Source organism: Microtus oregoni, unplaced genomic scaffold (assembly GCF_018167655.1).
Source record: "Microtus oregoni isolate MIOR12 unplaced genomic scaffold, Mior012 000153F_ref0000387, whole genome shotgun sequence".
In the NCBI taxonomy this organism is placed as follows: Eukaryota; Metazoa; Chordata; class Mammalia; order Rodentia; family Cricetidae; genus Microtus; species Microtus oregoni.
Genome location: NW_024544808.1, coordinates 854,392 through 1,104,235, shown reverse-complemented (window position 1 = coordinate 1,104,235; position 249,844 = coordinate 854,392). Strand labels below are relative to the sequence as shown.

The 249,844-nt window shown below is 41.0% G+C and overlaps 4 protein-coding genes, 1 long non-coding RNA gene, 1 other non-coding gene and 1 pseudogene across 12 annotated transcripts; 4 read left to right on the top strand and 3 right to left on the bottom strand.

The window, feature by feature from the left end:
* Nucleotides 1–72,220: 72,220 nt before the first annotated feature.
* On the bottom strand, nt 72,221–72,903 carry LOC121445042 (annotated as a pseudogene).
* Nucleotides 72,904–92,285: 19,382 nt separating this feature from the next.
* Nucleotides 92,286–103,142, top strand: LOC121445043 (trophinin-like). Of its 7 annotated transcripts, none has more exons than XM_041647016.1 (13): nt 92,286–92,392; nt 93,642–93,713; nt 93,999–95,153; nt 95,757–95,861; nt 95,970–96,033; nt 96,230–96,309; nt 96,763–96,854; nt 97,501–97,580; nt 97,676–97,718; nt 98,115–98,177; nt 98,636–98,750; nt 99,503–102,927; nt 103,133–103,142. In XM_041647016.1, the coding sequence occupies exons 2-12, from the start codon at nt 93,669–93,671 to the stop codon at nt 102,914–102,916; spliced, it is 5,256 nt and encodes a 1,751-aa protein (XP_041502950.1). In that variant the 5' UTR covers nt 92,286–92,392; nt 93,642–93,668; the 3' UTR covers nt 102,917–102,927; nt 103,133–103,142. The 7 variants fall into 7 exon arrangements, with proteins under 7 accessions (XP_041502950.1, XP_041502955.1, XP_041502949.1 ...); XM_041647021.1 differs by having other exon boundaries at nt 99,509–102,927; nt 103,103–103,140; XM_041647015.1 differs by having other exon boundaries at nt 103,103–103,140.
* LOC121445048 lies at nt 98,352–98,477 on the top strand. Its single transcript, XR_005973868.1, has one exon. It is a non-coding gene; the product is annotated as a small nucleolar RNA SNORA11 (small nucleolar RNA).
* A 2,417-nt stretch (nt 103,143–105,559) lies between the features above and the next one.
* LOC121445029 (6-phosphofructo-2-kinase/fructose-2,6-bisphosphatase 1-like) lies at nt 105,560–174,738 on the bottom strand. Its single transcript, XM_041647004.1, has 14 exons — nt 174,334–174,738; nt 141,148–141,273; nt 136,076–136,169; nt 134,743–134,809; nt 133,727–133,801; nt 133,230–133,286; nt 128,303–128,424; nt 122,011–122,218; nt 116,852–116,998; nt 114,598–114,702; nt 110,060–110,189; nt 107,196–107,258; nt 106,007–106,071; nt 105,560–105,677 (listed from the first exon to the last, which is right to left on the bottom strand). Exons 1-14 carry the CDS (start codon nt 174,422–174,424, stop codon nt 105,618–105,620), a joined length of 1,410 nt encoding a protein of 469 aa, XP_041502938.1. The 5' UTR covers nt 174,425–174,738; the 3' UTR covers nt 105,560–105,617.
* Nucleotides 174,739–177,709: 2,971 nt separating this feature from the next.
* On the top strand, nt 177,710–179,463 carry LOC121445030. Its single transcript, XR_005973866.1, has 3 exons — nt 177,710–177,743; nt 178,344–178,463; nt 179,285–179,463. It is a non-coding gene; the product is annotated as an uncharacterized LOC121445030 (long non-coding RNA).
* A 1,821-nt stretch (nt 179,464–181,284) lies between these two features.
* LOC121445032 (DNA-(apurinic or apyrimidinic site) endonuclease 2-like) lies at nt 181,285–195,619 on the top strand. Its single transcript, XM_041647006.1, has 6 exons — nt 181,285–181,438; nt 182,038–182,121; nt 182,972–183,152; nt 183,724–183,870; nt 184,724–184,793; nt 194,458–195,619. Exons 1-6 carry the CDS (start codon nt 181,285–181,287, stop codon nt 195,364–195,366), a joined length of 1,545 nt encoding a protein of 514 aa, XP_041502940.1. The 3' UTR covers nt 195,367–195,619.
* An 863-nt stretch (nt 195,620–196,482) lies between these two features.
* On the bottom strand, nt 196,483–211,523 carry LOC121445036 (5-aminolevulinate synthase, erythroid-specific, mitochondrial-like). The gene is made up of 8 exons (XM_041647009.1): nt 211,328–211,523; nt 210,004–210,126; nt 209,020–209,130; nt 205,713–205,935; nt 204,808–204,992; nt 201,501–201,769; nt 199,931–200,093; nt 196,483–196,771 (listed from the first exon to the last, which is right to left on the bottom strand). Exons 1-8 carry the CDS (start codon nt 211,506–211,508, stop codon nt 196,608–196,610), a joined length of 1,419 nt encoding a protein of 472 aa, XP_041502943.1. The 5' UTR covers nt 211,509–211,523; the 3' UTR covers nt 196,483–196,607.
* Between the last annotated feature and the right edge of the window lie 38,321 nt (nt 211,524–249,844).

Below are 249,844 nucleotides of genomic sequence, written 5' to 3'. Positions count from 1 at the left end.
ACAGGGAGCCAGGACTGTGGGAAACATGCCTCTTGGTGCCTGTGAATTAATTCAGAGGCAGGGATGGAGGGGCAAAGAATTTCCTCTTCCCATTTCCCTGTCCTCTGGAAAAGAAGGGAGCTCCCAGGCTGACTGAAGGAAGACAGGAGCAAATCCTGCTTTCCCTGGGAGGCCTCAAGCCTTAGGCAGAGAGCTGTAGGCTCAGGGATTGCTCAGACCTGACCCCTAGGCAGCCTAGGCCTCCCTGGCTGGAGAGGACACTGGTCCTGAGGGGCCTCCAGGCCCATCTCCTTCCCTTCCCCTCCACTGACCCAGCCCCCAGGCTCTGCAGAGGGAAAGATGGAGTGTGGGGGCAGGAGGCAGGCAGCCAATCACATCAGGACAGCCCAAGGCATCTGTACCTGGTGCTAACCAATCCCCTCTGCACAGACAGCTCTGCTGGCCTCTGCTTCCTCCTCCCTCCCTGCTCTGCCCAGCAACAGCAGAAAGGAGTGTTTAGGAGGAGAAGGAGGCCCTGCAAGCTCCCAACCCTTGGCAGCAATGAGCTGGGCCCCCGGCTCACTGTGTTGAGGGAGGTTAAAACAATACTTTCCGTTCCTGGAGCCCAGACAAACGTCCCCGGGGACTCTCAAGCCTGTGCAAGTCCGGCTGTCTCAGGGACAGGAACTCACATAGTACAGAGATGCTGACCCTCGTAGGCCTGGGCCCCAAGCTTGTCTTCTCCTCTCTGCTGCTCTGGACTAGGCCTGGGATGAAGGGCTCAAGAGCAGAGGCTCAGTTCTGGTGTGCAGACCAAGGTTGAGCCAACTGACAACCAGGGAGAGGGAGCTGGTCTGGGAAGGAGAGAGCAGGGTGTTATGCAGGAGGGCGAGGGGCCTGATCTGGCCTAGCTTTCACCCTTCTTCTTGGCTCCTTTCTTTTTGTCCAGATCTATGGTGGCTATTTCATTCACTACTTTGCTCCCAGAGGCCTCCCGCCAGTGGAGAAGAATGTGGTATTTGTTATAGATGTCAGCGGCTCCATTTTTGGAACTAAGTTGCAGCAGGTAACAAGATTTCCCCTGCGGCCTCTGAAATCCATAACTGTCTCCCCTTTTGATAGCTTCCAATGACTGTTTGTTCTCCTTTTTCTGAATCGGGGTTTCTTGTACTAGCCCAGGCTGCCCTCAATCTCATTAAGTAGCTGAGGATGACCTTGAAATTTCATCCTCTGGCCTCCGCATTCTAAGTGCTGGAATTATAGGTGTGCACAACCATGCCCAGTTTATGTGCTGCTGTGATCGAATATTGGGCTGTTCTATTCACTGCTGTGCCCTTTGAGGCCTCTGGCTCCTGGAAAAGAACGTGATATTTCTTAGAGATGTGAGTGGTTCCATGTTCAGAACTAAGTTATAGCAAGTGATTTGCGTCCTGTTCGTGTTTCTTAGTTCATGCATTAGACGGCACAGAAAAATACCTGGCTAGGACAGTGGGACTCTGATCCAGGTGTCTTCCTTTCTCCCAATCCTGGGTTTTATGTGTCCTCTCTCAAGCCCTGAAGCTTTACATGATAGGAAGACTATAGTTCGTCAGCCACAGAATCCTAGTACAGCGATCTCTAGGCCGGACACTATGCAGAGCCTCATCCATTTAGTCCAGTCTCGGTTTTGTCCTCAGTTCACAGATCACCCAAGCTTGAGTGTTCTGCCATCACAGGCTTCTCTTCCAGTGCAACCTTAGTTATGAAGACTGTGATTCTTCCTGAGGACATGGGTTTTGGTACCTTTATTTTTTTTTTAATCTCCAGATTTAATGGTTTGCTCTGCTACCATTATTGTGCTAATAGCTGTAGAGTTCCGGGGCCACAAGCTTGAATATATTTGCTATTATATCTGCTGCCCTTGAGTTAGCCCATTAGACCACAGATCAAAGACAACTGCACTCCATTGCCTCCTTTTTGTAGTGTTCCTGGTGTGATGTTACAAATCACGATGCTTGTATCCCTAGATAGAAATTACAAGTGTCCCGAGACACTGATCCTTGGTACTGTAAAACTTTTGGGTCCAGAGTCCTTGAGATATAAAGAAAATGTTCTTTTTAGCAGAGTAAACTAAGCTGTGGGAAGCAATGTTCAGAATCCAGGAAGGCAATGCCCAACTCAGGCCCTCTCTAGCCTCCGTTTCCTACTTGAACGGTTCAGGGGTCTGAAGCACTGGTGAAGGTCTTATCTCAGAGTCACTAGCTCCCTAAACAGCTGAGGCCTAACCACGGAATTACTTCCTGTCCCCACAAGCTGGCATAGCACACCAAGTGGGCTCTCGTGACAAGCTTAAAGAGCTGTAATTCTTGGGCCTTATTTAAGAAACAATCCTGGGGATGGAAAGATGGGAGAGTTCAAAGTCCATGCTGGCCTTGTGGAGGGCAGGAATTCTGTTCCCAGCATCCGTGTAAGGTGGCTCCTAAGTATCCATTCTCCCAGCTCCAGGAGATCCAGCACTCTTTTCTGGCGCTGTGCCCACATCCACATCCACACACAAGTACACATAAATTTGCATGGAAATGTTTCAAAGGCATCAGTCATTAGGGAAGGGCAAAATCAAAGGTATATACGAACCAACAGACGCTGGAGTGAGTTTTAGCTTCTGACCCCTATAACTACTACCAAATGTGTGTAACTCCTAGCCAAAGCAGGACAGGGCCTCACATTAACAGTCTGTTTTCCACATTCTCGTTGGTCTGATACATTAGGTCTGCTTTGGCTGTAAAATTATGAAGGCATGCTGAAAGGAATGAGACCCCCCCGCCATATAGAGATAAATATGGCAATATCAGCATTCTTCAAAAAGTGAAAGAGCTTGGGATTTTCAGAGCAAGAATTTATTTTTATCTGTTATATTCTGCTTTATTTTATGAAGGAAACAAAAACATGTCTGACAATCTTCCACATGAAAGTATTATCATCAGTTTGTAACCTTTGTCTATTCTGTCAGAGCTGGGCATTTTTTAAATTCAGGGTGCTATGCCATTTATTGTCTGTAAGTCATTACTCTTAGTATTTCAGACATATAAGTTTACCAACATATTTAAATATTACTAACATTATCATAGCTAACTTATAAATGTATAATTAACACATAATTTCATCTCTTTCCCCCTTTCCTTTCCTCCCAAGTCCCCTCCTTCCAAATCCCTCTATGTTCCCGGCCTCACCCTCAAGTTGATAGCTCCTTTTCTCTGATTATTATCTTTATATGGATGTTTGTAACAATTCATAAAAACATACATGTATAAGTACTCACAAATATTTAAACTCAGCCTGCTGAGTCTGTTCTTGTTTTTTACATATATGTGTTGCAGGCTGACCACTTCATCTTGGATAATCAATTAGGGCTCCATCCCTAGGAGAGGTTAATGCCCCTCTCTCAGTAGCCATCAGCTGCCTGTAGTTCTTTGTGTAGGAGTGGGACCCAGTGAGATTTTCCCCTTTAGTGTCTTTCCCCTTTAGCATGTCTCTTGATATGGCTATTGTTCCAGTCTTGTTTGTGCAGCCATTCCTAGGAGAAACTGTTTCACAGTAGACTTTCTGGTGTTCTACCTTTTTCAATCTTTTTCACCCCTCTTCTAAAATATTCCAGGTCATCCTTGTAGGAGCTAGGGTTCAGATGTATCTACTGGGACTGGGGTCCTCGCATTCCAATGATCTGTGCCTTATGTCCAGTTATAATTTTCTATGATGATTTCCATTTTATGTAAAGAAAGGCTTCTTTGAAGAGGGGTGATAGTTATACTTATCAGTGGGTATAAGAATAATATTTATTTAGAATGTAGTAAGAAGCATACTGGTTAGCAACGTAGCGGTAGTAGATTCTCTTCTACGATTCTCTACCTTACTAGCCCTGGGAAGTTAGTTAGGCTCCAGTACCAGGCATGTTTTCCCTTCTCTTCAGTGGGCTTTAAGGCCAATTAGACATCTGTTGGGGAGCAGCAACATGGAAGTGCCGCTATTGCTCCTTTATAGATAGGTCTTCTCTGGTGGTCACTGGAGCAACAGCTGTGTAGGCGTAACATGAATAATAAAAACCCAGAGATAGATATAGGGCTTAAAGTTGAAGATCACAGAAGCAGAGCAGTAAGCCACTAGAGAGACCTTTTACCTGTCCCAAGTCTTCAAACTGAATCCTCAGACTCCACACTTCAGTGAGTTCCTGTCTCTTCCCTTTTATATTCCTCTCTCCACCCAGCCGCATCGCTCCTGTCTCCACTTTCCTAGTGCTGGGATTAAAGGTGTGTGACTCCAAACACTGGGATGAAAACTGTGAGTCACCACCTGTATCTGTTTCTGGATCAATCTTGTGTAGCCCAGGGAACTCACAGAGATCTGTCTGCCTGTCTCCTGAGTCCTGGGATTAAAGGGTGTATCACCACTGTTTGGCCTCTAGTGGCTTAGCTCTGCACTCTGATCTTCAGGCAAGCTTTATTTATTAAAACACAAATAAAATACCACTATAGGTAGGACTATTAATTGATTCCCTCTCTTGGCAGCTTGCATGGTACTTTCTGGTGCCATGAAAGGCAGACCTCAGGAAGAGGCTTTTACATTAAAAGCAGGAAGGAGGCTTTCACAATAGATCAATCTCGAATAATCGAGTCCTGTGTCCTAAGTGCAGCATTTTTAGCAATAGGGACTTAAGAGTCTACCTCTTAGAGACAGTCAAAGGCAAGAGCCATAGTCTACATTGTTTGTGAGTCAATTGCATCTTGACAAACTATTCTAAATGAAGTTTCTCATCCTTGGTATTGGAGTTTTTGTTAGTGTATGGTTCCTGGGGGAACATTGTCAGCTCTAGTATATATATATATGCACATGCACACACTTCTATGCGTTGTGTATAATTTTAGGTAAACATAAAATAAGATTCCCAATTTGGACCTCCTCCATTCCCAGTGACTTTAATCAAAATAGCAGCATATATAATTAACATGTAGAAATCAGTAGCTTTTCTACATGTCAATAACAGACATGATGAAAAAGAAGTTAGGGGAAAATACCATTCATAACAAAAAATAAAATAAAATAGGAACAAACTTAAACTAAAGAAATGACAGACTTTTACAATGAGAATTCTCAATGAATAAAGAAATAGAAGAAAACACTAGAAGATTAAAAAACTGTAGTATTAATACCGTGAAATGGCCATATTACCAAAAATGATCTACAGATTCAATGCAAGTTCTCTCACAATCACAGTAGAATTTTATTCTTTTTTTACCATCTACTGCATTTGGGTTTGTTTGTTCTTGTTTTTCCAAATTTTTGAGTTTTGAGATGAGGTCAGTTATTTGTACTTTTCTGATTTCTTCTTTGTCTCAGTCATTATTCAATAATGTATTGTTTAATCTTCACGAGTTTGTGTAATTACTAGAGATTCATTTGCTGTTGCCTTTAAGCTTTATTGTATTGTGGTCAAACAGGATATATGGAGTTATTCCAATTGTCTGAGTTTGTTAAGATTTTCTTTATGCTTAACTGTGGATCTCTGCATCTGCCTCCATCAGTTACTGAATGAAGGTTCTATGATGACATTTAAGGTGGTCATCAATCTGATTATAGGGGAAGGCCAGTTCAGGCACCCTCTGCACTATTGCTTAGGGTCTTAGCTGGGGTCATCCTTTTTGGTCCTGCATCAAAGTGATGAGCCAGACTTTGTTGACTCCCCATGGGAGTGCTGAGAAATGGATGGGTGGTGGAGTGGGGGGAAGTGGGGTGGGGAGAGGGAGGAGGGGAGGGAGAACTGGAATTGGTATGTTAAGTGAGAAAAGATTTTTTTAAAAAAATAAAAGATTTCCTTTGTGTCTCAGTATGTGGTCTATTTTAGAGAAGCTTATTTGGTGTTCCTGTGAAATACTCTATAGATAACTGTTAGTTCCACTTGATGTCATTTGATTATGATATTTTTGTTTATTTTCTATTCAGAAAATAAACATCTATTAGAGAAAGAGGAGTATTGAAATCACCCACTCTTGTTGAGTTGGAGTTAATCTGTGTCTCTGAGTTCAGTAGTGCAATTTTTATGAAATTGGGTGCACCAAAGTTTGGTGCATGTATATTTAGGATTGTAATGCTTTGTGAGTTAATTGTTTGTTTATTAAAATGAGGCATCCCTTAAAAAATCTTTTGATTAGTTTTATTATAAGTCTCTTTTGTCTGACACCAGAATAAAGACACCTTTGTTTATTTCCTGTGCCCATTTGCTTGGGATAGTTTGTTGTTTTAACCATTTTTTTCTCTTTTTTTGCAGGTTGTATTTGTGTATTTAAGAATATATATATATATGCACATGTATATACATATATAATACAACAGCAATAAAAAAGAGGCCATGAATTTGAGAGAGAGCAAGGGGAGGCACATTAAAGGGCTTGGCAGGGGGGGAGAAGAAATGATATAATTACATTATAATGTCAAAAATTATTTTTAAAAATGTATATTATTTATCCTTGTATTTTCAGCATCAATTTAAGGTTGTGAGTTTGAAGGTAAGATGAGTTTCTTGTAGAAGATAGAAATAAGGATTTTGTTTATTTTTGTTTTTCTTGAGCTATATATTTTTCTCCACTCTCTTCCCTTCCTTCCTCCTCCCCTTCTACCCTCTTCCATGATCCCCATGCTCCCAACTTACTCAGGAGATCTCGTCTTTTTCTATTTCTTATGTAGATTAGATCCACATATGTCTCTCTTAGGGGCGTTTTTGTTATCAAGGTTCTCTGTGATTGTGAATTGTAGTATGGTTTTCCCTTTGCTTTATGTATAAAAGCCACTTATGAGTGAGTACATAAGATATTTGTCTTTCTGGGTCTGGGTTACCTCACTCAATATGATGTTTTCTAGATCCATCCATTTGTTCACAAATTTCAAGATGTCATTATATTTTTCTGCTGTGTAAATGGACCACATCTTCTTTATCCATTCTTCAGTCGAAGGGGCATTTAGGTTGTTTCCAGGTTCTGACTATAACAAATAATGCTGCTATGAACATAGTCGAACACATGTCTTTCTGGTATAATTGCTCATCTGTTGGGTATATACCCAAAAGTGGTATTGCTGGGTCTTAAGGTAGGTTGTTTCCTAATTTTCTGAGAAATCACCATACTGATTTTCAAAGCAACTGTACCATTTTGCATTCCCACCAGCAATGGAGGAGTGTTTCCTTTACTCCATATCCTCTCCAGCATAAATTTGTCATTGGTGTTTTTTATCTTGGCCATTTTTACAGGTGTAACATGGAATCTCAGAGTTGTTTTGATTTGCATTTCTCTGATGGCTAAGGATGTTGATCATTTTCTTAAGTGTCTTTCAGACATTTGAGATTTGTCTGTTGAGAGGTCTCTGTTTAGGTCTTTACACCATTTTTTTATTGGATTATTTGTCCTTTTGATGGCCAATTTCTTGAGTTCTTTGTTTATTTTGGAGATTAGACCTCTGTCCGATGTGGGGTTGGTGAAGATCTTTTCCCATTCTGTAGGCTGTCATTTTGTCTTGTTGACTGTGTCCTTTGCTTTACAGAAGTTTCTCAGTTTCAGGAGGTCCCATTTCTTAATTGTTTCTCAGTGTCTGTGCTGCTGGGGTTATAATTAGGAAGTGGTCTACTGTACCAATGCATTCAAGTGTACTTCCCAGTTTCTCTTCTATGAGGTTCAGTGTGGTTAGTTTTATGTTGAGGTCTTTGATCCATTTGGACTTGAGTTTTGTGCATGGTGATACATATGGATCTATTTTCATTCTTCTGAATGTTGATATCCAGTTATGCCAGCACCATTGGTTGAATATGATTTCTTTTTCCATTTTATATTTTTTTGCTTCTTTGTAAAAAATTAGGTATTTTTAGGTGTGTGTGTTGCTATCCAGGTCTTGAATTTGGTTCCATTGGTCCTCCCGTCTGTTCTTATGCCAATACCAGGCTGTTTCCCATACTGTAGCTCTGTAGTAGAGTTTGAAGTCAGGAGGTGTGATGCCTCTAGAAGTGCCTTTATTGTACAGGATTGTTTTGGCTATCCTGTTTTTTGTTTGTTTGTTTTTGTTTTTTCTTTTCCATATGAAGTTGAGCATTGTTCTTTTGAGGTCTGTGAAGAATTTTGCTGGGCTTTTGTTGGACATTGCATTGAATCTGTAGATTGCAGGATTTTGTTTCTTAACTCATTCAACTAACCTTTGTCCTTCAATTCAGGAATTGAGACCATGAATATTTATAGTTATTATTGAGAAGTGTATTGACAGTAGTAATTTGGTTGTTGTTTTTCTGCTTGTTTTCTTATTCGTATTTTGTGCTTCAGTGGTTACAGCTTCATTTGCTTCTATAATCTTAGCTATCCTTATTCCTCTTTTGGTCCAGTGTATTGATTCCAGCATTCTCTAAAGGGTTGGATTGATGAAGACAAATTCTTTCATAGCTTCTTTATATCATGGAAAGTTTTTCTTTTTATCTTCAACTATGGCAGATGCTGTGCTGAGTACAGTAGCCTAGGTTGACACCCATACCCTTTCAGAACTTGTATATTGCTTCAGGCTCTCCAGAAGTTTAAATTTCTCATTGAAAAATCAGCTATTATTCCTATAGGTTTTTCCTATATATGTGCTTTTTAGTTTTTCTCTCAAAGCTTTCAATATTCTTTCCTTGTTCTGTATACCTATTTTGTGTTTTAACTATTGTGTGGATTATTTGTATTAGTGATTAACTCTGAGTTACCAAAATGTATTGGTGTTAGATTAAGGAAAGAAATAAAAGCTCTTCTTGGAATTCTTACAAGCAAGACCAGATTTGAATTCTTTACTTCATGCTCTCTGTGAAGTCCCATCTTCAGTCTCTCCATGAATCTGAACCTGTGCCTGCCTGAAGAAGGATGTCTTGGGAATCATATCTGCGTCTTCTGTTTATGTGTGTTTGTCCCTAACAAGAGGTTTCAGTCTCTATTTATTGAAGAGCACAGAAAGTATCACATGGGGGAAGGAATGGGATAATTTACAGAATTCTTTAACAGTTTTACAAGGGATTAAGTCACTGGCTCTAACTAATCCCAGCTGATAAAGGCATCAAACATTATTGTTGATCAACCGATATCCACAAATTGTTGCTTCAGCCTTTAGGGCAGATTTTAGGAAGTTGTTTTCAACTTCTGTATTTGCTGCTTTCAGAAAGTGACATACATGCATTACTCTGGGTCAGGGGCATGAAAAAAAAGTAAGTAAATAATTTAAGATTGTAGCTAGGCATTGCCTTAGGTTGTAAAAGTTGATTACATGGGAAATCCAAGGCAAATAAGGTTGGTTGTTAAAGGCAGGTTAAACAAACAGGGAGAGTACACAGTAGGCTAGCAGTCTTAAGTGACCTCAAGGTGTATCATTAACTTCGGCTGTGAGGTCCAGCAAAAGTTCTAGTCTGTTAGAATATAAGAGATATTTTTATCATAATGCATCACCACAAACTGTAATATGGGGAGCTTCTTTTTCTGTTCCTGACTATTTAGTGTTCTGGATGCTTCTTGTATCTGAATGGGTGTATCTTTCCTTAGTTTGTGAAAGCTTTCTTCTATAATACCATTAAACTGGGGTTCTTCTTTTTATTCTTTTTTTAAAAAATATTTATTTATTTATTATGTATACAATATTCTGTCTGTGTGTATGTCTGCAGGCCAGAAGAGGGCACCAGACCTCATTACAGATGGTTGTGAGCCACCATGTGGTTGCTGGGAATTGAACTCAGAACCTTTGGAAGAGCAGGCAATGCTCTTAACCACTGAGCCATCTCTCCAGCCCTCTTCTTTTTATTCTACATGTACAGTTTGAAGGTTTGGTCTTTTCATGGTATCCGATAGTTTCTGCATGTTTATGTGTTTAATTTCTTTTTTCATATCCTTTTATCGAATGGTCCAAATTCCTCTACTTTATTTTCAAGTCTTGATAGTCTAGTTTTTACTTGATCCATATTCCTGGGATGGCTTTCCCCAGAGTTTTCTAATTTGATTACTATTTTTTTGGGGGGGGGGGTTCACCTTCATTTCAGTTTGAATTCTCTTCAATTTTTAAAATCTTCATTAAAGTCAGTTTTTAAAATCTGATTTTGTCATTTGATCTATATACACACATACATAATGCATATATATATATATATATATATATATATATATATATATATATACACACACATACATACATACACACACATATTTCCCTGGCCCTCACTCAAGCATTATTTCTGACCTGATTGGTCATGACTTCCTAAAATTGCATGCATTCTTTATTAAGTTTATGATTAAAGTCTATGTCCTGAAGTTCATCTAGGTAATTCTAATTGAGAATGTGTCTGTAGAAGTAGTGGGTTGGCAGGAGGAGCATATTGCCTTGTCTTTTCATTTTTGTGCTTTTGCAGTGGGACCTGGCCATGTAGTCTTCTTTCCTTGGTTGTGTGTCTCATGTGAGAGTCCAGCCTGCCTCAGGCTGGGCCACTGTAGGAGTGGCATGATCAGAGATAGACTTGAAAGTGTAAGGATGGTGAGGGCAAGCTTGGCTCTAGGTTATTTTCAGTATCTGGAGCAGGCATCTGTCTCTGCATTCACAGATTTTCTTGCAGAAGAAAGTTTCTCTTATGAAGAATGAAAGTACAATTTGTATAGGTATAAACATAAGTATATAGAAGACAGCTTGGAAATTTAGCTAAACTATAATTGTACATACCTCCTAGGACTTAAGACCTCTTTAGTCATGGGATCCCCTCTTGTGAATTTAACCTCAAAACCACTCAGAGTGCTTGATTGCTCCCTTAACTGTCATGTCGCTATTGCACCAATGGGCACATCTTGCCTGGTAGGCCTGTATTATAGTTCACAGAATTCTCATTTGGATAAGACCACTGGATGCGTTTACTCTCCTAGCAGACTATATAGCCTGTACTGTTTTGGGAGCCACTGGGGCTCTTGACTTAGAACTCACAAGGAGGTATCCTGAAGCTGGTACTGAAATTTATTTCTTTTAGGCAGGGAAGAAATGGATTCTGTTATCTGATCCAATCAGCCAGTCTGTGTATTTTGATAGGGTAATTGAGACCATTGATATTCAGACTTATTATAGAAAGGTGTGTCATATTGTTTCTGTTATATCATTGATTGTTTAATGTTTGTTATTTTCTTAGTCCTCATTTGCTTAACAACTTTCTTAGAATATTTCTGGCCTACCTACATTGAGTGGGTATTTGAATATGTACTACCTCAGCTTGGCTAGTTTTGGATCAGCTAGGTAATGTTTCAAGTTTAGTCAAGAAAATGCTCAGTACAGATTTATGAGTGGGGTTACTGCACTGGTCCCTGTTCACCTAGTGGGTGTGTCCAATCTCTTACTTCACTAGCAGGCATGTTGTGTGAGATGTCCAGGGTCAGTAAAGCATGGGTTCTGACATGAGTAGGAGGAGTTCCAGTGGGGTGTTTTGCTTAGAGTCATGGAGGTTGAAGTGCCATGGACCATCAAGGGAATAATATTGATCTGGGGAGCAGACAAGTGATGTGGGAGTGTCATATATCAATCTTTTGATTTCATTGGTTAAGTAATAAACAAACTGCTTGGGCTCATAGCTTAGAACATAGGTGGGTGGAGTAAACAGAATAGACTGCTGGGAGGAAGAGGAAGTGAGCTCAGAGACGTCATGCTCCCCTCACCTGGATAGACTGACAGCTCTGCTCTCTGGAGAGAGACGCCATCCTCTCTTCTTCTGGGCAGACACACGCGATGAAGCTCCGACCCAGGATGGACATAGGCTAGAATCTTCCCGGTAAGACCGGTACTCACAGATTATTAGAGATGGGTTGATCCGGATATCAGAATTAGCCAGTAAGGGCTAGAGCTAAAGGGCCAAGCAGTGTTTAAAAGAATACAGTTTCCATGTGATTATTTCGGATAAAGCTAGCCGTGCAGGCAGCTGGGTGGCGGGACACAGCCCCGCCGCTCTTATTACTACAAATGGCGCCCAGACGTGTGGACAACTGAATCCACAGAAAGCCTGAAAAAGCTTGGGAAAGAGTAAAGCATGTTTTATTGATAGCAGCGATTTCTCGGGTCTGCTCTGCTTGCTAGAGGCAGGCAAGCGCTCTCATCTAAGAGAGGCTTCCTGACTCAGCTTTAGCTGCAAAACCCTGCAGCTCATTAAGAGGTCCTGCCACGAAACACTTAAATGGTGTTGACAAAAAGCTGAACGCATGCTTTTCGGTTTTCAGCCATAGCAGGAAAAAAAGCTGCCCTGTTTAAAAATGCCGGCTTTCTGGGCTGTCCTGCCAGGGCAAACTCTGACTCTTTTACACAGGCGGTTCGTGCGGTTTGCAAGCACAGGCTACTGAAGCTCGCTTGCCGGCAGGGACATTGAAACACTGTAGACTTGTGGCACTGAAAGTGAGTGGTCTCTGACCTAGGGAACCTGAGGCTCCCTCTTCTCTGATGACTTTGATTGTGCCAAGTTGACATCAAACTAGCCAGTACAGGCATCAAAACTTCATTCTGGAAAAAAGACAGCTTCAGCAAATGTTTCTGACAAAACTGGCAATTTACATGCCAAACAATGAAATCGCATTCTTATATCTCAATTAAAAAAGAATCAAAGACCTTAATATAAAAGCCCAACCAGAAAAACTGCTGGTCTAAAACAGGTAAATACCCCAAGATGTAGGCATGGGATCCCATAGAACACTCCAGCCGGGGAAGCAGGTAGGCTGACTGCAGGACTTCGCCTCTCCTTGTAGATCTTCACTTCTCCTTTTGCTCCTCCAAATATAACCCCCTAGTCTCATCCCCATCTTTATAGCAGACCACCTGCTGCAGCCTCCTTTACCCTCTACCCCATTTCCAGTAATCATGCAGATCTTCCCTTCCAAACATACTTTGACCTACTCATTGCTTTATCCTAGACTACAACTCCAGTAGGCATTCTCTAGGAACCCTCCAGTCAAGCCTGCCAGAGAAGCAAGTTGGCCAGCAAAGCAGGTAGGGAGCTTCAGCTCTCCACTTTCCCTCCTTTCCTCCATAGCTAATCCCCCAGTCTCACCCTCAGCTCTGTAGCAGACTACTTGCTGTTCCTTCTCCTCAGACTCTGCTCCCATTCCCAGGGGACGAAATAGATCCTGGTGGAGCACCCTGATTTCCCTCCTCCTGTGGACTCCCTCAACCAGCCCCTCAAAGCCTATCCCGATTTCTAAGTGTCAATTCTTCAAACCGAAGAACACATTTTATTAGGAACCTCCAGAAGCCACACCTATCAAGATCCCAGATGAATTTCTTACCAGGTGACACACAGCAATCACACCCTCTGAAAATCAGAGAAGAAAAAGACACCAAGGAAGAAAACACCACCCAACAAAGACAAAACCACATATCAGCCCTTAGAATCACAACCTTCCCAAACCCAGATGCCCAGATACCAGCATAAACACACAATTAATAACAGCCAGGACATTATGTCTATACTAGAGCTCAGGATCCCTTCTACTGGAGACTCTGAGTATTTCAACATAGCTGAAACATGAAACGAAGACTGTAAAATACCCTTTATGCATATTATAGCAGTCCTTAAAGAAGAAATGAATGAATTTCTAAAAGAACTCTATGAAAATACAAACAGTGGGAGAAATGAATAAAACTATTCAAAACCTGAAAGTGGAAATAGAATCAACAAAGAAAATTCAAACTGAAGGAAATATGAAAATGAAAAAATTAGGAACTTGAACAGGAACCACAGGGATAAGCTTCACCAACAGATTGCAAGAGATGCAAGAGGGAGTCTCAGGCACTGAAGACATGATAGACAAAATGGATACTTCAGTCAAAGAAAATATTATATATAAAAAATCTTGGAGAAAACATTCAGGAAATCTGGAACACAAAAAGACCAAATTTGAGAATAATGGGAATACAGGAAGGAGAAGAAACCCAGGTCAAAGGCCCAGAAATGATTTTTAACAAAATCATAGAAGAAAATTTTTCTAACCTAAAGATGGAGGTACCAAAATAGACTGGACCAAAAAAGAAAGTTCCCTCAGCACATAGTAATCAAAGCTTGAAATGTACAGAACAAAGAAAGAATATTAAAAACTTCAAAAGAAAAGACCAAATAAACATATAAAGGTAGATCTATTAGAATTACACCTGACTTCTCAATGGAAACTCTAAAAGCTAGAAATGGCCTGGACAGATGTGCTGCAGACTTTGAGAGACCACAGATGCCAACCAGCCCAGACTACTATACCAAGAAAACATTTCAATCACAATAGACGGAGAAAATAAGACATTGCATGAAAAAAGCAAATTTAAGCAATATCTGTCTACAAACCCAGCCCTACAGAAGGCAACAGAAGGAAAATTTCAACTTTAGGATCATTATATCCAAGAAAACACAAGGAATAAATAATCCATCCCCCCCCCCTCTCACACACACACTACCACCACCACCACCACAATAACTGAAATCAATAAACACTGTTCTTTGATACCAATAGTCTCAATTTCCCAATAAAAAGGCACAGACTAACAGAATGGTTGCATCCAAGAAACACACCTTAACCTCAAAGATAGGCATCACCTCAGGGCAAAAGATTGGAAAAAGATATTCAAAGCAAATGAACCTGGGGTACAAGCTGGTGTAGCCATTTTATTATCTGATGAAATAAAATTCAAACAAAAACTAATCAGAAGAGATAGAAAAGGACTGATTCTTATCAAAGGGAAAATCCACCAAGAGAACCCTGCAATTCTTAACACCTATGCCCAAACATAAGGGTGCCCAAGTTAATGAAAGAAGCACTACTACAGCTTAAGTCTCATATTGACCCTCACACACTGCTAGTGGGGGACTTCAATACCCTGCTATTGCCAATAGACAGGTCATGTACACAAAACTAAATAAACAGAGAAATGCTGGAGCAAAATGCTTTTATAAACTAAATGGACCTAACAGATATCTTACAGAACAAACATCCAAATACAAAAGAATGTAACTTCTATTCAGCACCTCATGGAACTATCTTCAAAATTGACCACATTCTCTGTCACAAAGCAAGTCTCAATAGATAAGAAAATTGCAAATAACTCCTTGCATCCTACCAGACCATCACAGATTAAAACTTCATATAAACAACAGAAACAACAGAAAGCTTACAAGCTCATGGAAACCAAACAACTCTACTGAATGAAAAAATGGGTCAAGGTCTTTCTTTTTTTAAAATTTATTTATTTATTAAAAATTTCTGTCTCTTCCCCGCCACCGTGTCCCATTTCCCTCCCCCTCCCCCAATTAAGTCCCCCCCCCCCTCAGCCCGAAAAGCAATCAGGGTTCCCTGTCCTGTGGGAAGTCCAAGGAACCCCCACCTCCGTCCAGGTCTAGTAAGTTGAGCATCCAAACTGCCTAGGCTCCCACAAAGCCAGTGCATGCAGTAGGATCAGAAACCCATTGCCATTGTTCTTGAGTTCTCAGTAGTCCTCATTGTCCGCTATGTTCAGAGAGTCCGGTTTTATCCCAGGCTTTTCCAGACCCAGGCCAACTGGTCTTGGTGAGTTCCCAGTAGAACATCCCCATTGTCTCAGTGTGTGGGTGTAGCCCTCACGGTCCTGAGTTCCTTGCTCGTGCTCTCTCTCCTTCTTCTCCTGATTTGGACCTTGAGATTTCAGTCCTGTGCTCCAATGTGGGTCTCTGTCTCTGTCTCGGTCAAGGTCTTTCTTTCGCACGACCCAGCCCCCCAGCACCCCTCCCAAACCCTGCCCTGCTGTATGCTAGGACCAGTGCTCAAGAACAGTTTTAAGCTCCTACACTAAGGCTACCCACCCAGAGCGGTAAGTGCCTGCCTACCGGGCAGGCCTCAGGGTCCCCTGTAAGGGAGCCCGGGCACCTTCAGCTCGTGTGCCAGGCTCTCCTGTGCTCTTCTGGATACCGCCCCCACCTTGCTCCGTTCATCCTTTTGTCCCCGGATCATTGGGCTACCAGGCGATCCTGTCTAGGTGCTGAGGAATTCCATCTGGACGGGTGAGTGTGTGCCATCCAGGGGCGGATTGTCCCGGAAGAGAGCACAAACCCCCCTCCCCCAGCTCCTTCTGCAGGGCTGTCTTTCTTACACACAACCCCCCCTCCCAAGTCTTCGTTTTCTGCAAGGTCCTTTGCTCAGGAACAGTTTTCTGCTCCTACACTAAGGCTACCCACCCAGAGCGGTGAGAGCCTACCTACGGGGCAGGCCTCAAGGAACCCCGGTAAGGGAGCACATGCACCTTCAGCCTGTGCGGCAGGGTGTCCTGTGTTCTACTCGTCCCCACCCTGCCCCCCAAGTTCCCTCTTTTGCCCTCGGGTCATTGGACTACCAGGCGTCCATGTTTTGGTGCTGAGGAGTTCATCTGGATGGGAACGGTTCCTGCTTCTACACTGAAGAGATACACCCAGAGAGTCAATCACAGCAAAGACTGGACCAAGACACCAGGCCTCTCCTGGCTCCATTTGAAGGAAGAGATGGGAAGGCGCCAATGCAAGAATTCCTCCAACAACCTGAAAGGCAACATGACATCACCAGAATCCAGGGATCCCGAAATAAGAAGAATTGTACACCCTACTCCAGAAGAATTAGAAGAAATCGACTCAAAAGTGAACTATATGAAAATAATAGAAGACCTTAAACAGGAGGTGAAAAACTGCCATAAACAATTAGAGATTACAAACAAAAAGGTAGAGGAAATGAATAAATCGCTCAAAGACACACAAGAAAACCAAGAGAAACAAGAAAAAGCAATCAAACAGGTTAGGGAAGCGGTTCAAGACTTGAAGAATGAAATGGAAGCAATGAAGAAAACACAAACCGAGGGAAGGATGAAGATGGAAAATCTGGGTAAACGAACAGGAACGACAGAGACAAGTACTAACAACAGATTACAAGGGATAGAAGAAAGAATGTCAGACACTGAAGATACCATAGAGAAAATAAACACACTGATCAAAGAAAACAGCAAAACCAACAAATTCTCATCACAAAACATTCAGGAAATCTGGGACACAATAAAAAGACCAAACCTAAGAATAATTGGGATAGAAGAAGGAGAAGTATAGCTCAACGGTCCAGAAAATATATTTAATAAAATTATAGAAGAAAACTTTCCCAGCCTAAAGAAAGATATTCCTTTGAAGGTTCAAGAAGCATACAGAACACCGAATAGACTGGACCAAAAAAAAAAAAAAAAACATCTCCTTGCCATATAATCATCAAAACACAAAACATACAGAATAAAGAAAGAATATTAAGAGCTGCAAAGGAAAAGGGTCAAGTTACTTATAAGGGTAAACCTATCAGACTTACACCTGACTTCTCTATGGAAACCATGAAAGCACAAAAGTCCTGGATAGATGTACTTCAGAAACTAAGAGACCATGGATGCAAGCCCAGACTACTATACCCAGCCAAGCTTTCATTCACTATAAATAGAGAAAACAGAATTTTCCAGGATAAAAACAAATTTAAACAATACGTAGCCACAAATCCAGGTTTACAGAAAGTAATAGAAGGAAAATCACAAACCAAGGTGTCCAACAATGACCACAATAACTCAAACATCTAGAGACCCTTCACCAGCACAACTCCAAGAAGGGAAACACACAAACTCTACTACTAAAAAAGTGACCGGAGTTAACAACCACTGGTCATTAATATCACTTAATGTCAATGGACTCAACTCACCTATAAAAAGGCACAGGCTAAAAGATTGGATACAAAAACAGGATCCAACATTCTGCTGTCTACAAGAAACACACCTCAACCACAAAGACAGGCACCTACTCAGAGTAAAGGGCTGGGAAAAGGCTTATCAAGCAAATGGACCTAAGAAACAAGCAGGTGTGGCCATACTAATTTCTAACAAACTGGACTTCAAACTTAAATCAATCAGAAAAGATAGAGAGGGACATTTTATACTCATAACAGGAACGATTCATCAGGATGAAGTCTCAATCCTGAATATGTATGCCCCTAATATAAAAGCACCCACGTACGTAAAAGAAATATTACTAAAACTCAAGGCTGCCATCAAACGGCACACACTAATAGTAGGAGACTTCAACACTCCTCTCTCACCAATGGACAGGTCAATCAGACAGAAACCTAACAGAGAAATAAGAGAATTAATGGAGGTAATGAATCAAATGGACTTAACAGACATCTATAGAACATTCCACCCAAATAGGAAAGAATATACCTTCTTCTCTGCAGCTCATGGAACCTTCTCGAAAATTGACCACATACTCAGTAACAAAGCAAACTTCCACAGTTACAAAAAAATATTCGTAACCTCCTGTGTCTTATCAGACCACCATGGATTAAAGTTAGAATTCAACAACAATGCTACCCCCAGAAAGCCTACAAACTCATGGAAACTGAACAGTCAACTTCTGAACCACACCGGGATAAAGGAAGAAATAAAGAAAGAAATCAAAGACTTCCTTGAATTCAGTGAAAATAAAGAAACAACCTACTCAAACTTATGGGACACTATGAAAGCAGTCCTGAGAGGAAAGTTCATAGCACTAAGTGCCCACTTAAAGAAAACAGAGAAAGCACACATTGGAGACTTAACAGCCCACCTGAAAGCTCTAGAAAAAAAAGAAGCAGACTCACCTAGGAGGAGTAGAAGACTGGAAATAATCAAACTGAGGGCTGAAATCAACAAAATAGAAACACAGAAAACAATCCAAAGAATCAATGAAACAAAAAGCTGGTTCCTGGAGAAAATCAACAAGATTGATAAACCCCTATCCAAACTAATCAAACGGCAGAGAGAGAATATGCAAATTAATAAGATCAGAAATGAAAAGAGGGACATAACCACAGACACAGAGGAAATTCAAAGAATCATTAGATCTTACTACAAAAGCCTGTATGCCACAAAACTGGAAAATGTAAAAGAAATGGACACATTTTTTGATAAATACCTATACCAAAGTTAAACCAGGACCAGGTGAACAATCTAAATAGACCTGTTAGTCGCGAAGAAATAGAAGCTGTCATCAAAAACCTCCCGACCAAAAAAAAGCCCAGGACCAGATTGTTTCAATGCGGAATTCTACCAGAACTTCCAAGAAGAGCTTATACCTATACTCCTTAATGTATTTCACAATATAGAAACAGAAGAGTCTTTGCCAAATTCCTTTTATGAATCTACAGTCACTCTGATACCAAAATCACACAAAGACACAACCAAGAAAGAGAATTACAGGCCAATCTCACTCATGAACATCGACGCAAAAATCCTCAACAAAATACTGGCAAACCGAATAGAAGAACACATTAGAAAAATTATCCATTATGATCAAGTAGGCTTCATCCCAGAGATGCAGGACTTGTTCAACATATGAAAATCTATCAATGTAATACATCATATAAATAAACTGAAAGAAAAATATATGATCATTTCATTAGATGCTGAAGAAGCTTTTGACAAAATTCAACATCCCTTTATGATAAAAGTCTTGGAGAGATTAGGGATACAAGGGTCATATCTAAATATAATAAAAGCTGTTTACAGGAAACCGACAGCTAACATCAAACTAAACGGAGAGAAACTCAAAGCCATCCCACTAAAATCAGGAACACGACAAGGCTGTCCACTCTCTCCATACCTCTTCAATATAGTGCTTGAAGTTTTACCAATAGCAATAAGACAACATAAGGGGATCAAGGGGATTCGAATTGGGAAGGAAGGGGTTAAACTTTCATTATTTACAGATGATATGATAGTGTACATAAGCGACCCCAAAACTCCACCAAAGAACTTTTACAACTGATAAACACCTTTGTAGTAATGTAGCAGGATACAAGACCAACTCCAAAAAATCAGTCGCCCTCTTATACACAAAGGATATGGAAGCTGAGAGGGAAATCAGAGAAGCATCACCTTTCATGATAGCCACAAATAGCATAAAATATCTTGGGGTAACTTTAACCAAGGAAGTGAAAGATCTATTTGACAAGAACTTTAAGGAATTGAAGAAAGAAATTGAAGAGGATACCAGAAAGTGGAAGGATCTCCCTTGCTCTTGGATTGGGAGGATCAACATACTAAAAATGGCAATTCTACCAAAGGCAATTTATAGATTCAATGCAATCCGCCATCAAGGTCCCATCAAAGTTCTTCACAGATCTTGAGAGGACAATAATCAACTTTATATGGAAAAACAAAAAACCCAGGATAGCCAAAACAGTCTTAATTAATAAAGGAACTTCTGGAGGCATTACCATCCCTGACTTCAAACTCTATTACAGAGCTACAGTATTGAAAACAGCTTGGTATTGGTATAAAAACAGAGAAGTTGACCAATGGAATCGAATAGAAGACCCAGACTTTAACCCACAAACCTATGATCACCTCATTTTCGATAAAGGAGCTAAAAGTATACAATGGAAGAAAGAAAGCATCTTCAACAAATGGTGCTGGCACAACTGGATGTCAACCTGTAGAAGAATGAAAATAGACCCATATCTATCACCATGCACAAAACTCAAGTCCAAATGGATCAAAGACCTCAATATCAGTCCAAACACACTGATCCTGCTAGAAGAGAAATTGGGAGGTACCCTACAACAGATGGGCACAGGCGATCGCTTCCTAGGTATAACCCCTGCAGCACAGTCATTAAGGGCAACATTGAATAAATGGGACCTACTGAAACTGAGAAGCTTCTGTAAAGCAAAGGACACTGTCACTCAGACAAAAAGGCAATCTACTGACTGGGAGAAGATCTTCACCAACCCCGCAACAGACAAAGGTCTGATCTCCAAAATATATAAAGAACTCAAGAAACTAGACTTTAAAATGCTAATTAACCCAATTAAAAAATGGGGCACTGATCTGAACAGAGAATTCTCAACAGAGGAAGTTCAAATGGCCAAAAGACTCTTAAGGTCATGCTCAACCTCTTTAGCGATCAGGGAAATGCAAATCAAAACAACTTTGAGATATCATCTTACACCTGTCAGATTGGCTAAATTCTAAAACACCAATGATAGCCTCTGCTGGAGAGGTTGTGGAGGAAGGGGTACCCTCATCCATTGCTGGTGGGAATGCAAACTTGTGCAACCACTTTGGAAAGCAGTGTTTCGGTTTCTCAGGAAATTCGGGATCAACCTACCCCTGGACCCAGCAATACCACTCTTGGGAATATACCCAAGAAATGCTCTATCAAATGACAAGGGCATTTGTTCAACTATGTTCATAGCAGCATTATTTGTAATAGCCACAACCTGGAAACAACCTAGATGTCCTTCAATGGAAGAATGGATGAAGAAAGTGTGGAATATTTACACATTAGAGTACTACTCAGCAGTAAAAAACAATGACTTCTCAAATTTTGCATGCAAATGGATGGAAACAGAAAATAGCATCCTGAGTGAGGTAACCCAGACCCAAAAAGATGAACAAGGGATATACTCACTCATAATTGGGTTCTAGCCATAAATAAAGGTCAGTGAGTCTATAATTTGTTATCCTAAAGAAGCTAGATAAGAAGGTGAACCCGAAGAAAAACATATAGCTATCCTCCTGGGTATGGGAAGTAGAAAAGATTGCCAGGCAAAAATCGGGATCTTAAGGGTGGGGTGGGAGGAGGGTAAGGGGAGATGGGGAGAGAAAAGTGAGAAGGGTAGGATGGGGAGAACTTGGGGCAACGGGATGATTGGGATAAAGGAAGGTGGGATAGGGGAGCAGGGAAGCACATATCTTAATTAAGGGAGCCATCTTAGGGTTGGCAAGAGACTTGGACCTAGAGGGGCTTCTAGGTGCCCAAGGCGAGGTCCCCAGTTAGTTCCTGGGGCAGCTGAGGATAGGGAACCTGAAATGATCCTATCCTATAGCCATACTGATGAATATTTTGCATATCACCATAGGACCTTCATCTGGCGATGGATGGAGATAGAGACAGAGACCCACACTGGAGCACTGGACTGAGCTCCCAAAGTCCCAATGAGGAACAGAAGGAGGGAGAACATGAGCAAAGAAGTCAGGACCACAAGGGGTGCACCCACCCACGGAGACAGTGGGGCTGATCTATTGGGAGCTCACCAAGGCCAGCTGGACTGTGACTGAAAAAGCATGGGATAAAACCGGACTCTCTGAATATGGCGGACAATGAGGGCTGATGGCAAGCCAAGGACAATGGCACTGGGTTTTGATCCTACTTCATGTCCTGGCTTTGTGGGAGCCTAGCCAGTTTGGATATTCTCCTTCCTAGACCAGGATGGAGGGTGGAGGACTTTGGACTTTCCACAGGGCAGGGAACCCTGACTGCTCTTCAGACTGGAGAGGGAGGGGGAGAGGAGTGGGGGTAGGGGGAGAGGAGTGGGGGGAGGGGGGAGGAGTGGGAGGCTGGGAGGAGGCGGAAATTTTTTTTCTCAATAAAAAACAAAAATAAATAAATAAAATTAAAAGAAAAAGAAAAAAATGGGTCAAGACAGAAATTAGGAAAGAGATTAAATATTTTCTATAATTAAATGCAAATGAATAGACAAACTTACTCAAACTTATGGGGCACAATGAAGGCTGTTCTAAGAGGTAAATTCATAACACTAAGTACCTACATAAAATATTGGAGAGATTTCATAATAGAAAATTAACAGCATGCAAGAAATAACAGTTCTACATTTAAAGAAGAATTAATGCCAATACTCCTTAAATTATTCCACAAAATTTAAACAGGAGGGACATTGTCTAATTCTTTTTAATCAGCCACAATTACCTTGACACCTAAACCATATAAAGATCCAACAAATAAGAAATTATAGACCAACTTTCCTTATGAATATAGATACAAAAGTTCTCAATAAAATAAATTCAAACTGAATTTATGAACACATCAAAAAGATCATTCTCCATGATCAAGTAGGCTTCATGCCAAAGATGCAGGAATGGCTCAACATATGTAATTCTGCACTGAAACAATCTGGGTTTTTTGTTGTTGTTGTTGTTGTTTTTTTTTTTGAGAGGGTTTTGATAACAGCTTCTATTCCTTGCAGATTATAAGTCTATTTAAATTGTTCACCTGGTCTTGATTAATTTTGGTATGTGGTACCTATACAGAAAATTGTCCATGTCTTTTACATTTTCCAATTTTCTGGAGTACAGGTTTTAGTAGTATAACCTAATGATTCTCTGGATTTCCTTGGTGTCTGTTATTACGCCCCCTTTTCACTTCTGATTTTGTTAATTTGAATGTTCTCTCTCTGCCTTTTGATTAGTTTGGATAAGGGCTTGTCAGTCTTGTTGATTTTCTCAAAGAACCAGCTCTTTGTTTCATTGATTCTTTGGATTGTTTTCTTTGTTTCTATTTTATTAATTTCAGCCCTCAATTTGATTATTCCCTGTCATCTACTCCTCCTGGGTGAGTCTGATTTTTTTTTTCTAGAACTTTCAGGTTTGGCATTAAGTTGGTAGTATAAGACTTCTCCACTTTATTTATATAGACGCTTAGTGCTATGAACTTTCCCCTTAGCACTGCTTCCATAATGTCCCATAGGTTTGGATATGCTGTACCTTCATTTTCATTAAATTCTAGGAAATCTTTAATTTATTTCTTTATTTCTTTCTTTATCCAGGGGTGGGTCAATAGTTCACGGTTCAATTTCCATAAGTTTGTAGGCTTTGTTGTTAAATTCTAACTTTAAACCATGGGGATACGATAAGATCCAGGGGGTTATTCCACTTTTTTTGGTATCTGTTGAGTTTTGCTTTGTTACCGAGTATGTGGTCAGTTTTAGAGAAGACTCCATGAGGTGCTGAGAAGAATGTATATTCTTTTGTGTTTGGGTAAAATGTTCTGTAGATGTCTCTTAAGTGCATTTGAGTCATGACATCTGTTAGCTCTCTTATTTTTCTGTTAAATTTTGGTCTGATTGACCTGTCCACTGGAGAGAGTATGGTGTTGAAGTCTCCTACTATTAGTGTGTGGAGTTTGACATGTGATTTAAGCTTTATTAATGTTTCTTTGACATATGTGGGTGCTTTTGTATTTGGGGCATAGATATTCAGGATTGAGAGTTCATCTTGATGGATTGTTCTTGTGATGAGTATAAAGTGTCCTCCTCCAAAGAAGGGAAACACACACACTACTATCAAAAAATAACAGGAATTAACAACCACTGGTCATTAATATCTCTTAATATCAACAGACTCAGTTCACCTATAAAAAAAATCACAGGCTAAGAGAATGGATATGAAAACAGGATTCAGCCTTCTTTTGTATACAAGAACCACACCTCAACCTCAAAGACAGACATTACCTCAGAGTAAAGGGTTGGAAAAAGGTTTTCCAATCAAATTTACCTAAGAAACAAGCGGATGTGGCTATCCTAATATCTAACAAAATAGACTTCAAACTAAAATTAATCAGAAGAGATGGAGAAAAGGACAATTTTTACCTTCCAAGGAAAGAAAAGAGTCTAGGATAGCCAAAGCAATGCTTAATAATAAAAGAATTGCTGGAGGTATCACTATCTCTAATTTCAAGTTGAACTATAGAGCTATTATAATTAAAACAGCAAGTATTGGCACAAAATAGTTAGGTTTATAAATCGGATCAAATTGAAGATATAAACAGAAATGCACTCACCAATGGACTCCTGATTTTTTTTTATAAAGGAGCAAAAAAATGGACAATGGAAAAAAGACATTATCTTCAACAACTTTAGCTGGTCAAAGTTGATGACTACATGTAAAAGAATCCAAATAGACCCATACATATCATCCTGAACACAACTCAATTTCTGTTGGATCAAAAACCTTAACATAAACCAGGTACATTGAACCTTAAAGATGAGAAAGGGGGAATAGCCTTGAACTTATTGGCACCAGAAAAGGCTTCTGAACAGAACATCATTGGCACTGGTACTAATAAACAATTAATAAATGGGACTTCATGACATTGAAAAGATTCTACATGGCAAAGGATACTGTCATTCAGACAAAGCAAATGCAGAGAAGGTGCCACTAAGGAGTGGGCAGGGGATTGAGAGAGGAGGACAAAACAAACAAAGCAAAAAGCATGTATGAAATTATCATAATAAAACTGATTATTTTGTATACTAATCCATAAAAAACAAAAATAATTTTATTTCTGATAATTTCCTATTTTGCAGTTGGCTGACTTATACTATCCAAAGTCTTAAATGCTACACACATCTGCTGTTATGTCAGAATAGCCAATAAATAATCTTCCAATAGCAGGAGCAGGAAAGACTAACCTTGAAACAACTACAAGTGACATTCAGGAGATAGCCTTCTTATCTTAATTAACCAAATCTTGGCAGTGGTGAAATCTGCATACCGTAGATTAATGTCCTACAGTCTGACTTTGTCCTTCAATGAAAGTGGAAAAAATCCAGAAGGAAGAGAGCAGCTACTGACATCCAGTAACTGTTCTGGATCTAAGGCCACATTGTTCTCTTACTAGACATAAATAATTCTGCTAAGTTTTGACTCTACTTTGATATTATAATAAAATGAGACCTAGCTTATAAATAACAGAAATGTGCTTTCCACTGTTCTGGTGGCTGTAAATCCTGACAGGAAGGTACTGGAAGATTTGATATCTAGCAATGGCATGCTTACTGGTTTGTAGGTGGTCATCTTTTTGCTGTATCCTTACATTGCATAAAGGCCAAGAAGAATTACAGGGTGTATTATATGTAAGGAAACACATTCCATTCACAAAGGCCCTATGATTATGAGCTAATTATCTCCCAAATACATAACCTAAGTTGCCATGTTGGGAATTAGGATTGTAACATACAAATTTTAGGGAACACAGATATTCAGTTCAGGACAAAAATACTGTTATAAGCTTATGTATGCTATAGAAAATCCTACAGCCAGTAACCTTTAAGTTACCCACCAACTTGGGCAAGGCTTCTTATACTATTTTTGCCGATGTAAAGTGTACATCTGCTCTCTTTTCCAGCTGCAGGATTCAGTTTCTGTTCTCCGTTCCAGCAGAGGATTCTGATTTGTGAGTCTACCCCTAAAAAAATAACCCTCAATTATTTTCAATTCTGAGCTAGTGTGGAATTTCTTTTAAGTGTCCATCTTCATCTGGCACCTATGTGGATTCGAATGCCACACCTACCAGGTGGACAGCCTAAAGGCCTAACACGTCCATGGCCCAGAAAGTCTCCCTTCTTGGCTTGCTTGTACCTAAGCAGTTGTTTGTAGAACCCCCACCACAGCAGAGCTTACTGCATGTGGCGACTTGGAAATTTCCCAAGCTCATGCATGGCCCCCCACTGCCATATTCCCTGGTGCGGTTCCCTGGCATGGTTCCTTGCCACGTGCTGACTTGTGCAGCTTTTGGTTTGTGCTCCCTTCCCATGAATTCTGGGTTTCTTGCTCTTTGTATTTCTTATTATTTAACCATTACCAAGGCAGGAAACTAAAGTGGCTCAGAACCATTCCGATCACCACTGGTTGCTGTAGTAATATGAGTGGCGGGGCTCCGTCCCCAGCACCCCGCTGCCCGCAAGGCTAGCTTTACCCGAAATAATTACATGGACACTGTATTCTTTAAACACTGCTTGGCCCATTTCTATCTAGCCTCTTCTCGGCTAACTCTCGCACCTGGACTAGCCCATTTCCAATCAGGTGTGTAGCACCCCAAGGTGCGCTTACCGGGAAGATTCTAGCCTATGTCCATCCTGGGTCGGAGCTTCATCACATGTGCCTCAGAGAGCAGAGCTATCCCCGTGTCCGCCCAGGAGCCGGGAGCATGGCGTCTCTGCTCCAGAGAGCAGAGCTGTCGAGTCTCTGAGCTCACTTCCTCTTCCTCCCAGCATTCTGTTCTGTTTACTCCTCCCACCTATGTTTTAACCTATGAGAGCCAAGCAGTTTCTTTATTGCTTAACCAATGAAATCAACAGATTGATATATGACACTCCCACATCAGGTTGCGTCACTACTAGTCACAATTCTGCAACCATGACACCTGCTGGACAATAAAGATTATTACACATAAACCAATTTACCGGCTCTCATAACTGGTAATTAATAAATCAATATGGCAAACTACATTAATATTGAAACCTTTAGTAACTTTTTTTGCTAATACTATTGATTGTATTCTGCAAGGCTTATATGGTTATGGTGATACTTCCATTTATTGGATATCAGGACTCAGTTTTTTCATCATATTATATCCTTAAAAAAGAATGTGACACTTTTAGGAATGATACAGTCTTTACAGACTAATAATGAACAGCTATTTGACAAGATTAATACCATAAAAAATTAAAAGTTACCTGAAAAAATTAATATATTAAAAAGGGTAACATTAATTTGACAGACAAAATTGAATCTATGTCTACAGGTACTGAGAAATTATCTGAAAGAATTCATAGTGTTGAATTTGACAACCAAAATTTGTTTAAAAGTTATGATAGGTTAGCAGATAGAGTATCTCTCCAGGATGGCAATCTGCATGCTATCCAAAAAATGTCCAAGGATGAGGTGTTATTTTTAAAGGAGAAAATTCAGACCTTAGAATCACGTGTGCAGAATGAGGACCAGGTACCTCAATGAAATCACTAGAAATATGTACAGGCCAGGAGATTCAGGCTTTACAAAAAACAATAGTAAAAAGATTTGAAATGATTGAGGAAATTATTGGAACTGATGAAATTCAGTAAGCTGTCATAACTTATGGCTTGCATTCCGCATTTGTTAGGGAGATGATACAGGCATTTTAGCATTAAGGTGACACCACATGACTGGCTTCCGTTAGCTTCAGCAGTCCTGGATGGCAGGTCTCAACTGATGCTTAATTGTTACTTCAGGGAAGAGGCTAAAATCTTAGAACAACAGGAAAAAGCAAAATGACTTGAGAATTCCCAAGATCAAATTTTTGGTGAGGGCACTTATGCTGACCCACAGATTCAAGCTCTTTACGATGAACAAATCTTGTCCCTACGCCAAAAAGCAGACTTAAATGCTTGGGATAGAATTCAGGAACTAGGAAAACTAATTAAATCATATACCAGGATTAAACAGGGCCAGAGAGAAACTTTAGTGAGTTTTTACAAAGATTAACTAAGGCTGTACAAATAGGAGTAACAGACCCAGGTGCTAGATGAGTACGTATTGAATCTCTGGCTTTTGAAAATGCCAACTTAGAATGCAAAAGATACTTGGGCCTTTAAAGGTTAGATTGGCACCTATGGATAAATAGATCCTGCATACAATGAATATTGAGACATTTGACTATAATTCTGAATCTTGGGTAGGAGAAGCAATTTCCAAAGGAATAAAGAGACATCAAAATGCCAAACATTTTAATTGTGGTAGAATAGAACATCTGAGATGGGACTGTAGACAAGGAATAATATCTCCTCTGGGAATGGCAAGAATAGGAGGACTCAGCCTTCAAGTATATGTAGAAGGTGTGGCAAGCCAACATTGGACCCATAAAAGCAGATCAACAAAAGACAGACAGGCAACTCAATGCCATCAGGAAACTCATTGAGGGGCCTCTCACAGGCCCTCAAATCACAAGTGGCCCAGTCAATCCCAGTCACAGTGGAGGACATGTCTCACCAGGAAAATTAAAAAATCCAGAGCCTTCTTTTGAAAGCCATACTGTTCTGGACGAGGACTAAACATGGATGATAAATCAAAAATTCCGATAGGAAATAGGAAATGTGTATTCAGTCAGACTTCTATAAATGATCAAAGACCAAAGCTAAGAGTGCATATAAATGGCATTGTAATTTTTGGCTTGATAGACACAGGTGTGGTTGTATCATTACTCCAGAATCTTGGCATCCAAATTGGCCTCTTCAAGAGGCAGATGTTCAATTACTAGGAACTGGAACCATATCTCAAGTTAAACAAAACATGAGATGGGTTGACTGCAGAGGGTCAGAAGGTCAGAGAGAGAAGCTAAGGCCATATGTGACTAATATTGCAGTAAATGTATGGGGTTGTGACCCACTACAGCAATGGAATACCCATAATAACATTCCTGCAGTCCCAGGAACTCATAATTCTGGGAAGGATATTATAAGGTGCTATACACAAAGGTCACCAGCTATTTAGGCTGTACAAGAACACAAAGCAACTAGCAAACTTTTAGAGGTACCAACATCCCTACCTTTAAAATGGTTAAATGAGAAACCAATTTAGGTTAAGCAATGGCCTCTAGCTGAAGAAAAGCTGCAGGCTTTAGAACAACTGGTAAAAGAGCAAATATATACTTGCCATATTGAAGAATCACCTAGCCCTTGAAATTCTCCTGCATTTGTTGTTAAAAAGAAATCTGTTAAATAGAGAATGGTGACATATCTCAGAGCTGTCAATAAGGTTATTTAACCTATGGGCCCTCTACAATTTGGAATTCCTCTGCCTTCTCTATTACACAAAGAATGGCCTCTTATACTTATTGATTTTATAGATTGTTTCTTAAATATACCTTTACAAGAAAAGGACAGAGAAAACATTGCCTTCACTTATAATAATTATATATATAATTGCTTACTTATAACAATTCTCAGCCTGCTATGAGATATCAATGAAGTATCCTCCCACAAGGAATGCTCAATAGCCCCACTCTGTGCCAATACATTGTAAGTCGGCCATTGAAAATATGTAAGCAATTTCCTAAGTCTATAATTTACCACTACATGGATGGCATTTTGCTATCTGATTCAAACATAGATACTTTAGAAAGAATGTTCAGAGAAGTAAAGAAAGCTTTGCCTAAATAGAGATTATAAATTGCTCCTGAAAAAAAATACAAAGAGGAGATTCTGTCAGTTACCTAGGTTATAAAATAGGTTTACAGAAAATTATAACACAAAAGGCACAAATTGGGAGAAACTGGTTGCAGACTCTTAATGACTTTCAAAGAGTGTTAGGAGACATTTCCAGTCTACAACCAGCTGTTGGGATAACACCAGATCTAATAATTCATTTAAACAAAACCTTAGATGGTGATAAAGCCTTGAATAGTCCCAGAGAATTAACAGCTGAATTAGAAAAGAAATTGACAATTGTTGAGGAGAAATTATAGGAGGCATATGTGGATAGGGTGAATCCAAATCTTAATTGTATTCTAGTCATGTTGCGTTCCAGAATTTTTTCTTGTCTTGTTTCATTTTTTATTTTCTTTTATATTATATTTTTTAAAAAAATATCCCAATCCAAATTCCCACTCCTTCCCCTCCTCCCTTTCCCTTTTCACACCCTTCTACCCCATCTTCCTCTAATCCTAAGAGAGAGTAAGGCACTTCACTTCGTGGAAGGTCTAAGGCCCTCCCCACTACATCTAGGCTGAGCAAGATATACCCCTTCCAGAATTTCTCCTACAGGAATTTTAATGCAGAGGGACGATATTATCTTAGAATGGTCCTTTTTCTCACATAGATCAAGGAAAAAATTAAAAACTTATGTAGAAAAGTCTCTGAATTAATTATAAAAGATAAATTGAGACTTCATCAACAAGCAGGTATAGACACAGCAGATATTATAGTGCCTTCACTATTGATGAAATAAAAAAGTTATGGGAAGACAATGAACCATGGCAAAGAGCTTGTGCTGATTTTTTTGAGAAATTAATAACAATTATCCCAAAGCAATAGACTTATCCTTATAATGAGAACTTCTTGGATTCTTCCCCAAACTGTTCGTGATGCTCCATTAACTGGAGCCTAGACATTTTATACCGATGCAAATAAATCAGGGAAGGCAGGTTACAAATCAGAAGAATTAAGTAAGGTGGAACAAAGCCCTTATAATTCTGTCTAGAAAGCAGAATTATAATTCTGTCCAGAAAGCAGAATTATATGTTATTCTCATGGTGCTAAGGGATTTTAAAGAATCTCTCAATATAGTTACTGATTCACAATATTCAGAAAGTTGTCTTTCATATTGAAACTGCTGAATTTATACCAGATGATACAGAACTGACTTCATTATTTACCCAAGGTGCAAGACATAATCAGGAATAGGCTTTGTCCTACATACATAACACACATCAGATCCCATACAGGTCTGCCAGGTTCTCTAGCACAGGTAATGCAGAAATTGATCAATTATTGATTGGAAGCATGTTTCAGGCCTCAATATTTCATAAAAGACATGATGTCAATCAATAGTAAAGGTTTAAAGAAAGAGTTTTCTATTACATGCAACAAGCTAAGGGGATTATAGAGAAATGTCATATTTGCTCTTTCTAAAACCAAACATCATTGCCTGCAGGGACTAACCCAAAGGATACTCAAAGGAATAAAATCTGGCAGATGGATGTGTTCCACTTTGCAGAATTTGGAAAATTAAAATATGTACACCACACCATTGACATTTATTCATGTTTTCAGTGGGCAACTGCTTTAAGCTCAGAAAAGACTGATTCAGTTATCACACATTTATTAGATGTTATCGCCATCATTGGTATACCTGCACAAATAAAGTCCAGCACATGTCTCTAAGAAAATGAAACAGATTTTTACTTATTATAATCTAAAGCATATTACAGGTATACCACACAATCCTACAGGACAGGCAGTCAAAGAAAGATCAAATCGAAGTATAAAAAATATGTTAAACAAACAGAAAGGGATGGAAAATACCCCCAGAAATAGATTACATAATGCTTTATTAACCTTGGATTTTCTTAACACTAACAATAAAGGGACAAGAGCAGCAGAGAGACAATGGATAATAGAAAAGTCTTCTGAATTAAATAGCCAGTGTATTTCTAGGATGTGTTGGCCTCACAATGGAAGTCAGGAGATGTGCTACGTTGGGTAAGGGGTTTTGCTCTTGTTTCCACAGGAGAAGAAAAACTATGGATACCATCAAAATTAATAAAGATTTGTCTTGAAAAAGAGAAAGCTCTTGAGAAAGAGAAATGACAGCTCATCCACAACAGTGACAACCATACAAGCAGTAAGGAAAGCATATGGGGTTGGGGTAGGGCTCTGCTCTTACCTTTACAGAAAAAATACACATTTTCAAAAATTCAAGTGACCCTTGATGTTTGAATGCTGATAAATGAAAAAATAACTATCCACTAAAGATCATCGAGAAAAAGGAATTTGACTTATGAGGTTCAGGTAAATGATACACATACATTTAAACACACACACGAATATATAGAGATGGCTTTGGAGTTGTACACTGACACTGTTGTTAAATAAAAATTCAGAGTTTCTGCCTCATGTCAGGAGCCATGATATGGGACAAAAAGAAAAAAGAATTTAGAAAAAATTTTACTTTTTTTCATACCTATTTTTCTCTCTATTGTTTCTTTTCTTGAATATATATGTCTGTATATGTATATATAAATAATGTTTAAGTTTTCCACAATGAACAATGAATGTTCCTGCAGTAATCTTTGAAGTTTCCAGAAAGAAGTTGAGGCCCCACAGCAATGACTCCACCTGGTTGATATGGCGTCATGATGCTGATAGCGCTATTATAAGACTTGTTTTGAGTACCAGTTGCTCAAGATGGTTCCAACTTGGCTAGCTGAAATGGTATACCTTTTTTTTTTTACAACATTCTGGCCAGGACTCCAGATAGGAACCTCAGAAAACCCCTACCAAATACTCGGAGACTATTTGCAATTATTCCAGACAGTAATCTTGGAACTTAACCATCATTTTACTTTCACAGGATCCCATAGAAAGAACATCGCCCCCCTGACAGTTGGAAGTAATTCTAGAAGATGATGTCCCCTCTCGCAACAAAGTTTGTCCTCAGGGTTAGGGACATCATTTAGTGGTTGATTATAATTGGTATGGGGTTGGGGCTTGGAGGGAAATTATGTAGGCTCAAGGATCGCCTTACAAAAGGTGGGGGGATTGAATGGGATAATAATAATAATAGTGAGTAATAGGGTGAATACTTGTGAGTTATTATTTATAGGCAATTTATGTTGGTGTAGATTCTTGTATATTGATACAAACTTAAATTATATTGAATATGTTCCTATTTTTGTCCACAATATTTGTATACCTAGGAAAAGTTACTCTTGTTATATTGTATGTATGGATGCATCTACCTCTGCTTAAGATATTTTGTATATTGATACAATTTTAGAATATATTTATCATATTCCAATGTACATTTCTACCTCTGATCGAGATACTTATACATTATTTACATTTTGAGGTCATGGTCCTCATTCGTTGCACAGTTGTTTATTGTATAATCTTTCAATATGAAGTCTTAGTCTTTAAGTTATATAGGTATTAAGATTTATAAATCAATAGTCATCTATGTTTGTCATACTTATATTTAGACTAATCATGTTCTTTAAATACATAGAGATTGTATTCTGCATAGATAAGTAATGTTCAACCACTTCAAAGAACTGTAGAATATGACGTTTAAATAACTTAGGGGTCTGTTTACATGACACACAATTGCTCCTGGCAGCACCTATATATTCCTGACAGAATGTTGAGCACCAAAGATACTCGCTTTGGAGCTTGTTTTCTTCTTGGCAAAATTGGCCTTTGGGCAAGGAACTGCCCATGCTTCAATCACTGACAAGGTACATGGTATCCAGAAATGGATAAACAGGACTGTCAAATCTTGCCAAGACAGGGTAAGACGATTTTGAAAAATTTCCTGCCTCTGAAAATCGTCTGTCAGTTATCTTAGGCCTTAGCCAAAGTTGGTTGCTTCGACGTTGCAAATGAGACTTTGGGTGATTGCCCAGGTAGCCAGTTGTCTCTGTCATTTGTTGCAAATTTTGGAAGTTGTTTGATTACACTTCCTTCTTACTCAAGTAATATTTCCCTTCTCGGATCTTCAATGAGTTTGGAGACTAGATAGTTGTAGTTACTTTCCTCTCATGATTTGGCCAAGTCATTTATTTATTTATTTATTTATTTATCCTAAGTTATTTATTATACAAGACTTAAACTATTTAGGATAGGATAATTATTGAATATATTTGTTCTTATTGCATATACTTTTGTATTAGGCTTAGAGTGCTCTTATTTTAAAAAAAGAGGGAGGTGACGTAGTAAAACCTACAACCAGTAGCCTTTAAGTTACCCACCCACTTGGTTGTGGCCTCATACTATTTATGCCAATGTAAAGCGTGCTTCCAGCCTCTTTTCCAGCTGCGGGATTCGGTTGCTGTTCTCCGTTCCAGCAGAGAATATTGATTTGTGGTGGCGCACACCGGTAGGATTTGCTGAAGGAGGCAGAGGGGGCTGGAGAGATGGCTCAGAGGTCAAGAGTACTGACTGCTCTTCAGGAGGTCCTTAGTTCAATTCCCAGCAACCACATGGTGGCTCACAACCATCTGTAATGAAATCTGGTGCCCTCTTCTGGCCTGCAGGCATACACGTAGACAGAATGCTGAGAATACTGTACACATAATAAATAAAAATAAATCTTAAAAAAAAAAGTTCCTGTTCCAGGAATGGTGAGACAGCTTGGCTAAGAGCACTGGCTGCTCTTACAGAGGACCTGGGCTCAGTTCCCGGTATCTATATGGCTTCTTACAATCATCTGTAACTCCAGTTTCAGAGAAATGTGATGCCCTCTTCTGGCCCTGTTTAACTGACAAACGATTACATCCTCTGTCCTGGGTCTTGTACCCTGTCCCAAGCCCTTAAGGCTGCTGTAGTACACATGGAGAGTGTGTTTTCATCCAAATTAGCTTGTTCCTGAGGGTCGGAAAAGAGCCCTTCACCTAGAATTTTATCTAGGGAAATGTCAATTCCCTTTGCTTTTTCCTGCTGTTCTAAAAGTCTAGCCTCTTGCCTGAATAAGCATTTCCATTTCAATTGCGGTCCACTCTCCAGTACCGCAGAGCTCAGCTGGAGCCAGTCTGAGGGGGTTGCTCTGCTTGTCGTGGCCCAAGATCTTAGCATCTCTTTAACAAAAGAGGCTTGCATCCCAAAAGTCATGACAGCCTGTTTTATTTCCTTGAGATCATTCATACTCGAGATTCAAAGACTGGGCTGAAAATTTGCTAGCTCAGAGAGTTTAAGTAGAACCTAGCTAATCCTCTCTTCTTACTGGCCTCTCCCCAAGAGAGCATGTTTCTATTCTACCAAACAAAAAAATCCTCGTCACTCCAAATCTTTCCCTTGTGATGTCTCTCTCTCTCTCTCTCTCTCTCTCTCTCTCTCTCTCTCTCTCCCTTCCAAATGCCCTCTGAGCTTCATGATTACTTTCTGAAACTAGTTGTTTACCTCCTAAGCCAAGGTTAATTTTATTTAATTAATGCAAATGCAAATTCAGGGTTCAAAGTGTGATCAAATATCATCCAACAGTTGGGGGCTGGGGAGGAGATGACCTAAGATAGTCATCAGTCCACAAGATGGGATGCCACAGTAGTACCAATCTGCCGCCAGGAACCTGGGAAGTTCCTGGAAAGTTGTTGGTCCCTATTTCATGATGAAAGCTCGAAATCAATGATTCTATTGTCATTGATGGAATCAGCAGTGGCAGCAAACAGATACATCAACTCAGAGGCAAGACAGAGTGCCAAACGAGCAAAAGATGGACATAAACTTCCATCAGAATAACCTTTTTATCTGGCCTCCTGCCAGAAGGTGCTGCCCTTAATCTGGGGTTCGGGGCTTCCCACATAATCAAAACCACTCTTTAGGTGCAGCTCCCAACTCAGGTGATGCTAATTTGTGGCAAGCTGACATTAAAACCAACCATAATACTAGGTCAATCCTTCTGCATGGTGTGGAAGATGGATCTAGATTTGTTTTCCCCCAACACATTCAGTCTGAATATTATTTACAAAAACAGTTGTGCAGAAGTAACTTGTTTGTATGTGCACTAAATTTCTATATGTGCTTGCATCTTTCTCTGAACTTGCTAGTCTATGTTTTGCTTTTTGTCACATGTGTCAGTAGCACAAGGCTTTGTTTTCTTAAGTAGTATATGACTCAATTTGAAGAGTTTTATAGTATTTTAAGATGTCTTGTATGATTTGTAGTTCTCATTCTCTCCCTTCTCTTTTCTGACCAAAAGTATCTTCTGAACGCATATCACTTTTCACCAATTGCAAGCAGAAAAGTCGAATGTTTAGCCACATTAAGTCAGGTATGATCTGTGTTTATATATATATATATATATATATATATATATATATATATATAACTTTTTTCATTTATTTTACATACCAACTGTGGTTTCCTATCCCTCCTCTCCTCCCATCCCCTCCCCTCCTCTCCTGTCCCATGATCTGTATTTTAATTTGAGTGGAGGTGGATTTACATCTTTTAAAACTTTATTCTCAACAACAGGTAATGGGGCCAATGGCTTATTCATTATCACAAAGCACCTGGAAATTCTGAGGATCTAGCTCAAAATGAAAACTGGAATATTCCTTCTTTAAAATCATAGATAATGTCAAGACTGCCAACGGTAATGCTGTAAAGCACTAGGAGGCATTTCTAAGTCTAGAGCCAGACCTGTGCAAATGTGTGGCTCATACACCCAGGAAACTGCCCTGGTTATCTGTGATAGGAAGAAATCATTCCTTTTCTTTGTCTTCTGACTAACGGATTTACATCTTTACAGTGTTTGGTTGTTCAATATAGAAAAAGAGAGTCATTGATGAGGTCATTGCATTAATATTCAGGATGATGTATGATAAACAACAGAATTTAATTTCTCATACTTTTGGAGTCTAGAAAGTCCAAGATCAAAATTCTGATGAATTTTGTACCGGATGGGAGCTTGGTTTCTGGCTCACTGTGACTTCTTGTGTTGGAAGGGTAAAGGAAAACTACTAGACTATGTAAAGACAGAATCTCAAACACCCACTACTATGCTCATTGATCAAAGACCTTTCCACAGGCCCCAGATCCTAAGAACATTACCTCAAGGGGAAATATTTCTTTTTTTCTGGTTGAAAAATATTTTTTATACACTATATTTTGATCATGGTTTCCCCTCTTCAATCTCCTTCCAGATCTTTTGGACATCCCCATTCACCAAACTTGACACCCCTTCTTTTTCTTTCTTTAGAAAACAGAGGCAAGTAAAACAAAAACCACAAATAATAACACACAAAGAGAAAGCACAAGAAACACACATACAGAGTCCACAAGAATACAAAATAGGAAAACGTAATATGCAAGCAAATGATCAGTAAGATAAAATTGCCCAAACAAAGAAATATGAAACAAAAAGTCTATAAAAATACCTTCGGGTTCATTTAGTGTTGGCCTTCTACTACTAGATATGGAGCCTGCCTTAAGTGTGATTTATGTGCCCAGTGAGGCTCCATTTGAGAAAACTAATTTTTCCTTTGCAAGAGATGTCAACTCGAGAAAACTTCCCATCTTAGGGTAGGAGCCTGTGTCCACTTCTTCCTGTCAGTTCTGAGACTTGTGAGGAACTATTTCAACAGATGAATTTTGGAAGGACACAGACACCAAGACAACAGTAGTGTTTCGACTATTCTATTGTGTACCTTGAACAGGAAATATAAGATTTGGGTTCTATCATGGGAAATCAAGATTTATAATACACAACGTGAATAGGGCATTAAAATGCTTAAATTACTCCAGGTAATGAAGATTTACCAATTTAAAAATTTGTAGGTAAAATTTATCCCAGCCTAATATTGGAACCATACATAACATTATCCATTTACTTGGAAGACAATATAGGTGTTTCATAGAAGTTATGCTGGCACAATAAGAAAGCCATTTGAGATTCAAAGCTATCTGTACGTTGGCCCCATAGATCATGGCATATTGGAAAGAGACAGCACAGAATGGGGTACAGATTTTGCCTTTGTTATTAATTTTTTGTTCTTAGAGCTGGTGTAAATTGCATTTCTGTCTACAAAGGAAAAGACATCCGAAAGGATCACTGGGAAAAACAAGCAACAATATCTGCAAAGCATTTGGCTGTAGCCAAAGAAAGACAGCAGAACACAATCCGAGCATCTACTTAGCATGTGCTTTCTGTGAACTAGGTCCTGGGCAAATGCTTTACACAGATGGTCTCATTAAAACCCTGTAATTGCTTTCCTGTATGAATATGTCTAGTTTCCCCAGAAATAAAATTCTGAATCCTTTCTTTGTGTAGTACATGTATTGAATATAATTTGCATGTTCTCTTTATCCGTTTCAGATAATAAATATTTCTCCACTCAAAAAAAGGAAAGTAGACCAGTTGAAAAGTGGGTGCATGTCCCACCTGCCAGATGGACTGTCACCACCCTCTGTGTTTTGTTCCCCCAAGACCCAGTCTGCCACCCAGCCCTCCCTCATCATCATCCTCCCTGTGGCCACCTCTTCCTCACAGCTCTGGCAAACTCCAAAGGCCCAGGTACACTTCATAGCAGTTGGAAGAAAAGGTGAGTGACCTGCCTCCCAGCTGAGCTGGGCTACACCCCAGACCCTGATCTCCAGGGCATTTCCTGAGGTCGTTCCTTTCATCCACAGCCCTGGAAGCTTTCCTAGAGACCAGGCTGTTCCTCGGCACCCCAGGTAAGACACAACACACTGCCCTCTAACACTCCTTAAAGTCCGTCCCAAAACCCCAGACTGTACCTTCTCCCCTGGGCTCCATATTCCTGCTTACAACATTAGAAGAAGATTAGCCACACTGGATGCCACATCGGATCTAGGGACCCAAGGTAAGACACCACCTACCATCTGCTAACATTCCTTAAAGCCTGTCCAACATCTCCCAACAGCACCCACTCTCCTAGGCTCCATACCCTAGCTTACAATCCCATCAGCTGTAGAGCCCCAGAGGCCAGGCTGTTCCTAGGGACCTCAGGTAAAACACTGCCCACTACCATTCATTAAAGCCCGCTCAATAACTCAACCCAACACTGCACCCTGTCTCCTGGGCTCCATATTCTCATCTACAACTTCAGATAAAGACTTTGGCTTTACCAGAGGCCAGGTTATATCTAGGGACTCAAGGAGGTTGATTATAAATGGTTAATGGTCACAGTCGGTATCTTTCTAAAGAAAAAAAAAGATGTGATATAGAAATGAATACTACATTGGCAAGAATTTTGGTCTATTGATACAAATTTAAAGTCAATATTGTTATATGTATATTTCTACTCCAGTTTAAGGTATTATATTTATACAGCTCATTTAAAATGCAATGTATAATTTAAAATTATGTATTAATAGATAGCCACATATAAACTTTTAGTTAAGTTAGTTAAGTTTTCTAGATATATAGAGATAATTACAGTTAGACAGATAATCTTCAGCACTTCAAAGACCTACAGAATATGGCATTTAAAGTGTTTTAAGAAATTACACTTTTCTCAACAATGAGACATGTCTGCTTTTGGCAGCACCAATTACTTCAGAGAGGTTGATGGGCATCAAAGACACTTGTTATGGAATTTGCGTTTATGTGACAAGGCTTGCCATTTGAGCAAGAAACTGCTCTAACCTAGACTGCTTGATGGTATGCGATATAAACTGGACATGCAGGACACACAGAAAAGTGACTGCTGAACTTTCCAAAAGACAGGATGGTCCTTTCGGGTTCCCCCTTCACAGAAGAAACTGTTAGACATTCCGCAGTACATCGAAGAAAACAACTGATGAAATTTGCCAGTATAAGTCAGAAAAGATCTTCAGATTTACTGATACCCTGAAAAGTCTGCAGATACTATGGGCCTAAAGGCTGAAGGTGAATGTCCCAAACTTACAAAACAACTTTGGGTTACTAGTCAGGCAGCAAGATGTGCTCGTCATTTCTAGAATGTTGGAAATTGCATAAAATGCATTTCCTGTTTACTTGGGTAATATTATATCCTTCTGTGGTCTTTGATGGAGTTGAAGACAGATAGTTATAGTTTTGCTTAGTTATGATAAAAGATAAATTAGATATAAAACTTTAGACTCAAAAAATAGGATAAATGATAGACTATTTTTCTTTTTATATTGATTTTATTGAGCTATTCATTTTTCTCTGCTCCCCTACCTGCCTCTCCCCACCCCTTCAACCCTCTCCCAAAGTCCCCATGCTCCCAGTTTACTTAGGAGATCTTGTATTTTTCTACTTCACATGTAGATTAGATCCATGTATGTCTCTCTTAGGGTCTTCATTGTTGTCTAGGTTCTCTAGGATTATGATTTATAGGCTGGATTTCTTTCTTTTATGTGTAAAACCACTTATGAGTGAGTACATGTGTTAATTGTCTTTCTGTGTCTGGGTTACCTCTACTCAAAATGATGTTTTCTAGCTCCATCCATTAGTCTGCACATTTCAAGATGTCATTTTTTTTCTGCTGTATGGTACCCCATTGTGCGAATGTACCACATTTTCCTTATACATACTTCAGATGAGGGACATTTAGGTTGTTTCCAGGTTCTGGCTATAACAAACAATGCTGCTATGAACATAGTTGAGCACATGTCCTTGGGGTATGGTTGAGCATCCTTTGGATATATACCCAAAAGTGGTATTACTGGGTCTTGAGGAAGGTTGTTTCCTAATTTTCTGAGAAATCACCACACCGGCATCCAAAAAGGCTGTGCCAGCTTGCATTCCCACCAACAATGCAGAAGTGTTCCCTTTCCCCACAACCTCTCCAGCAGAAGTCATCAGTGTTTTTGATCTTGGCCATTCTTACAGGTGTAAGATGGAATCTCAGAATTGTTTTGATTTGCATCTCTCTGATGACTAAGGATGTTGAACATTTCCTTAAGTGTCTTTCAGCCATTTTAGATTCCTCTGTTGAGAGTTCTCTGCATACAGCTGTACTCCATTTTTTTATTGGATTATTTGTTCTTTTGATGATCAGTTTCTTAAATACTTTGTATATTTTGGAGATCAGACCTCTCTCTGTTCAATGTGGGGTTGGTGAAAATCTTTTCCCATTCTGCAGGCTGCTGTTTTGTCTTATTGACCATGTCCTTTGCTTTACAGAAGCTTTTCAGTTTCAGGAGGTCCTATTTATTAATTGTTTCTCTCAGTGTCTGCGCTACAGGAGTTATATTTAGGAAGTGGTCTCCTGTGCAAAAGCCCTCAAGTGTACTTTCCATTTTCTCTTGTATGAGGTTCAGTGTGACTGGCTTTATGTTGGGGTCTTTGATCCATTTGGACTTGAGTTTTGTGCATGGTGATAGATATGGGGTCTATTTTCATTTTTCAACATGTTGATACCCAATTATGCCAGCAACACTTGTTATATATGTTTTCTTTTTTCCATTTGATATATTTTGCTTCTTTGTCAAAAATCAGGTATTTGAAGATGTGTGGTTTAATATTCGGGTCTTTAGTTCTGTTCCATTGGTCTGCTTCTCTGTTTTTATGCCAGTACCAGGCTGATTTCAGTACTGTAGCTCTGTAGTAGAGTTTGAAGTCAGGGATTGTGATGCCTCCAGAAATTCTTTATTGTACAGAATTGTTTTGGCTGTCCTGGATTTTTTGCTTTTCCATATGAAGTTGAGTAGTGTTCTTTCGAGGTCTGTGAAGAATTTTGTTGGGCTTTGATGGGAATTGCATTGAATCTGTAGATTGCTTTTGGTAAGATTGTCATTTTTACTATGTTAATTTTATCTACACAAGAGCATGGAAAATCTTCCCATTTTCTAGTGTCTTCTTCAATTTCTTTCTTCAAAGGTTTAAAGTTCTTGTCATACAAGTCTTCCAATTGTTTGGATAGAGTTACTCCAAGATATTTTATGCTATTTGTGGCTATTGTTAAGGGTTATGCTTCTGTATTTTCTTTCTCAGCCCATTTATCATCTGTGTACAGGAGGGCCACTGATTTTTTTTTAGTTAATCTTCTTATCCTGATACATTACTGAAAGTGTTTATGAGTTGTAGAAGTTCCTTGGTAGAATTTTTGGGGTTGCCTATGTAAACTATCATATCATCAGCAAATAGTGATAATTTCACTTCATTTTTTTCTGATTTGTACCTCCTTGATCTTCTTTTGTTGTTTTATTGCTCTAGCCTGGACCTCAAGAACTATATTGAATAGATATGGAGAGAGTGGACAACCTTGTCTTGTTCTTGATTTCAGTGGGATCACTGGGAGATTCTCTACATTTTGTTTGGTGTTGGCTGTTGGCTTGATGTATATTGCCTTAATTATGTTTAGGTATGATTCTTCTATCCCTGCTCTCTTCAAAACCTTTATCATGAAGGGAATGTTGTATTTTGTTGAAAGCTTTTTCAGTACCAATAAGATGATCACGTGGTTTTTATTTTCAGTTTGTTTATATGGTGGATTATGTTGACAGATTTTCATATGTTGTACCATCCCTGCATCTCTGGGATGGAGCTGACTTGATCATGGTGGATGATGGTTCTGATGTGTTCTTGGATTCGATTTGCCAGCATTTTATTCAGTATTTTTGGATCAATATTCATGAGTGAGACTTGTCTGTGATTCTCTTTCTTAGTAATGTCTTTCTGTGGTGTGGGTATAGGGTAGTTGTAGCCTCATAAAAAGAGTTAGTCAATATTCCTTCTATTTCTATTGTGTGGAACAATTTGAGGAGTATTGGTATTAGTTCTTCTTTGAAAATCTTATAGAATTCTGAGCTGAAATCATCTGGTCCTGGCTTTTTTATTTATTTTTTTCGTTGGGAGACTTTTGATGACTGTTTCTATTTCTTCAGCAGTTATAGGTCTGTTTAGTTTGCTTATCTTGTGTTGATTTAATTTTGTTAAGTGATATTTATCCAGAAAGTTGTCCATTTCCTTTAAGTTTTCCAATTTTGTGGAGTACAGGTTTTTGAAATATGACCTTATGATTCTCTGTATTTCCTCTGTGTCTGTTGTTATGTCCCCCCTTTCATTTCTGATTTTGTTAATTTGGATATTCTTTCTCTGCTGTTTGGTTAGTTTGGGTAAAGGTTTTTCTATTTTGTTGATTTTCTCCAAGAACCAACTCTTTGTCTCATTGATTCTTTGTATTGTTTTCTTTGTTTTTATTTTGTTTATTTCAGCTCTCAATTTGATTATTTCCTGCTGTATAGTTCTCTTGGGTGAGTTTGCTTCTTTTTGTTCTAATGTATACAAATGTTCTGTTAATTCACTATTGTGGAATTTTTCCAGCTTCTTTATGTAGGCATTTATTGCTATGAACTTTCCTCTTGCCACTACTTTCATTGTGTACCATACATTTGGGTATGTTGTGTGATTATTTTCATTGGCCCATTGATGATTATTCTGATAGGTCTCCCTTTATATGTTACTTGGCCTTTTCCTTTGCATTTCTTAATATTCTTCCTTTATTCTGTATGTTTAGTGTTTTGAGTATTATGTGACCAGTGAACTTTTTTTTTTGATCCAGCCTATTTGGTGTCCTGTACGCTTCATGTGTGCCCCGACCTGCAAAGGACCTGGCCCAGGCCTACTCCCTCAGAGATCCCAGACTTATGAATGGACCTGCAGAGATCTCTGGTTCCTACCTACTCCCTTTGATGTCCCAGACTGAGGCCCAGACCCACAGATGTCCTGGCTCACGCCTACTCCCTCAGAGGTCCCAGACTCATGCCTGGACCTGCAGAGATCTTTGGTTCCTGCCTACTCCCTCGGAGGTCCTAGACTCATGCCAAGACTCACAGGGGTCCTGGCTCAGGTCGACTCTCTCAAAAGTCCCAGATTCATGCCCAGACCAGCAGTGGTCTCTGACCTCTGACTCTGGCCACTTACTCAGAGGTTGCTCCCCTGTACCTGCTCCTATTGAGTTTGCTGTCTTGGGTCTGCTCTGGTCCAGGTTCAGGATGAACATTTTCACAGTGTTATCCTGACAATCCATGGTCATGGGAGGGCTTTCTGACTTTTGGTAGCTTCATTTTTGCTTCTTCTGAGTCCTAAACGTTTCATTATACAAGTCTTTGACTTACTTGCTTACACTTACTGGAAGATTTTTCGAAGGGTGAGAGCTATTGTGAATGACATTGTTTTCCTGATTTCTTTCACAGTATGCTTATCTTTTGTCTTTAGGAAGGCTGCAGATTAATGTGAGTTCATTTTGTATCCTACTATTTCTCTGAATGTGTTTATTGGTGTAGGAGATTTCTGGACTCTTTGGGGTCTTTCATGTATAGAATAATGTAGCATGACTAATAAAAACCCAGAGAGACATATTGGTGTTCAAACTGAAGATCAGAAAAGCAATGTAGCCAAGCCACTAGAGAGATCTTACCTCTACCAAGGCTCAGACAAACAACTGGAGATCCTGCAATGCTCTCCACCAACCTCAGACTCCAAACTCCACTGAGTTCCTGTCTCTTCCCCTTTATATTCCTTTCTCTGCCCAGCCATATCATGCTTGTCTCCACCTTCCTAGTGCTGGGATTGAATGCATGTGATCCCAAGTGCGGGAAGTGCCTTTGTATGAGCTCTGGTTCTCTTTTAGACAGATTCAATTTTGTGTATCCCAAGATAGCCTTGAACTGACAGAGATCCATCTGCCTCTGTCTTACAAGTCCTGAGATTAAAGGTGTATGCCACCACTCCATGGCCTGTGTGGCTGACTAGTATGACTGATTTGACCTCTGATGTAGTATGGAGAGCATGGGGCACCTTTGTTCCATCCCACCCAGCTAGCTTACATCCAAAATAATCATACAGAAATTGTGTTAATTAAATTACTGCCTGGCCCATTATCTCTATCCTCTTATTGGCTAACTCTCACATCTTGATTAACCCATTTCTATTAAATCTGTGTATCACCACATGACTGTGGCTTACCGGCAAGATTCTAACCTACATTTATCTCAGGCTGGAGATTCTTGGCATCTGCCACTCTGCCCTTCTTCCCAGAATTCCTTTCTGTCTTTCCCGTCTTCCTGAGATCTGCCCTATCAATTAGGCCAAGGCAGTTTCTTTAATCAACAAATGGAAAGCAGCACAAATACAGAAGGACCTCCTACATCATTTCTCCTTTTCTGTTTAAACAAAATGAAAGGCTTTAACATAGTAAAATTACATATAACAGGTATCAAGCAAGAATTACAATTACAATATTTATATCAGCTTTATATTTTATCATAACTAAGGAAAACTATAACTATCTATTCTTCAACTCCATCAAAGACTCCAGAAGGATATAATATTACCTAAACAAGAAATAAGCAACTTCCAAAACTCTAGAAATGACAGAGGCATCTTGCTTCCTGGACAGTCACCCAAAGTTCTTCTGTACCATTGGGGCATCCATCTTCAGCCTACAGGCCCATAGTAACCAGCAGACATTTCCATGAAGCAGGGCTTTTTTTTTTTGTTGTATAAGTATTTTTTTATTACGGTTTATTTATTTATTTATTTATTTTTTATTGAAAAAAAGGAAAAAAAAGTTTCCGCCTCCTCCCAGCCTTCCATTTCCCTCCCCCTCCTCCCACCCTTATCCCCCTCCCCCCACTCCTCTCCCCCACCCTCTCCAGTCCAAAGAGCAGTCAGGGTTCCCTGCCCTGTGGAAAGTCCAAGGTCCTCTCCCCTCCGTCCATATCTAGGAAGGTGAACATCCAAACTGGCTAGGCTTCCACAAAGCCAGCACATTAAGTGGGATCAAAACCCCGTGCCATCGTCCTTGGCTTCTCATCAGCCCTCATTGTTCGCCATGTTCAGAGAGTCCGGTTTTATCCCATGCTTTTTCAGTCACAGTCCAGCTGGCCTTGGTGAGCTCCCAATAGATCAGCCCCACTGTCTCAGTGGGTGGCTGCACCCCTCATGGTCCTGACTTCTTTACTCATGTTCTCCCTCCTTCTGCTCCTCATTGGGACCTTGGAAGCTCAGTCCAGTGCTACAGTGTGGGTCTCTGTCTCTATCTCCATCCATCACCAGATGAATGTTTCATGGTGATATGCAAATATTCATCAGTATTGTTATAGGATAGGGTCATTTCAGGTTCCCTATCCTCAGCTGTCCAGGGAACTAACTGGGGACATCGCCTTGGGCTACTGGGAGCCACTCTAGGTTCAAGTCTCTTGCCAACCCTAAGGTGGCTCCCTTAATTAAAAATTGGGCTTCCGTGCTCCCCTATCCAACCTTCCTTTATCCCAATCATCCTTTTTCCCCCAGTTCCCCCTATCCTCCCCTTCTCACTTTTCTCTCCCCCTCTCCCCTTACCTCCATCCCACCCCACCCCCAAGATCCCAATTTTCTCCCTGGCAATTTTGCCTACTTCCCATAGCCAAGAGGATAACTATATGTTTTTCCTTGGGTTCATCTTCTTACTTAGCTTCTTTAGGTTCACCAATTATAGACTCCGTGACCCCAATTTATGGCTAGAAACCAATTATGAGTGAGTACATACCATGTTCATCTTGTTGGGTCTGGGTTACCTCACTCAGTATAGTGTTTTCTATTTCCATCCATTTGCATGCAAAATTCGAGAAGTCATTGTTTTTTACTGCTGAGTAGTACTCTAATGTGTATATATTCCACACTTTCTTCATCCATTCTTCCATTGAAGGGCATCTAGGTTGTTTCCAGGTTCTGGCTATTACAAACAATGCTGCTATGAACATAGTTGAACAAATGCTCTTGTCATTGATAGGGCATCTCTTGGGTATATTCCCAAGAGTGGTATTGCTGGGTCCAGGGGTAGGTTGATCCCGAATTTCCTGAAAAACCGAAACACCGATTTCCAAAGTGGTTGCACAAGATTGCATTCCCACCAGCAATGGATGAGGGTACCCCTTCCTCCACAGCCTCTCCAGCAAAGGCTATCATTGGAGTTTTTGATTTTAGCCAATCTGACAGGTGTAAGATGATATCTCAAAGTTGTTTTGATTAGCATTTCCCTGATTGCTAAGGAGGTTGAGCATGACCTTAAGAGTCTTTTGGCCATTTGAACTTCTTCTGTTGAGAATTCTCTGTTCAGATCAGTGCCCCATTTTTTAATTGGGTTAATTAGCATTTTTAGGTCTAGTTTCTTGAGTTCTCTATATATTTTGGAGATCAGACCTTTGTCTGTTGCGGGGTTGGTGAAGATCTTCTCCCAGTCAGTAGGTTGCCTTTTTGTCTTAGTGACAGTGTCCTTTGCTTTACAGAAGCTTCTCAGTTTTAGTAGGTCCCATTTATTCAATGTTGCCCTTAATGTCTGTGCTTCTGGGGTTATACATAGGAAGCGATCTCCTGTGCCCATCTGTTATAGGGTACTTCCCACTTTCTCTTCTTTCAGGTTCAGTGTGTTCATACTGCTATTGAGGTCTTTAATCCATTTGGACTTGAGTTTTGTGCATGGTGATAGATATGGGTCTATTTTCATTCTTCTACAGGTTGACATCCAGTTGTGCCAGCACCATTTGTTGAAGATGCTTTCTTTCTTCCATTGTATAGTTTTAGCTCCTTTATCGAAAATGAGGTGATCATAGGTTTGTGGATTAAAGTCTGGGTCTTCTATTCGATTCCATTGGTCGACTTCTCTGTTTTTATACCGATACCAAGCTGTTTTCATCACTGTAGCTCTGTAATATTGTTTGAAGTCAGGGATGGTAATGCCTCCAGACGTTCCTTTATTGTATAGGATTGTTTTGGCTATCCTGGGTTTTTTGTTTTTCCATATAAAGTTGATTGTTGTCCTCTCAAGATCTGTGAAGAATTTTGATGGGACCTTGATGGGGATTGCATTGAATCTATAAATTGCCTTTGGTAGAATTGCCATTTTTACTATGTTGATTTTCCCAATCCAGGAGCAAGGGAGATCCTTCCATTTTCTGGTATTCTTCTCAATTTCTTTCTTCATTGCCTTAAAGTTCTTGTCAAATAGATCTTTCACTTCCTTGGTTAGAGATACTCCACGATATTTTATGCTGTTTGTGGCTATCGTGAAAGGTGAAGCTTCTCTGATTTCCCTCTCTGCTTCCATATCCTTTGTGTATAAGAGGGCGACTGATTTTTTGGAGTTGGTCTTGTATCCTGCTACATTACTACAAAGGTGTTTATCAGCTGTAAAAGTTCTTTGGTGGAGTTTTGTGGTCGCTTATGTACACTATCATATCATCTGCAAATAATGAAAGTTTAACTTCTTCCTTTCCAATTCGAATCCCCTTGATCCCCTTATGTTGTCTTATTGCTATTGCTAGAACTTCAAGCACTATATTGAAGAGGTATGGCGAGAGTGGACAGCCTTGTCGTGTTCCTGAGTTTAGTGGGATGGCTTTGAGTTTCTCTCCATTTAATTTGATGTTAGTTGTCAGCTTGCTGTATATAGCTTTTATTATATTTAGATATGACCCTTGTATCCCTAATCTCTCTAATACTTTTATCATAAAGGGATGTTGAATTTTGTCAAATGCTTTTTCAGCATCTAATGAAATGATCATATGGTTTTTTTCTTTCAGTTTATTTATATGATGTATTACATTGATAGATTTTCATATGTTGAACCAGTCCTGAAGCAGGAAATTTTAAGGACAGTTCAGTCACTTTTCTTTGTATCCTGCAGAATGTCTCGTAGACTCTTTCATGAAGCAGGCACCCCAAAGAACCATCTCACCTTTAGGTAATTTCAGCAGTCCTCTCTCTGTGGGTTCCTCGTGTCCAGTTTATGCAACAGTCCAGGCAAGAGCAGTTTCTTGCCCAAATGGCTAGCAAACTCCATAAGGAGCCTCTTCGATGCCCATCTTCCTCTGGAAGTAGATTGGTGCTGCCAGGAGCAGACATATCTCATTGTCATGAAAAGTCCTAAGTTATTAAACATTTTAAATGCCATATTCTGTAGTCTTTGAAAGATATGAAGAATGCCTATCTAACTGAAATATATCTCTATAAATATAAAAAAAATATAACTAACATGAGTATAAGCTTGACTATTGTCAATGATTATCCATTAATAACCTATATTTCCTAATTATACATTACATTTTTAAATGAGCTACACAATCACAATATCTTAATCAAGATCAAAAATACATATACATATAACAAAATTGACCTTAAACTTGTATGAATAAATCAAGATTTATACCAATGCTAATTATTTATATCTATATCGCTCTGATCTTCAAGCAAGCTTTATTTATTAAAATACAAATAATATAGCACTATATTTCTCTTTTGTCTAAAATAAAAAAGAAGCTTATAACTAATATAAGAAAAACTATATACAATAAGTATAATAACTATATACAATATATACAGGCAATAAATGCATGAACAATGTCTAGTCCATTTGCATTTGACAAATTCAGAGAAAATATTCCATATGTATCCTATCTTGGTGAGTCCAAAGTATTTTATCTAATTTGCTTTTTATCATAACTTGCTTTCTGTGTCTGGTAAACAAGGAAAACTATAACAATCTGATCTTAAACTCCCTCAGAGAACCAAGAAGGAAATAACATTAACTAAGTAAGGAGGAAGTGCAACCAAGAGAATTCCAAAAAAACATATCTTTGTTTGACCTTGAAAACATACCTGATGTGACTACACGTTCAATTATAATAGGTCATTAACTATTGACCACTGCATTTTCTTATTATCCTAAACAGTTTGTAACAAAAATTTTCAAGGGCTAGAAATTTGTATTCCATTGTTAAATGAATTGTATAGGTACAATACCTTGAACAAGAATAGAATTAGACGTACAGTATGTTCTAACAAAAGTAATCTCAAATTTGTTTCAGTATACAAAATTTGTATATAATATACAAACATACAATTCAATGTAAAACATTTAAAACTAGTAGTTGCTTTTTAAAAAGTAGACTCAATAATCTAACTTTTTATCTTATCACATCTATATCCACCTTTTCCTATTCAGAATCGATTCAATGATGTGCTTTTATTCTATCATATCTATATCCCCCCTTTGTTCTTTTCAAAACAAGAACCTTGAATCTAATTTCCTTTGTTCAACGTTCCTCCCCATAATCAATAACAACTTGTAACCAGTCCCTCGAAACGATGACAAATATTCATAACCCAATGAATGACAAAAACTACCCACCCCACCTCTTGGGAAATGTGGGCATCATATACTTAAATTTACTTCCTGCTGTCTGGGAGTGATGGTATCTTTATGGGATCCTAAAAAGGAAAATTTCGGTTAATTTTTAGGTCCTTTGAGAGGTAGCTGTATCATTTGTTGTCCACTCTCTACGTAATGGGAAGGTACAAGGCTTGTCTCAAATCCTGGCTAGAGGGGACTGTGAGGCTGGATCATCTCAGCTAGCTATTTCAAAACTGTTCTGAGCAATTTGTTGTCCAAAAACTCATCTTTAGGTCATATTTTTCAGCTTAGTGGCATTATCACTGTCCTGGAGGAATCATCATTGTGCAGACTTCAAAGTTGCCGTAAAACATGCTTATGGTTTTCTGCAGAAAACTGATGGAGACTCTAACTAGAAATCATGTACAGGAAGGTAGAAGAAACCTTTTTCTAGAATTAGTACTCTATATGACCATTAATATCATGACAAAAATTTAGAATGTATGTGTGTCTGTGTGTGTGAGAGAGTATGTGTGTGTGTGTCTTAATCTTATAAAAGTTATTCCTTAACTAAAGTTTTAGGCACACAGCAGACCAAGAGGCAAGTGGTCAGTCATCCAGCTGGGCACCCCACTCTCTAGTCCCTCCATACCAGGGTAAAAACCTGGGCCCCTCTCCCACCTGCCTCAGCTTCTCTAGTCAGCCAGCAGGCAAGCTTCATACAGGTAGGCTGCTTCAACAACCCCCATTGATCAGATCCTGTAAGCTACAAGGCCCACTATATCCCCGAACCCACCCATCCCCTGTCACCTCAGGGGTGACATTGATCATCATAGTGGTCTGAATGAGAATGACCCTCATAGGCTCATATGTTTAAATAATTGGTTCCCAGTTAATGGAACTGTTTGGGAAGGATTAGGAGGTGTGTCTCCATTGTAGTATGTGTGGCCTTGTTGGAGCAAGTACGTCAATGAGTATAGGCTTTGAGGATTCAAAAGTCCAGGCCATCCCCAGTCTTTCTCTCATACTTGAGTTTGAGGATGAGGATGTAAGCTCTTGACTACTGCAGCATTGCCATGTCTCGTGCTTCCCTCCATGATGGTCATGGATTGATTCTCTGAAATGTAAGCAAGGCCCCAATTCAGTGCTTTCTTCTATAAGTTCCTTTGGTTATGGTGTCTGTTCACAGTAATAGAACAGTAGCTAAGGCAATCATGATTAATTATTTTCTCATGTGTTTTTGAATTGGGTTTGCAAGTAATTTATTAAGAAGGGGTTGTGGGGTAAAGGAAACACTCGCATTACTGGTGGGAGTACAAGCTGGTACAGCCCCTTTGGATGTCAGTGCGGCGATTTCCCAGAAAATTAGGAAACCACCTTCCTCAAGACCCAGTAATACCACTTTTGGGTATATATCCAAAGGATGCTCAATCGTGCCACAATGATATGTACTCAACTATGTTAATAGTAGCTTTGTTTGTCATAGCCAAAACCTGGAAACAATCTAAATGCCCTTTGACTGAAGAATGGATAAGAAAAATGTGGTACATTTACACAACGGAGTACAACACATCCCCCTCCCAAAAAAAAACAACAACAAAAAAAACCCAACATCTTGAACTTTGCAGGCAAATGGATGGAGCTAGAAAACATCATTTTGAGTGAGGTAACCCAGACCCAGAAAGACAATTATCACACGCACTCACTCATAAGTGGTTTTTAAACATAAAGCAAACCAACCTATAAATCACAATCCCAGAGAACCTAGACAACAATAAAGACCCTAAGAGATCTAATCAACATGGGAAGTAGAAAAAGACAAGATCTCCTCTCAAATTGGGAGCATGGGGACCTTGGGGAAGGGTTGAAGGGGAGGGGAGAGGCAGGGAGAGAAAAATGTAGAGCTCAACAATATCAATAAAATAAAAAAGGAACATTTTCATTCATTTTTATCAGAGATACTGACCCATAATTTCTCTTTTGTGTTGGGTCTTTGTCTTGTTTTGGTATCAGGGTGAAACTGGCTTCATAAAAATAAAGTAGAAACGTTATATTTTTTCTATTTTGTGGAATAATTTACAGAGTATTAGTGCTAGTTCTCTGAAGGTCTGGTAGAATTCTGTGCTGGATCTATCTAGCCCTGTGACTTGTTTTTATTAGAAGCTTTTAAATTACTTCTTTTATTACATTGGGTGTTATAGGCCTATTCAAATTATTTATTTCATCTTGATTTAGCTTTGATTGGCCATATAAATCTAGAAGTTTATCAATTTCTTTTATATTTTCCAGTTTGGTTTGGCAGAGTATAGATTTTAAAGTGTGTCCTTGCGACTCTTTTAATTTCTACAGTGTCTGTTGCGATACCACTCCTTTTGTCTTTAATATTATAAATTTGGATCCTCTTCCTCTTTCTTTTGACTAATTTGGTTAAAGGTTTGACAAACTTGTTAATATTTTCAAAGAATGAACTCTATCCAATTGATTCCTTGTACTTTTTTTAAATTAATTTCAACCTTCATTTTGGTTATCTGTTCCTATCTACTTTGGGGAGCATTGTTTTCTCTTATTTTTCCAAGGCCTCGGGTGCATTATTTATTTGTTTATTTATCTAAGATCCTTGAATCAAAAGTTTATGGCAGTGTTTTCATTGTGATTTTGGTATGTTGAATTTTCATTCTTTCAATTCTTATAAAATTCTTGATTTGATTATTGACCCAGTTATTATTCAGTAGTGTGTTGTTTAGTTTGCATGAGTTTGTCTTCTCTCTGTAGATCTTGTTGCTGTTAAAATTCAGCTCTATTCAATTGTGATCAGTTAGAATGGAAGATGTGATTACAATTTTCCTATATTTGTTGCTTTATGTTCTAAATATTTGGTCTATTTTGGAGACAGGTCCATGGGCTAGTGAGAAGCACTTCAATACTTGGGTGAAATTTTCTATAGATAACTGTTAAGTTCACTTTATTTGTGATGCATTTTAATTCTAGGGTGTCTGCATATTTCCGGATTACCTATCTACTGTTGAGACAGGATTACTGAAATCATTATCAGTGTGCTGGGATCAATCTTAGATTGACTTCCTTATTTCATTAATCTCTTTGTCTTTTTTTGACTATGGTTATGTTCATGCTTTTGAATTCATTAAGATTAGGGATCATTACTATGGGATTTGCATTTTTGGAAGGTGATATATTTCTTTGGTTGTGTGTGTGTGTGTTTTAAATTTATGTATTGGAATTTGTGCTTTCAAGTTAGTTTGGTGCTTGACTTTTTATTTCCTTTCCGTTAAAGTCATCTTTGTTCTTTTGGCAGAGGTGTTTAGGATGAGACTAATAAATAGTGTGGTTGAAAATTGTACTTCTTTCTGGTAATTGGGGATACAGCTGCTATTCTGACCTGTTTCTCTGCTACAGCATGATGTCATCAGTAATTTGGTCAAGAAGCCCTGGAATAAGTTTCTCCTGGCATTGTAGACTGATTCTGGGTCTCAACACTGGATAGGGAACTGGAGAGTTCCATCTGAGCAACTAGCAGGGCACTAGGACGCTAGGTCATGTGTGATGGCTGGAAGGTCCATGGTGGAGATTAGGCTGTGATAAGGTGAGTCCTGGAGGGAGGATGAAGAGCCCAGAGGTAGGTGTCCTTGGATAGCAGTCAAGGGACTTGGCCACCCAAATGAAGGGTGGCAGAGATTGAGAGTACTGGAGCCTACCTAGGCCTACAACATGTGTGGTGACGATAGAACCCCTGATAGCAAGAGGGTCTGGTATAAGGAGAGTTCCAGAAGGAGGGAGACCAGCTAAGATGCTAGTGTATCTGGCAAATAGCAAAGGACTTGGGTAACCCAAATGGAGGGTGTCATGGAAGGGGAGTGCTGGGAATCAGGATTATGCTCTCAGTTACTGCCACCTCGGTCTCTGCCACATGTGGTGGCCCCCCTGAATAATTTAATTTAGCACAATAGTCGTAGTATTTCCCCTAGGTTGGTACATATCTCCCTTTAGTTGTGAGTACTTTTCTGCTTGCTGTGAAAGTATACTTGTCCAAAGCAACTTAAAGGATGAAGGGTTTCTTTTGACTTACAGGCCATCAGGGCTATGAAAGCAGCTCTAGGTGGCAGCAGGAGTGTGAAGGACTGGTCAACTGTGTATGCAGTGAGGAAATGTTGCAAGGAACTGCTTGTTCATTCCGGCCACCTAGAACGGAAATAACCACACAGAAAATGTATTAATTAAAACATTGCTTGGCCCATTAGCTCTAGCTTCTTATTGGCTAACTCACCAATTAACTTACATCTCAATTTAACCCATTTCTATTAATCTGTATATCACCATGAGGTCGTGGCCTACCAGCAAAGTTTCAGCACGTCTATCTCTGCTGGCAGCTCCATGACTCTCTCTGACTCAGCCCTTCTTTCTCCCAGGATTCAGTCCAGCCCTCCTTACCTAAATTCTATCCTATCAGGCCAAGACAGTTTCTTTATTCATTAACCAATAAAAGCAACATATAGACAGAAGGAATTCACATGCCAAGCAAACAAAGACGAGAATTCCATACAATATTGTATCCCCACCAAAAAGGGTACAACTAGGATTCCAGTTTCTGAAGGTCTGCAGCAATTTGGGGTAATGGCTATCCCAACAAATATGAAGCAATATTTCATTGTGGTTTTGATTTGTATTGCTCTGTGGTGATTTTGAGCATCTCTTCACATATTTGTGGGTCATTTCTATGTCTCTCTAAATAAATGTCCATTCAAATCCCTAGCCCATTAAGATTTACAGTATGACTTTTTTTTTGCTTCTGAATTATAGGAGGTGTACTTGAGTGTTAAATATACCATGTCAGTTCTGGTTCAGTTCTCACTGACTGATACTTCTCTTCATTATCTGTCAAATACTCTTTTATTTTTGGATTAGATGACATTTGGGTGCTGATACCATATATTACTGTGAGTATAATTTATCTTTATCCTGGAACAAAGTTAATGAGGAAATAAATGCTTAATTATTTGAACTTACCTCATCTGTTGCTCATTTTTGAGGATACTTCTCATCTGCTTTCTAATAACAGAGATCTTCAAACCTGTTGTTCCATTAATTGTGACCTTTGGGGGCTTCATTCAAGTGGTAAAATATGTCAAATTATTGCACTTTCATCTTTTCCAGAAGCAATACCATGAACAAATATTCTTAAGCCCTGAGATATAAATCCAACACCTTGGACCCTTCTTATTAAAATGTAAAAGCTAAGGGTAGAAACTATTCTATAAGGACAAAACAAAACAAAGAGCCCTGGAAGGAAGGAAGACTAGGGAATGTATGTGAGCTGGCTTGGCTTCTCAGAGCATTGGGGCTCGGTTTGACCCTAAGCTTCCTGACAGCTGTAGCAGGAAGGAGGGGGAGCAGAAGTCCAAAGTCTCCATTTTCTGGAGAAAAGGAAATATTTCTAAAGGGACACTTGTCTTGAAAGAAAATTCCAGAAGCATTGATGTTGCAGTTGGTTCAGCAAACATCTAGAAACAAGAGGTATGAGTGATTTCAGGAGACCCTACAGAGCTCATTCACATGGTGATTCTGGGTGGCAAGGGCAGAAGAGGAAGAAGAGTCAGGCCATTGTGTCCCAGAGGAGATCCCTGTGAGCCTACCCTGTCTCACAGCAGGAAGGACAGGAGAGGAGCCCAGCCCTGCCACTGTGTCTGTCTCTGTCCTCCCCACCCACTACACTGTCCCTCTAGAGGAGGACACTGAGATCCTGGTGGAGCTGGGGACAAGAGAGTCCTCCAGAGACAGGACTTGGGTTGGATGCGAAGTGAGGCATGGAGGTGATGAGTGAAGGACAGGCCCTCCACCTCCAGTGCTGGACCTGAGGGAGGGCTGGGTCTGGCGGGCGGGGTGTGATGAGTGGGAAGGACAGGAGCTGGCCTCAGGGCTTGTGACAGAGTGGCAATGGGGAGCTGGAAGGGCACGCTAGGCAATTGGAGCAGCTGCGGGAGCGAGGGATGGCCTCTCCAAACTCCCCATACATTGTCCCTCTCACTGTTCCCATCTATGGCCTTTCTCTCCACTGAGCCCTCCATGCCACCTCAACGCCCATGCAGGTGAGGGTGACTTGTCCCCATCTACCAGGATACAGAGGGCGGAGACCTGTGTCCTCATCACCTTCTCCCCAACACTGCAAGACCAGTCTGCCTTCTCCAGCTCAGGCATCATGGCTGACTTCACAGTCCACTATGATGTGGTCATGGAGGACATCATTGGAGACGTGCAGGTACCTGGACCCAGGACATGCAGAGTTCTTTGGTAAATAGTCACTCGGGTCAGGGTCATGGTCTGGGCTACAGGAAATGTCCCTCTGAGCTTTACAAGGTACCTGTGAGAGCCAGTCATCAGGGACAAGGTGAGTGACTTCATTCCTTGGGAATCCTGTAAGCAGGCCACAGGGACACAGAACTGGAGGACTTGAAGCAGGGCCTGAATGGATGCCCCTAGCTGTGTCCTTCATTAACCAGCTCAGAAGCAGGCAAGGCATTGCTGAGTATTCAGCCTTCCATGCTTTCTGTAGCTCCCAGACTGTCCTGTTGTCCTTGGCTTTCTTGCTGTGGTTGGCTTCTGAACACTTGTTCCCCATCATGAGGCCCTTTCCTGCACAGGAAGTGTGTCAACTCTGAGCCTGAACACCCCTGGAGAGAGGGGAGCTCCGGTGTTACAGTTGAGCAGGGCAGCAGCCCTGACCCAAGACCTCACCCTTTCCCCACCCCGGGCTTGCTGGTGTGGTTGGCCAATGACTGGGAAGTCAGTTCCCGTGGCCTTTCCTGCCTTTCCTCCTTCCAAGCACAACCCTACCCTGCTGAAAGGTTCCAGGCCACCAAGCGCCTTTCTCTACCACTACCTGAGCCAGTCCCGCAGAGCACAGGAGCAATGATTTGCTCAGGCTCACTGCTGCCCTGGGTGGGATTCCTCTACATCCTTGACTACTCATCATCTGCAACTCCACCCTGAGTACCTGGTAAACTCCTTCCTATCTATATCCACTCCAGATCTCAGCATCTCCATCCCCTCCTCATGTCACCATCTCCATCCCTCCTCATCTCAGCATCTCCATCCCCTCCTCATCTCAGCATCTCCACCCCTCCTCATCTGATAATCTCCATCTTCTCCTCATACGATAATCTCCATCCCCTCCTCATCTTAGCATCTACAACCCCTCCACATCTCAGCATCTTCATCCCCTCTTCATCTTAGCATCTCCATTTCCTCCTCATCTCACCATCTCCATCCCCTCCTCATCTCAGCATCTACATCCCCTCCTCTTCTCACTGTCTCCATCCCCTACTCTTCTCACCGTCTCCATCACCTCCTCATCTCATCTTCTCCCCAACACTGCAAGACCACTCTGCCTTCTCCAGCTCAGGCATCATGGCTGACTTCATGGTCCACTATGCAGGAGGCAACAAGCAGTGATCAGGGTTCAAATTCTCGCCATTTTACACACTATTCCTCTTGCCATCTGTATCTCTAACTTTATAAAAACCTAGACATCAAAACAAAACAGCTGTACTTCTTAACAGGATATCATCTAATGTTTCAGTATGCACACACCCTATAATTCTTAGTATTTACATCATTCATTTGTCGTTTCTTCATGATGAAAATTTCAAAATTGTCTTTCCTTTTTTATTTTTTATTTTTACTTAAAAATTTCCACCTCCTTCTATTTCCCTCCCCCTCCCCTATCCCCTCCCCCATCTCCTCCCCCCATTCCCTCCCCCCATCCCCTTCTCCCTCCCTCTCCAGTCCAAAGAGCAGTCAGGGTTCCCTGCCCTGTGGGAAGTCCAAGGTCCTCTCCCCTCCATCCAGGTCTAGGAAGGTGAGCATCCAAACAGACTAGGCTCCCACAAAGCCAGTATGTGCAGTAGGATCAAAACCCAGTGCCATTGTCCTCTGCTTCTCAGTCAGTCCTCCTTGTCTGATATGTTCAGAGAGTCTGGTTTGATCACATGCTCCATCAGTCCCAGTCCAGCTTGCTTTGGTGAGCTCCCATTAGATCAGCCCCACTGTCTCAGTGGGTGGGTACACCCCTTCAGGTCCTGACTTCCTTGCTCATGCTCTCCCTCCTTCTGCTCCTCATTGGGACCTTGGGAGGTCAGTCCAGTGCTCTGATGTGGGTCTCTGTCTCTAGCTTAGAAATGTCTAGTGTATTGTTATTTCTGTCACCCACCATGCTCCCTGCTCTAATCTATCTATGTGTTTAGACTCCCTGTGCTCCACACTCCCATTCCTTGTCTTTTTTTTTAGGGTTTCTCTGTAGCTTTACAGCCTAATGTGAATCTCACTCTGTAGACCAGGCTGGCCTTGAACCCATGGAGATCTGCCTTCCTCTGCTTCCCGAGGGCTGGGATTAACGGTGTGCACCACCACTTCCCAGCTTCCTTTCCTTATCTTTTGTGCCTATTGAGTCCTCCTTTCTCATTCACTCGAAGCACCACTGCATAGAGGTGAAGATGACAGGCTCCCATCTAGGAGGACTTGGGGAGGGTGGACGAAGCCTATATTTATATCAGCTACCATTTACTACTTCAAGCCTAGTGGTTTCACCAAATGAGGCATTTTGGAAAACTTAAGGTCCATCATTGGAGATGTGCAGTTGAGGAGACCTGAAGAAATAGTGAGGGAATGGGCTCTGGAATTGATATTCCTTCTCTGTTCCCTAGCTACATAAGTGTAGCCAAGTTCCATAGTCTGCTAAGGTCTCTAAATTCACAGGTGATTAGAATGTTTAACATGAAAAGCCAAAAAATATCAAGTCACATTTGTACTAAACAAGATGTAATTTAAGCTTCATGTTACTGAATGGGATGAAGAATGTTGCCAATGATGACAACATGTTCCACTTTGGGAGGAATTATAGAAATATAAGGGCCAAATTACTGCCACAAGGAAGTAGAAACATGCATTTATTTTAGACATTTACATTCTGTTATGTCAAAACAGAGACAAATAGCAGGAAAAAATAAAAGAATTGAATTAACCTTGATGGGTGAAGTATAAATATATAATTACATCTTTATAATAAAGACATTGAATTTTCTTTACATAAACCTAAAAACATGTTCTTGAACAATCCCTGAGCTTTCACAATCTGTCTGACCTCTGCTTTCTAATTTGGAAACCTCAGGATTAGTTGAACTTAGATTCTTGCTCTTGATGAGCTAACCATATTTGAGAGGGCAGATATGGAAGAAGTGAAGGGAATATTTGATGTGGATGACACTAAGACATCAATACTAATGGAATACAAGGGAGAAATTCTACATATGCTAAAGGTGAGACACCATAGACGGGGTAACAAAAAGTGCCTCGTTTTCATTTAATGGACATGATTCTTCAAGGATGGTTCTAGTCAGAGAGGACAGGATATGGAGAAACACCCACATACAGAGGACCATGAAACAACATGGCAATGGACAGAAACCTTACACCCCCTCAACACTGAACAGAGTATACTGCCACCAGGTGGCTGGAAGAGTTAGTTTACTCTCAGGCAGATATGATTATTCAACTTAGAAATATTTGGGCTTCACCCCTGACACTGCCTGGAACGCCAAGACCCAGAGGCTTGATGGCATGGAGACCTAGGGTAGAACCAAACATGATCGAAAAAATATCAACACAGTGATGTCTAACAATATTCTGCTCTACTCATGGAGTGGTGCGTAGCCCAATTGTCATCAGAGAGGCATCACACAACAACTGATGGAAACAGATGCAGAGACCCGCAGTCAAACATTAGGCTGAATTCAAGGAATCCTGCAGAAGAGGGAGAGGAAGGATTGTGTGAGCCAGAGGGGTCAAGGACATTACAAGAAAACCCACAGAACTAACTAACCTGGCTCATAGGAACTCTCAGAGTCTGAACCAACAACCAGTGGGCAAGCATAGGACCAATTGAAGCCCTTTACTTATATGTGACAGTTGTAGCTTGGTGTTTTTGTGGAACTCCTAACATGGGAGCATGGGCTGTCACTGACCCTTTTTCTGGTTTTTATTTTTTTTTGGGGGGGGGGGAGACCTATTCCTCATACTGAGTTGCCATGCCCAGTCTTAACACAAGGGGAGTTGCTGAGTCCTACTCCAACTTTACAGGCCATGTTTTGTTGATATCCATGGGAGGCCTGCCTGTTTCTGAACAGAAACAGAGGAAAAGGAGTGGGTGGGAGACAGAGGGGAAGAGGGGAGGAGGGAGGGAGGAAAACTGTGATTGAGATGTAAAATAAATATTTTTGTTAAAAAAAAGAAAATAGAAATGTTTGGGCTTTTCCATTTACAACCATTTGCAAACTTACCTATATCAACACCATTTCTAAACTTACCTGCATTAACAGTACAGAATCAGACCCACCACTTTAAAGGTAGAAGATGCACTTTGTTTCTCATGTTTATGTTTTCTTTCACTATCACATTCGGTGGTGGATACTTAATATTACTTACTTGATGACCCCTTCCCCTTTTGACCCTCTGCTGTTCATATTTAAAACTGGGAGCAGAAGTGTGGAGTTGGGGATCTAATATTTCAAGTTCTTTATCTACCAATACTCCATCATTGAGATATGTTCTTCTTCTGTGGCTTGTGGTCGCTTTTTATGCTAGTCTCTCATGTATCTTTGTTTTCCAATCATGGACCAGTTTCCTTTCCTAGGAAATATGCCATTGTCTATATGGTGCTCTCAACTACAGGAAATACGAATAGGTCTATTTGCCTAAATCCTACACAGACAATTCTTTACTCTTGTAAAATACGATGCAACAGGATTTTGGAACCTTGCCAGATACTTGGGGGGGGCAAAGTGGGGAGAGGCTGTATTTTATTCTCTTTTCTGATTTTCAGACCAATATGTGAGCTTGACATCTCAGCCTAGGTTTCACCAAGGTTATCGTTTCTCTCTTCAGAATCCATAGTGACACATAAACATTTTTTGTAGTTAAGACTTCCTGATCTCTCTCTCTCTCTCTCTCTCTCTCTCTCTCTCTCTCTCTCTCTCTCTCTCTCTGTCTCTGTTTCTCTCTCCATATATATGTGTGTGTGCACGCAGTTTTGATATGCTGAAAATTAGTAAGGATTAAATTATTTTAGTTTATGCTTCTACTTCCTATCGTTTTTCTAAATCTAAATGGTTCTTGGCTTCTTTGCTAAAATGTGGTTTAAATCTATATCTCCCTTCTTAAACTGAAGAAAGTTAGTTAATCCAATCTTCAAGGAAAAATGTCTGGCTGTATGGGGGAATGCCCACTGAGGATCAAGGCTTTTCAGACTCAGTAGTCAAGAATTTGCTTAGCTGTTTTCTTCCTTTCTCTGCAGCAACCTGGCTGAGATATAGAAAAGGCAGAATGCATTCCGAATAGGGATATATTCCATAGAGCTATGTATCAGAGTGGGACAGAAAGAAAGCAAAAGAGAGGTGTGGATGTGGAGAGTGCGAGGAGCTGCTGAGCACAGAATTACTACTAAATTCCAGGCCGTGCCTGTGAGGCCTCGGGAGAGGCTGGGACAATGGATGGGCACTGAGTCCTTCCAGGGAAGTGAGTGGTTCCAGACAAAAGATCTAGAGGGGAGCTAGCTGAGGGGCCAGTTTGTGACTGGGCTGTTTGGGGGACATTTCTAAGGTCTGTGGGGAATACTGCTAAAATTACTGTGCTGAAGACAGAACACAATAATATATGTTTATCTTCAGAACAATAAGCCATTTCAGATTCAAGCTGTTTATTATTTATACGGACAATAAATGGCAGCATAATAAAACATGCCGATTCCCTACAGCTCTTGTCTCATACATTAAGAAGAATGACATCACCACAAAGGAGGTCACATTGTGACAACACAAACCGTGGCATACCCCAGGACGGAGGAGGCAATTCCATACTTCAGCTACCCAGTGTTCTTCATTACAGTTCTGGAGAAGGTAATGCCAGATGCTCCACACCTTATCAGAACCAGGAGAGAAACAAGTATCTCCTGCACAGCCTCTCAGGAGAGTCAGGAAAGCGAGGGGAAATGGTTTTGTTCCATGCACCTCACAGGCCTCTCATCAGTTCATATTTAGGAAGGATGCTATTCAACCACGACTTGGATTAAATAAAGTTAGATAGATATGTGTTATATAGGTTTGAGGCCAGTTTGAGGCTTCATAAGGAGCCCCCACTTTAAACACCTACAATTTAAGACTTTGCTTATATGAAAGAATATCAGAGTGCCACGGCAGAGACTCCTGCCTACTGTCCTTCCATCTCTGAGGAAGGAAAAAGTAGGCTCTAGCACTGGAGTCACAGAGTGACTGAGGGCAGGGAAGAATATGGAGTACTTTCCCAAGGTAGGATTACAGGCCTCAGACTCAACACTGCACGCTAGCCTCAGCTCTCAGTCAGCCGTGGACTCCCTGGCTGAGTAGGTAGTGGTCCTCAAAGGCGGCAGGGGTGGTAGTGCTGCTGGCCCTTCCCCTTCCCTCTGCTGCCCTAACCCTCTGAGTCTGCACAGGGAGAGATGGAGGGGGATGAGGGACCAGCAACCAGCCACATCAGGAGAGCCCAAGGCATCCACATTTGACACAACCAATCCCCTCAACACAGACAGCAGCTCATCTGCCTTTGCTGCCTCCCCCACCCCTGAGCTGCCCAGGAACTGCAGGAAGTGGAAGAGGGAATCTCTGCAGGCTCCTAGCCCCTGCTAAAGAAGGGAGCTGTACTCAAGGCTTATATTTTTCTTTTCGGTAAGTCTTGCTGTGTAACCCAGCTGTTCTTCAACTCACAATCTTCGGCTTTAGTTTCCCGAGTAGAATTACAGGCATATGTCACTATGCATGGCTTCCAAGCTCATTGCTTGACAGACAGAACATAGTTGCGTAGTGCTCAGAGCCCAAGATCACTGTGGTTACATATTCATGGAGACACTCATGCGTTCTTGACTCTAATATCTTGTAGGAGGGACTAAAGAGTAGTGGGGGGAGTGAAGTATAAAGGAACATTTATTCATTCAAAGTCCATTACCCTCAACTTAGCTGGAGAGACAGGAGTCTAAAATTGGAGAGGACCACATTTTCCATGTATAGCCCCTGCCTTGCCTCAGAGAACGACGATCCTTCTCCCCACCACTGTGGTGACCTTACTCTCATTTCACCATTACAGATCCAACCTGGGTTTGTAATAGCGAACATGTGGTATCAAAGGACAAGAAAAGCCAGGAGGTGGTGGCGCACGCCTTTAACCCCAGCACTCAAGAGGCAGAGGCAGGCAGATCTCTGAGTTCAAGGCCAGCCTGGGGTACAGAGTGAGTTCCAGGACAGCCAGGGCTACACAGAGAAGCCCTGCCTCAAAAAACAAACAAAAAGGACAAGACAGCCATACAGGGCCTGATACAATGTTTTTTTTTAAGTTGGCACCACCAGACTAGAAGGAATAATAAAATCTCTTGTGACCTGGAGATGGCCCCTAGAAAAGTACTTAGCTTTGGGGAAACAAACTAGGAAAAAGTACCTTGGGATAAAGAAGAAAATGACACCACTTAAAGGTTCTGTGGACACGGCCTCTGTGCAGGAGGAACCCAAAGATATAGTGATTATTTTTGCATGAGAAAAAGCCTGTCTTGTTGTCAGGCCACAAAAGGGCTAAAAAAATGGAGACATTCTGTAGAGGAATCCCTTGCTAGCCTTTGGATGCACTGTGTACAAATAGGAGAAGAACTGAGAGGAAGCAGAACCTCTCCCTGAGGTCTGTGATAGCAGCACTGAGGCTTACTCACTGATTTCAGTGCAGACTGGACCTAGATACCCCCCTGCAAAAGAAAGCAAGATCGGGACACTCTAGTCAGGGATTGCTGGGGATTTTATAACCATATTGTCAAATCTACACATCTCTGGGGCTAGAGGCTCAGCAGTTGAGAAAACTTGTTCTTGTAGAGGACCTGGGTTCAGTTCCCAGCACTCCCATACTTCTCACAACTGTCAATAACTTCAGTTTAAGGACGCTTGCTCCTCTGACTTCCATGGGCACCAGGCACCCATGTGGTGGTGCACAGACATACATGTAAGACACTCATACACATAGAACAAATAAATCTAACAACAAAACCTCAGCTTTTCTGGAAACTGAGAAACAAGCTACTGTGGAGTTGAGCTAAACCCATGTGCACATTGGGAAAATGGCTTTAACTAGATTTGGAACTGACTCAGATCATACAATGGAATGATATAATTTTGGCGTAGTTCATCTGGGGCCAATGCATGTTCAAGTGCTGCTAAATGAATTGCAGGAAGAGATGTGTTAAGTATGTGTAACACTTCTCTTGCTTCTTGATGGTATTCCAAATGGGGAGAATTCACAATTATAATAGCACTAGATGGATAAGTGCACCACTGAGAGCCTGCCTTGCTCCTCCAGCCCAGTCACACGACATCAGTAAAACAGGTTAGGAAAGCCAAGAAATGGAAGATAACAGGGAGGCATATCTCAGTCCATGGGAAAGTGCAGCAGAGGTAGTAATTTCTAATTCCAATTGTGTTCTGTCTTCCTCACAGAATAATGGACTCAATAACAGAATTGAGAATCACAATGAAGGGAATGCTATTCTTTGTACAGAGAATAAGGAGTGTTGGCTCACAGATAAGCTTCTAGTCTGAACAAAGAACGGAAGTCCTTTTAAGAGCAAGGGGTTGGAAGGAAACACCCAGGAATTTACAAGGTTGACCCCAGCTAAGACTCCTAGAAATAGTGGATAGGTAGCCTGAACTGGCCATCTCCTGTGACCAGGCAAGACTTTCAGTGGAGGGACTGGAACACCAAGCCAGACACACAACCTCTGGCCTACAGTCTATACTGCCTATGGGATGTGCTGGGGTTAGTGTGATGCAGAGATTGTGGGAGTGGTCAACCAATGACTGGCACAGCTTGAGACCCATGCCACAAAAGTAAGTCCATTCCCTACACTGCCTGAATTACCAGGACCCGGAAACTGGATGGATAGAACCACACACGACTGGAGAAAAAAAATGTCAGTGTAATGATGCCAAACAATATTCTGCTATACTCATAGATTGGTGACTACCCAGTTGTCATCAGAGAGCCTTCATCCAGCAACTGATGGAAACAGATGCAGAGACCCACAGCCAAACATTAGGCTGAGCTTAGTAGAGAGAGGAAGGATTGTAGGAGCCAGAGGGGGTCAAGTATATCACAAGAAAACCTACAGAAACAACAAACCTGGGGTCCTAGGAGCTCACAGAGTCTGAACTGACAACCAGGAAGTCTGCACGGGACTGAGGTAGACCCTCTACTTATATGTGACAGTCGTGTAGCTTGGTCTACTTGTAAGACTCCTAACAGTGGAAGCAGGGACTGTCCCTAATGCTTTGGCTGGCTTTTGGGACCCTATTCCTCATATTGGGTCACCTTGCCTAATCTTAAAGCAGAGAGGGATACTTAATCTTACAGCATCTTGATATGCCATGTTTTGTTGATATCCATGGGAGGCCTGTCCTTTTCTGAATAGAAATAAAGGAGGAGTGGATGGAGGGAGATGGAGGAGGAAATGGGAGGAGAGGAAGCTGTGGTTGAGATGTAAAACAAATAGATTTAATAAAAATGAGTTATAAAACAGAGCAAGGGGTTGGTAATAAGGGAGAAGGTTATACATGACTTCTTCATGGAAGGAGTGACTAGACAGTCAATTTGGCATTTTTCATGTCTCAAGTTCATTTTGTCTGGTTATATTCAGCATCTGTTTGTAGCAGTAGCAGCAGCAGCAGACACAGCCCCAAATGTCTGTTTGGCTGGCTAGGTATTGTCAGAAATGAAACATGGTTAGCAAAAGGAATTGTCTCTCAGGGTTTGAGAGGAGGTTTTCTAGTGATAACAGAGACAAACAAACATAAGAAAATGATTATACAGACTGCACGAACTACCTTTCCACTTGTATCAGTCATTCTCAATGAGCCATTTAAGCTCCCAGTGTCAGTGACTAATGAGTATACGATTAAGTGGTGACAATACCATGTGGCCAGAAGCCTATGGTGCTCCTGAAGTACTGGACACAGAACTTGTCATACATGACCACATTATGTACCCCATTTAGCATTGCACAAGATATAGTAATTGATCTGCAATTCAGAACCAGGCCCCCAAACCAAGATGCAGTCATTCCAGAACACAAAGCCTGAAAGTTTGACAAATGTTAGACTAACAGAATAAAGCCAACTGAGAAGGGGTAGGGACACATATGCGAAGGTACAAGACCTGGCCATTTATGGAAAATGGGGTAGCGATTCACAGCCTACGCTTTGGTTTTGTGGTGCTGAAGATGGAACCCATGGGCTCATATATGCTAAGCAAATACTTTACGTTGAGCCACACCCCAGCCTCCCTGCCTCTTGAAGATACTATTCGCGTCTACACTGACTTCTGCAGATAACATTTAATGGTATGTTGCTGCCATCTCTGTGGACTGGGGTTTCTGTCCCACCAGGTCCCTCAGTCATTCATTCCCAAAGAAACACACAGAGGTCTACATTAATTATAAACTGATTGGCCTAGTAACTCGGGCTTCTTATTAACTCTTATAATTTATATTAGCCCATAATTCTTGCCTGTGTTAGCCACATGGCTTGGTACCTAGTCACGTGGCTTGGTACCTTTTTTGTCGAGACAGTCACATCTTGCTTCCTCTGCATCTGGGTGATGGCTGCAGACTGAATCTTTTCTCTTCCTGGAATTCTTCTGTTCTGCTTGCCTTGCCTCTACTTCCTGTTTGGTCACCCGGCCCATATTTTCTGCCTGGCTATGGGACAATCAGCGTTTATTAAAAATAATACAAGTAACAGGATAAAAGACCATTGTCCCGCAGCACTTCTTCCCCCCCCCTTTTAAAAAAAACACACAAGAACTCTGAATCTGATATCCATTGTTTAGCTTTTCTCCTGACCATTATCCATAACAACTTGTAACCAACATTCTAAACAAAGGCAAACATCCATAATCCATTTTTTGGGAATGTGGGCATAGTTTTCCAGGATACTTCCTGCTTATTGGGGTTGCTAGTAATCTTGTGGAGACCTAAAGAAAATTTTTAATTATGGTCAAGTCCTGAATGGAATATTCTGTGACGTTTGATCATCTCAGCCAGCAGTCTTGAAACTGTTCTGAATGCAGAACTCAGAGGAATCTCCAACAGAGGTCCTCTGAAATCTTGGATCATCTGGACCATCTGCTCCTATTGGAGATTCTTCAGGGGGTCTTCCTTGGTTAACCCTGATTTATCTTAACCCAGAATGAATCCACACAGCCTCTCATTTCCTGTGGAAACAAAATCAAAACTTCTTCTCCAAAGTAGCATACATTTTGACTTAAATTTTGAAGTTAAGGCATTTTCAAAATACATATGTTGGATTAATCAGCAGCATTTGTAATCAAATGTCTTTTAGCAGCTGTTGCTTCTTCCTCAGCATTCAAACAATTCAAAGACAACACAATAACATACAGTATCCAGACTCTCTGTGTATTTTCCATCTTTACGTGACTTTATTTTAAACTCAATTTCTTCTATTTTTATTTTTAATTTTTGACTTTTTGAGACAGGGTTTCTCGGTTTATCTTTGGCTGTTCTGGAACTCACTCTGTAGACCAGGCTGTCCTTGAACTCACAGAGATCTGCCTGCCTCCCAAGTGCTGGGATTAAAGGTGTGTGCCAGCACACCTTGAGCTCAGAGAAAGCTGCCTGCTTCTGCCTCCCAACTGTTGGGATTAAAGGTGTGTGCCACCACACCCAACTACTCTCTTTCTTTCTTTTTTATTTTAAGGACTTTATCCTTTTTCTTTTCTCTCCCAAGTCCACATATATTTTTAAACACACTGTAAACCATTTAGAGGTTTTCTTCATCTTTGAATCTATCTTTACTGTATATCTCTCTTTTTCTGACTACATGAGTCTTTAATTTGCTAAGTGATATGGCTAGGATTAAAGTCGTGGTTTTGACGGCTGAATTCAACTCATTCCTTAGCTTTCTGAGAGTCTAGCCTCATGGCAGAAATACTGACCAGAGCCATGTTTATTGCCACACTCTATGGAGTTTCAAGGTCCCTGCCACCACCAAGAAGCATGCTATCAGCTAGTTATAAACACCATTTAAGTGTTTGGTGGTAGGGCCTCTTAAAAGAGCTGCAAGGTTTTTGTTTCTAAAGCTGAGTCAGGAAGTCTCTCTTAAATGAGATACACTTACCTCTAGCAAACAGAGCAAACCTGAGAAATTGCTGCTACCAAGAAGCCATGCTTAACACTGTTATTTTGTGTCTGGAATTACTTCTCAAGCTCTCTCAGGTTTTCTGTGGATGCATTTGTCCACACATTGGGCACCACTTGTTGACAGAGGTTTCTGTCCTGCCTGATCCTGCAGCCATTTAGTCCCAAAGAAACACACAGAGGTCTACATTAATTATAGACTGGTTGGCCTAGTAGCTCAGGCTTCTTATTAACTAATTCTTTCAGCCTACATCTTAACCCATTATTCTTGTCTGTGTTAGCCAGGTGGTTTGGTACCTCTCATCAGCAAGGCATAGTCATCTGCATTCTCTGCATCTGGGTGACAACTGCAGACTGACTCTTTCCTCTTCCCAGAATTGTCCTATTCTCATTGTCCTGCCTCTACTTCCTGCATGGCTGCCCCACCTATACTTCCTGCCTGGCTACTGACCAATCAGAATTTTATTAAACAAGTACAAGAAACAAATCTTTACATGGTAAAACCACTGTCCTACAGCACATCTCCATGTGATTAACAAATGTATATGATAGTATCTGGTGAGTCTTAAATTATGTTACATATTGGAAATGTTCTAAACATAATATCAGACATTGGTACTGCCTTTATAGCAAAAACTGGTCAAAAGAAAGAAGGACCATAGATATAATTTTTATTGCTTTTATTGAGCTATATTTTTTCTCCTCTCTCCTCCCTTCCTCCCCCCTCCCCTTCTGCCCTCTCCCATGATCTCCACATTCCCAATTTACTCAGGAGACCTTGTATTTTTCTATTTCCCATGTATATTAGATAAAAAATTAGATAGACTGTGTGCATGGGCGTGTGTGTGTGTGTGTGTGTGTGTGTGTGTGTGCACATGAGTGTAGTGCACTCTGAGGCCAGAAGAGGATAATGGCTTCCCTGGGTCTGGAGTTAAAAACAGTTGCAAGATATCTGACGTGGATGCTGGGAACTGAACTCTGGTTCCTTATAAGGGCAAAAAAAATCTTAACCACTGACCCATTCCTCCAGATCTAAGGGAAACTCTTAAAGTAGAAAAATCAAATCTTGAGGATGACCATGACATATCATTGTAACATACATTCAATACAAGCAGTTTGGTTTGTGACCCAATAGGGTGTATGCATTTAAACTGAATGTTTTTTTTTTTTTGGTTTTTTGGTTTTTCGAGACAGGGTTTCTCTGTGGTTTTGGAGCCTGTCCTGGAACTAGCTCTTGTAGACCAGGCTGGTCTCGAACTCACAGAGATCCGCCTGCCTCTGCCTCCTGAGTGCTGGGATTAAAGGCGTGCGCCACCACCGCCCGGCCTGAATGTTTAATTATGAGGTTGGTGAGAGTAAAAAGGTCCTGACTACTTTTAGGTAATGAATTCCTTTTCTAGGTTTTTCCCTGCCATATCTGCCCATGTGTAAAACAGCCATTGGAATTTACAAACAGGCACAACTTATGAACTGGTAGATGATTTTTCTAATTTCAACACATATTAATATTACATATTAATAGGGGTTCTATGTGATATTTGACAATTCACATAACGCACACTTATCAAATCTGGTGTTTATCAACCATATGCCTACCTTCCTAATCTCTACTGAGGGCCAACATACAGTAGGATATTTGCCTTCTTGTTTCTGATTTGTTTAATAAAACTTAATGTTTTCCAGTTTCATTCTCTTACAGCTAATGTATCTATAGTATATCTATATGATCATGTTTTTCTTTATCCATTCATCCAGACATGATCACATTTCTCTCTAAACATTCATCCAAACACCTAGATTGATGCCATTGTCTTAGTTATTGTGAATAGTGCTGGAATAAACATACAGATATCACCTTATAGGATCATTTGGAGAATACTTATTAGTTCTTATAATAAAAACAAAGTAGATAATACATTGTATATTTACTCTAGTGTATTATTCATATATAAATAGAAAAAATAAGCTTAACATTTCTAAACAAAATGGCCATTAACTTTTATGCAATACCAACTCCATAAAAGAAACTAAGATATTTTTCTAAAGTTGATTGCATAGCTAAATTTTCCCCAAATAAAACTATATACATATATACAAATTGTATGCATGTAAATAAATTTTAATGTTTTATTTATTCTCTGATATTTCACATAATATATTTTTATCATAGTCCATTCTCTCCCCAGCTCCTCCCAGGTCCTGCACTATGCATTAGTCAAGATTCTCTAGAGGAACAGAATTACTGAGGCACACAGGGTTAACATCACAGAATTGGGAAGATTGCAAAAAGCAATGAAGTGATTACTATAGGGTCTAGTCATATGGCTCGTGTGAATGTAGAAAGAGAAAAGTATCCATAAATAACAATAAGAGAATGTTTCTTTAACTTGGGGTGATGGAGGGTCCATTTATGAGTTCATAAATGTTTGCACCATTAGCTAGAGGAGTATAGCTGGGTTTTTTTTTTGTCTGACCCTGAGTCATTTACTTTAGGCACATTTAAGCGCAGCACAATTTGGTGAAAAAAAATTCCTGGTGATAAACTTAATCCCCTGAGCACAATAAAGCATAAGACATGGCTACATCAAAACTCTTTGTAAAATACATGTGGCATCTTCCCTAAACCTGGGTTCTATAGATTGACAAGCTCATGATAAGGGTCTGGTTGAGGCTCTGGTGTGGTCTTTGATACACAGATAGCTCAAAGGTCACCAGGCTGTTAACTACATTGGTTCCCAGGCTCCTGGGTGGGAAACAGTTCGTGGATCCCTCTCTTTGAAGGGACAACCCTGTGTGTTTAGCATTCCTGGTTCCTCAGTGCTTATCTGTGAGCATAAGGGCCTCTGTGCCTCCCACAGCTGGGGGAGGGGTTGGACTTGTGTGCACGATGTACGTCCTGGCCTGAGCTGGAGGCTGATGACAGTGGAAGTGGAACTCACCAGAATACACCAGGGCGATGGTGTGGAGCCCAGGCTAGATCTGAGGAAGGGGGAAGGTATGCAGAGAGTAGGATTAGGAAGACCCTCCAGGCTAGACCTCAACAGAAGTTGTGTAGGACAGGACTGGGCCTGGATATTTAATGTTGCATATAAAGGATGAAGTCATGGGATCCCAGTGGTGGAAAGGAAAGAATATTGTTTTGCATTATTTGAGACAGGGCATCACTATTCTGTATCTCTGACTATCCTAGAATTCACTATGTAGACCAGGCTGACATCGAGCTCACAGAGATCCATGTACCTCTGCCTTCTAAGTGCTGGGATTAAAGTTGTGTGTCACCGCACCTGGTTGAAGATAGAAACATATTTCAAAGATATTTTCTGTTGTTATTTTGTTTGAATGTGTATTTTCCCTCTCTTTTATTGTTACTATGAAAATATTTTAAATTGTTATTTTATGTGTTGAGGTGTTTTGCCTACAGGTATGTGTGTCACGGGTGTCCAGTAACCACAGAGGAGAACATCAGGTTCTTTGGAGCTGGGGTTACATATAGTCATGAGATGTCATGTAGATGCTGGACCCTAACCTGGGTCTTCTGCAAGAGCAATAGTGGGTATTGCCTCTGAGCCTGCTCTCCAGATTTGCTCCCATTATTTAAATTTTGTCTTCTCTTTTCTTCATTACTTTTTCCTTTTTGAAAATTTGTTTCACTAGCTACCTAATGCCTGTCCCCAACTCCTGCTCCTGAGGAGCAAACTTGCAGTCTTAAAAAAAAATCCCCAGTTTTTTTTTTCGTTTCTTCCACTTGAAAAATAATCTTACTTTAAAAATTTTGGTCTATTATTCTACATTGATGTTAGTTACTCCTTTTCTTTAGCTAGTGTTTCTTTTATTTAGTTTTTTCCTTTGTTTTTACAAGTTTTGTTTTTATTTGTAGCGATGATTGTTTGCTGACCTCTTCAAATGTGATGCACACAATCCCAGTGCAGTAATTGATCACATGAGATACACATACCATGTGTTCATCCTTATTATCTCACAACAGCCAGGACCCACACTAGCTTCTCATTTTTGCAAAACATCAAAGACTGGTATCTGTGGCCTCCATCAATTCAACTTTACTTAATCTTGAAAGCCTTCTTTGCCTTTTCAATTATTTTCTCATCATAGGGAGGCTTTCTCTGGGTGCCAGGCTGTAGGAACTTCTTCACAATGGGCAGGCTGCTGATTCTGCTCTTCAGGGCCTTCAGCAGGAGAAAGGAGTCAGAAGGCTGGAGTCAAGCTGTTCGACATAGGGAAGAAGTTCCAGCAGGTGAATGTCCACCCTGGTCAGCCTGTTGCCAACAAAAGCTCTTCAAGACTTTTTCATAGGCAGGCAAGTACCGTGTTTTGGTCCTGTCTTGTGTCAAGGAAATCTTGGCTTCTTTTTCATCTGGTGGACATAGTGCCAGCTGCATGGTCATTTCAGTCAGATCTAAAATACCCTCTGTATACAAGTCAACCGGGGCTCTCTCCTTTGCGTCCGTCCCATAGAGGTTGTATTTGGTGGCAATGTAGTTAAGAATTGCTCTGCTCTGTACCAGTATCATCCCATCAGTCTCCACCATGGGCAGTTGCTAAAACATCAAACACCCATCTTTAATTAACTCTTCCAAATCTTCTGAAGTTTCCAGATACTTCTATTCAAACTCCACCCCTGCATTAGCCAGGAGTCACTTTATGCACTCCATTCTTCTGCTGGCTTGCTGTGCGCATGCACGTGGAGGGCATTGAAGTAGTAAAGCATGGGCCTCCCAGTCATGGCTGCAACTGTTGTTTCACTAACTGTGAGAGTACAGTCTTCCTCTCTACTCAGCGCCCCAACTCCTGCTCCTGAGGAGCATGTTACTAGGTACATCTCTGACTCTTTGTTCTCTCCACCTCCAGTCATCCGTAAGGACTACATGTTCTCATCATCATAATTTGCCTCACTTCAAGTCTAAAAGAAATAGAGCCATCTGACAATGGAATAAAGCCATTGAAAACACGAGTCAAAATAAATGTTTTAGCCATTGAGTTGTTTTTCTCCAGTGTTTTGTCACAAATGAGACAGGAAGATTTTAAGAGCCAGAGGACTGGAGTGAAATAGTGTCTTCATTGTGCTCAGGAACTCACAGCGGCTAAGGTAGTCTGCACAAGACCTGTACAAGATCAAGGCAATCAACATTCTAGCATGGGGAGGGAAGGGAGCCTCCTCTCACAACTGAAGGGCTATTGATAGTTAATGGCCTCTGGGGAAGGGGGAGTCTGTTCTCTTTGAGGGGCCCTACACCTGTGAGTAGGTGCATAAATTGGACTTAATTTTCTTAAGAAGAGTGTGAGAAATCAGGGGCAGATAGGGGAGGCGCTGTGGGGAGGAGAAAGAGGTAAATAAGATCAAAATATATTCTGTGAAATTCTCAAAGGATTAATAAAACATTATATTACACAGTCCTTTAACCCCAGCACTCAAGAGGCAAGGGCAGATGGATCTCTGTGTGGTCAAGACTAACCTGATCTATATTTAGAGAGCTTCAGGCCAGCTAGGGCAATATAGTGGGACTCTGTTTCAAACACAAATAACAACTATCTCATTAATACAGTTAGTTACCCACACGTTAGCATCTGTCAAAGAAAAAAATAACTCAATACTAACTTTCAAAAGGGATTAACCTCTATATAAAACAACAGAACACTGAATTTCAAAACATTGATTTAGTATCTTTAGCTGTATGCTGTTGTCAGATACTTTTGTTTATTTGCATAACATTTATTGTAAAGTCTTTAGAATAATAACAAAAATCATATTGCAAAGGAGGGCTTTGATCAAGATAGGAAGTAAGCAATTTATAATACTTCTTGCTGTGCCTGGGTGACATATGCAGCAATCTTGGCTCTGATTTAAGAGCTTGCCTCTGACTATTGGCCAAGTAGACCTGAGTCTACTTGGAGGGATCTAAGGGATCTAATCTACTTACCCTGTGTGTGTGTGTGTGTGTGTGTGTGCATAAGAACAATGGAAGAAAAAGAGGCCATGAATTTGAGTAAGGGGGTTGGTACATGATAGGGGTTGGAAGAAAGAAAGGGGGAAATGATGTAATTACATTATAATCTCAAAAAATATACTTAAATTTAGGAAAACAACACATAGTGCTCTTTTTTTAATGTATCTGAATGATTAAGAACACAGGCCTGTTGGCCTGTGTCATCCTTGGGGGGTCCCAGCTCAGCTCTGGCTACCCTGGGCTCTCTGCTGTACATATTCAAGACTAGTTTTTATTCCTTGTGAAGATGATATACTATTTTTGTTAAGCGTGTCTGTATTTATGTGTGAGGAGCTGCTGGCTTGCTGTGCTCATGCACGTGGAGAGCTGGTGCCCAGAGACTGACAGCCTGATGCTCCCTCCCTGCCCTTGCCTGGGGAAGCCCATTGGGGGTCCTGGCTTCTGAGGGGCACCTGTCCCGTCCCTCCCCTCCCCCTACACTTGTTCCAGCTCTTTAAAATAGTTTGTGTGAAGGGGAAAGTGCAGTTCAGTAATAAACGGTGTCGACTCTGTGGGGAAAAAAAAGAACACAGGCCTGTGGGGATAGAGAAATGAGTGGCTCAGCAGTACAAAACTATGTACCATTTTTGTACAGGACCTGAGTTTAGTTTCCAGCAGCCACGTCAGGCAGCTCACAACCACCTATAATTCTGAGTGCAAGGGATCTGACACCCTCTTCCGGCCTCCAAAGGCACTATATTCATATATGTGTGAATGCATGCAGTCACGCACATGTATACACACACATTCAAATAAAATCTTTAAAAATGTGGCTAGGACTTACTTAAAAGCTGGACCTTCTGTTTGCTGAATGTATAATTTTAGGCTAATCAAATTTAACATCTTTAAGTTGCAGCAAAAGTATCTTTTATAAGATTGAATTTCAAAGTGATAATCTATGTGAAAAGTGAACTTACTTTACCTGAAACAAATTTGTATCAATATTTAGTTCAGTATTATAATTTTTCATGGTACAAATTTGTCAGTGTGGTGATTTTTTTAACTCTTTCTTTCTTTCTTTCTTTCTTTATTTAAGATTTCTGTCTCTTCCCCTCCACCGCCTCCCATTTCCCTCCCCCAATCAACTCCCCCACCCTCGTCAGCCCAAAGAGCAATCAGGGTTCCCTGCCCTGTGGGAAGTCCAAGGACCACCCACCTCCATCCAGGTCTAGTAAGGTGAGCATCCAAACTGCCTAGGCTCCCACAAAGCCAGTACGTGCAGTAGGATCAAAAACCCATTGCCATTGTTCTTGAGTTCTCAGTAGTCCTCATTGTCCGCTATGTTCAGCGAGTCTGGTTTTATCCCAGGCTTTTTCAGACCCAGGCCAGCTGGCCTTGGTGAGTTACCAATAGAACATCCCCATTGTCTCAGTGTGTGGGTGTACCCCTCGCGGTCCTGAGTTCCTTGCTCGTGCTCTCTTTCCTTCTGCTCCTGATTTGGACCTTGAGATTTCAGTCCAGTGTTCCAATGTGGGTGGGTCTCTGTCTCCTTTCCTAGCCTGATGAAGGTTAATATTTAATCTAGCACTTGGGATGCAGAGACAGGTAGATTTCTATACATTCAAGACCCACCTGATCTACACGGTAAGTTTTAGGACTACACAGTGAAGATTTTGTCTCAAAACAAAACAAACAACTCAAAGCACAATCTTAAAGCGATTATGCTAGCAAAGGTTAGTTTGGAGGACCGTGCTAAAATGGTTAAGAGTGAATAAATTTATCATAATAGTTGGGTGAGCAATATTCCAGTTTCCCAGACGCTTGCCTGATTTTGAGTACTAAGAGCCATATATCCCAGGAGTCTGTCTAGATAGAATGGGATGTAGATGGCAATCATACCTCTAATGCACATTTCTAGCTGGAATTGTTGTTTACTAATATTATTTCCATGTCTATAATTTTTATTTGTGATTTCTTCTTTTCCTTTATTGAAAAAATTCATACAACATATTCTGACCCCAGTTTTCCCTCCTCTAACTATTTCCAGTTCCACCTCAACTCCCTATGCATCCAACTCCATGCCCTTTCTTTCTTGATGTCTATAATTTTTAATGGAGCAACTTTTGAATCAATTTTCAAAACACATAAAACTCTCAGTGTGTTTACTTCAAGAATGTAAATATTTATCTTGGAATGAGATAATGAAGTGTCTGAGGCAGAATATTTTTTTTACCAACCTCATTTAATTCTGAGTATCTTGTATAAGTCACACAAGAAAAGGATTTTGCCTATAGCTTAGTCTAGGTTGAATGTCTCTTAGAATACAAGATGAAGAATGATCTATAAAGATTTTCATAAGGTCATATCACATGCCACAGAACTCAGGCTGATAAACTGATCAGCTGAACTCTCAAGTTGGTTTCTCAACACTGGTGTGTCTCATAGTCTGTGATATAATTATCTGCCCCCTTTTGGTTTTGATATTATTTTTAGTATACAGGACCATGTGTATACTGAGTTGGTACCTTTAGCTCTTTTTCCTACCACTGTCTATGTAGTTAATAAATCATAAATCTAAAAGTAGTTAATGCAATATGTTGGTCAAATAAGTCAGGACTTTGCTTTGGCTCTTGTCTTATGTCTGCTTGAGAATATATCTTTAAGAAGCCTTCTGTTTTCTTTATCATTTTTATGACAGTACTAAAGGATTGGGGGCAGCTGGTTCTTTATCACATTACATTCTAGCACAAATGCTAGATCTGCAGATGGCTCTTTTATGTTCTGGCCCTGGACTGCTAGGAATGCATGTTTATGTTTTAGTAAAATGTAACACATTTGAAACCTTTTAGTGCCTTCAGAACAACTGATCTCCTTGTGAGAAAGTTGGGTAACAGAGAAACCCATTAATCTCACAAGGACTCTGTGAGACAATATTCAGTGACTGAAAAATATTTCATAGTAAAATTATAATAAAAACGTTTGTATAATTTACAAACTAGAAGTAGTTCTATGCCTAATTCCATGATAGAAATTTGTTTTTATGCATCCAATATAACAAGAACATTATAGCAGTATTATTTTAGAATAGCAGAAAGAAATGTTCACTAACAGAATGCACATAAAGTATGTAGTGTCTCCATATAATATGAATTTTAATTCTTATTTTGCTGATTTCAGTATTCAAATCCCTATGAGTATTTAAAATGAAGAACATGTATGTGAGGGAAGATTACCCTAGCTTGAAATTTCTGTAATTTTAAAAGTACTTCATATTTTGGAAGGAGTTCAGATTTACAGGAAATTTGCAAAGATAGTACAGATAATTCCTGTACACCCTTCCTTAAATTGTGACTAACATCACTACTTTGTATCAGCAGGACACATTTATGAAAACTAAGAAACCAACATGTGTACATATTCTATGGTGGTATGAAAGAAAATTATTCCCAAAGGATGTAACACTAATAGGAGGTGGGCCTTGTTGAAGTAGGTGTGGTCTTGTTGGAGGAAGTGTGTCGTTGTGGGAGTGGGCTTTGAGATCTCATATATGCTCAAGCCACATCCAGTGAGACAGACCAGTTCCTGCTGCTTGTGAGTCAAGATGTAAGAACTGTCAGCTCCTTCCCCAGGACTGTCTGCTTTGTCTCCCACCATAATAATGAACTGTAAGCAAGCCACCACAGTTAAATGTTTTCCTTTATAGGAGCTGCCATGGTCCTGGTGTCTCTTCACAGGAATGGAAACCCTAAGACATAGCCCTAATTAAATTCTAGCCTTTTCTTTTTACCTACTAGTGTATTTTTCATGTTTCAGAATCCAAACCAGGAAGCCATATTGTATTTGTTAGATGTGTCTACCAGTTTCCTTATGTCTGTAACTGTCTTTCCTTGTTGCTCATGATACTGACAATTAGGAAGAGTACTAGACTTATAACTAGAGTTATGAGGAATTTGTTGACTGTCCTTCAATTTGGGTTTATTTGGTTTCTTTCTTGGTTAATAAAACTATGGCTAAGAGGCACATCATATTGGAAGTGAATGGAATCTGCACGATATTAGTGGTGTTAGCCTTGTTCACTAGCTTGTGGTACTATTTGTTTAGTTTATGCAATGGAAAGTTATTATTTTCCTCTTCTGGTGCATTCTTTTTTAGAATGACCTCACTACACGCAACCCAAATTGAAAATGTGGAGGTGGCAGGCTACCCACCCAGAGCGGTGAGTGCCTGCCTACTGGGCAGGCCTCAGGGTCCCCTGTAAGGGAGCCTGGCACCTTCAGCTCCAGAGCCAGGCTTTCTGCGCGCTCCTGGATACCATCCCCCCCTTGCTCCACTCATCCTGTTGGCCCTGGATCATTGGGCTACCTGCGGCCCTGTTTAGTTGCTGAGGAATCCCATCAGGACGGGTGAGTGTGTGCTATCCAGGGGCGGACTGTCCTGGAAGAGAGCATAAACCCCCTCCCCAAGCTCCTTCTGCAGGGCTATCTTTCTTTCGCACGACCCAAACCCTGCCCTGCTGTATGCTAGGACCAGTGCTCAAGTACAGTTTCAAGCTCCTAAACTAAGGCGACCCACCCAGAGCGGTGAGTGCCTGCCTACCGGGCAGGACTCAGGGTCCCCTGTAAGGGAGCCGGGCACCTTCAGCTCCGGCGCCAGGCTTCCTGCGCGCTTCTGGATACCACTTCCCCCCCCCCTTGCTCCATTCATCCTGTTGGCCCTGGATCATTGGGCTACCTGCGGCCCTGTTTAGTTGCTGAGGAATCCCATTGGGACAGGAAAGGTTCCTGATTCTACACTGAAGAGATATACCCAGAGAGTCAATCACAGCAAAGACTGGACCAAGACACCAGGCCTCTCCTGGCTCCATTTGAAGGAAGAGATGGGAAGGCGCCAATACAAGAATTCCTCCAACAACCTGAAAGGCAACATGACACCACCAGAAACCAGGGATCCCGAAATAAGAAGAATTGTACACCCTACTCCTGAAGAAATAGAAGAAATCGACTCAAAAGTGAACTATATGAAAATAATAGAAGACCTTAAACAGGAGGTGAAAAACTGCCATAAACAATTAGAGATTACAAACAAAAAGGTAGAGGAAATGAATAAATCGCTCAAAGACACACAAGAAAACCAAGAGAAACAAGAAAAAGCAATCAAACAGGTTAGGGAAGCGGTTCAAGACATGAAGAATGAAATGGAAGCAATGAAGAAAGCACAAACTGAGGGAAGAATGGAGATGGAAAATCTGGGTAAACGAACAGGAACGACAGAGACAAGTACTAACAACAGATTACAAGAGGTAGAAGAAAGAATGTCAGACACTGAAGATACCATAGAGAAAATAAACACACTGATCAAAGAAAACAGCAAAACCAACAAATTCTCATCACAAAACATTCAGGAAATATGGGACACAATAAAAAGACCAAACCTAAGAATAATTGGAGTAGAAGAAGGAGAAGAAGTGCAGCTCAACCGTACAGAAAATATACTTAATAAAATTATAGAAGAAAACTTTCCCAACCTGAAGAAAGAGGTACCTATGAAGGTTCAAGAAGCATACAGAACACCAAATAGGCTGGATCAAAAAAAACATCCCCTCGCCATATAATAATCAAAACACAAAATATACAGAATAAAGAAAGAATATTAAGAGCCGCAAAGGAAAAAGGCCAAGTTACTTATAAAGGTAAACCTATCAGACTTACACCTGACTTCTCTATGGAAACCATGAAAGCCAGAAGGTCCTGGATAGATGTACTGCAAAAACTAAGAGATCATGGATGCAAGCCCAGACTACTATATCCAGCCAAGCTTTCGTTCACTATAAATAGAGAAAACAAAATTTTCCAGGATAAAAACAAATTTAAACAATACGTAGCCACAAATCCAGCCTTACAGAAAATTATAGAAGGAAAATCACTAACCAAGGAGTCAAACAATGCCCACAATAACTCAGTCATCTAGAGACCTTTCACCAGCGCAACTCAAAGAAGGGAAACACACAAACTCTACTACTAAAAAAGTGATCGGAGTTAACAACCACTGGTCATTAATATCACTTAATGTCAATGGGCTCAACTCACCTATAAAAAGGCACAGGCTAAGGGATTGGATACGAAAACAGGATCCAACATTCTGCTGTCTACAAGAAACACACCTCAACCAGAAAGACAGGCACCTACTCAGAGTAAAGGGCTGGGAAAAGGCTTATCAAGCAAATGGACCTAAGAAACAAGCAGGTGTGGCCATACTAATTTCTAACAAACTGGACTTCAAACTTAAATCAATCAGAAGAGATGGAGAGGGACATTTTATACTCATAACAGGAACAATTCATCAGGATGAAGTCTCAATCCTGAATATCTACGCCCCTAATATAAAAGCACCCATGTATGTAAAAGAAACATTACTAAAACTCAAGGCAGCCATCAAACCACACACACTAATAGTAGGAGACTTCAACACTCCTCTCTCACCAATGGACAGGTCAATCAAACAGAAACCTAACAGAGAAATTAGAGAATTAATGGAGGTAATGAATCAAATGGACTTAACAGACATCTATAGATTATTCCACCCGAAGAGGAAAGAATATACCTTCTTCTCTGCAGCTCATGGAACCTTCTCGAAAATTGACCACATACTCGGTAGCAAAGCTAACTTACACAGTTACAAAAAAATATTAGTAACCATTTGTGTCTTATCAGATGACCATGGATTAAAGTTAGAATTCAACAACAATGCTACCCCCAGAAAGCCTACAAACTCATGGAAACTGAACAGTCAACTACTGAACCATACCTGGATTAAGGAAGAAATAAAGAAAGAAATTAAAGTCTTCCTTGAATTCAATGAAAATAAAGAAACAACATACTCGAACTTATGGGACACTATGAAAGCAGTCCTGAGAGGAAAGTTCATAGCACTAAGTGCCCACTTAAAGAAAACAGAGAAAGCTCATATTGAAGACTTAACAGCCCACCTGAAAGCTCTAGAAAAAAAAAGAAGCAGACTCACCTGTTGCAATACCGAGCGGCGGGCTGTGTCCCGCCACCCGGCTAGCTTTACCCGAAATAATTACACGGAAACTGTATTCTTTTAAACACTGCCTCACCCATTAGTTTCAGTTTCTTATTGGCTAGCTTTTACATATTGATCTAACCCATTTCTATTAATCTGTGTAGCCCACGAGCTGGCTTACCAGGAATGATCTTAACCTGCGTCTGTCTGGAGTGGGAGAATCACGGCGACTCCCTGATTCAGCTTCTTTCTCCCAGCATTCCATTCTGTTTACTCCGCCTACCTAAGGGTTGGCCTATCAAATGGGTCTAGGCAGTTTCTTTATTAATAAGAAATCACTCCCACATCACTCACCTAGGAGGAGTAGAAGATTGGAAATAATCAAATTGAGGGCTGAAATCAACAAAATAGAAACACAGAAAACAATCCAAAGAATCAATGAAACAAAAAGCTGGTTCCTGGAGAAAATCAACAAGATTGATAAACCCCTATCCAAACTAATCAAACGGCAGAGAGAGAATACGCAAATTAATAAGATCAGAAATGAAAAGGGGGACATAACCACAGACACAGAGGAAATTCAGAGAATCATCAGATCTTATTACAAAAGCCCGTATAAAACGAAACTGGAAAATGTAAAAGAAATGGACACTTTTTTAGATAAATACCATATACCAAAGTTACACCAGGACCAGGTGAACAATCTAAACAGACCTGTTGGTCGCGAAGAATTAGAAGCTGTTATCAAAAACCTCCCTACCAAAAAAAGCCCAGGACCAGATGGTTTCAATGCGGAATTCTACCAGAACTTCCAAGAAGAACTAATACCTATACTCCTTAATGTATTCCACAATATAGAAACAGAAGGGTCATTACCTAATTCCTTTAATGAAGCTACAGTTACTCTGATACCAAAACCACACAAAGACTCAACCAGGAAAGAGAATTACAGGCCAATCTCACTCATGAACATTGACGCAAAAATCCTCAACAAAATACTGGCAGACCGAATCCAAGAACACATCCGAAATATTATCCATTATGATCAAGTAGGCTTCATTCCTGAGATGCAGGTCTGGTTCAACATACGAAAATCTATCAATGTAATCCAGCATATAAATAAACTGAAAGAAAATAACCATATGATCATCTCATTAGATGCTGAAAAAGCATTCGACAAAATTCAACATCCATTTATGTTAAAAGTCTTGGAGAGATTAGGGATACAAGGGTCATACCTAAATATAATAAAAGCTATATACAGCAAGCCGACAGCTAACATCAAATTAAACGGAGAGAAACTCAAAGCCATCCCGCTTAACTCAGGAACACGACAAGGATGTCCACTCTTGCCATACCTCTTCAATATAGTATTTGAAGTTCTAGCAATAGCAATAAGACAACATAATGGGATCAAGGGGATTCGAATTGGAAAGGAAGAAGTTAAACTTTCGTTATTTGCAGATGATATGATAGTGTACTTAAGCGACCCCCAAAACTCCACCAAAGAACTTTTACAGCTGATAAACAGCTTTAGTAATGTGGCAGGATACAAGATCAACTCCAAAAAATCAGTCGCCCTCTTATACACAAAGGATAGGGAAGCAGAGAGGGAAATCAGAGAAGCTTCACCATACACGATAGCCACAAACAGCATAAAATATCTTGGGGTAAATCTAACCAAGGAAGTGAAAGATCTATTTGACAAGAACTTTAAGGCATTGAAGAAAGAAATTGAAGAGGATACCAAAAAATGGATGGATCTACCTTGCTCTTGGATTGGGAGGATCAACATAGTAAAAATGGCAATTCTACCTAAGGCAATTTATAGATTCAATGCAATCCCCATCAAGATCCCATCAAAGTTCTTCACAGATCTGGAGAGGACAATAATCAACTTTATATGGAAAAACAAAAAACCCAGGATAGCCAAAACAATCCTATACAATAAAGGATCTTCTGGAGGCATTACCATCCCTGACTTCAAACTCTATTACAGAGCTACAGTAATGAAAACAGTGTGGTACTGGCATAAAAACAGAGAAGTCGACCAATGGAATCGTATAGAAGACCCGGATTTTAACCCACAAACCTATGAACACCTCATTTTTGATAAAGGAGCTAAAAGTATACAATGGAAGAAAGAGAGCATCTTCAATAAATGGTGCTGGCACAACTGGATGTCAACCTGTAGAAGAATGAAAATAGACCAACATCTTTCACCGTGCACATGGATTAAAGACCTCAATATCAGTCCGAACACACTGAACCTGATAGAAGAGAAAGTGGGAAATACCCTACAACAGATGGGCACAGGAGATCGCTTCCTATGTATAACCCCAGAAGCACAGACATTAAGGGCAACATTGAATAAATGGGACCTACTAAAACTGAGAAGCTTCTGCAAAGCAAAGGACACTGTCACTAAGACACAAAGGCAACCTACTGACTGGGAGAAGATCTTCACCAACCCCGCAACAGACAAAGGTCTGATCTCCAAAATATATAGAGAACTCGGGAAACTAGACTTTAAAATGCTAATTAACCCAATTAAAAAATGGGGCACTGATCTGAACAGAGAATTCTCTACAGAAGAAGTTCAAATGGCCAAAAGACACTTAAGGTCATGCTCAACTTCCTTAGCAATCAGGGAAATGCTAATCAAAACAACTTTGAGATATCATCTTACACCTGTCAGAATGGCTAAAGTCAAAAACACCAATGATAACCTTTGCTGGAGAGGCTGTGGAGGAAGGGGTACCCTCATCCATTGCTGGTGGGAATGCAATCTTGTGCAACCACGATGGAAGTCAGTGTTTCGGTTTCTCAGGAAATTCGGGATCAACCTACCCCTGGACCCAGCAACACCACTCTTGGGAATATACCCAAGAGATGCCCTATCATATGACAAAAGCATTTGTTCAACTATGTTCATAGCAGTATTATTTGTAATACCCAGAACCTGCAAACAACCTAGATGCCCTTCAATGGAAGAATGGATGAAGAAAGTATGGAATATCTAAACATTAGAGTACTACGCTGCGGTAAAAAGCAATGACTTCTCGAATTTTGCATGCAAATGGATGGAAATAGAAAACACTATCCTGAGTGAGGTATCCCAGACCCAAAAAGATGAACATGGGATGTACTCACTCATAATTGGTTTCTAGCCATAAATAAGGGTCACGGAGTCTACAATAGGTGAATCTACAGAAGCTAAGTAAGAAGGGGAACCCAAGGAAAAACATATAGTTATCCTCTTGGCTAAGGGAAGTAGACAAAATTGCCAGGGAGAAAATTGGGATCTTGGGGGTGGGGTGGGATGGGGGTAAGGGGAGATGGGGAGAGAAAAGCTAGAAGGGAAGGAGGTCGGGCCTTGGGAAAACAGGAGGATTGGCATAAAGGAAGGTTGGACAGGGGAGCACGGAACCACAATTCTTAGTTAAGGGAGCCACTCTAGGGTTGGCAAGAGAACTGACCCTAGAGGGGCTCCCAGGTGCCCAAGCTGAGGTCCCCAGTTAGTTCCTTGGGCAGCTGAGGATAGGGAACCTGAAATGACCCTATCCTAGAGCAATACTGACGAATACCTTGCATATCATCATAGAACCTTCATCTGGTGATGGATGGAGATAGAGACAGAGACCCACACAGGAGCACTGGATTGAGCTCCCAAGGTCCCAATGAGGAGCAGAAGAAGGGAGAACATGAGCAAAGAAGTCGGGACCACGAGGGATGCACCCACCCACTGAGACAGTGGAGCTGATCTATTGAGAGCTCACCAAGACCAGCTGGACTGTGACTGAAAAAGCATGGGATAAAACTGGACTCTCTGAACATGGCGAACAATGAGGGCTGATGAGACGCAAAGGACAATGGCACGGGGTTTTGATCCTGCTTAATGTGATGGCTTTGTGGGAGCCTAGCCAGTTTGGATGTTCACCTTCCTAGACATGGACGGAGGTGGGAGGTCCTAGGTCTTACCGCAGGGCAGAAAACCCTGACTGCTCTTTGGACTGGAGAGGGAGGGGGAAAGGAGTGGGGGGAGGGGGAGAAGGTTGGGAGGAGGGGGAGAGGGGTGGGAGGAGGGAGAGGGAAATGGGAGGCTGGGAGGAGGTGGAAACTTGTTTTTTTTTCTCCTTTTCTCAATAAAAAAAGAAAAAAAAAAGAAAATGTGGAGGTGGGGTTTGCACCATCTCTTGTAAGAGAATCACAAGTCAATGGAATAGAACAAATCTTCAACAAGATCTTAGAAAAAAACTTTCTAATTTTGGATAAACATATTCTTACAGATACAAGAGGCACATAAAGCACAAAATAGCCAAGACTAAAAAAAAAATTCCCATGGCATATCATAGGTAAAACAGTAAGTATACAAAACAAAGAAACTGTATTGAAGGCTGCAAGAGAAAAATCACAAGTTACATATAAAAGAAACCCATCAGACTAACTGTTGCCTTCTGAATGGAAACTTTGAAAGCTTCAAGAGCATGGAACAATAGATTACAAGTCCTAAAAGATCATGACAGCTGGCCTAGACTGATATACCTAACAAAATAATCTACTATAATTGGAGAAAAGAAAATTTTCTGTGAAATAAACAGCCTAAGAAATATATATCCAACAAACAAAACCTAAAAAAATACAGCAAGCAATATTTTGTGTTAAAGAGAGGAATGAGCATAACCAAGAGAAAGATATTCAATGCCATAACTACTAAAACACAAAGTACCACTGAAAATACAATACTACCAAAAATCAACATGATAACCAAAATTAACACAAACATATAAATAATAACTTTAAACATCAACAGCAAAAGCAATCTACAGATTCAATGCAGTCCCTGTCAAAATTACAACACAATTCTTCACAGACCTTGAAAGAACAATTCTCAGCTTCATATGGAGAAACAAACAAACAAACACACAAAAACAAAAAACAGGATAGCTAAACAATCCTGAATAATAAAATAATTTCCAGATTTATCACTACCCCTAATTGGAAGTTGTACTATAGAGCTCTAGTAATAAAAACAGCATGATATTGGTATAAAAAAACAGACATGCTGATCAATGGAATCGAATTGAAGACCCAGGCATAAATCCAAATATATATGGGCATCAGATTTTTGATAAACAATACAGAAATACACACTGGAAAAACACAACAGTCAAACTGGATGTCTGAATGTAGAAGAATGCAAATAAGTCCATATTTATCACCCTGCATATAACTCAAGTCCAACTGGGTCAGAGACCTCTACATAAGAACAGATACACTGAACCTGATAGAAGAGAAAGTGGGGAATAGCCTTGTACTCTTTGACATAGTAGAAGACTTTCTGAACAGAACACTGTTAGCACAGGCACTAAGATCAACAAATAATAAATTGGACCTCATGAAACTGAAAAGCTTCTGCATGGCAAAGGTAAATGTCATGTGTGTAGGGTAAAAAGAGACAGCCAAAAAAAAAAACCTACCCTGGCTCTGAAACCAGAAGCAGTGAAAGAAATCCACCCTGGTCTTGAAACCAGAACCAGTGAAAAAAACCTACTCTGAGTTGGTGAAAGAAACACACTTTAGCCCTGAAACCAGAACCAAAGAAACACTTTGGCTATGGAACCAGAGTCAGTGAAAGTAAGATACCCTGACCCTAAAAGTAGAGCCAAAAGGCTAAAAAGGCGCAGTGAAGGAAACACTTTGGCCCTAAAACCAGAGCCAAATCTGCCCCTGACCAACTGAGCATGAAATCACCCAATCCCTGAACATGAAATCTAGCCAGTCTGAGCTTGTCCAAGATCAAGGTGATTGAAATTCTACCAATTCTCACCCTGAAAACCTCCACTCTGGAAAAGCTCTGCCTCTTAAGCCCTATAAAAGCCCTGTGCCTGTTCTGTTTGCTGCTGCCTCTTTCCACTCTGGCAGAGGCAGGCCCCCCCTCTTGGATTCTTCCCTCCTAAATCCCTTGAATGAGGTTTGGGTGAAGACCTTCTTTCGCTGGAATGGAGTGGAGCAGAGAAGTAACAACTTTTCCCTGGAGCAGGCGTGGAGCAGAGCACAGCAGAGCAGGATGTATGTAAAAGTTTTCCAGAGGAAACCTCTGGGGGAACTGAGCAGAATTTTTTTAAATTTTTATTTTGTCTCTTATTGATCAGGAAATTGAGAGCCAAGATCTCTCAAAAATAAAAAATAAAAAAAACTGAGCAGAATTTTAACAACTTTACTGGGGAAACTCTCCGCTGCAGGGTCAGTCATTGTTACATTGAGGAAACCTTTTCCTGGAGCAGAACTGTAAATTGCTGAGCTTACAGCGACTTTGTGGTATTTTTTGGCTCATGATTACCAGGATCCCTTTCCATCCGAGCTGTAATGCTTACAATTTGAACAAAACAGCAGCCTATAGAATGGGAAAAGACTTTTAGCAACTCCACTTCCAATAGAGGACTAATATCCAAAAAACATAAAGAACTCAAGAAACTACATATAAAAAAATACAAACAATCCAATTTAAAAATGGGGAACAGAGAACCAAAGTAAAAAGTGCTGTATAGATCTAAGCAGAGAATTTTAATAGAGGAATCTCAAATGGGTGAGAAGCACTTAAAGAAATGTTCAACATCCTTAGCCATCAGGGAAATGCAAATCAAAAAGACTTTGAGATTTCATTTGTCAGACTGTCTAAGATAACCATAACACATAACTTATGCTGGCGAGGATGTGGAGTAAAGGAAACACTCCTCCATTGCTGGTGGGAGTAAAAACTTGTATAGCTACTATGGAAATTAATATAGTGGTTCCTCAGAAAGTTGAAAATTGATCTACCTCAAGACACAGCTATACCATTCCTGGGTATATACTCCAAAGAGACTCCATCTTACCACAAGGACACTTACTCAACCATGTTCATTCTGGCTTTATTCATAATATCCAGAAACTGGAAACAACTTAAGATATCCTTCAACTGAAGAATAAATCTAAAAAATGTGGTACATTTACATAATGAAGTATTACTTAGCTGTTAAAAATGACACCATGAAGCTGGGTGGTGGTGATGCATGCCTTTAATCCCAGCACTTGGGAGGCACAGGCAGGCAGATCTCTGTGAGTTCGAGACCAGCCTGGGCTACAAAGTGAGTACCAGGACAAGGCTCCAAAGTTATACAGAGAAATCCTGTCTTGAACCCACCTCCAAAAAATGACATCATAATTTTTTAAAAATATTTATTTATTTATTATGTATACAATATTCTGTTTGTGTGTCTGCCTGCAGGCCAGAAGAGGGCACCAGACCCCATTACAGATGGTTGTGAGCCACCATGTGGTTGCTGGGAATTGAACTCAGGACCTTTGGAAGAGCAGGCAATGCTCTTAACCTCTGAGCCATCTCTCTAGCCCCAGACATCATAAAATTTGCAGGCAAATTAAAAACAATCATCAGTAATGAGGTAACCCAGACCCAGAGAGACAAATTTGGTACGTACTCACTTATAAGTGGATATTAGCTGTAAATAAATGATAACAAAGCTACAATCCATAAATTCAGAAAGGTTAGGTAACAAGGAGGGGTCTAGGGGTGATTCAAGGATCTCTCTGGGAGGGAGAAATAGATTTTATGAGCAAACTGAGGGCAGATGGGGACAGGAACAACAGGTAGGGGGGTTGGCATGGAAGCAGAGAGTGCTGGGAGAGCCAGCTGCAATTGAGGAGGCATTTAGTGGGTGTGGAAATCCCGTGCAGTGGAAACTTCCTGAAATTTATGAAGATGATCCTAATAAGGACTCCTAGTAATGGGGGATACAGAGTTGCAACTGGCGATCTCCTGCTGCCAGGCGAGGCTTACAGTGGCAGAACTAGGTTGCAGTCAATTGAGTTGTTGGCCAAAGGGGTCCCCTGGAAATTCCCAAACAACCCAGGCTGTCGCTAAAACAAGGGATTGCTCTCTGCAAATAAACAGCGGGGCCTCATTGCTGAGGACAACACACACACAGCTCATTGAACTTGGAGATGATGAGCTGGTCCATAATATATGAAGCCCTCACCACTTGGTTCTAGTTACTCCTAGGTGTAGAAAGGTATTCTTCAGGCTACCAAAATAGAAACATCAACACCAACCCAGATACAAAATCTTCCGCCTATGATCTGTCCTGCCTGGAAAATATGCCAGGGCAATGGTAGCAAAGAACATGTGGTAGTAGCCACCCAATGTCTGATTTGATCTAAGATCTACTCCATGAGAAGGAACCCACATCCAACACTGCTTGGGTTCCAAGAACCAGAGACTAGATAATCCAGAGACTTATGGTAAAATCAAACACTACTGATCAAAAATAATTAATGAAATGATCCCTAATGATAATCTACTATACTCAGAGATAAGTGCCTTATCCAGTCATCAGCAGAGAGGCTTCCTCTGGCAGCCGATGGGAACAGATGCAGAGACCCACAGCCAGACATTATGCAGAGAGTTTAAGTTGAATGTTTTCACTGTATCCCTCCCACCAGAGCTCAGGGAATCCCATGGAAGAGAAGGCTAAAGATTATAAGAGCCACAGGGAATGGAAGACACCAGCAAAATAAGGTTCACTGAATCAACTAAGCAAGGTACATATGAGCTCATAGAGACTAGAGCAGCAAGCCTAATGCCTGCACGGGTCTGCACCAGGTCCTCTGGCTATAGCTATTAGTTTAGGAATTTTTATGGACTCACTCCCGAGTGTGCGAAGGAATCTGATTCTTGTAACTGCAACTGGAGTCTTTTCCTTTTGTTGGCTTGCTGTGTCCAGTTTTAATGTGATTATTTTGGTTTTATCTTGTTATATTTTATTTGCTATGTTTGGTTGCTATCTCTCTCTTTTTTTTTTTGATTTTTCGAGACAGGGTTTCTCCGTAGCTTTTGGTTCCTGTCCTGGAACTAGCTCTTGTAGACCAGGCTGGCCTCGAACTCACAGAGATCAGCCTGCCTTTGCCTCCCGAGTGCTGGGATTAAAGGCGTGCGCCACCACCGCCCGGCTGGTTGCTATCTCTTAAAAGCCCATTCTTTTGTAATGAGAGACAGAAATGGGGTGGATCCAGAGATAAGGGAAAGTCAGGAGGAACTGGGTGGAGGGAGGAGAAACTATAAACAGAATATATTGTATGGTAAAAAAAAATCTATTTTCAACAAAAGAGCAAAACAGGAAAACAATAAAGAAATGTACTACCTAGAGGACAGTATATTTATAGGGTTTCCTTTGCCCTCATTCTTATAGTCTCCAGTCAATCATTTGTCCAAATATATTAAGGTAAATTGTCCCCCTTTTCACTTTTTCCACCATTACTTAGGTGCTTTCAATTTTCTTTTTTCATCATAAATATGTGTAATTGCAGGATACTTTTGTAATAAAGTTATATTTATCTGTCACAGACTTCATGTGACCAAGGGATCACTGTATGTTGTGACTAATTTCACTGTATATATTAAAGTTCACATTTTGTGGTGTACAGTTCTATGTGTTTTGACAAATCCTCTCTTAGTTTTGTTAAGACTTGTTTTGTGGTCCTACTTAGGGTCTGTGCTGGAGAGTGCTGCATGTATATTTGAGAAGAATGTGTATTCTGCAGTTGTTGCTTGGAAAGTTCTGTAGGTGCCTGTTAAGTTCATTTTGCCTAAAGTGAAATTCAAGCCCATCTTTTCTTTACTAGTTTTCCATCCAGATAATCCCTACATCACTGGAACATGGGTATTGAAGTTCTTTACTATTCTTTTACTGTGCTCTATCCTCCCATTCATTATTAATATGGTTTCATATATCCAGGTTCAATATATATGTTGAATTCATATATATTTGTCATTTTATATGGTCTTTATGAATTTTCTCTTATTATATAGTTTTTTAATGCAGGACCTCAATATATAACCATGGCTAGGCTCTGAACTCAGAGATCTGCCTGTCTCTGCCTCTATAATCCAGTCTGTAATGTCATTCTTTTTATAATGTGTCCTTTTAGTTTGTGACTTAATGTCTTTTTTATCTGACATAATTATCTCTACTCACTTTGGCATAATTGAATGAAAAAGTGAATATCACAAAACGTTTCTTGCACTGGGGAGTAGTGCACTATATCACAAGAGACAGCCTAAATCCTTGCTCAGTGCATCAGTAAAAGAAGAACACGGAAAAAAAGGCATTCATGTATATTTGTATGTGTCTATCTAATACAAATGTACAAGTGTGCATATATGCATTATATATATGCATTTTATGTATCTATTTTTTTATTTATAGTCTCACTGTAGAAGGCTATATTTGAACTCAAGATCCTTCCACATCCCCCTCCCAAGTAGTTCTGGAATTACATCAGTGCTTTGTTAAATACCCATTCCAATATTTTTCAAATAATTTGCTTTTTAAAAGGCAACAGTGCAATTATTTTGAGATAAATTGAAACATTCAGGGATTTTTATTACATTTTTATTTGTAATAAGTAAAGTGTGTGTGTGCATGCACGTATGTGTTTGTGCGCAAGCAGGGCTGTGAGGACAACTTGTGGGAGTAAGGTTTCTCCCTCCACCATGTGGGTTCAGGGACTAGACTTCAAGTCCTCAGGCTGAGTGGCAAGTGCTTTTAACCGCGGAACCATCTGATCGGCACCAATTGATTTTTCTTACATTTACTTTAAATATATATATGTGTATATATATATATATATATGAAATATATGTTTAATTTATTATATTTAGATTATTTGGGAGCATCCTGCTAATGTTTAGAGACTCTAGATATCTTAATCTGGTTTTATTTGAAAGTCAGCAATGGATGTGATTTAATCCTCTGTTCTCACAGTGTAACACGCCATGTAATTAGTGTTGTCCGGACAGGCGTGGGAGCTCTGAAGTCATTCTCTTCAGGAGAAACAGAAAAATCAAAAAGAAACAGGGACACAGGATGGGGAACGGAGAAATGAAATGGAAAATAGGTGTGATGCTGAACAAGAGGTAGTAAACAGAAAAGAGGAGCTACACGGAGGAGATCGGGAAGTCGTTAAGCAGAGAGGGGGTGGTGCAGGCCGGTAGGGACAGAGACCCCCCTCTGGAGGCGGAAAGAGGCAGGACCACTTCCGGCCAGGCGGTGCGGGGGTAGCTCAGACCTGAGGAGAGGCTTGGAGAGAGCAGATGTCCTCTGGACTCACGAGGGCGAGGTGAGCTGAGGTGGCTAGCTTTGGTAAAGACCCTGTGGGGCCTTAAAGGCTGCAGCTTCGTGGTGACTGGCTTCACACAACCTTAAGGTTTGAAGAAAACCTGCCGGGGTTTGGGATCTAGCGGCTTCGGTGTGATGGGTTTAGAGGTGCCGGAACCCAGTTCTAAGGGTAGAAAGGCGGGGGCGGGATCTCTGGGCCAAGGGAAGATCTGGACTCAGTTTGGCGATGGGAAGAAGGGATGCGGACCTGTTTGGGGTTGTGTAAAGGAAACGTTGAGAAATCGTTCTGGCTGTAGTAAAAAGGAAGGAGGACCGAGTTCAGGAGGGAGGTAAGGGACGGAATTAACGGATTAAGCCGAAGAAAGGGGGCCGGACCCCCTCTGGGCTACGGAAAGGATGGATCGGATCGGGACTAAGAAAGGAGCGGCAGAATCCTTTTTAAACGGCCCAAGTACCAAACTTGGAAGGGAGAAAGGGCGGGCTAGGATCCGGTTAGCACTGGTTTGAAAGGGAGAATGACCTGGTAGGGTTAGGGAGCTGGGAATCCACGAAGGGTAACCCTGTTGGATTTGGGGGTGGGGTATCCATATTGCAGAAAGGGCGGGGCTGGGCCATTGCAGACGTGGACAGAGGTGGGGGGGCAGTGTCGGCGGAGGCAACTGCAGCGTGGGGGGAGGGGGCTTGCGGAGGGGTGGGAGGTGCGGAGGACTGCGGAATCACAGCGAGGGTGAGTGGCTGACAAGCGGCACGGCAGCAGAGGAATGGCGGGGGGGGGGAGCTTCTGGGGGGGAGTGGGGAGAGGGAGCGGCGCGAAATGGCCCTGCAGAGCCTGAGCCATTCTGGGGGGAAAGGGTGGGCTGAGAAATGGTGTAGTTAGGGGGAGGCGGCGGGTGGGACCGAGATGTTCTGTAGCTCACGGGGAGGGGGCATAAGTGGAAATGAGATGGTTAGAGATGGTCCTGTTCACCAAGGCGCATGCGTACTGAGGGCCCTGAGGACCAGGCTCATTTGGGAAACCTGTGATCCTGCTTGCGTGCGTTTTGTGTGTGTGTGTGTGTGTGTGTGTGTGTGTTCGTGTGTTCTGTGCGCATGCGCACTGTCAGGTTGCGGTGTGGTAGAGGGTGTATTCAGGTGTAGGTCGTAGAACTGATTTGCCATCTTGGAAGTGAAAGATACCGGAGCTCAGAAATGAGATGCCCTGGGCTTCTAGATAGGCAAACCCAGAAAGGTCTGGGGTCCAAAATTAGGTAAATTCTTTTCCCCTTCAGATTTAGCAAGACATCGGATGAATCTCCCTGCTCCCTTATTTTCCTCTAACTCAGCCCTATTTCTTTCAGGCTCAGCTATTACAGTCTCTCAGGAAGATGGATAGAAGAAATGACTACGGTTTTCAGGTGCCCACATTCCAGGTGAGATCTCTCTGCATTCTTACCAGGCCATCTACCCTCCCCCAAATTCACTTACCTCTCTGGAGTCCACTACCATGGTGTGGTTTTATAATTCCCTACCTAACCTGTCTCAATCTTACTTTGCATGGTGCTGGGAAGAGGGAAACCTGCCTGACTCTGTCTCCTGCTCCCTGTTTGTTTCCCCACACCCTTTCAATCAAACTGTTCAGGAACGGGGGCCACTGTAAAGAGGGGTGGTTGTAGGGAAGCCAGATGTTCCATAGGATCATAATCCTAAGTATGTAGGGCCCTCTGCCTCCCCCTGGGAGCCTAGGGCTTCCTTTCTCTCCAGATGTACAGACTGAGAGCACAGAGAAGGACAATGTCCTGCTGATGCATACCCTGTTGTCAGCATCCAAGGACCCACCGATTGCCAGCCGGCCTAAGAAAAGCAAGACCAAGAAGACTTCTATTAAAGCTATCACTAAGACCACACCCACTCCCCCTCAGGTTCCATCTGCCAATGACATTGCTAGCAACAAGCCTAAAGTAACTCTGCAGGCTTTAAACCTACCAATGTTCACCCAGATCAGCCAGGTTTCTGCTACAACTGAGGCAGCCAATATCCAGGCTTCAGTTACTGCTCAAACCAAGAAAGCCAAGACAAAGAGAGTTACTCCCAAGGTATCTCTAACTGGCACTGAGGATGTCACTACACAGCTCAAGTCGCCTTTACAGGCCCTAAACCTGCCAGTTACCTCACCAACTCTCCAGTCTCCAGTTGCCAATGAGTCAGCTAATTCCCTGGCCTTGATAGCTGTCAGCAAACCCAAGAAAGCTTCTAAGGCAAAGAAGGCTGCCAATAAGACCATACCTAGTGCCACTGAGATCTCACTGGCTTCGACTGCCACCCACACAGCCACTACCCAAGGCCAAATTGCCAAGGAGACAGCTAGTATCCAGTCCTCAGCAGCCACTATCCGAACCAAGAAAATTTCCAAAGCTAAGAGGACAACTGCTAAGCCCATGAATGCTGACACTGAGTATGGAGAGCCCTCAAATGCTATTGAGGGAGCTAGCAGACAGATTGAGGCTTCAACTGTAGTTCTAAGGCCCAAAAAGCCCAAGGGGAAGAAGGTTGCCAATAAAGGCCCAAATTCTGCTTCTGAGCTCTCCGAGGCTCCACCTGCCCTTCAAATGGTCCCAAACCATGCCCTATCAGTGACTGTACGGATCAGGAGAGGGTCTAGGGCTCGAAAGGCTGCCACTAAGACTCGGGCAACTGAAAGCCAGGCTCAAATCAATGAACAAGGAGCACAGGCCAAGATGGCTACCTCTCAAGCCAGCATAAGTGCCCTTGAGACTCAGGTTGCTGCTGCTGTTCAGGCCTTGGCAGATGACTACCTGGCTCAGTTGAGTTTGGAGCCCACAACCAGAACCCGGGGCAAGAGGAACCGGAAGGTAAGATCTGTGATATTATCCTTAACTTTGTGCTGCTTTCTTACTCCTATACTAGGCTGTTCATTTGTCTTATGTTTCTTGAGTCATTTAACTTCAGGAGTGACCATGTGTTCATATAGGCTATAGGATATGCTGAGAATATGATACACTTTTGTTTGCTCATGGATTGGTAGGGAAATGCATTTGTGAATTTAGTCAAGACCTATTTGTAACTCACATTATATTTACCCAGATTATATGTGGATTTCTTGAGAACTCTTACTATTTGGGACTTAAGTACCAGTTTTACAGATAAGAAAAGAAGTCCTGGAATGAAGTGATCTGTCTAAGGCCTGTAGCTAGCAGAGTATGGTGGTGGCCAAAGAAAAGGAAAAACCCCCAGGCCATGTCCTTGGTTGGCTTGTGCCCTGGAAGGTGAAATAAACTGTTGCCTAGAAGCCAGGGAAAGAAAAGTTTGGGACTCAGGATAGCCAGGGTTAGGGCCACACCCCTTTGTAGGGGAGAGTCCAGGCCCACCCACTAGACTCTAGGGGGACTTTTTGAAAGAAACAGCAATCTCTTTCATTTGGTAACTCCACACATTTTTTTTTACCATTGATAAAGTCTAAGCATCCCAATGGAGAAGAAAGAACTGGTGGCAGTTTCAGGCGGATCCCATGGGGCCGGAGGCCTCCACCACCCCGAGATGTGGCCATTTTGCAGGAAAGGGTAAGAATTCAATCTGCTCAGGTCCTGTTTTTCTTTCTTTTCATTCTTTGATATTCTCCCAAGTGTTTCGCCACTGTACTGATACCTCCCCAACTGTTACTCTTTTAGGCAAATAAGTTGGTGAAATATCTGTTGGTTAAGGACCAGACAAAGATCCCCATCAAGCGTTCAGGTAGTCTTCTTGAGCTCTTCTTCACCATTCTTTCCCCATGGCCTGTGAGGAACTATTTACTTATCACCTCCTTTCATACTGCATCAGCTGCCACACTCCTATTTCACTATAGCTACCCTGACTACACAGGGCTGGGGAAAGACCGCAGTCATCTGACCTGTACAGTTTAGCATCTTCTGTCTCCCCTTTCTTGTAGACATGCTGAAGGATGTCATCCAAGAATATGATGAGTATTTTCCAGAGATCATTGAACGAGCAAGCTATGCTCTGGAGAAGGTGAAGTGGCAGCCCTGGGGGTGGGTGCACTGGGGAAACCTTAAACAGAGGAAAGGTATATTATCATCCCCCTGGGGGGAAGAACAGAGACCTAATACATTGCCATCACTGTGCAAATGAGCACACAGTGGCCTAGGGAGGGGCAGCCACTGATCACATGTCACTGGTGGAAACACAGCCGGTACTAAAGCTATGCAGCTGAGCCCTGGCTTCTGTCTGCTGCTGGATATACCATCTCATGTATTGCGGTTGCTCACCTCTCTGTCTCCCCAAATGCCCACAGACACTATTGATGACTACTATGTTTTTTATATGGTGTGCTTTGTACTGAACTATATGCTTTACATGCATTTTCTCTCATACAAAACCCTTACTTTTCTCAGAATGCCCAACATGCTAATTGATACCTAAGATATATTTTGCAATCTCACAGGTTATTCTTTTACTTGGCAGATGTTTCGAGTCAACCTGAAGGAAATTGATAAGCAAAGTAGCTTGTATATTCTTATCAGCACTCAGGAGTCCTCTGCAGGCATTCTGGGAACGTAAGCTGGGACAGTGCCAGGGTGGGAAGGGGCTTCTGCTTCCTCTTAGAAGCTCAGGAAAGGTGGTCTAAATGCCCATGTCCCACCTCCCACACATGGCTGCATCCCTGTGAGCAGTAGTGGTGCCAGATTATGACGGCAGAAGGGTTTCAGAGCCTGGAGTGGCCATTGCTGCTGTCAGGTTTGCTTGCTAACAAGCTCCCAGGAAATCAGCCTGTTGTTACTTTTCTCTTCTACGGAGTGCCTGGCCTGGCTGTGGAAGTCCCTCAAAGGGGGGAGGGACTTCTGGTGTGGACCATGATGCTTGAGAGCAGGAGTGCCACTAGGGTTCCATCTAGAATTTCTCAGGGCCAGGGAAATTGGGAGAGAAAGAAAAGACTCCTGTTGGCTGAGCTTCCATGTGGTGGACAGGGCTTCTTCCATGTCCTGCTAACCTTGGGTAGGGATAGTATATGGTTTCCCATTTTACTGGAGACCTTGGCTCAAGAGTGAAAGCACCTTCCCTTGGGTCATTGATAGCTGGGACCATAGAGTAGGCTGAATTCTCAGTATCTGGGGAATCTAGGAGAGGCTGGCCTAATGAGCTGTGTTGTATAGGTGATGACTCAGGATCCTAAACTTTCTCTTTGTCCGGTATTTCTTTTAGGACCAAGGACACACCCAAGCTGGGTCTCCTCATGGTGATTCTGAGTGTCATTTTCATGAATGGCAACAAGGCCAGTGAGGGTAAGTAGCTGGCTGGGCATGCAGCTGAATAGGTGGCTGTTGTCTGAATTCCAGGTGCTCATTTTCTGTCCTTGTCTCCTTGCCTCCTCTTGCAGCTGTCATCTGGGAGGTGCTACGCAAGTTGGGGCTGCGTCCTGGGTATGATTGGGCTCTCTCAGCGCTTGCTGTCCGTGTTGTCTTTTGGCAAGAGAGGATGGTCCCAGGATTGCATCAACCTGGTGGTCTGGTGGAGCACAGGGTGGGGGTGGGGGATTTATTACCTGGATGAATGACAAATGGTTCTGAACTCTGCTTCTTTTCTCATTTATGTCTTCTGTCTGTTCTGAGATGAGGTGTAAGGTGGACCTTCGGGCATCCCTGACAAAGTGACATCTGGTCTCCACTGTTTTCTTCTAGTGGCCGTATACTTACTACTGTCTTCACTTCGTTGAGACTGCCTCATTGGCTATAAAATCTGCTCCATGTTGGGAAATACCTCTACCTTCATCTGGGTTGTTCTGCTCTGTATTCACTGATTATTTTTTCCTTTGCTAGGGTAAGACATTCACTCTTTGGAGAAGTGAGGAAACTCATCACAGATGAATTCGTGAAGCAGAAGTAAGTAGTGTTTAAGGCTTTGTGTAGCTCTGAAGTGCTCTGGGTGTGGTTATCTGGTTCAAAAAATATATCATACCTTTCTTACACTCTTTGTAGATAGATAGGCATTCTGTGACCTAGACCCAAGTCCTGTCTACAATTCTTGTGGCCAAGCCCCATTAGGACCCTTGCAGTCGGGTGTACTCATAGCAGGGGTCCCAAAATGGTCAATCTATTAACAGCACACCCAAATGGAATCTGGGGTTAGTCTTTATAGGAGACAAAACACATCTGTCTTCTGTAGTGTCATGTTCTGTATATGTATCACTATGGCTTTGCATGGAAGCCATGTTTGTATGGGAATGAGTCTGGGTCTGGATTCTAGGTGTTTGTTAAGAGGAAATTTCTTCATCTGAGGCCTAGTGGTTAAACAGTAGTTTTGCTTGTTTAGAAGCAAGTTTCATTTTCTTTTCTCTGAGGTATCTGGAATACAAGAGGGTCCCCAACAGCAGACCACCTGAATATGAATTCTTCTGGGGCCTGCGGTCTTACCACGAGACTAGCAAGATGAAAGTCCTGAAATTTGCATGCAAGGTAATGAACTTCCTGATCTTGGTACATTAAGGGAATAGGATGCTCCATGCTGAGGCAGGCTGTGTGCATTTAGACAAGTATGGGACAACATATGGTTTGTATATAAAAATCTAAAGCCTCAACAATGTTCCAGATATATATTGCAAGACATACATCTTTGTTTAGTTAAGTTTTACATTCTATCAGTTCAGACTGCCATTAAAAATGTTATTAATAGCTGGAGGTCTTAAGATAACAGAAATAGATATACTCACAGTTCTGGAGATAAAATCCCTAGATCAACATCTAGTACAGTTTCTGGTGCAGGGTCTTTCTGACTTACAGAGGCTTTTTCTGAATCTTCACATTGCATATGGCAAGCTTGAGTTCATTTTCATGTCAGTCCTATTTGATCAAGGCCTTACTCATTTAAGGTATACCCATAAAAGACCCTATTTGAAAATACAGTCATGATTAGGGGTTGGATATTCAACATAAGAATTCTGGGGAAATACACTCAGCCTATAACATGCTTGGTTTCTTATACTTTCCCATATTACAAATGGGGACATTTAGGTTCAGGGATATAAAGTAACTTGTTGAAGGACATAACTTGTATGCCTCAGTTATCCAGGCTGAAGTTTGATATCAAGACTTACTCATTAGAACTCTAGAAAGATGCCTTTTTTATTTACCACTATTAGTTATAGTGGGTTCTTCATACGTAAGTATAAGGGCTATTTTTCTTCTAATAATTATAATTTCCATTTTAGGTACAGAAGAAAGATCCTAAAGACTGGGCCGCTCAGTACCGGGAGGCAGTAGAGATGGATGTTCAGGCTGCAGCTGTGGCTGTGGCTGAGGCTGAGGCCAGGGCTGAGGCAAGAGCCCAAATGGGGATTGGAGAGGAAGCTGTGGCTGGGCCCTGGAATTGGGATGACATGGATATTGACTGCTTAACAAGGGAAGAGTTGGGTGATGATACTCAAGCCTGGAGCAGATTTTCCTTTGAAATTGATTCCAGAGCCCAAGAAAATGCAGATCCTACCAACAATGTCAACTTCAACCAAGGAGCTAGTACTAGAAATAGCTTCAGTGATGGTGCTAGTATTAGCTTTGGTGGCATACCCAACCCCAGTGGTGGCTTTGGTGGCATACCCAATTCTAATAGTGGCTTTGGTGGCATACCCAACTCTAATGGTGGTTTTGGTGGCATACCCAACTCCAATGGTGGCTTTGGTGGCATACCCAACTCTAATGGTGGCTTTGGTGGCATACCCAACTCCAATGGTGGCTTTGGTGGCATACCCAACTCTAATGGTGGCTTTGGTGGCATACCCAACTCTAATGGTGGCTTTGGTGGCATACCCAACCCCAATGGTGGCTTTGGTGGCAGAAATGGCATTACCTTTGGTAGTTCACCCAATACCTCTGCCAACTTCAGCAGTGCAGCAAGCATTAGCTTTGGAGACACATCCATCACTAGCACTAGTTTCAGTGGTGGAGCCAGCATTAGCTTCAGTGGTACACCCAGTACTAGTGCCACTTTCTGTGACACAGCAAGCATTAGCTTTGGTGGTGCATCTAGCACCAGCACTAGCTTCAGCAGCACCACCAGCATTAGCTTTGGTGGTTCGCCCAGCACTAGCACTAGCTTCAGCAGCACCGCCAGCATTAGCTTTGGTGGTTCGCCCATCATTAGCAGTAGTTTCAGTGGTGGATCCAGCATTAGCTTTGGTAGTTCTCCTACCACCAGTACCAGTTTCAGTGGTGGAGCCAGTATTAGTTTTGGTGGTGCACCGTGTACGAGTGCCAGTTTCAATGGTGGAGCCAGCTGTGGCTTTGGAGGCACACTTAGTAGTACAGCTGGCTTTGGTGGTGCACTTAGCACAAGCACCAGCTTTGGCAGCGCACCTACCACAAGCACTGTCTTCAGTGGTGCAGTTAGCACCACTACTGGCTTTGGAGGCACACTTAGCACTAGTGTCTGCTTTGGTAGCTCCCCCTGCTCTGGTATTGGCTTTGGAGGCACACTCAGTACCAGTATCTGCTTTGGTAGTTCTCCTAGCACCAATACTGGTTTTGGCGGTACACTCAGCACCAGTGTTTCCTTTGGTGCTTCTTCTAGCACCAGCTCTGACTTTGGTGGCACAGTAAGCACTAGTGTCAGCTTTGGTGGCTCTTCTGGCACCAGTGCTGGCTTTGGCGGTACACTCAACAGCAGTACCAGCTTTGGTGGTACCATCAGCACCAGTGCTGGCTTTGGCAATGCACTCAACAGCAGTGCCAGCTTTGGCGGTGCCATCAACACCAGCACCGGCTTTGGCAGTGCACTCAACAGCAGTGCCAACTTTGGTGGTGCCATTAGCACCAGTTCTGGCTTTGGCAGTGCACTCAGCACCAGTGCCAGCTTTGGTAGTGTACTCAATGGCAGTTCTGGCTTTGGCGGTGCCATCAGCACCAGTGCCAGCTTTGGTAATGCACTTAATAGTAATGCTGACTTTGGCAGTGCCATCAGCACCAGTGCCAGCTTTAGTGGTGCACTCAGTGGCAGTTCTGACTTTGGCAGTGCTATCAGCACCAGTGCCAGCTTTAGTGGTGCACTCAGTGGCAGTACTGGCTTATGCAGTGCTATCAGTACCAGTGCCAGCTTTGATGGTGCACTCAGTAATAGTGCTGGCTTTGGCAGTGCCATCAGTACTAGTGCAAGCTTTGGTGGTGCACTCAATAACAGTACTGGCTTTGGTGGTGCTATCAGTACCAGTGCCAGCTTTGATAGTGTACACAGTAACAGTGCTGGCTTTGGCGGTGCTATCAGTACCAGTGCCAGCTTTGGTGGTGCTCTTAGTAACGGTGCTGGCTTTGGCAGTGCTATCAGTACCAGTGCCAGCTTTGGTGGGGCACTCAATAACAGTGCTGGTTTTGGTAGTGCCATCAGCACCAGTTCCAGCTTTGGCGGTGCAATCAGCACCAACCCTGACTTTGGTGGTGCATTCAGTACCAGTGTTGGCTTTGGTGGGGCACTTAGTACCACTGACTTTGGTAGTACCCACAGCAACAGCATTAGCTTTGGTAGTGCTCCCACTACCAGTGTCAGCTTTGGTGGTTCTCAAAGTACTAACCTCTGTTTTGGTGGAGCACCTAGCACCAGTCTCTGTTTTGGCACTGCATCTAACACCAACCTATGCTTTGGAGGCTCTTCCAGCACCAACTCCTGCTTTAGTGGTGCTACCAGTGCCAATTACAGTGAGGGCCACAGCACCAGTGCCATTTTCAGTTTTGGGAATGGGCTAAGTACCAGTGCTGGCTTTGGAAACGGATTAGGCACCAGTGCTGGCTTTGGCAGCAGCCTAGGTACCAGCAGTGGCTTTGGTGGAAGCTTAGGCCCCAGTGCTAGCTTCAATGGTGGCCTGGGCACCAGCACTGGGTTTGGTGGTGGATTAGGCACCAGCAATGATTTTGGTGGTGGACTAAGTCCTAATGCTGACTTCAGTGGGGGACTGGGTACCAGTGCTGGCTTCAATGGTGGACTAAACACTAGCACTGGTTTTGGTGGTGGACTGGGCACTAGTGCTGGTTTTGGTGATGGACTTGGCAGCAACACTGGCTTTGGTGGTGGACTGGTCACTAATGATGGCTTTCCTGGTGACCTGAGTACCAATAATGGTTTTGGTGGCACACTTGGCACTGGTGCAGGCTTTAGTGTAAGCCTCAGCACTGGCGATGGCTTTGGCAGTGGGCCTAATGCCAGCTTCGACAGAGGACTGAATACCATCATTGGCTTTGGCAGTGATTCCAACACCAGCAGTGGCTTTACTGGTGAAACCAGCACCGGCACCAGCTTCAGTAATGGACCCAGTTCTATTGTTGGCTTTAGTGGTGGACCAAGCACTGGTGCTGGCTTCTGCAATGCACCAAGCACTGGTGGCTTTGGTGGTGGACCAAGTACAGGAGCTGGCTTTGGCAGACCAAGCACTGGAGGTGGCTTCGGAGGACCAAGCACTGCAGCTGGCTTTGGTGGTGGACTGAGCACCAATACTGGCTTCAGTGGTGGTGGACTGAGCAGCAGTGCTGGCTTCGGTGGTGGACTGAACACCAGTGCTGGATTCAACGGTGGACCAAGCACCGGTACTGGCTTTGGTGGTGGAGCCACTAACCTCGGTGCCTGTGGCTTCTCTTACGGCTAGTGAAGTTTCAGGTAAGTGCAATATTCCCATAGCCAGGATCTGTGGGGATAGCTATAATAGTTGGGAGATACTAGAAGAAAACCTAAGCTGGGGGTGGGGGCGGCAAGTGAGAAAAAAAGGAAATAAAAGGAAATGGGTTTTGTGCTAACATGTGTTTCTGGGTATTTTGCTTTGTTTGTTTTTCAGGTTTCTTACGTTTGTTACCCATGTTTACAGGTAACACTAATGCAGCAGTACTTCCCATGGAGCCAATGTGCAGCTTTGGAATCTTTGTCCACACAGCAGCCTAACCAGCTACAACCCATTAGCTGAGCGAAACACTAAGAAAAATCTGCTGTTCCTGCTTTGTGTTTGCTTCTTGTGTTGTTGTCATATTTTGGTATCAGAGTTACATTAAATTTGCCAAAGGAATCTGAGTTTATTCCATCTTTTAATATGGCTAGATGCGATGTCTGGGGTTTGTAGAACAACTAGAGTTAAGCTTAGCTTTTTGGGGACTGTGGGGATCCAGCTAAAAGGCAGATATTTCTAAGGGTCAGGGAGCTCTGGGAAAGTGTGCTTGAGCAGATATGAAAGGGGGAGGCCTAAGATAGAATGAAACAGAAAGCTGTGGATAGTAAATTCACACTAACTTGGGGCAACTGTGTAAGAATAGAGGGATAAGAAGGAAAGGAACTAGGAGTTGACATGGGAGCAAGAGGACATTCTCTTGGGATAGAAAAAAAAATAAGTATGGACTGTAGGACCAAAGTCAAATGAGAGGCAGAGGATTGATATGGAAGAGTCAGGAATTGCCTGAAGTAGTGTGAGACAGTGGAAAGGGACAGGGTGCCAGAAAATAGAGGGTGATCCTGACTTTGAACAGGATTCAAGGCTTGCATCTAACTGGGTGGTTGTACTGAAAGAACTAGGAAACAAAGCAGCAAAGTTATGAGTCTCTTTATCATATGGACACTAGCACCTGGCTCACAATGGTTAGTGTATGCATTATGGCAGAAGAGGAGTTCCAAGTTGGTAAGGGATAGAAGAATATTGAGAAATAAAGAACTAGGAGAAAATAGAGGCCTCAAAAGGAACGTACTGATGAACAAGGGTAGATATTGTTCATTTAGGAAATACTACATAAATGCCTGTGGTGTGGAGGCATACTGCTCAAGTCTCAAGGATGATAAAATTTTACAGACTTGAATGAACAGTAAGCTTCCAGGCAATAAGTTAGCCCAGAGAGGATCCTAGAGAAGCTAAATAAGAAGGTGAACCCAAAGAAAAACATATAGTCATCCTCCTGGATATTGGAAGTAGACAAGATTGCCAGGCAAAAGTTGGGAACACGGGGGTGGGGGTAAGGGAAGATGGGGAGAGAGAAGGGAGAAGGGGAGGATGGGGAGAGCTTGGGGGAATGGGATGGTTGAGATGGAGGAAGGGTGGATATGGGAGCAGGGAAGTAGATATCTTAATTAAGGGAGCCATTTTAGGGTTGGCAAGAGACTTGACTTTAGAGGGGTTCCCAGGTGTCCAAGGAGATGTCCCCAGCTTGTTCCTTGGGTAGCTGAGGAGAGGGCGCCTGAACTGGCCTCATCCTATAGCCACACTGATGAATATCTTACATATCACCATAGAACCTTCATCTGGCGATGGATGGAGATAGAGACAGAGACCCACATTGGAGCATTGGACTGAGCTCCCAAGGTCCAAATGAGGAACAGGAGGGAGAACATGAGCAAGGAAGTCAGGACTGCAAGGGGTGCTCCCACCCACTGAGACGGTGGGGCTGATCTAATGGGAGCTCACCAAGGCCAGCTGGACTGGGACTGATGGAGCATGGGATCAATCCGGACTCTGAATGTGGCTGACAATATGGGCTGACTGAGAAGCCAAAGACAATGGCACTGTGTTTTGATTCTACTGCATGTACTGGCTTTATGGGAGCCTAGTCTGTTTGGATGTTCACCTTCCTAGACCTGGATGGAATGGGGAGGACCTTGGACTTCCCACAGGGCAGGGCACCCTGACTGTTCTTTGGACTGGAGAGGGAGGGGGAATCGGGGGAGGGGGAGGGAAATGGGAGGAGGTGGAAATTTTTAATAAAAAAAAATAAAACATAATCACTAAGTTGAGGGAGTCACATCCCTGGGAGGGAGGGTGTTGATGGCATCATTAACATAGGCAATGAAATTACTCAGGATGGTAGCAAGAGTTGGAGACTGAAGCTTTTAGTCCAGGTACTGGATTCTTCTTGAGTATAACAATGAATACATCCTGTCCTCATGTACCTTGACTATCAAGGAACAAAACTAACAGGAACTCACAGGACCTATTTTGTCCATGTTTGAGAGTGCTACCCCAGGACTCTTTGATCTCAGATGTCCTCACCCATTCTTCAACAGCACCAGAGTTGGGTCAGAACCAAGATCTTGAGAACAATGGGAGAAGCCTTATAGCATCTTCCTGTCCTATAGGCAGGAATACATGTCTTTATTGATCAGGAAATAGTTATTTAAAAAGAGCTTTATCCATGAATAAGTAGGTTCCTTAGTTTGAGCTAGGAACTGAGACCTGTTTGGGAGCTGCTATGGATTTCTTCACTGGAGGTAGGGCACTCTCAGGCCAAAGCCAGAGTCTGCTTAGGGAGAACAAGGACAGCAGTTCCTACAAGAGAAAATCAATGAGGACAGAGGCAATCTGATCACTTGGAAATGGCTCAGTAATGGGCAGGGACAGTGTCCAGTGCTTCCTCAGGTTCACGGGTGATGTCCACATTCTAAGGAGAGAGCCCAGGGTTAGTAGGAAGTATAGAATCGCAGTTCTGCCCTGTCTCTTGACCTCACTGCCAGGCATCCCTCTGAGCAGGGCATGGGTCCTGGTTGTCTTCTTAGGCATGCCTGGGGAATCAGTCAGAGTCCTGTTTAGCAAGAATTGTCATATCCCTGAGTCTCTATGGGCCTGGACTATGGTTTTTGCCACTTCTGAGTGCTGGTTGATTTGAAACACCTGGGATGTCTGGGGCTGGAGCTAGCCTTTTCATGTGCGAGGGTACTTTCAGAGTATACCACGTTAAAAGCCCGCTTGGATACAGAGCACCCAACCTACCTCAGGCTTGTCCCGGTGTGTGTTCACAGCCTCCACATTCAGGTAGATGGACTCTATTCTGCAGCCTCAGAAAAAAATAACTCATATGTCTACAAGCACTCAGGATAAGATTTGGTCTTCCATAAGGTATTATTTCCCCTTTCCCATCATCACTACCCACATCCCAGGTCCATACTCTCCAGACCAGTAGTTCTCAACCTAAAGGTCACAATCCTTTGGGGGGTTGCATATCAGTATCCTGAATATCAGATATTTACACTATGAGTCACAATAGTAGCAAAATTACAATTAAGTGGCAATGAAAATAAATTTATGGTTGAGTCACCACAACATGAGGAAGGTTGAGAACCACTACTCTAGATTATACCTCTCCTGAAGGTAGGGGAGCTGTAGGATGTATGGGAAAGATTCCAGGCCCAAAAGCCCTAAAGTCAACAGTCATCTTCCCAGAGTGTCTATTTGCTCAGTTTCAATTGCTTGGTTGTATATGGTGAAAGAAATGAGAGGAGATGATCTTTGTGACCTATAAGACAGTAGTCTAATCTATATATGATTGACAGAGGGCTGAGGGTACTCCAAGCCATGCTAAGTGGAAGAGTTCTAGGCTATAGTTCTGGGTACTCAAACCCAGGCAAGGTTTATTCAGAAGACACCTCTAGCAATACTAGAGGTGTGATTACTGGAAAGTTCTAGGGAGCCTGAAGAAGAAGGGCCTGGGGCTAACAGGAGCTCCAGTGTTCAATGGTGGCCCCTTCAGCACTATTCCTGTAGGCTATCATATCACAGGTTCCAGTTGGTTCCTTTATCCTGTTCACACCCTGGACTACATTTGAATCTATCCTTTCCCTGCTTATGAACCTTTCATAAGTAACTAATGCCCCCATTCTTTAATATGTCCCCAACGTATAATTTTCCTAAGGTATCTATTGAGTACACCTCTGCTCAACACAAATAGAACAATGTTCTATACTCACTGCCCAGGCAGAGACAGACAGAGCCAGGCTCTAGATTTGGATGCTAGCTTAGCTTTTTCCTCTTAGCCTACGGTCACCAGCTGCACTTCTACCAGGACATCCTGCCAGCCACCTAGGGACCTCATCCAGGAACCCCCTAGAGCTCCCTGGTAGACACTGGAGGCACACCCCTGGCTTCTATGTGCTTTTCCTTAAATGAAAGTGGATCTACTTACCATAAGCCACAGGTGTGAGTTTGAGCACTGTGTGCAGAGGACACTTGAGATAGGGCAGCTCATCTGGAAAGGAGGAAGCAGCAGCTCTGAGAGATGCAGTACTGAGCAGAGGACAACATGCAGGCTTGCTGGGTGCTCCTACTTCTACCTCAGCTTCCCACTTGGGTCCCAGCACAGACTTAGAGTTGGTATTCTCTATGGTGGGTAGTCACAAGAGCAAGCTAAGAAGGGCAAAAGAGAGCAACCTAGTTGCCTGGAAACAGGAGCAAGACAGTCTTGGGAAAGTGGACAGAGTGTGAGTCCCATGGGAGGGCTAAGTACCCACCTAGAGGCCTCAACTCTACTCAGAATGAGCAGGAAAAAGAAAAGCTTCCTCCTGCTCCAGGCCAACTTTCCACAGACCCTACACCCGCACCCCTAACTTTCCTAAATACTACTTCCATGGCAGAGGCACGTGTGGTATTTGTCTATTACACTCTTTCTTCCAAATCAGGCAGCAACCCCCACCTCCCATCTGTCTGTCTCCGTGTGTGTGTGTGTGTGTGTGTGTGTGTGTGTGTGTGTGTGTATGATTCTTACAACTTCTTTATGGACAAGAACTGATTGATTCACTAGTTTCCTGTTATTGATGATTATGCAGGAAGTGACTCTGAATGTTTATGTACAATTTCCTGTCAAGACCAGTGTTTCTGCTTTTCAGACAGATGGAAAGGAAGAACAATCTAGCTCATTTTATAGATAAGGAAATGGGCTTCAAGGGGAAATGTACCATGGCTAGGAAGTGGCAGCTTAGGGCCTCAAACTTAGGGTACTTTGAAGACAAGATGCCTACTCTGCCCTTGCAGTTTGTAGCTACCACCACGGAGGGACTCACAGAGTACTGGGATGTACACCTTTGGGGGCACTTTATCTTGATATCCACCTCACCACTCTCCAGGCTGCACTACATATCCTTACTTCCTTTATTTAGCTGGAACACCGTTACTTGTAATGACTTCTTGTCCCTTAGGTTAATTGTAGGCTTTGAAGGCATGCTACCATACTCCCAACCTCCTGACATATATCAAGATGGGTCATTTTCCTGGAAATTTATTCTGTTCCTCCCCACTGTCAATCATTATAATTAAGTTCTGGGTCAATGACTTTTTTGTATGTATGACCACACTATACCCTCATTGATGCCCTGGGTCCTGTCCACTGTCACTTTCCATATGAAGAAACAGGGCTGGAGAACAGAAGTAACTTGTCTACAGTCTCTGACCTAGCTCTGCCACTGTTTCTTCTCTCTCTGGCCCTCAGTGTTCCCATTTTACAGAACAAGTTAGATTAGCTACAAACCACAGGTGCCCTAGCCCTGCAGTTCTGTAGGTATGCATTCTAGCTCATGTAATTTCTCTGGGCATGCTTTCATCACTCTCCTGAACACTAAGGGTAAAACTATCTGCCTAGTCCTGAATAACCTTGCTCCCAGGGGAAGTTGTGAGCAGCTAGAATGGTCTGTGTGTGAAAGATGGTAAGAAATGGAGACGTTAGGAAGTGACTACAAGACCCCTGTGTATATTTGAGAAGGGAAAGCCTCTGACAGACATCTGGGATTAACTCCTATCCCATGAATTTGGGAAAATCATTTCACTGCTCCAAGCCCTTGGTTTTCTTATCTGAGCAATGGGAATAGTTCCTGCCCCACAATCTCAAAATTCTAAGACTGAAAAGACCTCCATCACATAGTCCATCACCTATTTCAAGTGAAGACATTTTCAAGTGGGGAAATTGAAGATCAGGTAGAGAATATGACTTATCCAATGTCAAACTCTCAAGTTCCCTGGATTTCAATCTTGAATTATTCCATATTTTATATATTCTTTAGTTTGAAATTAGCATAAAGAATTTAATCAAGAGTTTGGGACACTATAGGCATTAAATAGTATTTAGCATTGCTCCCAAACAGCTTCAAAATATCCTGGAAATGCCTACACTTCAGCATCTACATTAGAAATGGATTGCCATATGAAGGTAGTGCCAGGCCACCGGAGAAATAGATGTAGTGTGTGTGTGTGTGTGTGTATGTATGTATATATATATATATATATATATATATATATATATATTCTGTATATACATATGTATGGCAGCATATGTAGTCTGTATATATATATATATGCACGGTTGTATATGAAATCTCTTTGTGTATATATGGCAACATAGGAAGTTTTGTATATATATGTATATATATTAAGTATATGTATATATATACATACATATGAAGCCTGTGTATAGATGAATGACAGCATAGCATAAGTAGTCTGTTTTTATATATGTATGGCAGTATATAAGTCTGTGCATACATACTTTCATAAATACAGGACACAGATGTTTTTAAAGATAAGTTATAACTTGAAAAAAATTAAATTACAGACATTGCTATCTTGGAGAAATTATTCTGATAGCAAGAGCACAGGTCTCACATCAACTGAGGTCAGAATGCTTCAGAGATATACTGGCTCAGTATGTGAAGCTGTGGCAGACTATGATGGTTTTCAATATGCAGGTTCTACAGATTAGCTAAGAGAATACTAATAATGGCAAAAATCCATAAATGTATCATCTGTTCTAGGATTTTTAACATGTTTATTTCAACTTTACCATTAATTCTCTCCATTTTATAGTTGAGAAAACAGGCTGAGGGGGCTAACAGTACTTACTGAATGTAGCACAGACACATGAAACAAGTTTGAGCCTAGATATCCTTGTTTTAAATATTGTGCTTTTAACCACTAAGATATAAACTTCTAATTTGCTGACATCAGCATCCCACATCATATCCAGCTCTTTACACCAGGAACAGAGCAGGAGGGGTGTGTTACCTGAACTTTTATCCAGGAAGTATGCCAGGAGGCACCGCATGACAGCCTGGTGACAGATCACCAGTACATTTTCTTGTCGTTCTAGCTCCATTATAACTGGCTCAAGACGCTGAACCAGATCCTCATAGGACTAAACAAAAGACAAATACTTGGTAAGAAGCGGGGATGGGGTGAAGCACATTCACCCAGAGAAGAAAACTTGGTTTGGGAGCCAGTTGAATTGTTGACCCAACAGAATGACTAAGGCAAATCCCTTGTTTCTTGGGATTTTAGTTTCTCATCTGTTAAATGAACCAATCAATAAGTGTGGGATAAAAGACAACACTATAACCCCCACTATAAAGTATATACTTAACTGTACATCTGAAATTTCAAAAAAATAAGGAAAATTTTGACCTGTAGTATTCCAAAATGAAAAGTTTTTTAAAAATTGGGTATAGATGCCACAACTAGACTAGGACATTTGGCAATCTCATTAACCAAGAAGCTGGTATTTCAGAAACCTTATAGAAATAGGAGTTAAACTGGGAGTTGGGACTCAACATAAATCTGAGACTCTCCGAGAACAAATCCTTATACCCTAAGTTGAAGTTTAAAATAGAAAAAGTCAATCCACAGGAAAAAGGGAAACAGTAAGAAAATATATACGCCCCTCTGATTCTGATGGAAAAACATGAAAAACTTCCTGTAAACAATTATCTTAAAAGGCTGATGGCATAAAGAACATGTAGAAAGAAAGAGAAAGAAGGAAGGGAAGAGAGGGGAGGGAAGGGGAGGCAAGAAAGAAAAGAAAGGAAGAAAGAAAGAAAGAAAGAGAAAGAAAGAAAGAGGAGGGGAAGTGGAGGAATGTTGAAGAGAGGGGAAGAGAGTGGAAAGGAAAAGGGGGACTAAAGAAATATAGAGGAGTGGAGGGAAGAGTGGGGAGGTGGGGAGAAGAAAAGGGGAGAAAGGAGAGAAGAGGAGACGAGACAAAAGGAGAGGAGGGGAAAGAGATGAAGGGCAGAGAGGGGAGGAGGGGTGGGAGGAGAAATCAAGGTGACATAGGTGAGTTAAGCTTAAAGGTAACAAAGATATAAAAGCTTCTCACTTAACCAATGACCAAAGAAACAATAATGAAACTGAAAAAAAATTCCTTAACCATAGTGAAACAATAAAACAATGAGATAAATAGCTTTAAAGTGCTAAAAAAAATGACAGTCCAACTGAGAGTTTTATATGCAACCAATTATCATCGAGGATTGAGGATGCACCCCCAAGATAGTTTTAGATCCAAGGAAAGGTGAGAGTACTAATGACAGATTTTCATTAGAGAAACTGTAGACAAGATAGAAAAATGAAATGAGATAGAAACAAGAATAATCAAAGGATCAGTAAACATTTAATTAAATGACTAAATGTAACAATAACAACAACAATGCCAGTAATAGTTCATTTGGAAGTTAAGAGATTAAGGCTATGTGAAATATAAAACATGTAAGTTAGGATAGGAAGCAACTGCAGCTTGAAAGATCTTATACTATTTAGGGGCATAGCAGAGACATTGATTTTTAGACCTTGTTAGTCATGTATATTAAAGTACTAAATGTTCTTATTCTAGTTTCACCTTTGTATCTCCATAACACTGTATTTTATTTCTTCTTCCTTGGGAAGGGTAAAGAAGGGAATATGTATGGTAAGGGATAACTAACTCTAAAGGTCTTTTGAAAAACTACATAGAAACCTTTTTACTGTAAAAGCTTCCTAAAATATACACATACATGAAAGGAATTTAAAAAGAATCACCATATAATAAGGGAGACAGTGTCCCATTTAAACATCTTACGTTATCAAGTAAAATCTCCAGTCCCATGAATGGGTTACATCTGTTGAATCACTGATCAAAGGGGTCCCACAGAATCCCACAAAACATTGCAGGCTAATGGTTTTTCTCTGCAATTTGATAGTAAGGCCCTATTTCTGAAGACACAACTTACTATGTCATCAGATGTAGAGAAGTTCAGTTGGTGTTCAACTAAGCTTTACCCCTACTGACTAGCATTAATGGTGCTGGAAGGTACTCTGCACAATACCAAAGGAGAAAGGGTGACCATCAATATCACTCAGCTACAAAACCTGTGACTTGTAACAGTGACCTGCCTGCAAGATATACTAGTGCACTGATGGCACAAACCTTTTGGGAATAACAAACCACTTTTTGATTGGATTTAATGCTAATTCTATGAGATGGAACCTATACTCGACACTGCTAAAGTGTCCGAGACCCTGCGACTAGATAGGTCATTGGCCTATGGGAAAATCAAGTATTATTATTCTGTTGAAGGAGCATAACTATAAAATGACTCCTAATGACATATTGCTATACCTGTAGACTAGTGCCTCACTCAACTCTCATCAGAGAAATTTCTTTTTGTAGTAGATGAAGGTAAATACAGACCCATAACTAGACATTGTGTGGGGTTGAAAGACTTTGGAACACTCAGTCATCAGTGGGATATCTTTATTAAATCCCTCCCTTCAAGGCTTAAGGGATCTTATATTGAAGAGGGGTCAGAGAGATTGTAAGAGTCAAGGGTGATAGATGACTTTCAAAAAACAGTGTCTCCCAGACACAATAAGACTGATACACATATGAATCTATGGTAGCACGCACAAGACCTACATAGATTCAAGTAGTCAGGGTTTCAGCACTGAGAGAGGGAAGTAGACATAGGGTCCAACCCCTAACTAGGAAGCTATCTGCAATTGACACCTGCTGGCAAAGGGAAAATGAATTTTCTCCAGTGTATAGTCAAGCACACTTCAGAGCAGAACCTATGCCCAAGAGTAGTTGGCCAATGCAAAATTAACTCCATGTTTTGTTGTTTTTGTGAGCATTCTGTTTTGTTTTGGCATTTTCTGTCTTACTGGATTTTTGTTTGTTTTAATTTTCATTTTTTTTTGTTTTTTTGTGGGTTTTTCTGAAAGAGACAGAGAGAGAGAGAAAGAGAGAAAGAAAGAAAGAGAGAGAGAGAACAACATAAAGTTGGGTAAGTGGAGGATCTAGGAGGGGAAAACAATCAAAATATATGATATAAAAAATAATTAAAAAAAGAAATATAAAAAGTTAAAGTTCAAGTTGATTGTATAACAATACACAACAAATTATTCTGAGTTATTTTAAAGTACAATATTTTGACCTCATACCCTTAGTGGGATATCTTCAAAAACAGAAAGAACCATGATGAATTTTTAAAGTAAAGCATAACCTCCACAAGAATCTGGAAACAGATTATAACACATATTGATGAAAAACTCAACCCTAAGGAAAGCAAGAGAAAAATAAAGTAAGCATAGAAAGTTAAAGACAATAGAAATAAATGTTAAAAAGTCAGTAATAGCAATAAAATATATACAGCAGGCTTAGCATTCAAAAGACATCTTTCAGTTTGAATTAAAAACAACAAAATCCAACTATAAACTGCATATAAGAGACATAAATAAAGCAAAAGTACTCAAAGAAGTTGAAAGTGAATAAATAAAGATGAACTAAGAAAAAGGTTAGAAGATAACATGTAGAGCTAGATTTGGGTTAGGAAAATGGCATTATTAAGAAAAAAATTTAAGTCATTCTCACTAAAATATGCGTAATTCAGTGAGAAGACAACATTGCTTTTAATTTGTATGCATCTAATAACACAACCTAAAATAAATATAAAGGAAATGGGAGCAAATTAACATTAATTTAATAAAGTCCCTTCTGAGAATGAAGATGAAAATATTAAAGTGATTTGTGACTGAACATAACACTCTACTGTTTTATCTTCCCAGATGTCCATATTTTCAGATAACTGTTCATAGGGTTTTGGATCAAAGATCGAGTATGACTAATACATGCATTAAAATGCAGAACTGGCTAAGTAGAGGCTGGATTGAAGCAATAAGCACTCATCTCACACAGAGACAGGAAAATTATGGCCTGGCTCATATGGTAGCCAAGAAGTTGATTAAACTAATAGCTTTTGTTCCTTGCCAACTTCTGAAAGAGCTTGTAACTTTAGGCAAGTTGGCATTAAATATTACAGAATTAGGGTATATTGGGCTATTTTAATTTGTCCAGTGAGAAAATGACAAATACAAGGCATTGGATAAAGAGTGTTCTTCTAAAAGTACATAGTGCCTATAAGTAGGCAAAGATGTAGCTTTTAAAAAAGAGGAGTAGCAGGTCATAGCACCTATCACTCAACCTGATGACCTGAGTTTGATCCCTTGGATCACATGGTAGAAGGAGAGAACAGAGTTCCATGGGTTGTTCTCTGACCTCCATAAGCATGCGGGGCTTGGCATGCATGCATGCATGCACACACTGAATGAATAAATAAATTTTTTTTAAAAGAAGAGGAATGGCTTGCCTAACAGCTAAGGATCAGATAATCAAGTACTTTGACAGGTAGCAGCTATTGAAAACATGTTTTTCCTTGTTTCTAAAGCTACTTAGGAAACTCTGGCAGTTGGAATACAGGGGAAGAGTCCTAGGTGTTCGGCCACCCCTTCAACTTTACCTCTCCCTTGGGATAGCGGTAACGATATTTATCCTGGTCTCGTAGTGCAAATTCTTCAGGGTAGTGTTCGTGGATTTCTTCATAGGTCATCTCCTCACAGACACCCTATTAAAAATTATTTGTGAACAATATATTTACCACATAGCGTTTTCACACAATTCAGAGACCAATGATTATAGAATAATATAACATGTGGGTTTCTGTCAAAGTAGCTCTTGAGTTGTTCCTGTTGCCTGTGGTGCATTGTGTGTGTGTGTGTGTGTGTGTGTGTGTGTGTGTGTACAAAAGAATGGGTGTGTTCAGACTCAATATATGATATTTTCCTATGATTGCCTCAATAGTTCTAGATGTGTATATTACATATAAGTATATATAAAATAAGGACTTACTACTGTGTTTGTAAGCATGTGGAGCATGCTTATTATTTGTGCCATTGTGTGATATCTTGATCACATTTTGACAATAAAGTTAACTTTGAACCAGAGGGTGGAGCTAGCCACTAGCGGACCAAAATTAACCATAGAGGTTTTGGATTGAGGGCAGAGAGGAGATAGGAAATAGTAAGGTAGGGCTGAGAGAGAATCTCAAGCCCTCTGGTTTGAAGATTGGAAGAGAAAGGAGGTGACTGGTGGCTTCTCTGATTCCCTGATCATTCAGGTTCTTACCCCATATCCGACTCCTGATTTTTTATTGATAAAGAATAATTAGATAAACTCATCAGTGTGATTGAGATATGTTCAAAGCCTTGTGTTTGCATGTATATTTTATATCTAATTTTGCATATGTTGTACACTTGTATTCTCTGTGTGTATGTACAGAGTGTATAAGTATCTGAGACTATGCCCATGTGGGTTACTCTGTAGTATCTGTCTTCCTGTGTATTGGTGACATATATCCGCGAATGTGTACATTCTACATTAGGTTTCTGCAATATCATTTGTATATTTATGTCTATGTCTGAAGTCTGTGAATGTGGGTAATATGCCTGAAACTATGTATTAGTACTGTGTACATGTCAAATGGTTTGCTCATCTGGTCTATATTCAATACATATATGTATGTGATGTACCTATATTTATTTCTAGAACTGTGTGCATATATGTTGCAGATATGATTGACAGGAGAGGGTTGCTGTGACTGTAAAGTGCATGTGTGTACCGGTAAGCATACTTGTGGCTGGTATCTGAAACTCTGTATGCAAGTATATAAGACAGTGCGACTCACCCATTGGATAGCCTTCCTTATCCTTCCTGTCCTGCCCTCTATTTTAATATCTCTTGGAAAAATCTATCCACAGATACTTCCTAAGGTAAAAACTAGGAAATTTTTTAATGGTTTCAGAGTGGCCTAGGAAGATAAATTCTGAGAGCTTCCAAGTCTACTGAGAAATCCCCATAGGCAAGGCTACTGGTGCTGGTGGTAAAAAGAGATGTTGTTTCTGACATTTCCTTCAAAGTGTGTGAGTTTTAATTAAACCCTGCTTGTTTGGTGCCTGGGGTCATCAGACTCTGGCTCTTGTCTTTTTGACTATCAGGCTTCCTTCAGGGGCATGGAATAGAACATTTACAAATTATAAACAGCTTTGCAGTGTCAGGCTTTCTGAATGAACATTACTCATAGGAAAGAAAGGACACAAAGATTCTTTTAGACTGTTTTAAGCTTCTGTTCTGAGGCTTATTGTGAGGCCCTTTGCCTATGGAAATGATCATTGCCTTCTTATTTTAAATGTAGGCAACATGCTTAACGTCTCTGAGTTTTATTTTCCTCATCTGCAAAATGCAAAAATTAACAACAACCTTATAGAAATTGTCTAGTTTGGTTTTTATTGCTGCAATAAACCATGACCAAAAACATCTTAGGTAGGATGACAATCCATCATTAAAGGAAGTCAGGACAAGAAGCATGGAGGAAACATGATTACTTGCTTACTTTTAGGTTCACATTAAGACACTTTTCTTACACAGCCCAGATCTACCTGCCGACATATAGTACTGCCTACAGCGAGCTTGTCTGCCTATATAAATTAAAAATTCGTGAAAATGCCCCATAGACATTCTTATAGGTCAATCCAATGCTTAATTTCACAAGATCTTCAAGACACAGAATACTCTCTTATACATGGTTGCTTGACAAAAACAAAACAACAAAACAAAATGTAAGGTTTAATTAGGTTCCCTGGAACAGAGGTAACCATGAGATAATCTTAGAATTACCATCTCCCTATAAGCTAGGATATTAACCCTTTCCATCTTACCGCATCAATCTCATTCAGGGCTTTCCACTGTTCATAGGGGACACCTAGGGCCTCAGCAGTCTGAATAGTCCTCTTCATATGACTGGTCCACACCTTCAGGTTGCTGATGCCTTGAGACTGAATGAAGTTGGCCAGGACAAAGGCATACTAGGGATACAAAGAAGAGGAAGGAAAAAGGAGGTGATAAGGGGAAAGACCAAGGGAGCCATAAGAACAGGTTCAAATCTCTCATGAATGGTGAAGTACGAAAGGAACAAAAAGAAAATGAGGATTAAATTTATATAAAGATAAACCTGGGATTATACCTCAGAGGTAGAACATTTACCTAATAGATATTGAGGTGCTGGGTTCTATTCATAGCACCACAAAAATTACATAAAGACATACTCTTGAAAAGGTGGGATACAGAGAGGTTTATCAAAGGATATAAAGTTACACTTAGGAGAATAAGTTCTGATGTTCCAATGCACAATAGATAGGGTGTCTATCATTAAAAGTTGGTGCTGTATATTTTAAAACGCTTAGAAGATTTTGAATGTTCTCATCACACACAATGTTAAACACATAAGATGATGGGCTACAACTCATAAACATCTCCAGTAATGTATCAGGATACAAGATTAACTAAAAAAAAATCAGTAGCCTTCCTTTACATGGATGATAAATGGGCTGAGAAAAAAAATCAGAAAAACATCACACTTCACAATAGCCACAAATAACATAAAATATTTTAAGGTAACTCTAACCAAAAACGTGAAAGACCTGTATGACAAGAACTTTAAAATTTTGAAGAAAGAAATTGAAGAAGACACCAGAAAATGGAAAGATCTCCCATGCTCTTGGGAGATAGAATTAACATGGTAAAAATGGCAATTTTACCAAAAGCAATCTACAGATTCAATGCAATACCCATCAAAAAATCCCAGCAAAATTCTTTACAGACTTTGAAAGAACAATACTCAACTTCATATAGAAAAACAAACAAACAAAAAACAGGATAGCCAAAACAATCCAATGCAACAAAAGAACTTCTGGAGGCATCACAATCCCTGACTTCAAATTCTACTATAGAGCTACAGTAATGAAAACAGCTTAGTTATGGCATAAAAACAGAAAGGAGGACCAATGGAACCAAACAGAAGACCTGGATATCAATCCACACCTCTTCGAACACCTGATTTTTGACAAAGAAGCTAAAATTATACAATGTAAGAAAGAAAGCATCTTTAACAAATGGTGCTGGCATAACTGGATGTCAACCTGTAGAAGAATGAAAATAGATCCATATCTATCACCATGCACAAAACTCAAGTCTAAATGGATTAAAGACCTCAATATAAATCCGACCACACTGAACCTGATAGAAGAGAAAGTGGGAAGTAGCCTGCAATACATGGGCACAGGAGACCACTTCCTACGTATAAGCCCAGTAGCACAGACAATAAGAGCAACATTGAATAAATGCGACCTCCTGAAACTGAGAAGCTTCTGTAAGGCAAATGGCACAGTCAACAAGACAAAATGGCAACCTACAGAATGGGAAAAGATCTTCACCAACACCACATTGGACAGAGGACTGATCTCCAAAACATAGAAAGAACTTAAGAAACTTGACATCAAAAGAATAAATAATCCAATAAAACTGTGGCTACAGATCTAAACAGAGAATTCCCAACAGAAGAATTTCAAATGGCTGAATGACATGTAAGGAAATTCTCAACATCGTTATCCACCAGAGAAACGTAAATCGAAACAACTTGGAAATTCCATCTTACACCTGTCAGAATGGCCAAGAACAAAAGCACTAATGACCACATATTCTGGAAAGAATGTGGGGTAAGGAGAATGCTTCTCCATTGCTCGTGGGAGTGCAAACTTGAACAGCCGCTTTGCAAATCAGTATGGTGATTTCTCAGAAAGGAAACAATCTACTTCAAGACCGAACAATACCTTTGTTGGGTATTTACCCAAAGGATGCTCAATCTTACTACAAGGACATGTGCTCAACTATGTTCACAGCAGCATTATTTGTATTAGCAGAACCTGGAAAGAACACAAATGCCCCTCAATTGAAGAATGGATAAGGAAAATGAGGTACATTTACACAATGGAGTACTACATAGCAGGAAGAAAATGACATTTTGAAATATGCAGGCAAATGGATGGCTCTAGAAAACATCATACTGAGTGAGGTAACCCAGACCCAGAAAGACAAATATCATATGTACTCACTCATATGTGTCTTCTAGACATAAAGCAAACAAAAAAGAACCAACCTAAAGTTCACAACCCCAGACAACCTAGACAACAAAGAGGACACTATGAGAGACATACATGGATCTAATCTTCATAGGAAGAAGAAAAAGACAAGGTCTTCTGAGTAAATTGGGAACATGGGGGTCATGGGAGAGGGTAGAAGGGGAGGGAGAGGAAGGAAAGGGAGCAGAGAAAAATATACAGTTCAATAAAAATAAAAACATAAACAACAAAATAATCATTAAACAACAAAATTAACATTTATTTCCCTCAAAAAAAAGATGATGGACCAATATACAATTAGCATGGAAATAGTAAATTATATCTAACAAATATGTGCAATTATAAAGTGTCAAAAATAAAATTCATATCCTACCCTGAACCACTAAGGATGAAAGAGAAAAAGAGTATCTATGTTGATATTTGCTCACTGAATCCCCTACTAGATAGATCATTCATTCAAACAGGCCCACCTCTAACATACGTTGAGCCTAAGAACAAATGGATCCACCCCCATAGTCTGTATTCTTTCTCCTTCCATTTCTGATGACATGTAGCACTTCTAGATATCTTCACTACATGTATGAAGTTAATCAAAGCACATCACCAAGTTCTGATTATGCTCCATCTCTAGTGGTCCTCTTCTACAGAGTAACCTCAGGGCTACACTGGGCCTAAAAGTTAATATTCCTGTGACCATGGCCTGACCTCACGTGGAAACTATCAGATGGGTGCATACAGGCACTAAATCAGATTATCAGGCCATCAGAGAGGGGTTCCAAGGCTAGAAGTACCCAGTTTGTGGCCTGGAAGTATGGACTGAAGGATCTGAAAGACAGTTCTCTGATGCTTTGAATTCCTATTGCTAGAATAGGGATCCTGGTACCCAGTTAAAGGTCATTTGCACAAGCACTGAGTATTTATGGCCCTATTTTGGATGATGAAATGTTAATTCTATCCAGATCCAGCCACTCAGAGAGAGAGAACAATGGCAGTGCAGAAGGGAACCACAAAAGGTCATGAGAGCCCTATGAACAGGGTGTTATTAACCAAACATGGCATGTCCTATCTGCACAAATGGGCATAGGCACAAATTTGTATGATAGATGCAAGTCAGCAGTCAGTGTTCATGGGTAGAAGCCCTTGCCTAAGAGAGTAACAGAAAGGCAAATCCCAACAGCTTACACAGTGCCCATCTCTGATTTCATATCATACCTATAAAATGCAAACACCATGCACTTATCCAGCTGTGTGGAAAGCAAACTATTTCCTGGTACATAGTAAGTACTAGTTAACTGAAAGCTCTAGAGATTGGGGTGGCTGACTTTTAAAACCAGGCCTGGTGCAGTGGGCTGATGAATGTGAAGGTTAGGATCTGATGCGTGCTGATATATACATATTTGTGTGTGCAGGTGGTACTCATGATTTCATGGTTACTTTTTCAACGGAGTTTTAGCTGTGCAAGTAAGAAAGAGTAGCTATAGCCAAGAAGTCCTGGAGATGAAAAAAATACCTCAAATGATCTCAGTCTCTGTTCTAGAGAGCATGAGATGTAAGAGTCAGGTCAGAGGCAACCAACCTCCAAAGGGAAACTTCCAGTCCATAGGGATCAGAAAGGTTCTCTGAGGACAGGGCTTCAGGGGCAGTCCTAGTTTGGGATATCTCCCTCCTATCCAGCAGGGGTACTGAGGCAAGGCAGGAAGGCCTGGTTTTCAGTCCTGCCTATGTTATCTTTTACTGACCATATGACCTGAAGCTGCTCTCTGTCTCTGTTGCTCAGCTTCCTTATCCATAAACAATGACAGTTATGCTCAGTTCACACTGCTGATGTCATTCAAAAAAATAGACGTGGAAGTGGATGGTACTGTGGCTGTGCATAGGTGTCCAATAAAAGACAGTAAGGGCTTGTTGAGTTGACTCAGTATTTAAGAGCACTGGCGGTTTTGGTTCCCAGCACCCATATGATGACTCACAACAAGCTATAACTCCAGGGGATCTTATGCCCTCTTCTGGTCCTTGTGAACACCAGACATGCACACAACGCACAGACACACATGCAGGCAACACACATACACATAAAATAAAAGCAAATAAAACTAAAAAAAAAGACATTAAGAACCAGGAATACCTCTCCTACACTTCATTTTCTATCTATGTTATCCCTAAGTGATTTTCTCCAGCAACATATGTGCTAACAAGCCTGGGTAAAGAACCAGAAGCTGGGAAGTAAATCCAGAACCCAGAATGGAAAGGTTACTATATCAGGCAAAAAACAGGGAAAGTCATGACTTGAAAGAGTCAGTGATAGACCAGAATGAGGAGAGATATTCCCAAAGGCCAGTGACTCATGGGATAAGGAACGAATAGGGAGGACTTCCTGAATGACTAGATCTTGGAGCAGGATCAGGGCCTTGGAAGGAATGGAGTGAGCAAGAGGCAGGAGGAGGGTGAGGACAGTGGGGTTTCTCAAATGAGTTAGGGGGCAGCATCAACACTGAGTCATGAAGAAGAGGGATTCAGGCTGAGATCCAAAGGTCACTTATCTATGTACTTGACAGTTACCAGCTAACAGAGGGACCAAAGAGGACAGCAAGCTGGGCATGGGCAAAGGGCAGAGTGGTGAGGATGATGAAGGGAGACATCCAGTAGGGGAAGGGTGATGGAGCTTGAGAAGCAGCTATATTTAGGAAACCTTGGAGGATCATGCTACTGATCTTGCAGAAGCAGTATGCATATGAGAACCATTCAATATCTGTGACAGGACTCAGTGACTAATATTGGAAGAGACTGATCGATCATAATTTGATCCTTTTCCACTGAGGGATACTTCTTAAAATCCAGTCACTGGCCATCCCACTTGGGTTAGCCTAGTCTACCCACCTGAGTCTTTGGAGCTAACTTACCTGCTTGCCTCGAGCTGAGAGGCCAGAATCACCTCCAATGCGGCCTCTGAGGTTCAGCTCACTCTCACCATGCCGGCATAGGTAGATGGATTGGGGAGTGACATGGATGTTCATGAGGTAGTAGGCTGTGCGGCTCTGAACATGGTCCTGCACTCGATTTACCATGTAGCGTGTGCCCACGTCGAAGATCTTGATGTAGGACAGGTGGCTGGGCCAGACCCAAGGAGAAGCAAACATCTTAGGTGCTGACGGGAGGGAGGATTGATCCCAAGAGAAATTCCTAACCACACATCCTGCTCCCAATCCTCCTCTGGAGTTTGGCTCCTACCTAACAAGATGTTATACCTAGTCTTGCTCTTGGTATATATTCTATAGATTTTGTTCCTGACAGCCCCAGGGATCTAATCACTGTGGGCTACCATCTCCATTCTTCAGCTTGAATCAAATTTTTCCCTTTCCCAATCACAATGCAATTGGCTAAGATTCTTCTCTATAGTCTACACCTGCAATTCACAAGTACTTTTATCTGAATTAAGGCACTGTGCTTTGGGTAGAGGATATCTGCCCTTTAGGAACTCTTAGAACAGTCAGAAACATTTACTTGTATACATGAATAATATTCAGCACTCCTGTCACAACAGCACAGTATGCCAAGTATTGGTGTGAAGGGTTACAGAAATAGTACAGAACATCATTAGCAAACTTGTGGTCCTGGCCCCAAGTTCCTGGTAGTTCCCTTAGTTATGCGCTCAGCTCTAGTAACAATAGACTGAGTACTAATCAAATACATCAACCTGTCTCTGAAGGAGCTGGGAGGCAGAGGCAGGATACCAACAGCTTGGAAGATTAGAACCATGAAGTAAGACTTCTACAGCTCCTGGAGCAGCCCTAAATCCTCTAGTTGACTGTAAGGAGCTATGAGAGCTCCATGGGAAGAGGTGTGGGAACTAGAGTCATAGGGTGACATAAGCAACCCAGGACCCTTAAGCTGTTGATGGTTTTGGTTTCAGAGAGCCTCTTCCTTGATCTTCCTAGAAAAGGCCTTTACATTTACAGCCTCATCCTTCACAACTCTGGGATCCATGTACATTGGATCCCAAAGGACACTTGAATTTGTTGGATATTGAATATTTTCTGTCTATCCTGCAGAGACTGGGAGATTTTAAGATGCACAAATCTTCACAGCCATTATTCAGAGTAGAGGTCATCATGTAGAAAGTTGAAGCATGCAGAGAAGCAATTTTCCACAGAATGTGTCTCACTCCAGTGAGCTCTGATGTGATTTTGTTGCCTGGATATTGCCGGTACCAAATACTAGACTCTCTGTAATTCGAAGGGAACTTTCAAATTCCACAGCTTTGTCTGTTATCCTAAATGATTTTACAGGCTGTCTGGAGTTGAACTCATCATACAGCACCATACCTAACCCACGGTATTTTAATTCCTGTATTGCTGGTATACTTGGAATATTCTCTGTAGTCCTCTCCTCTTTTCATACTAAGAACTAATTAGGCCAGCTGTCTCAAAGTACTTTTCGTTTTGCTTGAAATGATGTACCTTGCTGATTTCCAAATATTTCCTATCTTTCAAAAGCTAGGACATTTAATCTCCCCAAGAAATCTTAGATTTAGAGCTATATAAGTTTATTTGTAATTGCTCAATAACAAATTATTATAAAAGTTTCATGTTCATCTCCCAAATTATGTAATTTAAAATAAAATATATAAACTATACTAATGAGAAGGTCCTGGTTTTATTTTTCTACTTTTTCATGTTGCTGCTTTTAAATACTAATTGTCAAAAAGTTGTAGGAAAGATTTCTTCTTATTTTTGAAAGATCCAACATTGCTTGCCTACTGAATAATCCAGTTCTTACAAGCATTCTTGCGTAAAGGTGGGCCAAGTTCCATGCTCTGAGTTCCTTCAGTCATCTGGTTTACTGATCCCAAAACTGGAGTCAACTGTGTATACATCACCTTCTCCAAATTACTGGGCATTCTAGCAAAACATGAATAGCCTTGCCTCTTTGGCCTCCTTAGGCAGTGCTAAGGCTGGCCATGACGCATAAGCTATAAATTTCTTTTTTTAATTAATTTATTTACTTATTAAAGATTTCTGCCTCCTCCCCGCCACCGCCTCCCATTTCCCACCCCCTCCCCCAATCAAGTCCCCTTCCCTCATCAGCTTGAAGAGCAATCAGGGTTCCCTGACGTGTGGGAAGTCCAAGGACCACCCACCTCCATCCAGGTCTAGTATATAAATTTCTATTAAATAAATAAATTTATAAAATAATTAGATGGGAGCAGATGTAGAGATTCACAGCTAAGCACTGGGCTGAACTCCCGGAGTCCAGGCAAAGAGAGAGAAGGGTGATAATATGAGCAAAGGGGTCAAGATAATGATAGGGAAACCCACAGAAAGAGCTGACCCGAGCTAGTGGGAGGTCACTGACCCTGGATTGACAGCTGGAGAGCCTGCACAGGACTGAACTAGGCCCTCTGAATGTGGGTGACAGTTGTATGGCTTGGGCAGTTTGTGGGTCCACTAGCAGTGGAAGCAGTATTTATCCCTAAGAGCATGAATTGGCTCTTTGGAGCCTATTCCCTATAAAGGGATACCTTACTCAGCCTAGATACAGGGGGAGGGCCTTGGTCCTGCTTCAAAGTGATGTGACAGACTTTCTTGACTACCAAAGGAATGCCTTAACCACTCTGTGGAGTAGATTAGAGGTGGGATGGTGTGGGGAAGCAGGAGGAGGGACAGAAGAGGAACTGTGGTTGGCATATAAAATGAAAAAGATTTATTTTTTTAAAAAGAAAAAAGGTGATGTTTCTCTAATTTCCCTCGTAGCTTCTTTGTCATTTGTATATAGGAGGGCTACTGATTTTTTTGAGTTGATCTTATATCCTGCTACATTACTGAAGGTATCTATCAGCTGTAGGAGTTCTCTGGTAGTGTTTTTGGGGTCACTTATGTATACTATCATATCATCTGCAAATAACAAAAGTTTGACTTCTTCCCTTCCAATAGAATCTCCTTGATCTCCTTTTGTTGTCTTATTGCTATAGCCAGAACTTCAAGAACTATGTTGAAGCGATATGGAGAGAGTGGACAGCCTTGTATTGTTCCTGATTTTAGTGGAATCCTTTATCATTTCTCTCCATTTAATTTGACATTGGCTGTCGGCTTCCTGTATATTGTTTTTATTATATTTAGATATGTTCCTTGTATCCCTGTTCTCTCCAAGACCAACAGCCAAAAGATACTTATGGAAATATTCAACATCCTTAGCCATCAGGGAAATGTAAGTCAAAACAATTCTGAGATACCATCTTACACCTGTCAGAATGGCTAAGATCAAAAACACCAATGATAGCCTATGCTGGAGAGGATGTGGGGTAAAGGGAGCACTCATACTGTTTCTGGTGGGAATGCAAACTTGTACAACCACTTTGGAAATCAGTATGGCGGTTTCTCAGAAAATTGGGAATCAACCTATCTCAGGAGACAGCAATACCACTCTTGGGCATATACCCAAAAGATGTTCAATCATACTACAAAGGCATTTGTTTAACTATGTTCATTGCAACATTATTTGTAATAGCCAGAATCTGGAAACAACCTAGATGCCCCTCGACCGAAAGAATGGATAAAGAAAATGTGACACGTCTACACATTAGAGTACTACTCAGCAGTAAAAAAAACATTGACATCTTGAATTTTGCATGCAGACGGCTGGAATTAGAAAACACTATCCTGAGTGAGGTAACCCAGAATCAAAAAGATGAATATGATATGTACTCACTTATAAGTGGATACTAGACATAAACAAAGGACATTGAGCCTATAGTTCATGATCCTAGAGAAGCTAAATAATAAGGTGAACCCAAAGAAAAGCATACATTGATCTACCCAGAAAGTCAAAACGGGCAAGATTCCCTGACAAAATTGGGAGCATGGAGGTGGGGGAGAAGGGAGGGTGGAAGGGGAAAAGGAGGGGAGAGGGGAGGGGTGAGGAGGGAGAAGGGGAGGGTGAGGAGAACTTGAGGGAATGGGATAGTTGAGATGAAGGAAGGACAGAGATGAGAGCAAGGAAAGAGATATCTTGATTGAGGGAGCCATTATAGGGCTAGCAAGAAACGTGGCTCTAGAGAAATTCCCCGGAATCCACAAGGATGACCCCAGCTAAGACCCTAAGCTATTGAGGAGAGGGGGCCTGATCTTGACTTGCCATATAGTCAGACTGATGAATATCTTAAATGTCACCATAGAACTTTCATCCAGCAACTGATGAAAACAGAGGCAGAGACCCACATCAGAGCATTGGACTGAGCTCCCAAAGTCCAGTTGAAGAGTGGGAGGAATAAGAATATGAGCAAAGAGGTCAAGACCATGATGGGTTCACCCACTGAAACAGTCTATCTGAGCTGATGGGAGCTAACCAACTCCAGCCAGACTGGGAAGGAACAAGCATAGGAGGACCAAACTAGATCCTCTGAATATGGTTGATATTTGCATTGCTGGGGAAGACTGAGGGGCCACTGGCAGTGGCACCAGGATTTATCCCTACTGCATGTACTGGCTTTTGGGGAACCTATTCTCTTTGGATGGATACCTTGCTCAGCCTAGATATAGTAGGGAGGGCCTTGAACCTTCCCCAAAGCAATGTGTCTTACCCTCTCTGAGGATTGGATGGGGGTGGGGTAGGAAGGTGTGTGGAGGGACTGGGAGGAGGGGAGGGAGTGGGAACTTGGATTGGTATGTATAATGAAAAACAGTCTGTTTTCTTTTTAAAAAAGAAAAAAGAAAAAAATATTTTTATTAAAACAATTAAAACTGGCCTTCTATATCTATCTTCTTCAGGCTCAATGAGCTCATCAAAAGAATAACAAAAACAAACAAAGCTCAACAGTGCCCCTCTAGGTGTCTAAACTCAGGTCTATTGGTTTTCTTAATGTCATTCTTTCCCTTCAACCCCCTTCCTGCAAGATCCTTCCATCATATCTTCCATCATATGCCATTATCCCACATAATGTCACTGTGGAATCTGAGAAAGTCACTTTTCTCAAGCAGAAACAACCTAGTTCCATTGCTTGTCTTCCTGAAAGAAACATGTATATGTTTGGTCAAGGAGCATGCACAGTGGGCAATCTGCAAAATTATACACGAAGGCTATGTGCCTTTTGCACTGAATTTTTAAGTCCCATTTGGTATTTCTTGTGATTCAAGGATGTGAAGGGTTAAATCAGGCTACAATTTGGTAAATACAGGCTTCATTCAGTATAGATGCGTTGCTGACTCAGACAAGCCTTTGACCTGATCAATCCGTGCTTGTCAGTTTCCCGAACTGTGAATTAACAATACCCATTTTCTTGCATTTCTAGTGGAGAAGACTGAAAGGATGCATTTAATCTTCTTAGGGTAATAATGACCAGTTACAGCCCTTTTACTCTTCAAACTTGGGTCTCAAAGAGTATGGGTAGCCGAAGTCTGTTTTCATTAGAACCCATTTTGAAAGAGAGCAAGTTTCTTTGAACATTTTACAACTAAACTCACATCTGCTTTACACTGCCAGCCAATACTTCTCTATCTGTAGCTAGTATTATGCAAGAAAATCTTATTTTATAGCTTTATAGGTCTTTTCATATGTTGAGTCTCTGTAAAAGTCACCGAAGGACAGAATCCATCTCATTTGACTGTATTTACACCTTCTGCATGTAAAGTTTCCAAAGACTTGCTGATTGAAGAGATCCATGAGGGGTATGAGAGGAGAAACAATAGGAGACAATACATGGTTAGACTTCTAATGCCACATATGACTTATGGTGGAAGCTTGGGTAGTAGCTTCAGCTTCCTAAGATTCGGTTTCCTCTTTTGGAAATTTTGGAAATTTAGGATATCAGCTCTACCACAGCCTCCTTTATGGAAGTACTATAAGGATGTGATAGAAGAAAGAAGGCAAATCTGTTTAGATACTATGGTGACATTCATGTGAATAGTATTTCTGCAATAGCAATACAATAGCCACAGAATGGAGGCATTTGTTTTCAGGGAGGAAAGTCCAAATCTGTGTCTATTGCATAAGAAGGCACTACTTTAGTCAACTTAGGAATACTTTCCATAGCAAAGAATCACTGTCTCATGGAAAACTGGACTGGAGGGGGTCATAAAGATATAACAAGTCCCACTTCTGATATTATGGATAGAAAAGTTAAGGCCCCCCAAAGGTGGACATTTTCTTAGGTCCCATAAGACATCAAAACTTGACTTTGGGTTGTTGTTAGGCTCTTACCTGTCCAATTCTTCATCCAAAGGTTGGTAGTTAATCTCATAGCACTCAATTCTCTTAAGAAAGTCTTCCAAAACCTTTTCTTTGTCACAGTCTATGTAATCAGGGCTGCCAAGTTTCACTTGCTGTGAGAAGGTGGGAAGAAGATAAATGTGGGGAAATAGAGACTCTGACATTGTATTTGGAAAGGGCCCTTATAGACAACTGACTACCATACACCACATTACAAAGGCAGGGAACTTAGAGTTTGAACAAGGGTTTTGCCCAAGTCAAAATTAGGCAACCAAAGAGGAGCTGGGCTATATTTTACAATGTGTTTTACTCCCAGTGCACATATTGCTTAACGCCATCTATAAGAGACCAGAAAACTGTGATGAGGAATAAGAATGAGATATTTTGACTCTATATCATAGAGACTTTCATGTATTTACTCACTGCTGAGAAAACAGGCATGTTGTCATTGGCTTTTATAAGACTGGCATCTCTTAATACTCCAATATCCACCTTTTCTTCTTTTTTTCCCCATTCCTCCACTTAATCACTTGAGCCTACATGGAATCTCACTTGCTAGCAGAAACTAAGCTTCTCTAATCATTTTTCTAAATAGGCAATCTCTTTTTGCCTGTGTTCACTACAGCTTTGTGACTGATTGCTGGTAGCCAGAAAGATTTCTTCTTAAATTTCAGTTCATTATTATTTTATTATTATGTGCATGTACATGTGTAAGATATTGTGTTGGGAGACATATGCAGGTCACAGTGAGTATGAGGACAACTTTGTGGAGTCAGTTCTCTCCTTCCACATTTATATGAGTTCTGAGGATTGAACTCAGGTCATCAAGCTTGTGACTGAATCATCTCACTAGTCCCAGAAGAATATTTCATTCATTTATTTATTATTTCTCCAACAAGGATATTTATAACACACACATTTGACAATGGGACTCTCCTCTTTAAACTCCTTCACAATTTCCAAGTGTCTTTTAGGACAAAATATGAGCTATTTTAGCAAATTAGATCATGACAAGTCCAATTGCCTTTTCACTACCATCCCTTATTGCTCTCATATTTGGACACTCATTTTGCCTTTTCAGATCCAAATTACTGATAGTTCCCTGGATATATTATATTTAGTGTATTTTATTCCCCATTTAAATTCTTTACTGTAGAGAGCTGCGTGGAGCCACACCTGATAATCAGCTCCTAATATTGGCTAAGGCCTGATCACGCAGTGATTGTCAGCTGCTTGCATATGCGTGAACCTATGGGCAGTGCCCACCTGGCAATCCGGGGTTGGCGGCCCGTGCCTTTTTAAGGGCTGGGAGAGGTTTTGCCCAGAGAGAGAGAAAGAGATACAATTGTAAAAAAGGTCCTGAATAAACTGCTAGCAGGAAGAGCTCCGGTGTTGCGTCATCCTTGCTGGTTGAGGTAGAGCCACGACAGTTGGTGGCCCGTACGGGGACAAGTGGTGGCCCCTATGGGGAACCTTCAAACCTCTCTCCGTGGAGCCCAGAACTTGCTGCAGTCAGGGGGTGCACCGGTAAATCCTCAGGTAAAGATTGGGGATCCGTGACGAAAAGCGGGTTTTTTGTTCTCACCAATAGAAAAAGAGAGAGCAAGATAGTAGAGCTACGACAAGAGTGGATGGGTCAAAATGAAACTAAAAGAATAGGATTTTAGAATGGGTGCTTCAACATCACACCTGATTTTTCTGGCTCTTAATGAGCTGTTACAGAGCACATTGGAGAGGTGTTTGGCTGAATGAGACACAATTGCTACTTGGTTTGCCGTCTCTGGCAATCTTAATGTGTCATCCTGTAACAAGCTTGGTAGAGATCTGGATTTTGCCGCCGAGCAAGGTACACTAAGGAAGGGAATTATATTCATGTGGTTTGAATTACCGAGACCTTCTGAGTTTGTAGTGGAGTGTGAGCAGCTGCAGCTCCAAGGCCAAGGAGCTCCAGACCGCAAGCACTGAGGAGCTGCAAAGCATGCAACACCGGGGACCTGACTCAGGGCATAGAAGTGCAGCACAAGTCCAGGGCATAGAAGGCCTGGACCTTTGTCCTAGCCTGGGGCAACAGGCTGGGATGGGATCTGCCCCCACCCTGAGGGGGTAGAGGCCTGCCACTCTGCCACGCTTCCACCTTCCAGCTCCTTAGGGAGGTGGAGTCTCCACCTCTCCCCTGTTGCCTCGACCTGAGTCCCAGTGCGACTGGAAAATAGCAGTAAGAATGCAGCGTCCCTGCTCAGCAGAAAGTAGCTAGACAGATTGACAACACCCAAATTCCCTATAAGATAATTTAAGCGGGTCCCCTTCAGAGCAGAAGCAGGATCAGCTGGGCTAGGGAAGCCAAACAGGTGCACGAGGGAGAAGGTGTCTTCCATGCACTCAGCTGACAAGAATGAATGTGCCACGGGGGTATGGCAGCTGGGCTGTGTTACTTAGGGGACTGCTGAAGGAGCAGTGGTTTCTGACTGCTCCTGGAGTCTGGGGTCATGGCAAAGCCACTTCTAAAAGTCCCGAGTCTGATACAGTCACACACCTCTGTTCACTTGAAGGGAAGAGGGTGTGTGGGAAATAGTAGGATATGGAAAAAAAAGGACCCAGGTAAAAGAGAGACAAGCCTATACCCTAGTCTGTCAGACATTTCTATCCATCCGGGGCTGTGTGTGACCAGCATTCAATATGACTCATGCAGCTAATTTGCTAAAGAATTGTCTAGCTATCTTTTAGGTAATTGGTCTGGTGAATTCGAACAACAACTGGAAAAGCTGCGAGTGGTGGTTGCGACTACAAATTCGACACGCATGGATACCAGCCTGGTAGAAGGACTATCCTCCTGGATCATCATAGCCATGGATCATCTGAGGGAGTGGGCGGAAATAAGAGCCCTGGCAGGCTTAATGGTGCTTGCCTCCCTGGTATGCCTCTGGTGCATTTGTCACATAAGGGTTTCACAACATGGCAGTGTAGTTATGATCATTCAGGCCTTCATGGCCATTGAAGCAGGACAGTCCCCTTAAGCTTGATTATCTATATTTGAGCACAGGATGCAAGGCTTGTGCACTGCACTTGATGTCAGAGAAGTCGACCTCAAGAAGAGCAAATCTGATTGCATGTGGGTTGGTGTCTAACTCCCACCTCTGTAAAAAGACACCAGACAGGTCTAGTGTTCTCTGAGTGGATGAAACCTGGACAAACACTAGTACATGTTCCATTTTTAACAGAGATCAGACCTCTACTCTTGCCTGTTGCTTTACAAAACAAAAGGGGGAACTGTAGAGAGCTGCGTGGAGCCACACCTGATAATCAGCTCCTAATATTGGCTAAGGCCTGATCACGCAGTGATTGTCAGCTGCTTGCATATGCGTGAACCAATGGGCAGTGCCCACCTGGCAATCCGGGGTTGGCGGCCCGTGCCTTTTTAAGGGCTGGGAGAGGTTTTGCCCAGAGAGAGAGAGAAAGAGATACAATTGTAAAAAAGGTCCTGAATAAACTGCTAGCAGGAAGAGCTCCGGTGTCGCATCATCCTTGCTGGTTGAGGTAGAGCCGCGACACTTTACCTGCAAAAACTCCTATGCATTCAACAGGATATTGCTGATACTTCCACTTGGAGGTCTTCCATGGCATTTCCCCGCACATGCAAGATTGACCCTTAACACTGTGTTCTTACAACCTTCTCTTTCCCTTTACCTCATCTCCAATCCTAAGGGATATATATGTCTGTCACTGTCCCTAACTAGACTGTGAGTTCACGAAAAGGGCTTTCATTGTTTCTATATCTTTAATGCCCACATTAGCTATTCAGGTGTACAGTTTCTCCTGAATCAATAAATGGATAATTGGGTGGATGAAGAGGAAAAAGATTTGAACATGCTAAATATCCCAAGAGATAAAAATAAGAGCAATGTGTAGAAGTTACAGGGAGGCAAATTTCACTTTGATTAGGCTACACGTTTTAAAAAGGCAATGACTATTTGTTACTATAGGTATGGACAGAAATATAGACAAATACTTAGCTGAGATTTTAAGTGGTTGGTGAAAGGTTGAAAGAGATGGTCTTTAAGGTCTCTTATGCTCCTAAGCACCAGTAATTTAAGGGACAGAGAACAACAAAGGTTTATGAGTCTAATTCTAGTTAATAGGCTAAAAGCAATGATTATGATGTGAAATGTGGGGCATAATACAGAATATTGACTTTTGAGAAAGACAGCCATGCCAGGTTGCATTCCTACTTCCATCTGTACCAGATCTGTACCAGTCTTTGCCAATTTAACTCTTTGAGCCTCAGTTTCTCTTCTAAACAAACATGTAGGTTTGTTGGGAAAAAAAAAAGTCAAGCTTAGTGTTCGATGCATTCTAAGAGCTCTATATATGCTGTTTTCAGCTAACTTTATGGGAACACTGTGGCAAGCAAGGGAGTGCTTCTTAATCAAAGTAGGAGGAGCATCTCAGAGAGGAAGGCTTTAAGTTTATAGTTGTCTTTTAGGAATGATCCAAGCCTAAGACAGAATAAGGAAGATTGAGGGTTGGGGAGATGACTTAGTGGTAATGAGCTTGCCACACAAGTATGAGAACCTAAGTCTGGATCCCCCAAACCCACATGAAGCTGATGTGGTGGTGTGCATTTGTAATCACAGAGTTCCTATTGTGAAATGAGAAGTGGAGACAGGGGGATGTTTTAAAAGCTTGCCGGCAGGCTAGCTTGGAAAATGCAACAGAGAACAAGAAGAGACCCTATCTCAAACAAGGTGGAAGGTGAGGACTAACATGTGAAATTATCTTCTGATCTCCACATACACACTATGGCATGTGCATTTCACATTTTACACATTTCATACACAAACACATACACGATGTATGTGTGCATATATGCACATACACACATGTAGATTTAAGATGTAAATTAAATTAAGACTTAATTTACCTTGATGTTTTCTGCAATGACGTCAGGGTCATTACAAATAGACTCAATAAAAAAGACCTAGAAGAGAAAAAGAGCTTTCTAGCAGAGCATTATGTTTTTGGGGAGCCACACAAGCACAACCATTCTTGATATCCCTGAGTCATCCTTAGCGACATTTCTAAAAACAATGCTTTTATACAATGGTGCTTTCAGGATTCTGACTCCTATGAGGCAGCCTGGCTCTAATTGAACTGCCCCAGATTTCGGCTGGGTTTTGGATCTTACATGTTTCTCAAGACTCCTTCATCATTGCCACCTCACTATCCCCAGTATCAGCCTGTTGGTAACTAGTTTCCATTGCCTGACCAAGCATGTCTGTTTTGTTCTTCTCTGCTGTTTCTCAATTTACCCTGGAAAGCTAGATGTTGAGCCTACGGTGTTCAAACTGGCTGCTCTAAGTGCCCTACTTTGTATTTCTTTGTTATTTGCTCTAAGTAAGCATGGATGTGTTACTCTACCTTGTAACCATGTTCTTTAGCAAACTGCAGAATCAATGATCGTTGTTCTCTGGTAGTGTTGGTGGCATCAAAAACCTAGAGACATTTAATAAGATTTCTTAATCTTAATCTAGTGTTGATATAATACCAGTCTTCATTCACCGTTGTTCCAAGTGGAGGGCTTCCAGAAGGGGACAGAACTTAAAGTTTTCAAGAAAAAGAAGGGTTTGGAATTGGCCTGTATTACTTTCAAAAGCATTCACTGAGCCCTTACTGTCTGCTCAGAAATATCCTCCACCCTATGAATGTAATAAAGCATGAGAAAGCTTGGAAATTTTTCTTAGGATCATGTTACAGGTCAAGTAACAGGCCTAGAAGAAAGATTACTCTGATAACAGCCATGAATTGCTGATAGAACAATAATAGAGCTGCTACTCCAGATGAGGCCTGCCCTTCCTAAAGCCTTAGAAAAGTTCAGAAACAGGAAAAATTCTCTATCCTTAGCATTCACATTTTTGAGAATCTCTAACCCAAGGAATTAAGACATAAAATTGTAAATCACTCTCTAAAAAAAGAAAATACAACAAAAGACATGCTTCACAGCTTATGTTCCACAGTGTATGAAGTTCATGAAGTTGTATAGACTTTGGGTCTTGTTATTTTTGTATGGTATGTTTGTAATTGTTTGTAAGGATTTTAATAAGAAAGTTTATAACATTTTGAAAAAAGAAAAGAAAGAAATGTTTGTACTTTAGTCTTAAATATTTATACTGCTAAATCTTGAGGACAAATCAATGAAGCATGGGGCTTAAGAGTATGGATTCTGCAAATATTGCACCACCCTGGAAAATAAGTTAATCTTTCGTGATCTAAAATAGAGCATAATAAAGACAATTATCTCATGGGACAATGTGAATTAAATTATTAATATAAACAAAGTACTTAGAATAATGTATGGCATAAATAAATGCTTAGTACATATTATCTATTTTCCATAATGACAGATAGCCTGAGGGGGGAAATGGAAGATTATTTACCGCAACGTGACCTTCCTCACAGCTAAGATATTTATGGACGTCCTTTAGGGCTGCCAGAGCACACTGCCTGAAAAACAGAAAGAAGCAGACAATCCCTACTCCCAGGATGAGTTCCTCTTACCACTGTTCTCTTATGAACCATCTCTCATATGCTTTATAGTAAATTATTCATCTGTTGAACATATACACAGCATCCTTGTTGTAGGCATCATGTTAAGTATAGAGAGGTTATAGTTCAAACTGGCTCTGTGTGTACAGCTTAAGGGCATATAAAAGACATGTACAAGAAAAACTGAGCAATAAAAGCATCCTAGTTTTAGGACTCTAACTGTGTGCTAATGGAGCTCAAGCTGAATTGGTGATGGACACAGTTAAGGACTAGGAATATGGTCTTTGAGTTAAAATGACTTTCTGGCCTAGGCAACATTGTAAACATGGGTATGAAAGAGATAATGTACTCAGGCTTTCAGCAAAATACCATCTCTTTAATAGTTACTCGTTACGGGGTTCTATAAAGAAGACATGGATAAAAAGCTGAGAGCCAGGTTGCACCTAGAAGTGCTTACAGCCACATAGGTAAAAGAGTTTAAGAGTTGAAATGATCAAGAACAATTGCAGTGGGTTTTTGATCCTACTGCACGTACTGGCTTTGTGGGAGCCTAGGCAGTTTGAATGCTCACCTTACGAGACCTGGATAGAGGTGGGCAGTCCTTGGGCTTCCCACAGGTCAGGGAACCCTGATTGCTCTTCGAGCAGATGAGGGGGAGGACTTGATCGGGGGAGGGGGATGGAAATGGGAAGTGGTTGTGGGGACGAGGCAGAAATCCTTAATAAATAAATAAATTAAAAATAAATAAATAATAAAAAAAAGAGTTGAAATGATGACACTGCAGAGAGTAAGGAAGGCTGAGCTCCTGAAACACTGAATCTCAATGCTAGAGTAAGACATCTCTATGTTCTCGTACCAGAAATGGAAAACTGTAAATGCTTCTTGATAGGGAATGGCTATGATTAGAGCAGACTTCAAGTAGGTTGACAAAAAGGCTGGACAAGGCAGTATTCAACTCATGGCCTAGGGTAACTATGAAATGTGGCCAAACACAAATTGTAAACTTACCTAAAACACTGAGACTTTTTGCATTTTTTCCTATTCATAACTTGACTGAGTAATTCTCAAGCATGAAGACTGTAGATGACCACACTATGTTGAAACATCAAAAGTTTGAATAGCCACAGAAGAGCGGACTACCCTCTCCTACTCCCCTAGTAGGATATGAAGAAAGGTCCCTCTTAGTCAAAGGGCACCACAGGTTCTTAAATGTTGGGCACTTACTTCCTGATAAGTTGAGCCTCCATGTTGTCTGGGAGAAAGAATTCATAGTTCCTGTAGCTCACTGCCTCTCGTCGATACTGGCCTAAATTAAACACTGAAAACAGGAAACCCTAGTGAAAAGGGTGAGAAGATTGTAGTGGCCAGAAATATGTTCTTGCTGAAAGGAACCTCAGAGGTAGAAGGCATAATTTATAGGAAATTGTACTTTTTTATAAAAGTAAAGTATACATATAAAGCTTCAAATTATGGGTACCAACTGATTTACTCCCTCATATTAATCCTGCAAAGTAGGGTTAACTATTTCACCTTTACAAATGAGGAAAGTAAAGCTCAGATGTACAAAATAGCTTCCAAGTTAATAACTGGCAAACTAGAATTCAAACACAAGTCTGTTTGATTCTAAACTATTTTATTTTATCATAAACTCCAACCCTTTAAATGTCCTATTCAATAGAGAAGATAAAGAAATGGTCAAAACAAGAGTGAATTGATAACATATACAGACAGGGTCTCCTGATTTCTAGCTACCAAGGTTATTTTACCATTTTATGTCATAAGGGAAAATCTAAATGTAAATCTCTCAAAAGCACTTTCCTACTTGTAATGAGGGAAAAAAGAGAAGACTGGAGAAAGAGATAAACAGTCAAAGAAACCATATTTCATTAATTCATTCATCTAAGAAATAACTTTAGGATATAGTGGTGGATGGAATAAAAGTGGCTCCTGTAGGCTCATAAATTTGATTGCTATATTTGATTGCTTAGTCATCAGGGAGTGGCACTATTTGAGACAGATAAAGAGGTATGGCATTATAGGAGGAGGTGTGGCCTTTCTGGATGAAGTGTGTCACCAGGGGTGCGCTTTGAGGTTTCAGAAGCCTATGCTAAGCCTATAGTCACTCTCTCTTCCACCTGCCTGTGGATCCAAATGTAGAACTCTCAGGTACTTTTTCAGGTCATGTCTGCCTGCATGCCACCATGCTCCCTTACATGATGATAATGGACTAAGCCTCTGAAACTGTAAGCCAGCCCCAATTAAATGTTTTCCTTTATAAGGAAATAGAACAGTGACAAAGACAGAAGTTGGTATCAGGTAGCATTGCTGTGACTGACCTGACCATGCTGTTTGTTGGAGGAATATGGAAGACTTTGAACTAGAAAAGTGGGTATGATGTTTTAAGAAAAATCTAAGATCATCCTAGTAGGAACATGGAAGGCAGTGCTAAAGGCGATTTAAACTGTGGGGGCCCAGCTCAAGTTACAGAGGGGAAGATAATTAACAAGTGACCTAGAAACCATTCTCGTCATATTATGGCAAAGAAATGTGGCTACTTTTTGCCTTGTACTAAAAATCTGCCTCAAGCTAAACTGAAGAATTTTAGATTAATGGCACCAGTAGAAATTTCAAGGTAGACTAATAATGACTGTGTCACGTAGTTATTAGTAATCAGTCTTATATAGATCTATAATGAAAAGGAGCAAGCTGAGCAAGGAAAATCACAAAATGTAGTTTGAGGAGAAAAGGGACACCAGGAAGTATAATGGAGAGCTAAGTGATGCTCAAGGAGATTAAAAGTTCAAAGAAAAGCCTGGTAGTAAATGGAATGAAGGGACTGGTGACCTCAGGAAAAGGCCCCACACCAAGATAAGATTTCAACTTGTGAAGAGGAATTAACAAAAAGCTTAAGTAGTGAAGAAAGCTAATGAAAATGTATTTGAACGAGGGGGTCATCTTCCGGCCCCAGCAAGCAGAAAGACTTGGCAGCTTTGGCCATGTGGTTCTGGCTTTGGAGTCCAGGATACAAGAAAGGGGTTATGGGATTTCCCTCTGTGGCTAAGGAAAGTAGCTGAGGCTAGGAGTGTGGCAGTAGAATCCCTGCATGGAAGCCTGAGAGGCCATTGTGTAGAAGCTGTAAAGGTTAAGTCTGGGTTGTACTCCAGACCCCAAGATGTTGTTGATGCCAGCGTTGTAGGATACCTGCCAAGGAGAACTGCAGACAAGGTGTGGAAGCAGGCCAACAGAGAGAAGGGTGTTATAGTCAACAGGAGCTGGAGATCTGAAGAACACTTGGACATTAGACATGTTGATACAGAATTTGGAGCTTGCTTTGCTGGATTTTAGTCTTACTTTGGTCCAGTATTTCCTCACTATGCTCCCTTTTCTCTCTTTTGGAATGGTAAAGTATATTCTGGTAAAGTATGTTAGAATTATATGATCTGCTTTTTTAAATTTTGATTTGACATGGAGTTAATGTTAAGAGATTGCCATGAGTCTCAGAAGTCTTTGAATTTTGGACTTTTAAACAGTGTTGAGATTGTAATACACTATGGGGACTTTTGAAGTTGGATTGAATGCATTATATGTCTACAAGGCTATGGGGACCAGTGTATGGAATGTGGTGATATGAATAAGAATAGGTCCCATAAGCTCACATATCTGAATGTTTAATCATCAGGGAGTGGCATTAGGCACTACTTGAGATGGATTAGGAACTGTGGTTTTGTTGGAGTAGGTATGGCCTTGTTGGAAGAAGTGTTACTGAGGTGGGCTTTGAGGGTTCAAAACCTAAGCCAGGCCCAGTGTCTCTCTCTATCTCTGTGCCTGTGGATCAAAATGTAGAACTCTCAGCTACTTTTCCATTGCCATGTCTGCCTGTATGCTGACATGCTTCCTGCCATGATGATAATGAACTAAGCCTCTGAAACTATAAGCAAGTCCCCAATTAAATAATTTCTCTTATAAAAGTTGTCATGGGCATTGTGTCTCTTCACAGCAATAGAACAGTGACTAAGTCAGATACCTACTCTATAAAGTGAGATATGACTTCTGGGACACATGCATAAACATACACGCATATAGATTTTTGTGATAGGGCTCTCAAGAAGTTCATAAACTACAAAGTCAGACAGCAACCAAATCAGGTAACAGTGGAGCTCCTACAGAGTCCTTTAAGTGCTCCAACAGAGACAATATTGAACTAAGCAGAAGAGTGGGGGTGAAGGAAAAAGTTACATTTTGGGTTTGCTTGAAGTATCTGAGAGAAAGCAAAATTTGAACAAGTCCTTTTAGAATAGGTATCTTTTACTAGTGAGTATGAGGGTGAGGGTGGGAAGCAAGGGCACTGTAGGTAGACTACAAGTACGCAGACACTCCTTGAACAAAGGTATAATATCTGCAGGAAGCAAAGTATGTTTTGGAGAAAGGGGTAAACCACTGTGGCTGGGGCTTGAAAGGCTAGAATAAGTCAGCTGTGGATGGGTCTTGAAATAAAGGGGCTTGATTCAAAACTTCAGACCAAGGAGACCCTTAGAGACTATAGGTATAAAGTTGAATAAACAGAATAAAAGTGGGATCAAGACAGAGACACATCTGCTACTATGCCATGTGCTTCTTAATCTGGTAGAAGCTCCTCAGGCTTGCAGTTCTGTAAAGAGGGGCTCTTTCCTGCCTTCTTTGCCTCGACAAATGTTCCCTTCTTTCCACAGGACCCATCTCAGACATATTCTTACCCATGAAGGTTTTGACATCTTTCAGTCAACAATTCCCCCTGTGAGCACCCTCAGAATATTGTCTGAGTCCTAGTCCACCCTAGGACTTGTGATGTACATTTAGAGTTAGAATTCTTCCAGGAAAGGCCTCGAGTCTCATTCAATTTTATTTCTTTCCTAATGCTTGGCATGGGCTTTAGCACTTGGGAAACTTTAGTGAATTAATTAGAGAAAGTAGATAAAGGGCAAGGAAGGATAAATGGAGTTGGGTGGGGAAGAGAAGATTTGGCACCAGGTGTAACTTTGTAGCAGAATATATGCTTCATTTATTATAAACAAAGCTCTGGGTTCAATCCCTTGCTGTGGGACAATGCTCTTGTACACTGTAAAGATTTGTTACTCATATTGGTTTAATAAAATGCTGATAGGCCAGTAGCCAGGCAGGAAGTATAAGCAAGGCAACCAAACAAGGAGAATTATGGGAAGAGAAAAGCAGAGAATAAGTCACTTGTCAGACACAGAGGAAGCAAGAGTAGAATGTTGCACTGAGAAAGGTGTCAAGACATGTGGCTAAATACAGATAAGAACTATGGGTTAATTTAAGTTGTAAGAACTAGTTAATAATAAGCCTGAGCTAATAGACCAAACAGTTTATAATTAACATAAGCCTCTGTGTACTTCTTTGGGACTGAATGGCTGTGGGACTGGGAGAGACAGAAACTTCCACTTACAATCCCTTACATACAAAAAAGAGGAGAATTAGAAGATTTGATGGGAATGAGGGAAGGGGGATTGGATGGAATGGAGTAGATGCAATGTTGGGTTGAACAAGACAAAGGATTAGAGAGAAATAATGGATGGAGGGAGGGAGGGAGGGAGGGAGAGAGAGAGAGAGAGAACAGGGTCCCTTTATCTTCCCTTCAATACAGCCATGCATTAGACCTAGCAGAGAATGTCAGATTTGAAATTAATCATACCCTGTTTCTGTGTCCAGAGGTATGAAAAAAGAGGGTATTTCACCTTTTTGGCCTTATTTTCTGACTATGAAATAGTGAAAAATTATAATGATAAAAATAGTGTTATTGGGGCCTGGAGAAATGGCTCAATGGTTAAGAGTACTGACTGCTTGCTCTTCCAGATGACCCAGGTTTAATTCCTAGCACTGACATGGCAGCTCACAACTGTCTCTAACTCCAGCTCCAGGGGCCCCAACAACCATGCAAAACACTAATGAACATAAAAAAATAGTGTTATTGATGAGACAACGTAGTTGTGATGAAAAGTCCTTGCAGTACTCAGAGGACTGGTTTGAGTTTGTGAGCCTTCTTATGAGCCGATTTAGGCTTAATACTGGTTGTTTTATACCTAAAACCCAGCATGGCATTAGGCACAGAACATAGTCTCATGAAATGATATAATATGTAAGACCATTGTGACAGTGGTAACAGCAGTAGTAGAAGGTCTAATCCTAGAAACAGGGGTGTGCAGCATTTTCTGTACTGAAAGGTTTGGCCTTCTACTTTCCTCAGTTTTCAGTTAGTGGCCTGTGGTGGGGATATATAGTAAATTATTTTTGAGACATACCTTTAGTTGGTGTTCCTATCCAGTTGAGATATCGTGTGAGCTTTGTTGAGATGTAGGTCTTGCCTCGAGCTGGTAAACCCACCATGATCATCATTGTGGGGGAATTGGTGAACTGCGGTATGGATGCTGGAAGACAGAGAGATCTTCAAAAGCTTATCCCTACACTTAGAGGCTTTTCTGCCATTAGCTTAGAGATACAGGGTTGGAAACCACACTACTTCCAACATTATGAGAGAAAGGGAGGAGGTTAAATGGGCATCCCATCTTTTCTTAGACTCATCAGAAAATTGAGGTTGCAGTGTAGATAGCCAATTTAAACTTGTAAGAACAGGGATCTGCAGAGGGCAAAAGAACTCAGGTATTTCTTAGTTTATACAGACACTGCTGAACAACATACAAACTCATAAAAAGGTCCAGATAAAAATGACTACTGAATTGCTAAAGCTGGTTGTGGGCCAATGTGATGTTCATAAGGACTACAAACAGATAGCTTTCCATATTTTTCAATTTTCCCCCAGCTGCTAGTAGAGAAGACTGAGAAAAATCCTGGGAAAAGTATTGAAATTTTTGGCTTGGGGAGGTAAACAGAAAAATAACCATTGCTCAAATTCTGTCCAGAAAATTTGCTCAATTTTCCTGTAGAAAAAGCCTTACTATTCCAAGGGAAAGGCAACAGGAACTGTATCTTGAAAGTACTGGTGGTAACTTACTGCACCTGGCAGCCAATCCCGATCAATCTATCCCCTTCTCTCCTGGAACTCAGGCCAAAGCAATTTACCTTCTCTCACCTGGGAGGGAAAACATTTCAATCTGCAGGAGGGGAGACAAAAGTTAAGGGCACTGATGCAAACTCTATGAAGTGGGAAGAAATACAGAAAATGTACCTGCCCAGCATGGTGCTAGGTCTACTTATTACATTTGGAGGACAAGAACAATTGTGATGGTCACACTGCCAATAATACACAAGGTCAACCTGCCAAGGACTGGGACTTAATAACATAGAAATCTTACTTCCCCATTCTTCATTACCAAACTAAATAACTTCCTTGAAAATAGTAGTGAAGGGCATCTCTTGGGTATATTTGAGGGCAGCTTTCAAGAGTCAGCTCTTTCCTTCCACCTCAGGTCACGGGTCTGCCCCATGAGCATCTCTACTCCCTGAGTCATCTCACCAGCTCTCAGATCATACACGGGAAGCCGGTTATGGCATTGCTCACCTGTAACCCAGCAGCAAAAGTATATGCTCAACTATGTTCATAGCAGCATTGATTTTTTTATTTTTTTATTTTTTGGTTTTTCGAGAAAGGGTTTCTCTGTGGCTTTGGAGCCTGTCCTGGAACTAGCTCTGTAGACCAGGCTGGGCTTGAACTCACAGAGATCCGCCTGCCTCTGCCTCCCGAGTGCTGGGATTAAAGGCGTGTGCCACCATTGTCCGGCAGCAGCATTGTTTGTAATAGCCAGAACCTGGAAACAACCTAGATGCCCTTCAATGGAAGAATGGATGAAGAAAGTATGGAATATATACATATTAGAGTACTACTCAGCAGTAAAAAACAATGACTTCTTGAATTTTGCATGCAAATGGACAGAAATAGAAAACACTATCCTGAGTGAGGTAAGCAAGACCCAAAACGAGGAACATGGGATGTACTCACTCATAATTGGTTTCTAGCCATAAATAAAGGACATTGAGCCTATAATTCGTGATCCTAGAGAAGCTAAATAAGAAGGCGAACCTTAAGAAAAACATATAGTCAGTCATCCTCCTGGATATTAACCTGGATGAAAGGAGACAGAGACAGAGTCCCACATTGCAGCACCAGACTGAAATCCCAAGGTCCAAATCAGGAGCAGAAGGAGAGAGAGCACGAACAAGGAACTCAGGACCGCAAGGGGTGCACCCACACACTAAGACAATGGGGATGTTCTATCGGGAACTCACCAAGGCCAGCTGGACTGGGTCTGAAAAAGCATGGGATAAAACCAGACTTGCTGAACATAGCGAACAATGAGGACTGCTGAGAACTCAAGAACAATGGCACTTGGTTTTGATCCTACTGCATGTACTGGCTTTATGGGAGCCTAGACTGTTTGGATGCTCACCTTACTAGACCTGGAAGGAGGTGGGAGGTCCTTGGACTTCCCACAGGGCAGGGAACCCTGACTGCTCTTTGGGCTGATGAGGGAGGGGGAGTTCATTGGGGGAGAGGGAGGGAAATGGGAGGTGGTGGCAGGGAGGAGGCAGAAATCTTAAAGAAAGAAAGAAAGAAAGAAAGAAAAGAAGGAAAGAAAGAAAAAAAAGAAAATAGTAGTGAAGGGGGCTGGAGAGATGGTTCAGCAGCTAAGAGCACTTGCTGCCAATTCCAGCCAGACAGGGAAGGAACCAACATAGGACCAAACCAGTCTCTCTGATTGTGGGTGACAGTTATATGGCTGGGGCAGACTGTGGGGCCACTAACAGTGGCACCAGGATTTATCCCTACTGCTTTTACTGACTTTTTGGGAACCTATTCTCTTTGGATGGATACCTTGCTCAGCCTAGATATAGTAGTAGGGAGGGCCTTGGACCTTCTTCCAAAGCAATATATACCTTCCCTTCTCTGAGGAGTTGGCGGGGGGCGAGTTGGGGAAAAAGATGGAGGAAATTGGAGGAGGAGAGGGAGTGTTAACTGGGATTGGTATGTAAAATGAAAAAGATAGTTTGTTTTCTTTTTAAAAAATTAAAATAAACAAATGGAAAAAAGAGCACTTGCTTCTCTTGCAGAAGACCCAGGTTCAGTTCCTAGCAACCATGTGTCAGCTGAAAACCACCTGTATGTAATTCCAGTTCCCGGGAATCTGTTGCCTTTTGCTCACCTTTGCTGACCTCCACAAGCACATACACATTCAGCAAAGCACTCATACACATAAAATGCTTAAAGAAATCTAAAAAAATCCAAGATTAAATAGTAGAGAAATGTATCTTTATGAGATACAAGAGATGTACTGTCTGTTGGGAGCATCACAAAGGGGGAAGAATCAAGACCAAGCAAAAAGTTTGAAGAGAGAGAGAAAGCATCAGAAACAGACTTAGTTATGACGTGGGTGCTGGAATTCTCAGACTAGGGATATAAATTGGCTATGACTATTGTGTTGAATGCTTTATTTGAATTGTAATCACACATCATGAGATAGCTATCTAACACTGATGTACTAAACCAGCATAATCTCTAAAAATAAACACTTGTCCTTATACTCACATATAAGTACAGTCCTCTCTCTTCATCAAGGAAACTTCTCTTTGCAACATACTGACACCACTACAGAAAATCACAACCAATCAAAATGCAGAGTTATAGAGCCCAGTCCCAATGAATACTGCTACACTCAAGGCTCAGGAAACAATGAGGAACAGAAACATTGCAAGCAGAAAGAATATAACAGCCAGAGAATCTGTGGTTTGCAGTGAGATTGTGTCTCCTAGTAATTTCAGGTGGTATACTCATGAAGTCTCACCAGCATGACTGAATAAACATGAGCTGAACAATGATAACAATAAACCTGCCAAGGCACAATGAGGAAAGACTACAAGGCTTCAAGCCTACCAAAGAATTACATAGAGACAACTAAGGAATGCTGAGAGTAGAAGCAATATAGTCTTACCAAAGGAAGAGTACATCAACTGGTAATTCAATGCCAAATGGTCAGTTCTGAAAACACACGTATGAGTAAAATCATATGGCCTGATAAGGTTGCACAGAAAAATATATATGTGCATACATATGTACATATAACAAGAATCAGTGAAAAAAGAGGCTATGAATTTGAAGGAGAGTGGGAAGGATATATGGGAGGATTTGGAGGGAGGAAAGGGAACAGACAATTATGTATTTATAATATCAAAAATAAAAGAAAAACACAGAAGACCACAAAACTATGGGACCTTAATAAAGAGTACAATAATGTGCTTAGAAGAGGCAGAAGAAATACTTCGAAGACACAATGGACTAAAGTTTCCGAAATTAGTGACTGACACAAAACCAGAGATCTAAGAAGCATAGAAAACTCTAAGTACTTTGTGTGTGTGTGTGTGTGTGTGTGTCTGCATGAATGTAAAGAACCATATGGAAACATATACAATTAGAGACAATTAGTATAAAAATAAAATCTTGAAAGCAGTCTGAAAAGAGTGTAAATAGGGACCATATTCCCTACAGAGACACAAGAATTATACTGCTTTTTCCTACTGCCCCTTTCAGTCTTATAACCCAGCTCCACTCCTCTGTGACACCAGCAGACCTGCAAAACTACTCTCTGCCAGGGTCCTCAGTGGCTACAGTAGTCTGCAACTCAGGTACACTGGGTTTATTATCCTTCTGTCCTCTCCAGACTTACTCTTAGTCCTCCTGCAATCTGCTTACAAGAGCCCCTATTCACAGCTCACCTTCATCCCCTGGAAACTCTACCATTGGTATAGACCCAGGATGCCCCTAGTTCTTTTTGGCCACTCCTTTCAAACTTTCCTTCTAGCCTATCTTTATTCTTTTGCGATACCTACTGACCCCCATAAACATCTCTACCAGGGACTCCACAGCTACCACACTTGGCTAGGACCCAAAGTAGGCAGCAGCAACCAATGGATGAACCACTCACCCAATACTGACAATACTAAATATTTAAGCCAAGAAATATTTCAAACATCATGACTCTAGCTGCTTAAAACCCAACACAAAATGACAAACATGAACAGCCAAGATAATATGCCTTCTCCAGAAGCCAGCAACCCTTATTGCAACATGTCCTGAGAAAAGCAACTTAGCTGAAACACAAGACAAAGATTTCAAAATAAGAATTGTAAATATTTTCAAGGACCTTAATGAGCATGAATAAATGCCTAACAAAGATCATGAACACTTCAAGATATGAAAGCAGAATTTAACACACACACACACACACACACACACACACACACACACACACACAAAATAAAATCACTAAAGAAAACTCAAACTGAAGTAAAACTGGAAATAAAAAATTCTGTCTGTCAAACAAAAAACTCTGAGTTAAGCCTCACCAACAGATTAAAATACATAGAAGAGAATTTTAAGTATTGAAGATAAGGTAGAAGAAATGGATAGATTAGTCAAAGAAAATGTTAAGTCTAAAAAGTTCTAGGCAAAAAATATGCAGAAATATGGGACATCATGAAAAGAACAAACCTACAACTAATAGGGAGAAGAAACTAGGTCAAAGACAAAGAAAATAGTTTAAAAAAACAGGAAAGAAAAGTTTCCCAATCAAATGAAAGCGATGCCTACTAAGTTACAAGAAGCATATAGATCATCAAATACACAGAACAAGAAAAGAAATTTCTCATGACACATAAAAATCAAAACACTAAATATACAGGACAAAGAAAGGATATTAAAAGCTGCAAGGGAAAAAAACCAAGTAATATATAAAGGCAGACCTATTAGAATAGTCCCTAACTTTTCAATGGAAACTCTGAAAGTCAGAAAAGCCTGGACTCATGTTCTACAAGCTCTGAGAGACCAAAGATGTCAGCCTAGAGCACAATATCTATCAACACTATCAATCACAATAGATGGAGGAAGAAAATCATTAAAAATAAAACCAAATTTAAGTAGTACTAGAAGGAGAATTTAAATCTTAATAGGTCAACTACAGTCAAGAAGAAAACAATCAATAAGTAATCCCAAAACAGTAAATCAAAATGGAGGGAATCCACATCACAGCAACAAAATAAGAGAAATCAATAATCACTGAGTTACAATATTAATGGTCCCAATTACCCAATAAAAAGACAAAACTAACCAATTTCATTCTAAAACAAGATCAAGCATTAGGCTACATCCAAGAAACACATCATGTCATCAAGGAGGGGCATTACCTTAGAATAAAGAATGGAAAAAAGTATTTCAAGCAAATTGACCCAAGAAGCAAGCTATTTTAAGATCTGACAAAATGACTTCTAAACAAAAGTAATCAGAAGATAGGAAAGGATACTACACACTTATTAAAGAAATATCTACAAAGAGGATAATTCTAAAAATTAATGTTCCAAACACAAGGACATTCAAGTTCATAAAAACAAACCAAAACCAAACCAAACCAAACAAAAAAACACCACCACAGCTAAAACCACATATTGACCCCCATACAATGATAGTTGGTGAGTTCTGCTGGGCTTCATGGGGCCCAGGTGCGAGGCCCAGTGTAACTTCCTGAGCCTAACTTGAGTTTGGTGAGGCCTAGTGTATCTTCCTGAGCCTGGCTCAAGTTTGGAGACCTATCTCTGGCTACCTGGCCTAAATATGCCTCTGCCCAGCCACCGCTAGTGTGGCAGAATATTATTGGCACTTATTCCTTATTCTACCTCAACCCATACCAACCCTATATAAGTTCCTGCCTGATAACATTAAATGAGATCCTGCTTCAGTGGGTGTGTTTCTCCCTGGTGGCCAGGGGAGGGGGCAGGGCTGGGTCATTCAACACTCACCATCCAGCTCAGCCCCAGGGAGAGTCTGGCTGGTTTGACTGTGCCCCTGCTCTGTCTGCCAGAGAATCCAGGAACTTCAATACTCCCTTCACATCAAAAGGTAGATTATGGTTCCCAGAGCCTGCCCACAGCGAGCGGGGTGGGCCCTTTGTTCGCGAGCTAACCAAGCAGCGCAGAGTTTCGATCTGGGCACCGAGTGAAACATCATCGTGGTGAGTGAGTGCTGTGGCAGCTGGGATCATACCTCAGCCCGCCCACACTTCCTGGCCATCCTACAGGGGCTATACTGCCCAAACCGCCTCTCTCTTCCTATCCCACTCAGCTTACATCCAGATCCCCACACCCCCTGTCTCCCTCCCTCCTTTGGGGCATAGCGCCTCCCTGCCCAGCCTGCTAGGGCGCTGGGACCGAATCTGAACCGGGAGGAAATAGGGGTGGCCGGTAGCTCCTTTGTTCCCATAGCCTGCCCATAGCGAGCGGGGTGGGACCTTTGTTCGTGAGCTAACCAAGCAGCGTGGAGTTTTGTTCTGGGCACCGAGTGAAACATCATTGTGGAGAAACATCTCTGGGGAGTGACATCACTGGGAAGGTACATCAGTGGGCAAGAAGACCTGATCCTATAAAAGAAGATACAAAGGGGAGTATTGGGAGGAAGAGATGGGCAGACGCCAATGCAGGAATTCTCCCAACAATCTGAAAAACAACACGAAACCACCAGAAGCCAGTGACCCCACAACAGGAGGACATGAACACCTTAATAAAGAAGAAGTAGAAAAAACTGACTTCATGAAAGTGATTGACACCCTTAAACAGCATATAAAAAACGCCCTTATAGAAATGGATGAGAAGTATAATAGAAAGTTCGAGGAATTGAGTAAATCAGTGAATGATACCCTAGGAAACCAAGGAAAAACAATCAAGCAGATAAAGGAAACAGTTCATGACTTGAAAACTGAAATGGAGGCAAAGAAGAAAACACAAACAGAGGGCCGACTGAACATGGAAAATCTAGGTAAACGAATAGAGACTACAGAATCAAGTATAACCAGCAGAATACAAGAGATAGAAGAAAGAATCTCAGATTCTGAGGATAACATAGAGAAAATAAACACTCTGATCAAAGAAAACAGCAAGTCCAACAAACTCTCATCACAAAACATTCAGGAAATATGGGACACAATAAAAAGAGCAAACCTAAGAATAATTGGAGTAGAAGAAGGAGAAGAAGTGCAGCTCAACGGTACAGAAAATATACTTAATAAAATTATAGAAGAAAACTTTCCCAACCTGAAGACAGATGTACCTATGAAGGTTCAAGAAGCATACAGAACACCAAATAGACTGGATCAAAAGAAAACTTACCCTCGCCAAATAATAATCAAAACACAAAATATACAGAATAAAGAAAGAATATTAAGAGCCGCAAAGGAAAAAGGCCAAGTTACTGATAAAGGTAAACCTATCAGACTTACACCTGACTTCTCTATGGAAACCATGAAAGCCAGAAGGTCCTGGATAGATGTTCTCCAAAAACTAAGAGACCACGGATGCAAGCCCAGACTACTATATCCAGCCAAACTTTCATTCACTATAAATGGAGAAAACAAAATTTTCCAGGATAAAAACAAATTTAAACAATACGTAGCCACAAATCCAGCCTTACAGAAAATAATAGAAGGAAAATCACTAACCAAGGAGTCCAACAATGACCACAATAACTCAGACATCTAGAGACTCTTCACCAGCGCAAATCAAAGAAGGAAAACACACAAACCCTACTACTTAAAAAGTGACCGGAGTTAACAACCACTGGTCATTAATATCACTTAATATCAATGGGCTCAACTCACCTATAAAAAGGCATAGGCTAAGAGATTGGATAAGAAAACAGGATCCAACATTCTGCTGTCTACAAGAAACACACCTCAACCACAAAGACAGGCGCCTACTCAGAGTAAAGGGCTGGGAAAAGGCTTATCAAGCAAATGGACCTAAGAAACAAGCAGGTGTGGCCATACTAATTTATAACAAAGTTGACTTCAAACTTAAATCAATCAGAAGAGATGGAGAGGGACATTTTATACTCATAACAGGAACAATTCATCAGGAAGAAGTCTCAGTCCTGAATATCTATGCCCCTAATATAAAAGCACCCACGTACGTAAAAGAAACATTACTAAAACTCAAGGCAGCCATCAAACCGCACACACTAATAGTAGGAGACTTCAACACTCCTCTCTCACCAATGGACAGGTCAATCAGACAGAAACTTAACAGAGAAATTAGAGAATTAATGGAGGTAATGAAGCAAATGGACTTAACAGACATCTATAGATTATTCCACCCAAAGAGGAAAGAATATACCTTCTTCTCTGCAGCTCATGGAACCTTCTCGAAAACTGACCACATACTTGGTAACAAAGCGAACTTACACAGTTACAAAAAAATATTAGTAACCACCTGTGTCTTATCAGATGACCATGGATTAAAGTTAGAATTCAACATCAATGCTACCCCCAGAAAGCCTACAAACTCATGGAAACTGAACAGTCAACTACTGAACCATACCTGGATTAAGGAAGAAATAAAGAAAGAAATTAAAGTCTTCCTTGAATTCAATGAAAATAAAGAAACAACATACTCGAACTTATGGGACACTATGAAAGCAGTCCTGAGAGGAAAGTTCATAGCACTAAGTGCCCACCTAAAGAAAACAGAGAAAGCACATATTGGAGACTTAACAGCCCACTTGAAAGCTCTAGAAAAAAAAGAAGCAGACTCACCTAGGAGGAGTAGAAGACTGGAAATAATCAAATTGAGGACTGAAATCAACAAAATAGAAACACAGAAAACAATCCAAAGAATCAATGAAACAAAAAGCTGGTTCCTGGAGAAAATCAACAAGATAGATAAACCCCTATCCAAACTAATCAAACGAAAGAGAGAGAACATGCAAATTAATAAGATCAGAAATGAAAAGGGGGACATAACCACAGACACAGAGGAAATTCAGAGAGTCATTAGATCTTACTACAAAAGCCTATATGCCACAAAACTGGAAAATGTAAAAGAAATGGACGCTTTTTTAGATAAATACCATTTACCAAAACTAAACCAGGACCAGGTGAACAATCTAAACAGACCTGTAAGTCGCGAAGAATTAGAAGCTGTTATCAAAAACCTCCCTACCAAAAAAAGCCCAGGACCAGATGGTTTCAATGCAGAATTCTACCAGAACTTCCAAGAAGACCTAATACCTATACTCCTTAATGTATTCCACAATATAGAATCAGAAGGGACATTACCAAATTCCTTTTATGAAGCCACAATTACTCTGATACCAAAACCACTCAAAGACTCAACCAGGAAAGAGAACTACAGGCCAATCTCACTCATGAATATCGACGCAAAAATCCTCAACAAAATACTGGCAAATCGAATCCAAGAACACATCCGAAAAATTATCCATTATGATCAAGTAGGCTTCATTCCTCAGATGCAGGGCTGGTTCAACATACGAAAATCTATCAATGTAATCCAGCATATAAATAAACTGAAAGAAAATAACCATATGATCATCTCATTAGATGCTGAAAAAGCATTTGACAAAATTCAACATCCATTTATGTTAAATGTCTTGGAGAGATTAGGGATACAAGGGTCATACCTAAATATAATAAAAGCTATATACAGCAAGCCGACAGCTAACATCAAATTAAACGGAGAGAAACTCAAAGCCATCCCGCTTAACTCAGGAACACGGCAAGGCTGTCCACTCTCACCATACCTCTTCAATATAGTGCTTGAAGTTCTAGCAATAGCAATAAGACAACATAATGGGATCAAGGGGATTCGAATTGGAAAGGAAGAAGTTAAACTTTCGTTATTTGCAGATGATATGATAGTGTACATAAGCGACCCCCAAAACTCCACCAAAGAACTTATATAGCTGATAAACAGCTTTAGTAATGTGGCAGGATACAAGATCAACTCCAAAAAATCAGTTGCCCTCTTATACACAAAGGATAAGGAAGCAGAGAGGGAAATCAGAGAAGCTTCACCATTCATGATAGCCACAAAGAGCATAAAATATCTGGGGGTAAATCTAACCAAGGAAGTGAAAGATCTATTTGACAAGAACTTTAAGGCATTGAAGAAAGAAATTGAAGAGGATACCAAAAAATGGATGGACCTCCCTTGCTCTTGGATTGGGAGGATCAACATAGTAAAAATGGCAATTCTACCAAAAGCAATCTATAGATTCAGTGCAATCCCCATCAAAATCCCATCAAAATTCTTCACAGATCTGGAGAAGACAATAATCAACTTAATATGGAAAAACAAAAAACCCAGGATAGCCAAAACAATCCTATACAACAAAGGATCTTCTGGAGGCATTACCATCCCTGACTTCAAACTCTATTACAGAGCTACAGTAATGAAAACAGTGTGGTACTGGCATAAAAACAGAGAAGTCGACCAATGGAATCGTATAGAAGACCCGGATTTTAACCCACAAACCTATGAACACCTCATTTTCGATAAAGGAGCTAAAAGAATGCAATGGAAGAAAGAAAGCATCTTCAAAAAATGGTGCTGGCACAACTGGATGTCAACCTGTAGAAGAATGAAAATAGACCCATATCTCTCACCGTGCACAAAACTCAAGTCCAAATGGATTAAAGACCTCAATATCAGTCCGAACACACTGAACCTGATAGAAGAGAAAGTGGGAAATACCCTACAACAGATGGGCACAGGAGATCGCTTCCTATGTATAACCCCAGAAGCACAGTCATTAAGGGCAACATTGAATAAATGGGACCTACTTAAACTGAGAAGCTTCTGTATAGCAAAGGACATGGTCACTAAGACACAAAGGCAACCTACTGACTGGGAGAAGATCTTCACCAACCCCGCAACAGACAAAGGTCTGATCTCCAAAATATATAGAGAACTCAAGAAACTAGACTTTAAAATGCTAATTAACCCACTTAAAAAATGGGGCACTGATCTGAACAGAGAATTCTCAACAGAAGAAGTTCAAATGGCCAAAAGACACTTAAGGTCGTGCTCAACTTCCTTAGCAATCAGGGAAATGCAAATCAAAACAACTTTGAGATATCATCTTACACCTGTCAGAATGGCTAAACTCAAAAACACCAAGGATAACCTTGCTGGAGAGGCTGTGGAAGAACGGGTACCCTCATCCATTGCTGGTGGGAATGCAATCTTGTGCAACCACTGTGGAAGTCAGTGTTTCGGTTTCTCAGGAAATTCGGGATCAACTTACCCCTGGACCCAGCAATACCACTCTTGGGAATATACCCAAGAGATGCTCTATCAAATGACAAAAGCATTTGTTCAACTATGTTCATAGCAGTATTATTTGTAATAGCCAGAACCTGGAAACAACCTAGATGCCCTTCAATGGAAGAATGGATGAAGAAAGTATGGAATATATACACGCTAGAGTACTACGCTGCGGTAAAAAACGATGACTTCTCGAATTTTGCATGCAAATGGATGGAAATAGAAAACACTATCCTGAGTGAGGTGTCCCAGACCCAAAAAGATGAATATGGGATGTACTCACTCATAATTGGTTTCTAGCCATAAATAAGGACCAAGGAGTCTACAATAGGTGAACCTAAAGAAGCTAAGGAAGAAGGTGAACCGAAGGATAAACACATAGTTGTCCTCTTCGCTAAGGGAAGTAGACCAAATTTCCGGGGAGAAAATGGGATCTTGGGGGGGGGTGGGATGGGGGTAAGGGGAGATGGGGAGAGAAAAGGTAGAAGGGAAGGAGGGGGGACCTGGGAAACGGGAGAATTGGGATAAAGGAAAGGTGGATATGGGAGCACGGAACCACAATTCTTAGTTAAGGGAGCCACTTTAGGGTGGGCAAGCGACTTGACCCTAGAGGAGCTCCCTAGTGCCCAAGATGAGGTTCCCAGTTAGTTCCTTGGGCAGCTGAGGATTGGGAACCTGAAATGACCCTATCCTAGAGCAATACTGACGAATATCTTGCATATCATCATAGAATCTTTATCTGGTGATGGATAGAGATCGAGACAGTGACCCACACAGGAGCACTGGACTGAGTTCCCAAGGTCCCAAGGAGGAGCAGAAGGAGGGAGAACATGAGCAAAGAATTCGGGACCACGAGGCGTGCATCCACCCACTGAGACAGAGGAGCTGATCTACGGGGAGCTCACCAAGGCCAGCTGGACTGTGACCGAAAAAGTATGGGATAAAACCCGACTCTCTGAACATGGCGAACAATGAGGGCTGATGAGACACCAAGGACAATGGCAGGGGGTTTTGATCCTACTTAATGTGCTGGCTTTGTGGGAGCCTAGCCAGTTTGGATGTTCACCTTCCTAGATATGGACGGAGAGGACCTAGGACTTAACACAGGGCAGGGAACCCGGACTGCTCTGTGGACTGGAGAGGGAGGGGGAGAGGAGTGGGGGGAGGGGGAGAAGGGTGGGAGGAGGGGGAGAAGGGTGGGAGGAGGGGGAGAAGGGTGGGAGGAGGGGAAGGGAAATGGGAGGCTGGGAGGAGGTGGAAACTTGTTTTTTGTTTATTTTTTTTTCTACTTTTCGCAATAAAAAAAGTATAAAAAAGGTAGATTATTCATACATAAATTAACAGAGAAACAATTAAGTTACATAATGTCATAAATCCAACGGACATAACAGGCATCTACAGAATATTCCACACAAACTCCCAAGAATAAAATTTCTTCTCAGAAGCTCATGGAAATTTCTTAAAACTGAACACATATAAGAACACAAACCAAATCTCAATAGATGTAAGAAAAATTGAAATGACACTCTGCATAGTATCTGACCACATTGGTTTAAAATAAGATATCAATATAACAGAAATATCAGAAAGCATACGAATTCATGGAAACTGAATGAAAATTGAATCAAGAAAGAAAAATAGCCTGAGAACACAGGCCCTTCCATTCAGGGAAAGAGGTAAGCTAAATGCAGACCTTCATCTCTCCTGCTCCTCTAGACGTAATCCACCAGCCTCATCTCCATCTTTGCAGCAGAAAACCTGCTGCAACCTCCCCCAACCCATCCCCATCTACAGTGGATCCCACAAATCTTCCTCTCCTAACCTCCCTCCCTCAACATATTACTTTATTCCAGCCCCCAAATCCAGCAGGCACCCTCTGGGAACCCACAGGTCACCCTGACCATGGAAGCAGGTAGGTTGACAGCAGATCTTCACCTCTCCCTCCATTCCTCCAAATCCAATCCCCCAGTCTCATCCCCAGCTCTGGAACAGATCCTCTGCTGGGGCCTCTCTACACTCATTCCCAGGGGACTTACTAAGCAGATCCCAGTGGAGCACCCTGCTTTCCTCTCTATTTAGAAGACATTCCACCACCTCAGCCCATGCCCATTCCTAAGTCATAGGTCCTAATACACAGAAACACATTTTACCTGGAACCCCCAGTGCCAACACCTATCAGGACCCCAGAAGATTTTCCTACAGGCGCCACACAGCTGCCAGACTCTCCAATGAACAAGAGAGGGAAACAGAAAACAAGGAACAAAACACCCATCAACAAGGACAAGAACAGATATCAGCACCCAAAATTACAATCTTTCTAATCTCAGATGCCTAGACACAGCATAAAAATACAATCAAGAACAGCCGAAACAATATGTCTTCTCCATTAAAGCCCAGCAATCCTACCACAGTAGAGTATTCCAACATAGTTGGAGCACAAGTAAAAGACCTTAAAACAGCCTTTATACACATTTTAGAGGTTTTAAAGAGGGAAGGAGTAAATCCCCCAAAGAAACCAATGAAAGCACAAGCAGTGGAAGAAAATGGATAAAACTGTCCAAGACCTTAAAGTGGAAAACAGAATCAATAAAGAAAACCCAAGCTGGAGGAAATCTGGAAAAGAAAATTTAATGTGCTCAAACAGAAACCATAAAGGCAAGCTTCACCCACCAACAGAATAGAAGACATGGAAGAGAAAATCTGGGGCACTAAAGACATGATATAAGAAATGGATACCTCAGTCAAAGAAGTAAAATATAAAAAACGTCTTAGCACAAAACATCCAGAGAATCTGGAACACACACACACAAAAAAAAATCTAAGAATAACAGAATAGAGAAAGGAGAAGAGATTCAGGTCAAAAGCACAGAAAATATTTTCAACAAAATCATGGAAGAAAATTTCCCTAACCTACAGATGGAGTTTTCTAGAAAAGTAAATATAATATGCAGAACACCAAATAGATTGGGCCAGAAAAGGAAGTTCCTTCAGAACAAAACAATCAAAACATTAAATGCACAGAACAAAGAAAGAATATTAAAAGCTACAAGTGAAAAAGACCAAGTATCATATAAAAGCAGATCTATTAGAATTACACCTGACATTTCAGTGTAGACTTTAAAAGCCAGAAGGGCCTAAAAAGATATTCTGCAGACTCTAAGAGACCATAGATGAGAGTCTAGACTATTACACCCAGGAAGACTTCCAGTCACCATAGATGTAGAAAATAAAAAAAATTCATAAAAAATTTAAGCAGTATCTATCTACAAATTCTACAGAAGTTGCTAGAAGGTAAACTTCAACCTAAGAAGGTAACTTCATCCAAGAAAACAGATGTAATGAATAATCCCAGATCAGCAAATCAAAAGAGAGGAAGCATGTGAACACACACACACCACCAGCACCCCTACCCCCATCCCAAATAACAGAAATAAATAAAAAAATTATTGGTCAATGATATCTCTCAGCACCAATGATCTCAATTTCCTAGTAAAATGACACAGACTGCCAGAATAGATGTGAAAATAGGTCCATCCTTCTGCTGCATCAAAGAAACACATCTTAATATCAAGGACAGACATCACTTCATGGCAAAGGATTGGAAAAATATATTCCAAGCAAATGGACCTAATAAACAAGCTGCTGTAGGCATTTTAATATCTGAAAAAAGAAACTTCAAAACAATATCAATCTAAAGAGATAGGGAAACACACTATATACTAATCAAAGGAAAAAAAATCTACCTAGAGGACACTGCAATTCTTTTTTTTTTTTTTGGTTTTTCGAGACAGGGTTTCTCTGTGGTTTTGGAGCCTGTTCTGGAACTAGCTCTTGTAGATCAGGCTGGTCTCGAACTCACAGAGATCCGCCTGCCTCTGCCTCCCAAGTGCTGGGATTAAAGGCGTGTGCCACCACCGCCCGGCTGACACTGCAATTCTTAAGAACTGTGCAAACCAAACACAAGGTCACCCAAGTTTGAAAAAGAAACACATCTGCGCCTTACATCATATATTGATGCTCACACACAGTGGGAGGCGTCAATATTCCACCCATGGCAATATACAGGTCATCTAGACAAAACATAAGGCATAGATATGCTGAAACTAACTGACATCATAAATAAAATGGATATAAGAGATGTGTACAGAACATTTTATTGAAACACAAAAGCTCTAACCAAGCAAGCAAAAGACTTCCATGATGAAAACTGCAAGTCAGTGAAGAAAGAAATTGCAGAAGATATCAAAATATGGAAAGATCTCTCATGATCATGTCACAGGATTAACATAGTAAAAACACCCATCCTACCCAAAACAATATACAAATTTGATGCAATCCCCATCAAAATTCCAACACAATTCTTTACAGACCAGGAAAGGACAATACTCAACTTCATATGGAAAAACAAAAAACCAAGGATAGCTAAAATAATCCTGAATTTAAAATAAAACAACAAAACAAAATGAAACTGCTGCCGTTATCACCATCCCTGATTTCAAGTTCAACTAGAAAGCTATGGTAATAAAAAAACAGCATGGTAGCCAGGCGGTGGTGGCGCACGCCTTTAATCCCAGCACTCGGGAGGCAGAGGCTGTGAGTTCGAGGCCAGCCTGGTCTACAAGAGCTAGTTCCAGGACAGGAACCAAAAACTACGGAGAAACCCTGTCTCGAAAAATCAAAACAAACAAACAAACAAAAAACAAAACAAAAAAAACAGTATGGTGCTGGCATAAGAACAGACATGTTAATAAATGGAATCAAATTTAAGACCAGATATATGGACAACTGATTTTTGATAAAGGAGTCAGAAATACACACTGGAAAAAAGACAGCATCTTCAACATATAGTCCTGGTCAGACTGTATGTCAGCATATAGAAGAATGCAAATAGATCTGTATCTACCACCCTCCACAAAACAAACTCCAAACGGGTAAAAAATCTCATAAAACCAGATACACTGAACCTGATAGAAGAGAAAGTAGAGAATAGTCTTGAATTCGTTGCCACAGGAAAAGACTTTCTGAACAGGAAGTAAGCACAGGCAATAAGACCAACAATTAATAAACGGACTTCATGAAACTAAAATGCTTTTGTGAACCTTTGCCTCATATGGTATTTCCTTGCTCAGCCTTAATATGAATGGAGGTACTCAGTCCTACTGCAACTTGATATGTCATGCTTCGTTGATATCCTTGGGATGCCTGCACTTTTCTGAAGGGAAATGGAGGAAGAATGGATGGAAGAGAGGGGATGATTAGAAAGGGGAAACTGCAGGTAGGATATAATATATGAGAGAAGATTAAATTAAAAAATGGGTAACAGATCTAAACAGAGAACTCTCAATAGAGGAAACTCAAACGGCTGAGAAATACTTAAATGTTCAACATCCTTAGCCATCAGATAAATGCAAATCAAAACTACTTTGAGATTTCATCTTATACCTGTCAGAATGGCTAAGATCAATAATGCAAATGATAGCTCGTTCTGGAGAGGATGTGAAGCATGAGGATCAGTCATACATTCCTCATGCGAGTGCAAAATCATATAACCACTATGGATGTAGCTTGAGCATAGGAGATCTCAAAACCCACACTCACAGTGACATACTTCTTTCAAGGCCATACCTACTCCAACAAAGCCACACCTCCTAATAGGGCCACTCCCTATCAGCTTATGGGGGTCAGTTACATTCATTCACACTACCCAAAGGATGCTTTATCCTACCACAAGCGTACTTGCTCAGTCATGTTCATTGCTGCTCTATTCATAACAGCCAGAAATTTCAAACAACTTAGATATTCCTCAACAGAACAGAAAATGTCAAAGAACATGAAGATGTCAAAAGTTTACACAATGGCATATCACTCACACTTTTAAAAAAATGACATCATGAAATTTGCAGGGAAATGGATAGGACTAGAAAACTTCATCCTCAGTGACATAACCGAAACCCAGAAAGATAAATATGGTATATATTCACTTATATATGGTTATTAGCTGTGAAGAAAATGATAACCAAGCTACAGTTCTAAAGCAGCAGAGGGTAGGTATAAAGTAAGAGACTAGAAGGAACACATCTCATTATGAAGGAGAAATATAATAGATAGTTATGGATGGATGGGGGTGTGTAGGGGAAGGATACATTGGGGAGGGTGAAGGGCTTTAGGAGGGAATACAGACAGATAGCTAAAATAAAGAGGAGTCTGAGGGGGGTAGTATGAAAACCTAATACAATAGAAGCTTCCTAAAATACATACATATATAAAAGCAACCTAAAGGAAATAGCCAAATAATAGGGGAGACAGAGTCCTAACTAGCCATCTCTGGTCATCAAATGAAGCTTCCAGTTCTGGGATTATGTTACATCTAATTGAGTTGTTGGCCAAAGAGAACCCATGGGAAACCCTAAACAACCCAGGCTGTTGCCAAAACTATATGTTGCTCTTCACAGACTGACATCAAGGTCCTAATGCTGAAGACAGGAATGCACTCTGCATGCTATAAAAAGAGAAACATAAACACCAAGCCAGTCACAAACCCTTTGACCTACGATGCTGTCCTGCCTTCAAGACAGGCTAGTGCTATGGTGGCACAAAGCATATGGGAGTAACCAACCAATAACTGATTTGACTTAGACCCACTCTATGAGATGGAACCCATACCTGACGCTGTTTTGGTGACTAAGAACCTGAAACTGAATAGCCCAGAGACTTAGGGTGAAACCAAATAATAATGATCTAAAAAAAAACATATAGTAATAAAATGACTCAATGATATTATGCTCTACTCACGGATCAGTGCCTTATACGGTCGTCATCAGAGAAGCTTCTCCTGCAGCACATGGGAACAAATACAAAGACCCACAGCCTGACATTATACACAGCATGAAAGACCTCGGAACACTCACAAGCCCTGCATGGGTCTGTACCAGGACTTCTGCACGTATGTTATGGCTTCCAAGGTCGTGTTTTTATGAGATTCTTGAGTGGGTGAATGAGTGGGTCCCTGAGTCATCTTCCCTCTCTTGGGTTTTTTTCCTTCTTTTTGTTTATCTTGTCCAACTTCAATGCCATAATTTTTATCTTATGTTTCATTTTGTTATATATTTTTGAATGAATTAATGGGGGAGTGAAAACCTAACTACTAAGGGTAAAGGTTAACCACTGAACTGTCATTTATACCTGCTGGCAGAGGAAAAAAAAATCAATTTTCTCCAGTGGAGTGACACTGGGTCTATCAAACACTCAGGAAAGGCCCCATTTTCAGGAGTAGCTGACCAACATATAATGAATTCCATAGTTTTTGTTTGGTTGGGTTTGTGTGTGCTTTTATTTTGTTAAGGTTTGGTGTTTTCTTTTATTTTGGGGTGTTGTTTTCTTGGCTTGAAGGCTTTGTTGTTGTATTGGATTTTGTTTGTTTTAAGAGAAAGTAAAGCTATGTGGGGCGGGGCAGTGGTGGCGCACGCCTTTAATCCAGCACTTGGGAGGCAGAGGCAGGTGGATCTCTGTGAGTTCGAGACCAGCCTGATCTACAAGAGCTAGTTCCAGGACAGGCTCCAAAACCACAGAGAAACCCTGTCTCGAAAAACAAAAAAAACAAAAAAAAAGCTATGTGGGTAGGGATGGGGAGAGGATCTGGAAGGACTTGGTGAAGGGAAGGAATATGATCAAAATACATTTAAATTTAAAAATTGTTTTAAATAATATAAATGCAATAATAAAAAAGACTGAAAAGTCAAGAAGGAAATTTTTAGAATTTAAAAAAAATTAGTTTTTAAAAAATTTTAGAATGAGAATGAAAACATACCATGCACAAACCTAGGGAATAAAATGAAGACAGTTATAAGAGGTGAGATCACAGCACTAAGTGCCTACATCAAAACATGGAGAGATATTATTAACTTAACAATGTACCCAAAAGCTGTAGAACAAGGAAAAACAATATCTGAAAAGAATAAATGGAAGAAGTAATCAAACTCAGGGCTGAAATCAGTTTTCATAAAGACAAACAAACCAAATACAAAGAATAAATGAAATCTTTTTTTTTTTTGAAAAAAAATCACCAAGTTGATGAACCTTTAGCCAAATTACCCAAAAGACACACAGAGAAAAGATCAAAATAATTTTTAATGACAACAAACGTTGGTGTGGATGTGGGAAAAGGGTTAAAGTGTAAACTTGCACAACCATTACGGAAATTGGTGTGGTGGTTCATTAGGAAGCTGTGAATAGATCTACTTCAAGATCCAGCTGTATCATTCTTAGGCAGATACCCAAAGACACTTCATCCTACTACAGAGATAATTTACTCACCCATGTTCATTACTGCTCTAGTCATAGCAGCCCTAAACTGAAAACGCTAGATGATGGGGGAGAGTCTTCTGTTTTATGTTAATTTCATTGGTTAAATAAAGAGACTGCCTTGGCCCTTTAATAGGACATAAAATTAGGTAGGCGGAGTAAACAGAACAGAATGCTGGGAGAAAGAAGCTGAGTCAAGGTGTCGCCTTCATTCTTCTACTGGACACAGACGCAGGTTAAGATCATCCCTGGTAAGACACCTCATGGTGTTACAGGGATATTAGAAATGGGTTAGATCGATATGTAAGAGCTAGCCAATAAGAGGCTGGAACTAATGGGCCAGGCAGTGTTTAAAAGAATACAGTTTCTGTGTAATTATTTCGGGGCATAAGCTAGCCATGCGGGCGGCCAGGGTGCTGGGGACGCATCCCTGCTGCTCCTATTACAACAGCTAGATATCCATCAACTGGTGAACAATGTATATTGGTGCAGTTACATAATGGTATATTATTCAGCTGTTAAATGAAATCATGAAATTCTCAGGTAAATGGGTGGAGCTAGAGAAATCATAGTGAGGTAACCCAGACCACAAAAGATAACTGTTGCATGTTTTCTCTCATATGTGGATAAGCTTATTTGCGCATGTGCGCATGTGTGTATGTGTATGTTTAGGAAAAGCACAGATATTAGGTACTTGGTAAGGAAACAGGAGGGAGGAAGGCATCTCCCCAAAAGGAGGGAATTAGAATGTAGTGCTATAAAGGGATAAAGGGGAAACTAGAATAGGAATAAATGAGGAGGGGAACAGGAGAGCAAGGTAAAAAGGTAATACAGGGAGGGCCAACTAGCATTAAAGGCCTTTTGAGAAGTCACATGGAAACCTACTACTATAGAAACTTCCTAAAATTTATACAGATATGAAAGGAATCTAAATGGAAACACCATATAATATGGGAGACCATGCCCCAACAAGACATCCTATGACTCCAAGTAAAACTCCAGTGACAGAAATGGGCTATATCATGAGTCATTAACCAAAGGAATACCATAGAAACTCCCAAATACCACAGGCTATTGCCAAGGATATTGGTTACTCTCCATAACAAGATAGTACTTATGTAATTGAACACTGAAAGACTGAGCTGGTGTCCAATTAGAAGCTTCACTCCTACTAACTTGCATGGTACTAGAAGGTACTTTACACATGATCAGAAGAGAAAAGTAATCATCAGTTATCACCCAGCTACAAATCTGTGACCCATAACAGAGACCTGTCTGCAAGGTACACTAGTCCAATAGTTGCACAAATTCTATGGGAACAACAAACCACTTTTCAATTGGATATTAGGCCCATTCCATTACATGGACTATATGACATTTCTACAGTTTCCAAGAACCTGAGACTAGATAGGTCATAGGTCTAGTAAAAAAACTAATAGTATTATTTTGCTAAAGGAGTATAGCCATAAAATAAGTCCTAATGCCATATTGCTATACCCATAGAGCAGATCATCACTCAACCCTAATCAGAGAAGTTTATTCTTGCAGTAGATGGTAATTAACACAGAGACCCACAAATGGACATTTTGCAGAATGTAAGAGACTTTAGGGCACTCAGTTCATTAAACGTCTACCCTCCAGCCTCAGGGATCTATGTGTAAGAGGAAGTAGAAAGATTCTAAGAGGCAGAGGTGGTGGGTGTTTTTCAGACACTACAAGACTGATTCACATAGGAACTTACAGACTGTGACAGTATGCACAAGGCCCGCACAGGTTCAAACCAGACAAACTTCTGGCACTGGGATGGAGAAGTGGACAAATATTCCCACCCCTAACCAAGAAGCTATTTGCAGTTGATACCTGTAGGAAAAGGGAAAATCAGTTTTCTCCAAATAGAGTGTCATTGCGTTATATCAAGCACACTAGAGGGCAGGTCCAATGCCCAGGAGTAAGTGGGCCAAGAAAAAAAGGGATTGGGTGGGGTTTTTATTTGTGTGTGTGTGTGTGTGTGTGTGTGTGTATGCATGTGCTATCTGTTTTATTTTTGTCTTATTTGTTTTCTTTTTGTCTGTTTAGATTTTTGCTTTTGTTGTTTTCCCCAGCTTTTTTTTCTTTTTTGAGAAAGCACCTGAAGTTGGGGTGGGTTGGTGGAGGGATGGAAAGGACCTGGAAAGTTGAGGGGGGAAGAATATAATCAGCATATATTGTATAAAAATAATTTTAAAGTTGGGCAGTGGTGACTCACACTTTTAATCCCAGCATTTGGGAGGCAAAGGCAGGCAGATCTCTGAGTTCGAGGTCAGCCTGGTCTACAGAGCTAGTCCTACGATAGTCAGGGCTACATAGAGAAACCCTATCTCAAAAAAAAAAACCCAAAACAAATAATTAATAATAACAATTCTAAAAGTTAAAAATGAATAAATGTTAAAAATTGGGGGCTGGAGCAATTTATGGATCGATAGTTAAAGAGTACTTGATGCTCTTGTAGAGACCAGGTTTTCAGGTCCTAGCACCCACACAGCAGTGCACAACCATTTGTTACTCCTGTTCCTGAAATTACAGCACCTTCTGGCCTGTGCAAACAGTGCGTGCACACAGATTTTATACATGCACTATATACATGCAGGAAAACACTCATAAACATTAGTAAAATAAATTTAAAACATATTTTAAAATAGACTAAATATTTTAAAAATCCTTTATTCTAGCTTTTAAAAGATGCAATATATACTAGGGACATAACTGAGTAGTAAAGCACTTATTTGGCTATTACCTTCCAAGCCCATTTGATCCTCAGAATTGCAAAAATATATGTTGAAATAAAAATATGTAGTAATTACAGTATATAGTTCCACTAGTAGAACAGTACACTAGAATTCATTCATAACTAAGTATAATTTAATACCCATTAAGCAACCTTAAACCAATGCTATCTGCTTTTCTTTCTTCAGTCCCTGATAACCATCATTCCACTGTCAAATTCTACAGAAGCAACTTTATAAGATTCTGAATGAAATCATGTGAGCCTTGTTCTACTATAGTGGTTAGTTTCAGGAACCTTATAAATATGGGCAATTTTATTTAAAATTATTATTATTATTAACAATGTTTTTCTGTGTAGCACTGCCTGTCCTGGAACTTACTATATAGACAAGACTGACCTCAAACTCACAGAGATTCACAGCCATTAACTCATAAGAGCTGGAGTTAAAGGTATGCATTGCCATGCCAGATATATTTTAAAAATTTAAGTGGTCAAATATAATAAGAAAACATAAGAAAATAGAAAAACAAAAAATATGAAGAGGAAATGCAATGTATATACACTTAAAATTACATATGGAAGCAATACTGGGCAGAAGAAATATTTGAAGACATAATGAAGAAAAGTGAATATGTACTATGAATAGGAAATAACAAGAACAAATATAATGAACAGAAAAATGCTTCACAAGATGGAAGAATTTTTCAAGGAAAGTTATGTGTATTTTGAAATAGGGTCTTGCTAGGTACCACAGCCTGGCCTGAAACTCATGATATTCTTGCCTTAGACTCCTGAGTGCTGATTTTGCAGATGGGCACCCCAATGTTCACCAAGATGGTGGGTTTTAATCCAGGTATATCAGTAATGACTTTCAATATAAATTGCCTAAGAACACGAAAGACAGATATTCCAATACCAAATAAAGAAATAATATCCAACTATATGCTTTCTACAAAACACATATAGCCTGATCTTATTGTAATCTTCTTCTATCTATATCTATCACTTACTAAAATATAAAATGCTAGGAACTGAACTTAAAGCAAGTACTCCATCACTGAGGTACATTCCAGCCTCCCTTGGGTTTTTATTTACTCTATATCTTTTGGTCTATAATGAAGGAAGCAACAACAAAGGCATTTCAGAAGTAGAAGTGGCCCGGAATAGGGCCTTATAAGAATCAAAAACCCTGTGGAATGAGAACATTTTTAGAGTTTGAAAGAGAACACAAGCAGACTTCATAGGAGTTTTCCCTTTTCCTCCTCCTTCTACATTGCTTCTAGAAGGAATACAACCATTACTGTGAGTAGTTTCTGATCTGAACATAGTACAGAAAATAATAGCCTAAGAAACTGGAAAGCACTGAAAAGAAACAAAGAAAAATGAGGTTACTTATAACTTCTTAGTGTTTTGGTCCTAAATAGCATACCAAATCTGGAGCTCAATTATCTTTTAAGACTTCTATCCAAGAACCAAACAGGCCACTAGATGGTGTATGATATGGGATACACTGTAAAGATTTGTCACTCATATTGGTCTAATAAAATGCTGATTGGTCAGTAGCTAGGCAGGATGGATAGGTGGGACAACCAGAGTAGGAGAATTCTAGGAAGAGGAAATACAGAGAGTCAGTCACCAGCCAGATGGAGAGGAAGCAAGATGAGAATGCCTTACTAAGAAAAGGTACCAAGCCACATGGCTAAACATAGAAAAGAATTATGGGTGAATTTAAGTCATAAGAGCCAGTAAGTAATAATCCTAAGCTAATAGGTCAAATAGTATATAATTAATATAAGCCTCTGTGTATTTCTTTGGGACTGAATGGCTGTGGGACCAGGTGGGACAGAAACTTCCATCTACAAATGGTGCCCAAACGTTTGGAAAAAAATTCCACATAAAGCCTGAGAAAGCTTTTTTTTTTAATTTTTTTAAAAGGATTCTATACAGACTGAAAAACAGAGACAAGTACAGCTTCTTGGTAACTGTTTTTTTCTCTGGTAAGCTCTGTTTACTGGCTGCAAGCAGAGGCATGGCTCCTTTAAGAGAAGCTTCCTGTAATATTGATTACAACTTGGAAAGATACAAGAGAGAGAAGAGACTTTCTCTGAAATATGACCAAAATGGAAGCTCAAAATAAGTCACTAAACAATTTTCTAATCTCTGGCAACTATAATTGTAACTAATTTCACAAAAAAAAAGAAATTAGATAATCTTGAACGACATCATAAAGAGAGCAGGGAGAGGCACTCAATCTATAAAAGAATAATGATGGAGATTTCCGAGGCTTATCAAAAGAGAGAAGCCAGTGAAATACAATTAAAAACAATAAACTGTCAACCTAGAATTCCATGTTAAGCAATATGTTCTTAAAAATCAATTCAGTGTTAACAGGTCTGCTCTATAATCAATGCTGGAAGGTACTTTAGACAACTCTGAAGGCACTTTAGCTCTTTAGATTGATCTAAGAAATCTAGATCTATATAAAAAAGGAAAAGACTTGGAAAATGACTTAACAAAGGTAAAATATTTTGATTTGTTCATAGTTTTAATGATGGAAAACAGAATTGTATATTTTTAAATTGGGGCTATTCTAAAAGGCATATAGTAATGTATCACTAGTGCTATTATTTGCATTTTCCTGAAGACTACTCCCTTTGAACAGAGGACTTTTTTGTATGTGTATTAGTATGTGTATGTGTGTGCATGCATATGTGTGTGGATGAGTATGCCCATGACAGTGCATACGGAAGCCAGAGGTCAATGTACTGGGTGATTATAGCAGATGGATAAATGAAATGATAATGGCAAAGTCCCAAAAGTAAAGTCAGAAGAATTAGGAATCCTAGGGTAAAAGCTATCTATGTTATACATGAAGTGATATTTGAAGATAAACAATTTATTTGAAAATAACCTTAAATATTTAAATGTATGCTGTAAAGCCTAGGGCAAATGCTACGATTTGAAGATGTTGCTTTCAAAACTGATAGTGCGTGGCTAGTGGGGTGGAATACTGAAATGAAAATATTTCTGAAATACCAAAGTGAGACAAAGATATCAGAAGAAAATTACAGACCAATATGTCACCTCAACAAAGTACTATTAAATTGGATCCAGAGAAGCATTAAACAATATTATATGTATATAATAATTAAAAATAACAATACAAATGTTCATGAGAATATGGAAAAACTAAAACCATCATATATTTATTTCTTTGGGTAACAAAATATGATAAAATCACATTTAAATGCAGTTTGGCAGACTATTCACTCAGATCATTGTAGACAGTTTCTATGATTTAGGAATTCCACACTTAAGTGAAATAAAAACTATGTCCATATAAAAATTTGTACAGGAATGTTTGTGACAGCATTATTCAGAGTAGACAAAAGTGGGAACAACCAAAATGCCAATCACTTTATGAATATATGAAATAAGTGGTATGTTCATACAGCAAGATAATAGTTGCCTATAACATGCTATAAACATGCTACAACATACATTAACCTTGAAAACATTATGCGCAACAAAACAGATCAAACACTAAAGGCCACAGTAGACGTATCCATTTCTATGGAATGCCTCAAATAGACTCAGCCATTGAAGTGGAGAGTAGGTTAGTAGTTGCCAAGGGTGGAGGAAAGGCTGGAATGGAAAAGTACACTAAAAAGCATAAAGTTTCTTTTTCCTACAATGAGTTTTAAAATAACTAGTAGGGGGGCTGCATCACAAATAAACGATACATGTCTGAGATGAAGAATAGACTAATTTAATCTAATCATTTACACTGTATATGTATATTGAAATATGCTGTTTCCCACAAATGTGTAGTTATAAGTCCATTAAATCTGAAAATATTTTTATTCTTTAAGAATTTCATACAGGAATACAATATATTTTTTATTATATTCATTCCCTTGATCTTCCAATGCCCCAAGGTTCCTCCAATTTTTAAATACATATTTTAAGTGTTGTAGAATTAGTGATCATGGTTGTACAACTATATGAATACATTCAAAACCATTTTCTTATACACTTGAAGATGTTGAATTTTATGTTATATGAATTGTTCATCTATCAAAAAACAATTTCAATGTGTGTGATGGAACATGCCTTTAATCCTAGGACTTGGAAAGGAGAAGCAGGTGGATCTCTGAAAGTTCGAGGTCAGCCTGGTCTCCATAATGAATTTCAGGACAGCCAAAACTACTTAATAGAGATTTTGTCTCAAACAAAATAAAACAATTTTTATTGATAGAGGGGTTCCTAGGTGTCCACGGGGATGTCCCCAGCTAGGTCCTTGGACAGCAGAGGAGAGGGTACCTGACTGATCCTTGCCCCACTATCACGCTGATGATTATCTCCAATATCACCATAGAATCTTCATCCAGCGACGAATGGAAATAGAGACAGAGACCCTCATCAGCGCAATGGACTGAGCCCCCAAGGTCCAGTTGAAAGGCAGAAGGAGGGAGAAGATGAGCAAAGAAGTCAGGACCGCGAGGGGTTGGTCCACCAACTGAGGTTGTGTGTCTGTTCTAATGGGAGCTCACCAAATCCAGCTGGACTGGGACTGAATGAGCATGTGATCAAACCGGACTCTCTGATTGTGGCTGACAATGGGGGCTGACTGAGAAGCCATTGATAAAGGCACTGGGAATCGTTTTTACATGTTCTGCCTTTTGGGACCCTAGTCTATATGGATGCACAGCTCCCTAGGACTGGATGGAGGGGGTAGGGCCTTGGACTTCCCACAGGGCAGGGTTCCCTGCCCTCTCTCAAGCAGGGTGGGAGAGGGAGAAGTGGGTATGTGGGAGCAGGAGAGGATTGGGAGGAGGAAAGGAAGTGTAAATAATTGAATAGAAAAATAAAAAAAATAAAAAAAGACTGCATAGTATCCAAATTATGTATGGTTTAACATTTTGTAAAAACAAATAAACAAAAAATGCTTTATTTTTATTTTCTAATAGAAATACTTACATTGATTCTGAATGAAATATCAAAATAGAAATTAACATTTCACAATTCTTCAAAAATATAATAAATCTATATTTGTAAATAAAAAAAGAAAAATATATCAGGCAAACATTAAACTTAATACAACTGAGTGTATGTATATTAATATCACAGGAAAATAAGATTGTAGGGCAATATGACAATAACTATTTGATATTCCCAAAGATAGAGCAGTGAAAAAAAGAAATAAAAAGGAAAGGAAAGGACATGACTGCTCCCAGGAATGATGGAGAATAAAGTTTATTATAGAGATATGTGAGAGAGCATAGTCAGAGAGAGGGACATCAGGGAAAGTCCAGAGTGAACATAACCAGACTGAGTTGGGCCTTGTGGGGAGAAGAGAAAAGGCAGGGAGAGAAAAAAGGGGGGGGGGAATCAGGTGCAGAACCCAGGAGGCCAAAGGTACAAAAGGGCAAGTAATCAAAATGCCTGAATTATACAGGGAAGAGCCTCTGGGGGAAGGGCAGTCCAGACCCTGGGCCAGAGAGTTCAGGGCAGAGGGCGAGGTATGCCAGTCATATTCAGAAACAGGTAGGGACTGAGGGATGCTGGGAGAACCTGGCTGTCAGGTCCAGCTTTGATATGTTAAATAGGCACTTCAGCTCCTTGCCCCAGGTTTGAATCTTAACCAGCAGTCTAAATTTATTTGTAACTATCTAAATTTATTTATAACAAGCTGACAAATTGGCAAATTATTAGGAGACTTTGACCAATTATCCACAATGATAGGTAGCCCAAACACCAGTAGAATATTAGTATACTTCAACCATATTAACAAACAAGATATTAACAAACAAAACCTAATATAAACACAACACGAAGGTAAAATATACAATCTTTTCAAGTGCTCAGAGAATAGTCACCAAATGCTACATAAAGCATATATCAAGGCCCTGGGATCATACAAAGTTTGTTTTCTGGCAGGAATGGAATTTGAGTGGACATGGCAATGGCAATGACCTATCTAAACAGAAGCTGGCTCAAGGGCTGGCACTAAGTAGAAGAGGTGTCCGGCTGCTCCAAGAATTGACCTCTTAGCTGCTACACGACAGTCAGGAGAGTCCTAGCAGTGCTGGAATAGACATTAAGGCAAGGGGGGTAACTGGGTGTTAGACTTTGCAAATCTATGGCAGTATCTAATTATCAAGTGGTCTAAAAGACCTATGCATACATACAACACAAGCCAGGTTTAGTAGACCAATTGTAGATCAGAAAAGAAAAAAGCCTGAAAATAAATGAGATGACCATCTAAATCTGTTAATTAAAAAAAATATTCAAAGAGAGCAAGACATGAATAGTTACTTGAAAGCAAATTAAACAAAAAGTAAAGGTAAAAGAAGAACAAACAAAAAATGAAGCTTAAGGAAACAAAGTCCAAAGCTGATTTTTTTTAATTTTAAAAAGAACCATACAACTTATAAACTGTTTACAAGATTTGTTAAGAGAGAAAAAAACAAAGGTACAATAAAACAATGTTGTTAGAGAATCTATTCTGTGAAAGTTTTCAATAAAAAATAAATGAATCTTAGAAAAAGAACATATAACAAAAAACAGACATTTTAAAAAGATATACATGCAAACTTTAAATAAACTTGAAAACTTGTGAAATAGAAAATTCTAAGAAAATCATAACAGTAAGTATTAATACAAGTACAAGCAGGAAATAAAACAAACTCCATAACTTTCAAAGAAACTATAATAGTTAAAAGGTTTAAAAGACCCACTAGGACTAGACTGTTTGATCTGGAAGTACTGCCAAATATTTGAGGAACAGACAGTTCTGGGACAAACCCTGTTAGAGATGGAACGAAAGAAAATAGTTCGCATCTCACTGCATGATGTTAGTATAACCTTGACACCAAAACCAGAAAATGACAACATGAGAATAGACTCTCTTCTGAAGAAAATATGAAAGTACTGAACAAAATTTTGGTGAACTGAATTTAGAAGTACTTTTAAGTCCCAGGACTGCAAGATTAGTTCATAATAAGAAAAACCATGCAGCACAAAAAAAGCTAAAATTAAAATAATCATGCTGTATTTCAATAGACACAGAAAATACATCTCATAAATTTCAACATCAACTCACTATGTCATTAGGAATAATGAGATACCTTCTTAAGAGGTATCTGCCAAAAAATATACATTCAATTATTCCATGGTCAAACTTTCAAAAACAGTCTCTTTAAAAGCAGTATCAAGATATGAATGTTCATTATTAACATACTTACAAAAACTACATTGTATTATGTGTGTGTTTATATGTTTTGGAGGTAGAATATTAGCAATTAATATAAGAAAATACAAGCATTAACATAAGAAAAAAAGATATTTAAGAATCATAAGGATAAGGATTGCTGCGGAGAAATGAAAGCTGTAATTTGTATACAAATTGCCAAAGCTAATAAGCAAGTCTAGTAGGTTTGTCAAATTTTTTGTTTGTTTTTTTGAGACAAGTTTTCTCTGTGTAGCTTTGGAGCCTGTCCTGGAACTTGCTCTTGTAGACCAGGCTGGCTTCAGACTCACAGAGATCAGCCTGCCTCTGCTTCCCAAGTGCTGAGATTAAAGGCATGGGCCACCACAGCCCGGCTGGTTCGTCAATTTTAAATTCACCATATACTACTATAAAACACAACTTTTTACAAAAGTACTGTTTATACTAACAATAAAAATAAACAAGAAAAACTCCTTAAAATGATGTGCAAACCCTTCCGAGAAAAAATAATAAAACATCACTCCAAATAACATGAAAAAAGTCAAAATTTTTCAAGAGATATATTATTTTTTTACTTGTTTTTTTTAAGATTTATTAATTTATTATGTATGTATCCCTGCATGACAGAAGAGGGCACCAGACCTCATTACAGATGGTTGTGAGCCACCATGTGGTTGCTGGGAATTGAACTCAGGGCCTTTGGAAGAGCAGGCAGTGCTCTTAACCACTGAGCCATCTCTCCAGCCCGAGATATATTATGTTTAAGGAAAATTAAATAACACAAGATGGTTATTCTCTCCACATTGATTTACAGATTGAGTGTAATTCTAATAAAATCCTTAAAATATTGCCTCTCTGTGTGTATAACTTGAAAAGACGATTCCACAATTTATGGGGAAGAGCAGTTGGCCAAGAATAGTCAAGATATTCCATAAGAAGGGCAAGATGGAAGTTTATTCTACCAAAATAAATGTTCACTGCACTACTGTTTAAAGCTAAAATTTAAAAATTACCTAATGCTCATCAGTAGTAAGATAGATAAACCACAAGATCGTCATAAAATGTAATCGTACACCGCAAGGAAAAATAAACAAGCTATGAATACACACAAAAATAATGAGTGGCTCGTATACATATAATATTGAGTAAGAAAGTGCAGCTATCCAAGCACTTTATACATGCTTATACATTTAATAGAACAAAATGATTGATTCTATACTCCAAAGAGGATGCTATAAGCAAAGAGAGTCAAACCTTTCTCAGGTCAATACCTGCCTACCTAGCCTGGGAGGAAAGGCAGACATTGCCAAAGGCCCTGGCCACAAAATTCAGTTAATCATTAAGGAGTGTTGTGAAAACAGTGATGGTAAAAGTAAAAGTAAAAAGCCAAGTGATCATTGACAGAGCATCTGTCTTGGGCCAGGCTCAGGACTTCACACTGGGTATGATGGTGAATAAGAGGAGGCGACCATGTTTTTGTTTAATAACATTTCCTGAGTGCATGCTATGTGCTGGGCATTCTTCTAAGTACATTACCCATTTCAGCTTATCTCATCTTTGCAACAGCACTGCTATCACTATCAGTTTACAGGTGAGGCAACAGAAGCAAAAAGAGGCTTGTCTACATTAACAAACACAGGAGGTGGGACTCAAAGCTACATAGCCTTGCATCTGGTAAGTATTACTCTTACAAACAATTAAGGAATATGGTGCTCAGAATTAAAATAAACACATATTTTTCTGTTTTGTGCAGGGTTTGTTCTTGTATTGTTTTTGAGATAGAGTTTTTGAGATACAGCTCCAGCTGGTTGAGAACTTAGAGTATAGCTAAGATTAGCTCTCAAACTTACAGCAATCCTCCTGAATCCGCCTCCTGAGTATTGGTCAGATTTCTCAGGAATATAAGGGGTTTCACCCTGGAAGACCTATCTAGCTATGCAGAATGGTTTCACTGCTTGTCAGCTAAACCCAAGAGGATCAAGAGTAGCTGGACAGGTAAGGGTGGAATGAGCTTCTATCTTATACAAACTCCTGTATTTCCAGATGAGTAATCAGAATTGCTGATGAAGATAACAATGGAGAACATGACATTGGGTTTTATCCTCCATTCTGCTTCCTCTATACATATCCTGCATCCTATGCACTAATCTAATATTGTACGTCTTCCTGGAACAGCTATGATGAAGTAATACCCACAGTATGTCTTAGGACTACTGTCGTCTAACATTGGGTCTAGTAGCTTCCTCCGCAGCTGCTTGAGCTGTCTGAATCCTGCAGTTCACAGATGTCTTATCTCTAGCCCCCTTCTGCACTCTCAAGCTGGGCTGGAAACACCTGGTTGCACAAGTATCTCGGTTATCTATGAGAAATGGCATACTTCAGTTTCAAAGCCTATTTCCAAGCTTTGCTTACTTTCCCTCAGCCTGTTCCTTAAAATTTCAAGTTGAATAATACACCAGTAGACTTGGCTTGGTGATACTGTCTTTTCCCTCAGCTCCTCAGAAAAGCAAGGCTATCTATAAATGTCAAGGCCAGGAAGGCACACAGGAGCCCAGTACTTAGTCTTCCCCAGCCCAGGCAGGTACAGACTTATTTTTAAAAGGACGGTGAAAGCAGAAGGGCAATGCTGACACGGTAGTGTTGTGGACTCAGCAGCTATCCTCCAAGACATGATGCCAGGAACCATCACCTTATTTTACCCTGGCATAAATTAAACAAAATCCATTTCCAGATCCTTCATAAAAGAAGTCAAACAAAAATATTCTGAATAGTACTATATTAGAACCTTCACATTCTAGAAAGAAGCATTCCAAACAAGCTCCCAATACAAGGGGGAAAGCCCTTAGTCTGGGGTACCCATAGTTTAGGAGCTCTTTATCTAATCTTCATTCTTTGTTCTCTGCCTGCCTTTCTTTCTTACTTCCGTATCCTTTCTCATATTAGCCTCTTGTTATGTTCCAGCTATTTTATTCAATTGTTCATCTATTCCAACTATGTGAGGGCAGGAGTGGAGAGAGAGCACCGTTTATTTTTCTAGACCCCCTACCACCACCACCCACAAATGTAAACCCCACTTACAGCCCCTTCGCCGTTGAAGCCTGCTGCTGCTGTGTGGAATCCAGATCTTCTGTAACCTGGTTTGAGTGAGTTCTCCCATCTCTTGAGCCATCTTAGACGTTGCAGCAATGACAACACTGACGACAAGGTATTGGACCTCACTACCTATGTTCCTAGCTGTCCTTTCTGATGTCGCAGCCACAGCAGTAGGTGGGCAGGGCTGGGCCAGGGAAATCACTGGGTTTCTGAGCCTCTCAAAGACTATCTCTTTTCCTTCTGCTCCTGTATGTACAAGTTGGGACGTGGGTGCTGAAAGCCAGAGGCTAGGCAGAAGTCAGCAAAGGCCTCTGAACTCTAAGAGCTATGTACATAGAAGATAAGTTGGAGCCCAGCAAGGAGGGGAGCCAGCAAGACAGCCCAGGTCTGACCAGTTACTTCCCGCCAATGAAGACAGGACTAGCAGAGTATGCAAATAAAAAACCCAAAGATCATGTGCTTACATCCTGTGTGGTGTGGCATGACAAAGGTGATGGAGATAGGTCTCAGCTTTGAAATAAAAAAGCAGGCCTAATTACAATGTGAAGCTCCAACACAGATAGAGATTCACACCAGAATTACATGAACCCTCAAAACAAAACCACAAACATAATGGCCCTAATTCAAAATGCAATGTTTTGAGCTAGCAATTTAAGATCCAAACTGGAAGTAGACTTTCACTACCTCACTGCTCATCCTACTCAACAAGGCACTGCAAAAATTGTCCTTCCCTGGAGCTTGCTGTGTGCCTCTCCACAAGACCTCTTCCTTTTTAAAATGAGCTGTCCGGGGCTCCTCAAAGAGATTGGCACTATCTGATCAACTTTATACTCTCTCCAGCCAAGGTTAAATAAATCAAGTAAATCTGACACCTTGTGAATAGGAGTGAATGCAGCCATTGCTGGGCAGAGAGCCGACATGTAAGCGCAGTTCACATGGCTGCCAATGGTATGAGATGACCCAGCAATAACGGCATCACAATCTAATCCAAACCCCAGCTAAAGCTCATCATGCCAAGTTGTTGGGATGGGGGCTTAGGAGAGTGGAAACTGCACTGAGCAAAGTATGCATGAGGGGCAAGAGACAATGACCTATATCTAAACAGCACAATTTCACATGCCAGAGCCACCTCATCCAGATGCCTCCCCTTTACTTGTCCCCACTCTTCTTGCCATTCCCTGGTTATTTTGAGACTTTTATCTGTAGAATTCATGCAACTGCACAGCTCGCCTGGAAGATGTCCAAGTGCCCTTTTACTCCATTCTCTGTAACCTTCCCACCCCCAACAAACCTCCAGTGATTGGGTATTAGGAAGCTCAACTTTCTTCCACTGAGCTGGACTATGCAAGGGCAGTCTCTCAGGAAAAGAAATCTCCAGGCCCTGCCCTCAAATGCTCCCAGCTCCACTCTGCCTTTTAAGAAGCTTCCTAAAATATCTTCTCAGAACTTTCTTCTATTCAAGGGTTAGATTCCCTCCAGTTGCTGTGTCTACATCATATAAGACTTTCAATACCAAAGTCTACCTATGACAATGCACCTACTGTGGCAGTGGATCCCAACAGTTAAGAACAATGGAGTAAGAAGCCACACTGCCTGGGTGGAAACTCACTTTGCCCCATTGCTGGATCTAAGAAACTGGGCAGAAGGCTAACTTTTCAGAGACTTAGCTGTTTTTTGCTTTGTTTTGCTCTTTCATTTGGTATATAGGGAAAGAAAGTAGTGCCTTACTAGCCTTCAGGGCTAGTAAAGAGCCAATATACTGATATACATAAAGAAACCTGGGAAATGTTGAATATATATTATTCAACATTGCTGTTCCATTTGTGAAGTAAATGAGTCGGTTCTTTCAAGTAATCTGTAAACTCTATCATAATATTATGACGCAGGATTAACATTTGCACCATGAAGAGTTCCTGAGCCGGGCGGTGGTGGCGCACGCCTTTAATCCCAGCACGCGGGAGGCAGAGGCAGGCGGATCTCTGTGAGTTCGGGGCCAGCCTGGTCTACAAGAGCTAGTTCCAGGACAGGCTCCAAAGCTACAGAGAAACCCTGTCTCGAAAAAAAAAAAAAACTGAAAAAGAGTTCCTGAGAATCAATTAGAGATAAACTCATTTTCGGTTTCTGTTAATTATGTCTGGCATAGAACGTCAAATCCTACATGTTCTCACTTATTTGCAGAACCTAAAAGATGTTGGTAAGAAGCTGAGTATAGACTAGTGGGAAAAGAAGAGGGGAAGAAAGAACAACTGTTGTGGGCTTCGGGTAGAGAGCAGGACTAACTTCTGATGTTCTAAAGCTGTGCATCAGAAGGATAACAATAGTTGAAAGCAAGTAATTATACTTCTAAGTAGCTAGTAGAAAGGAGAAATGATAAATATTTGAGGTTATACCTATCCCAATTAATCATCGCACATTATATGCACGTATTAAAACATATAGTAGCACACAAGTATGTATAATTAGGTGTCAATTTAAAGTTAAAAAATAACTAAGTCTTTCAGATTAGCAGAGAACCCCTAGAGTCTTAGAAACAGACTTTATAAAACACACGTTTCTTAACTCTAATAAGACACATAACTGGTGGAAGTCTATTTTAAAGATCTTACTAGTCTCTATGGTTTCAAATGTCCACAAAGCATCATTTCATTTATCTTACTTGTTCCTTTCAAACACCCACAGTAAAAACACAGGGAAATGGGTCTGAGGAAGGGACAGCTTGTCCAAGGTAATCTAGCCAATCACATGAACATAACTTTTATGTTTATAAATTTGTCCTTATGACACTGCCAAGAATCAAGAAGATAATTTTAGTAGCAAGAAATCTGAGCTAGGTGGCTAGAAGGCCTCTGACAAGATCTGAAAGGGTAAAAGTCAGGGTCTGGGTTTGATAACCTAATTTAAACCTGTCTATGAAACTTTCCACCATTCTCAGCCCAGAAACAGAATAAAACAAGCCTTCTAGAAATGCCCCAGACTAGCATTCAAACCTCTGCTAAATCTGTCCCAACCTACCTATTCAGTCTGCTATCCCAACAGCATTTTCCTGTCTTTAAGCTTTTGCTTAGCCTGGAGCATCTTCTATTCTCATTGAGCTCTGTCGTGCTCATCAAGATCTGTTTTAGTGTTTCCCTTCTCTGAAAGTCAGCCTTGGAGCCTTGAGAGAGGCTTTGCCCTTGATTCTCATATTGCATATGTATCTCTATGTGAGCAAGGCTTTCTCTTTTCCTAACTAGACTTTGGGCTCCTTGAAAATGGGGCCTGAATCCCTGTGATGTTCTAACTGCTCATCTCAGGCTCTGGCATGGAGGACAGTTGTGCAGTGACTATGTTTACAGCCTACATCTCTCTGCTGCAGATGAGACACATACGGCGATAAGAAATCCCAGTTCACCACGGTAGGTATAACACCTTTCAGGGAATGTGGGAGGGGGGCGGCAGTGATTTGTCTGAGGTAAAGAGGGACATCTAAGAAAGTTTTAAAACTTTGGGATGGAATAGAATAAATAAAATTATAAACTTCCCTCTAAGAAGGTTTAATGTATTGGTTATAGACAGAGTTTACTCAGCATCAGATTTACACTCAAGGCTAAAGGTTGAACCATAAATTTTAAAGTGGGACTATCTCTAGAGAAGAAAACTATAAAATGTGACTTTTGAAGACCTGTGGAGAGTGCTCCCACCTCCAAGTACAGAGTGTGGAGAGGAATCTCATTTAAAGCATCAGAACAGTTCGCATGGGCAATAAAATGATAAATGGAAAGCCAGGTTGTAGTGGCACATGCCTTTATTCCCAGTACTTGGGAGGCAGAGGCAGGCGAATCTCTGTGAGTTAGAGGCCAGCCTGGTCTACAGAGTGAGTACCAGGACAGGCTCCAAAGCTACACAAAGAAACTCTGTCTCGAAGAACAAAACAACAACAATAACAATAATAATAATAAATGGGGTCTGGTTTTGTCAAGTGTTGAAATGTGTGGTTGTGAATGCATTTGCTACAGGCTAGAACGCTGACAGATGGTTGAGCACATGCTTATGGGTTAGATTCATGGATGAGCACAGATCAGGACTTCTCTAACAGCAGCCACCCTGGCCCCCCACTATTTGCAGAATCACATCTGGTAAGCAAAGCTCACTGCATTCTAGTCATAGGAGTGGCTCTTCATTGACCATAGTCAGTCAGAAAGGAGCGCACTAGAGGGTTGTGGGTAGTACTACCTGTGGATGCCACATAAAAGCCAAGAGCACTAATCTCAGACACAGCATGAAAGTCCCGAAGTGTCTCTCCAAAGAGTTCTGTATTCTGCCTCCCCAAACACCACCTTTTCTTGATCATCAGGCCAGACCTCTGTGGGAAGTAGGCTAGGGGCTTTAATTTATATTTTAGCAAGGTGCCTATTGACACCCAGAGAAACTAAGGAACTTATCAAAGTTTCATAGCAAATCAACCCCACTTTACATTCGAGAGGACAGGTCAGAGATAAAGTCTCTATTGTACGCTGAATTAAAAAATATACTACATAGTTGGAAGCTAGTCTGGGAGGGTCACACAATCACAGCCAGTCTGGGATAAAGTTTCGGGCCAGCATGGGAAACATAGTTAGACACTGTTTCCAAAAATGAAAGAAAATAAAATGAAAATTGAAATTTCAAAGACAGTAGGGGATTGCCCTTTAGGCTAGTGTCCTACAAAGTCAAGTACAACTGAATTTTAAAATAGTGAGCGATAGATTAGAATTACATTTCATCTTTTCCCAACTCTCCCATACCCTTTAATATAGCTCAGTCAAACTCCTTTGCAAAGAAAACCTTCCCAAGAGCCTGAAGCAAGGATTTTGACCTGTGAAACACCTAGCTACTTTTCCTTTTTTCTCACCTACCTGTTCTCTTAGAGGCTTTTTCTTCCATCGCTAATTATCCAATGGCTCTCCTGCATTTACAGAGCCCCAAAGCAGGTCCAGTGGGTGGCATCAAATAGGAAACCCGGAGATATTCGTTGGTTCCTGGGAAGGCTGAGGAAGCGCCCTTGTTAAGGGGTGTGTGCAGTGTTGAAATATTAGCTGCTGTGGCTGCCAAAGAAGTTCCTGAGCCACCCACAGCCTTTTCTCTTCAGTCCAACCATGTGTTCACCTTGCCACAAAGGTCAGTACTAATATTAACAAGTCACTGGAGAATGGGGAAATTAAATCAGCTATTGAGGTGAGCATGAATTGGATTTCCTTGAGGCTGGGCTTCCTATCTGACTTCAGTGCAGTCTGGGCAAAATCTGTTGCTTGAAAGCAATCTGGCAACACGAAGAAAAATGTTCATTTCCCTTGTCCTAGTTAACCCACTCTTGGGATTCAATCCTTAGCCAGCAACTCCCAAAGCATGGAAAAGCTCAAGGCACAGTCTTTTCTTAATTACAGAGCTATTTTCTGATGGCAATAACTAGTAACCTTTAAGTCCTATGGGGGTGGGAAAGCAGCCCACTGTGGCTCTTTCTGCAGCCACAGAGGATGATGGCTCTAAGGCTCTGAAATTCTGAGGGTATGTGTGCTCAAGCACAAATAACTGCAGCATTTTCAGTGAAAAATATTCGGGTGGGAAGTAATATTTTCCCCTAGAAATTGGGCTATGCCTGTTAATTGTTTCTGTGCACTCAAAAAGAAGCCAAGAACCCATTGCTATTGCCCTGTTTATACCCATCTGCTAAATACCTATTCTCTTACCATATATGCTATGTCAGAGATGGCCACTGCATTCAGGCTGTTGGCAATCTAGCGACTACAGAAATCATTGGGAGTTTGCATTGTGGTAAATACTAGGACAGAATGGACCACAGAGTGTAGGAGTGCCCACAGGAAAATACCTAAATGCAGGGGTGCGTGGACAGAAAATTTTAACTCAAAAAAAAAAAAATAAACCTCGATCATTTACCTGAGTAAGAAGGGTTTAAATCTTGGCTCTACCACTTCTGTGAGACTGGGACGAATTTACTCAACTTCTACTTAGCTTCGGCGCCTTTTTCTGGTTTATCCCAAGAATGAAAGGACACAATGTAGACGGGAAAACCACAACTGCATACGGAGACAATACTGCTCTGAAGCTTAAATTTTCCAGGCCTCAATTTTGCTCATCTGAGAAATGGAGCCAAATGCAAGTATGTGCTCTGTGTCATCCTTTACATGCTATGAGAACCAAGACAAATAAGGCTATACAGGGAGGGTTTGAGGAAGTCTCCTGCCTCCAGGCTCAATAAAAACAGAGGTCATTCTCCTAAGCCTTACCGTAGTAGCTAGGTTCTTAATTAACTGCTCCATCTTCCAACTGAAAAAGTTCTCTATGCCATGGCCCAAAGGACACCAGGGGCTGAGGCCACTCAGCCACCGCCAGGGGCCGCCCACTTAAATTGGAGTTCTGCCTCGATGGGGGGTAGGGTTTTGGCTGAATTTGAATTCCCAGTGGCCCGCCCTTTGACAAAGTGACAAAATCCCATTTGTAAGTAACCTGACGCATCAAGGGGACTTTTGTGTCGAGAACAGCAGTCAGACTCGGGCGTCCAGGCCAGCATGCGGCCAGAATTTTCTTCTGGAGCCCAACCAGGGACGCGCTTCTCACCAGTCACTCTTCACAGGCTTTGGACTGGGTCTTGTTATGTAGCCCAGGCTGGCCATGAATTCATGACTGCCCGTGCCTCAGATTCCTGAGTACTGGGGTTATAAGCTTCTACGACCAAGCCCGGTTTTCCTACAGCTTCCACCTTAGTTCCGTCTTCCGCCTGTGAGAACTGAACTCGAAGCCCCGCCCTGCGTGCTTCCTGCCGTCGCGGAGGGGGCGGAGGGACCAGATGAGAACGCCTGCGCACACGCGCATGGAAGGAGGAGCTCTAGCTCACTTCCGGGAGGTGGCCATGAATTTCCGCGCCTAAGGTTGCTTCGTGAAACGGGACAGTTTACCAAAATGTTGCGTGTGGTAAGCTGGAACATCAATGGGATCCGGAGTCCCCTGCAAGGGCTGACATGCCAGGGACCCAGCAACTGTCCCACAGCCTTGCGACGCATTTTGGACAAGTTGGATGCCTATGTTGTTTGTCTTCAGGAGACCAAAGTGACCAGTAAGCATTCGAGAATCCAGGATTTTTACCTTTTTTTCTTCTGCTAACTTTCGCTTCCTGCTCCACCTCCTTTCACTTTTCCGTTTATCGATACTTAGAATCCTGCCCTTATACCCACCCGAAAGTACTAATCCCTTTCCCGTTTAAACCCCTACCCCAGCTAGTGCCCTTAATTCCCACTCCTGTGCTGCTCTCCCAGTTGAAACCCTCGTGCACAGATTCCCGCCCATTCTACCGCCCCAACTCCGTGCCTTGAGTTTTCTCCTTCCACGCCCCCGAGGCAGATTCCTTAGTTCTCCATCCCTGCTCCCATCTCAGTCCTCTAATTCCTACCGCCAGCATCCTTCCAGCAGTCCTCCCATCACCTAGACCATAAGACTTAGTTAGCTCTGATTCGCTCTCCTCAGTTTTTCCCATCTAATTTGAATATCATTTCCCTCCCTGAGCTTTCCATGTTTCCAGCTCCTGTCATAAACACTCCCTCCCCCCAGTTATGGCTCTGATGTACGCTAGTAATTAGCCTGTAACTGTTATTCTAGTCTTTCATGGGTCCATGGTGCTAGTTTTACCTCTGACTTTGTATTACATTTTTTTTCCAGGAGATGTACTGACAGAGCCCCTGGCTGTTGTTGAGGGCTATAACTCCTATTTCAGCTTCAGCCGCAGCCGTAGTGGCTATTCTGGTAAATGGGGTCTTCTGGGGGTATTTAACTTAGTGTTGGTGATGGGGGCAAGTAGCAGTGAAGTGTTTGGGTTTTTAACGAGAATGTAATATATTCCAACTTTTCATCTCCAAAGCTAAAGCTGCATAAAATCTGAGGTTACATTAATATTTATGTACCAGATTATCTTTTTGGCCCTCAGAAGTACAGTAAAAATTGGGTGATCTCTGGAGCTGAACTGCTAGGGTTCAGGCTGTGGCTCACTTCCTAGCTGTGTGTTCGCTGGAAAGTTACTTTACCTTTGTATCTCAGGTTTCTTATCTAGAAAATGAGGTTAATGTTTACTTTCTAGGCTCTTACAAGGGTTTAGACATTTATGCATGTGTTAATACTAATAGCCAATATTTTATCAGCATTTGTCATGTATCTGTGTAATATACATTGTTGTTGTTCTTGTAAAGTAAAACATTCTGTGGCTTTTTTGGTTTTGTTTTTGGTTTTGTTTTTTTTTTTTTTTTTGGTTTTTTGAGACAGGGTTTCTCTGTAGCTTTGGAGCCTGTCCTGTCTCTGGCTTTGTAAATCAGACTGGCCTTGAACTTACAGAGATCCTCCTGCCTATGCCTCCCAAGTGCTGGGATTAAACGCATGTGCCACCACTGCCTGACCATTCTGTTGCTTTTTTTACATGAATCTGAGGCCTCAGGGTATGGGTTAGTTGCTTCAGATTTTACAGAGCCATATAATGGCCCTTGAGTTACATTTAACAGAGATATCAAAAACTATTCCTTGTATGGGTACATTTGGAGTGGAACAGGCTGTACAGTAGTATTTTGGTTGCTGATCCCATTCAGAATACTCTATCTGTCCCCAGGTGTGGCTACGTTTTGTAAGGACAGTGCTACCCCAGTGGCTGCTGAAGAAGGCCTGAGTGGTGTGTTTGCCACCCAGAATGGGGATGTTGGTTGCTATGGAAACTTGGATGAGTTCACCCAAGAGGAACTCCGGGCTCTGGATAGTGAGGGCCGGGCCGTCCTTACCCAGCACAAGATCCGGTAATAGCCTGTATCCTCCTACTACAGACCATCTCTGGTTCTAGTCAGTATCCAGAATATAAGGTCCATCTTTTTTTTTTTTTTTGGTTTTTCGAGACAGGGTTTCTCTGTAGTTTTTGAGTAAGGTCCATCTTATAGGTATGCAGTTGCTATAGTTCACAAACTTTCCTTCCTGGACTCTAGTACTGGGTGGGCTAAGTGATCCTGGCAAATCATGCTTCATTTTGAGCCTTGTGTTCCCCTCTCTACAGTGGGAGTGCAGCTAATTACCACAGGCTACTCAAAAGCTGCTTAGCCAGCATAGAACTCATTGCTCCAAATTGGATTTTTTTTTGGGGGGTATCTCATCATCATGAAAGGCAGAATTATCCTCCAGTTTACCTCGACTCTTAAGCCCTCCTTACTTCACCCAGAGCCTATCCCCTAGACCTGCTCGTGCCTGCTTGCTTGTGTCTTCCTAACCCTTTTTCTTCTATCCCATGGACAACCATTAATTGGGAGCTGCATGGTGTAGCTGTGGACGGGAAGTCTTGGATCTGAACTCTTTGTGTGGGGGCTCTTTTCTTCGTAGCACTTTGGAAGGGAAGGAGAAGACCTTGACTCTCATCAATGTGTACTGTCCCCATGCGGATCCTGGGAGGCCTGAGCGGCTGACCTTCAAGATGCGTTTCTATCGCCTACTGCAGATCCGAGCAGAAGCACTCTTGGCAGCTGGCAGGTATTGTAAATCTAGGCAGCTGGGCTTGGTTGAGTTCATCTTGGTGACTTGCCTTGTGTCGTGCCCCATAAAAGGATATAGCATTTTGTCTTTGAGTTCCTTTACCCTCTAATTTTGAACACTGTCGTGCTGACCTGAACAGGCCTTGCTGTCTTAAGAGCTGTGGGAACAGAGTAAAGTGACATGAACACTGTCTTTGTACTCCAAGCTCTTTGCTTACCATAAACCTCAAGGGCAGCTGCGGTCCGTGTTCTCTTTTTCCAAACGCCTACCCTCAGAGAAGAGTTTTGAGGACAAAACGAGGCAAGAGTGGTAAAGTGCCTAGTTCCAAGGATGGACAGGAAAAAAGTGGGAGTAGGAGCCGGGCGGTGGTGGTGCACACCTTTATTCCCAGCACTCAGGAGGCAGAGGCAAGCGGATCTCTCTGAGTTCGAGGCCAGCCTGGTCTACAAGAGCTAGTTCCAGGACAGGAACCAAAAGCTACGGAGAAACCCTGTCTCGAAAAATCCAAAAAAAAAAAAAAAGTGGGAGTAGGTTAAAGTAATCAAGGGGCACTTCCTCCAAGCAGTGGTGTCTGAGCTCAGTTTTGAAGGACGAGAAGGATGGCATTAGATAGAGATCATTGAAGCATTCATATCATATGGAATAGTGTCAGCTTTGCTGCTCAGAATTCGGTTCCTCATGCGTGAGAAGTGTCCTGATGGGAGAATGGAAGAGGCGCACTGCTATGAGTATTTGGTAGCAAAAGCTCTAGGAGGAGGTTGCATCTCCAAGCTCTCAGACCTGGGGGTAAAGTACATGGGACTCCTCATTCTTGAATGTCCGTTTGACAACCCCATGTTGTGTTTTTCAGCCATGTGATAATCCTAGGGGACCTGAATACAGCTCATCGGCCCATTGACCACTGTGACGCAGGCAGTCTGGTAAGGCTCCCTCAAAACTCTAGGCCCCTCTCTGGTTCTGTTCCTTCAAGTACCCCATGTAGTACTGGGAGTTTGGCACCAAAGGTGCCTTTATGGAAAAACAGTGCTTGGTTTGAATGTACCCTTTTTTTATTCTGAAATTACATGTAAAATTGTACATATTTATGGAATATGATATAATATTTTGGCATGAATAATGGTCAAATGGGACAAATTGCCTAATCTGTCACCTCAAACATTTGTCATTCTGTATGGGCAAACAGTGAAAACTTTTTGAACTACAAGTTTTGAAATATGAAATAATTTATCGCTAGCTCTTCCTATACTGTGGAACACTGCTAGGTCTTTATCTTCCTATCAAGCTGTTCACATTAAGCAGCTACTCTCTCCTTTTCTTCCTACCTCTCCTTGACTCTGGTAACAACTGCTCTACTCTGCTCCATGAAATCAACATTTTAGACTTCCATACATGAGTGACATCACATGACATCTCTCTTTCTGGGCTTCCCTTGTTTTCATGTCTTTCAGTTCCATTCATTTGCTGCAAATGATATATATTCTTTCTGGCAAAATAGTATTGTATTCTGTATGTGTATTCTATTTTCCTTTTGTTCATTAATGAATATGTAGGTTTCTAGTGTATTCTTTCTTCCTTTTCTTATATGAGCCTCTTATTCCCTATAGGCCAATGTTTACTTAACCCTTAAGTGCATATTAGAGCAAATCTATCAATACCTTAATACTACACCAAAACAATGGAATCAGAATCTCGTAGGTGTAGACCCTCAGTAATGGTTTGTTTGAAAAGTCCTACAACAGACACAAACTAGAGAAACACTACTTTAGAATTTATATGAAGTCCTCATCTTGACCATTTCATAGAAAACTGCTGTGCTACAAAAGCAAACTGCCTGTTTTTCTCTGCTCTCATCCTATAATAACCAACAGAAGACTCCTGTGAGCTCAAAAGGGGTGGGGATTTCTCCTTGCCTCCAAGCAAGCCGACAGCTTTGCATCTGTGCACATCAGCTAGTTGTCCTTTACTACTGTTTCGTTAACTTGGCCCATTAGCTCTAGCTTCTTATGGGCTAACTCTTATATGCCCCCAACATGGTCAGACCCCACAGGTTGAGGACTACTCTCCAAAACTGTCACTTCAGACCCAGTCACAGTTGGAACTTCTGAACTATAAATTGAGGTTCCCATGACCTCATCTGTGTGTTAATTTGATAGAGCAAAGCAAGTACTCAGACAGCCACTCTAACTTAAGTCTAATGATTATCCATAAAGAATGTTTGAAATAATATAAATAGACAGATGAAGAAATACATGCAGAGGAAAGTCTGGAAGGGCCATTTGTGCCAGCTTCCATTCCTGTGGAGTTGGGTGAGTCATTCTCCCAACACATGGATGAGTCTTAGTTTGTCTTCTTGCACCTCTACATGTTGAGCTGTCCAGTTCTCTGAACCCTGCTTTTGGGTTTTATGGAAACTTCACTGCCTAAGTATGTGCTGAAAGTGGAATAGGGAAGCCCATCAAGGCCTGTGGCAGCTTTTCATCATTCCTTCCTCAATGGTTCAGGGATGGATCCTCTGGAATGAGGATCTTTTATTTTATTAAAAATAGATTTTTTTACACAATGTATTCTGATTATCGTTTCCCTCCTTCATCTCCCAGCTCTTCTCCTCTTTCCCTATTCATGCAACTGTACACCTTCCTTACACACACACACACACACACACACAGGGAGAAAGCATAAAAACAAAATTGGAAAGCATAATATGTAAGCAAAAGGCCAGCAAAGAAAAAAAATGCTCAAAGATCTATAAAAGTACCATCATGTTTGGTGTTGGCCACCTACTGCTTGGCATGGAGCCTTCCCTTCAGTGTGGTTAACATATCCAGTGAGATTCTATTGTAGAAAACTGATTTTTCCTTTGTGAGCAGTTGTCTGTTGTAGATTGCTTTGTGGTTAGCGATGATATCCATTTCCTACTTTCAGTGCTGGAACACATGTGGCTTGGACCCTTGCAGGCCCTGTACAAACTGCCCCAGTCTCTGAGTTTGTGTGTGTGTGTGTGTGTGTGTGTGGCATTGTTTCCTTTCTGTCTCCTATGCCCCCTGGCTCTTTCAATTTTTCCTCTTTGTCCTCTGCATATCTCCCTGAGCTCTGAGGGGGAAGGGTTTGATGAAGATATCCTATTTAGGACTGAATGTTCCATGATCTGTCACTCTACACATTGTCCAGTTGTGGGTCTCTGTATTTGCTCCCATTTTCTTCAGGTGGAAGCTCCTCCGATAATAGCTCATCAAGGCACTAATGGGTATACAAGTCATTGTATTGCTATATTCCTTTAGCAGAACAATGGTATTTAGTTTTCCCCCAAGTCCCTGACTATCTAACCTCAGGTTCTTGGCCACCAGGGTAGTGTCAGACATGGGTAAATCCAATCAGAAAGTGGTTGCTTACTCCCAGGACTTTTGTGCTACTATTACAGAAGAGTATATCGTGCATTCAGGTCACCATTGTTTATCAGTGGGTTTATATCTGAGTTGATAATTACCTTTGTCCTTTGGTAATGTGCAGAGTACTGGCTTTCGTAAGGCACCAGCTTGACTTTTCTGTGTTCAATGAGATATGTTTGTGTTGTCTTGACAATAGGGCTTTACCCTTGATTTGTAAAGAGCAATCAATAACCTTGGAAATAGCCTGAATTGTGTGAGGGTGTCCTTGGGGCTCATTTGGTCAACAATTCAATTATATGTAACCCATTCCTGGTACTGGAGGTTTCAATTCTTAGCAGGAGGTGTCTAGTTGGAGCTTGCTTGTCCATTATTTGGTGATTTCATTTATACTTCTTTCATTTATGAGTATATATTAATAAGCTTATACTGTAGTAGGTTTAATATGACAACTTGGATTGCCTTTAGTCTTAGCTGTCACTCAATGTATTCTTTCTTACCTTCCTCTTTTCTCCCTATCTCTATTTAATCCTCTTGCTTCAGGTCACACCCAACCCCACCTCCCACCCATCTCTCCATAACCATGACTGTATTCTATGTATTCTATTTCCTCTTCCTTAGGAAATACTTCCATCCCTCCTAATCCCTTACTCTATAACTAGCGTGCCCATTGAAAGCTTAAAGACTAACATACACATATAAGTGAATATGTGCTGTATTTGTCTTTTTAGGTCTGGCTTACCTCACTCCAGATGATTTTTCTAGTTTCATCTATATAATTGTGGATTTTATGATTTTATTTTTAAATAGCTGAGTAATACTCCATTGTGTGAATGTATCACATTTTCATTATTTATTTGTCTGTTGATGGACACCTAGGCTCTTTCCAAATTTTGGATGTTATAAATTGAGCAGGAGTGAACATAACATGGATGAGCAGTGTCTCTTGTAGGAGGAGGGCCCGCTTGTTCATCCCAGCTGCCTGGCTAGCTTAGCCCCGAAATAACCACACAGAAACTGTATTAATTGAATCATTGTTTGGCCCATTAGCTCTAACTTCTTATTGGCTAACTCTTATATTAATTTAACCCATTTCTATTAATTTGTGTATAGCCACATGGCAGTGGCTTACCGGGTAAAATTACCAGCATCTGTTTCTGGCAGCTCCATGGCACTTCTCCAACTCTGCTTTCCTCCCAGAATTTAGTTTTGTCCTCACCGCCTACTTAAGTTCTGCCCTATCAACAGGCCAAGGCAATTTCTTTAATCATTAATGAAAACAACACATAGACAGAAGGACCTCCTACATCAGTCTCTGTAGCAGGGTGTAGAGTACTTTGTGGATATTCCCGAGAGTGCTGTAGCTAGAGCTTGAGGTAGAACTATTCCCAACTTCCTGAGAAATTGCCACACTGATTGGGATAGTGATTGGTCAGGTTTGCACTCCCATCAGCAATAGAGGGATGAGTATTCCCTTTACTTCACATCCTATACAGTGTGAGCTATCTTTTGTTTGATTCACCTTGACTATCCTGACTAGTGTAAGATAAAATCTCAGAATGGTTTTGGCTTGCATTTCCCTGATGACTAAGTATGTTAAAGATTTCTTAAGTGTTTTTCAGCCATTTGTATCTCATCTTTCTATTTAGGTCTGTACCCCATTTTTTAAATGGGTTATATTTTGTCCACTCCTTTAATTCTTTATATGTTAAAGCTATTTGTCCTCTATGATATGTAGTTGGTGAAGATCTTTTCCCATTTTGTAAGCTGCCACTTTGTTAGAATGATGGTATCCATAAAGAGGCTTTTCATTCTGATGAGGACTTATTTATTGTTGTTTTTAGTACCTTTATTATCAGTGTTCTGTTCAGAAAGTCTTCTCCTGAGCCATTGAGTTCAAGGCTATTCCCCACTTTCTCTTCTATCGCATTCATGATTTCTGACCTTATATTAAGGTCTTTGATCCATTTGGAATTGAGTTTTATGCTGGTCATTAAGTATGTATTGTATCTATTTGCATTCTTCTACCTGTAACCATCCAGTTTGACCAGCCCTGTTTGTGAAAGATGCTCTTTTTTCTGGTATGTATATCTGGCTTCTTTATCAAAGATCAGATGCCCATAGGTGTATGACCTTCATTAGGTTCTTCCTTTCTATTCCATTAGTCAACATGGCTGTTTTTATGCCGATGCCATGCTGTTTTTATTACTATAGGTCTGTAGTACAATTTGAGATTGGGAATAAGGCAGTTGTAGCAAGGAGGAGGCAACTCATTGGTTCCTGGCCGCTTAGCCCCGAAATAACCACACAGATACTATATTAATTAAATCACTGCTTGGCCCATTAACTCTAGCTTCTTATTGGATAACTCTTACATGTGAATTTAACTTATTTCTAGTAATCTTTGTATCACCACGTGGCTGTGTCTTACCGGGTAAAGTTTCGTCCAGCTCCAGCAGGGCTACATGGCTTTTCTCTGACACTGCTTTTTTTCTCCCAGCATTTACATTAGTTTTCCCTTCCTAGCTCTGTTCTTTTGCCCCATCACAGGCCAAGATAGTTTCTTTATTCACTAACCAATAAAAGCAACACATAGAAGGACCTCCCACACTATTTCCCCTTTTCTGTTTAAACAAAAAGGAAGGCTTTAACTTTAACATAGTAAAATTACATATAACAAAACAGGTATCAAGCAAGATTTACAGTTACAATATTTATAAGCTACTTTCTATTTTTTAATTCCATCAAAGACTCCAGAAGGATATAATATTACCTAAGTTAATAGGAAGTGCATTGTAAGCAACTTCCAAAACTCTAGAAATGACAGAGACATCTCGCTACCTGGACACTCACCCAAAGTTCTTCCTTAACATTTCAGGCACCCATCTTTAGCCTATAGGTGCATAGTACCTGGCAGACATTTCCATGAAGCAGGAAATTTCAAAGACAGTTTCGCCTATTTTGGCAGTTTGTCAGTCACTTTCTTCTGTGTCTAGCAGACTCTTTTATGAAGCACAAACCCCCAAAAGATCATCTTACCTTTAGGCAAATTCAGCAGTCATTTTTCTGTGGGTCCTGCATGTCCATTTCATCAAGCAGTCCAGGCAAGAGCAGTTTCTTTTGCCCAAATGGCTAACCAACTCCATAAGAAGCCTCTTAGATGTCCATTTTCCTCTTGAAGTAATTGGTGCTGCCAGGAGCAGGTGTGTCTCATTGTCATGAAAAGTCCTAAATTCTTAAACATTTTAAATGTCATATTCTCTAGTTTTTGAAATATTTGAAGAGTGCCTATCTTACCAAAAACAATCTACAGATTCAATGCACTCCCATCAAAATACCAACAATTAATTTTACAGAAATTATAAGAACAATATTCAACCCTATAAGGAAATACAAAATACCCAGGATAGCTCAAACAATCCTGAATAACAACAACAACAACAAAATACTGAAGGTATTGCCTGAAGAAGGTTGTTAATATATACTGTTTAATTTTGGTTTTATTATGGAATGTCTCTGCCTGTTGTGAGTACAAGTTTTGCTGAGTATAGTAGTCTGGGCTGGCATCCATGGTCCCTTAAGGTCTGCATAATGCTCGACCAGAACTTTCTGGCTTTCAGAGTTTCCCTGAGATGTCAGGTGTAATTGTAACAGGTCTGCCTTTATATGTTACTTGGTCTTTTTCCCTTACAACTTTCAATATCTTTCTTTGTTCTGTGTGTTTAGTGTTTTGGCTATTCCGTGCCAACTCTTTATTTAGGATAAGGAAATTTTCTTCTATGATTTTATTGAAAATACTTTCTGTTCCTTTGACCTGGATTTCTTCTCCTTTCTTTATTCCTATTATTCTTAGATTTGATCTTTTCTTAGTGTCCCAAATTTCCTGGATGTTTTGTGTCAGGAGTTTTTTAGATTTAACATTTTTTTTTTTGGTAGATGTGTCCATTTCTTCTATTGTGTCTTCAAAGCCTGAGAATCTCTCTTCCATCTCTTATATTCTGTTGGTGAGTCTTGCCTCTGAGGTTCCTGTTCAAGTTCCTAAATTTTTCATTTCCAGTTTTATCTCAGTTTGAGTTTTTTTTGTGATTCTCTTTCTACTTTCAGGTCTTGAAGTATATTTATTATTTGATTCCACTGTGTTTTCACAGACTTCACTAAGGGATTTATGCCTTCTTTAAGGTCCTTGGACATAATTTATAATAGCTATTTTGAAGTCTTTGTTTTGTGTTCCAGGTATATTACATTTCTCAGGGGCTGCTATAGTAAGAATTATTGAATTCTGGTGGAGCCACACTGCGTTTTTAAGTTGGTATCTAGGCATTGGGGATTAGGAAGATTGTAATAATAGGTGCTATTATCTGGTCTTGTCCTTTTTGGGTGAGTGTCCATTCCTTGGTTTCTGTTGCCATCGCTGGATCTTAGGAAAGTGTGATGGCTGTGCATTGCTTGATAGTGTTTGCTCAGGCACTCTGCCACAGTGTGCTGGGCTAGGAGAAAAGACTGAGAGCACCTTCAGGAAAGAACCAAGGGGATACTATTCACACTTAGAGATAGCATTCACAGGGAGTTGGGAGGTGTGGTGGGAAGAGGGGACCTATCAAATAGGTTGCGGTAAGGCAAAGAATGATTTAGAAAGGCAGGCATGAATGGGCTAGATTGACCCTAGGCTTGAACCAAGAGTTGGAGTCACCAGTGGCTGGAGTTGAGGTAGGAGGAGGAGTACTCTCCACAGGTTGTTTCCGGGCTGAGGCTGAGAATGAAGAGATCGCAATAGAGGAACTACACTGTGATTCAACTTATTGAATTCCTGCCATGTGTGGCCAGTGCAGTTTCCCAGTAGAAAGTGTTTTTAGGTATTGGGGACTAACATATAGGAAAGGGGTGATGAAAGGGTCTCCAGGAAGGAGGCAAACTGGGTCTGCTGCACGGTTTGGTGGAGTCCCTAGGGAACTGAAACAGAGTGGGAGGATCGGCCCCGGCAAATGTCTGCTACAGGGCAGAGGATGGAACCAGAAGAATTACAGTGGAGAACAGGAAGGAGGGCAAGATGATCCAGCTGCTTTCCAGATCAGTATGGACACTGGGCAACCAAATAGAAAGGGTCTCTAGGTATCAGCAGTTGACACAAAGGAGCAGTAGAGGGTTTGATAGGGTAGGGGTTTAGGGGTTCACGGAAAGTAGGCTTGGTGGTGGAGTCTACGGGGAGTAAAAGTAAGGTGGGAGGACCATCTCCTGTAAGCATTCTGCCCCAGGGCTGTGGGTGAGTCTGAGGAATTGCAATGTAGGACAGGAAGGAGAGTGAAGATGGTCTACCTGCTTCCCGGGCCAGCATGGCACTGGGTTCCCAGGTGGAAAGTCTGGGGTGGGGGTCTAATGCCCTAACACAGACAAGGGTCAGACCAAGACTTTTCACTGGCTGTCAAAATGTGGGGAAGGGTTAGTTTATACGGTCCTCCCTGGGGAAAAAAAGTGGTAGTTTCTAAGCTTTGCTGTCAGAATTATCCTCTAGAAAGTATGGATGAAAACAAAAACTGTATATCAACATCCAAGGTGTGGTCAGTGTTGACATGGTACAGTCATCCCTGGAGGTGCTTCAGAAAGGGGGCATGGGAGGATTACTTGACTGGTGTTGAAGAGAGCCACGGAAACACAGGTGTGGCTCTTAGCAGAACTTGGCGGGGTGGCAGCATGGCAAAGATGATAAACCTGCCAAGTGCGAGCTTCTCTCCAGAGCTGCTCTTCTTGTCCTTTTCTACCCCGTCCCCACAGCCGGCCACGTTATTGCGATTGCATTTTATGTCCTCATTGGCACCATGCAAGTTCCGGTAGCCATCACCTTTTACTTCATGGACAGTGGCAGTCTCGCCCTACTAGAATCTTCAGTCTGGTGTTCCCTCAGGTCATTTAGATATTTTGCACAAACCCATGACAGAGCTGTTATTTCAGTTTGGCACTTCCTCTTCTGAAATTACTACCACATGGGCTTCACCTCTTGTTTCCAGATCATTTCCCCAGAGTAACAGCCTTTGTTACCAAGATCTACTCTGCCCCAGTGTCAGTTCTGCCACTAAACAGCTGTTCTGTGACTATGTTATTGCACCAAATCAGTGGGTGTGTAAGTGGGCGAACTGGATAAATGCATGGGCAGGTGGATCAGGGATCAGACATGGATGCCTGAATCCCCCAAGCTCCAGAGGGAGGAGGGATGTCAGTGAGGACATTGACACATGAAATAAATCGATTGGCATGGAGTGGGGAATCTTAAAGAAAAAGTAGCATTCTTCCAACTCCCGATTTTAGCTTACTTCTCTCTAGAGGCACCACTTTTATTTATTGTGATGAGGTCTTACAATATACCCAGGGTGGCAGTCCTCCTGCCTCAGCCTCCTAAGTGCTGGAATTCCAGGTGTAACCAACATGCTTGTTGGTTTTGTTTTTCAATCTTTTGTAAAGCATTTCTGGGAATTCCTTTGATTAAGCAAACAACAGACCTTCAGATGGGGCTTTTATGTCAGGGTAAGCATAATGTGGGATAGAGAAAGACAAACAGGAACTTCTCAAAAGATTTATTTTTATTTTAAATTATGTGTCTTATGGGGGTATCTGCACATAAGTATAGGTGTCTACAGAGGCCAAGGGACATTGGATTCCCTGGAGTGATGGGGGCGGGGGGAGAGGATTGAGATTTCTATATGGGTGCTGGTACCAAACTCAAGTCCTCTACAAGAGTAGTACTCAGTTTAACCACGGAGGCTTCTCTCCAACCCCAGGTTTTGATTTCTAACATTCTTTATTTAAAAGCTCATGCTTGTCAGAGATATGGTTCAGCTGTGAAGAGTGCGTGGTCCTCTTGCAGAGGACCTGGATTAGATTCCCAGCACCCACATGGCATCTCACAACTGTCTGTTACACCAGTTCCTGAGAACCTGGCAACCTCTTCTGGCCTCCATGGATACTGCATGCACATGGTACACAGATATACAGGGAGGCAAAACACCCATTCATAAAATGAAACAAAGGAAGCAAATAAAAGAAAAGAAAATACACCAAAGCCTAGCTCTGCCTGGTCTGGACTGTATGGCATTGAACCAAAAATCTTTAGGACAACCAAATTTTATTCATAAAATGAAGCGGTTTAGTCTCAATTTCTTCCTATTTTAAGGATCTAGTTTTGGCTTTTAATTCACTTTTCCTTCCCCAGGAGTGCTTTGAAGAGGACCCAGGACGTAAGTGGATGGATGGCTTGCTCAGTAGCCCAGGGATGGAGGCTGGATCCCACATAGGGCTTTTCATGGATAGCTACCGCTGGTTCCATCCAAAACAGGAGAGGGCCTTCACCTGCTGGTCAGTGGTCAGTGGTGCACGCCATCTCAACTATGGCTCTCGACTTGACTATGTATTAGGAGACAGGAGCTTGGTCATAGATATCTTCCAGTCCTCCTTCCTGCTCCCTGATGTGATGGGTTCTGACCACTGCCCTGTGGGAGCTGTCTTGAATGTGTCCTGTGTGCCAGCAAAACAGTGCCCAGCTCTGTGTACCCGCTTCCTCCCTGAGTTTGCAGGTACCCAGCTCAAGATTCTTCGCTTCCTAGTTCCTCTTGAACAAGAACCTGTACGAGTTCAGACAGTCCTGCAGCCCAGCCATCAAATCCAGGTACAGAAACACCCAAGCAAAGCTCGCATGCACTCAACCAGGCCTCGGAAAAGTCAAGGTGTCTCCCAAAGGAACCAGAAAAACCTGATGAGTTACTTCCAGCCTTCCTCTAGCCTTCCCCAGCCTTCTCCTGATGTGGGGCTACCTAGCCTGCCTCTGGTGGGCCCTCTTACAATCCCAAAGACTCCAGAAGAGTTGACAGTGGTGGAAGACAAAGTCAAGGTTTCAGAGGCCAAAAATGAGAAGGAAGTACAGACCTCCTTCTGGAAGTCTATGCTGAGTGGGCCCTCCCCTATGCCCCTTTGTGGAGGCCATAGGGAGCCATGTGTGATGCGTACTGTGAAGAAAGCAGGACCCAACTTGGGCCGCCAGTTCTACATGTGTGCTAGGCCACGAGGTCCTCCCAGTGACCCCTCTGCTCGTTGTAACTTTTTTCTCTGGAGCAGGCCCAGCTGAAACAACTGAGGCCTAGGGATGTCTGGCATGGTTACCCCATGTACAGGGTCTGATGCCAGGTCCTTGTCTCTGAAATTGCCTTCTCCCTGAGGCTTCCTTTCTTTCTCTGCTTCTTCTTCTCTTATTTCCCTCTCTCCCTTCCCTTCTAATGCCTTCTTCCTCTTCTCACATCTCTACAGGGAACTAATTTAAATCCCTTCTGCCCTTGCTGGACACTGTATTCATTCATAAATAAAGTCTTTGTTTTAGTGTACCATGTTGAGTGGATATTTTGATGTAATCTAGAAAGTTGAGTCAGAGAGGCTCTCTCAGTACTAGTAGGCTTTCTGGCCTCCATACTGCCAAAGCAACATGGTAGCCAGAGGAGCCATGCTCCTGAGAGAGGCTGGTGAGCTCTGGGGATTATCTGCAGCTCTAAGGTCGGATCAGTGAGGAAGGTGGGTGTGGTGTGGGTTGTGTATACTTAAACAATAGCTTCCCAAGTAGTGTGTTCTTCAGCTGTGACAGATTGTCATTAGAGAGAAAAAAGGGGTGTTTCAGCCCTCAGAGTTACAGGGCCTGAGATACCATAAGTCTCAGGGAAGGTGACCACCTCAACCAGTAGGATTATTAGTTCCCTGCTGGGAACCTTGTGTAAAGACATTGTGTACTATGGCCAAACCTCTTCCTTCACCTTGAGAAAGGCTTGTAAATTCTATAACATAGTATTGGAAGAAAAGAGGATAGTGGATCATGAAAGACATATGTTCCTTGTTCTGAAAGATTTCTTGGTTTGGGAAAGTCATTATTCCCAAAGAAGAACCCGTCTTTAGTTGAGACTCACTCTGCTTCTGACATCAGAGGCTACCTGGGGCTTAGCTTTCCAGGTGAACTAGTGAAGAGGGGAGCCCCGTATTTCTGTTGAAACCATTGAGAAAGCCACTTCAAGTCTGCTAAGGGGTTTGGCTCTTTGTACAGATTCCAGTACAGTTTAGGGGCATTTCTTTCCTCTTCCTAATTGTGGCTTTTCCTGGTCCAATCAACAAGTAATCTTTGCTTTCCTTGTGGAACTGGGGCTTGTCTGAGTGAGTCAGTATAGTATCGTTGCCTGTTCTTTGTTGACCAAAGGGCTATGGATGCTTCAGGTTGCTCTTTATTTTCAGAATCAAATCAGCTAGAAACACACAACAAAGCAGAGAGCAGGAAGAAGCCCAGCCCCAAATGGAGTGCAGGTGGCATGGGCATTCAAGGCAGCTGGCTTCTTAGGCATAGGTGGTAACATATTGGGGCCCCATGTTCCCAAAGTAGGATCTCTCCCACTCACTCATAAGCTCAAAGTGTACGGGACGATGACAGAAATTGCATGCAGCCGCAGACACATCCTGGAGGGGCAGCCCCACCTCAGTCCAGACTAGCAGCAACTTCTCTAAAAGGAGATAGAAGAGGGAAAGAATTAGTTATACTTGGTCTACTAAAACCCTTGTTGCTCTGAATGCACCAAGATCTTGACTCCCACAATCTTTGAGGGAACTTAGGTCCAGAAGTGGATTTGTTTGCTTCAGTGTGACGCATTAATACTATCATTTGTCTGTTGATGCTGAGAAATATGCCTATGACAGGATTTAAAACCATGCTGTACTAACCTTTACCACTCCCTTCATGTAAGTCTAGCAGTGGATCTCTACTTAGAACATCCTAACCTGACAAAGGGGACACTAAAAGTAATCCTACTGTGGTATCGGTTTTGTGAAGTAAGGTGGGGGGGTGCGTTCCTGAGTTGCATAGGGACCCCGAGGAGGGAATGTGACCCAACTGTAGGAAGTACTTAAGTTGTAGCCCTGGCGTCCATTTTAGCCCCCCCCCCCTTTTTTGCCTATCCCTTGTGGTACGGTCTGGTCTTCTCTTCTTAAACACCATCTGTGCTGATGGTTCCAACTTTCCTAGAACTCTGCATCGGTTCCCAGACTTGTATATCCAGTAGCATTTCTGCATCTCTACTTGGCTTCCTAGTAGCCATCTAACATCTAACAACATGGGCCCAACTGAACTGTTCATATCTCTGTCCTTCACAAGCCCGTTCTTCTCACTTTTTCTGCCACTTTATACCATCCGTCCACACCCATCTTGTTCCCCAAATAGAAGAGGGCTATTTCTGTCTTTGAGTATTGGCCTTAGCCTGTTCTCTGGGATGTCTGATAGTTCTTTACCCAGATAATCACAAACAGTACCATGTAGAAACCATTGAATGCCATACTAAGGAGCTTCAGCTTTGTTTTGTAATCCAGGTTTTTCCGCAAATTTGGGGCTAAACATCCTTATTGGTATAAATTGTTTAGCAGGTACCCCCAATCTTTACTTATTTGTATATTATGTATATTTGTTGTGGCCATCTTGCATGTTAAGATATTTTCTCAGCTTATGGATCATCTTCGGCACCTTACCTTAGAGTCACTGATCCAGGGGCTTAGAAAATAGAACACCTGGCAATGGAGTGGTATTGTTGGGTTTTAGAAAAATCCCAAAGAGAAACAAGGAAAGGGGGGGTATGTTGATATATTTTCAAGAAACAACACCAGAGGAGGCAAACTGGGTTTGAAAGAAGTTAAAGAGAAGATGTGCAGGATTCAGGATGAGTTGACTATGGGATTGAGTAGCTACATCTCTCCTGCAAAAGGGAGCACGTGGAGCCCTAAGCACTGAGAGCTCCAGGACTAATCCCAGAGCTAGAGAAGAGTCTTAGCCATAGAAGCCCAGTAGCTATGACCTAGTGCCTATGTGACCGTGGACCCGTAACTTTTTATACTTCAATTTGTACTTAATACACAATAAAAATTATAAAAGCATCTCTATCTTATGTATTAAGTGGGTTAATACATTTAAAACAGCGCTTGGCACATGGTTAGTAATGGATATTAGTCAGCTTTATTTGATGTTTTTAAATGAACGAATGGATTATCAGCACCTAATCATCTTCTTTAAAACATGCTGACTATGCTCTGGACAGAAGGACTTGTCAATACATGCCCTCTGCTTTCATATCTACTTAATTCTTTTATTCTAGAGTCTTGGCGTTATGTTCACATGTAGTTCAAGGTGGACCACAAAGGCTTGCTCACCTATAAATCCTTTCTTGTACTCCATAGCCACTCAGCTCATCATATTAGAATAGCTGTGTCTATCTCCTCTGCCATTGATTGTCTATGGATATTTCATCAAGGAGACTTAGAATGAGCAACTGCTAAGTGCCAGTTCTTTTTTTTTTTTTAATTTTTCGAGACAGGGTTTCTCCGTAGCTTTTGGTTCCTGTCCTGGAACTAGCTCTTGTAGACCAGGCTGGCCTCGAACTCACAGAGATCCACCTGCCTCTGCCTCCCGAGTGCTGGGATTAAAGGCGTGCGCCACCACCGCCCGGCTCTAAGTGCCAGTTCTTAGGTCAAAAAATAGACCTTAGGAGCTGGAGAGATGGCTCAGTGGTTAAGAGCATTGCCTGCTCTTCCAAAGGTCCTGAGTTCAATTCCCGGCAACCACATGGTGGCTCACAACCATCTGTAAAGAGGTCTGGTACCCTCTTCTGGCCTGCAGACATGCACACAGACAGAATATTGTATACTAAATAAATAAATATTTTAAAAAAATAGACCCTACCAACATACATACAAGTAATATTATATGGAACCAACAGGTTACATTTAGGAATATATAAGTATTTTTGAAGGGAAGTAAGTAGCAGAACTTGGGAGGGTGTGCAGGGAGAAAATAGAAGGGAGAAACGTTGTAATTAAATTACAGTCTCAAAAATACACCCAAAAGAAATACAATAAACATTGGGTGAATACACCAAATTGTCATCTTTCAGGGTAAAACTCAAACTACTCAGCTCAGCGCTACCAGTCTCTAAACCTAGACCTTGTTTATGTTGTCTTTGTAGCTCTAGATTGACCCACCACTATCCTGCTCTCCTCCCTTCCTGCAGTTCCTGTTCTTAGTGGTTGCTTTTGAGACTTGGCCTCCCTAGTCCGCCCACTGGCCTTAAACTAGCTGTGGCCTTGAACACCTGATCACTCTGCTTCTAACTCCAAAGTGCTGTGGTTTGTGCAGGCAAGCTCAGCTGTTACTGCTCTTCACATGTAGTGCCTCCGCCACTTCCTCCTTGCCTTTGTGTTCTTTCCTCCTCTGGGAATACCTCTTATCAACCCTCTTCTCTTGGTCCAAACCCACTCACCTAGTAAGGTTCAGCTTGGAAGTCCCTTCCCCCTAGGAAGGCTATCTTGAATCCTGAAGGTAGTTTAGTATCCTCCTCTGTGCTCCCACAACTTCCCTAGGTACTGTCTTTCTTAATGTTTGATCTCACCTGATAGCGTTGTTTGTATCCACTATTGTTTGTGTTTCTTCTCCCCAACCAGACTAGAACCCAGTGAGTCTATGTGCTGTTTCCCTTTCATTTGTGACCCTGGTGCCGAACCTGGTACACAATGAATGCTTCTAGAAACGTTTTCCAAATCAAGCAGAATCTAGCCTCTCAAGCTTCTTTGAATCCTGAGACTTAAGGGATAGGAAAGTATAGACACCCATGCTGAGAACTTACCCACAAAGTTTTCCATCATCTGCGGGCTGTGGTGGGGGGAGGGTGCCAAGCGCAGCAGCTCCTCGCCCCGGGGCACAGTTGGGTAGTTGATGGCCTGCACATAGATGCTGTGCTTGGAGAGCAGGAGATCACAGATCTTGCTGTTGAGTGCTGCATCGCCCACCTAGGCTCAAAATAAAGGCCTTTCAGTACCTCTCACCCTGAGCCACCACAGCACACTAGCTCTGTGAAGGAGGAGGAGGAACCCAGATCAAGGAACAACCACTGAATTTGGGGTCAAGTTGTTTTTCATAAAGGGCTGAGGCAGTGATGCCTCCGGAATCTCTCTCAAGGGGAGCCCAGAGCCAGCAATGCAATTTGAAGAAGGGATGGAGCTGGTGTCTTGTGTTGATACTATTTGTACAACAAGCACATTGGTGACATTGGAGTAGTCAGAAAGCCAGGGTACCTCTGAGCTGCTGTTACTAGGTTAATTTAAAAATTGCAGTTAAAGCCGGGTGATGGTGGTGCACGCCTTTAATCCTAGCACTCTGGAGGCAGAGGGAGGCAGATCTCTGTGAGTTTGAGACCAGCCTGGTCTACAAGAGCTAGTTCCAGGACAGGCTCCAAAGCCACAGAGAAACCCTGTCTCAAAAAACCAAAAAAAAAAAATTGCAGTTAAAGGGAGTGACTCCAGTTGGCTCTCTCTATATCTGTGTTCTTTTTCAAGTATTCACCCAGCCTCAGCTTTGAAAAAAGAATATCTTTAAGTCTCTCCTTGTTGATGTTTCCCAAATAATACAGTTTAATGGCTAAGTAGTTTTTGTTTGAATTTGGTATTACTGGTGATCTAGCAATTAAATGTATTGTGGAAGGCTGAATAGATTCTATGGAAATGTAACACTGTTTTGTACAAACTGAGGAGAGCATTTCTGGATTTTGATACGGGCTGTGGGAGGTCCTTTATGGATACTGAGAGGTTGCTCTTCTCTCCTCATCCCCAAAATTGTCTTAAGAAGTGTCCTTCTTAGACCCTGATTTAACTGACTTACATAAATAGATGTCATTTAAGAAAGGAACAGTGGTTCATTTTAGAAGTAAGAAACATTTAAACAGAGCTGGCAATCCAAAGTACCAGCTAGTTCTATGGCTGGTTTTGAGGTTTTGGTTTTTTACCTCAAACCGGAACAAATTGGTAGCCTTTACTGTGTGTTGTATGCTTCAACATTTTCTAGTCTATGTTTCCCTATCTTCAGTCTAAGTATAACCCACTAAACTGATTCCATGACCCGCTAATAGTTTTTAATAAACAACTTGAAAAACACTAAATTATAAGCTTATGATTTTGAGGATCAGAGCAATTTAGTAATAGAAAGGCAATGATTGATGAAAAAAGACAGGTTAATCTATAATAGCTAACTTTTCAAAACAGAGACCAAAGGTATACGTCTCTGGTGTATGTGGCGGGGTGGGGGGTGGGGAGGTCATAAGAAAGCAAAGTGTTGATTGAAGGGGCAAAGTGGTTTACTGGAAATAGGAAGGCTTCAGGAACAGGAGGTGGGGAAGGCAGGGGGAATGATGGAATTCTCACCCTGATGGGGATGATGTGACTGGGACAGGGGATGACAGAAAACCCCCTGTCCATTAGTAGCTGGCGCATATGCTTGACGTTGCGCTGGTGTGCCCGCCTTAGGGCTTGCCCGTCCTCTCCCTTGAGTAGACGCACAGATTCTAGAGCCCCAGCGAGCACCATGGGAGGCAGGGAAGTGGTGAAGATGAAGCCTGCAGCATAGGGGCGCACCATGTCCACCAAGTCCCGAGTGCTGGCAATATAGCCACCAACGCAGCCAAAGGCCTTGCCTGCAAACGAGCAACAGAAGTTATGCACAGACCTGATGAGCAGTCTACAGAGGGGCAGACTAATGCCCCAGGTAACACAGGCAGGTAGACCAGAAGCTGGGCCTCCAGACTCCCTTCCCAGTGCTCTGCCCATCTCTCCTGTGCATGGCAGAGTTGATAGTTCTGTGGTTCTGAGATAGGACTGCCACATACTGCCATATGCAGTGACTAGATAGGAAGGAACAGGGTGGGGACCTTTAGTTGGTTAGAGCCTGAAAAATAACTAAGATGAGACTTGGGGCTGGTGTTGGGAAGGAAAGACTTTTCTTCTTATTCTAGTTGGATCCAGCTGTCTGGTCCAGCTCAGGAGCCTTTTAGAAAATCTTTTCTAGACTTTCTCAGTGACTATGCAGTGGGATGGGGAAGAGATGACTTGGTAGGGCAAAGCTTGAGGTTATAAATTCTTTCCCAGCCACTCCTGTGGCTCTACACTGGAAGGAGAAATGGGTCTGGAGGGGGCACTTCTCTGGGTCGCATGTAAGGGAGCCCCGAAGTGTTTGCTCACTGCTGACTAGTTTTATGTCAACATGACATAAGCAAGAGTCATCTGAGAAGAGGGACCCTCAACTGGGAAAATGCCTCCATAAGACTGGGCTTGTAGGCAAGTCTGTAGGGCATTTTCTTATTTAGTGATTGATAGACAGCCCTGTCCATTGTGGATGAAACCATCCCAGGGCTGGTGGGCCTGGGTTCTATAAGAAAATAGGCTGAGCAAGCCATGAGGAGCAAACCAATAAGCAGCACCCCTCCATGGCCCCTGCATGAGCTCTTGCCTCCAGGTTTTCACCTGGTTTGAGTTCCTGCCTTGACTCCCCTCTTCCTGCCTTGACTTCTCTCAATGGGCTGTAATTCTGAATTTGTAAGCCAAATAAGCCCTTTTCTCTCCCAAGTTGCTTTTGGTCTTGCTTGTAGTCTCAGACCTTGCTACTAGACTCTCCCTGATCTAGATGACACTTCCCCCTTTTCCAGGTAGCTCCATCTGTTCATAATTACAGGGACAGATGCGTATCAGGTTTCACTGTGGGAATTGTATGATCATGAACAGTTCACAGCCAAAAGAGCAGACAGTGACCACGTTACTGTACAGGGCACATGCTAAGAACCACAAAAGGGTTTTCTCTATGACATGAATCCAGAGATTCTTACTGGGCTATACTGGGAGGCTAGGGACGGGTGAAATGTGGGAAAGGGATCTGTCTGTTCCATAGAACCCTCAGTTTTCACAGACATCAAAGAACTCTGGTCTTTAATAAAATAAGGGACAACTTCTATTTGAGAAAAATAAATCATGGTTTCTTCCAGGGCTTGACCTGCTTAGCTGGAAGTTTCTTGAGAGCAAAGTCCAAACCTTTTCATCCTTATATCCCTTGTTCCCAGTACAAGGTATATATAAAGCTATGGAAACATTTTTAGTGAGTGAATGCATAAACAAATGACTAATTTATAAGTTGAAATTTATCAAGTGGGAGAGTATGAAAGGCATGTCAAGAGATGACATCTTAGGATTTGGTTTAGTTAGAAGCTATGATGTGGAGTTTACATTTGATCCTAGGGGCAAGCGGGATCCATTAAAGAATTTTAAACAGGGAAAGGAGAAAGATAGATTTACATAAGGAAACATTGTTCTGAATGTAGGAAGAATAGACTATAGGAAAGAACAAACCAAGAAAACAATGTTGGTTAGACAAGAACGGTGGTAGTAGAGAAATGAAAAGGTGTCGAATTGTACTGGTTGAGGAGGAGTAAAGAATTGATCCCCCCAAGATGGTGACTTTATTTAGGGGTTTGGGATGACCTTAGAAGAAGTGTTCACAAAGTAGTGGTGACTTTTGAAGTGTGTAGTGAAGTAGCATACAGCAAGTCCAAACACTTCTCATGCATTGTGCCTCTTATGGGCAGGAGAGAGACCGACTGGTAGATAGTGATGCGGAGCTTGAGGCAAGAGACTTAAACATATTGAAAGAGAGTGAGAGGCTGAAGATGTGGAGGGATCGAGGGACAGATGGATGGAGGCGGCGTGGGAAAGGGGACACACGCACGTACATGTGCACATACATGGTGGAAGGAGAAGTTATTGGATAAATAGTGGGCAATGACCAGCGCACCAGTGGAAAAGACTAGTCAACAAGAAAAAGGGGTATGTCCTTTACTACTGTAGGAGGCAAAGAATGAGAGGAAAAGTGGAGGTGCATGTAAGTTGGCAGGTGCTTGTGGCTAGGAGTTGAGGATAATGCTGTCTGGTGTTTTCTACTTTCAGTGTAGCAGGAGGTAAAGATGTCTGCTGATAGGAGAGAAGAGACGGGGATCTGGCACAGTTGTCACAGACACTTGAAAAGCTCTGAGAAGAGGTTAAGGAATGTGACATTTTAGTGGCGCCTCTCTAAGAACTCATATAAGCCCTGGATTGGCATGGATGTGGAACATCGTGTCCATCTGAGATTCAGACTGATAGAAGGCATGTGAGGGGAAAGCATGGACAAGAGAGTGGAAAGGGAGAAGATGGCTTCTAGCACATAATTGAAGGACTGCCTCTAGGCAAAAAGGAAGAAATATATTTCACAATGAAGGGAAATAATGAAGAAATGTTGGTGAACAGATAGGTTTATGGTTGCATGTCAATAAGTAAGGAAAGCTATTTGGTGGTTTCTACATTATTTTTGTAAGACCTGAGTTATATATTAAGAGTGAAGGGTGGAGGTACAGATTTTGCAGAAACGTTTTTAAAGCTCTGTGGAGACAAAAGACTATGTGTATTAGAGATGGTAAATTTATGGTGTTACTGTTTTGTGAGGTCAGGCACTAGCTATTCCCTGATGCTGGCCGTCAATCTAGGTGTGGTAGGAGTGAAAGCAGAGGGATGTAATCATCCACTCCTGGATGGCAGGTGAAAGGGAAGAGCAGAAGAAGCAAGTGAGCCCAAAATAGAGGGGGCAGCAAGTGAGACCGGATGCTCTAGTGCAGGACACCAGCCTCGAACAAATCTCAGGCCTTGCACTCACCTGGCAGAAGCTTGGCCAGTGTAAAGAGAGTAGAATCATTGGCCACAAAACAGGAGGAGAAGAGCAGGGCTGAGTCCTTCCGGTGTAGCTCAGCCAGCTCCTGTTCAAGTTCTACGTGGAACTTGCTGGTACCTGAGATATTGCGAGTACCACCAGCTCCAGCTCCATGATTCTTCAGGGTCTCCCTGACCCCGAGGAAACAGAAGACAACGAAAAACAAAAACAAACCTTGTTAGGCACTGAGCGAATACGAAACCCTTCTTTAATGTGGTCAGTGTTAACTTAAGTAGTCCTGAGTGGCTCTCAACCTTCCTAATACCGAGACCCTTTAATACAGTTCCTCATGTTGTGGTGATCCCCAACCATAAAGTTATTTTTGCTGCTACATCATAACTGTAATTTTGCTACTGTTATAAATTGCAATGTGAATATCTGGTATGTAGGATGGTCATAGGCAAACCCTGTGGAAGGGTTGTTCAGGCCAAAAACGAGTCACGACCCGCAGGTTGAGAACTGCTGAAGTGGGGGAAAGAACGGGAAAGGCAGAGATGGAGGTAGAACTAGATACAGCTTGAGTGGTTTGGAAAAGCTAAAGGAAGTTCTCCACCCCTCCCCCCATTTCTCTCTCCTCCCCCCCCCCTCTCTCCCACACAGACACACCCCATTCTAGATCATAGACTCAGGGAGCCTTTTTTGGTTTCCATTATCATCCTGCACACCAGACAAACAGTAGTTTAGAGAGTGATGTGTTGACTGACTGAGTTTGTATCTGAGGCATAGATAGATGTACTGGGAAGACCTTGTACAAAGAGATGCTGCTAGAACCAAGGTGTCCACTGCTCGTGTGGCTCCAGATCTTTAGATGTGCCCGCCCCACAGCTCATAGTGCATACTCTGCTACTCACTGTATGGCCTGCAAGACACGAGGGTGCCTGCTGATGCCCAAATAGTCATTACTACACCAGACAGAAACATCCTGTGAGGCCATAGATGCCTCAGAGAAGTGTTGGGCAAAGGGGTACGCATCAGCCCAGCGATTCACAGTCTTAAACACACGGTAGGTGTGGTCCTGTTTCTTCTGCATGATCTTGTCTCTGAAAAATTGGTCATAACCAAAGACCTGGCTTCCTGCAGGAGTAGAAATAGAGAGAGGAATAATTCAACTCAACTCTCTTCCTGACTAGTCTTTATTTTACTCATGTTGATTTTGGGCTTTCTAATTCTCTTCCCATGTATTCATTTATTTGTTCAACAGATGTCTTACTGGTTCTTTAACTTTTTTCTTCTGTTGTTTAATATGATATTAATGCCTGTGTATGTGCACACATTCAGGTGTGTTCATGTCAGGGTGCATTGTGGAATTCAGAGAACAGCAGCAGGCATCAGTCTCTCTTCCCCCTTTGTTTGAGAGAGGGTCTCTTGTTCACTGTGGCATGCAGCAGACTAGCTGGCCCTTCCATTTCTGAGGATTTTCCTATCTCTCCCTTCCACCTCTCAATAGGGGCATGCTGAGATTATCTGCATTTGCTTGCCCGTGGGCTCTGGGTGCTCAAACTCAGGTTGTTGTTGTACTTGCACAGCAAGCATTTTACCCACTGAGCTACCTCCCCAGCCCTGGCTCACACTAACTCTCTATTTCACTCAGCCATCCCTTTGCTAACTCACGGATTTAGTCAGGCTTTCCACTCAGCATGGCCTCACCTTTCTTTCCAGAGTTAGTGTGGAAGATGCCTTACAGGAGTTACTGCTTCAGTCTCAGAGAAAGGAATATTGCTAGGTCCGGTTTCTACTCATGTCTCTTCTCACCTGATAGCTATGTGACTCTGAACCAGCAAAGAATCCTCTTTACTGCAAAAATTAAACACTAGAAAACTCCCACGAATCTTCCAATTGGTAAATAGGCTGCTGAACTGAATGAAAAATGAACTGGATGAAAAAATTCAAATGGACACTAAATACTTCACATCCTTAGCCACCAGGGAAATGCAGATTTAAGCTGAGTTTCAATTCCATCTCACTTCAGTCATAATGGCTATTGTCAGGAAAACAAATGGTAACAAATTTTGGCAAGTAGGCAAGCAAAGAGGAGCTCTTACACACCAAGGGTCAGAACCTAAGCTGGTTCAGCAACTATGGAAATCAGTATGAAAGTTCCTCGGAAAAATAACAGGGATTAGAGTGATGACTCTGTAGCTCATGCTGCGTCAAGTGTTCAGCAACCACATCAAGTGGCTTACAACTTCCTTTAACTTCAGCTCCAGGGGATCCGGTATATCTGGCTTCCAAGGGCATTATCACACATGTGCATGCAGAAGCAAATGCATGCATGCATGATTTTAAAACGATAAAAATAATACTTCAAAAGAATCAATTAAAAATAGGAATACTGTATGACATATCACTTCTAAGCATATACCTAAATGACTCTTAAGTCAGCATACTACAAAGATACTTGTACACCCATGTTTATAACTACACTATGCACAGTTGCTAGCAAACAGAGCCAGCCGTCAACAAATGACTGGATAATGAAGATGTGATAAATATAAAACAGTGTAATTTTGTGCAGCTGTAAAAAATGAAGTCATGTTGGAAAATGGATATAGCTGAAAATCATTATGTTAATAAAAGCCAGACAGAATGACAAATGCTCCATATGTGCTTTCATATATATGTGGGACCTGAATTTAAAATTGTGTATACGTTTGTACATGTGTATTTGTAGGTCAAAAATTAGAAAGGGAACCATAGGTGGTAGAAGAGATCTTAAGGGAAGTGGGAAGTAGAGAAGGCAATAGAGTACATGTAACAGGAAAGCAAAAAGAAAGGGCTGACTGGTAAAGAAGGGGAATCAGGTGAAGGAGGAACACATGATAATAAAATATAATAACATGTGTATGATAATGCCAAGTGAAACTCATTACTTGGTATGCCAGCCAAAACAACTCAATTTTAAAAAAATCTTTTTAAAAAAATCATTTTTTTTTGTTTTAATGTCCTCATATGTAGAATGGAGCTTAGAATTCTTCCCTTGCTTAGTTGTGAGAATCTAATGACAACACTAATATTTGGTATGTGGTAATAATACTGTCCTCAGAGGTCTATTAATAATAGTGGTTGTAATTAAAAATAGCTAGTGTTTTATTATATTATCATAGCCAGCATTAATGGATGCCTAATACATGTAGAACCTACTTCCAGGAACCATAAAGATGCTAACTTATTGATTTCTCACATCAACACTATATGGAAAGTTCTATTAGTATCTGTATTTTTGTTTGAAGGAACTAAGGCATAAAAAGATCAGCTAACTTGACCAAGGTCATGTAGCAATTAAATGCCCATGAAGTAAGTGACACATTGGTTCAAGTAATGAAAAAGTTAAAACCATGAATTTTCTTTGGGTATATTCATATGGCTATAAAACTAGCATGCAGCCTTAAGTGGAGGAATACAAAAGCATTAGCAACAACCTTAATTACAGGTTCTTGTTTAAATGAATACTTTCGTGTCTACACTATGGAACACAATTCAGCCATTAATGATCCTTATGTAGCTCTGTGTTGATGGCCATGAAGTAAGTAATAATTGATATGAGGTCGTATTCTTAAGTGAACAAAGCAGCGCAGTAAACTCTGGAGGTAATCGGGTCATAGTTCTGAAAAACCATGAGTATGATTAAGAGAGTGGATGGGAAATTCTCTCTGTCTCTGTCTCTCTATCTTATGTATGTGTAGCCATAGGAAGGTGTGTCTGGGAGAAAACACAACAAAAAGTTAATGGTAGATGATAATTTACTCTTTATTTCTCTGTATCTCTTAAAAATAATTCCTTATTTGTATACTAGAAAAATGAATCAATCCCACTATGAAAAATGGATATAAGAGGCAGAAAGGGTGAGAAACTTTGAGGGAAATATGGAAAAATAATGGAGGTAAGCTTAGTTTTTAATGAGACCTCATAACAAGCTAGGAATACTACATTGCTATAAGTGTAATTTATTTTTCCTTATAAACTATTGAGGTAAGTGTTCGAATGACGTGACTTAGTTACAAAATCCACAGATCCAGCAAGACCAGCACTAATGCATAATTTTAAAATTTTTTTGGTTTAAGAAAATATTCCCATTTTCTTTTTTATCCTGTGTCATGCACCCTTGCAGTAGCTACTTCACTCTTCCCATGCCCATTCTTTCCATCTTGACAAACTCACCAGTCATATTGTTGTGAATCAGGTGTGTAATCGCCCTTTCAATCTGCTCTGGGTCCTGGAAACTAGGGAATGGTTGGCTTGGGATGCTTGAATCCAAGGAGCTCAGCAGGTCTACAAGGGAATAGGGAATTCATTGGCGTGAAGAGAGGAAAAGAGATAGTATCTGTTGTCTTCTTTAGGTTCAGTGTAATGCATAGCTATAAAGTTTAGAAAGTAGAGATGCCTCCCGGGGAATGCTTCTGCAAAGTAAGCTTCCGCTCATCTCCTAGAATGTCTGGAAGCCTCACTTCCCATTGAGAGTTGCCCTTGCGTAAGGTAACCAGGAAATGCACCCTAGGCCCTGCACTTGAGAGATGGGTGTGTTTTAGTCTTCATTTTTGAACATCCTTAAATTTTAGTCTCTAACTTTTTTGTTCTTAGTGATAATTCAAAGTGACCTGTGAAAGATGCCAATAGGATGGCCAGGTGTGAATTGTCTTGAGTGCTCTGTCTAGGTTGTTCTTGAACTCTCTATCCTTATAAAGAATAATTTGTTGAAAACAAAACTTTATTTGAATTCATTTTAATAAAATTGATAATTCAGAATACTTTTCAGGGAAGAAAGGCCAATTAATTCACACTATGTTGTGTGAAAACTAAAGGGTGTATCTATTCTCTACCCCTTTTCCTTCATACAAACCCAGACTCTCATAATATGGTCTTGCTAAACTTGGAATCCCAGTTCTTCGAAATCCACTTAGCTGCCTGGGAGAGAGGAGGGCCCATTTCAGACTGACAGCTAAAAGTTACGGGAGTTTGTACCTGTGTATGTGTTGAGGAAATGCACTTCAGTGCATGGCCTAATCAACTGCCTCATATGACTCCCTGCAAAAGACTCAGACTGTCCATCATGGAATGTATACAGTCTTCCCTTGGATTTGCTTAGCCCAGAGTATGATAAAGTGGGATCAATCATTAGGAATAGAGGTGGAGGTCAACTCCAACCTGTCTTGAAAGTCTTGACATCCTCTTGGACTTCTGGGGCTGCCTTCTGCACAATCTTGCTCTTCCCATCTTGAAGTTCTGACATCATGAAAGGACAATGGCTCTTGGCCCAAGACGGAGAGTCTACATAAAGGTAAGAGAGTAATTCGAGGTTCATTCCTTAGCCATACATTCTACTCAGCAATGATTACTGAGACTTACTGTATTCCAGAGCTCTAGCTCAGGCTATGATACAGATGAGAAGTTAAATGAATCTGGTCTTATTGCTGACAGAGTTTCTAAGCAGGGAGAAGTAGCATACTCTGACAATACTTTGGAAACGGTGGGATGGGAGAAAGGACAGGACAAATGAAATCTAGAAGATCTAAGGGATGGGACTAAGAGGTGGTATTGGCTAGGCTAGGGGTCTAGGCAGGCTTTGCAGGAGCAAAAATGCCCAAATTCAGTGTTGAATGAGAAGGAGGAGAGGAGATAATAGTATAGGGGAAGGTCATATGTCACAAGCAAATGCAAGGAATCATAGGACAAGAAAATCAATTTGAGCAATTTTAACCTTTTAGCATGGGTGAAGTATAGTTTGTGTGCAAAGAACATGAAAATAAGACTCAATAGCAGCGGTTCTCAGCCTGTAGATCAGAACCCCTTTGGGTAATGAACGATCTTTTTACAGGAATGGCATAGCAGGTATCCTGCATATTGGAAATTTATATTACAATTCATTGGTCCTCTTGTGGAACTCCTAACAGTGGGAGCAGGATCTGTCTCTGACTCTTTTACTGGTTTGGGGGACACTTCTCCCCATACTGGGTCGCCTTGCCCAGCCTTAATACATAGGGAGGTTCTTAGTCTTACTGCAACGTGATATGCCATGTTTTTGTTGATAACCATGGAAGGCCTGCCCTTCCCTGAACAGAAACAGAGGAAGAGTGGCTTGGGGCATGAGGACAGAGAGTTGTGTGGTGGGAGTGACTGGGAGGAGAGGAAGGATGGGAAACCATGGCTCGGATGTAAAATAAATAACAAATAAATTTATTAATAAAAACAATTTATAACAGCAACAAAATTATAGTTACAAAGTAGCAATAAAAATAATTTTATAATTGGGGGTTACCACAGCATGAGGAACTATAAAAAAGGGTCACAGCATGAGGAAAATTGAGAACCCCTGCTCTAGAAAGACACTGGCAGAAGACACAGCCAGAGTCTATTGTTTTGGGTCAATTCATTCTGTCTTGAACTCTCTAAGCTATTAAGTCATGATAATCAGACCTAGAATCTTGTCTTTATGACCCAGACATTCCCTTCTGCCATAACCTCTTCTTACCTCCTCCAGCTTTGGTTGCCTTACGGTGGATTTGAGAACAAGTTGGTCCATGGGTGGCCAGGATGGGGCAGCGTCCAGTACCAAATAGGAACTGGTAAGTCTTAGCCACTTTACCTAGGAAGCCTCGGGGGCCCCTAGAGAGCACTGGACAGGACTGTAGCAACACAACTGCTGCCACCATCTTGAGCCCAGAGTCCTGTAGAAATTGTGGAAGAGAGGAGATTTTCATCATGAGGCCAAAAACCAGGTAAGTCGTGCCTGTGTTTAATTCTTTGCCTTTAGTTTCCCATTCAAAGTTTGTTGCCTTCCTCAGAGGTCCTCTATTATCCTTCTGAGAAAACAATCGTAATGTTAAATATGAGGGAGAAATGAGAGACACCAGTAGATAAAGGGACAAGGGAGAGATTTCTAAATAGAGATCAGAAAACCCGGACTCTGACTTACTCTGACACCAGCTGCTTAGTGATTGTGAGCATCACCGATGTGCCTTTGTGAATGACATCTGACAGTCAACCTTTGACCAACACTTGAGGTCACTGTCTTTCTAAGGCTATTGTCCTCATCAGGGCATCATGGTGCACACCTTTAATCCCAGCACTTGGGAGGCAGAGGCAGGTGGATCTCTGTGAGATTGAGGCCAGCCTGCTACAAAGTGAGTTCTAGTACAACCAAGGCTACACAGAGAAACCCTATCTTAAAAACAAAAAAAACAAAACAAAACAAAGACTATTATCCTCCACCAAATGAAAATTTGGCCTTTACTGCAAACAGATACTATTCACCAGAGCTCCTGGGGAGTGTCCTGCTTTGTCTTGAGAATGTTCTACCAATGACAGAGAAAGAGATTGAAGCCAGCTGTCAACTTCAGGAGATCCAGGAAACAGGAAAGGGCAGGCATGCGCCCTATAGGCTGTGTACCACTAGGTTGATATTTTGATGTGTTTGAATTTTCTCCTGACTTTTGGTTAGACATAAATAAAGGAGGCGATGAAAATAAGACCTAAGAAGGCTGAAAGACATAATCTGTGTGGATCAGAAAAGAGGACAGAGGCCAAGGTAGAGAAAGATAGGGGGAATCAATAGAAAAGACAGAACAAATGACATGTAACTGTCGGTGAGTGTTGGCTGAAATTTGGAGTAAGTTAATAATTATGATCTTAAATATAGAGAGAAGGTAAGAAGGGGACGAATCAAGACAACCTCAGAGGGATAAAGATAAAAGAAGAAAGAAAACAAGAGTGTGATGGTGGAGGAGGAAGATCAGAAACTGAGAAAGACTTCAAAGCTGGAAAGAAGGGAACAAGGTAGGTAGAGATAAAACAGCCGTGGAGAAATACAGAAGATAGGGAGAGATAAAAAGACAAGAGAAAGAGAAACAGGGAATATACCAGTAGGGACAAACAGAGATACATAAGGGAAATTGTGTAGCCTAGAGTAATATATAAAGACTGAAAATTAAGCAGTACAGCAAAGAATCCATCAAGTGCAGAGTGGGACACCAAGATGAAAGGGGAGGGTTAGACAATAAAGACTTAGGGGACCATGACCCTACTGGGGGTGGTGGAAGAGAAACTGCTTGAAAAAAATAAGTGGATTTAAAAAAAATCAAAAGATCAAGAGAGTGATAGGGGCAGAAGAGATGGCTCACTGGTTCAGAGTAAGTACTGTTCTTCCAAGTTAGATCTCCAGTACTCATGTAGTATGGCTCACAGTTGCCTGTCACTCCAGCTCCAGGAGATCTGATGTCTCTGGCTTCCATAGGCCTGGTACTCACATATACACACCTCTCCACAGAACCACACACATACACATAATTTAAAATAGTAAATCTGTATTTAAAAAGGAAACAGGTGGGTATAGGGGAGGAGGAAACATATAAAGAGGTAAGATTGAGAGAAAGACAGAGAGAACAAGAGTGAGAAACAGATTGGAAGAAATGGGCCAATTGTAGAGCCAGAATCAAAGGGTGGACAAGATAAATAATAATACAAAAGGGGAGATGTGAGAGAAAGTGGGACGACTGAGCCCCCAGCTCTGCCAAGAAAGCTACTGAGCAGTCTCTGAGCACCCTCAGTGTATAAAGCCTTATTATGGGAGGGACAAAGGAGTAGGAGGAATTACTGGGCCTATCCTGTTGGTAACTTCTTTCATCTCCCTAATGTCCCAGAGCAATCACACACCTCTTACTTTACAAAGCAACCCAGTCATGTTATTCCATCTTAGAACATCCTCCCTCCTTGTCCCAGGCTGTCCCAGCAGCCTGAGTTAGTTTGTGGGCCTGTGCATATGGGCCCTCTAACAGCAAGAAGCAGACAGCTGATGGGAAGGATTAAATGAAAACAAAACAAAAGCAACAAAAACCATGTGAACCCTTCAGCACAAAAAGTTTGATTTTCTTATTTAAATTCTGGTTTCCTCGCTTCTTTGTTCAATGTTTTAGGGCAAGGCACTTCTCCTTTCTGGTTTTGGCTTTGATGAGTCGTCAAATGTGAGGTAATTATGTCTACATCAGTCCATTGATTGGATCCAGTGCCTACCTCATATCTAGAAATAAGAGTCTCCCTTCTGACTGCCTGCCCATGAAGGTTAAAGCACTCAAGGCTGAGCCTGCAGACCAAAGATAAAGCCCCCAGAGTTTATCGCCTCAGGAGTCTGACCACTCCCTAAGATGAGCCCAGGGTGTGGGAGAGAAGAAGAACCCCTTCCTGGAATCACGTCTGAGCATCTGGCCAAGGCTGCCTCTGCCAATCTGTAGTGAGTCAAGATGCATAGCCCAGGTCCTTACAAGTTCCTATGAACTTCTCTGGCATCAACACTGACAACAAAAGCAACAATATTGAAGTATATAGTAAGAAGGAAGGCCCTTGAGACCAGAGGCAAAATATAGGCCTGCTCTGAAATGATGGGGGATGAAGACCTGTTTCCCATGTACAGAAACTGAAAAGGTCAAATATACTCATCATCTCTATGGAGCTATTCTAGTGAGGGTCCTGGGGAAAATACAGAGTACTTCTTGACATGGATTGAGTTCTTGAGTTACCATTGAGCTTCAGTTACACCTTCTCTTGTCTTTCCTGATCTTCCTGGGAATCATTATGACCCATAACTTTGTAGTGTGGTTATTTTGGGCGCTTTGTCCACTTCCGAGCACTACTTAATGAGAGAAGGGAATGGCTGAAGTTGAATGCAGGCAGCCTTTCAAGCAGTTGAGGGTATTAAGAACATAGACTCTTGGCTGGGCATTTTGACACGCAGGAAGCTGGGACAGCAGAATCCTGAAGCCCATGGCAGCCTGTGATGTATATTTCCAAGTCAGTCAAGACTCAGTAGCAGATCTTTTCTCAGTAACAAACCTAAACTCTGGAGCCAAGGAGTCGCACCCTGACTATGTCAAGCCAAGTATGAAAAGCTGGAGATGAAATTTTTTTCTCTTATTATAATTTACTGTGTGTGAACTTGGGTTCCCCCTGGCCTTCCCCACCCCTCACATACCTTCTGAACCTTCGTTTCTCTACAGACATCGTGTTAGATAGGAAATTTCATAATTTCCCTTCTGGTTCCGATATTCAAACATTAACCGAGCTCTTACTGTTGTAAATGCTCCAAGTACAGTGACTTATTCATTTCTCAGGACAATGTTGTGAACCTGAGGCCCCCAAAGATCGAATGACTCACCCCGGTCAAAGACCTGGTAAGTGAAAAAGAGCAGGGTTTCAACTCAGCCAGTCTGGCTCAAGAGACCCCTAGCTTAGACACTGTAGATCCATGATCCAAACATTACATATTTTCTTAGCTGGGAGCTTGATGGGCTTGACTCTAGACACCAAGCCACTCTGCTACAGTAATACAAGCCCCTTTACTATGCATTTATCTTTTATGGCAAATGGCTTTCTTCAAATGTTCTAAAGTAGGATTTGAGGTACTATTGAACATTTATTAATTCCACCATTAAATGATTTTCACATCCTACTGCATAGAAGAGATTGTCTAAAACAAAATCAAAGAGATCGTGGTGAATTTTCAGGCCAGGTGGCATCCTTCCTTAAAGGTTTGTCCTGCATCTCTGCACTTCTACAATTTTACGTCCGTTTGCATTCCCATAGGCCGGAGAGGCCAGCCACGACTCCATCCCCTTGGAGAAGTCAGAAGCCACCCTTGCAGAGTTTCTTTCCCCTGGCTCCCATTACTTGTGGCCTGCTGTTAAGAATCATTTAAGTCTGGAGGAGAGAGAGCCTGTTACTTCTTCCAGGAGCTGGAAACATCAGGCCTTACCTCCTCTCCTAGTACCATTTCCTACCGCTGGAAATCAGAAGAGAACAGAAACAGAAGAATTTAGATACCCAAGCCAAAACTAAGAGATTTGTGGAAACTGTGGACAGGTGCTCTTGCCACAGGATAAATGGCCTGCCTGGGGTCTCAGGGTGAATTAAGATGAGACAACACAAGTCTCTTGCCTTTCTGCACAATGACAGCATTCCTTTTCCACCCTCTTCCCTTTATTTCTGCTAATTATTCAGCCTCTTGATCCCTCCCATCTTGCCTTAGCATTCTTAACCCCCTCCACCAAACCCTCCAGTTCTCCATCCCTAGATCTGACCCCCCCCCAAGGCTCTTGCACTCTGCTCTAGGCCAAGAGGACAGAAAGGGTCAAATGGAGGGAGAGAAATTTGGAAGAAATGTTAAGATGCCTTCTAGAGAAACAGAGAAGAGACAAGAGAAACAGGAGACTAAGATACAGAGTTGAGGAAGGAGACAGGGAGGGGGAGGGGAGGGGTACAGACAAAATTACATTGAGGGAGAAGAGAGAGTATGAATGCCCGGTGAGTGAGATGAGAGATACTGAAAACTAATAAAGGAGAGAGAGGGCAGAGAGGAAAGCCCAAAACAGAAGCGACAGTTTCTGTTCAATTCCAAAGTCAGGTCTAGTCAGCCAAAGTCAACGTGCAGCGGTGTGGGTGGGAGCCTAGAAAGAGGGCTGGAAGCAGCTCTTACCTGTTGCCCTGCACAGAGGACGAACCAAAGACGGGGAGTGCTGTGGGCCAGAAGGCAGAGTTTACCCCTGTCTCTGGCTCAGCCCCGCCCACCCGCCTTCTGCCTTGGCCCTAAGGTTTCCTTGGCCTCTGCTAAAGATAAAAAACAAAGTAGCCTCCTTTCACTTACACACTCCCTCTGTTCTGTCTTTTCCCTTTCTGTTTTCTTCTTCTCCCTCTGGGGTGATCAAATTTAGTTATTTGATTTTGAGATCAGACCATCCATATAGAGCCAGGGCACCTTCAGCAGAATCAACCTGAATACCTCGACCGTAAAGCCCAGAAAGGCTAGTACATGTGCAGAGGGCCCTGAAGTCAGACCTAGAAAACACTTGCTCTTAAAGTTCTAAGCTGTCGGCCTCCATGGGAAGCTGTGTCAATTCAAAAGATGTATCCCTCCAATAAATGTGTGAACATTTGGCACAGTGCCTAGTCGGAGAAATAACAGCTAGTGTTGATTGCCATTACTTTGTACCTCATGCTGTTAATTGCTTTACATTGATTTCTTAGCCTCATACGAACCTTAAGGCAGAGGCACTGTTATCTCTATGTTACAGATAAAGAAACTAAGGCTTGGGAGGGGAAGAAAACCTACTGATAATGAGCCAACTAGAGAGTATGTGGCCCAGCTACAAACTCAGAAAGTACAGTTAAAATTTTGGAGTTTTCTGTTTTCTAGTACCTACTCCTTATCTCTTTTTCTCTCATTTCTTATTCTCCATTCCTTTCTCAATCCTAGAGCAATGGGACTAAGTCATAACTGGTAATTTCATCTCTATGGCCCTTTAGCTCTAGCCCTTACAGGCTAATTCTCACATCCCGATCAACCCATCTCTAATAAACTGTAGCACCGGTCTTACCGGGAAGATTCTAGCCTATGTCCATCCTGGATCGGAGCTTCATAGCATGCGTCTGCTTGGGAGCGGGGCATGGCGTCTCTCTGAGGCATCTGCTCCCGAGAGGAGAGCTGTGGAGTCTGAGCTCACTTCCTCTTCCTCCCAGCGTTCTGTTCTGTTTACTCCACCTACCTAAGTTCTAACCAATAAAATGGGCCAAGGCAGTTCCTTTATTAGCCAATGACCTTCCTCCATCACAGGATAGCCAGTACTGTTACACAGAGAAACCCTGTCTAGAAAAAAAAGCCTAAAAAAAAAAGCCAACAATCGACATAGCCCAGTATAATGGCACAGGTCTTTAATCCCAGAACGTGTAAAGCAGAAGCCGGAAGATCTCTCTGAGTCCAAGGCCGGCCGGGTCTACATATCAAGCTTCAGGATAGATGGTGCTACATTATGAGATCATGTCTCATAAAAAATATTGGAGGCTAGAGAGATGGTTCAGTGGTTAAGGGCACTAGTTGCTCTTTTAGAGGACCCAGATTCAATTCCTACCACTCACATGATAGCTCAAGACCATCTGTAACTACAGTTCCAGGGGACCAGTGCCTTCTTCTGACCTCCACAGATATTGTGCACACATGTAATATGCATACATACTTGTAGGCAAAACACCCATGCACATGAAATAAAAATAAATCTTAAAGTAATTTTTAAAACTGTTACTATCAAGCCAGGGAGATAGCTTAGTGGGCAAAGGCATTAGTTGTGTAATTCTAATGACTGGAGTTTGATTCTTGGAGCCTGAAGCACGATGAATAAAAACCCAGAGACAGAAATTGGAGTTCAACCTGAAGGTCAGAAAAGCAAAACAGCCAGCCACTGGCTCTTACCTCTACCTTAGTCTGAGATGGTGATCCTGCCTCCAGGAACCTCAGAATGAGACTGAGACTGAGAGCTGTGTCCTTCCATTGTATGATCCTCTCTAGTTCTGGGATTAATGGCGTGCACAACTACCACCTAGTTTCTATGGCAAATTAGTGTGGCTACTGGAATTAAAGTTATGCTTCATTGTGGCTACTGGGATTAAAGGGGTATGTCATTGCTGCTTGGTCTGTAAGACTGGCCAATGTGGCTGTTTTACTTTTCTGATCCTCAAGCAAGCCTTATTTATTAAAATACAAATGAACTATCACTACAGGAGCTCTCATAAAAGGTTGAATGCAGTGGTAGGCATCTGTAAACACAGCGTTCCTTCAGTGAAATGGGAGGTGGAAACTCAGAAGCCAGGTAGCCTAGAGTATGCAGAATAGGACTGGATCTACTAATTTAGTCCCTTGATTTCTGTATCTTTCTTTGTACCAGCACCATAATGTTTTTATTATGCTAGGTCTATAATGGAACTTGAGTGCAGGTATGGTAATCCCTCAAATATACCTATTGAGATTTGAAAAATGCCAAAAATACAAACTGAAGGAAAGACTTTATCTCAACAAATTTTATGGCAAAGTCATGTCTGTCGCTCTGTGCAAGAATCAACTCCAGCACCAGGTGTGGTGACATACTTTTAATCTCAGTACCAGGGAGGCAGAGGCCGGCAGAACTTGAGTTTGAGATCTGCCCAATCTCCATAGTGTAGTGCATTCCAGGACTGCATAGAGAGACCCTGTCTCAGAAACAAAATAAGCAACTCCAAATGGATCGAAGACCTCAATGTGAAACCTGAAAGACTGTAATTTCTAGTAGAAAACATAGGGAGCACCCTATATAATATAGGTATAGGCGATGACTTTGGTCAGGAACTAAGGCCAACTGTTGATAAATGGGACCTCCTAAAACTGCAAAGCTTCTGTACTGCTAAGGAAACAGTTAGGTAATGAGGAAGCCCACAAAATGGGAGAGAATCTTTGCCAGCTCTACATCTGATAGAGGATTAGTATATGTGGAAATAAAAAAAAAACCAAAATTCTAAACTAAACACCAAAATAAACAAACAACCAAATTAGAAAGTAGGCTATGGGACCAAACAAAGAGTTCTTAAAAGGGGAAATAAAGATGTTTGGGAACTATCTATGAATGTATTCAGCATCCTTAACCATCAGAGATATGCAAATTAAAACGACATTGAGATTCCATCTTACCCTAATCAGAGTGGCTAAGATCAAGAAAACAACTAACAAATGTATCCAGGAATGTGTATGGGGGAGTGAACCCTCATTCACTGTTGGTGGAATTGCAAACTGTTGTAATACCTCTGAAAATCAATATGGAAAATTCTCACAACACTAAAAATAAATCTATATGACCCAGATATGCCACTTCTTGGCATATGCCCAAAGGACTTGACATCCTGCTCCACAGATCCTTGCTTAGCCATGTCATTGTCACTTTATTCCCAGTGCCTAGCTGAGTAGTGGTGATGCACACCTTTAATCCCAGCACTCGGAAAGCAGAGACAGACAGATCTCTGTGAGTTCCAGACCATGCTGTCCTACAGAACAAGTTCCAGGCCAGCCATGGCTGCAGAGTGAGACCCTGTCTTAAAAACAAACAAAGCAAAAGCCCAGTGCCAAGCAAGGGAAACCTCCCTTCAAGGTTGGTCACGGGAGTCCATGAGACCCGCAAAACAATATAGGTTATTGCCTTTGCCCTTGGCTGTCTCCCAGAAGTTAGAGGTAATATTGCTGAAGAAACCATACACTTGAATTATAGGACTTGGATGAAGTTGCTGCTGACCTAGACAAACTCTCATAGAGTCAGAAGATGCTATTGCAAGTGCCAAGGAAGAAAAGTAATTACAAGTCTAACTAGGTATAAAGTCTACAAACAACAATGACTGGCATGGCAAGACATCCCCAGTGGTCCACATCACTGGACCCCAGTGGTCCAACAAGACATTGCCAGTGATGCATTGATGGCACTTTTATCTTGGGCATAACCAACAGCTGTTTAATTTGACTTAAGACCTGCTCAGTAGGAGGCAACTCTGCCTGGTACTATAAACCTAGCCAACTACCTGCAGCTGGAGAGGCCATAGACCCTAGAGGAAAACCGACTGCTACCACTTTCCTAAGCCCGTGTAATTTCTAACTGCAATCTAAATACTTATTCTCATGCCTACAGATAAATGTAGCTCTCACATGTTATCAAAAAAGCTTCTTTTGCATCAGATGGAGACCACTGCAGAAAGCCACCACTTGTCAAAATATAAAGAACAACTGGCCTCAGAGTGCCCATCCTCAATTGAAACATTTATAACACAGTCTCTAAACCCAAGGTTCAAGAAACAACAGAGCTTGGAAAGATTGTAAGAGCCAGAGGACCAGGATTCCTGCTCTGAGATAAGTGACTTCTATATATGACAGGGAAGCTGTACCCATGAAATCTCAATATTATGGTCCCCTAAATAAGATCTTCGGTCTGCATGCCAGCACAAATGGGGAGATTGGAATTTCACAAACTCCTACCCCTAGCCGAAGAGCTACAGGCTGTCACTAGCTGCTAAGAAAGGGAGAATCAGTTTGTCCCAGAAGCAATCCCTCTGATGTTACCCAATTCCAACTGGTCAGCCCTATATATATGACCAACATTAAAGGTCTCAGGTTTTATATATATGTGGGCTTGGGAGATGTGCATATGTGCATCTGTGTGTGTATGATTATAGCAAAAATAATTAAAGAAGAAAAGGTCTTGAACTTGAGAGTTAGTTGGGGCACATAGGAGAAGGTAGCATAAGGAGGTTGCAGTGAAAATGATGGGCATGCAGTGTACTTGTGTATGAGATTCTCAAAAACGCCATAAAAAGTAAATGTATACATAGCACACATCTGGATTGAACATCTGGATTGAAACGTCTGGATTGAAACATCTGGGTCGCGCATCTGGCCCAAACATCTGGAGTGAACATCTGGATCGCACATCTTGACTAAACATCTGGACCAAAAACATCTGGAGTGAACATACGGACTAAACATCTGGACCAAAACATCTGGATCGCGCATCTGGACTAAACATCTGGACCAAACAACTGGTTCGCACATCTGGACTAAACAAAACCGTCTGGATCACACATCTGGGTCAAACATCTGGAACGCGCATCTGGACTTAACATCTGGATCGACCATCTAGGTTAAACATCTGGAACGCGCATCTGAATCAAACATCTGGATCACACATCTGAAAATTAAAGATTATCGTTAGAGTCAGAAGTTTGAGTATGAGAAAGCATAGCAGAGACTTCTCTAATAGTACAATTTCCTGTCTCTCTTCCCTAAGTAGACAGAGAACTACTTCACCATGCCATTGTAATGGCAATCCCAGGGACTAGTCATATCCATTGTACATAGAGTTACTGATACACGAGGAGAAGGCAATAATGACTCTGTCTCACAAACCTAAATCCTCAGAATAGGTGTGGATTGAAGGTTGGAGGCTCCCTGGAAGATTATTTGTATGATTCTTGCATGGCCAGTCAGAGTTTGTGAAAAGTCTGTTGGTTTTAGATTATTCCCCCACAATATGAAAACCAAGTAATAAAATATAGTTCATATTTAAAAAAAAGTAAATGAAGTTTTTAGAAAATCTTTTTTATTGAAAATATTTTTTATAAAATATATTCTAATCATGGTTTATTCTCCCCCCCAACTCCTCCCATATACTCCCTACCTCCCTATTTACACAACTCCATGCCTGCATTCTCCCTCTCTATAGGAAATAAAGAGGCAAACAAAAGAAACCATAATAAAAAATAAAAAGCAGAAAACACACACTCCATAAAAACACAAATATGGAAACCATAATATACAAGCAAAAGACCAGTAAGGTAAAAAAAAATGCCAAATCAAAGTGACATGAGACAAAAATATATCTATAAAAATATCATTGCTGGGCTACTCTTAATTGTGGGTTCAGTGAGACTCCATTGGAAAAAACAATTTTTCCTTTACAAGTGGTTGTAAATTGGAGATAATTTCTTGCTTAGGGAGGGAAGCTCACATCTACCTCCCCTTCTTAGTGCTGGGACCCCAACTGGCTTGAAATTGTGCAGGCCCTGTGAGTTCATATGTACATCAGTTGTGTTGTGTCTAGAGGGCATAGTTTCTTTGGCATCTTCCATCCCTTCTGACTCTTACTGTAGTTCTGCCTCCTCTTCAACTGAACTCTCTGAGCCCTAAGGGGAGGAGTTTATTGAAGACATCTCCTTAGTGGAAACACTAAGTCCTATTCTTTGCCCACTGTCCAGTTGTGGATCCAGTTGTAGATTTTCCATCTACTACAAGAAGTAGGCAGCTTCTCTGATAATGACTGAGTGAGACACTGATCTGTGAGTATAGATAGCAGAATTTCACTAGGAGTCATTTTATTGCTCTGTTCCTTTAGCAGAACAATAGTATTTGGCTTTCTCCTAGGCGCATGGCCTATCTAGTACTAAGTTCTTGGCCACCCAAGTAGTACCAGGTATAGGTTCCATCTTGAGGAGTGGGCCTTAAAACCCAATCAGAGAGTGATTACTTCTCCCACATCTGTACCACTACTGCACCAGTACATCCTGCAGGCAGGTCACCATTGTAGATCACTGGATTTCTAGCCGGATTGGTGACTACCTTTCTCCTCTGATAGCATGCAGAGTACTTTCTAATACTACAAACTCTCATTAGTAGGGATGAAGGCTCTGGTTAGGTACCAGCTCGACTTCTCCAGGTTTAATGAGGTAGGAAATATTGTCTTCAGCTGTAGGACCTTATCATCATTTTGTGGAGAGCAACCAATTTCCTTGGCAATAGCCTGCATTGTTTGGAAGCTTCCGTGGGGCCATTTGACCAACAACTCAATTAGATGTAATCTCAGAACTAGAAGCTTCATCTGAACCTTTTGCTCCCCATTTTTGATTATTCCATTTATATTTCTTTCACTTATGTATAAATATTAAGAAGCTTCAGGGCTGGAGAGATAGCTCAGCAGTTAAGGGCACTAGCTGCTCTTCCAGAGGACCCAGGTTCAATTCTGAGCAATGGTAACTCATAACTGTCTGTAACTCTAGTTTCAGGAGATTTGACACCTTCACAAAGAAATAAATGCAGGCAAAACACCAATGCACATAAAATAAAAATAAATAAACCATTAAAAATGAGGCTTCTAAAAAAATGAGGCTTCTTCTATAGTAGGTTTCCATGTGAAGAATTGTGTTGTTGGATTTTGGGTGGATATTGCATTGAATCTATAAATTGCTTTTAATAACCTGGTTATTTTACTATATTAATCCTGTCAATCCATGAGTGTGGAATGGTTTTCCATCTTTTGATATCTTCAGTTTCTTTCTTCAAAGACTTGATGTTTTACCATACAAATTTTTGACTTGATTGGTTAGTTACCCCAAAGATATTTTATATTACTTGAGGCCATTTTGAAGGGTATTGTTTCCCTAATTTCTTTCTCAGTCCACTTGTCATTTGTCTATAGGAGGGCTACTGATTTTTGTGAGTTAATTTTGTATCCAGCCACTTTGCTGAAAGTGTTTATCAGCTATAGGAGCTCCCTGGTGGGATTTTAGGGTTGATTATGTATACTATCATGCCATCCGCATATAAAAATTCTTTAACTTCTTTCTTCCCAATTTGTATCTTCTTGATCTTACTTCTTTAGCTAAGACTAAGTAAGTAGTATATTGAATAGCTATAAAGAGAGTGGACAACCTTGTTTTGTTCCTGATTTCAGTGGAATTGCATTGAGCATTTAATTTGATGTTGACTATGGGTTTGCTGTAAGATACCTTTAATATGTTTCAGTATGTCCACTATTTCTCTTATATCTTTTATCATGAAAGTCTGTTGGATTTTGTTAATGACCTGTTCTGTGTTTAATGAGATGATCATGTAGTTTTTGTCTTTTGGTTTATTTTTATGCATTACATTTTCAATTTACATGTATTGAATGATCTCAGCATCTCTGGGATGAAGCCTAATTGATCACGGTGGGTAATCATTTTGATGTGTTCTTGCATTTGGTTTGCAAATATTTTATTGAGTATTTTTGCCTCAATGGTCAAGAGGGAAATTGTTCTGTAATTCTCTTTGATGGCCCTTTACGTGTTTCAGTGCCAGGGTCCATGTGGTCCAGTAAAATGGATTGGGCAGTGTTCCCTCTGTTTCTAGTTTGTGGAAAAAAATTGGGGAATAATGACATTTTTCTCTGAAAGCCTGTTAGGCAGATTTTAACGACTGCTTCTATTTCACAAGGGGTTATAAGTCTATTTAAGTTGCTTATCTGCTCTTGATTTAACTTTAGCAAGTGGTATGTATCAAGAAAGTTATCCATTTCTTTTACATTTTCCAATTTGGTGGAGTACAGGTTTTTAAAATATGTCCTTATGATTCTGTTGCTTTCCTGGGTGTCTGTTGTTATGTTCACCTTTTTATTTCTAGTATTGTTAGGTTGGATATTTTCTCTCCAATTTTTAGTTAATGTGGATGTGAAAATCTTTCTGATTTTCTCAAAGAAGAAACTCTTCATTATTTGTATTTTTTGGCTCTTTGTTTTTATTTTATGGATTTCAGTCCTCAGTTTATTTCTTGTCATCTACTCCTCTTGGGTGTGACTTCTTCTTTTTGTTCTAGAGCTTTTAATTGTGTGTTAAGCTACTAGTATGAGATGGCTCCATTTTTTATGTAGGTACTTAGTGCCATGAACTTGTCTTACCACTGCCTTCATTGTGTCTTATAAGTGTGGGTATGCTGTATATTCATTTTCATTCAATTACAGAAAGTCTTTAATTTCTTTTGGAACTTTTGTCTTGACCAATTTATCAGTAAGTAGTGAGTTGTTCAGTTTGCAAGAGTTTGTAATATTTCTGTTGTTGTTGATATCCAGCTTTAATCCATGGTGGTCTGATAGGATGCAAGGTGTTATTTCGATTTTCTTGTATCTCTTAAGCCTTGCTTTGTGTCCAAGTATGTGGTAAAGTTGGAGAAAATTACATAAGGTACAGAGTAGAAGTTCTTTTGTATTTGGGCGAAATCTTCTATACATATCTGTTAGGTCATTTGGTTTATAATGGCAGTTATTCCCAGCTTATTTTGCTGTTTAGTTTTTTCCTGGATGACCTGTCTACTTGTGAGAGTCAGGTATTGAAGTCTCCCACTATTAAAGGGTGATGTTAATACATGGTTTAAACTGTAGTAGTGTTTCTTTTACAAACTTGGGTGCCCTTGTATTTGTGGCAGATATATTAAAAATTAAAATGCCTCTTGATAGATTTTTCTTTTTATGAATGTATAGTATCTTTCCCTATCTCTTCTGATTAGTTTTGATTTCAAGTCTATCTTGTCAGACATCAAAGTGGCTTCACCATTTTGTTTCTCAGATCAATTTGCTTAAAATATTTTTTCCCAACCCTTTACCCTGAGGTAATGTCTATCCTTGACGTTAAGGTGTGTTTTGTGGATGCAACAAAAGGATGAATCCTGTTTTTACATCCATTCTGGTAGTCAGTGTCTTTTTATCAGGGAATTTGAGGCCATTTATGCTGAGAGATATCAATGACCAATGGCTTTTGATTTCTGTTATTTTGTTGTTTTTTCTGTGTGTGTCTTTCTCTTCTTTTGACTTTGCTGGTTTGGGATTATTTAGTTCCTGTGTTTTCTTGGATGTAGTTCACCTTTTTTGGTTAGCGTTTTCTTTCTGTAGGGCTGGGTATATAGATAGAAATTGCTTAAATTTGACTTTATCATAGAATGTCTTATTTTTTTTTATCTATGATGATTGAAAGTATTGCTGGATATGTTAGTCTGGGCTGGCATCTGTGGTCTCTTAGAGTCGCAAAACATCTGTCCAGGCCCTTCTGGCTTTTAGAATCTCCATTGAGAAGTCAGGTGTAATTCTAATAGGTCTGTCTTTATATATTACTTGATCTTTTCCCCTTGCAGCTTTTAATATTCTTTTTTTTGTTCTGTACGTTTAGTGTTTTGATTATTATTTGCTGAGGGGACTTTTTTCTTGTTCAGTCTGTTTTTTTTTTCTGTATAATCTTTGTACTTTGATAGACATCTACTTCTTTTGAAGGTTAAGGAAATTTTCTGCTATGATTTTATTGAAAATATTTTCTGTGACTTTTACCTGGGTGTCTTCGTCCTCCTCTTAGATATTGTCTTTATAGTGTGTCTCAGATTTCCTTGATTTGTGAGAGGAGTTTTTTGGATTTAACATTTTCTTTGACTAGTATATCAATTTCTTCTAATGTGTCTTCAACACCTGAGATTCTCTCTTCCATCTCTTGAACTCTGTTGGTGAAGTGTGGTGAAATGTAATTATGTCTAACTTTAATAAAATGTAAAGCCTTTGTGTCTGGCTTTGAGAGAAATATTTCAGCAAAGCCTTTGTTATGTCTGGGTTAATCAGTACAGGCTGAGAAATTGTTTTGAGACTTTAAATCTTGAAGAAATGTCTTTTTGGAAAGTCTGCACGTGGTGTTACTGCTACGTGAGAGCTTGCAGGTGAACCGACCCTTGTCTTAAGACACCCCTGGCAAATCTGGAGTTCTTATGTTTGATTATGGCCATAATCAAAACGGACTGAGATTTGTGTGGGTTGTCTGCTCTCGTGGGCAGCAAGAACAAGATGACTTTGGTAGTTGGAACCTTTCCCAGCCCCTATTAGCCTTACACATATTTGAATAAAGTAACTGGAGTGAACTATCTGGGTGTTACTCTTTTCCAAGAAGGCTAAACCCCTCTGCTCTTTTGGCAAATGAAGACTTAACATCTTGGTGAGCTTTTTTATGTTCTGGGGCACCTGAGACAGACATCAAACAAGAGTGAAGCTGGCCTTCATGGTTCCTGTTTGAGCTCCTAAAGTTTTCACTTCCAGTTTCATCTTAGTTTGAGTTTTCTTTATTGATTCTAATTCCACTTCATGTCGTGAACAGTTTTCTTCATTTCCTCCCACTGTGTTTTCCTGGATTTCTTTAAGGGATTTATAAGGGATTTATTTTTCTCTTTAAGGAGCTTTATCATATTCATAAAGGCTGTTTTTTGCATAATGATATGACCTGTTTATTTAAAATGATTTCCCAATTTGCCCAATGATTTAGCAGGCTTTCTTTTACTTTCACCTCAAACAATCAACATACTTTTGTATTTTATTTTAACCATGTATGCTATTTTGACATTTTATTAATACCAGATTTCAATATGTTGACCAATGAGTAGTACAGATTTCAATTAGACCCTTGATAGCTATGGTCTCATTGCCGGATTCTTGGGATTTTGGTGATGATGACTGTTCCTTCAGGCCCTGTCTCCAGCCTACTGTAAGACTTAGGCAGCACACTCCTCCATTCAAGGCCTCTTTATTGTCTTCAAAATTTAAATGTAGATTTTTGTCTGTAGGTAAGTCCATGAGACTATGGCCCATCACTTTCATATACTTTCTTTTGTTTCTGTTCTTTGATGAATAGAGCCTAGTCTTGCTATGTAAGCCCGGATGGTCTCAAGCCTCAGGTATTCCTCTTGCCTCGACCTCCAGTGCCATTCCAGGTGTGATCCATCACAAATGTTTTACTATCACTTGCATTTTTCCTTCTTTTCAGTTTATTTTCTCTCGTTTGCTTTTATTCCATCTGTATTTGCTACTTCTTTACCTATAAAGCATAACTTTCCATACTCAAACAAACATGACTTTATTAAAATAAGAAGGAACTCAAATGTGCTTTTTTTAATTGATTTTTATTGAGCTCTACATTTTTCTCTGCTCCCCTCCCTGGCTCTCCCTTCCCCCTTCAGCACTCCCCCGGGGTCCCCTTATGCTCCCAATTTACTAAGGAGATCTTGTCTTTTTCTACTTTCTACTTCCCATGTAGATTAGATCTATGTAAGTCTCTCTTAGTGTCCTCACTGTTGTCTAAATTCTCTGGGATTGTGAACCCAAATATTCTTAATCTAATGCACTTAGATCAATAGATAAGACTGCTTTCCTTAAGTTTTCATTGACTGATTCCTACCTTTAAAAGCCAACCATAAAGTCATGCCTGAAAAATAAAGAATCTACAAGGACAAAATAGGCATTTCAAAGTCAAAAAATGCAATGATCTAATTTACTGTACAATTTATCAAAGTCAACAGAAGACAGTATAAGAATAGCCAAATTCAAACATATCACTTACAACTTCTCCTAAATAATATCATTGAAGAACATGGATTTTCAGATATCTGTTCATCAGCTCCAAGAAAAAAATAGAGAGATATGCGGGACAGAATGGGAAGATAAGTTTTATCTTCCCAAATAAAACTACATGGGTATCAGGAACTCAAGATTAAAGTTCTAAAGCAGAATTTTAGACATAACAATTTGTTGGCTCTGGGGATAAATCACAGTCATAGATAACATGGGGTTTAATCCCCAGTACCACTTCACGAAAGGGGGGATGACTTTTTCCTTTTTTGGACAGAAACAGGATAGGGCATTTCTCAATAATAGTTTGCTAATTGTGTTAAGAAAAATTGGACATGCCCATTCCACCCAGAGACAAATGAGCTCTTCCCATAACACTGTCTCTAACATTACTAAAACAGTATGAATTATTTGGGTCGATTTCACGTTTAAACTATTTTAAATGATTAGTGTATGCAGAATTATTGGGGCTGAGTTATTTAAAACTATTTGAATCATCATGATTGTATTTCCTTAGGCAAATCTGAGTGTCTGTTCTGACAGTGATGTGGTGAGAATATGTGAGACCCTTGAAATCTTCCCTTTAAAAACATATAATCTGTGTGATGCAAAAAAGTAAGTAAGTAGCTCACATCTTACATCTTAACAAAGAGCTGTGTGCAAGCCTTACGAGGAAAAAACTAGTAACAACATGCACTGCCTGCTTTAGCACTGATACCCTACATAGGTTAAGAATGTAACATTAAGCAAAAAAATGAAAACTATTGTCATTTTACCAAAGTAATAAAACAGAAAACGGAAGAAATGAGTCTGGTGTGGAGCCCAGAGATCCCATTGATTCTGAACCAAATTTTAATACAAAGACATCTACATACAACTTTCGTGACTGTTTCTTCTAGAAAGATTCAAAACAGATGAGGCGAGCATGGCCTACCTCGTCAAAGACAAACATCCACATAACTAAAACTCCTGAAAAGTGCCTCAGCAGACTGCATCATTCCCCTGCTACTTGAGGTACGTAATAAGTGAGGGGAACTGAAAGTGACTTATTTGGCTTTTTGGGATCCTATTCTCTTTGGATGTATACCTTGCTCAACCTAGATGTAGTGGGGAGGGCTTTGGACTTTCCACAGGGCAGGGTGTCTTGCCCTCTCTAAAGATTGGATGGGGTGGGGGGAGGGTGTGCGGAGGGAGAGGAGGAGGAAGTGGGTGTTTGAATTGGTATATTTTTAAAATAATAAAAAAAGAAAATGACTCACTGTCTACATTCAGAGGCAAACGAGACAAGGAACGTCTTTTCAAATCTAATACTTCATAATTAGAGAAAAGCAATCCTAAATATACTGTCTTTAAAATTCTAGAGTTAGGATAACCCCATTATCTTTAAATACTAAAAACACAATGGGCCTACACAAACTAGTTGTCTTTTGCTTCTGCATAAAGTCTTTTTTAAGGTCTTCCTTTAATGCTTCAGCTCTGTTGGAATATTTGGGGCCTGCTACAGTAAGGTTGCTGGGCTCTGTTGGAGACATACTGTCCTGGATGTTATTGATTGTGTTTTCGTGCTGGTGTGTAGGCATCTGGGATTTCAAAGACTGTAATTCTAGGTGTGGAATGATCTTTGTTGAATGTTCTTGTCTTTGTTGTGTGGATGTTTCATTCCTTAGTTTCTGTCTCCTTTCTGGTTCTTAGAAGAGTGGTGTAGCTGTGTGTGGCCTGTAAGAAAATTTTCTGGAGCTGGGCGATGGTGGCACACGCCTTTAATCCCAGCACTCGGGAGGCAGAGGCAGGCGGATCTCTGTGAGTTCGAGACCAGCCTGGTTTACAGAGCTAGTTCCAGGACAGGCTCCAAAGCTACAGAGAAACCCTGTCTCGAAAAACAAAAAACAAAAAAACAACAAAAAAGAAAAAGAAAATTTTCTGGGGCACTAATAGGTGTAGACTCTGGGGGTTCCAGGCAAAGTATGTTTCTGGGTATTGCACCCTGAGACTTAGTGATGGGCATGGACTTAGGTCTGTGGAGGAGCTTCACAAGAAGTAGGTGTTCCACCAGGTTCTGCTTAGTTTGTCCCCTGGTAATGAGGGAAGAGTGCTCCAAAGTTGGGGATGAGACTGGGGGAACTGGCCTTGGAGGAATGGAGGAAGAGGTGACGTTCTGCATTAGCCTACTTGCTTCCCTGGTTAGAGTGGCCTGTGTGTTCCTAGGGGTGTGCCTGCTGGAGTTTGGGGCCGGAACAAAGCAATGTTGTGTAGAAGGAAGTTTGAAGATGGAGATGGGAGCGGAGGTGGGGGGTGGGGAGGGGGGAGGAAGCCTGCAGTAGTGTTCTTCTGCAGAGCTGGGGGCGAGACAGGGCCACTAGACATGGAGGAGCAGAGGGAGAGGTGAAGATCTGTTGTCAGCCTACCTGTTTTCCTGCCCGGTGGGGGTCCTGTGACTTACCAGGCAGTGCCTTCTGGAGTTGGGTTGGACCAAGGAAAGAGTTGGGAGAGGGAAGTTAGGAATGGAAGATCTAAGGGAATCCACTGGAGATGGGGGAAGGGAGGAGAGAGCCTGCAGCAGTGTTCTTGTCGGGAACTGGGCCTAAGACTAGGGGCTTGGATTTGGATGAGCTGAGGAACAGGTAGGTGGACACCTGAGGTTAGCCTATTTCCCTGGCCAGTGTTGCCTGTGCCTTTACAGGGAGTGCCTGCTGGATTTGGAGACTGGAACAGAGCAATGACTTGGAGGAAAAAGGTTTGAAGTAGAAGATCTGTGAAATTCACCAGAAACGAGATGGGGGACGACTGCCACAGTTTTTTCCCCCCTGCAGAGGTGAGGATGAGGCTGGGGGATTGAACTTGCAGAAATGGAAGGAGAGATGAAGATGTACAGTTAGCCTCCCTGCTTCCTTGGCAGAAGCATGTTTTCTTTCTCCATCCCATATTGAACTAGCAGGGGAAACCATATGAATACAAGAAAATGTTTCAAAGCACTTACTGTACTTCCGGAAACACAGCAGAGGACCCATGATATTTCAAATGGTGTTTAAAGCATGAATGTACCAGATAGCAAAGAAGGAAGCAGGCAATCCAGGTAGAGTATGTTACAGCAATACAATCAAAGTGATGTGATTCGGGAGTCATGAGTTCCCTAGACGTTGAAGGGGAAAAAAAAGAGTTCATGATTGCCTGCTAATTCACTTTCTGGTGGGTGATTTGGTGGGTGATCTGGGCCCTTAGTTCTTCTGCATGTCATTACAGGTGAACAGTTGCTAAGAACTTGGTACCTGCTCTCCAACTGCCTGGATGAGACATACAGGACTTAATCATTGCAGAACTTGCATTGTCCTTGCCATAGTCTAGTCTTCATCATCTCTCCCCTCCCTACCACCTGTTGGTACCTTTCTAGCTCAGAAATCTGAACATGCAATCTGCTGTAGATGCCTTCTCTAGTGGTCAGAAAACAACCTTTGTGAATTTTTTGGAGTTTCTTTAATCTTACCTGTTCTCCTAAGTCCACCTATACTTCTTTTTCTACTGTAAGTGTTTAACAGTTTCTTCCTCTTTTAAACAGTCGTTGTGATTTGGTTTAGCTTATGAAATACTCTTTAATACTCAGTTCCGATGCCGTCTATCTAAGAGACTATTCTTGTTTCCATGTCATACAGGCTGTGTCTCTCCTCTGTGCCTCCTGGGTTCCGTCTATGTACCTGCTGCTGCTGTTATTTTATTGTCCTTTTATTATTTCTTCTTTATATTAGTTCTTTCAGGATTTCACAAATATATTTTGTTTACATTCACTGCCCTCTCCCAATGCCCTGCCCCAGATCATCCCCCCATAACCACCCATCTTTGTGTATTCTCTTTAAAAACGTCAAGTCTAAACTTCGCTACTCCTGTACTCTCAGATCTGTTGCCTTACAGTGAAACCTGGTTAACCTGCCTGAGGCCATACCATGGGCAGCCTTCCCTTTACTGAATGGAGAGGAAGAGGTGGGTGGGAAGGGATTAGATGGGAGACTGGAAGGGAGGGCAGGAGGAGAAGAGGGAGGAGGAAACTGTGGTCAGTTTGTTAAATAAATAAAAAAAATTAACTAACTAAATAAAAAGAAAACGGACAGTTTAATTATCCCCTCAGCTAGAGGTGGGACTTTGTGCCACCCCCCTCTCTATGCTGGGACTGTCTCTATGCTGTCTGTCTTGAGCTCGTGCAAGCCTTCTGCATGCTGTCACAGCTGCTTTGAGTTCGTATGTTAACTCAGTTATGTGAGTTCAGTTACCCTGGTATGTCTGGAAAACACTCATTCCTTGCAGTCATCTATCACCTCTGATCCTTATAGTCTTTGTCCCATCAAACTCGTGCCTGTCCTCTTAAAAAACTTTGAGCTCTTCGAGAACGGGACTCTTGGGTTATTTGTCCTTTTTTGTATCCTTAGCTATCTAAATCATAGTAAGCATTCAACACATGTCTGTTAAAATAATGTCTATGAAAAGAGAATATGAAATGTTTGTGACAGTGGTTAGCTATCTGAGACTTAGCAGAGTTCACAGGGTTTTCTTAATTGGACACTGCCTTAAAAGTACCAGGCTTAGAATTCTATCTTGAGTCCCTAATACATGTGTTCCTACCCCTATTTTCTATGACTCTTGAGAACCCATTTCTAAGTTCTTAAATGCTCACTAATCTATTGCTATGTTTGTGTGTGTGTGTGTGTATATATATATATATCCCATATAGACAGGACTGACTTTTTACAATATCTTTTGAAATTATAATTGCATCATTTCTGCCTTCCCTTCCTCCAGTCCCTCCCATGAACCTCTGATCTCTCTCTCTCTCTCTCTCTCTCTCTCTCTCTCTCTCTCTCTCTCTCTCATTGTTCACACACATTTATATATACCTAAATATATAAATACAACCTGATGAGCCCATATAATTTTACTTGAAGCTATGTTTTCAGGGATGACTAGTTGGTACTGGATAACTAATTGGTGTGTTCTTCCCTGGGGAAGACTATTTCTCCTGTTCTCAGCATTCATTAGTTGCCTGTAGATCTTTGCATAGAGCTGGGGTGCATGATCTTCTTCCCACTCCACTTTGGCATGTCTGTTGTTGTCCTGATTCCGCTCATGTTTAGACAGCCATGTCACCTATCTCAATAAATGAGCCCATCATCCAAGCCTTGGTAAGAAACTTCCTGACTGTTTTACCAACTTTCACGTTTATTCTTGTCGAACATGCCAAAGAAATGTCTATGATGATCTCTGTGCCCTTGAAATTAATGGCTTCGTAGAGAAGAAAAGCAGTACATAAAAATTATATACGTGTATATGATAATTGCTAAGAAGAAAAGCTTAGGATACAGTCAGCACAGGGCTAAAAAGTGCCTAGCAAAGGCTGCATCCAGCGAAACTGGGAGTGATTTACAGAATGCTGGATTCTGCACTAGCTTTACTCAGCAAACAGTAGAAACTTACTGCTCACCACAAAGGAATGGGCACCCTGGCATAAAGCCTGACCTATTCATAGCTTATTTATCGTGCTTACATTATACCCACTATTATTTTCAAAGAGAGTGTTCTAATAATAACAAAAAGTAGATAGTACAAGTTAAGATGCCCCCAAGAAACACATGAGGCTTGAACTAGTATGACTCATAGTATCTCTTCAATAGCTTACTTTATGAATTTTCTGGCCATTCATAAGCTTGCCCTTCTGATTAAGGCTCACCACAGTTCCCAGTTTTTCTATTACAGATTGCTGATACCAGTGCACAGATACTGCTCAGAAAGGCTTCTGCATACCTAGGAAGTTTCTGAGTGTTTTGAAGTTTGACCCTCAGGTAAGAGTCCCCCGAATACTGTGTTTGTAAGGTATGACTTGCTCCCTTCTCCCGGGCAGATGCGATAGCTCTGCTCTCTGAGGCACACTCGATGAAGCTCCAACCCAGGATGGACGTAGGCTAGAATCTCCCTGGTAAGTGCACCTCGGTGCTACACATTATTAGAAATGGAATAGTCCAGGTGCGAGAGTTAGCCGAGAAGAGGCTAGATATAATGGGCCAAGCAGTGTTTAAAAGAATACAGTGTCCATGTAATTATTTCGGGGCATAAGCTAGCAGGCGGCCGGGGTGCCGGGGACACAGCCCTGCCGCTCCAATTACAACAATGACTCCAGCATTGGTTCCTTTTTCTCTTTTAGCAGGATGAAATGTTCTTGCTCAATTATAGAACTTTTCATGATTATGATTTTTTAGTAGAGAATAAGAATTGAGTCCCAGCAGTTTCTATGACTTGCTGGGTAAAGCTAGTGCAGAATTCAGTACTCTAAGTTACTCCTAATTTTGCTGAACTTAGCCATTATTAGATGTTCTTTGTTTTTGTGCAGGATTTAGGCACACAAATTGTGCTGTAGATGTGTATCAGATGGGACTGGCCGCCACACAGTCTCTGTTCTCTGCCTTTCAATCAGTTTTGGTTGTCAGTAATGGTCTCCAAATACGTTACATATCTGCATGCGATAACAATTAATGAAGAAAGAAGCCATGGATTTGAAAGAGCAAGGAGAGGGGTATTTGGTAGGGTTTGGAGGAAGGGAAAGGAAGGGAGAAATGATGTAATTATCATCTCAAAAATAAAAGGAAAACGGAGCTTCCTCCATAGGAACACAGGAGTCATTAGTTTGTGTACTTGAAAACCTTGGGTATTTTATTGTTTTTGCATGTTTGGTGTGTATGTATGTTCATTTGTGTGTACATGTGAAGTATAAAAAGTTAGAAAAGAACAATTATTAGATACTGATTTATTGGTTTATTTCATGATTTACTTAAAGCACTGCTTGTTCTGTCTATTTAAGAAGCCTGACTCCAGTTGCTCTCTGGAACAGAATGACCAGGAGATAGAGCTGAAACAATGGACTGTTGCCATTAACAACATATGCCTCTGTAAACTCCTGCTTGCCTGCTGCCCCACCTGGTCATTTTAGAGTAGAAAATGAGAATAGAAATCGGACCCAAGTATCAAAGCCTTTCAGAAAGTATCTTGGCTTTGGTCCACTGATGACACCTCCTCTCATCCACTCTCATTGGTGTCGGAGTGCTTATTCCAGAAAGATTTGTGCAACATATGCACACGTATACAAGTGCACATGCACATGCTTTCCCCCGTTTGCTCATGAACGCTGGGGCCTGAAGTTCACGTTGGCTGTCTTCCTCAATTGCTCTTGCTCTCTGTTTACTGGGGCAGAACCTGAGGATTGAAACTACAGTTCAGCAAGTTAGCTGCTCTGACTTGCCCTGGGAATCCCATCTATGCCTCCCAAGTGCTGACAATACAGGCAGCCACTGGGACTGTTCTGCTTTTACTTGAGTCCTTGGGATCCTTGGGCAAAGCACTTTATTTATCAACTATCTCCCGAGCCCTGAAACCTTAACTTCTCTCTTCTCTTTCTTTTCTTTTTTGTTGTTGCTTTTTGAGACAAGTTCTCCTTATGTAGTCTATTTTGTTTGTTCATTTTTTTTAGATCCCAACCAAACTTCCCCTCCCTCCCCCTTCGTAGTTTACCCCACCCCCACCCCTCTCCCCACTATGCCCACTCCCACACTATCCACTCCTTCTCCACTGTTTCTCTTTATGTACAGGCAGGCCTCCCAGGGATATCAGCTGGCCATGGTATATCAAGTTGCAGTGAGACTAGGCACCTCTTCTTCTCATAAGGCTGGATGAGACAATCCAGTAGGAGGAATGGGTCCCCAAAGCAGGCAACACAGATACAGACAGCTCCCTGCTTTCACTGTTAGGAGTCCCACATGAACAACAAGTTACATAAGTGTAACATATGTACAGAGAGCCCAGGTCAATCCCTTACAGGCTTCCTGGTTTTCGGTTTACCCTCTATAAGCCCAGGTTAGTTGATTCTCTGGGTTTTGTTGTGATGCCCTTGAAACCACTGGATCCTACAATCCTTCCTCCATATCCTCCACAGGATTCCCAGGTCTGCCTATTGTTTGGCTGTGGGTCTCTGCATCTGCTCCCATCAATTGCTGGCTGAAGCCTCTCTGATAACATTTGGGCTAGGTACCAGTCTATGAGTATAGCAGAATAGCATTAGGAATCATTTGAATGTTTTAGCATTCATGTTTGGTTCTATCCTAGGTCTCTGGGTATACTACCTCTGGGTCCTGGTCCTTGGGGATGGGCTCCTTCTCAGGGTATGGATCTCCAGCTGTGCCAGTCAGTAGTTGGTCACTTCAACAATTTCTGTGCTATCTTTACTCCAGCACCTCTTGTAGACAGGACAAATTGTAGGACTAAAGGGTTTGTAACTGGGTTTGTGTCCCAATTCTGCCACTAAGAGTCTTGGCTGGTTAGAGGAGATGGCCAGTTCAGGCTCCATATCCCCCATTGCTAGGAGTCTTAGCTAGTGTAACCCTCATAGATTCCTGGGATTTCCATTGCTCTAGGTTTCTAGCTCGTCCCACAGATGCCCCCAGATTTCAGGTTTTTCCAGTACTCTATCTCTCCATCTTCCCCACACTTGATCTTTGTTTCCATCCCCATTACCTCCTTCCAGGCCCCTCACCTCCTCCACTGTCAATGTCCATTCTGTTTCTCTTTCACAGTGAGATTTATGCATCCCCCCTGCTGAGCCTTCCTTGTTCTGTAGCTTCCCTGGGTGTGTGGGTTGTAACATGGTTATCTTTTGCTTTACTTCTAATATCTAGTTATGAGTGAGTACATACCATGTTTATCGTTCTGGCTTTGGGTTACCTCACTCAGGATTATCTTTCTTAGTTCCATCCATTTGCCTGTAAAATTCCTGATATCACACTGAGTAATACTCCATTGTGTAAATGTACCAGATTTTCTTTATCCATTCCTTGATTGAGGGACATCTAGGTTATTTCCAGGTTCTGGTTATTGCAAATAAAGCAGCTGTGAACATAGTGAAGCAAGTGTCCTTCTGATATGATGGAGTGTCCTTTGCAGTGGTATAGTTGGATTTTGAGGTAGATGAATTCCAAATTTTCTGGGAAACCACCATATTGATTTCCAAAGTGGCTGTGCAAGTTTGTACTCTCACCAGCAGTGGGGGAGTGTTCCCCTTGCTCCACATTCTCTCCAGCATAAACTGTTGTTGTGACATCTTTTATTGCTTTATTAAAAAATAAAACTAGGATGTTAAATATTATGCAAATAAACTTGAGAAATCCATGGAAAACAGAGAAAGGATCTTCTGCTTTCTTCTCCACCTTCCCCACTCAAAAAGGTCCTCACATCTCCACTGGCCCCTCCTTCTTCCTCCTCTGTGTGTCTTTCTAGCTTCCTCTCAGCTGGCCAGAAAACTCTATGGTCCATTCCAGCCAGCTTAGTGTGGACTCCTCCCTTTGAACCAAGGTCTAACTCCATTGACTCAGAGCAGCAGCAACACACACAAATCAGCAACATTTTCCCCTTTTGTCTAAATAAAAAAGAATGGCTTTAACTTTAAAATAGTAAAACTATATACAATAAGAACAATTACCAAGTAAGAAATACCTAGCTATTCTGACATGTGTAAGATAAATATCTGACAGGTGTGTGGATTAATATCTGGGCCTTCAATTCGATTCCATTGGTCAATCTCTCTGGGTTTTGTTTTGTTTTTGCTAATACCAGGCTATTTTCATTACTGTAGCTCTATACTAGAGTAAGGGATGGTGATGCCTCTGGAAGTTCCTTTATAATGCAGGATTGTTTTGGCTATCCTGGGCTTTTTGCTTTTCCATATGAAGTTGATTGTTGTTCTTTCAAGGTCTGTGAATAATTGTGTTGGGATTTTGATGGGGATTGCATTGAATCTATAAGTTACTTTTGGTAAGATTGTCATTTTTAATTTGTTAATCCTACATATCTAACAGCATGGGAGATCTTTACATTTTCTGGTATCTTCAGTTTCTTTCTTCAAAGACTTAACGTTCTTGTTATATAGGTCTTTCACTTCTTTGGTTATTGTTACCACAAGATATTTTGCGTTATTTTTGTATATTGTGAAGGATAATATTTCTCTGATTTATTTCTGAGCTTTTTGTCATTTGCATATTAGAGGGCTACTTTTTTATTCATCTTGTATCTTGCCACATTATTAAAGATATTTATCAGCTGCAGGAATTCCCTGGTAGAGTTTTTGGGCTCACTTATGTATACTATCATATCATCTTCAAGTAGCGATAGTTTAACTTCTTCCTTTCCAATTTGTATTCCCTTGATCTCCTTTTGTTGTCTTACTGCTCAAGCTAGAACTTCAAGCACTATGTTGAAGAGATATGGAGAGAGTGGACAGCCTTGTCTTGTTCCTGATTTTAGTGGAATCACTTTGAGTTTCTCTCCATTTAATTTGATGTTGGCTGTCAGCTTGCCATATATTGCTTTTATTATGTTTAGATATATTCATTGTATCCCTGATTTCGCCAAGACCTTTATCATGTAGGGGTGTTGGATTTTGTTGAATACTTTCTCAGCATCTAATGAGATGATCATATGGTTTTGTTCTATCAGTTTATTTATATGGTGTATCACATTGATAGATTTTGTGTGTGTGTGTGTGTGTGTGTGTGTGTGTGTGTGTGTGTGTGTGTTGAACCATCCCTGCATCTCTAGGATAAAGCCAACTTGATCATGGTGGATAATTTTTTTGATGTGCTCTTGGATTCGGTTTCCCAGTATTTTATTGAGTATTTTTGTTCATGAGTGAGTATCTATGTTCATGAGTAAGATTGTTCTGTAATTCTCTTTCTTGGTTAAGTCTTTGTGTCATTTTGGTATCAGGGTAACTGTAGCACCATAAAAAGAATTTGGCAATGTTTCTTCTGTTTCTATTATGTGGAACAATTTGAGGAGTATAGATATTAGCTCTTCTTAGAAGTTATGGTAGAATTCTGCCCTGAACCATCTGGTGCTGGGCTTTTTTTCATTGGGAGGCTTTTGATGACTGCTTCTAATTCCTTGCAGGTAATAATAGGTCTATTTAAATTGTTCGCCTGGTCTGGATTTAATTTTTTGTATGTCGTACCTATCCAGAAAATTATCCATTTCTTTTACATTTTCCAATTTTGTGGAGTACAGGTAATTTTGTAATATGCCTTAATGGTTCTCTGGATTTCCTCTTTGTCTTTTGTTATGTCCCCTTTTTATTTCTGATTTTGTTAATTTGGACATTCTCTCTCTGCCTTTTGATTAGTTTGAATAAGGGTTTGTTTATCTTGTTGATTTTTCTCAAAGAACCAGCTCTTTGTTTCATTGATTCTTTGTATTGTTTTCTTTGTTCCTATTTTATTAATTTCAGCCCTCAATTTGATTGTTTCCTGTAATCTTCTCCTCCTGGGTGAGTCTGCTTCTTTTTGTTCTAGAGCTTTCAGGTGTGATATTATGTCACTAGTTTGAGACTTCTTCACTTTTTTTGAATTGTTTTTATTGAGCTATATATTTTTCTGCACTACCCTCCCTTCCTATCCTCTTACCCTCCCGCAAGGTCCCCATGCTCCTAATTTACTCAGGAGATCTTGTCTTTTTCTACTTCCCATGTACTTAGATCAATGTATGTCTCTCTTAAGGTCCTCATTGTTGTCTAGGTTCTCTGGGATTGTGAATTGTAGGCTGCTTTCCTTTGCGTAATGTCTAAAAGCCACTTATGTGAGTGAGTACATATGATACTTATCTTTCTGGGTCTGGGTTACCTCACTCAATATGATGTTTTCTAGATCAATCCGTTTACCCACAAATTTCAAGATGTCATTTTTTTCTGCTGTATAATACTCCATTGTGTAAATGTACCATATTTTCCTTATCCATTCTTCGGTTGAGCGTCATTTAGGTTGTTTTCAGTTTCTGGCTATGACAAACAATGCTGCTATGAACATAGTTGAGCACATGTCCTTGAGGTATGATTGAGCATCCTTTGGGTATATACCCCAAAGTGGTATTGCTGGGTCTTGAGGAAGGTTGTTTCCTAATTTTCTGACAAATCACCACACTGACATCCAAAGGGGTTGTACCAGTTTGCATTCCCACCAGCAATGCAGAAGTGTTCCCTTTTCCCCACAACCTCTCCAGCATAAGTTGTCATCAGTGTTTTTGATCTTGGCCATTCTTACAGGTATAAGATGGAATCTCAGAGTTGTTTTGATTTGCACTTCTTTGATGGCTAAGGATGTTGAACATTTCCTTAAGTGTCTTTCAGCCATTTTAGATTCCTCTGTTGGGAGTTCTCTGTTTAGGTCTGTACCCCATTTTTTATTGGATTATGTGTTCTTTTGATGACCAATTTCTTAAGTTCTTTATATATTTTGGAGATCAGACCTCTGTCTGATGTGGGGTTGGTGAAGATCTTTTCTCATTCTGTAGGCTGTCGCTTTGTTTTGTTGACTGTGTCCTTTGCTTTACAGAAGCTTTTTAGTTTCGGGAGGTCCCATTTATTAGTTGTTTCTCTCAATGTCTATGTTTGTATTTAGGAAGTGATTCCTTGTGCCAATGCGTTCAAGTGTACTTCCCACTTTCTCGTCTATGAGGTTCAGTGTGGCTGGCTTTATGTTGAGGTCTTTGATCCATTTGGACTTGAGGTTTGTGCATGGTGATAGATATGGTTCTATTTTCATTCTTCTACTTGTTGATATCCAATTATGCCAGCACCATTCTCCACTTTCTTTATGCATTTAGTACTATGAGCATTCCTCTTAGCACTGCTTTCATAGAGTCCATAGGTTTGGGTACTCTGTGCCTTCAGTTTCGTTAATTTAAATTTAGAAGTCTTTAATTTTTTTATTTCTTTCCTTTCCTGCCTAAGGCACCTGATAGGTCTAGTAAAAAAGCTGAATGGCCAATACCAATAGAGGAGGAGGTATTGACAGGATTTCTGGGCAGAGAGAGTAAGTAGGAGAAAGAATTTGAGACTCAGGGGACGAAACAGAAAAAAAAGACACCAGGGAGATTCCAAGGTCCAGCCAGCCAGACAAGAATGAAGCAGGAAAGTAGGACATACAGAATGAAAGAAAGGTAAAAAGTCCCAAGACAAAACATAGATGAAGAGAAACAGGTTAAGTTAAAAGAGGTAGTGTGGCAAGCCCTAGCTAAGGCCAACCAAGCTTAATTAATAATAAATTGTGTCTATGTCTTCATTTGGGAGCTGATTGGCAGCCCAAAGAAAATTCCAACTACAGACTTTGTCATGAAATATTTTTTTTCCTCCATCTATGATGATTGACACTTTTGCTGGGTATAGTAGTCTGGGCTGGTATCTGTGGTCTCTTGGAGTCTGCAAGAGATCAGTCCAGGACCTTCTGGCTTTCAGAGTCTCTGTTGAGAAGTCAGGTGCAATTCTAATATGTCTGTCTTTATATGTTACTAAGCCTTCTTTCCTTGCAGCTTTTCATATTCTTTCTTTGTTTTGCATCTTTAGTGTTTTGATTAAGTTACTTGGGAATTTTCTTTTCTGATCCAATGTGACTTCGTCAAGGAACAAAGCCTGAGAACAACATGAACAAGCTCTCTTTATGGCAAGACCCTGGAGTCACCCTGACCCAATTGGCAAAGCCTATGGACAGTTCACTGCATAATTCTGTTAATGACCCCAGGAGCATATTGCTATGTGCTCTCCTTTTGCTATCAAAGTCATATTGCTGGCTCCCTCTAATTTCAGTTTCTCAGAATTATAGATGAAATAACTATTGCAAAAGGAACACTATCCCCTGAAGACTCTCCTCTGGGTGTGCCAGAGGGAAGGCTGTTAAAAATAAAGAGTGGGCCTGATTCAGCCCCTAAAGCCTTTGATGTGTCAGGTGTGACCATGAATTCAGGCTTCTCAAGAACAGGATGTTGCCTTTCCAACATAGCCTGTGACTAACTGGAAGAGTCACAAAGGTTCATTGCATGTTTGCATAACTGTTTTGGATAAAAAGATTTTAACCACAAGAGTCTTGGAGAAATGCTAATAAATAGATGATATCAGAAGTTAATGGGAACAGTCTAGAGGCAGGGAATGAAGTAGAATCATAGAAACACACAGTTCTCTCATAGCTGTGCCAGTGCCCCCTAGAACTTAAGAGAGATGAACATGAGAACAAGGGATAAACAGTTGTATCGGCGTAAATAAATGCAATGCAGATACTAAAGAATATTCACACTTTAATGATAAACTTACAGAACCGAAGTTCCCGCGTGGCACAGGAGGTAGGAAGGAAAAAGGGCGAGCCGCCTCCCCGTGCGCCCATTTATTGGCAGGCATTCGCCCGAGGCAAACCCCACCCCCTAAAGGGGCTGTCTTAACCCTACATCTCCCCCTTTTGTCGAAATAAGACAGAACTAAACCAAATATAACTATAAACAATAATAACAAATGATAAATATAACAAACAGTATTGAGAACAAAAGTTTTGCTAGAGAGTAACTACAATTAAATAATCTTCAACTCCATCAAAGATCTGAGAAGGGAGTAAATATTACTTAACAAATGAGAGATATTCAAAATGTGCAACAAATGACAGAGACAACTGACTACCTGGGCAATCACCCAAAGTCTCGTTTGCAATGTTGAGTCAACCAACTTTGGCTAAGGCCTAACATAACTGACATACCATTATGAAATGCAAGGAACTTTCTTAGAATTATCCTACCCTGTCTTGGCAAGATAAGACAATCCTGTTTCATATCTTAGTCAGTAGTTGAGGTATGGGTTTTTCTTAATCCAAAGGCCAGTTCTGCCAAGAAGACAAGCTCCCAGTAGAGTGTCATTGGTGCTCAACGTTCTCTCGGGAGTAGAGTGGTGTTGCCAGGAGTAATTGTGTCTCCATGGCACAGAATTCTAGGTTAGATTAAAGGCCATTTTCTACAGCTCTCCAAACAGGCTGAAGATTATACTATCTATACTAAAAAGAATCTCTATGTATCTAAAAGACCTGATTAACCTAAAAATAAATATGACAAACATATAATTCTCAATACCTATCTAATTTGAAACTAAGAGAATAAACAACTGTGCAATATATGAAGACAATGATCTTCACCTGTAAACAATGTCATTACTTATCAAATGTAAACAATGTTATTACATAAATAGTACCAGAGGTGGAAATGTACATTGTGATATGATAGATGTATCCATACAATATAAGCATACTCTTATACAAAAATAGAGGTAGGAACACTCACATTCAATATTCAATATATCAATATACAAGAAACAGTACCAATATAATTTTCTAAAAACAGTAAGTCACAAATACCAATCATCCCATCAAACCAGTTAATCCCCCCCTTTTTTTGAATATACCCCTAATTCCATACAATATCTCCCCACCCCTCAACCCTAAACCAACCACTAAAAGATGTCCCTAACCCTGTGGGCAAACTCTGTTGGGAGAGGGGACGTCGTCCTCTTAAATTGCTTCTAGCTGACATGGGGGCGACGTTCTTCTTAGGGGCCCCTGTGAAAGCAAATGATGCTAAAATTCCAAATTAACCTTTGACTTAAGAAAATTATAACTAGTCTCTGAGTGTTTTGAGAAGGTCCGGCCAGAGCATTGTCAAAAATGTGCATCATACGAAATTGTCTCTTGCAGTTGGTACCAAAAAACAGGTCTAAAATTAGCGCTTAAAAAAAAAGAAAAGAAAAATTCATGATGTCATAAAAGCCAGAATGAGTTGATGTTGTGGGGCCCCATATTCATCCTTGAAACTTCAAAGATTACTGTAGGAAAATATGTTGCTTGTTATGGGAAATTTAAACATTAACAACAAGGACATATACTGACATATAAAGAAAGACACAGATATGAGGAAAGGCAAAGAAAGTTTATCAAATATAAAATTATTCTTATTCTGTCCCATTTCATGGCTCCTGACCTGAGACACAAACTCTGAAATATCTCTTATCAACAGGCTTGGAATTGAAGAGGGACTGAGCCATAGTCCAACTCCAAAACCAGCCCTACACATTAATAAAGAAGTGTTCAATAAAACATATAAATATATATAAAAAAATCAATACTTACAATATGTATAGAATTTTATTGTTGATGTTTAGTGGGTCATAACTATTTTCCATCCATCAGTAATTAAATATTCAGGGTCCCTTAAATTCTTCGGAGATGAATATTTTCCTGTGGAGATAAGAAAAGAACCCTGCCTCCAACCTATCTGTATTTCTTACCATCTGAATGCCGGTCATCCTTGTGAATGAATTATTATTTATCTTTTCCAAGTGACTTCTCTTCCTCAAACTGAACCATTATTAATTTTGACGGTATCCATAATATTTCCTCACCTGTGGAGATAAGAGCAAAACCACTTCCCCAACGCAGCACATCTCCTGGCTTCCATTGTGAGGTCAGCACATCCTTGAAATAAACTGGTTGATTTAGTTCAGCAGACTTTTCCATTATCCAATGTCTTTCTGCAGCCGTCGTTCCCTTCTCATTAGCGTTGAGAAAATTCAAGGTTAACAAAGCATTATGTAACCTATTTCTGGGGGTGTTTTCCACCCCTTTCTGTTTGTTCAACATATCCTTTATAGTTCGATTTGATCTTTCTATGACTGCTTGACCTGTAGGATTGTATGGTATACCTGTAACATGCTTGATATTGTAATAATCAAAAAACCGTTTCATTTTCCTAGAGACATGAGCAGGACCATTATCTGTCTTTATTTGTGTAGGTATACCCATGATAGCCATGACTTCTAATAAATGAGTGATTACTGAATCAGCGTTTTCTGAACTTAAAGCAGTTGCCCACTGAAAGCCTGAATAAGTGTCGATGGTGTGATGAACATACTTCAATTTGCCAAATTCTGCAAAGTGGAACACATCCATCTGCCAGATTTCATTTCTATGGGTGCCCTTTGAATTAGCCCCTGCTGGCAGTGGCGTTTGGTTATAGAAAGAGCACGTAGGGCATTTCTTCACAATCTCCTTAGCTTGTTGCCATGTAATAGAAAACTCTTTCTTCAAACCTTTGCTATTAACATGATGTTTTTTTATGAAATTCAGAAGCTTGTAGCACACTACCAATCAATAATTGATCGATTTCTGCATTACCTTGTGCTAGAGGACCTGGCAGACCCGTATGGGATCGGATGTGTGTTATGTACATAGGGCAAAGCCTGTTCCTGATCAAATCTTGAACCTGGATAAACAATGAGGTTAGTTCTGTATCATCAGGTATAAATTCATCAGTTTCAATATGTAAAATAACTCTTTCTGCGTATTGTGAATCTGTAACTATATTAATAGGTTCTTTAAAATCTCTTAGTACCATAAGAATGGCATATAATTCTGCCTTCTGGACAGAATCATAAGGACTTTGTTCCACCTTACCCAAGTCTTCTGATTTGTAACCTGCCTTCCCTGATTTATTGGCATCAGTATAGAATGTACGGGCTCCAGTTTTTGGAGCATCATGGACGATTCGAGGAAGGATCCAAGAAGTTCTCTTTATGAAGTTAAGCCTCTTGCTTTTTGGATAGTTGTTATTAATTTCTCCCAAAAAATTAGCACAAGCTCTTTGCCATGGTTCATTATCTTCCCATAATTTCTTTAGTTCATCAGCAGTGAAAGGCACTATAATTTCAGCTGGGTCTATGCCTGCTAGTTGACGAAGTCTCAGCTTGCCTTTTATATTTAACTCAGAGACCTTTTCCACATAAGTTTTCAGTTTCTTACTTGGTTTATGTGATAAAAAGATCCATTCCCAGATAATATCATCTCTCTGCGTTAAAATTCCTGTAGGAGAAATTTTTGATGGTAGTATGACGAGAATACAATCGAGCTCTGGATTCACCCTGTCCACATGTGCCTGTTGTAATTTTTCCTCAATCTTTGTCAGTTCCTTTTCTGCTTCAGCTGTTAATTCTCTGGGACTGTTTAAATCTTTATCACCATCCAAGGTTTTGTTCAAATGAATTATTAGATCAGGTGTTATTCCAATAGCTGGTCGTAGACTGGAAATGTCTCCTAACAGTCTTTGAAAGTCATTAAGAGTCCGTAACCGATCTCTCCTAATTTGTGCTTTTTGTGTCTTATTTTTTTGCAAACCTATTTAATAACCTAAATAATTAACAGAATCTCCCTTCTGAATCTTTTCAGGAGCGATTTGCAATCCCCATTTAGGTAAAAGTATCTTTATTTCTTCAAACAGTCTGTTCAAGGTATCCATGTTTGAATCGGATAACAAGATGTTATCCATGTAATGGTATACTATAGATTTGGGAAATTGCTTGCGTATTATTTGCAATGGTTGGTTCACAAAATATTGGCACAGGGAGGGGCTATTTAACATACCCTGGGGGAGGATGGTCCAGTGGTACCTCCTCGAAGGTTGAGAATTGTTATAAGTAGGCACTGTGAAGGCAAATTTTTCTCTATCTTCTTTTTGCAAAGGTATAGTAAAAAAACAATCCTTTAAATCAATAACTATGAGAGGCCATCCTTTTGGTAATAAAGAGGGCAAAGGAATTCCAGATTGCAGAGGGCCCATATGTTGAATAACCTTGTTGATGGCCCTGAGATCTGTCACCATTCTCCATTAACTGATTTTTTCTTAACCACAAATACAGGAGAATTCCAAGGGCTGGTAGATTCTTCTATATGTCCAGCATCTAGTTGTTCTTGTACCAGCTGTTCTAAAGCCTGTAACTTTTCCTCAGCTAAAGGTCATTGCTTTGTCCATATTGGTTTCTCAGTCAACCATTTTAGAGGCAAGGCTGTTGGTATCTCTGAAGGGACATCAATTGCTTGTTCTTGCACAGCCCTAATGGCTGGTTTTCTCCGTTTGTAATAACTTTTAATATTATTCTCAGAAATATAGGCTCTAGAAGTAGCAGGAATGTTAATTTCGGTATTCCATTGTTGTAATAGGTCACGACCCCATAAATTCATTGCGATATTGGCTACATATTGCCTTAATTTTCCTATTTGTCCCTCTGGCCCTATACATTCAACCCATCTCGTGCTCTGCCTTACTCGAGATAGGGTTCCAGTTCCCAGGAGCTGAACATTTACATTCTGAAGAGGCCAATATGGATGCCAAGATTCTGGGGTAATGATACTTACATCAGCACCTGTGTCCAGCAGGCCAGTAATAAAAATGCCATTTACACGCACTCTCAGCTTAGGTCTTTGATCATTTATAGAAGTTTGCCAAAACACACCTAACTCATCTTTCTGATTACTAGTGCTTGTAACAGTAGGCATGTGGCTTTCTAATTGTCCTGACGAGGCATGTTCTCTGCAGAAACTGGAAATGACTGAACCATGTTTGCCATGGGGGCCTGTGAGGCCCCCCCTCTCACGTTTCCCGTCTGTATCAGATTGCCTTGTCTATCCCTTGTAGACCTGCATTCATTCGTCCAATGCCTGCCGTTTCCACATCTTCTACATAAACCTGAAGGCTGAGTCCTTCTATTTCTGTTATTTCTAGAAGATGCATTATTATTATTTCTGAAAATCCGTTGTTTACAATTCCTTTTCATATGACCCATTTTGCCACAATTAAAACATTTGGTATTCTGGTGTCTCCTTTTACCATTGGAAATTGCTTCTTCTACCCATGCTTCAGTGCCATAGTCAAATGTGTCAACATTTAGTGTATGCAAGACCCATTCTTCCAAGGACGCTGATCTGAACTTTAAAGGGCCCAAGATCTTTTTGCATTCCACATTTGCATTTTCGTAAGCCAAAGACTCAATTATTATACGTCTTGCTTCTGGGTCCGATATCCCTATTTGTACAGCCTTAGTTAACCTTTGTAAAAAGTCACTAAAGGGTTCTCTCTGACCCTGTTTAACTGTGACAAATGATTCCATTCTCTGTCCTGGGTCTTGTACTCTGTCCCAAGCCCTTAAGGCTGATGTAGTACACATGGAGAGTATGTTTTCATCCAAATTAGCTTGTTCCTGAGGGTCGGAAAAGAGCCCTTCACCTAGAATTTTGTCTAGGGAAATGTCAATTCCCTTCACCTTTTCCTGCTGCTCTAAAAGTCTAGCCTCTTGCCTGAATAAGCATTTCCATTTTAATTGTGGTCCACTCTCAAGGACCACGGACCTCAGCTGGAGCCAGTCTGAGGGGGTTGCTCTGCTTGTCGTGGCCCAAGATCTTAGCATCTCTTTAACAAAAGAGGCTTGCATCCCAAAAGTCATGACAGCCTGTTTTATTTCCTTGAGGTCATTCATACGGACAGGCTCCCATGTATCTTCCTTGATGACCCTAGGGTTTCTGGAACCAATCACCCTCTCTGTTGTTATTACTGGAAAGGCAGGTAGAGCTGTAGGTAGAGCTTTGTGGAAATTGTCCCTAAGGGATTTATCCACAGATGTAGTTAAAATTTGCCTTTCTACCCTTTGCTCTTCTTCATCAGAATTTAGAAATTCCTCAATCTTTTCAATTCTATTCACCATTGCTTTTTGTAATGTCTGAATCTCCTGTCCAGAATTATGTTCCAAAGCCTTCATTGAGGATTCTAAAGTATGAAATTTGTCCATTAGAGATAACTTGTCATCTTTGGACATAATTTTTATGGCATAAACCGTGCCTTTTTGTATTGATAATCTTTCCGCCAATCTATCATAAGCTTTAGACAAAATCCGATTGTCACATTCAGCAGTTTTGATTCTCTCAGTTAATGTTTCAGTTCCTACAGAAAGGGACTGCTGGAACTTACGATCTAATTCAGCTGTTCCTTCTTCCATAGTAATAAATTTCTCCTTACCATCAGCCTGTACCTTTTCTAGATTTTGCTCAGTTAACCGAGTCATGTTAAACAAAGATCTGTTTTCTTCCTGGAGAACTTCAAACTGATTCTTGAGAAGATTGTTGTCATTCTCAATAGTTTTTAAACGTTCAACCTCTGCCTTAAGAGATTTGATCATTTTCCTATTATCAAACCAAATAGTGCTAAGGAAAATTAAGAATCCCAGAAATATTCATAGATGTGGGTTGATAGACACCTCTTGTAAGATCTCCCAAATGGTGCACTCAAAAAAGCTGTTGAAATCTGAAATTGTCATGTTCTCAGACATTATTTATAAAAGAAAAAATTCTCTTACCTGTAATGACTGGTTCCTGCCAGTGGTGGCGAAAGAGTCCAGTTGAGTCCACGTGCCCTAAATCTGAAATAAATGACTCAAAAACAAAATTGAAACAGACACCAGACTGATAAGTAGCATTTGGGACAGAAAGGGAATAGAGAAAAGCCAGCAAAGTGAACAAATCAAAGGGATGCTGGCGTTTTTGTGCCGGGGCTCGCAGGGCAGCTGTCATGTGACCCGAGTGCCAGCGGAGGTGGGAGGGGAACAGAGAGTGATCCCACTGTTACAGAGGTGCTGCTGATTTCAAAACACCGGGAGTGCTAGCTCTCCCGGCCCGCTTGATTCTCTAGCAAGCAGCAGGGAAAATCAAGTCACTCAGAATCTCACCTGCTTCTGCGCGCCCAGGGAGACCACCGCCAGCAGCAGTGGCTCCTATTTGGGCCGGGTCTCGGCAAAG

Coding starts and splice junctions, on each gene's coding strand:
- LOC121445043 (XM_041647016.1), top strand. CDS start 93,669: ATGGATAGAAGAAATGACTACGGTTTTCAGGTGCCCACATTCCAG. Junction 95,862..95,969: donor TGGCCATTTTGCAGGAAAGG/GTAAGAATTCAA, acceptor TTACTCTTTTAG/GCAAATAAGTTGGTGAAATA. Junction 98,751..99,502: donor TCCTGAAATTTGCATGCAAG/GTAATGAACTTC, acceptor TTTCCATTTTAG/GTACAGAAGAAAGATCCTAA.
- LOC121445029 (XM_041647004.1), bottom strand. CDS start 174,424: ATGGCTCAAGAGATGGGAGAACTCACTCAAACCAGGTTACAGAAGATC. Junction 116,999..122,010: donor TCTCAGCTCGAGGCAAGCAG/GTAAGTTAGCTC, acceptor TTGTATCCCTAG/TATGCCTTTGTCCTGGCCAA. Junction 106,072..107,195: donor ACTCACACCTGTGGCTTATG/GTAAGTAGATCC, acceptor TTTTTTTCTGAG/GCTGCAGAATAGAGTCCATC.
- LOC121445032 (XM_041647006.1), top strand. CDS start 181,285: ATGTTGCGTGTGGTAAGCTGGAACATCAATGGGATCCGGAGTCCCCTG. Junction 181,439..182,037: donor TCAGGAGACCAAAGTGACCA/GTAAGCATTCGA, acceptor TTTTTTTTCCAG/GAGATGTACTGACAGAGCCC. Junction 183,153..183,723: donor CTTACCCAGCACAAGATCCG/GTAATAGCCTGT, acceptor TTTTCTTCGTAG/CACTTTGGAAGGGAAGGAGA.
- LOC121445036 (XM_041647009.1), bottom strand. CDS start 211,508: ATGGTGGCAGCAGTTGTGTTGCTACAGTCCTGTCCAGTGCTCTCTAGG. Junction 205,936..209,019: donor GATTCACAACAATATGACTG/GTGAGTTTGTCA, acceptor CTACTCCTGCAG/GAAGCCAGGTCTTTGGTTAT. Junction 200,094..201,500: donor GTCACATCATCCCCATCAGG/GTGAGAATTCCA, acceptor TTTTGAGCCTAG/GTGGGCGATGCAGCACTCAA.